The sequence below is a fragment of the Phacochoerus africanus genome, chromosome 2, assembly GCF_016906955.1.
Source record: "Phacochoerus africanus isolate WHEZ1 chromosome 2, ROS_Pafr_v1, whole genome shotgun sequence".
Classification (NCBI taxonomy): domain Eukaryota; kingdom Metazoa; phylum Chordata; class Mammalia; order Artiodactyla; family Suidae; genus Phacochoerus; species Phacochoerus africanus.
This window is the reverse complement of record NC_062545.1, coordinates 200503132-200791489: the sequence shown is the minus strand read 5'-3', so window position 1 is coordinate 200791489 and position 288358 is coordinate 200503132. Positions and strand designations below refer to the sequence as shown.

At 34.8% G+C, this 288358-nt stretch overlaps 1 protein-coding gene across 2 annotated transcripts; it reads right to left on the bottom strand.

The window, feature by feature from the left end:
- Positions 1-133075: 133075 nt before the first annotated feature.
- On the bottom strand, positions 133076-136019 carry IZUMO3 (IZUMO family member 3). 2 transcript variants are annotated; one of them, XM_047769512.1, is made up of 7 exons: positions 135788-136019; positions 135576-135650; positions 135073-135162; positions 134839-134856; positions 134305-134385; positions 133522-133612; positions 133076-133211 (listed from the first exon to the last, which is right to left on the bottom strand). In XM_047769512.1, exons 1-7 carry the CDS (start codon positions 136017-136019, stop codon positions 133076-133078), a joined length of 723 nt encoding a protein of 240 aa, XP_047625468.1. The 2 variants fall into 2 exon arrangements, with proteins under 2 accessions (XP_047625468.1, XP_047625469.1); XM_047769513.1 differs by lacking the exon at positions 134839-134856.
- Between the last annotated feature and the right edge of the window lie 152339 nt (positions 136020-288358).

Sequence of the window (288358 nt, the reverse complement as noted above, 5' to 3'; positions counted from 1 at the left end):
TAGTTGGCTTCATTACCACTGAGCCATGGGGAAAATCCCTCTGCCACCTTGCTTTTTAATTCCTACTATCTTTTCTTAAAAGTACTCATTACTACATGATATCTTATGTGTTTTCTTTTATAGTTTATGTTTTTCCTTAACTTGTTTCCTTTTAGATTATAAATGGCATGAGGGCAAGGAAAATTTTGATTTGTCTCTTGCTCTAACCCCACTGTTTATACTCTTTTCTTTCTTTCTTTTTTTTTCTTTTTCTTTTTTTTTTAATTGGGCTATACCTGTGGCAAGTGGAGATTCCTAGGCCAGCATCTTACCTGAGCCACAGCAGTGACAACTCTCAATCCTTAACTACTAGGCCATCAGGGAACTCCTAACCCCACTGTTTAGAATAGTGCTTATATTGAAGGAATGTTAGTAGAATAAAAACATGATTTTGCTTTTATCTAAAATTATATTTTGGCTAATATTAAAATTGATACATGTCATGATAAGTTTGACCAAACCCATAGTATGTATAATACCAAAAGTGAACCCTAAGGTAAATTATGGACTTTGGTTGATTATGATAGTCAATGTAGATTCATTCTTACTGGTTAAAAAAAAAAAAAAAAAAAAAAAGAAGTACCCTTCTATTGAGTGATGTTGATTAAGGAGGAGGCTATATTAAAAGTGATACTAAAACTTCCAGCTTTCTTTTGACTTATATTTGGTTCATATTCTTTTAGACCTTGGTTTTCCCCCCAATAATTCTATGTACCTGACCTTTTAAAAATGTGTCACTTCTGAAGTTCGAATAGTGGCACTGTGGAAACAAACCTGACTAGTATCCATGAGGATGTGGGTTCGATCCCTGGCCCCACTCAGTGGGTTAAGGATCTGCTGTTGCTGTGAGCTGTGGTGTAGATTGCAAGCATGCCTTGGATCTGGTGTTGCTGCAGCTGTGGCATAAGCTGGCAGCTCCAATTCATCCCCTAGCCTGAGAACCTCCATATACCACAGATGTGGCCCTAAAAAAAAAAAAAAGTGTCGCTAATGGACAGCATTGTGGTGTGTTTATGTATGTGTATGTGTGTATTTATTTTTCTTGTTTATTGTTTATTGTTGTTTATTGCTTATTAAATTGTGTGTGTGTTTTAACGGCAGTTTTAGTTTCGTAGCAAAATTGACAGGAAGGTACAGAGATTTCACATATACCTTCTGCCCATATACATGCATGGCCTCCTTCCTAATCAACATCACTCAATAAAAAGGTACTTTTTTTTTTAACCACCAAGAATGAATCTACATTGATTATCATAATCAACCAAAGTCCATAATTTACCTTAGGGTTCACTTTTGGTATTGCACATTCTCTGGGTTTGGTCAAACATCATGAAATGTATCCGCCACTATAGTATCATATGGCGTGTTTTCACTACCCTAAAAATCCTGTGTTTTGCCTCATCTGTTTTATTCTCTATAGTGTAGTTTTGCCTTTTCCAGAATATAATATATTTGGAATTATACAGTATATAGCCTTTTCAGGTTGACTCCTTTCACTTAGTAATACTTATTTAAGGTTCCTCCATATCTTTTCAGGCCTGATTAGTTTGTTTTTAAAAAATTCAATCTCAGAAGCCTTATCTTCTATTGAGTTTGTTTAGCCTATTTACAGTAATTTCAGTTATGCTAAGACTTGGTTATGTAATATTTTGATGACTTTATTTACCATGCTTCTAGTTTTTAATTTTTCTACTATTACCTATAACAAATATTTATCCCAGCCAGAAAGTCACTTGTTATTTTTCAAGACCCATAATTATATGTTTTTCTCTATCAGTATCTGTTGTCCCAGGCAAAGGAATTTTTTTGCCCATGTCGATACTGTAAAAAGTTTGAGGATTTTACTGTCATCCCTTATTAATTACAATGTAAATAATTTACTCTTATTTGCAATGTAACTCAGATGGTAATAATATAACAGTATTAATTGAGATAAATACTAAATTTTATTCAATTTATTTTCCTTAAATATTTGCCTATTGTAATGCAATCGAAGAGATTAGGACTTTGACCTTTTTTTTTTTTTTTAATTCCTTTGTATGCAATCTGATTTTGGCATTATCTTTGTGAATATATATTTAGGTATGATTTTTGCCTAGGTGTGACTAGGCTAACAGCTATAAAAACAACTCCAAAATCTAGTCATTTAAAATCAGTGAAGATACGTTTTTCATTCTCACCACAGTTCAGTTAACTGTTTGGCAGGTAGTTGTTCTAAGTGGTCATTCATATCCTGGCTCCTTTGATCTAGAATTAGTCATTTGGCTCCACCCAGAAACAAGGGGAAGGGAAGGAAATTGTAGCCTTATTGTGTGCCCAGAAGGTCAATCAAACAATTTGGTATAAACAGAGATGAGTCTCTGCCCTAATATGCTATCAAACTACAAGCCTTTTTTAGTTTTGGAAAGATTCTTTGTTACAATTTTATCACTCTTTTATCTCCTGCCTGCAAGTCTTTATTTTCTGTTTTGGTTTTCCAACTCAGTGGATTTTCAGTCCTCTATTTCTGTTCTCCAACACTCTTAGCTTTTTTTTCTCTCTTTCTCTCTCTCTCTCTTTTTTTTTTTTTCTCTCCTTCCTATTTCTCAGGCCTTTTGGAAGAGTTCTCTAACCCAGTCTTCCAATTAAGTAATTAATTTTGAATATATTTCATCTAATACTTCATTGGATTATTTATTTCAAAAATCTTGTCTTTCATGTCCAATATTTTTATTTTAGAAATATCAGCTTGTCTTGCTGAATGTTGCAAACATGGCCCTTTTTCTTTTTAAGTATATTTTATTTTTAAACTTGTTTTCAACTTTTGTACTTCCCCTTTCCTTTAGTTCATTTTCCCCCATTAAATATTTTTCTCTCTGTCATCAAAATAGCTCTCCCATTCCTTAAATGTCTCTTAATTTTTCTCTGTAAAGCAATCTTTATTTTCCTAAAAGAAAGGAAGCAACAGAAGGCCTGGCCTGCCATCTGTTGGGTGGGTTAAATTGATAATAGTAGTGAGTTTGGGTCTTATGCGCACCCTTTTTTTCCTCTATCATAGAGTGCTTACTAAGAAAAATAACAGTCTTAATAAGACTTCTGGAGTGATTTTGATTGAGAAAGAAAATATATAGGTAATTAAAACATTTGTTAGACTTAAAATCATTATTATCAGACTATATCTGTATCTTTCCATTTATTGGCTGTGTGATCTTAATTTCCTTTCTTGTAAAATGGTGATAATAATAGTATCTACTTCTTCGTGTTTCAACAACTTTATCTTACGTTGTGGTACTAAGGGATGGTTCATCATGAAACTGTGAATGACAGTGGGTTAATAGACAAAGTACTAAAGCAGTACCTGGCATATACAATCCTTCTAATGTTTTAGCTGTTTTGGAACGTTATTATTAACAGTGTGGTCACTACTATTTGTTAGTCATACTGCATAAAACATTATTTCTGGGCCTTATTTAACCATTGGATGAGAGATTTAATCTAAATCTCTATTTAATTATGATGATTTCAATCAAGTTTATACATTTACCGTAACATGAATAAATATTCTAAAATAGACATTTCAGTAATGTAGACTTTCTTGAACTAATGAAGTTTCTTCCCATTGTTCTAGTTCTTAGGCTAAGAATCTGAATTGCACTCACAGACTGTGTCAATCATTATTATAATATAATAATAATGATAATAATAATATAATTGTTGCTGAGAATCACATCAAAATCAAAATTGCTGTAACTCTGTTTCATTCCTGATTATTTTTCTATTTTGCTCTTTTTTTCCTCAGTGCCCTTACCCTTAGATTTAGTGATTATATTCTGAATACTTTATGAGGGAGATGTAAGATAAGTTGTTATGCTTGATTTGGATAAATGTTGTTTTAACCTAAGTAGCATACATTCCTCTTTCTGGTATCAGCATTTGTTTTTTTTTCCTTCAGACCTAACATCTTTCTTGTGAGATACAGTTGTAATACCAGTGGTCAACAAATGTGAACCCCCCCACCCCAATTTTTTTTTTTTCAAATTTTAAGAAATGGGTTCCTGGGATTTTGAACTTGAACAGAAGCACAAAGACTAAAACTGATGGGAGTCTTTCATTAGCAGGCAAGCTCCTGAAGAGGTAATGTCGTTAGGTTCTATTACCCACTCACTGGCACTACTTTTGTTTCTTCCTTTATTTAGTCTGTTAGCTATGCTATATTCTTCCAATAAACTCCTTTGTTTGCATAAATTAGCCAGAGCTGGTTTTGTTCCTTACAGTTAAAATCCCTAAATGGTATAGTGTCCCAAAATAGACTGTGGTTGGTGAGAAAGGTGTGGTTCCAGGAATTTGTTGAGTTCGCCTTGTAAAAGTCACTGAGCCCAGTATCTTCTGAAAACGAAAATGTTTGGCCTTCTTGGTTTCAGAATTTCATTCTAGCTCTAATAGCACAAAAATAATTTCTGGGATAAAATAGAATATTTAAGATGGAAGCCCTCTGAGCAAGCTACAAGTATTTACATACAGGAGGTACCCTCCAGGTCCACATCAATGATTAAAATACTCTCTTTTGCTGTCTTGTTAGGTCAAGACATCACAGAGGAAATATGTTTGAGGAAATGAAACAAGTGGAAGTATGGCCAAATTAGATTAAATGGAGAAGGTGTATAACTTGTCCCCCTTGAGGGGGAAAATGCATCAGGAATTGTTATTGGAAGAGCAAATAAAACTTCACTGCTTCTGAGAGTTTTTTCTCTTTCTCTGGCTTACAACTTTAAGTCATAAGAGAGAAGTGAGGACAACTAATCATTAGTTGTCAATTCAGAGCAAATTCAAAGATGGGAAGCCATCCCTGAGTGGCTCATAATATTGGCCCCCAAATTTTATAATCCCATCAAATTCTTTTCATAAAGTGTTAACATATTTTATTTCATTTTTATTTTAAAAACAATTTTACTGACATATGTCAGTCTAATCTTTTCAATAAGGCAAGGAAGGAAACATATATTTTAGGGAGCTTTGGTACTCAAGATTGAAACACAAATGATATTATTCTGTTTAACTGTCAGTTAACCAGATTGCCTTAGTTCATTAACATTTTAGTTTTAGATGGAAATTTGAGAATTTACTTAAATGTTAATATAAAGGGCAATTCTGAAGTGGGAAAAAAAAAAGTAGAAATTTCAGTTAGACCACTTAAAATCTCAGCTCTGCTTCCTAGTTATTGACTAATCCTGGGCTTCCTATATCAGTTTCCAGTTTCTTATCTATGAAATAAGAGATTTAGACTGGTAGGCACTTCAGATTTAGATATTACATGATTTTAGTGCACTTTCAACATCCTGTTGTTTTTTATGTTATAGAACCTCTCTGCTTTACAGACATAGGCAAGTCCTCAGTATTTAGTGTAGAGAGCTATGCTAATGTACCTAAAATGAAGAGTAGTTCTTTTTGTCATTAATCTAAAGTAGCAAGACTCTAGATAAGATTTTTAATTTTCTAGACTCTAAACACATTAAGCTTTTACTTTCTGTTACTCAAAATTTAATACTTTTTAAATAAAATATTATTAAAATCAGTAAAAATATTTATGGCCCATTTAGCCAATGACAACTAAAAATCAGTTTTATATATACAAGAATAGCTTTTCTCCAACTCTCTTGTTTGTGCAATTATACCTTCTTACTTTCATATGTTATTTGTAAAAGTAATCAATCACAAACCCTAAAATCCGAGAGAGAAAATACTTTACACAAGGAAATTTCAGTTTTATTAATATATAAAGTTGACATGAGGCAAAGTGCTACCTCTTAGTCAGGCTTATATAAAAGGCAGTGAAGTCCACTTAGAAAAGTTGAGTGGGAGAAATAAGATTGAGGAAAGAAAATGTCAAGTATGAGCAATCTATCCCAAAGAAAAGAATGATACTGTTGGTTTCCACCACTTTTTATCTCCCTCTGTCCTAAGTTTCAAATGTACCTAGGACATGGCATGTGATATACTCTGGAATAAAGAAACTTGTAGAAAAGTATTTTGGAGGGCTTTTGGGAAATATTTATCTCCTGAAAAGGGAGGTGGGGGGGGTAGAGAAAGAGAGAAAAAGAGAGAAGAGAAGGGGAGGGGAGGGATGGAGAGGTGGGAAGAGGGGAGGAGAATTCCCTTAAGCTGTATTTTATCTGCATGATCTCCCTCAGGCCACTGTCTTTTAAAAAGAGTAGGCAAGGCAAAAGACAAGACGGTAGTCCAATGGGATGGCAGAGTAAGAAAATAAAAAGCCCGAATCCCTAGGCCATTTAACCAACTCCTGAAATACCTACCTTAAGATTTGTGTTGAGGGAGATAATTTTACTTATTGCTTAAGTTATTCTGGTTGGCTCTTTTGGCAGAAAAGATTGTTTCTCTTCCATCTCTAGCTGAGGCAGGAGAAGGATGGGTCCCGGGACAGATAACTTCAAGATAAAAGCTGCATCCAGCTTGGATAAGAGATAGAGACCATCTCTTTCTCATTCTTGAGGTTTAGGAGACCTCCAGAACTACACACTCAAAGTGTTCCTCAGGGGTCAGAGAAAGAAGGGGCATTAGACCATAGTACATCCTATCAACTTCCCAGAGACCCTTGTGCTAAAATCCATCTTGAGGGAAAGGCCCTGAGTCAGGCCAAAGCCAGATGAAGCAAGATGATTGACTAGAGGAAGCCCAGGAAGACTGCCTCCATACAAGTGATTTAAATGATCTCCAGGGCATGAGTTGTCTTTCTTCCTCTCTTCTCTTTCTGTCTCTTTCTTTCCACCTCTCCACCCACGCCCCCTACCCCCAGCCTTACTGTGCCTGTGTTGTCTCCACACCTATCTTGTCTCTCATTTCTCTTTAAATAAGAACTTATTTGCCTCACTATCCCCAGTCTCTGCTGAATTCCTTCTCCAAAGGAACAATGTTCTGGGGACCTACATCAAATGGTTAGGGTTCAGCATTCTCACCCAACAGCCACCTGAGAATATAGTTCCCTGCTCCTCTTTGGCATTATTTTATTTTTGCCCTAGAAGCATTTCCTGCCCCAACATGCTTGCAATTGCTTCTGCAAGGTTGTTTTTGGCTACAGACATACGAGGTTGGTATGAGGGGGTACCTTTTAGTTCTATGTTTTATTTTCTGTTATAGCTTAGAGCAGTAGCTCTGTCCACATGGAATATGCATTAATAACTTAAATCACTTAATTAAATATGTTGTAAAAGAAACAGGAAACCAAAGGAGTTCAATGATTGCAATCAGAGCAATAGAGTTATTATCACTAATGTTTTGTAGCAGAGAAAAGCAGTGGGATAACACTCAGTATGGTAGTTAGTAACCAGTGTCTTAAAGAAAGTGACTAAAATGATTTACTGAGGACCTGCCATTAATTCATAACATATTATCATGAATGAGTCATTTATATTGTTGCTTTCACACTGCACTGTTTTGCCCTTGTCAGTGCTGATTTTGTTTGTTGTCACGTTAGTCACTGATTCAGTTATTTTTGGCTCTCTTGTATTTTCTAATAATCCTTAATAGAGTTTAGTGAGCTAAATACTTTTGTTGGATAATATATGCATAAATGCATTTAAGGGCTGGGCAGAGAATTTTTATTTCTTCTAATTAGTGTGAAACTATCCTTAAGTTTTTCTCAGAAGATTAGTTATTCTTTATTTCTGCATTTCAATTGATTCTTTCCCCAGAATCCATCATCTCCATTTTGCAGACTATATAATGGAAATATCAGATACTTCTTGCTTTTGCCTCAGGTGCTCCATTAATTTATTTATTCATTCACTCAAAATGCATTTTGAGAATCTGATTTGTGCCAGTCATAATATTTAGTACAATGATGGAGAAACTAAATTGATTTCATGCCCTCTTAGAGCCTATGGTATAGTGTTATACATTCATATTAAGATTTCAGCATGGCTTGGCATATCTAATTGTTGACAAATGCACATTTTTTGGAGAAATAATTACTTAGTGCTTATGGCAATGATCACTCCTTTTAAGTCAGTTGTAGAATAGGCATTACGAAAAACCCAATTTTAATTGGTAGAAAGTAAGTCTTCTACTATGGAAGAGGAAGCACGCAAATAACCGACTTGAAGTTTAAAAAAATAAAACAACAAAACTTTTCTGACTAGAAGAGGCATGGGTGTACATTTCAAGGTGTGAGAAGAGAGTGCTATGTGTTACACTAAGGAAATGGAGATTCTACAGTATCATTTCATTTGAACTTTCAGCCATATATGGCACAACTGAGCACCCTGTCTCTCTTGATCAGCTTTCTTTGCCTTTCCCTGTATTACATTCTTGAATTTTCTTCCCTCTCTGGCTACTCCTTAATTCCTTTGAGCATTCTCTTCCTTTGTTGTTTTTGTTTCTGTCATACATCATGTACAAACTAAAACTGGGCAATATTATTAACTTCCATGACTTGACTCCCATTACTATCTATAAGTTAATGTTTCCCAAACCTGTATCTGCAGCCTGTTCTTCCTCCTGAACTTCAGTCTAGACCCACACATCCTACTAATTATTTCATACCTGATTTGGATGTCTACCTGGTCACTGAAACGTCAAAATATTTTCTCTAACCTCTTCCTCCCCTTATGTTTTTATCTAAAACCATCACCTTGCCCTCTCTCTCACACTCACATCCAAAACATCACCAAAACCCTCTCTGCTACCTCTTTAATGGTGTCAGTTTCAACCACTTTATTACATTTTCCTCTTCATTATCCAGGCCATACCCTTTATCACTGTCACCTGAATTACTTGAATAACCTCTTAACTGACTAGATTTGCCAGTGTTAGTCTCAATTCTCTCTAAACTGGTTTTGATTTTTTCTAAACTGGAAGGCTGAATGAAGCTACTGAAAGACTCTTAGTCTCTTTAGTCTCTTCATAGATAAAATCTTCTTGGTGCTTCTTATTAAGATATCATCTTAATCAATTATAAGATATATAATTGACTTCACAGTTAAAAATCTGGCCCTTTTAGTTTGCATCTCTGTCCACTTTGCATAATGTACTTTGCTTTGAACTATTTGGCAGCTGCCTGAATGTATCATATTACCTTACCTTCAAAACTTTCCATGCACTTTTTTGAGAGAATTTGTTATTTATTTTCCAAATGGATAGCTCCTATACATGTACTTCAAGCCTTACTTCATATGCCAAATTCCAGAAATTCTCTGCTGACTGCCACCCTCATGAAAATGGCTTTATATGTGCTCATAATGATCCTATTCTCTGCTTCTGTCATATTATGTTGCAGTTTCCATACGTGTCTTTATCCCTTACTGGAAAGTATTATTCAAGGGCCTGCAATTTTTTACCCCTGGCACAATACTTGGCACATGCTTAATAGTTACCTATTGTTTGTTTAGTGAAGGAATGAAAAAAATAAAATTAAATACAGAGTGATTTATATAATCATGCTGACATTGAGATGCCTCTTTCCTATTTTTGTAATCCTCAATAATATTTAATTCAGTACAGAGAGATGCTCAAAAATAGTTGAATTATTGAATTTAAAAACAAAACATCTAGGACTCATGGGTCACATTGCTGATTCTTCCCCCTGAATCAATTAACCAGTCCCTCTCCCTGACCCTTCTTGACTTGTTTATGCTTAATAAGTCCATGATTTTCAAGTGAAGTTAGTGGAGGGTATAGAATAATTTATTGTGTCTACTTTCACAATGAATTTCTGGAGTCAGTATTTTGACCCAAAGATTTCTTGGTGTTTAGAAATAATGTTAACCTGGACTGCCATTTTTTTTCTTTAATTCTAGATGAAGTAAGGTTCTGAGATGTCTCATAGGAGAAGAGAAGACAAACATAAGAGACACAGAAAATGGTCTAGAAGCAGTGGGAGAGAGTTGAGCAAGAGAATTTAGATGATGATGTACAAAGATGGCTGTTCTTTCCCTGTGATTCCTGGTCCTCTCTAACTCATAAACCAGTCCCTCTTCCAGTAATGACTCTTGGTTCTTACCAAATTTAGGTATCCCCATGGCCAGTGGTTTGCAAAGTGATTCACAGAGTGACTGTAGCAAGAGTCAGGTATCTGTAATTTTTTAAAAGTTTCCTAAACACCTGTGATGTGCAGCCACATTTGGGAACCATTGACCCATAACAGTCTTTCCTGCATACTGCAGATCAAGTTCTGGACAGCGACAGAGGTATTCTTGAGAATTTGCAGTGCAGATCACTTAGCCTATGCAATTTTTGAATTATTGTAAGTTTATGCTTTTACCAGTTTGTAGAAGGGAGAATTATATCTCTGTCAATCCATAGAGAAAATTCAACTAAATAAAACAAACTTCATATGGGAAGTCCTTTAGGTTGATAAACTTCTTATTTGTCTAGTATATATCAACCTGTCTCCTTTTTCTATTACACAGTAACTGATGTCTTACTCTTTTTTTTATTCTCATATCTAGCAGAATGAATGGCACATAGTAGTTTCCCAACAAAAATTATTTTTAAATGAATGGATTGATATTTTTTCTCCTTATGATCTTGTCTTATTTTTATCTGAGGACTCAGCATGTGTTACGCTGTTTGGACCTTCAAGCAATCCTAGCAAGTATATAGAAAGGATTTTTCAGAATCAATTGCTCATTCTTCTGAACTTTCATAATGTTTGCTTAACTGAAGTTTTTTAAGTATGGTCATATTTCTCACTTTTTTGTTTTCTTTTTCTTTCTTTCTTTTTTTTTTTTACTGCCACACCTGCAGCATATGGAAGTTTCTAGGCTAGGGGTTAAATGGGAGCTGAAGCTGCTGGCCTCTGGCAGAACCACAGCAACACTAGACCCAAGCTGTACCTTGCTGCAATAACAGATCCTTAACCCACTGAGCCAGGCTAGGGATTGAACCTTCATCCTCAGAGATACTATGTCAATTCTTAACCCCCTGAGCCACAATGAGAACTCTTCTCACTTTATTTTAAAATCTCAAGAGCAGAAATATGTCTTCATACCCCCCCCCCCAAAGAACTACTACCTTAATAGGAAAAAACTCTAATGAATTGATTTATAATCATTAAAAATAAGGCAAAGCTGTTTTTGGTTTCCGTCCATACAATCCAACTGTAATTGTTTGTCTCCTTGTAGAACAGTTCTTTGTACCCATTATATGCCCTTCCCTTATATTCATGATTATACAGCATTAGTCCTTGGATGGATCACTGAATGCTATAATCATAAATTGGCAATGCATTTTGTACTCACTTCTTCATTATGCTTTGATATTGGAAAGAGAGTTTCTTTTAAGTCTGAATGAATTATAGCTGGTGGCCTTCTTTTTGCCAAGTTCCACCATCACTCAATTACCCAGGAACTGATTCTGTAGTTTTCAGGTTATACAGGCCATTACCTTTTCCCTTCTTACTTCTTGATGTCTACCTTTGCACCATTTCACTGCTCATTAGAGTGTCTGGAGGGGGAAAAAAGTACTTTGAGAAGGCAATGAAGGTGAAACTCAGGTTGGTCATTTTGTACTTGTTAGTAGTCCTGATAAAAAGTTTCCTGGGAAATGTGATAAGTGAAAACTAGTGGGATACAGTCTGGACTATGCTCTCTATGTGTGGGATTTTTCTACTCATTGTTTCTCCTGTCATTTTTCTTGGAACATTTAGAATTTGCTGACAGAGAAGGTTGTTCAAGGAAACAAAATCTGTCTTCTATTTTTCGTTCATAAAAATAAACTTAAACATGGAGATTTGCTTTCTTTAATAACAGGTACAGCTGAGTTCATGCTATTTGATAAGTGAAAAAATACTGTGTGTGTGTGTGTGTGCATGTGGTAGGACTACCTGGTTGTGAGAGGGGAGAGAGGCATGGCAAGCTAAATAGAGCTGCCTTTCTTGGAATTTTTATCCAAATATCTGCCTTCTGCTTCAAAGAATTGTATTCCATCTGGTGGGAATACCTATTTTGATTTAGTCTTTATGTCCTGTAGCATTTTGTATACACATAAAGACTATGCTTAAATAATACTTAAAAAAAATCAGTGAACCTTTATTTTTGTGTTGTGATTGGCTGGAGGGGGACTTCCTGTATCTCTTTCTCATCTTCTGAAGTGAATAATTGGTGAGGTAGTAAATTTCTATATACAGTGAAAATGGGAATTGAACACTGATGGAAGGTGTAATTTATGATTTATGGGGTTATTTAAGAAGAAATAGTATGGACAGCAGTTTCTACATTTTTTTCCTACATAAGTCAGGTGGGAAGCAAAAACATGGAGCAAATATTTTTCTTGGTGTTTAGATCCTAAATCACAAAATTGGCTGTTAGGTTGTGAAGACGATTTTCTTGGAATTGTATCTGTCCTGTTTAAGTTCCTTTTTTTTCCACAATTGTATATTATCATATTATTATTGAAAAAGGGAAATTATCAGAGTATGTTCTAATAAGGCCATCCAGCTCATTTTTCTAGAAGGCCCATACTTGTCAAAATTCTGTGTATATTTTTATTGTCCCAGATTGAAAACACAAAGTTCTCAAATTATTTTTCAACAATATTTTGGAAATGTACTGTTCAAGTGTTAAGTAAAAAGTATTTTTGCTTTTCTTGTTTTCCTTTCAAATATATCAGAACATGATTCTCCAAAGCCCAAGCTTATTTTCCATTTTCTTGTGTTTAACTCTATTATAATTTGTTGTTTTCAATCCTGGTTCTGTTTAGAAATGTGTACTGCATTGCTATTCTTCTTTAAAAAAATGTATGCTGGTATTTCAGTTAGTTGGTCAACCTCGTTATAAGATAATGGACCTGAGAGCTAGAAATTATATAGGGGGACATGTTATAAAACCAAGTGTCAACCTATTCAAGTCAAGAAACAAAACTCTTCACTTTCTTTTAATAAGTACCATGTATTTTGGGGGTAATTGGAGATCTCTTTTAGCTTTTTTCCCCTTCCATGACTGGGTCAATGATTTGGCGCATCTTTACCTCCTCCATATCATCCAATTCCACTCCCATTTTCCTTTTGTGCACAACAAACTTTGCTTCACTACATTATTCACGTGGGATTCCCCCACTTAATACCCACAGAGCAATTCAATTTCTTTTTGATATATTCTTCCAACTACTTCAATCCCAACTTCTTCAGACCTCCATTTTCCCTTAAATGATTAGGGTAGCATTACCAAAATTGTTCTATAGAGCAGTTTTTCTATGATGCACTTTGGTAACACAAAGATTTGAGGGTTAATAAGTTTGTCAAGGGCTACATATTTTATATGTTTGACATTTATAAAAAAATATTAGCATGTTTTAAGATCCGAGAGACCCTGCAACAAACCTATTAACTTCGTAAGTCTTTAATTTTTTTTAACCTTTTTCTCCTTTTTTCAAAGCATCTGGTGATGTCATTTGTAGACTCTCGAATCTATTAAATTTGAATTATGTGAAGAAATTTTTCATATATATCTATGAAATTTTTCATATGTATATTTTAAAAGACAATGTTTTGTTCCTATTAACATAAAACTATATCCTTACAACTTGGTTATATCTTTTACTAGATAGTTAAAAACATTTTATCTTTCCTTTTCTGGCACTGTTCCTGTTTGGAGAGATAGAAGAACTAGAGTACACATAGACAGATACTTCTTGTTAAGAGTGTGATAACTGGGGTTCCCCAGTGGCTCTGTGGGTTAAGGATCTAATATTGTCACTGCTGAGGTGCAGTTTGATCCCTGGCCTGGGAACTTCCATATGCCATGGGCACAGCTAAAAAAAAAAAAATTGTGATAGTTATTATTACTATTTAAAAAAATTTGTTATAGTTGACTTACAATGTTGTGCTAGTTTCAGGTACACAGCAAAGTGATTCAATAATACATATACATATATCCATTCCTTTTCAGATTCTTTTCCCCTATAGGTATACTATGGTACAGAGTATTGAGTAGATTTCCCTGCGCCAGTCATTAGTTCCTTGTTACTCATTCACTCCATATATAATAATGTATATATGTCAATTCCAACCTTTCATTTTATCCCTCCTCAATGTTTCCCTTTTGGACAAATTTGGTTTTGAATCTTTAAATCGGTTTCTGTTTTGTGAATAAGTTCTTTTGTATCATTTTTATTAGATTCCAGTATTAGTGATTTCTATGATATTTGTCTTACTTCACTTGGTATGATAATTTCTAGATCCATCTGTGTTGCTACAAATGGCATTATTTCATTTTTTTTATGCCTGAGGAATATTCTCTTGCATATATGTGCCACATCTTCTTTATCCATTAATGGCCATTTAGGTTGATTCCATGTCTTGGCTATTGTAAATAGTGCTGAAGTGAACATTGGGGGTGCATGTATCTTTCAAAATTATGATTTTCTCCAGATATATGCCCAAGAGTGGGATTGCTGCATCATATGGTAGTTCTGTATTTAGATTTTTAAGGAATCTCCTTACTGTTCTCCATAGTTGCTGCACCAATTTACGTTCCCACCAACAGTGTGGGAGGGTTCCCTTTTCTCTACACCCTATCCAGCATTTGTTGTCTGTAGACCTTTTGACGATGGCCATTCTGACTAGTGTGGGGTGGCACCTCATTGTAGTTTTGATTTGAGTTTTTCTAATAATTGAGTTATTTTATATGTTGAGTATATTTTCATTTGCTTTTTGCCATCTGTATGTCTTCTTTGGATAAATTTCTGTTAAGATATTATGCCCATTTTTTTGATTGAGTTTTTTGTTTTTCAATATAAAGCTATATGAGATATTTGTATATTTGGGAGATTAATCCCTTGTTGGTTGCTTCATTTGCAAAGATTTTTTTCCCATTATGTAAGTTGTCTTTCCTTTTCTTTTTTTTTATGGTTTCCTTTGCTGTGCAAAAGCTTTTAAGTTTAATTAGGTCCCATTTGTTTATTTTTGTTTTTTATTTTCATTACTCTAGGAGGCGGATCCAAAGTGACATTGCTGCGATTTAAGTCAAAAAGAGTGTTCTACCTATGTTTTCCTTTAAGAGTTTTATAGCATTCAGTCTTACATTTTTGTGCATGGTGTAAGTTATTATTTTGGGAGGAATAAAAACTATTAAAGAATGTCATTTATCAACAAGGTCATGATTCAATCATTTAAACCGAAAACACCAAATTTATTAGATGGAGTGAGAATGGACTAGGGTGAGAGTGAAGGAATGTGATAGTGATCAACAACAAGCCTATTTTAATAATCCAGGAGAAAGTTTTAGGTTGCATAAACAAGGTGATAATTTGGTGTAAATTGAGATAAGTGAATAGTTACTAGAGGCACGTAAGAGGTAAAAGGAACAAGGCAAGGCAATTAAAGGGGATGATTGAGTGAGAGTAAGGAAATAAATGTATGAAGGAGTGCTACTATATTTTTGGCTTGAAAAATTGATTATTAGAATTAGAGAAGGACCAGAATTGGAGGAGGATGGGATACAGAAAACCGTGGATTAAGTTTTTGGCCAGGTGAATCAGAGTTGCCTTTAAGAATTTGGGGGTGGTGGTGTCAAATAGACTATCAGGTATACTAACCAGAAGAGTGATCCAGAGTAGAGAAAACAAAACATACTTCATGAGACTCTAGATGGCAAACAAAATCAGGGCCAAGTGTGAGGTTGGCTTTTTAGGGCTGTAACTGCTGCATATGAAGTTCCCAGGCTAGGGGCTGAATTTGGAGCTGTAGCCACCAGCCTACACCACAGCTCACAGCAACACCAGATCCTTAACCCACTGAGCAAGGTCAGGGATTGAACCCACGTCCTCATGGATACTAGTAGGGTTCGTTACCATTGAGCCACAACTGGGAACTCCAAGATTGTTTAATCTCTACAAGTAAACAAATCTGTTCATTTTTTTTTCATTTTGTACATTCATTTTCATTTCATACACCTGTAAAATTATTGAGCTATACTAACAAACACATTTCTCACTATTAGTGAATAACCTTTTCCTATGGAGATTTGTATTCAGCTAAGTAGTAATTATCTCCTAAAATGTGCCCAAATTTTTCTAACTTGATTACTTTAATGTTTGATTTTAATATTTGTTATCAGCACATTCAGCAGAGATGATTGTCATTTTCCAGAAATGAGTTTTCATAAACTCAGATACCTTTCCTCTGTTCTAAATGTAGTTCCTCTACATGTATACTAGCTATAATGCCCTCTTGCCTACTTAAGGACATTGCTACAGACCTACTCCTTTTTTTGCCTATCACCAATTTTTTCCCTCTCTACCAGATCAGCATATGTGTGGTTTTGCACTGCATTAATTTGGCTAATCTGTAATTGAGTTTTTCAGAAACCTTTTCTTTGTATAGCTCCAGTTTGGAGTTGGCCAAAAGAGAAATTTGCATGAGACTTGGAAGAGTAATGTGTAGCAGAAGACATTTTTCTCTGAAGCTCATTGAGAACAAATGTGGGGTAAGATAGGTTCATAGGTACCAATAGGTTCCAGATTTTCATTGATCTCTCTTGTGGTGTGAAATAGATGCAGATGTCCCAGCAGATTCCAACTTTCTTCCCGCTCTCTATGGCGTGTCTTTCTGGCTGTCAGCCCCACTGACCAACAGTAACTTTAGGTGAAATGTTAGATTCATAAGCTGCAAATGTCATGGTCTTCTGTGTTAGCTTCATAATAGTCCCACTCTGACACCTGGTCATGCTTGGTTTTCCAGAGATGTCCTCTCAAGCTTCAGTTACTTAATCACCTCAGTGTTTCAGGATGTCTGGTTAGTAATTTAGTTACTTTCATCTGGCCTTCCAACTCTACCTTTTAGCTTCTTAAGTTACTTTCTAAGTTCCTCCCACAAATATATAAAGTTGTATTAGATTTCTCCAGAAAAACAGATTCAATAGAATATATCTTAAACATATAATATACATATAATATTATATACTAAACATTATATATACCATTAGCTACATGTAAATAGGTATTTACATATAATATACACATGTTAAGTATAATTATACATCAGTGTAAATTATCCCATTGTTTCTATCACACACACACACATATATATATACATACACACATATTATTGTATATAAATTATAGGAATTGGATCACTCGATTATGGAGGTTGAGAAGTCCTATGATCTGTCTTCTGCAAGCTGAAGAAGCAGGAAAGTCAGTGGTGTAGTTGATACCGAATTTGAAGGCCAGACAACCGGAAGCAACTGATGCATGAGAGCAGGAGAAGGTGAGAGCAAATTCATTCCTTCTCCATCTTTTTTTTCTGATTGGATGATGCCCATCTGCACTGTGAGGGCAGTTGTCTTTTAGTCTACCAACTCAAATGTTCAATCCCTTCGGGAAATAATTCATACCCATAAATGTTTTACCAGGTACCTGGGTATACCTGCCTGGGTAGCCCAGTCAAGTGGACAAAATTAACTGTCATAATATTTTCTTGTTAAATCACTTATTCTACAATGCTCTTAATGGTTTTACTTTCTTAACTGAATCTTACTGAAGCAACATATTATTATTTTGCTTTAATATTGAGGTGGAAAAACCCCAATTCTCTCAGCTACCACCACAATACATCACTTTTCTTTGGGTCAGAATTTCTTGAAATGCTTGTCTATAATTGCTTTCTCCAAATCTTCTATTCTTTCTCAGTCCACTCCAATCAAACCTTCATCTCTGTCCCTTCAAAGAAATAACTGAGTCAAAATACAAAATGGCAGGAGTTCCCGTTGTGGCGCAGTGGAAACGAATTGGACTGGTAACCATGAGGTTGCAGGTTCAATCCCTGGCCTCACTTAGTGGGTTAAGGATCCGGCATTTCATGAGCTGTGGTGTAGGTCACAGATGTGTCTTGGAGCCTGTGTTGCTGTGGCTGTGGTGTAGGCCAGAGGCTACATCTCTGATTTGACCCCTAACCTGGGAATGTCTCTATCAGTGAGTGAGACCCTAAAAAGCAAAACAATAATAAAATGTGTAAAAAAAATACAAAATGGCATCCACATTTTGAAATCAAATGGTCAATTTGCAGCCCTAGTGTTACTCCAAATGTCAGAAGCTTTTGGTAAAGTTGATCACTCTGTTTTCCTTGGCACTCTTTCTTCATTTATCTTCTAGGACATCACTTTTTTTTTTCTCTTATCTTACTGGCTGCGGCCTTCCTTCTCTTTTGTTGGGTTCTTCTCTACACTCCTCTTAATATTTGGTTTCTCAAAGCTCAATCTTTGGTCATCTTCTCTTATCAATTGACAATCATTCCTTTAGTGATCTAATCTTGTCTCATTCCTATCTACTTCTTGATATGTCCAAATTTATATATTCAACTCAGAATATCTCAAAATCCAGACTGGTATATCTAACTGGATCTTTGACATAGCAACTGGTATTTCTAATAATAATCTTTTTAAAATCAATATATCCCAAACCCCTATTTGTAACTTATTTGTAATCCCTCCCTAAATTCAGCTTTATTTGCAGCCTTTCCCATTTCATGTGATGGCAGCACCATCCTTCCTGTCATCCTGTCAAAAAACTTGTAGCCATCCTAATTAATCTCTTTCTCTTACATTTCAAATTACCGGCAAATCCAATTGGCTCAGCCTTCAAAAGATAGGTTGAATATGGACAAAACTCTGGAGCTACTCTCTCTCTGAACCATTATCGATTCACAAAAGATTACTGCTACTCTTTCACCTGCTTCAAATATTTACTCAAGTCCAATTTTCTTATTAAAACACTCTCTGACAAATCTATTTAATGTTGTAACATACCCCTGCCTTCACCCTGATAGTCTAAATCTACCCTCCAAACGACTCTACCTTTTATTTTTATGTAGCACTTATCACTGATAATACAAAGTATAATTTACCTAGTTATTAGGTTCAATTTGGGCACTCTCCATCTGTTGTGATCATTGGTGTATGATACCAAGTGCCTAAAATGGTGCCTGGCTTCTGGTAGGCACTCAACAAAAGTGTGCCAGAAGATTTTTGTTAAAGCTATCTTCAATTACAGCAATCTATAGCTTCTAGCTCAAACATTATTTTCTGCATATGTAAGAGATATGATATAGCCTTTTTTTCCAGGGTCTTTTGCTTTACGAGTCATAAAGTTGTCTTCTGCATAATTTAGGAATGCTTTGATACTGCTTGTTTGTCACTATTATTTATCTTCACCCCAGAAAAATATAGGAGAGTTGAAAATCCCCTTTGAATATAAGACAGAGCAATTTAGAGTGTACAAAGTGTTGACTTACAGTTTTTCAGTGTCACTCACCTTTCATGCTAATGGTCTGTTGCAAATAACCATCACAGTTTTTTCTTAGTTTTTATTCCTTGCACTTTAAGCTAAAGTACTTTACCATTCCACTCTTCATTGTCAAATTATATCTCTCTGGCATTGTTAATACTTTTGATGTTATAATATACTCTCTTGCTATTCTCTTGGATGACATTCCAGTAATGGAATGAATCCTCTAGGTTCTGGTTATGCCCACTAGGTTCTGACCTCCTCTCAGTGTAAGCACTTTTAATATCCTCAATGGTATTCCATATACCATACATTTGTGCTTTGCCACGTCAGTCAATGTATACCATTTGTCTCTCAGTACAGGGAAAATTGTCTTCTGTGCTATTTTAGATCTAGAAAATATATAGCTGTATATTTGAGTTAAATATTTTTGACCTATTTTACCTAAAGAAAAACCAGTTAGGCCATTTTTAATATTTCTATATTTTGTAAGAGAAGGGCAGTGTTAAAGAGGGAATTTTAATCATTAAAACTGAAATGACAAACTAGGAATATTTTGAATGTTTCATAAATATGATTTATATAGCAAATACTTCCTAAATGATAATTATAAAAATGAGGGTAGAAACTATTACAACAGACCAATCTTGGAGGGGAAGTGTAAAAATAAAACTCTAATAGTACTAGACACAGACCATAATAATTTTATATTGGGATGTTCTTATGGTTTCACATTTTTAATGGACCACATTTTTTCCAGTCTTGGCAATGGCTAGGATTTTCTCACATTTGTATAATTCATTCCTGCCAGGTTATTCCTGGTTCATCTAGTACACCAGATGGTTTCATGCCAGACATTATTCTTACTCTCTAAAATATCCTCTCTGACTTTGACCATAGTTGTCCACACTGTTTTTTATTTCTAGTTTTAAACTTAGCTCAAGTGTTGACTCTTGCCTAAATCTTACCTGGAAGAAGTGATCACTTTTTCTTTTGAAAATCAGTCATAATTAATTGTTCCATGACAGCCATACAAGAGCATGCAGCTAATTTATATACAAGTTCTGGAGTTCCTGTCCTGGCTCAGTGGTTAATGAATCTGACTAGGAACCATGAGGTTGTGGGTTCGATCCCTGGCCTTGCTCAGTGGGTTAAGGATCCAGCATTACCGTGAGCTGTGGTGTAGGTCACAGACGCGGCTTGGATCCTGCATTGCTGTGGCTCTGATGTAGGCTGGAGGCTACAGGTCCAATTAGACCCCTAGCCTGGGAACCTCCATGTGCCACAGGAGTGGCCCTAGAAATGGCAAAAGACAAAACAAACAAAAAACCCCCAAAACCAAGTTCTTTCCTCCTACTAGATTAAATTTTTAAAGAAAATGATACTATCTTAATTGTCCTAATATGTCCAGAGCATAGCAAACTGAGGATATGTGATAGTTATATGATTAATTTTTCAGTTGGCTAGAATAATGGCTAAATGGGGAAACTGAAATAATAAGATAAGGAATTAGTTGAACCGTTCTGGGTTGCATAGAGTAAAGTAGATGTGAATGATATAGTTATCTTTGACTTTCATTGAATTACATAAATAGGAAAAAAAAATGGTTGCAGCAATTAAAGTAAATCCAATGATGTATTTAAAAAGACCATAGGGGAACCATGCTGTTTCATAACTGTTCCAAGGCCTGGAAAAAAACAAGATGTAGAGGAATTCAACTTGATAAACTAGGCTAAGTTTTAATTCACTGGAAACTAACTTTGTTTAGAACCAAGATTTCTAGTCCATTATCATTATCGTCAGCAGCTCATTTCTTTCTATATCCATTCAAAGACTAACTTTACAGAACAAAAACTATGGAAATGGTGATAGGTTGAAAGCTTTTTTGATACTTGGTTGCTTAGTCACATATGGAAGAGCATTAGAAACAGAGATAGGACAGAAGAGGGCTGGGATTATGCATGTCATGAAAAGTCTTCATGCTTTATACTGTTGAGAGATGGAACAATTGCATCTTAGTCTTTAGCTTAGTCAGAGAAACTGTCATTTTGAGCAAGAAAAGATCTAATTTTAGTTCTGCGGACAAAGAATTGGTGATTGTTTGTTAGGTTTCATAAATTACACTGGATGCTATGCAGAGCAACCAGAGCAACCTGATGCTCAGATAAGAGATGAGATGGGAAAGCTTTCAAAATGTCTCCCACATGGAGAATAAAGTGGACAAATGACCCTTCACCCACACTGTTATCATCAGACTTTGGACTGATACAGATTTTGTCCATACAAAAGTATGGCATCAGAGTCTAAGAAAGAAAAAACAGTATGGTAACAAAAGGGAAAGAGAACATTTCCCTGAAGACAAAAAGAAAAAAAGCAAATATCTGAAAATGACTTTTTATGAGAAGCAGATGGAGACTTAAGGAGACATCTGCGTGGTGACATCTAAAATATGGATTAGATGGGAATCATGGATGAGAAGCACCTCGAGCTTCAGTATATAAATCTTCACTCTCTTTTCCAGATCATCATCAAATGAACAAAAGAATATAAAAACAGAAGGAAAATTTAGCATTTTTGATAGAAAATATGGGAGGTTGCTATTCATAGGCCAGAAAAATCAAGAATGGGACATTAAATGAAGGCAGTGGGGAATTCCTTACAAACACTTTCCAGAGAATGTAATATGGGATTATAAGAACTAAATGAAAATGATCATGAAAGAAACTAACATTTCCTTAGTCTGTTATATTAAGACTATAGTTGAAGACATATTTGGAGAGAAATACATTAGAAATTCTTTACTAATATAGATCAGTTGAATTCAGAATCAGGTTGCTTAGGAAAATCAAGTGTAAGAATGTTTGTTTTAAACAGAATGATTACAGGGTATTTTCCTTTGTGGAAGGAGTAGAAGTGGGAGACAGCAGTCTTAGAAAGATGGACAGTCACACCACCTGGAACATGGAAAATAGACCACAGAAGGATTTTTAAAATTTACCTCCTCTCATGGGAGATTCGCTAGTGACAATATGACTATTTATAGCTCTAAATTAGGTAGGTAGTTGGGTCACAAAAGAGATAACAGAGATTTTCATGAAACAGTCTTCAGCCTGAGATCTGTAGATAGTTTTTAATAGTTTCCAGGAAAACTATAAGATAATAAAAGTGAATGTAATTTGTAATTATTGGTCTAGAATGTGCCTTCTTTTCATTTATATGTAAACAAAATTAAAAAAAACACTAAAAAGAATCTTATATATAAAAGAAGATAAATGTAACATTTAAAGTAGAGAAAGACAATAATTTTGAGAAAAAAATACTAGGGTGAAATATTTTTAAAAATTCATGTAAAGCTCTTATAAAAGTCAAAGGACTACGACCTCTTTGAAGAAATTAGACTATGGACTCTGAAGAAATCATATATATATATATATATATATATATATATATATATATGCACATATATATACACACACACACACACACACACACATATATATATATATATATGCATGCTGGTAGAGTTAAGGAAATAATGAAAAAAACAGAAACAATGAAGTACTGAAATAGAAACAATAAACAATGGAAATTCAGATGAGGTACATGTGGGAAAAGCAGAGGAGGCTTTCATAGGATCCTTAAGGAAAGGAAGACAGGAATGAAATAAACAAGAGAAAAGACTGGGAAAGGGCAATCAATAAAAACCCAAAATATGAATAACTGTTATGAAGAATAGAGAAAAATAAAAATAACAGAAACAACATAGAAAGATGTACTAAAACAAAACTTTTCAGATATTAAAATAAGAGATAAAAATCCTTGACCTTGGAGTTCCCGTCGTGGCGCAGTGGTTAACGAATCCGACTAGGAACCATGAGGTTGCAGGTTCGATCCCTGCCCTTGCTCAGTGGGTTGACGATCCGGCGTTGCCGTGAGCTGTGGTGTAGGTCGCAGACGCGGCTCAGATCCTGCATTGCTGTGGCTCTGGCATAGGCTGGCAGCTACAGCTCCAATTAGACCCCTTGCCTGGGAACCTCCATGTGCCGCACGAGTGGCCCAAGAAATGGCAGAAAGACCAAAAAAAAAAAAAAAAAAATTCCTTGACGTTGAATTTGAAAGCAGTTGTTATATGGCAAACGATATTCCTTTTTAAAACGGGTACTTGGACCTTGACTTGTTTTGCTGAAAAACATAGATTTCTGGGTTTAAAAAACTCTGGCACTTATATAAGCAGGAAAAAAAATCAACCAAGGAAGGAAAATCAGAATTGCAGATTTGGTCTAACAACTATTTTGAACTGTGAGAGGTAACAATATGTAAATAATTAAAGAAATAGAGCTATCAATAGCAAGAAAAATATATAATTGAAGCATTATTTATATGTTGATATATAAGAGCATTTATAAATCGTATAAGACATTTTCTTTAACTAGATGTTTATAGGTACATCATTACCTACTGAAAAACTAAATGAAGAAAAAGAATAATTTAGGTTGAATTATTTCAATTACAATTATCTAACCTGCTGCTCATTTTACACATAATTATAGTGGAAGAGGAAGATATTGTAAAAATAAAATAATGCTAATAGTAAATGGTTTAAAAATTCAGGTTAGGTGTTCCCAGGTGGCACAACAGGTTAAAGATCTGGTATTGTCATTGTTCTGGCTTGGGTCACTGCTGTGGCATGGGTTTGATCCCTGGTCCTGGAACTTCTGCATGCCATGGCTCCAGCCAAAAAATAAATAAAAATTATCTTCCCCTAACATTATTATATGCCCTTCATATTTTGGTTATATTCTGGTAAATCCAAAGTATGCTTTATTGTTGATGGTGACAGTTGGAAATGTACACAGTCATGTATTTCAAAATATTTGGTAGATGTTTTTAGAATTAAAGATAAGATGTATACATTTTATATTAATAGAGTAAAATGTGGGATACCCTGCACTATCCTGTGTAGCAGATACTATTAATGCCTCATATTCCCCTGGTCTACAGCCAGGTTCACTGTGGGTACAGTGAGTAGTCCCTACACGTGCTGACAACTTTCCACCACAAATGCCCTTGTGTCTCCTCTTCATCTGTCTTTGCGTGAGGGTTTTCTCTGGAACTACAGGAACTTTCTCAACCCACTCATAAGGCAGCCCAAGAGTGTCAGGAATTTAACAACCATGGGAACAACCTTCATCCAGTGAGGATTGGGAATCCTCAGTTTCTCTGTCCTTAAGTGGACTAATCCTGAACATAGTCTTTGTATATGTTCCTCAGGGGACTTTAAGTGGTATTAGCCTCAGTTGCTTACATATGTACTGCCTGAATTCATGTGACTCTCACTTACTGCCTTAAAACCAAACAACAAACAAAAAAACTGTTCCTAGTTTTACTTTCTCACATGTACTTACTGTGATCACCTCTTAAATAAACTTGAGTGAAGGATACTTTGGGGGAATCTAAACAAAAATATAGAAAATAAAACATGGAAATAAAGCACTAAAAAGAAAAGGAAATATGGTGAAAGAAAAATACATGTACTTATCTTGACAAATGTATTAAATTCCCCAACTGAAGACTTTCAGATTGGATCAGATTGCATACTGTCTGGGAGATACAGAACTAAAACCAATTGACCAAGATAGCTTAGAAATAAAAGAATGGGAAAATTATTGGCCAAATACAATGGAAAATAAAAATGTGATAATGCTTACAATTGGGAGTTCAAACATAACTTTTATGTAAGATGATCAATTTTATCTTTTAAATCTAAACATTTTATATCAGACACTAATTTAGAATGTTCAAAAGCTTACTACTATCATAGGATGAACAACTATTAATTATAGAACACTAATCAACATAATGAAGGGGAATAATTAGTATAAGAGCAGGACAAAAAATTAAAATCAGGAAAATAATAGAAATCATAAACTAAGGGTGATTCTTGGGGAAAAAAGAAACTCTCCCTAATTATTTCAAGAATATAGATAAAATATATATGTAATATTAGGGAAGAAAAAAGGAATTTTAATATAGATACAGAGGGATTTAAAAATATATAAGCTAGGTCATTAACACAATTTGAAAATCTTTTTATAATAATAGGTTATAACTCTATAGAAGATAAAACATCCAAATTTGCCTTTAAAAGAAGATGTGAAACCTTATCAGACTAATAAGGTAAACATAAAATTAAGAAATTATTGGAGTTCCCATAGTGGTTCAGTGGTTAACGAATCTGATTAAGATTCATGAGGTTGCAGGTTCGATCCCTGGCCTTGCTCAGTGGGATAAGGATCCAGCATTGCCGTGAGCTGTGGTGTAGGTTGCAGACGTGGCTCTGATCCTGTGCTGCTGTGGCTCTGGCGTAGGCTTGGTAGCTACAGCTGCAGTTCGACTCCTGGCCGGGGAAACTCCATATGCCGCAGGTGTGGCCCTAGAAAAGGCAAAAAGACCAAAAAAAAAAAAAAAAGGAAGAAATTATCAGACAAATATCTCCAAACAAGTTCTGGGTCAACATCATTCTTTTGCTTTTTAAAAAAATTTTCCTGCCCAGATGATTATCACATTTTTTTTAACTTAAATATTTAAAAAAACATGAAGTTCTTTCAAATTTTGCAGTAACAGACAATGCCTTGCTTTATCTGAACTGTTTGACAGGAGAGTCAAAAACATATAAAGCTTTAAAATTAATTTTAAGAAACTACCAAGATCATAATCACCAAACTTGACAAGATAAATTAAAATTGAAAATTACAGACTTATTTCACACATTTTGAAACATTTTGGTCAACAGTAGATTGACTTTTTGACTGTTTTAGTAATGCAATAGTAGTCTTATATCCATCAATCTATTAAGCTTTAATAACATTAAAAGGTAAAAGGAGAAATATTTTATCATTTTTGAAAGGTTCAGAAGAACATTTGGTAGAATTTAATATTGATCTCACTAAAAATAATCTCTTAAACTAGGAATACAAGTAGATTTTCTCGATATGACACATCATCTCTTTGTCAAAACTTCAGCTAAGAGACACTTAACAATAAGCAGTAAGAGATCCACATTAAGTCCAACTTTTGACAAAGGTTCCTGCTATTACAATTATTGTATAATTTTTTTAATTTAATAAAATAGGAAAAGCATGAGTAAAAATTGGGAAATGAAGGTAATTATTAGAAGATAATTTGATTATCTGGAAACCGAAAGACAAAAACAATTCAAAAACTGAACAGTTAGTGCAAGAAAAAGGTTTTTTTTTTTTGTGTTTTTGCTATTTCTTTGGGCCGCTCCCGCGGCATATGGAGGTTCCCAGGCTAGGGGTCGAATCAGAGCTGGAGCCACTGGCCTACGCCAGAGCCACAGCAACTGGGGATCCAAGCTGCGTCTGCAACCTACACCACAGCTCACGGCAACGCCGGATCTTTAACCCACTGAGCAAGGGCAGGGACCGAACCCGCAACCTCATGGTTCCTAGTCGGATTCGTTAACCACTGCGCCACGACGGGAACTCCCAAGAAAAAGGTTTTTTGAGTTTCACGAAGAGAAAATAAGAATTCATAACTTTTCCATGTATCTTATTGGGATCAGACTAATAAGGGTTTGAACTTTAATTATTGGACAGTTTGAGAATAATAACTTCTTTATACTTGTTTTTTCCCATTTAAAATTTTAGTAATGATTCTTAACAAGGATTGAGAGGTGAATAAACTAATACCTGTTATGCAAGTAGCAAAATGTAAAAGCTCAATTAATAGTAGCTATATTTTATTATATTTTTTATGGCTGTACCTGCAGCATATGGAATTTCCCAGGCCAGGGACTGACTCCAAGACACAGCTGCAACCTGCAACCTACACCTACACCTCAGCTGAGGCAACACCAGATCCTTTAATGCACTGCTCTGGGCCACGGTTCTCCTAGGCCTCCACAGTCACCTGAGCGGCTGCAGTCAGATTCTTAACCCACTGCACTCACAGCAGGAACTCTACTATATTTTTTTTTATATTGAGTAATACTTGGATGTATCTTATAAAGGTACTTGAGAGTAGGACCAAAACATCCTTACTAAATCACTGTAGATCACTGAAACAACAAAATAATGAATTTAAACATAACAAACAACAACAACAAAAAGAATAAAATAGAGGAGTATGACAAAGATATTGACAAAAATGTATAATGGTCACACGTCTCTTTATCATGACACTTGCCTTCTAGTGTCCCTTCACAGTTACCTGAATTGTGAAACACTGCCATTTAAAATTTTGTGCTTTTTTTCCATTAACATATGAAACAAGTTAAACATTCTCATCAATATTCCCTTTATTAAATATTACTTTATAAATTTTGGCCATTCGTATGGAAATGACATAAACTTAGGATGGTATCACATGTTGCTTAAAGTGTATAGTATAATTGCTTACTATAAAATAAAATAAACTAAGGAGCTATTGGAACAAAAGTAACCAGAAGAAATACATTTATAAACACCCTAAAAATACAATAATAATTAAACTCCTAGTCAAAATAACATAAAGATAGATTTAAAAAGATTTGTTAGTTATATAAGGAAAATTACAAACTAAAATAATTTTTTTTAATTTATTTTTTTCCCACTGTACAGCAAGGGTATCAAGTTATTTTTACATGTATACATTTTTTCCCCCACCCTTTGTTCTGTTGCAACATGAGTATCTAAACATAGTTCTCAATGCTACTCAGCAGGATCTCCTTGTAAATCTATTCTAAGTTGTGTCTGATAAGCCCAAGCTCCTGATCCCTCCCACTCCCTCCCTCTCCTATCATGCAGCCACAAGTCTATTTTCCAAGTCCATGATTTTCTTTTCTGAGGAGATGTTCATTTGTGCTGGATATTAGATTCCAGTTATAAGTGATATCATATGGTATTTGTCTTTGTCTTTCTGACTCATTTCACTCAGGATGAGAGTCTCTAGTTCCATCCATGTTGCTGCAAATGGCATAATGTCATTCTTTTTTATGGCTGAGTAGTATTCCATTGTGTATATATACCACCTCTTCCGAATCCAATCCTCTGTCGATGAACATTTGGGTTGTTTCCATGTCTTGGCTATTGTGAATAGTGCTGCAATGAACATGCGGGTGCATGTGTCTCTTTTAAGTAGAGTTTTGTCCAGATAGATGCCCAAGAGTGGGATTGTGGGGTCATATGGAAGTTCTATGTATAGATTTCTAAGGAATCTCTAAACTGTTCTCCATGATTGCTGTACCAGACAAACTAAAATAATTAATGAGGGACTTCAAACAAAACTTGAGTATAGAGAAAAAAAGCTGTATTTTGGATATGAAGACTTAATTTTAGACAATGCAAGTACTTCCCAAATTAAATAAGGGGTTAACATATTCAAATAAATATGCAAATTTATTTTGAAACCGGTAAAAGGTGTCCTATTGTTTATCTGGGAGTCAAAAAGTTTGAAAACTGCTAAGAAGTTTGAGGAAATACAGCATAATAGATACATTTTGTTAACAGTATAAAAGTATGTTATAGTAAAGACAGGATAATGCAATTCCAAGAAAAAAAACTCAAACTATTATGTGAATATAAATGTTATCAAAGTAATGATGATATCTAAAAATATGAAGTTAGATCAGCACCTTAAAATATAAACTGGAGTATATTTAAATAAAGAGTGAGAAATATAAAAAAAAAATGGAGAGGGAGGGGGATAGACTGGGAGTCCAAGTTTAATAGGTGCAAACTTTTACATTTAGAATGGATAGATAATGAGCTCCTGCTGTATAGCACAGGGGTCTATATCCAATCACTTTTGATGGAACATGATGAAAGATAATATGAGAAAGAGAGTATGTTTAGATATATGACTGGGTCACTTGGTTGTATAGCAGATATTAACAGAGTGATATAAATAAGCTATAATAAAATTTTTAAAAAATAAGTAAGAAAAATAATATAAGGGCCACAGATGGCAGCATACTCTGGTACTGGGAAGAGCAGCATTATGAACCAGTGGTGTGTGGTTGCCTGAGAGCTTGTCTCTGCCTTCCCAGAGCTCTTGGTAGCCAGTGGAGCAAAGGCCAAAGAGACCTCCAAGGGGAGGCCATTAGGAAGGACTCGTAGCCCTGGATTTCACATGCACTTGCTGTCTACAAGCTCAAAGTCAGGCCTGTTGTATTGATGGTACCGCTTGGCAGATTGCTCAGTCTTTTAGGAAGGGGATAAAACGTGGGAGTTCTTGCAAATTGGAGCTTATTGTTTCTTCTCAACAGGGTGAGCCATGGACAGAATGGGAATTAATTTTCCAGTGTTATGTACTTAAGCTAAGTACACTGTGTACTTAGCTTAGAATAAAATTTAATCGAATGATAAAGATTTCATTAAATCTTAAATAAAAACGTAAGTTAAAACAAAAATAGGTGTTCCTATTGTGGCTCTATGGGTTAAGAACCAGACATAGTGTCCAGGAGGATGTGGGTTTGATCCCTGACCTCACTCAGCGAGTTAAGGATCCATCAGCTGCTGCAAGCTGTGGCATAGGTGACAGATGTGGCTTGGGTCTGGGGTTGCCATGAACTGTGGCATAGGCTTGCAGCTGCAGCTCCGATATGACCCCAAGCCTGGAAACTTCCATATGTCACAGGTGTGGCCCTAAAAAGAAAATTAAAAAAAAACATATATATATATATATATATATAAACATATATATATTTATATATAAACAAAAATAGAAAATATTTTCCAGAACTGAAGGACATAAATTTCTAGGACTTCAAGGGCCAGCCAAATGGCCTAGAACATGAAAATTCAAACAAGTTTTATCATTGTGAATTCTTAGAAAACCAGAGATAAAGAGAAGGTCTTAAAAGAATCTAGAGAAAAGTCGATCTAGTAATCAGACAAATAAAAATCCAGTCTCATATAAAGTATTAAGTCACAACAACTTTGGGCTTCTCAGTGGAGAGACTAGAAGACACTGAAATAATATCTTTAAAAATGTAGATTTTTAATGTAAATTCCCTGGAATTGGTCCAAGACAATAGGGACCTGATAAAGAAGAGAAGGGAAGGCAACTCCTAATATGACACTGACGGTGACTCCCGGAGTAATGGCTATGTGTAAGGTCTGCAAAGTGAGCAATCCTGACTGGCTATGGGAAGACTCCAGACTGGATGTTTCAAGAAGGGAAGAATATTCTCGGGGTATTTTGAGTAAGTGTAAATGAGTCTAATGTTTTGTTTGAGAATTTGGGGCTAAATTGGAGACATGTATATAGAAAACTAAGAAAACAGAAAACAAGAAAATTATTATTTCTAAGAAAAATAGGAGTTTTTATAAGAAAATGTATATAATCCTAGCATACCTGTGGCTAACCAATAAATTTTATTTTTATTTTATTTTATTTTTGCTTTTAGGGCCATACTTGTGGCAGATGGAAGTTCCTAGGCTAGGGGTTAAATCAGAGCTTATGCCACAGCCACAGCAGTGTGGGATCTTATACCCACTGACTGAGGCCGAGGATCAAACCCACATCCTCATGGATACTAGTAGGATTCATAACCCACTGAGCCACAACGGGAACTCCCCTTTTAATTTTTTAATTTTTAAAAATTTTTTCCAATAATTTTATTCACAGTTATATTAATGTGGATATCAAATTCTAATTTTAAAATAAAACCGTATTTAAAAAGCCATATAACTATCCTAGGAAAATGGAAGATGAGAAGTGTGTATGTTAGGGTTGGTATAAGAGAGTTAGAACTTAATTCCTAATGTATGAATTAATACACAATATTAAAAAAAAATCTTAAAAAGGGAATGACCACTTTTTTTTTCCCCATCCTCCTTCCCTTCCTCCTTTCTTCTCATTCTCTTTTCTGTGTCCCTAGAGGCAACAGATGAAAGACTTTGTCCCCTGAGAGTAATTCAGAAATAGGATATAAAAGACAAAGCAATAGTGATGGATAAAGGGTAATTTATGGAATGTGGTTTAGTGGTCAGTGGTAGTGAAAATTTTATTTGGGGAGAAGGAACTGCAACTACAGAAGTGTCTGGAGGGAAAATGAGTATTTACAAATTTGAGGAACAGCAAGAAGGCTAGGGGTGCCATAAGTACCCTGCTGTTGTAGGAGCATTAGGTAGAGAGGTAGATTCAGACTTGATCACATAGGTCCTTATAGAATATAGTAATATATGGCTTCTGTATGTGTGGAGAAAAGACTGTAGGAGACAAGACAGAAGCTGGAAAGCACACTGGCCCAAGAAGGGGATATGGAAGGCTTGGGCAGGCCTGGCTGCTATGGAGGTGGTCAAAAGGTAGCTCCACCAGAATATCATCAATATTTTCTCAGCCAGCTGAAAGGAATCCAATGTTCTTAGCTCTGTGGGTATTCTAAGAATCGTTCTTTATTTGGAAATGCCATCAGATACATTCCTGAAGCTTTTGGAAGGATGGTCCTGAAGCTCTGAATTTGGAGAGAAGGAAATTAGATAAGGAACAATACAGTCTGATCATCCTCACACCCAGCCTCTTTCAAAGAAAAGCATATTGAACCCAGGGACAGCATCATCATCAACGAATTCATGTATTAGAATTACCTGAAACAGCTTCTAAACATTTCAGAACATGGGTCAATATCATGGATAATCACCACTTAGAAACATTGCTTCTAGAATGCCAATTCCTTCAAGGAAATGTCTCCCATCTGTGCTATGCATTATGATGGGATATTTTGAGGAAGTGCTATGTAAACAGCTTGTAACACCACCGAACAGGGAACTTCTTGACAAACACGGACTGCTTTAAGTGCATGCTAATGCCAATTTTTCATTTTGTCAATGGAATACAGTATATTTAATGTATTCAGTATAGGCTGTTGAAATGGAAACGGTTATCCCAGAGTGTCCCAAAAGTCTAATTAAAACCCAGCTAATTCTCTTTATCTATATTCTGATAGCTTCTCTATTAGAATAAGGAAACTGTAATAGAATGACTTTTGGCTGTATATTTCAATGTTAATAAGATGTGGTTTAATGGCTTCTATAAGCTTGTCTCCTTCCTAACACTTCAGTTGAAATAACACAGGACACACCAATTTTACAAAATTTCATCTAATATTTTAGTACTACCTGCCACCCAAGGGTAGAGAGAAATTTTTATTGTTTTCCATTTTTTCCTTAATGACTAATACTTGATGAGCATCTCTAATGTTCTAAGCTGTGAACAAAGTAGAACAAGTTCCCTTAACTATGATCTTATACAAATGGAGAGCTAGAGACTACAAAAAAGCATTAAATATATAGTACATCAGATAGTGATAAGTATTTTGGAGGAAAATAAAGCAGGAAGGATAATAGCTAGCTTGTAATTCAGTGGAATACATTACAGAGAGGGGAAGTAGTTTTTTTTAATATATATATATATATAATTTTTATTTTTTTCCATTATAGCTGATTTACAGTGTCCTATCAATTTTCCACTGTACAGCATGGTGACCCAATTACACATACATGTACACATTCTTTTTTCTCACATTATTCTCCATCATAAGTGACCAGACATGGTTCCCAGTGCTACACATCAGGATCTCATTGCTTATCCATTCCAAAGGCAATAGTTTGCATCTATTAACCCAAAGCACCCCATCCATCCCACTCCCTTCCCCTCTCCCCTGGCAACCACAAGTCTATTTTCCAAGTCCATGGTTTCCTTTTCTGTGGAAAGGTTCATTTGTGCCTTATATTATATTCCAGATATGTGATATCATACAGTATCTGTGTTTCTCTTTCTGACTTACTTCACTCAATATGAGTCTCTAGTTCCATCCATGTTGCTGCAAAAGGCATTATTCCATTCTTTTTTTATGACTGAGTAGTATTTCATTGTGTGTATGTGTATATATATATCACATCTTCCTAATCCAATCATCTGTTGATGGATGTTTGGGTTGTTTCCATGTCTTGGCTATTGTGAATAGTGCTGCAATGAACATGCAGATGCATGTGTCTTTTTCAAGTAAAGTTTCGTCTGGATATATGCCCAAGAGTGGGATTGCTGGGTGATATGGTAGTTCTGTATTAGTTTTCTAAGGTATCTCCATACTGTTTTCCATAGTGGTTATACCAACTTACGTTCCCACCAGCAGTGCAGGAAGGTTCCCTTTTCTCCACATCCTCTCCAGCATTTGTTATTTGTGGACTTATTAATGATGGCCATTCTGACTGGTGTGAGGTGGTGCCTCATGGTAGTTTTGATTTGCATTTCTCTAATAATCAGTGATGCTGACCATCTTTTTCATGTGCTTGTTGGCCATCTGTATATCTTCCTTGGAGGAATGTCTCTTTAGGTCTTTTGTCCATTTTTCAATTGGGTTGTTGGCTTTTTTGCTGTTGAGTTGTTTAAGTTGTTTATTTTAGAGATTAAGCCCATGTCACTTGCATCATTTGAAACTATTTTCTCACATACAGTAAGTTGTCTTTTTTTTTTTTTTTTACCATTGCCTTTGCTGTGCAAAAGCTTGTCAGTCTGTTTAGGCCCCATTGGTTTATTTTTGCTTTTATTTCTGTTACCTTGGGAGACTGACCTGAGAAAATATTTGTAAGGCTGATGTCAGAGAATGTTTTGCCTGTATTCTCTTCTAGGAGTTTGATGGTGTCTTGTCTTATGTTGAAGTCTTTCAGCCATTCTGAATTTATTTTTGTGCATGGTGTGAGGGTGTGTTCTAGTTTCATTGATTTGCATGCAGCTGTCCAGGTTTCCCAGCAATGCTTGCTGAATAGACTTTTTCCCATTTTATGTTCTTGCCTCCTTTGTCAAAGATTAATTGACCATAGGTGTCTGGGTTTATTTCTGGGTTCTCTATTCTGTTCCACTGGTCGGTCTGTCTGTTTTGGTACCAGTACCACACTGTCTTGATGTTTGTGGCTTTGTAATATTGCCAGAAGTTTGGGAGAATTATGTTTCCTGCTTGGTTTTTGTTCCTCAGGATTGCTTTGGCAATTCTGGTTTTGTTGTGGTTCCACATAAATTTTTGGATTGTTTGTTGTAGTTCTGTGAAAAATGTCCTGGGTAATTTTATAGGAATTGCATTGACTCTGTAGATTACTTTGGGTAGTATGGCCATTTTTACAATATTAGTTTTTCCAATCCAGGAACATGGAATATCTTTATATTTCTTTACATATTCTTTAATTTCCTTGATTAATGTTTTATAGTTCTTGGCATATAAGTCCTTTACTTCCTTGGTCAGATGTATTCCGAGGTATTTGATTTTGTGAGGTGCAATTTTAAAAGGTATCGTATTTTTGTATTCCTTTTCTAATATTTCATTGCTGGTGTACAGAAATGCAACTGACTTCTGAATGTTAATCTTATATCCTGCTACTTTGCTGAATTTGTTGATCATTTCAAGTAGTTTTTGAGTTGAGTCCTTGGGATATTCCATATATAGTATCATGCCATCTGCATACAGTGATATGCCATCTTTTCCTATTTGGGTGCCTTTTATTTCTTTTGTTTGTCTGATTGCTGTGGCTGGGATTTCCAATACTATGTTGAATAACAGTGGTGAGAGTGGGCATCCTTGTCCTGTTCCAGATTTTAGCAGGCAGGTTTTCATCTTTTCTCCAATGGTATTATATTTGCTGTGTTTTTGACATAAAATGGCTTTTATTATGTTAAGGTATGTTCCCACTATACCCACTTTGGTGAGAGTTTTTATCGTGAATGGCTGTTTGACTTTGTCAAATGCTTTTTCTGCATCTATTGAGATGATCATGGGGTTTTTGACTTTTCTTTTGTTAATGTGGTATATGACTTTGATTGATTTGCATATGTTGAACCATCCTTGTGCACCTGGGATGAATCCCACCTGGTCAGGTCGTATGATTATTTTTAATATGTTGTTGGATTCTGTTGGCTAAAATTTTTTGAGAATTTTTGCATCTACATTCATGAAAGATATTGGCCTATAGTTTTATTTTTTGGTGGCATCTTTGTCTGGTTGTGGAATTAGGTTGATGGTGGCATCATAGAATGTCTTTGGGAGTGTTTTGAGGACTTGCTGACTCTTTGATGATGTTCAATTTTCCATCATTGCTCATTTAATACTTATATGTTCTTTACCCGAGTCTTGGAATAAGGTTCCCAATTTATGATTTTCAGTGGGAGAAAGAAACATTCTCTTTGAAATCGGGCAGCTCTAGATCCATATCCCATTTCTTCCAGTTATTGGTGTGTAATCTAAGGAATCCACACATCTTTTCTGAGTACCAGTTACTTCAGATTTTTTTTTTTGTTATTTTTAATGAAGTTCAGTTGATTTACAATGTTGTGTTAATTTCTGCTATATGGCAAAGCAATTCATATATATACATATATTTACACATATATATTTATATATACATACACATACATACACAGACAACCCTTTTTAATATTCTTTCCCATTATGGTTTATTAGAGGACACTGAATGCAATTCTTTGTGCTAAACAGTAGGACCTTGTTGTTCATCCACCTCCATAGTCTGTATCTGTTACCCCCATACTTCAGATGTTTAATGGTAATTTGAGTTATTGTGAAGATGCATTAGGCAAGTCTATAAAGTAGACCTACAGCAGTTTCAAGATTATTGTATATAACCCAAAGCTGGTATTAATAACAATCAGAAGAACAAACACAGTGAAGTGCTTCTTTGATCCCCCAGCTGTATAGTGGGAATGAGGGATAACACTTTTGACATTATTCATGGAAACTGTTTGAAGAAGGTATTTAAAAGAAAATGTGTTTATTTGCCTTATTATCCTTTTCAGTGAAATATGTGTTAACAAGAAGGGAAAGGCAGCAAGAGAAAAATGTTAATCATCCATAACACTGCCATTGGTCTTTGATAGCTGGTGCATATATATCAAATCCAGTGGGCTCTTGAGCCTGCAAGGTAAATTCCGTGTTCTATCTCTACAATACATCAGAGTTACTAACAGTCCTGTTTGTATTCTCTGTGAAGCTGGCAGAGAATTTCCCCAGAGCACATCATTTACAGCTAGTAAAGTTGAAGCCACAGTGTCACCTACTTTTAATCCAAAGAAAAAGTAGCATGTTTTTGTGTTTATTTTCCAATGAGATAGGAGTTAATGTAAAGAAAATTCAGAATATCATGTTAACACATAAATTTACGTGTTGAATTATTTTTTGGCATAAGGTGGAAATTAAATTGTGACAAAAAATAGTTCTTTTGTTTTAATTTCTGCAGAAGTAAAAAAAAAAGTGTGAATCTGGGAAAAGTTTCCTCAGATGTTCCATTTTCTTTCTTAGCACATAGTCACAGTTATGGTATGGAGTTTTCATGGTTGGGATACTTGGAATGCACAGAAGTAAAGGCTGTATTGTTTCTGTTTATAGATAATCATTTGGCAATGGCGAACACAGCCATAGTGCTTAAGATGTTTAATGCCTTAGAAAATTTTACTTGGGCTCCACACTCAAATTTCTTTGTAGATGCCTCCTTTGTAAATAATGCAGAGATTTTAGTTCCCAAGAACAATACTTTAATATCATAAATGAAAATAATGTAATAATGATGGTTAATATTTTTTAAGTTCTTAATGTGTGCCAAGTCTGTGTGAAGTGCTTTATATTCATTATCTTCAGGTAGTCTTTGAGCTAATTCTGTCAGTTAGGTACTGTTATCCACATTATCTATAAGGAATCTGAGGCTTATTATATATATATAAATAAGTTGATCAAGATGGAATACAGATTTGCAGCAATGACAGTGGAAAACTGAGCACATTCTCTGCACATTTACAAATGCTTAACCCTTGCCTTGAGAAGAATTTACATAATGGCTAATAATATAGACACCAGAACCTACCTACATGGCATTAAATCTTCCATCTTCCATGTCACTTGGCCAGGATTTTTACCTTTGTGTTCTTCATTTTCTTTCTTTTAAATAACAATAATTTTAATAGTTCATATTGCATAAATTAGTTGTAATGATTAGATGAATTAATTATATGTAAATGATTTAGGACAGCACTTGGCATTTACATAGTAAATGCCTAAAAAATGTTCACTTTTATATCTAGGTATTCATCATGAAATTTTAAAAAATAGTTACAAGAAAAATTTCAGGAGCTAATGACTGGGCAAATCAGATTAGACATTGAAAATGGAACCTCTTTGCAAATTAAATCCATAGACAAAGTTTAGAAAGAGCTTGGTCTTAAGGGAACTTGCCTCAACCATCTGGTTAAAACTCAGAGTCCGTTGCTTCCAGAAAGATACACGCTGGCCCATCTGAATTGACATCTGTGTGCACACTGAGGTCTCGGAGGGTAATTAACAGAGAAATCTCCAACAGCAATACTGACATAAGCCTGGGGAACTAAGCCATAAAACTCTCTATGTAAACAAGTGGCCTATATAACCACAGAACTATAAATTTTGGTCTTCCCCTAGGGGTACCTGAAATAGCCAGATGCTCAAATAAAAGTAAACTTATTTCTGAAGTTTACTGGCAAATAAGATTTTAAAAATCACACCTCTCTTCTATCACTTTACTCACCATTAGGTCCTTGAATTCATGCTACATTGTGTCATGGCAGTTTTGAGTAGCGTCTCATAACCAAAGTTTGAAATGTATTCCTCTGGTTTACCACATATTTTTTTAAAATTTTAAAATTGTAGTGTATATAAAAAGTACGATGCATTAATGTGTAGCTCAATGAATTTTCACAAGTAAGTGTATTCATGTAACGAACACTCAGATGAAGAAATAGAATATTGCTAGCTTCAGTAAGCACTCTTTTGGCCTTCCTAGACACTAATCTCCAACTATAACCACTTTTTTTTTTTTTTGTCTTTTGTTGTTGTTGTTGTTGCTATTTCTTGGGCCACTCCTGCGGCATATGGAGGTTCCCAGGCTAGGGGTTGAATCGGAGCTGTAGCCACCGGCCTACGCCAGAGCCACAGCAACGCAGGATCCGAGCCGCGTCTGCAACCTACACCACAGCTCACGCCGGATCGTTAACCCACTGAGCAAGCGCAGGGATCGAACCCGCAACCTCATGGTTCCTAGTCGGATTCGTTAACCACTGCGCCACGACAGGAACTCCCTATAACCACTTTTGATTCTTAATACTAGGCATTGAATTTGTCTGTTTTTGACATGGAATCATACAACTTGTACTTTTTTTAGTCTCCTTTCACTCAGCGTTGTAGGATCCATCCACAATACAGGCAGACCTCCTTTTATCATGCTTTGCTTTATTTTACTTCACATGTATATTGCATTATTTACAATTTGAAGGTTGTGACAACCCTGTAGAGCAAGTCTATTGGTGCCATTCTTCCAATAGCATTTGTTTGCTTGGTGTCTTTCTGTCATATTTTGGTGATTCTCACAATATTTCAAGCTTTTTCATTATTATATTTGTTATTATGCTCTGTGATTAATGAACTTTGGTATAACAGCTATGATTCACTGAAGGCTCAGATGATGGTTAGCATTTTAGCAATAAAGTATTTTTTTTTAAGCTGCAGTTGTGCATATGGAAGTTCCCAGGATAGGAGTTGAATTGGAGCTGCAGCTGCCAGCCTACATTACAGTCAAAGTCACAATCACAGCAACGCAAGATCCGGGACATATCTGTGACCTACACCACAGCTCATGGCAATGCTGTCACTTAACCTACTGATTGAATACTAGTCAAGTTCATTATTGCTGAGCCACAATGGTAACTCCAGCAATAAAGTATTTTTAATTAAGGTATATACATTGTTTCTTAGACATAATGCTATTGCACATTTAATGGAATACAGTATAGTGTAAACATAACTTTTATATGCACTGGAAAAATTTAATGATACTTGCTTTATGGTGATATTTGCTTATTTTGTGGTGGTGTGGACCAAACTTGCAATGTCTCTGAGGCATGTCTGTAGTTTATTTATTTTCATTGATGGTTAGGGTACCATTATATCAATACACCACAATTTATCCATTCTATCATTGATGGACATGGGGGTTATTTATAATTTGGGATATTGTGAAAAATGTTCTGAAAATTTTTGTGCATGTATTTGATGAACATCTTGAATCAGTTCAGTGGGTTATATACCTGGGAGTGGAATTGTCAGATCTATGCATATGAGGACATTCAGCTTCAGTATAGAATACCAAATGATTTTTCAGATTTTTTTAAGCAGTTTTCAGTTCATTGAGTAGTGTATCAGAGTGAGGTTAATACTTTTCTCCTTAAATTAAAAAAATATTGCAAGGAAATATGTACAATTCAAAGAGTATGATAAATGTATATGTTTGTATAACCACTACTCCAATCAAGGTAGAACACTTTTCAATCACCTCAGAAAAGTTTCCTTATGACCCCTTCTAGTTATTCTCCACCAAAGACAACAAATGTTCTGTTTCTTGTCACCATAGGTTACTTTTGATTCTTCTTGAATTTTCATGTAAATGCAATGATAGTCTTGTATCTGGCTTCTTTTGTTCAATATAATATTTTTGAGATTCATCTGTGTTGTTGCTTGAATCACTATATCATGCTTCTTTATTTTCCATTGTAATACTCCAGCTTCCTTTTCCATTCTGCAATTGATGGACATATGAATTGTTTCAAGTTTGAGGCTATCATGAATGAAGTTGGTATGAAGATTCTCCTACAAGTCTTTTTGAGCACATACCTTTTGGCTTCTCTTGGGTAAATATTTAGGGAAGAAATTTCTTGTCATAAGATAGGTATATGTTTAACTTTATAAGAAACTACCAAATAGTTTTCCGAAGTAGTTGACTGTCATTTTCAGCCTCATTAGCAATATCAGAAAGTTCTAGTTGCCACATGTCTGTGGCAATATTTGGCTATAGTCAAAAAGCCAAGCAAGACCATTCTCATGGCTGTAAAACAGTATAGTATTGGGGTTTTAATTGGATTTTCCTTTGGTGAAAATGATATTGAATGCCTTTTAATGAGTTTATTGCCCAGTCCTTTGGTAACATGTCTGTTAAAACCTTAGTCAAATGTTTTTAAATTGGATTGTGCATTTTGATTTGTAAAAATTTACCTTGGATTCAAATCTTTTGTCAAATATATATATTACAAATATTTTTGTCCAATCTGTGGCTTGCCTTTATGTTTTATTAATAGTACTATTTTTGAAACTCAGCCTCTGTCTGCCAGTGCCATTTAGAAACTTGGAGAATTTGGGGCGAAGGAGAAAAAGATAGCTTTATTGCTTTGCTGGGCAAAGGGGGCCTTAGGAGGCTAACGCCTTAAAGGCTGTGCCTCCCTCCACCTTGGGAGAGATTGGGAGGTGGTTTTATAGTTTGAGAGTGAAAAATAGGGCTATTGATAAGATCAGGGTAGATGAGAGCTTGCATTGCTTTTCATTGCTGGTGTTTAGGTGGTCCCAGGATTGATTCTGATGGTCCTTCTTTTGGAATGAAGCATGCTTCATCAACATCTTCCATTTGTTGGGGGTTTCAATTCTGTGGAACAACTCAAAGCTATTGTTATATATATTCCTTGAGGAGGAACCAGGACCCTGCCCCAAGGCTGTAGTATTTTCTCTTGACTATTCTTCCCTGGTCTTTGCATCCCTTCCTTTCCATGATTAGCAACTGTTGGAACCTGACTTTTGAAACTCAGGGAATGTCTTAGAGGCTGAAGTCCATTCCCCAAAGACAAGAAATGGGGGACACAGAAAAGCTTGTGTGCCCAGGAGCCCCAAAGGGACTTGCTTGGTTTCAGTATCTTTTGATTAGCAGAAATTTTTAATTTTGAGAGATTCTAATTTGACATTTTTATTTTTCATGCTTATTGAAGATTTTGGGGATAACGTCTTAAGAAATCCCTGCCTATCACAAAATTGCAATAATCATCTTCTTTGTTTTCTTTTAGAAAATTTATAGTTTACCTTTTATGTTTAGATCTATCTTGAATTAATATTTACATGTGGCCTGAGGTAGGAGTCAAGGTTCATTTTCTTCTGCGTATTTATCAAGTTATTTTAGTACCGCTATAAATACTCTTTTTTTCCCTTTCATTAGCCTGAGAGCATTTGTTGAAAACCAGTGTAATATTTTTGTAATTTTTTTCCCCATGAACTCTGTATTTCATTGATCTATGTGTATTTTTATGTGAATAACACATTATCTTGATTACTGCTAACTTTATAGAAAATCTTGTAATCAGGCAATGAAACTTCCAACATTGTTTTTGCACAAGACTATTTGAACTAGTGTAGGTGCTTGTTCCTCCATATGCAGTTTAGAATGAACTTGACTACTTGTCCAAGAAGTCTGTTGCTTTGGATTGTGATTGTAATATATCTAAAGATAAATTTGGGGAATATTGACATATTTATAATATTGAGTCTTCTATTTTAATCATGATATAGCTCTTCATTTATTTAGGTTAATTTAATAAGCAATATATATCTTTTACTGTTGAGGTAATGTATACTCTTTACTGTTGAAATCTTTCATTTATATATTTTTGAGCTTATTAACTACTTATAATTATTTAACTATTATGGGTTATTAAATAGTCATTATTTGACAGTTTGCTACTGTTATATAAAAATATAATTATTTTTTGTGTATTTACCTTGTGTCTGTGACCCTCATAAATACATTTAAACTAGTAATTGTTTGGTATATTTTTTAGAATTTTCTATGTGAACTATTTTATATTGTATGTACAGTGGTGGTTTATTCTTCCTTTCCTTCCTAGCCTTTTATTTATTTCCTTACTTAAGGCACTAAATAGGAACTTCAATGTAATACTGAATGTAGATGGTAAGAGTGTATGTTTTTGCTTTGTTCCCAAACTTAGGTGGAAAGTATTCGGTCTTTCACTATTTTTTTCTAAATAGCCTTTTTCTCAAGATTGTAGAAATTTCCCCCTGTTTATGGTTTACTGAGTTTTATTGTGAATAGGAGTTGAATTTTGTCAAATGCTCTTTTATATACTGACACAATAAGGTTTTTCTACATTGTTCTGTTGTAATGGTGAATTATTCTCATTGAGTTTTTTGAATGTTAAACCAACCTTGTACTCTTGGGTAAATGCCACTGGTTGAAGTTGTGTTATAGTTTGCTGAATTCAATTTACTCTTTGCTAAGAATCATTGAGTCTATATGCATGAGAGGTATTGGTTTGTAATTTTCTCTTCCTGTAATACATTTGTCAGGTTTTCTCTGGTTTTGTAAAATTACATTGGTAGTATTTTCTCTTCTTTAATTTCTGGATTTATGTAGAATTTGTATAGTAACTTTCTTAAATGTTTGATTTCATTAGTGAAAGCATGTGTGTTTGGTGTCTCTTGTAAAAGATTTTTGTTGATAGATCTAATTTCTTTAATGGTCTGTGTTTCTGAGTTATTGTATAAATTTATTGATAACATTATCCTTTTAAATATCTATAGGTTTTGTAATGATATTTCTTTTAACATTCCTGGTGTGGTCATTTGTGTTTCTTTTTTTCTTAACCTGCTTTCCTATGAGTTATTTAATCTTGCTGATTTTTCTGGAGAACAAATGTTTGGCTTTCTTAATTTTGTCCTTTTTAAAATCAGTTTTGTGCTCTTCATGGTTCTCCTCTTTCCACTTTTTTTTTTTGTTTTTGTTTTTTTTTGTTTGTTTGTTTTGTTTTTTTGTCTTTTTGCTATTTCTTTGGGCCGCTTCCACGGCATATGGATCTTCCCAGGCTAGGGGTCTAATCAGAGCTATAGCCGCTGGCCTACGCCAGAGCCAAAGCATCGCGGGATCCGAGCCGCATCTGCAACCTACACCACAGCTCAGGGCAACGCCGGATCCTTAACCCACTGAGCAAGGGCAGGGACTGAACCCTCAATCTCATGGTTCCTAGTCGGATTCGTTAACCACTGCGCCATGATGGGAACTCTCCACTTACTTTGGATTAACTGTTTAACTTTTGTGATTTCCATTTGCACTTTGGATTTTACTTCTCCAGTGTAAGGAATGCAAAGAGGACACCATAGAGAGAGAGGCTTCTTTGCCTGTGTTATGGGTCTAATGGGATTTTTTGAAAAGGCCATACCAGTATATGTGCTAACTTAATCATTCACTCAATACAGTGTCATATAAAGCCATTAATTATCAACACAGTAATACCCCTACTTTTAGGGGAGTGCAGTAAAATGTCCCAAGATGACAATATCATGCTGCTTTTCAGTAAAGAAAGGGCTTGTCCATGCATGCTGAGAGAATGAATAAAAATGATAGCAGTGCTACTGAAATTACCACTCAAAACCCTAAACTAGCATGCATTGAGTGGTTACTATTTTCTAGGAGCTTTACCTTTTATTACATACTATGTCTGGCTTCTTTCTCTCAATATTTGTGAGATTCATTCATGTTTGTATAGTCATTTTTATTACTGGTATGAAGATATCAGAATTTATTTTTTCAACTGTTGATAGCCATTTGGTTAGTTTCTAACTTGGAGCCATTGCAAATATTGTTGCAACAAATGGTTTCTTATGTTTATCTATTGGTGTATATGTGTATATATTTCTGTTGGGTATGGACCTAGGAATAGAATTGCTAGGTTATAAAATGTTCATACTTATGTTCAGGTTTAGTAAATACTATAAATAGTATTCCAAAAGTATTAATCAAAGAGAAATTTCTTTTAAAAGAAAATAAATATTTTTATAAAAGGAAAACAGATATAACTGCCATAATTAGAAAATTAACCATAAGGTAAAAACGTAATTTAACTAAAAACTGTTTTTACATTTGTGCCACTAGCACAATTTTTACTGCCACAGCATGTGTGGGTGCTACATTTTGGGTAATACAGGTCTATACCACTTATTAATAATTAATTATATGCTGTCAGTCTTGTTATATTGCTTTGGGAGCTATTTACATTTTTGAAATAAGATGTAATTTTTACCTGTCTCATATCTTTTCTTGCAAATGGCAGAGACATTTTATTATAGTTTTGTATATCATTTGTATCATTAAAAATGTCATTTAGTGAAAAGTCTTAAGCACTATATTTCAGCAAATACTTATTGTAAGCAATTTTTAAGCTTACTGTTTTGCCACAATTTTTTTTTAACCTTTAAGCCAGTGGAGGTGTTAGTAAGCACATGTGTGCTTGTGTATTTTTATGCATTTGGTGCTTATTGCATATTAAGAATTGATGTGTTGGAGTACACCTGAAACATATATAATGTTATATACCAATTTCACCTCAATAAAAAAAGTTGGTATCTTAGAATGGAGAAACCTTAGGCAATGGAGTCAACAGACTGCATTTGAATAACTTTTTTTTTCCCTCGCTGTGTAAATTACTTTATGCAAGTAATGTAATCATTCTGAGTCTCAGTTTTCTTTTTGGTTAACCAAGAATTATAATGCATTGTTGCATAAAGTTATGGGAGGATTAACTAAGATAATGAATGTTAAGCTGCTGGCACATAGTGGGTCTACAGTAACTCATAATTTTCATCTGTAGATTTTTTTTCTACTTCACTTTGATTGAAAGTTAAGTGAATTAATGGATCTGTTTTCAAAAATTTAATTTGCTTTTGCAAGTTATTAAGCATATATTACTATATATTTCAATATGCATAATTCTGTATTAACTTGTACATTTAATAAATGCATTGCATAATTCAATATTTAAAAACATGCTTTAATTCTCAAAGTTTATGCCACTTCTAAGAGTCTTTCCTACTTTTTCTTTGGAGTAATTTAAACAGAGAGAGCCTGCCTTAATGAGCCATGCAACAGCTTGATAATAATCAACCTTGTATAATGGCCAGTATGATGGCTTTGAAATTTAAGTATGTGGAGTTAAATCTTGGCTCCACTGCTTACTTGCTATTATGACAGGTTATGTAACTTCCTTGGATTTCAGTTTCCAAATCTACAAAACAGGGATTATAATACCTATCTTAGCGTCTAAACACAATATAGTCACTTGTTAAGTGATGAATTTTTTTTTTTTTGAAACACTCTACTTTCTTAGAGTTTCAGGGATTAAGTCTGTTCTTTACCTTCTGTTTTATTAACAAATTCATGTCTTTGTTTCATGTGTTTATGCGTAAATGAAACCCAAACAAGACATGGTTCATATAGTTGATTATGTGATCTTTGTAGGCTGTCACACCTAGGATGTGATAAGTCCTCTGTTCATTGAACTTGCCCTTGAACTGAAGATTTCGTTTCAGGAATAGATAGCACATTGATCTAATCTTTTTAATTGCTGGGAACAGCACAAAATGACTATTTGTCTTTCATTGACCTTTTATTTTATTTATTTTATTTTATTTTATTTGTCTTTTTGCCATTTTCTTGTGCTGCTCCCGTGGCACATGGAGGTTCCCAAGCTAGGGGTTGAATCAGGGCTGTAGCCACCAGCCTACGCCAGAGCCACAGCAACGCGGGATCCGAGCTGCCTCTGCGACCTACACCACAGCTCACGGCAACGCTGGATCCTTAACCCACTTAGCAAGGCCAGGGATCGAACCCACAACCTCATGGTTCCTAGTCGGATTCATTAACCACTGAGCCACAACGGGAACTCCCTCATTGGTTTTTTAAAACATCAATTTTAACGTGTACATTTAATAAATGCAAAAAATAAGAGAAATGAGTGTAATAATTTTGAATGAAATCTGAGAAGTTTGCTTTTATCATTCATTTCATTTGATTCTGAAAAAATTATAGACACTGGTTTTAGTTCACTAACAAGTTCAAGTTGTTAGCATTCTAAATGCACAAAAGCTGGAATGAAGTGCTAATAGAAGTTATTTAGAAAGTCTGATTTGGTTGGTTACATAGCATTAAGCATATGACCTCAGGAGTAGTGGGAAAGGATACACACACACACACACACACACACACACACGGGAAGGAAAACAGATAGTGCAGATGTATTTGGATCTGGAAGCCATCTGGTTGCTGGCTGACACCTCCATTGCCCTTCTCTGCTGGCTCGATGAACATTAATTGCAGTAGTGTTTTATGTTAGGGAGTGTCAGATTCCAGCTTTACTCTTGAAAACTGTTACCTGATTTAATTGGAGTGGCAAACACCCAAGCTGACTTCTTCATGTACAGAGAGCAACAAACTACCCTGGTTACTTGTGAACTGTACATAATACTTGGTAGCCACCACTTGAATATCTGCCAGCATGTAATGCTTATCTCTATGGAGGATAGTAGGGAATTCCTGATTTTGGAAACAGTGGATAAAACAGCAGTTTAATCACTATTGATTGATTGGCCAGAAACAAGCCTTACTGTTTTATCTAGGGCTTCTAAGTGATTGTATTTATCATTTAGTAAATGAATAATTCCAAATATAGATGTCTCCAAAGTGTCTATTAATACAAACATATCAGTTTGATTTTAATATTTGGGAGAACCCCATTCTATGTGTGAACTCCCAGCATTAGAAGAGGTAGTTTGGGATTTTCTTTCTATCTTATTCAGAGCACACTGCTTTGTCTGATGGGTGAAGTGAGGGTCTAATAGTTATTTTTCCAAGTTTGCTTTTGCGCATGAGGCAATTAGGTGGGTAAGTGTGCTGAAAAGAAAATATTATTTTAGGATGGAGTCCAAGGGAACTAGAGAAGGGACAGAGAGCCAGTAGGTTGAGCTTACCATTATTAAAGCTTCTACCTTGATTGCCATTATCCTAGTTTTTGTATCTTTTCCTGAACTGGGTCTGAACTTGAAGGGAGAGAACTAACTGATTCTTTTATCTCTCAGCCTGAATGTCATAAAGATAATATTCTAGGGGACATATGAAGAGCTTATCAGAGAACTCTATGCTGGCTGTGAAAGCTGAGCTGATACCAGCAATGGAGTCAGTCATTTGCACACTGAAGGAATTGGGGGGTGCAGTGATCAACGCTGCTGGCTCTACTTGATGCAGGATCATTCGGGAGAGCTCAATACATCTCTCCTCACAGGAGAGTGGGAGCTATTGATCGCCAGTGGCTCCATTAGCTCAGTATGACTTCACTGAAATTAAAATCTTTAGGACTTGATCCTCCCTCTTACAGCTATGTGTACACTTGGCCTTATCTAATTTTGTACCAAGTGGTGGGATTTTTTTTCCTCTTTTTCCCCTTCTCATACCCACCACATAGATTTGAGGTGAGCTGGCTCCATCCTTCAGAATTTTAATAGGCCCTTGTTTAAAATAGTGTCTTTGACCTTTATGAAATTAAAGAATAGGGAAAGCATTGCCAGTAAGACTTAACAAATCATTTCTGTCTGCTGGCCAGTCGCCCTTTGTGTGTATCTGCTCTTTTCTAAAGGAAAAAGAGCCTTTCACAAAACTACCTCCAAGGCTCATCACCATACAGTTGAAATGCTGAAATCAGGTAAGTCAGCTGATATTAAGTATGATAGACTGAGGCAGAAAGATACTGGGTTACTTGTGTTCCATGTTAGATGTTTTATCACCTTTGATGTACACATTGTGGCTTTGTTATATTATTGACTGATCCTAAAATGTTTATTTTGCTCTTCTCTTGATTCTTGAATTCATCAATAGATAAAAACCAAAGTTGTTTCCTTGGTACTATCAGAGGGATGGTACTGCTCAATTGCTATTGAAAATTCAAGAGATTCTCAAAACCAAGATCTGTTTTTCTAATGTAGCATTATATTTCTGTTACCTGAAACACAGGGATAAATATTGAAATAGCCATTTCTCATGGGAAATGATACTTACCCATTTAACGGGACCACTTAAAAGCATGTATATGGTGTCTGAGATTTGGAATAAGGCTTTCTGCCAAAAGTACACCAGCATTCCTAGAGTTGTTTGGTGGAAAATCAAAAGCAATATATTAGTGGAAAACATTGAAAAAATAATGTAATATGTCACAGCAACTCTTGGTTGAATTTTAAAAATATAAACTGCAAATACATGTTGCAAAATATATTGACCTGTGCACTGTCTAGACATACTAAAAAACTATTTCCTTTTATAGAGATTATTAAGGGGATTGGAATATATCTTTTCTGAGATTAAAATTTATGCTAGCCCAGAGATAAGGTAAATGTAATAAAATTCATCTGTATATTGCCCTAATTAAGTCACAGACTAGATGATCTCTGAATTTCCTTTATGATTCCAAAGAATCATTTTTTCAACCAAAGTAAACAGATAGAAATTTGTATTTGCCAAAATGTATCAGGTCAGTTAAAAACCATCGGAGTTCCCATCGTGGCTCAGTGGTTAACGAATCCGACTAGGAACCACGAGGTTGTGGGTTCGATCCCTGGCCTTGCTCATTGGGTTAAGGATCCAGCGTTGCCGTGAGCTGTGGTGTAGGTTGCAGACGTGGCTCTGATCTCGCATTGTTGTGGCTCTGGCGTAGGCTGGTGGCTACAGCTCCGATTCAGACCCCTAGCCTGGGAACCTCCATATGCCACAGGAGCGGCCCAAGAAATGGCAAAAAGACCAAAAAAAAAAAAAGATAAAAACCATCATATTTGGTAACCTTAATTCTGAGTTTGAATCTGTTAATGACATTATTTAAGGACTATACTGAAAGGGAAGCAGTAATAAAGTAAGTCCTCAAAATAACTTTAATAGAAATTAGAAAATTTTATTTATTTACAAATTCATAATCTACCTTCTAAAAATGGATTTAATATGAATGAGAAGTTTAATTCCTGCCTTTTCTAATTGTATAGTCTTATGGGATAGTTAAATAAGCACGAAGGCCTCCTCCCCTTACCCCTTTCCATAAGGAACAGAAAACAAGTACACATACATGTATATTTGTGGTAATTCTCAAATATGAGGGTGTTTGGGTTCTGAAGCAGTTTGATATGGTTGATGTTATTTGGTTATGACTTAGTGGAATAAGGGCTGAAAGGAGAATACTGTGCCTTGCAGAGAAGGCATGAATGATAGGTTTTACAGGGAATGGAGAAAAACTGAGCTTTTAGAAATAGGTTTGATCTAAACCTGTGGGTGACTTTTTGTGGCGATTTGAAAGCATTACTGTTTTACTTGGGCTGAGATTAAAAAGAGATATCTGGAAAAACTAGAAGGGATAAGCCAAGATTTAATGATTTAATTCTTCCTTTGAGACAAGGCATTAAAAAAATGAACTCGAGCCCCTCCTCTTATGTTCAGGAAGTGAGTCCTATGTTTACAATTTAATAGATGGAGTGCCTGTTGTTTTATAGTCCAGTCCTCAGCTCTATTTCTTGTTCATCACTGAATGGTTGTTTCATGATGGGTAAGTCACTTAACCTTTGTGTCTTGTATTCTTTTCATCTGCAAATAGAGATGATAGTGCTCACTAGGGATGTGTTGCTAAGATTAGGCAATATATGATTGTGAAGAGCAATATATATGCTAAATAACAATGATAATGCTGTCTATCAGAGCGAATATTTGGATAAGAGAGTCTAGGCAGTTTTGTGAATAGCATCTCATGCAGAGAGAGGCTTTAGCAAATGATTACCTGATCTGTAGGACTCATGTTTTATAGCAGGGTAAGATTATCTCTCTAAACTACCCCCCCACAACCATTAAAATTTTTGGAAATTAAATATCAAATCATTTTATCCAAGAGGAGGAACATGAGGGTCCTTTCTAGAAGGTCCTCTTATTCTATAAATTGGAATTTTCTTTCAGGAATTCTAAATTTAGACATTGGGTCCATTTTAAATGTTCAGTGTGGAGGCACAAGCCTATACAGCCAGCCCACATATGAAGGTTATCAATTTATTAAACCTATGATCTCAAGATTTCTATTTCCAAATAATGTACTTCCTTAGCAACTTTTTTACTTCTATCTCTGTTGCTGTCACCTAAACCCACCTCAGTTGTTCAGATCCTTAACAGGGTTAAAAATGGTACAGCCAGAAGGAAGAATCTCTAATCACCACCTCTGTGACACAGAAACAAGAATTTTGTTAAGGGTCAAAAAGACTACTACCACCTCTCACTTTCTTGAAATGCTCCTAATGGCATGTTGCTGTGCTCTGAAATAAGTATAATGGCATAAGGTCAAAGGAAGAAAAATGCACCTTCACCTAAAGAGTAGCTCGCACTAAAAAATAAGGAAAATTTAAAGATCTTCAGTTGGGTTCTAAGAAAACTGCACTTTACAGAAAGATGAGGGTGAGAGCCAGAGGCATGACCATTTAATTTCAAACTTGAATTTTCACTTCTTCGAGGCACTATGATAATTGCATTACATAAATACCTAGTGTTTAATCTATTTCAGTATCCACTCTCACGAATTTTCCGTTTGAGCATTGCTATACTACCTTATGAAGTAGTTAGGATGGGTATTTTTCTTCCTATTTTGTAGGTAAGTAAACTGGGATCCCAAAAGTAGACAATTGAATATTCAAAGTCTTCCAGTTCTTCTTCAGTCCCCCAAACCATTTTTCATTATGTAATATAACTATTTTAGGAAATTTGTGAATCTTATCCTAAGAAAAGAAAATTGTTCTCTGAGAGGCTTTTAAACTTCAATCTTACAAAAATAAATTCCAAAATAAAATTTAGAACTTATTCTCACCAGTTTAGACAGGATAATATTTCAGGAGTATCAGAAAAATTCTATTACTCCTTAGATAATCCTACCATATGTTCATGGAGGAATTTTCCCTTCTTTCATTTCATATTAGAGAAAATGACTTATGATGGATATGATACAATGGCTGAAATTTCTGCTAAGGGTTGATTTCAGATACTTTTCCGTAAGCATGTTAATTGAAGAGAGAGACAGGTTATGCTGGCAGAGGTTCTACCCTTGAAAGGAAGGCTCAGAGTAAAGAAGAGTGACTCAGTGATATGGAAAATGTACTTCATTTAGACTGCTGTTTAGCTCAGGGTTATTTTATGGACACCTTGTCAGTATTGATGTGAGCCCATGCTGTGTCAATGGAATGCCCTTCTTTAGATATACCAATTGCTGCATATGCTGGAACATTTGGCAACCCTGGGGGCCCCTACACTATTACACAGTCAGTGACAGCACAGGCAGCACAGACGGGAAAAACTTGAAAGCAAAGAAAGCGACACTTCCTGCTTACCTGGAATTGTCTTGCAAGGTTTTCAGGGGACCACTGAAAGTGACTGACCTATTATTCCTCAACTGGTCTTATGTTGTCTTTGAGGCAAACTTAGGTGGCATTGGTATTCAGGAACTGTTTATACTCTATCAGGATGATTCTGCTTGTATACTAATTCTTAACTGTGGTATGCAGTTTGTGACTTCCATCTGGTTAAGAAGCCACATCTCTCTCTCAGGCAGACTTAGTGAAATTAAAATATTCTTAAGAATAGCTTCACAAGGTGAGCAAGTTAATAGAAAAATAAGAATTGGTGTTTTTTTCTGAATCTGAGTATCCAGTTTTGTCCATTAGCATTGTCACAGTATTGTTGAGAATGGGTAATTTTTAAATGCACACTTCTGTCTCTCAGGAGGAAGAGCCTTTCATCATCATCCTGAGAGAATGTGTAGGATGTGGCTCTGCAGGTTTAGAAAAAATTTCTACAGTTTTGTATGTGTTTTTTGTTTCCTAGGTTTTTGTGAGGGAGAACATTTGTAAATTCAGAAAAGTTCTACTTGTGAGAAGAATGTTATTCATTTGATCAACTAATATTATTGAGACCCTACCAAAATTTCCTACTAAAGAACAATCTTCAGAAAATTTAGTTATGAACACATGTTATAATCACATCGTTATAATCTTGCTGCCAGGGACAAAGGCCACTGGTGAACCAATTCAAGGATTCATTCTCAATGGAAATATTATCTAAGAAGAAGAGAATGACTGTAGTAATATTTAAGCTAACTACAAAAGTGAGATTATGTTGGTCAAAGATGATTAGAATTTTGGCTGATAGTCAGCTGATAGTTAACTGGTCACAGAGAATAATTTACCTCCCAGAACACATCTTTATAAGACTTGTTTAGTGGAATTACATTCCATTTAAGTTCATCATAAAATTGCTTCTCTCTTAAAAAAGGACTGAGACAGTTTTTCTATTATATATTGGATGGACACCATGTATGGAGCTACACAGATGAGTGTATCAAGATCTGAGTACCTTGAAAAACTTAGGGTATGTTCTGAATTAACACAAAATTAAATATGTGAAAGTAATAAACCCATAATGGTTTCTAAAGTGATTCCAGAGATGAGAATGGGCAGTTGTACAGAGAGATCTGGACAGTTGGTCAGCTACATGGAAAAAACTCTTCTTGAAATTGAGTTTTGACAGATAATTTTTCTAAATTTTTATTGGGGGATAGGAGTCAAATTCAGGGAATTAGCAGAAGTAGAGAAATGACCTTACCTTACAGAAAACTTTATATGGTAATGTCTTATATTGTTGGAGAACTTTTTGAACTCTGGGCTCTATGAGCATTCGCATACTGAAGTAGAGTGTGTTGTTAAGGCTGGGGAATGAGGAGACTGTTGTTGGAAGAAGTGAGGCTAGTAAAGTTGTCAGAGGCAGGTCTTTGTTATACTAAGGAATTTATAGAGTAATTTGTAAAGGATTCAAGGTAATGGGAGATTATAAGTGGAAAACTAATGCTGTATATAGAACATATCATTCTGAAAGCAGTTGATTTTTTTATCCTGTAAATATTTATTGTCTAAGTTTTCCTCAGCATTATGCTAGGCAATTAACACACAGTTGTTAAGAAAATAAATATGGCTCCTTCCTTCGTGGAGGTTAAAATCTGGTAGGGAAAAAGATATTAAATAATAAATAACTATGTATACACACACACAAAAAAGGGATGAATGCTATGATGCCCTCTCTAGGTAACATTCAAATTGAAAATTAAGAATGAATATTCAAGGATAATTAGATAAAATTTAGGGGAAGGATATATTCCATTAGAACAGTGTCTATGAGTGACAGCCAGTGACAGGAAAGAACTAGCTATGTTTGAGAAATAAGAGGCCAGCATCTTTGTAGCAGAGTGAGGGAGGGAGGGGATCAACTAACCCAAGAAAGTTAAAAAAAAATTTTTTAATTAAAGTGTAGTAAATTAAAATTTTTGTATGGTAAATTTTTAATTAAAATATAGTTATTAAATGTTTCTTCAATTTTTATTTTACAGCAAAGTGACCTGATTACATAGAGTCCCTTGTGCAGTACAATAGGAGCCCATTGCCTATCCATTCAAAATATAATAGTTTGCATTCACCAACCCCAAACTCCCCATCCACCCTACTTCTTCCCCCCTTCCCCTGACAATCACAAATCTGCTCTCCATGTCTGTGAGCTGTTTCTGTTTTGTAGATAGGATCATCTGTGCCATATTTTAGATTCCACATGTAAGTGATATCATATGGTATTTGTGTCTTTCTCTGACTTACTTCACTTAGTATGAGAATCTTTAGTTCCATCCATGTTGCCACAAATGGCAATATTTTTTCCTTTTTAAATGGCTGAGTAGTATTTCATTGTATATATATACACCATAACCTCTTAATCCATTCATCTGTTGATGGACATTTAGTTTGTTTTCATGTTGTGAATAGTGCTGTGATGAACATACGGGTGCATGTATTTTTTGAATGAATGTTTTGTCCAGAAATATGCCCTGGAGTGGGATTGCTGAATCATGCGGTAGTTCTATATTTGGTCTTCTGAGGTACCTTCATACTGTTTTCCATAGTAGTTGTACCAATTTACATTCCCACCAACAGTGAAGGAGGGTGGCCTTTTCTCTTTACCCTCTCTAGCATTTGTTATTTGTTGACTTGTAAATGATTGCCATTCTGACCAATGTGAGGTGGTACCTCATTGTAGTTTTGATTTTCATTTCTCTAATAATTAGTGATATTGAGCATTTTTTTCATATGCCTGTTGGCCATTCATATGTCTCCTTCAGAGAAATGTCTATTTAGGTCTTCTGTCCATTTTTCAATTGGGTTGTTTTTGTTGTTGTTGAGTTCTGTAAGTAATTTGTGTATTTTGGAGATTAGGCCTTTGTTGCATCATTTGCAAAGATTTTCTCCCATTCTGGGTGTTGTCTTTTCATTTTTTAAAATGATTTCCTTTGCTGTGCAAAAGTTTTGGAGTTTAAGTAGGTCCCATTGGTTTATTTCTGTTTTTATTGGCCTTATTCTAGGAGGTGGATCAAACCAGATGTTGCTGTGATTTACATCAAAGAGCATTCTGCCTATGTTTTCCACTAGGAGTTTTATAATATCTGGCCTTATATTTAGGTCTTTAATCCATTTTGAGTTTATTTTTGTGTATGGTGTTAGAGAGTATTCTAATTTCATTCTTTTACATGTAGCTGTCCAGTTTTCCCAGCACAGTTATTGAAGAGACTGTCTCTTTCCACTGTATGTTCTTGCCTCCTTTGTCATAGATTAGTTGACCATAGGTGCTTGGGTTTATTTCTGGGCTTTCTATCCTATTCCATTGATCTATCTTTCTCCCTTCCTTCCTTCCTTCCTCCCTTCCTTCCTTCTTGGGGCCACAGGTATGGCATATGGAAGTTCCTGGGCTAGGGGTTGAATTGGACCTGCAGCTGCCAGCCTATGCCACAACCACAACAACATGGGATCTGAGCCACGTCTGTAACCTACACCACAGCTCACAGCAATGCCAATCTTTTACCCACTGAGCAAGGGCAGAGATTGAACATGCATCCTCATGAATACTAGTCAGGTTCATTTCCACTGAGCCACAATAGGAACTCCTGATATATATTTCTGTTTTTGTGCCAGTACCATATTGTTTTGATAACTATAGCTTTCTAATATTGTCTGAAGTCAAGGAGCCTAATTCCTCCATTTCCATTTTTTTCTTTTTCAATATTGCTTTGGCTCTTCAGGGTCTTTTGTGCTTCTATACAAAGTTTAAAATATTCTGTTCTAATTCTGTGAAGAATGTCCTTGGTAATGTGATAAGGATTGCATTGAATCTGTAGATTGCTTTAGATAGTAGAGTCATTTTGACAATATTGATTCTTTCATGGTATATCTTTCTACCTGTTTGTGTCTGTTTTGATTCTTTCATCAGCATCTTATAGTTTTCAGAGCATAGGTCTTTTGTCTCTTTAGGTAGGCCTACTCCTAGGTATTTTATTCTTTTTCATGCAGTGGTAAATGGGATGGTTTCTCTGATTTTTCTTTATGATTTTACAACTACTAAAGGACCTTCTCTAGGCAGAAAAGAAAAAGTCACAATTAGAAACAAGAAAATTTCAAATGAGAAATCTCACTGATAAAGACAAAGATAATATAAAGGTAGAAAATCACCAATTGACAAATATGATATCGAAATAGCAAACATGAAAAAAGACAAATGCAGAACATTGAAAATGCATTTGAAAATAAGAGAACCACAACCAAAAACAATTGTGTACACATATAGTTGGTTGTATCCAAATGCAATGGGAACCACAAACCAAAGAACTATAATGGACACACACGTTAGAAGAAAAAAAAAAAGAAAAAAAGAAAAAGCAATCCAAAGACAACACTAAAGATAGTCAACAAATCACAAGAGAAGACAACCAAAGAGGAAGGAAAGAAAAAAGATCCAAAGTAACAATCGAAAACAACAAAATGTCAATAAACATACTTAATCATAATTACACTGAATGTAAATGGATTAATTGCTCAACCAAAAGTCACAGACCGGCTGAATGGATGTAAAAATAAGACCTAAATATATGCTGTTTATCAGAGACCCACTTCAGTCCTAAGGATACATACAGGCTTGAAAGTGAGGGGAGGGAAGAAAATATTGCATGCAAATAGAAATCAAAGGAAAGCAGGAGTAGCAATATTCAGATTAGATAAAATAGATTTTAAAATAAAGTCATAAGGGCACTACATAATGATCAAAGTATCTATCCAAGAAGAAGATGTAACAACTATAAATATATATGCACCTAAATAGGAGCACCCCAATATAAAGAAACTGCTGACAGCCATAAAAAAAGTTAACAGCAGTACAATAATCGTTCAGAACTTTAACACCCCACTTACACCAATGGACAGATCATCCAAATAGAAAATCAGCACAGAGACACATGCCTTAAATGACACCCTAGACCAGATAGATTTAACTGATATTTATAGAACATTCCATCCCAAAGTAGCAGAATGTATAGTCTTCTCAAGTGCACATGGAATATTCTCTAGGATAGATCACATCTTGGCCCCCAGACCTAGCCTTGGTAAATTTAAAGAAGTTGAAATTATTTCAACCATTTTCTCCGACCACAATGCAATGAGTCTAGAAATCAACTACAAGAAAAAAAAAAAAAACAGCAAAAAATACAAACTCCTGGAAGCTAAATAATATTCTGCTGAACAACCAATGGATCATTGAAGAAATCGAAGAGGAAATCTGAAGAAACATTGAGAGAAATGACAATGAAAATACAACAATCCAAAACCTATTGGACACAGCAAAAGCAATTCTTAGAGGAAACTTTATAGCAGTACAACCTTATCTCAGGAAACAAGAAAAAGCTGTAATAAACAACGTAACCTTATGGCTAAAGTAACTAGAGAAGGAAGAATAGACAAAGCCCAACATTAGCTGAAGGAAGGAAATCATAAAGATTAGAGCAGCAATAAATGAAACAGACAAAAAATAGAAAAGGTCAATGAAACCAAAAGTTGGCTCTTTGAAAAGATCAACAAAATTAATAAACCTTTAGCCAGACTCATCAAGAAAAAAAAGGAGAGGGCTCAAATCAATAAAATCAGAAATGAAAAAGGAAAATTACTACTGACTCCACAGCGATACAAAGGATCATAAGAGACTACTATAAGCAACTATATGCCAATAAAATGGCCAACCCAGAAAACATGGACAGATTCCTACAAAGGTACAACTTTTCATGACTGAACCAGTACGAAATTGTAAATATGAATAGACCAATCAGAAGTATTGAAATTGAAAATGTGATTTAAAAACTTCCAGAAAACAAAAGTCCAGGACCAGGACTACACAGGCAAATTCTATCACACATTCAGAGAAGAGTTGACACCTATTTTTCTGAAACTCTTCCAAAACATAGCAGAGGAAGGAACACTCCCAAGCTCATTCTATGAGGCCACCATCACCCTGATACCAAAATCAGAAAAGGATACCCCCCAAAAAACAAGAAAAATCACAGGCCAATATCACTGATGAACATAGATGCAAAAATCCTCAACAAAATATTAGCAAACCGAATACAGATATATATTAAAAGGATTATACACGAAGATCAAGTGGTATTTATCTCAGGAATGCAAGGATTTTTCAATACCTGCAAGTCAATCAGTGTGACACACCACATCAACAAACTGGAAAGAAAAAAAAATACCATCATCTCAATAGATAGAAAAAAATTTTTTGACAAAATTCAACTGTTTCTGATAAAAACTCTCCAGAAAGTGGGCATAGAGGAAACCTACCTCAACATAATAAAAGCCATATATGATATACCCACAGCTAACATCATTCTCAATGGTGACAAACTGAAAGCATTTCCACTAAGATCAGGAAGAAGACAAGGATATCCATTTTTACCACTAATAGTTTTGGAAGTCCAAGCAATGGCAATCAGTGAAGAAAAAGAAATAAAAGGAATCCAAATTAAAAAGAACAAGTAAAAGTATCACTGTTTGCAGATGACCTGATACTGTACTTGGAAAACCCTCAAGACCCTATCAGAAAACTGTTAGAACTCATCAATGAATTTGGCAGAGTTGCAAGATACAAAATTAATATACAGAAATTGATTGAATTTCCCAAGAAAGTTTAATTGAAATTATTTAGCTGCCAATCAGTGCATAATTCACATGTAACATATTTGTATTTTCAGCAAGTTGAGAAGTTTAGATAATTATCCAGATAATGGTGGGCAAAATACGGCCTGCAGGTCAAATCAGGCCCATTGCCTGTTTTTGTAAATAACGTTTATTAGAAAATAGCCGTGTTTGGAGTTCCCGTTGTGACATAGTGGAAATGAATCCAACTAGGAACCATGTGGTTGCAGGTTCAATCCCTGGCCTCTCTCAGTGGGTTAAGAATACGGCATTGCCGTGAGCTGTGGTGTAGGTTGCAGACGTGGCTTGGATCTGATGTTGCTGTGGCTATGGTGCAGGCCAGCAGCTGTAGTTCAAATTAAACCCCTAGCCTGGGAACCTCCATATGCCACGGGTGCAGCCCTAAAAAAGCAAAAAAAGAAAAAAAAAAGCATAAAAAGCAAATAGCCATGTTCGCTCATTTACTATTTTTCTGGGCTTGATTTCGTTCTACTACAGCAGAGTTCATTCATAAAAGAGAGTCCATGGCCCCCCAAACCCAACAATCTTGTTTCAATAAAAATTTTCATGAGTATGGACATGAATTTCAAAATCCTGATTGGTGGAGTACATCATACATTATCATTAAAATCATCTTTGTTGAAATAGTTTTGTAGCCTTCATGAGCACCCAGCAAAGGAAAGATTATGATTCTTCCAGGATTATGGTCAAGGAAGACAGAAAAGTCTAGACCATGTGGGAAGGATTCAGGGTTGCTAGTTAAATATGCCTTAGGTTATATGTGATTTTAAAAGAATTTTGACAAAGAAATCATCCTCATATTTAACTTCAGCAACAAAAAAAATTTTGCTTTTCTTAAAGTTAGAAAGTTAGAAGAGTATATGGTACATTACTATGTGTAATTAACAAAGTTTTAGAATTGGAAATGTAAAATTACGTGTATTGGGGCATACTTCATCATTAATAATGCAGTATAGCTCAGGGTGCAGTAACATTTCAAGCAGTATGTATTTTAAATGCTATTTAAAATATTTTCCCTTAAATTTAAGTGGAAATGCATAATGCCAATATATTTGACAAGTAATATAAAATGTATCTATTTTTAGATATTGCATCATGATTTGTAGTCCCAAAATAGGAAGGAATAGAAAAGATATGGGCAACTCAAAACAAAAATTATAGTCTTTAAATATTATCTTAGAATAATATATATACATAAATATATCAACACAGTTTAATATTTAATAATAAACATCTGTATACCTCCTACCTAGCTCAAGATATAAAATATGAAAAAAAATTGATATCCTGTGAACTTCCTGATTATATTTTCCCTCTCTCCTGGTAGAAACAATAACTTCCTTAACTTTATGATAATGGTTTAGTTGTTTTTCTTTGTAAATTAAGCATAAACACATGTATCCTTCAGTAATATATTCAATTTTTGTGTTTAAAATTTGGTATAGGAGTTGCCATTGTGGCACAGTGGTTAATGAATCTGACTAGGAACCATGAGGTTGCGTGTTCAATCCCTGGCCTTGCTCAGTGGGTTAAGGATCCGGCGTTGCCATGAGCTGTGGTGTAGGTCACAGACGTGGCTTGGATCCTACGTTGCTGTGGTTCTGGTGTAGGCCGGTGGCTACAGCTCCGATTCGACCCCTAGCCTGGGAACCTCCACATGCTGTGGGAGCGGCCCAAGAAAAGGCAAAAAGACAAAAAAAAATTTGTTGTAAATAGTATCATAATACTTGTATTTTTTGGCAATTTTTTTTTTCACTCAACATAATAAGTTTGAGATTTACCATATCGATTACTGTAACTGCAGCAATTCATTTTCACTACTTGTATAATATTCCATTATATGTGTGTGTGTGTGTATATATATATATATATATATATATATATATATACACACACATATATATATATCTGTATTTATATCTACCATATTGTATGTGGTAGAACATTTAGATTTTGTCTAGATTTCGCTATTATGACCAATGTTGCTCTGAATATTTTTGCACATATTTCTGAATGCACATGTAGAAAAATTTCTCGAGGGATATATCTAAGAATAAAATTGCAGAGTCTAGACTATTCCTAACATTACTATATAATGCAAAACTCTGCCATTGGACCAGTTGGCACCTTAATCAACAATGTTTGAGGATTCCTCTTGTTCTATAATCACTCCAAAAGAACATATAAACTTTTATTATAACAGCCAAAATAAAATAGTGGTGTTACATTTTATTTCTTTTGAAAAAACCTTGGTTCCTAAATGGGTTGAATATTTTTTCATTTGCTTGTAGGTCCTTTGTATTTCCTCTTCTGTGAAATACATTGTGCCCCTTTTTGTATTATCTCTGTCTTATTGAATGGAAGTAGTTCTTTATAGAATGAGGATGATAGACCTATGTTCATTGTTGAAGTTGTAAATTTTTTTTACAAGAATAAAAAAAATTTTAATTTTTGTGGCCTTTTAATTTCTGTGGCTTGTCTTAAATGGAGTTATTTTTTTCAAGAATAGAAAATTTTAATCTAAATGTTTTTAAATGTTTTAAATCTTTAATTTTATAGTTAATAATTTTTTTTAAAGGCATGCCCTTTGGTTTTTGTTTGTTTGTTTGTTTTAAAGTAAATAGCCTCATATTGTGTTTTTAATATTTTAAAGTTTTGCCTATTTAGGTCTTATATTCATCTGAAATTGATTTTGTATATGGTGTGAGATAGGGATCAGGTTTCACTTTTTTCCTCTATGAATGACAAATAACTCCAGCACAGTTGTTTGCTTTCTCCATTTCATCAATAGGTGGGTCTGTGTCTGTGGTGTCTTTTCTATCTCATTTGTCTAATTGTTTATTCCTATGCTAGTACCACATCCTTTAATTATATGGCTTATTTGTAAGTTTTGATATCTGGTAGAACACCTGTTTCTTCTTTGGTAGAATCTTGAAATTGTTTAATTTGCTTATCTTTAGGAATTGTTAATTAGACCTTAGTTCTGAGAAACAGTGTCTCTGAATGTAAATTTTTCCCTTGGTATTTTTTTTTTTTTGTCTTATTGCTATTTCTTGGGCCGCTCCCGCAGCATATGGAGGTTCCCAGGCTAGGGGTCGAATTGGAGCTGTAGTCTCCGGCCTATGCCAGAGCCACAGCAACGCAGGATCCAAGCCTCGTCTGCAACCTACACCACAGCTCACAGCAATGCCAGATCCTTAACCCACTGAGCAAGGGCAGGGACTGAACCCGCAACCTCATGGTTCCTAGTCGGATTCGTTAACCACTGTGCCGCGACGGGAACTCTACCTGTCTGTATTTTAACTGCAATATGCATACATTTCATTTTTAAATTGCGTCCTGACTGAAATGTGCTGATTTTCCTGAATCAGAGGATTGGTATCTTTCGACAATTTTAGAAACTTCTCAGGTATTACATATTCAAATATTCTTTTCCTTTCAAACTCGAGTTAGGTGTTTATTGGATCTCCTTACTCTTTCTTTAATGTGTTCTAACCTTTCAGGTTTCCTGTCTTTTTGTTCCATGCCTTACCTTTTCTTTCCTTCTGAGTAACTTCTTCAGATCTAACATTCAGGTCACTAATTCTCTTCTCTTTTCAGTTGTATCCAATCAGTATTTTAACTCATAGACTAAGAGGTTTTTTTTTTTTTTTTTTAAGTTACATTTCTCACTCCTATGATTTTCCCCCCAATCTGCCTGATCAATTTTTATAGCCATTTGTTTCCCCACAATAATTTTAAAAAATTTTTATTTTATATTCTATATCCAGCATTTTCAGTATTTATTATCTCATGGTCTACTTTTGCAATTTGTACCCAATAGCTCTTTCTTACAGAGGACTTGTTTAGTGATTTAAAGAACAAAGAATGAAATCATGTCATTTGGAAATATACCTCTGGGAACTTTTGAGGCCTCTGTTTAAAAGTATTTTCCTTATGCAAAGAAATGTGTTTACTTCTGATAGGCACCTGGGTGCAGTATCATCCTAAGAATAATTTAAACTAAGATTTCACCCTAGAGCTTTTTACTGAAAATCCAAAGTATGATTTCTGATTCAAACACCATCATTAGTGTACTCCTGTGGTTAGGAATTCTCATGAAATACTAATTTTTGCCAAGGCTGAGAGAGGGATTTTTCTCCCTAGATCACTTGATTTACTTGTATGTGTTTCTCTTATTTTACATACTACCAGTAAAGACTCACACTTTATCTCTTAACTGTATATACATGGTACCAGTTAAAATCAAATTGTAAACCACAAGAAATTTCTGCATGCCCTTAAGACAAATACTATCTCTAGTGATTGCTTATTTATATAGAGTCAAACTTTTTAATAATTTTAGGCCCTATATTTTTTCTTTTTTTATCCTCAGTTATATGTGCTTCAGAAAACTCTTTTTCATGTAAAATCAGAATTTTTTGCTCTCTTCTAGGAGAGATCATTTCTTTGTATAACTTGTCTACTGTATTGCAGAAACATTACTGGATTTTATTCTTCACCACACCCTATAATCATTTTTGCCCAAAGGAAGTTTATCTTCACCTGTAGTTATGGGGATATCTTTGTACACATACTTATGGAATTCCTTTATCAGTTAGAAAGTAAATAGTTATTTGGTACTTGTCATGAATAAATGCTCTGAGGATTGACAGATTACCTATGTCTTAATTTTGTTGAATAAAGTAAACTAATATAGAAGTTTTATTGTAAATGTTACTAAAACTAGAATTGTTTGTAAATCTTTTAAGAAGGGAAATAGATATTCTGAACCTCCATATCTATACAATTTATCTTGGTAAGATGGATTATTATGCATTGTAAGCAAGTATAGTTTCAAGCCATTTTCTTTCATACTGTAGATTATTAAGTTAGAAATACTAGCAGAAAAACTGAAGTTTTCCTAATATATATTAAAGACCTTTTTGTAGGAATGTGTTCATAAACAATTAGAAGTCTTTATCACGTTTGTAGAGTATTAAGTAATTTAGATAATAGATAAAAATTGAATTTTTTATAATTTCACATTGATTTAATTACTGTCTTAAAAATGGCAGTAGTTCTCTTTATATTGAACATGACAAAACTGTATGTTTGGTATGAAAAAATTAATTTTATTATATGTCTACTCTTTGTAAGGTTGATCATATCAGATAAAATGAAAGTTAGACTGCATGCAGACAATGGATTTGAGTTTTCACAGATATGAATAAATACACCTTAATTTTCTGAGCCCTGCCAAGTGGATTCAGATATGATTTCAATTTGTAATTTTTTTTTGTATTTTTAGGGCTGTACCCACAGCATATGGAAGTTCCCAAGCTAGGGGTTGAATTGGAGCTGTAGCCACGGCCTACACCACAGCCACAGAAACTCCAGATCCGAGCTGCCTCTGTGACCTACACCACAGCTCACAGCAACGCCGGATCCTTAACCCCCTGAGTGAGGCCAGGAATCAAACTCACATCTTCACGGACACTAGTCAGATTCATTTCTGCTGAGCCACGACGAGAATGCCTCAATTTTGAAATATGGTAGGATAAATATTGAAATAAAATTGCTAGTATCTAAAGTTTTATGTATCTTCTTTTGTATTTTTCACCTTACTGGAGATGTATGGAAACTAATTAGTTAAAACTGTCTATTGTGATGGTTGCTTATTTGAACTATATACTAGAGTTCTGTTTTGTTTAGGTGTTATATGAAAGAATCAGAACAATAAACCAGATGCATTCTATTTCGTCTGTTCACATGTACCTAGGTGGCAAGTCTTCTGAGGATGTTTCAATCGCAACTTTTGACTTCAACTTTGAATGTAGAAAGTTGTTTTCCATTAACAAACATATCAAAACAAAAACATAAACATGGAAAAACATGACTCACTCCTGAAAAACATTCTGCAACATCTATTCCTGGCTTCTGTGGCCTGGAACTGGCTTGTATAATTTAACTATCTTGTGATAACTTCTGGGAAGAATATCCTGGGCTTAGAAGGAAAAAAAGTGTATAAGATTTAGGTTAGATAATGAGAATGATTCTCTTAAAGCCATTTTTAATTTTTGAAATGTATGTATAAATCACTAGGAAGTTTGCAAAGCAATGGGTTCAGTTACATTTTCTCAATCTTTCTTTTTACAATCCTGCCAATATCTGTGGATATTTTGAAACTCTGATTAAGAATATTGTTACTATATATTATTCAGTCTTCTTCACTGTATGTAGTTACACATTTTAATTTGTGTAAGGAAAACTTCTCCCTACAAATTATTCCATTTCTTTCCAGTCCCTTCCTCATTATGTCATCATATGCTGGACTATTCTTTTTTCATACATATCACATCACAGCTTCTGGGTTTCAGATAGGCATTTTTTGGGGGTATAATTCCTCCTGAGTTTTTAAAAAATGATGTTTTCAGTCTATAAATATTGTTATCTCCACTATATTCTAAAGTATATTAAGAGAGTTTCATTGTAAAAGGTGGTAGATAACAAACACTATCCATGTGAACAATTTTGCATTTTCTAAATAAATTGCCTCAATTTATTTCCATCATTTTTCCAAGTGCCTCAGGCATCAATGAAAATAGGCTCATTAATTGCTAAGTAAGTAATTTTTCCACAAGTATAGTCTTGTTCCAAACACTCATTTGTGCATTTACTGTGCGTGACCAGAGTCACCAAATGCTAGCATAGTTATTAAGTGAAATACACATTTCCTTGAAAAGTGGGCATCAGGGTCAAATTAAAATCTCACACAAATCATTGCATCACTTATGATCGTTGCTGGAAAAGTGAAATGCCAGCTTATTTACTTGGATGGGAAAGCTTAGAATCATCTACATTGTTAGGGAAAGAATGTAGTGTGAATATAAAAACTCTGTATATCTTGACTCAGGTTGAATGTTTTCTCCTCCAGTCTTTCTCCATCCCCTCAGTGCCCTGTGATCTCTCTGATTTGTCATAACATTTTTTAAAAAAAATTTTATTATACTTGATTTACAATGTTCTATCAATTTCTGCTGTACAGCAAAGTGATCCAGTTATTTATACATATATATATATATTCTTTTTTTCACATTATCCTCCATCATGTTCCATCATAGATGATCAGATATAGTTCCCCATCATAACATCTTAACTGATCTTTATGTATATTATATTCCTTGTATTATATTTATTTAAATGCATGCCTTATCTAGCCACTAAAATGCAAGTTTTTTTAATTGCATGTACTTCATTTGATCCTTCCTTACAGTACCTACTTGGCTTAGTACTTTGAACAGAGTAGTTGTTCGGTAAATGCTTGTTGGAAGCATGAATGATGTAATAATAATATAAAACTATTTACTATAGAGAGATGGATAAGAATAAAACTGAAGAAAAAGGATCTTATTTATGTTGGTTCATTTCTTCCCTATCCTGCATTCATGCACAGTACAAATCTCTGTATTGGTTTTTGGATCTTCATTCATTGAACAGGAGTTCAATCAGACACAGAAGGATGTGTTCTGTCAGTTTTGAGCTGCTTAGAATTCATGTGTGCAGAATTATGAAACAGACCCAAATATGTTGGCTTATCCTAGGGAAAACACAATTTCCCAGTTTTTAGGAAAATAAAATTTAGAAAGCTATGAGAGATTTGTAAAAGACTCAGCAGTCTAGTGGTTCTTTAATGTTGTTTTTTTGATTGCTATTTTTACTACCATACTTTTCATTGGCATTTATAGAGAATTTTATATTCATCTTGTGTTTCAAAGTAATATAGTGGGTGAATTTTGTGGCTTGGGGCTTTGTGATATGAACATATGAAAGCAATTCAGTGAATAATTGTTTCTTTTTCTTTTTTTTTTGTCTTTTTTTTGCTATTTCTTGGGCCGCTCCCAAGGCATATGGAGGTTCCCAGGCTAGGGGTCGAATCGGAGCTGTAGCCACTGGCCTACGCCAGAGCCACAGCAACGTGGGATCCGGGCCACATCTGCAACCTACACCACAGCTCACGGCAACGCCGGATCATTAACCTACTGAGCAAGGGCAGGGACCGAACCCGCAACCTCATGGTTCCTAGTCAGATTCATTAACCACTGCGCCACGACGGGAACTCCTGTTGATTGTTTCTTATATGAAAGATTCTTTAAAGTCTCTATTTTGGGTGGGGGAGAGAAAAAGAGTTGTGTTTTAATACAGGAAAAGGATATATTTATAGATAACATTGTGAGGGAAATAAAAAACTATTTTAAGTGATGTAAATATTTGTCTACTCAAAGACAAGGAAATGTGCCCAGGAACTTGAGGTCCATTTAAATTGTTTATGACTTTGATTTTGTACATTGCGAGTAGAGGAAGACAAAAGGACTTTGAATTCAAATTTTTTTTAATACCAGAGTATAGGATGGCAAAAGGCAACATTATGGTTGTTTGTTAGTTTTAGCCAATGTCACATTACTTGTATGTAACAATGTCAGATGATTTTGGAATGATTTCTGTATTCCTGGTATTATGCCAAGCTTGACTATTTTAATTAATAATAACCCTTTTATGTTATATATTATTCCCATTTTTTTCAAATGACAAAACAGTTTTAGAAAGGAAAAGAAATGTGTTGACCCTCACAACAATAGGAAGCAGCAAGGACTGGTCAAGCAGCTTCAAATATATACTTCTATGCACTAGTATTTATTTCTATATCATAGTGATTGTTTGTATAAATTAGTTCACTAAAATGCTAATCCTAAATTTATCTTTTTATTCATACTCATTGGAAACAAGATAGCTGTGTAAACTCCATTAAAAAGACTAACACCGTAAAGTATGAAGGTGAAACAACTGAAACTTTCATGAACTTTTGTGAGAGTATAAATTGGTGCAAAAATTTTGGAAGACCATTTGGCATTTTCTATCAAAGTTGGAAAACCAGTTATCTCATTGCCTATCAGAGTGTGTTTGTGTATCAAAGACATGTACAATAACATTTATATCAGCATTATTGATAATATTTCCATGTTGGAAACCACTCAAATTTTCAATCAACACTAGGATGGGTAAGGAGATTTTGGTATATTCACGGAAGTGAAGAAAATATTACAAGAAAATGAACATGCAATATCACATTGTTATCACACCATATTAAGCCAAAAGAGACAGACACAGCAAATAAATACATATTATATGACTCCATGTATATAAAATTTAAAAAATAAGAAAATAATGTGTAGTCAAAATAGTGGTTGCTTTGGAGGTGGCTCTGGAGTGTTAGTGGTACTATTTCTTGACCTATGTGGTATTTTTACTTCAATAAAAAGTTAAATATGATAACCATCATTTGTGGGAAAGAGGATATTCTGGTTAATTAAATATTTTTTTATAAAGAGGTTAATAACAATAACTGCCACAAGAAAAAATATTCTGTGTTGCTCTTCTAATTGGCTTGGTAATCTTTCCCAAGACCAGCTATCTTACTTGCCTTTAAGTACAAAATACACATAGCCTTACTTTGAATATTTTAATTTAGTATCTGATAAAGATTAAAAGTAGAAGATAGGTAAGCCAGAAAGAAAAAGACAAATACCATATGATATCACTTGTTTGTCGAATCTAAAATATGGAACAAATGATCCTATCCAAAAAAAAAAAAAACCAAATAAAAAACAGATCATGGCCAAGAAGAACAGACTAAGGGTTCCCAAGGGGTAGAGGGGATGGAGTGGGAGTGGGATAGATGGGCATTTGGGGGGGTTTTTGGATGAAAACAGTTATATTTGGAATGGATGGCCGGTGGGATTGTACTATACAGCACAGGGAAATGTACGTGATTGGGTCACTCTGTTGTACGACAGAACTTTATGAAACACTGTAAATCAAATATACTTTAATTAAAAAAAAGTAGAAAACAGGACAGATATGGCACATCAAACCACACATGTATCTCTAAAGTTCATTTGATTCCCTACCATTGTTTTCTTTTTCAAGTGGGAGGGGTATTAAATCACTCTGGATTTGGGTTTGATTCTTTTGAGATTTTACACACGTATCAAGTGTGAAATTAGAATATTGTTGAAGTTCCAAGTGTTCACAATCTGCTGAGATCAGACATCTTGGGGACCACTCACCAAATCCATGACTATAACCTCTCATTATATTATATTGTTGGAACAATAAACATCCTAATTTTTTTGAGATAAATAAATGGTCATTGAAGACACACATATACCCTCACTGTGTGTCCTTGGCCCTTGTAGAGCAGAGGGTGCTCTCAGGTAATTCATGACTGACCTGAAGCTGGCCTTAGCCACATTGGTGCTTGGGTCCACTCAAAGTGCAGTCTCTTCTAATGATGCAGGTGAGTCTTAGTTCTGATAAGAGTTTTGTTCTCTTAATTTACTTATCCATAGAGATTCTAATTTAAGAATACAAGCTTTAAAATCAACCAATCTATGTTCTGATCCTGTCTTTACCCCTGTCTACATTGTGACCTTGGAAAATTAAACTTTCTCCGTGGGGGAATAATATACTATTGATATGCAGATTTGTTGAGATACTGCATATAAAACTTCAAGCACAGCATCTGCCACAAAATAAGCTTTCAATGAAAATTAGTTGTCATTTGTTAGTAGCTATTAGTATTACTTGAATACATGATGCTTTCATGTGTACAAAGTATTGCATTAACTCAGTTGACCCAAGCATACAAATTGGGGGAAATAAGGCAGATCTAATAAAGCACTTTATGTAATATATTACTAATTATTCATGTAAATAAAACCAATACACATTCATGTAATGGGAAACTTTATTCATCTAGCAAATCGATTTTTTTTTGTAAAAGCTACATACAACGAATTAGATTATTTCAGATCTATATTCAGATCTAAGTAAAACCAATTCGAAAATCAATGACTTCTAGTTAGTTCTTTATGCCACAAATATGTGTGTATTTCAAAGCGCTTTTAGTTGGAAAAAAAAGGGAGTCGCCTGTGTACTTAAAATATTGCAACCAAGCATTGAAGGAGATATTTTACCATTCTTCATTTTATGTTTAAGCTTTTCTGAGATCAATGAATTCCAAATCATTGTGCATCAATTAGTAGGTGCAGAGAAAATGCTTTAATGTCTCAACCTCCCTCCTCTGGCAAAAAAGGAATTACTTAGATGAGTGTTCTCAAGACCAACATGCTATAATTACACATCAGACATCTAAATATATGTAAACACCAAAAGGTGAGCATTTTCAGCAGCACAGTTGGGTTTTCAGAGAATTAGTTTTGAACCATAGCTGCTAGTTTTTCTCAAAATAGAGTTCACCATCATCAGCCAGTGCATGACAGTGGAAATACTGCAGTATAAAAAGGTGCTCTCAGCTATAGGATGGTAAATACAATACAGTACCTGCTTCTTGCTGCTTTATCATATATACACTTTCTTTCCCAAATCATTTAGCAAGCGTTTGCCTTCTACACACAAACTGCAAGAAGGCCAACTCTCTCAGGAGACAACTGAAATCCACAGCTACACAATTTCACTTTTTTTTAAAGGAAAAAGTTTAAAAATAACCAACTTTTCTCATCCATGTTAAGTGAATATTTTCCCTGGGAATCATTTTGTTTTTATATTTTCTGCCTCTGTTAAAATTGAAAACATGAATGCTTCATTGCCTAAGAAACTGAGTAAACTTGCTTTCTGAAATGTACCTTGTAATGTCTTTTATGATTTTGTTTTTCTTCCCTTATTTGCACTCTCAGCTGTGGATGAATTTCCATGCAATGCATCATTTCTTTAAGAGTGTACATACCAGAAGAAATAAAAATGGAAAATGGTATCTATTAAGAGAGAACAGCTTTCTCAAGTCCCCAGCAGATGCTGTTGGTGAGCAGCCCTCTGTTCGCTCAGCACAGCAGATCAGCTTAACCCTCCATAGGGTTGCCCCGAAGAAGGGAACATATTTCTGATTGTTAAACAAATGAAGGCATTCTTAACTTGACTTTACCCTGTTATTGTTTCAGAATATAGTGTAGACCTGAGGGTTTGTAAATTTAAGTCACACATCACTCCACCTTGTCTAAAATAATTTCTATTATTATAATCCACTGACTTCCATATGGGTTGTTGCCTGTGTGATCAGTTCTGTTTTTGTGCTTCCTCCCACACCACACCACACATCATATCACATAGCATCTGGACACACACTTTCCTTTTGTTTTTGTTTTTTTTAATAAATTTATTCTAATTAACTGAAAGCTGTGGCTTTGCATCCTTCATAGCTTAGGACAGCATCAGTGAATCTTTTCTGTGTTGGAGGAAGCCAGTTGGATTGTGCATAAAGTCTTGGCTCTACCTTAATTTGAGCAGTCTGATGTTTGAACATGTCTTTGAGCAGATCTGTACTGTGAAGGATGAGTAGTACTGAGTCTTGGACTTGTACTAAACAGAGCATTTCTCATATAAGTTATCAGAACGGCTAAATTGGAGGAGGGCAGAATATCTGTTTTGCAATCCATACTCTTTTCACATCAGCAGAGGCGGCGTGTGATAAAGTGGTTATGTTGATAATACTGTATATTTCTGACAACCTTTCTGTATTTGTGGCTTGTCCCGTCCCTGCAAATTGTGTGTGTAACTTGAAAACATGCTTGCTTATGTGTAAGCTGAGTTCTCTACACTGTGTAACTCTCAGTGCCATAAACTCTTGCAATCCAAGTACATATCTCCCACTTCAAGTAGCTCTGGGGGGGCCGGGGGGAAGTTGTACCATACTCTAGAGGAGTCAGGGAGTTTCAGAATCATCTATTTGGGACCTTGAAATAGGAATGTTTGTTCACAAGTAAGAAGTTGAAAGGAAGCAGTAGCAGAAGTCATTTAAATCTTCCTTCCCAGTCACTTACTGTGAAATCTAACTCCATTCCTAGAGCAAAATTGATGGCATTTTAGGACATTAGTGTTTTTTAGATATCAATAAATTTCTGCTACTGTCTCTCAGCCTCTTTAATAGCCAAGAGGACAAGTAATAAAACGTAAAAAAGTGTTTTAGTAAAAGAAACTAACATTTCCCTATATTATTTAGACACTTTTTAGGCATTTTTTGACATTCCTTTGACTTGAATATCCCATCTTTTTCTACAATTAATTTTTAGCTATTTTATTGTCAAATGTAGAAAAATTAGTTAAATGTATAGCTTTTTGTTTGCCACAGAGCCATCTCCCTTTATACCAATGATGTTATTGGAACACTGCCAAGATAGCAGAAGCCCCTTCACAACTTTTCTCAACCTAATATCTCATATCTCCTCCTCACTGTTATTTATCTTTTCCTTACTTTTGTTTATGACTTAGTCACAAAGGTATGCGTTGCTAAACACCAGAGTTTAGTTTTACCTACTTTTGAAAATTTATTAAAATTTTTTTTTCTGTTTTTTGGTTACTTTTTTAAAAAATTAAAGGACAGTTGATATACAATGCTGTGCCAATTTCTGCTTTACAGCAAAGATATGTATATTATTTATATATATTATATATATCTTTTTCTTATTTTTCATCATGTTCTATCCCAAGAGATAAGATATAGTTCCCTGTACTATGCAATAGGATCTCATTGCTTAATTCTAAATGTAATAGTTTGCATCTACTAACTCCAGACTCCCAGGCCATCCTATTCCTTCCCCTTACCCCCTTGGCAACCACAAGTCTGTTCTCTATGTCTGTGGGTCTGTTTCTGTTTTGTAGATAGGTTCATTTGTGCCGTATTTAATTTAATTAATTAATTAATTTATTTAATTTTTTGTCTTTTCCAGGGCCCCACACGTGACATATGGAGGTTCCCAGGTCAGGGGTCTAATCGGAGCTGCAGCTGCCAGCCTACACCACAGCCACAGCAACATGGGATCCGAGCCATGTCTGCGACCTACACCACAGCTCACGGCAATGCCAGATCCTTAACCAGGGATTGAACCTGCAACCTCATGGTTCCTAATCAGATCCGTTAACTACTGAGCCACAACGGGAACTCCTGTGCCATATTTTAGATTCCACATATCAATGATAGCATATGGTATTTGTCTTTCTCTTTCTGACTTACTTCACTTAGTGTAAGAATCTATAGTTCCATCCATGTTGTTGCAGATAGCATCATTTTGTTCTTTTTTATGGCCAAGTAGTGTTCCATTGTATATTTGTACCCCATCTTAATTTGCTCATCTGTCAATGAACATTTAGGTTGTTTCCATGTCTTAGCCATTGTGAACAGTGCTGCAATGAATGTAGGGGTCATGTGTCTTTTTTGAATGAATGTTTTGTCTATATATATGCCCAGGAGTGGGATTGCTGGATCATATGGTATTTCTATATTCAGCTTTCTGAGGAAACTCTGCATTGTTTGGGACTTAATTTAAGTGGAATTATATAGTATGTATTCTTTCATGTCTCACTTATTTTGCTTTATATTGTCTTGGTGAGGTTATCCATGATATCACATGTAACTTTATTTTCATTGAAGTATAATATTCTTTTGTATGATTATACACATTAAAAAAATCATCTATACTATTGGTTAACATTTGGAATGTTCCTTTCACAAACAGTGCAGCAGTGAATATTTGCTAGTGTCCTATTGTATACAATTGAACAAATTTCTGTTAGGTATATAACCAGGTGTGTAATTGTTAGGTAATAGAGTCTGCATATCTTCAACTTTGTTAGATGAGACCAAACATTTCCAAATCAGGTATATCATTTTTCACTCTCATTAACAAAGAAAAGCAGTATTTTCTTGGGTTTGTTTCTGGGCTCTCTAGTCTGTTTTTCTGTTCAGATATCTCTTCCCAAATACTACACTTATAAAAATTGCTGTAACTTTAAAATAATTTGCAACATCTGGTACAGTGAGTCAAATTTCTTAAAGATTATATTGGCTCTTTTGGATACTGGTATTCCCAAATACATTTTGGAACCCACATGCCAATGTATAAACACCCACACACAACCTGTTGAGATTTTGATTGAGATAGAATCTATAAATTAGCAGGAGAATTTATATCTTCCCAACATTGACTCTTCCATACATAAACATAGTTTATCATTCTGTTTATTAGGTCTTATTTCTCAGTAATGTTTCATAATTCTCTGTGTAGAAGTATCAAATATCTTTTAATATATTAATTGTTAATTATTTGAATTTTATGCTATTATAAATGACATCTTTTTATGTTTTATTTAATAGTTGATATTGCTACATAGAAATGTAAAAAGTTTTTAAATGTTGACATTATATCATGCAACTTTTTTGTAAACATTAATTTATACTATATCTTAGTTGTACAATCTGTATGTTTTTATTTAAACACAGTAAGTCATATGAACAATGAGAGTTTTATTTTCCCTTTCTAACTGAATACATTTGATTTATTTTTCTTTGTGAATCTTTCAACATTTCACTATTGAATATGATGTTTTTATAGGTGTGTTTGTATACCTTTATCAAATTAAGGTGAGTTCTTTCCAGTGTAAGTTTGCTAAACATTTTTTTTCATTCATTAAAAATTTTAAAAACATTGTGGTGAAATACAGCATAAAACTTACTATTGTAACTATTTTAAGCATAAAGTACAGTCAGTTGTTATAGAATCATCATCACTATCCATCTCCAAAACTCTTCATTTTTTAAAACTAAAACTCTACCAATTAAATGGTAACTTCTGTGCCCCTATTCCCCCAAACCTGTGGCAGCCTATCCTTCTACTTTCTGTCTCTTTGCGTTTACTATTTTAGGCACCTCATAGAAGTGAAATCATTAAAGAATTTACCCTTTTATGTCTGGTTGATTTCACTTAGCATAATGTCCTCAAGATTCATCCATGTTGTAGCATGTGTCAGGATTGCCTTCCTTTTTAAGGCTGAATGATATGCCATTGTAGGTGTATACCATATTTTGTCTATCCATTCATCGATGGACACTTGGATTGTTTCCACCTTTAGCTATTGTGAATACTGCTACTGTGAATGTGGATGTACAAATAATTTGTTTGTGTCCCTGCTTTCAATTCTTTTGCATATATATCCAGAAATGGGATTACTTAGGGGACATTGCATTGACTCTGTGGTCTAATTGAAGACCCTAAAGCAGAGCATTCAGGCATGCCGGAGACACTTAGAACTAGCACCAAAGTGGATTTAGATACAAGTTCTTATTTCCAAAGTTGGTCAAAGGGTAGAAATTTTCAGCTATAAGGTGAATAGGTTCTGAAGATATAATGTACAGCATGGTGACTATAGTTAATAATACTATATTGTGTGCTTGAAATTTGCTGGTAGAATAGATCTTGAGTTTTCTCACCACACACACACAGAGTAACATGTGAGATAATGGATTTATTAATTAGCTTATATGTAGTAATCATTTCACATATATATTAAATCATCACATTTTATACCTTAAATATAAACATTTTTACATTGTCATTTGTACCCCAATAAATCTGAAACAAACTCCAAAGCTGTTTCATTTTGTCACTTGACCTAGTAGATCCCATTGTCCTCTTGGTTTACTCCATGTCCTTTGTTTTCATCTCATGTCCAAATATTGCTTATAGAAATGTCCATATTTGAGGTTGGGGAAGGGTTCAGTTTTTCAAATATATTGTAGGCAGTGGTAGTGAGGAAAATAAAGATTGGATCAATTGTAGGTGAATATCTTATTTGGCATTGGAAAATGATAAGCAGAGCCAAATATCATAACTCAGGTAATGCCTGTGTTTCTTTCGCTCAGTTGCCATGGTTGAATCTTATAAGGATATTCCCTTTTCCAGTGAGAAACTTGTACTGCCTCAAAAGGAAGTAAGCAGTGCCTGGGCTAGGGAGGAGATGAATGGCATCCTTGGAATGCAGTTGGAGTCCACTGATATTGCCAAGGGACAGTTAGACAGAGCTTATCAACTACATTAAAAAAAAATGAATCTAACCTTTCATTCATCAAACAGAACCCTATATAAATGTCAGTGAGTATCAATATTCAATTAACATTGTGGCTAATTTCTCAGTTAGGGATATACATTGTAGGGGACTCCTGTGGCTCCTGAATCATAATTGTAAATACATTTCTTTAGCTGTCTTTAGGTGAGGATGCCTCACCTACTGTATGTTGAGCCCATTTTACTCAACCTTTTCTTTAGACACATTTATCATACATATTCCATAGGTAACATGCAGGTAAAGTCTCACACTGGGTCATTGCACATCAGTATTTCAATGACGAAACAATCCCTGGGAACATAGAACTGACTACCCATGCCCCCCACCCTTCACAGAAAATTGAGGGTAGAGTTGTTCCATGCTTCTTAATGTGTACAGTACATTGTTTGCAAATAAACATTTGTTAGAGGAGAAAAAGTAGTTATACTTTTCTAGTGTGTCTGCATTCAACCCTTCCTCGGGGTGTACTTTTAATTCTGCAGCCAGGGTATTAGCAATATTAAACTGAAAATGTCACAGAATGTCAAATCTGAAAATGTCACTGGGAAAGGGGAAAAAAAGATGGTGACCCTGTACCATCCACAGATGAAATAAATATCCCTCCCTGGTACTGTATAGTGGTTTTTTTAGTGGGTATAATTTTATACATTTTGCATCCTATTAATTTTCATGGCGTCGATGGAGAAATATTAGAACAGCGAGAGTGCTGAAGACAAATTAACTCATCAATTACATGTATGGGACAGTGGAGACTGAGTTTATTTCACCATTTCGAATTGCAATAAAACTGTAATTACTAACTCGTGGAATCTTCATGGAAATCTGCATTCATTACCACTTAATTTGAAGTCAGTGACTGCTGTATACTTAACTTTTCTCTAATATCTACTACGAAGTAGAAATAGTAGAGAGCAGTTTAGAATTGAAGCAGCTGTCTTACTCAGTCCCCACAGAAACATTTTTGTAATCATCCAAACTAAATTTTGCCCATGAAACCAGTAAGATTACTTTGTATTTAAATAGTGCAGAAAATGGAAAATGAATATATTGTTTGTTCAAGGACACAATTCTGATTTTTATGTCTCTCTCCTCTCTCCATTTCTAACTCTCTGCCACTCTTTCCTCTTCCATGTTTTCTTTATATACTCAGGTACAGCACATAGAGAGTTGTTTATTTCAGAAAAAATGGCAAAGGGAAAGAATGAAGCCAGAAGGTGTAGGTTCAAATTCTGCCCATGCCATTTTCTAACTTTATGTTTTGAGCAACTTATTTTACTTCTTTGAAACTCACTCTCTTCGTTTGTAAAATAGGGATTATAACACCAGCCTTCTAAGATTTATGTGAGCATTAAATGAACTAATATATGCAAATACCCCCTAGTGTAGCATCCAGCATTTTAATATTGGTTTCTCTTCCTTTTTTTTTTTTTTGTTGTTGTTGTTGTTTAGGGTTTCACCCGCAGCATATGGAGGTTCCCAGGCCAGAGGTTTAATCAGAGCTACAGCTGCTGGCATACGCCATAGCCATAGCAATGCCAGATCTGAGCTGCATCTGTGACCTACACAACAGCTCATGGCAATGGCAATGCTGGATCCTTAACCCACTGAGGAAGACCAGGGATCGAACCCACAACCTCATGGTTCCTAGTTGGATTTGTTTCCACTGTGCCATGAAGGGAACTCCTGGTTTCTCTTCTTTTAATCTTTAAAGAAAACAAAAATTGTCAGCATTACATACTATGTCATAATTTATGGAGTAAATTGAATTTCTTTGACAGTTTCTTATCTAGAAGAATCAAAACTGCATTTATTATGCATAGACCATTTGTTTTTGTATCTTTAATATGGTTGAAAAGTGAAGTTCTATATAAATTGAAACTATCTTTTAACCATGCATTTTTTATTGGCCTCTGTGAATTAATTAAATCTAAAAGCCTTCATTTAAATGTTATTTTTATTTCTTCAGTCAGTAACACCTGGGAAATGATAGGTCACAGATGTAAGGGGTCATATAGGGACAGAAATCACCTGTCTTTTATTTTGGGATCAGTGATTTTTTCAAAAGTCTGTTTCTGTCAACTACAGGTTTTGATGTATGTGGATAGAGAAGCAAAGGAAACAAGTGTCAATAGTATATGCACTGTCTGATTAAGGGACAGTGGCTGTAAAGCTTGCTCTCTGATCTTACTCTGATCTTAACCGCTCCCCCCGCCCCCAAAAAAAGACCAAAAAGAAGAGAAGAGTTAGGGTTGCAACTAGTTACAAACATGAAATGCAAACAGAATATTTTTTAAACTATTTTGAGGTAGTGAGGAGCTTAGCTAGTAGTTCTAAAATTCCAGCCACAAGCAGCATTAGGTATATTTGTTAATCTTAACTCTACCTCTCAGAGTAACTTTACATTGTATTGATTTCTGAAGTTATCAGTACACAGTAAAACAGTTAACTAAGCATGGGTAGGAAGAAAACTAAATTCTCTGCCTTTGCTCCTGTTCACTTGGCTGCTTCTGGGTATGTTTCCAGTAACACTTAAATGTGCTGATGTTGCCCCTGAATCAAAACAGACTGGGAAAATTAACTGGTTCTTTAGCTGATCTGGCCAATTACATATATGTTCCGTGGTCTTGAACTGATCAACATGTATGCAGCACAACATTTGTATTGCTGGTCAGAATCTGCTGAGTAAATGCCATGCCTCTGATCTCAAACTGCTTGGGAAAGAAAAAGCATGGAAGAGAAAAATGAAGGCAGTTGGGGACTTGATCTTTCAGATACCTTCCAGGTAATAATTGCTATCTGCAAAACTGATACTGTTTAAATTAACACTTATAAAGCTCTTCCAAGAGGTCCTGTCACATAACTAGCTCTTAATTAACATTAGCTATTACTACTCTTTTTTTCTGTTTGTGTAGTAAAAGTAGGATACATTTGCCAACCAGAGAGTGATTTTATATTTGCCTGCAGAAAATAAAGGAAAAATGAGTACAGCTCTTCATGCTATCCCATTGATTATCTTGAGCAAGAAAGCTGATGCTCTATCTTTACTTAGTATTGGTAAGTCACAGCTTACTGGTTGATATGTATAATCCATTATGATACTAAGAAATGGAAAATATTTATCAACAGTGGCTGTCACTTATAAATTGATATCTGTTAGTGCTATTGATTAAAATGTACATTTTCATTATAAACTCAAAGCATAAAATACAGCAAAGATTATCTTTATTCAAATTACTTTTAATTTCAAGAAAATATTGCATATTATAAATCTGTTTGTCCTAGAAATTGGAAGGAATTTATGGAATTTATTCAGCAATGTTTATGCCTTATACTTAAGTTGATCTAAGATGTTCCTGGCATTATCTGCTATACCATCTCTGGCCCTTGCTCAGCTTTCCTTCTTTGAATATTCTGAATTGTATTGAAAAGATTCAAAGGAAATTGGAGGTTAGCTAATGGTAAGGATTTGTTTAAAAAAAAAAAAAAAAGTTTTGGAGTTCCCGTCATGGCACAGCAGAAACAAATATGACTGGGAACCATGAGGTTGTGGGTTCGATCCCTGGCCTTGCTCAGTGGGTCAAGGATCTGGCGTTGCTGAGGGCTGTGGTGTAGGTTGCAGATGCGGCTTGGACCCTGTGTTCTTGTGGCTCTGGCATAGGCTGGCAGCTGTAGCTCCAATTAGACCTCTAGCCTGGGAACCTCCATATGCCATGGGTGTGGCTCTAAAAAGCAAAAAAAAAAAAAATGATTTGTGCATTGTGAGCAAATAAAAGTGAATTTGATTTTTTCCAGAAATGTAAAGCCATGCTCTCTGACCCCTGCTTTGGTCAACCTTAGCGTATAATTTTCACTCTTGCAGCAATATGTAGGAAAACCTTGAAAGCACTTATTTTTTCAGTATTTTATTTTATTTGTATTTTTAGGGCCACACCCATGGCATTTGGAAGTTCCCAGGCTGGGGTTGAATTGGAGCTGCAGCCACCAGACTATGCCACAGCAACAGCAACGTAGGATCTGAGCTATGTCTGTGACCTACACCACAGTTCACAGCAATGCCGGATCCTCAACCCACTGATCCAGGTCAGGGATCGAACCTGCATCCTCATGGATACTGGTCAGGTTCATTACTGCTGAGCCACAGGGCAAACTCCATTTTTCAGTATTTTAAATGTATATAAGAACCTTAAGATCTCAAATTATCTGCTATATTCATTTCCTCTGCTTTTGTCCCACTGAATTTAGCTACTCTTGGCTTGACATTTCTGAACTATTTCTGCTATCCTGCTTTCTCTGTCATCTTCTAAATGTAGACCTTTCCCAAGGTTCTTTCTTTAAGCTTCCTTTGCTTCCCACTCCCAAACTCTTTTGTAGATCTGGCTCAATAGATATTTTCTTTTTAACATGAATAATTTCCAATTCTCTTTGACAAATGTCCCTTGACCTAGCATTAAACTGTCTCCCAGACATCTTTCTTTGGATATAATATCAGCAAATTATATTCAACATATAAAACATCGTTTTTTTCCCACCCAGTACTAGCATTTTCTTTCTGGCAATGGTACTCCTATTTTCCCAGGTGCTAAAAAAGAACTTTGACTTCTTGCATCCAATGATTTTTACTTAACCCTATATCTAGTCAGATTCTTTAACCTATGGGATTTATCCTTTATTCCCACCTTTATGTTTTCACTGGCTTCACTCCAATTCAGGCCTAAGTGGTTACAGTGACCTTCAAGCTGCACCCCATTTTTAGCATCTCTCCACCTTAACTGCTGAAATATTAGTTTGAGACATTGGTCACACTCCTTTAAAAGTTTCATTCTATGGCTCCTTTAATATATTAATCGTATATTTTTTTTCATTTATGGCCCTTATTTTTCACCTATAAATACCATACACTCTAAACCAAGGGTTGGCAAACTACCTACGGCCAAATTTGTACTGCTGCCTGTTTCTGGTAGTAAAGTTTTATTGGAACACAGTTCCACTTATTTACATATTGTCTCTGGCTGCTTTTATACTAAAATAGCAGAGATGAATAGTTATGACAGAGACCGTGTGGCCCACAAAGCCACAAATATTTACTGTCTGGCCCTCTGCAGATAAAACTTGTTGACTTTTTCTCTAGACCAGTGTTTTTGAAAGTTTAATAATTTAGCATTTCTCAGGTTAGGTCTATGATTCCGAATTTCTAATGAGCTCCCATGATCCAAATGCTCTTGGAATACAGATCATACTTTGAGAAGCAAAGCTCTAGAGCAAATTTACCTCATAAAATATTCACAGCAAGAAAGCATATATGATTTCATGACCTAATCAAACTGTAACTTCTCCTAGGAGCTTCATGGTATATACATATTAATATATTAATATATGCACATTAACATATACACATTACTATATTAACAACTTTAAGAATCTATGACATAAAAACAAAAATAAAGCAAAATAAAACACAAAACATGAATAATTGGTCACCTTACCAGTTCTGCACTTTCTTAAACTACCAAAATATATTCTTCCTTTGGTTCATTTCTAATGTTCCCTCTTTAACAGGGGTAATAACAGTTCAACCTTCTTCATTTTAGATATTCTTCCTCTGTTACACAACTGGCCTGTTAAATGATCAATAAATTTATTGAGTTTCATAACCTGTAAAGATAGACTCAAAACAGATATGATACTTAATAGTTGTTAGTAAGGTGTATGTATCCCAAAAGGATTTTAAAATAGTTTACTTGAGGGAACAGTTATAGGCTTGACTTGATACATTTAACTTAAAAATATTTTGTATGTAGTTCTGATGTTTATTTGATATTGTGCTTCTCTCTTGGTCTATATGACAGCTTCAAAATATGGTGAAGAGAGATTTGGAGACAGAGGTGATTTATTTTTAGGGTATATATTTATTATTTAATTATTAATTGATTAAAGTCAACCATCATTTCTGAGTTGAATTCAGAGATCTTTCATGGCCACTCATAGTCCTCAAATTACTAACCCCTTTGAGGCTGTGCTCAAGCTGTATTGAACTAACTCCAGTTCTCCTTATATGCCTTGCTCTTTCACACCTCCAGGTCTTTGCACATGCTGTTGTCTCTTCCTGGAATACTCTTCTTTGCTTTAGTTGTCTACTTCATTCTTTAACCTTTTGCTTCCTTTCTGATCCTCAATGCTGTGTTTAGAACTCTTCCTCTTTGCATCCCAAACACTATGATCACCTATATCCTAGGTCTTTTCACATTGTATTGAGGATTCTTCATTGTGTCACCATTTCCTCCACAAGGCTAGAACTAAGCTATGGACAGCAGCTGTCTTGTTCACTATTGTATTTTAAGCAAAACATGTGTTCAACAAGTGTTTGGTGAATGGATTCTGATTGTTTGCACTTGAAATGACTCGGGCTGGGAGACTTTATTCTTGCCAGGGTTTTCTTTTCTGGATTCAGATATGTTGTAGACACCTGAAGACTGCTAATATTTTTCTATGTCCTGTGCTGGAATCTAGATTTGGGGCTCCTTAACTTAACTGGTAAAGTTCTTAATTTGAACTGATCTGTGAAGTGTTTCTCTCAGGATCTCTCACTAGAATCCAGAGAGGATTAGATCTCTCACGAATTTCCAGGGTCTTTGTGACTCTAGAAAAACATTGGAATTCACACTGTAGTCTAGGAATGGCCTTTGTTTTCTAGGCTGTTTATGTGGGCATATAAAAAATGCAGCTAATCATTATGAATCCTCCTTTGGATAAGCAATTGAAGTCATAGAGAGTATCTATAATGTAGAGAGAATATTGGCAACTGAATATCTGTCATGTGCTTCAGTATTCTGATGTCTTAATCAGTGGCATTTTATAAACATAATAAGGATGATGGTATGTAAAAAGATTTGTATCTCCATCAATTTTCACTATGTATACTGGAAGCTTACAACCACATATCTGTATCTGCCACAGGCATGCTGATATTTATATCCTGTCAATTTCAGCCATTGTTATTGGATTACTAATCACATTATTAAATATTATTCTCATATATCTCACACATTTGGATGGCTACCCTTAAATGTATATTGTCACTGAATACACAGTATATTGTCTCTGAGTAAAAAGCATTTACCTAATGTAGAGTTTCTAGGTAACGGAACCATCTTACCATTTGTGTGTTCCACTAAGTCTATGGATGAGATTAGGCACTCAGCTATTTTTCCTTTTATTGCACAGATTTGGATCCCATTTATCATTGTGGTGGATATAACCATTTGTCGCCACAATAAAATCCCCACAAATATTTTATGGTCTGAATTCAATAATGTTAAGAGCTTTCAATTTCTGTAGACCTGCCCTGTACTTTCTTAAACACAATAATCAATAGGTCCTATATCATTGAGTCATCTTTTTTCTTAATTTATAGTATTGCATTGATAACTGTTGCCAAAGCCTTCCTTTAAGACCTAAATTCTGTGATAAATCCATCTGTGCCAATAGTAGTCACATTCCTTGAGTGCCATCTTTCTTTAGTCACTCTGTAATTGTATTGGCACTTTCTTATATCACATGTGTCAAAAATTGTTTAATCTAAAGTTTCAAAGGTAGAATTTTTATGTATTTTTAAAATTCTTTGTTCTTTTTTTCAGAGGACAAATCAGAGAAAAATTTTTGTTTACCTTTTTTTTTAAGATGCAGTCCTATTTTTTTCCTGCAAAATTACTCTGTTTTGTCCCTTGTTCTCTTCCTCCTCCTCCTCCTCTTTTTCCTGTTTATTTTATTTTGGAAACATTTAATAGGTTTATGCATGATCCATAAGTAAATTTATCTCCATGTTCTTTTATGTAACCTTTATGTGTTCTCTCATTTGCACTTCTTGGTCCTGTATTTCAATGGATTATTTTGTCATCATATTAGTATTTCTTCCTGTGACAGTGGTCAAGTTTGGACTGGTTATAGTAGCTCAGTAGTATAAGAGAGAGGTTCTAAGAAATAATACAAAATCAAATAACAGTATCATTATTTAATGACAAGTAGTGCTTATCATATTTCAAGAACTGTTTTAAAGGTTTTTCATATATTACCTGTTTTAATACTCAAAACCTTCTTTTTTCCCCTCTATTTTGTAGATGAAGAGCTGGGCTTCAGAGAAGTGAAGTGGACTACCAAAATATGGCCATAGTGAAAAAGAACATATGTTTAAATGTATTTTTCTAATGCACTCTTTAAACTAAAATTCATGCCCTTCCTTCATTACACACTAGTTCTGTATTTGAAACTTGGAGGAATGGGGGTAATGAATTTAAAACTTTCGGTCAGAAAAAAGCCATGATAAGTTTCAGGGAAGATTCTTAGTCTCAAAATAAATGCCACTCTCTTCTGGTTTTTTGCCTAAACTGACCACTCCTTCTGCCTCTCCTTTGATGTCTGTTCCTCCTCTAAAAATTGCACATCCTCTAAAAATTGGTTTGTCCTAGGTTTCAGTCTTGGTTCTTCTTTCCTTTCTATTCTTGTTCACTAGGACATTTCATCCATTCACATGGCTTTAAATACTATGTATAAAATTAGGTATTATTCTCTGGGAACGAGGTAGTTCAGGTTATTCTGATAAATTGATATGTTTTTAAAAGTTGGTTTGCTCTTGGTGGGATTTCAGAAGTGTTAACTTAAAGGATTCTTGACACTAGAGACTTCAGCATTGTTTTTTATCTTTTATCAAGGCAATGTTAAATCTTCATTGCTCAGTCCAGTCATTTTTTTCTGACTTTAACATTAATTTCTCTATTGAACATTTTTATTTCAGAAAGCCCTTTTTCCTTCATGTCCCATATTTGTTGCTTTTTTATTAAAGGAAATTTATAGGTTAACCTCATTTTCCTCTTTCTCACAAACTAATTGCTATATGGTTAAGTAAGAAAACTTATTACTACTACTTGTACTAATAGATGATGAATTAATTTTAATTAACCTGGTATTAGCACTCTGTTAAATATTTTACACACATACTCCTTTAATTCACCATGTACCTAATTTACTCAGAAGAAAAGCAAGGTTGCATTGCTCAGAAGTGTAAAACTGGAGCTCAAGTTCACAGAAACAAAGTGGTATCAAATACTGTGCTCAAACTGATACCTCATATTTCCTTTTTATACCTTATCACCAGGAGATCCTCATACCTCACCATACAAATGGATAGGAATGACATCATGGTGATATATGAAAGAAGGGTGCTAAAATACTTTTTGCATGGTGAAAATTGAATACTGCTCTGGTTTGACAACCAGCAATATGATACTATTGTCTGTTATTTCCTTTATCTACCAATTGTACCTCCATGCTAGTGTAAACAAAACTTGGAGCTACATTCATTTTTAAAACCATTTTATTTGTTTCTTGGTTGAGTCAGCACTTCTGTATCATAATCTGGGTCGGTGGGGCAGGGGGTAGGGGTATTCTCAGTTTAAAAGGAGAGTCACTGAAATAGACTACCCCTGCTGGAAAGCACTGTTCTTCAGACTTATTTCTCATTCTTCCTTTTTGGTAAAGGGCAAATTCCTAGACTCCATCACAGTCAAACTGAATCAAAATTTCTAGTATACCTGATCTTGACGGCAAATGTATGCAGGCCTACCCATGTAGACAGCCCCTCTTAATATTAACTGAAAGAATATTTTTAACTTGGACATTTATAAAGATGACAAGAAAATTTGTTTAAAAGAAGGGAACTCACACCATGAAACAAATAAATTATTTATGTAGTTGGTTAAGCCTGAGTACATGTACAGCAACTATAAATAATGTGAGTTTAGGAGTTCCTGTCGTGGCACAGCGGAAACGAATCCGACCTGGAACCATGAGGTTGAGGGTTCAATCTCTGGCCTTGCTTAGTGGGTGAAGGATCCTGTGTTGCCGTGAGCTGTGGTGTAGGTTGCTGACGCTGCTCGGATCTGGTGTTGCTGTGGCTCTGGCATAGGCCGGCTAGCTTAGATTAGACCCCTAGCCTGGGAACCTCCATGTCCCATGGGTGCGGCCCTAAAATGAAAAAAACAAACAAACAACAACAAAAAGAGTTTAATGTTAGCCACCAAGTTATGATAACAATTTAGAGAAAACTGGTTTTCTTAATCCTTTATGTTTCTGAATTTTCATGATTCCTCGATATGCTTATTTATCCTATAACAGTCCACAGAGATTTCTACTGCATTGGTATTTAATTCATTCATTCACCCCAAAAATATTTGATGCAAACATTTGGTGGGCTGGGTGCTGGTCGTTTGTGTGTGTGTGTGAGAGAGATAAAGTAATGATTATACAGAGTCAGCTTGTCTGTTTTCAGTTGCCAAATATTCCATTTTTGAAGCCCAGAGCTTTTGATCTGACATACACAGTTTCATCTCTTGACTTTGTTTTTTCTCTGGCTATTTCTCTTTCATTTGCTATTGTATAAACTTTTGTCTGCACAGAAGCTGCTAAAATTATGGCTCTTTTCAAATGCAAGAGTCCCTAGTATATGCATTTTGAAAGTGGTTTCAAAGAATTCCTTAAAAAATACCTCTTTATAAGATGTCTAGTATATAGTTGTGCTCTAGGAAGTTTTATAGCAATATCTGATTTTTAGGTATAAGAAATGTTATATTCCAATTTTTTTGAAAATAACTATTCATTTAAAAGAATATACTTCTGTTTTTTTTTCTCTATCAAAATTATGGTGCATTCCTTTGAAACTTTTATGTTAATATTTTAATCCCTAGGTGTCTAGCACATAGTAGACACTGAGAAATACTAATTGTGTGATAGAATGAATAAAATGGTTCCAAATCTACAGCAGTAGCTATCTCTTAAAAGATAAATCCTGCCTCTCCAAAGCTATGTGAATTATTACGTATGTTGCCAGAGAAATGGGCTACATAAAATATTTTATGCTTCCACCTAGAGTTTTCAAAATTGAGCATGCTTTGTAATGTAAAATCAGGGAAAATACAATTAAAATAAGCTTGTGGAAGTCTTCCAAATGCAGACCCTTGCATTATTGTCAGATCTCCCCTACTAGCTGTTTAAATTCTAAAATAAAAAATATTCTTTGGCTTTCTTTTTAAAATTGAATGCCAACCTCTGTAACCTTTGGGTTTCTACATAGTTAGAATTGATTGTTCCTGATCTTCATTGACATCTCCTTTAGTTTTATTTGTTTTTGTTTTTTTGTTTGTTTGTTTTCCAGAGTCCCAGTGCCCTGCCACAACCATTTTTGTAAACCATCTCTGCTTCTGACCTCTTCATTTCTATCATTTTCTTTAGTCAGATCATATGTTCCCTCTGCTCTTGAATCTTCCTTTGTCCTTGAACCTGGGCTAAAGAGAACACTGTAAATGCTAATTCATTCAGAGTTGTCCTCCTGGCTTTCCTTGAATCTTTCCCCTTGCTTTCTCTCTGCCTGTGCTCTGTCTCTGTGTGAGTAGCTTACATTCCTGGAGGTCAAACTTCTTTAACTTTGGCTGCTCCTTTCTTGGAGTTAGGAAAACAGTGATCTTTTCTATATATTTTTTCTTTCTGTTTTTTTTTTTCCATCTGTAATTACTACTCAGGCTTTCCCTACATATAAAGTTCTTGTACCTCTGAGATTTATACTTTGGCATCCGAAAATCTACAGACATCATCTCTCTTCAGCATTTCATGCTCGAACAAACAGTTGAAGTTTGGTTAAATCTGGTATATTGAAAGCATGCACTACTTCCTGAAACCCAACTAAGATAACAAAAAGGAGTAAGAGGAGTAAAAATCTACAGAAGTGAAGGCAACAGCAGCTGATAGGTGAAGTCAACATTCGGGTGGCAGATGGATGAGTAATAAATGATTTGGCAGAGCAGACATGGAACCTTTGGTTCCTGAACAAGAAGGATACAGGAGAGTAGAAGGTTGCTTTGTCCCCACTAGACCTTGGAAAGTCCCCTAGGTTCTCAGGGATTAGAGGCACCAGTTTCTGTGAAAGGTGCAATTTGGAGGAGACAAAATCAGGCACATTGTTTCTTTTTGTAAACATCAGGTGCTTTCCCACCCCTAACAGCAGAGTAGGTATTTCTTTCCCAGCTGTGAAGGAGGAATTAAGTCTGTTTTCAGAGAAGCTGACTTGGAAGGGATTTTGAATCAGTGATCCTAGGCAAATCATAGGTAGGATGAGCTTCATTCTTGAAAACAGGAGGCTTAAGTAAAAGTTTGTTTATCTGATGATGAGAATGTCCTTCCTTTTACTTTGTCTGACTCCTATGGTGGAAGCATTGTTATTGCCAGAATCAAACCTTTGAGGATTTCCTTATGGTGATCTGGCTTTAAACTATATTAACTTATAGAATGGTCCATGAATTCATGTGCCTAGCCTAAAAACAGAGTTTAAATTTGTTTTTATAGATTAGTTTTTAAATTTCTCACTCTATATGTAAATAGTTGAGGGCCCCTGGAAATTTGGGTAAAAATGTCAATGTGAGAGAAGGAAACAAAACCAAATAAAAATCAGTGAAAACAGAGTCCATGCAAATAATGGAAGAATGCATCTTGAAACTATAGTTCTCTTAGTGAGATAAGAGAAAATGTTATACTCACCAAACGGGAACAGTATTATATAAATCAAAGAAACAATCAGGAACTGAGGAAGAGTTCTTTGAAATTAAAAATATAATAGTTTGAAAATTTTAAATGTTAAAAATCATATAATTTTGACAGAAAAAGAAAAAGAGATGAAGTTCAACAGAACTACTAGGAGATTTAAGAAAAGGAAAAGGAGCAAAAATCAGGTGATGATAAATATCAAAGAAGTAAGAGAGGACTTTGTTTAGAAAGGTGGAGGATATGAATTCCTAGAATTAAAGAGCCCATGACGCATTCAGCAAAATGGTTGAGAAAACACTCTCTCCAAGGCAATACAAAATGTCCAAATATCAGAAATAAAGAGAAGGATCTAGATTTCTTAGAAAAAAGGCTTACACATGATGGCTCATAATGAGACTGTCATAAGACTTCTCATTAGCAAAACTGGAAGCTGGAAGATGATTTTTTTAAACTTTGGAATAAATCATTTTCCATGTTTAGTTCTCTGTGCAGCCAGCCTTTCAGTCATTCTGAGGATGGAATAAAGACATTTCCAGACATACATGATTATCAAAATTTACTTTCTATATTATCTTTTATTAGAAAACCTCAGTAGATAAGCTCTCTCACAACTGAGGAGAAACAATAACAACAGATTAGATTGAGAAAGCAGGAGTTCTAATACATGTCTGAGCAAGGAAATTCCAGAAAGATAGGTTATGCAGCTCACACAGAGAGGAATCAGTGCAGAATACTAGACAGAGGGTACTGGGAAGGAGAAATGAGAAACAAAAGAATTGGCAGAATTTATGTTGGTGGAATATAGTCCTGTGGAGAGCTTTTACAGTTCTACTAAAGGGGTTGACAGGCATTATTGATAGGTACTTAGAATATTTAAGGACTAAATAAACTGACAGTTATCAATCTTGCCCCCTCTTGCTCCTTGCATTCATTCCTATGCTGGAAATTGGCCTCAACATATATGACTCAGTTCATTGTTCAACAAAGGATCTTGATTCATGCATTTGGTCAGAGTCTCTGTAATTCTTTCCTCCTGAAGACTTCATCTCTATTTGGTGTTTAGCTTAGATCTTTGCACCTACCAAATTATTAGTGTTTTCACTGTGTAAAGTATTAATCCATTTTGTTAAGTAGTCAGTTGTTTAGACTATCACAATGCAGTAGTGCTGTAACATCATTTCCTCCCCCCGCCACATCCTTCACATTTGAAGGATGCATGCCTATTGAAAACAAAGACTTGGTCTTTAGGTTATCTATTTAAAAATGCAGTATACCTATCTCATATTTAATAAGTATTAGGTGTTTATATTTCTGAGTTACTTGGCAGTTTTGCTAAAGCAAATTAGTTAGTCAGCAAGACCCTGAGAATTCACCCTTTTACCTTCTGGCAGGATTGTACTTAAACATTCTAGACAAATTAAAACCTCCTTTTACAAGAAAATTTATTCTTTCCTACGTGACCCATCCTAACACTTAACAATTCCTCACTGCTAAGAATTTCTTCTTTTATGTCTCGGTTAAATCCCTTGAAATGCGATTTAAGTCCATTGTGTGTGTGTGTGTGTGTGTGTGTGGCGCGCGTGCGCACGTGTGCGTGCTGCTTTGTTACACCATCTGGGCAGTGCTCTCTCTCTCTCTCTGTAGTCTAGGTTACTTACAGTTGAGGGTGAAAACAAACTTTTGTTTTAACAAAAGTGTGGTTAAAACAAAGCAAAATAAGAGACTACAGTTTGAAAGTTCACTTCAGGCAACTTACAACTTTAGTCAGTTATATCTTCCGATGTGGAAATTCTGCAGCATAACAGCCCTTTGAGTCTTGTAAATGTGAAGAGAATTTGGTTATTTACTGACCTCGAAAGTCTTACTAGTTTAGCCTTCTACCTTTTGGAATAGACTTCTTTCCTAGAAATTTCTATTTTGGTTCATTGCCATGGTTATGGGACTATATTATTAGCCATCCAAACTGTAAGTTAATGCTACATCATTTTTAAAATAAATATTTACTGTTGATTTATTTCCTATCTTATATAATGATAAACAACAGCATATCTAGGGACACTTATAAGATCTTATTTAATGGAAATAAATGGTTAGATTTTAAACATAAGTTCTTACAGAAAATATGATTAGATATATTATAAAATATATTGTAAAATTCTGTTATACAAATATTAAATACCTCTGTGTAATGCAAGTACTTTTTTTAATGGTTGCACCTATAGCATGTGGAAGTTCCCAGACCAGGGATCGAATCCAAGCCATAGCTGTGACCTACACTACAGCTGTAGCAATGCCATATCCTTAACTAGCTGCACCACTGTGGGAACTCTACGTGAAATGTAGATGATTATGTGTATTTACCCTTTATAAGAAATTATAGTACACTTCTGTTAATATGTTAGTTTCCAAGCCTAAGTTTCATATTCCTAGGAGCTGATACTACTAGTAGGAGGCTGCTGACAAGAAATCTTCCAAGAGAGATATATACTCCATGTGGCTCACAGTCAAGCTAGTGCATAAGATGTAAATGTGCTGTGTGTTATATTATTAATGTCCTCTGCCTTTCTGTAGGCCATTTAGGTGACTACCCTTAAAGTCCTTCACAGTGTGTGGGTGGTCAAAACATTTCTAAGCTACTCCCTATTGCTTTCAGATTATTGAACCAATTTGGCTCTAGTGAATAACTCTATTAACTGGATAATGGTTACTGTGCTTTTATCAGCTCAGTAACACTACATCCCCATTATAAACAACTGGTCAGTGACATAAATCTCTTGATATAGTAATACACAAAGTACTTTGTCTCTTAAGGGCAGTCTCACAAAAACAGTAACCAGTATTGCATTTTTCATTGGGAAAAGCTGCCTCAGGCCTCTGTGGGGCTGTAGCTAGGTAGCATCTTCTAAATCTCTTCTCCGGAGTTGAACAGATGGCAGCTTTCAGATTGGAAACTTGATTCACTGCTGCATTTAGTGTGGTTAAAACAAATGATGAGCCTGGAGCTGGGTCTCTCCAGCCCCACAGAACAGTTGGCAAAATGGAAAATGAAGGTAACCAGTTTATTTGTCTACACAACACCAAAGAAACAGCTTGATGAATTTTGTTGCTAGAGTGACTGATTTTTTTCCCCCTCATCACATGAATTGAATTGACCAACTGTATTGGCGTCCTGTAGACACAGCCTGAAAAGTCTCCTGCTCTAACAGGCTTCAAACTCGTGGGGGTCTGTAGTGACACAGCAGGTGCAGAGAGATCTAAGCCCTTAAATGCAGTGTATACACAGAACTCTGCAGACAGCCCTGTGGAGCTACCACATAAGATGGTTTTTCATGTGTAAATGAGAAGGTCTTTCATTTTTCAAGCTATTGCATTATATCCCCTTCTGTTGAAAGACAAACACAGGAAATCAACCAACACTGAGTTAATTACAGAAGGGTGGCCAGTACCATAGTCAGGGATTGCACACTTCAGTCATGGGGTTTAAATACACCAGTTGGTTTTGCACTTTGGTACTCAGAGTTCAAGGCATATTGGGGATTCATGGCTTTCATGAGCTTTTACTCCACGGGAAATGAATCCTGGGAGTACATTGATTTTGAATAAAATGGTTACCAGGATGGGGGTTGAGAAGGGAAAAAGTTTTAGGACAAATAATTATGAAGAGCTAAATGACTGATTTACAAAGTGAGAAAATTACCTGGCAAGCAAATTTGAAGTCTCCTAGGATTAACAGAAATAAATTCAGATTAAATATACATTCAGTAACTTGAAATGATTTTTCCTAGTCATGTAGTAAACAACTATTTGAAATTATTGTAAAAGTTGTTTACTTTTAAAATTTTTTCAATATTTATACTGATTAGTTTTCGAAAGAGTCATAGTTTGAGGTTTTTACATACAAACTTGTGATTTATTCCTATTTTATTAACCTAGGTCCTATAAATATAATGGGACCTTAAACATCTCTCATCGTACATGCTTATGTATGTACTTCTACATGTGCACACAGTACACATCTTTGTGTTTCATATGTGTGGATATTTATGCACAAACACTTGTTTGTGTACTATTCTCTATCAAACACTTAAATTTTATTTAGAATGACTTAGTGATGACAAAATAATGACTGCAAAATTTCTCATGTATGGAGTGTCCTCTCTGATGGACATTGAAACTTGAAGTTTGATAATACTATTGTTTCCATTTTAATAGTGAGAGCGCTGATTCAGAGAGGTTTGGCAATTTTCCAAAGTCACAAAGCTTGCAAATGACAGAGCCAAGAATTTTAACCTCGGCTGTTAAGTCTTTGAATACTGCCATGCCACTCATCTCATTGAATGTATATTTCAAGGTAAATGCTTGAAGTATATTCTACAGAATGAATATTATGTTTACATAGATTTAGAATTTCCATGCTGAGCATTTCTTTAATGAATTATTATTGAGTGGCAGATGTCTAATGTAGGCACTAGTCTGGTTTCCTTGGCCAAAGTAGAGATCAGACATATCCTTGTTTTCTTTAGCAGTAGTCAATCTCTCAGAATTGGTCTCTTTTATATGGTTCAGATTCATGTCTTGCTTTAAGTTTAACCTCAAAAGACTGACATTAGAAAGTAATTTTAAGGCCATATTTTTGTTTCTTTGCTATTGCTAGTAGCTAGTGGAGAATAGGATTTGGGTTTTTTCCATATAGCATCTCCATATAATGTTGCTTTCCTGAGTGGTGGGTGGCATTTTGGGTTTGTTTGTTTGAAGAAAGGAACTGAGGTAAAATCTGCAATGGAAATATTTAATATTTATAAAAACAAAGAAAATATCAAAGACAAGTCTGAGTCTTAGCGACTCCTTTGAAAAAGCTCCGTATTTAAGCTTCATGTAGCCCAGCAATTATGATTTGGGAACATACGGCTTATAAAAATATCAATAGAGCTCTCCCAAATGTGTCTTGGGAGAGGTCAGAGGAGCTCATATCCCACTGCTCTGTGTTTGTTGCAGTGAGTCTATTATGGCCATTGACTTTTTGAGCACAAAAGGGAAAAATGAGAGGATATTAGTCATGATGTAGAGGACAACTTTGGTGTATCCTTTCAGGTGTTCAACAACTTTGGTGTATCCTTTCAGGTGTTTATTGGATTTGCTGTATGATAGACAGCTGGGGATTGATGCATGTGGGACAAACTGTAATGCTAATGGAGCTGCATGTGTTAAGTCCCACTGCACCAACAAAGGACAGATTTGAGTGTTGAGTATGAGACTTCTGAGAAAAGCAAGTTGAGATGGATCTTGCTAAAATTACTGTTCCTTCTGCCAATCCAGAGCTTATCATAAGGCAAATTGGCCTTTTTTTCCCATTGGTATTTGCTGGGAAACGAAAGTTGTAAAAAAAAAAAATGGTGTTTTTCTTGGTGATGATTTACCATAATTAATCTACAAAAATGCCTTTTTCAAAAAACGTAAAATATGGTAATATTTGTCCTAGTCATTGTCTCTGCATGATCTCATTTATTCAGGTATAAATGAGAGATTAATATATTTTCCAGATGTTTCTAAATATTGGGTATTTCAGTTCATCTAAGAAAGCAAGCAAGATGATTAGATTTTAAAAAATCTTTTCTTTGAAATTTTAAATTCTATCCACATGTGATTTGAATGATGATATTAGTAGGGAACCATGCACTGTAGTTTAGCATTTTTGATTATTTCAAAACTTCTCCTAAATATTTTCATTACTCTTGGCTTTATTACATTTTATACTAAAATGAGTTTTTGGTAGAACTATTTAATTTCAAAACAGCATAAGAATTGTTTCCTTATAGAGACAAAGATTGGAGAGGTTTTCTCCTTTTTCATGGAATTATCAATTCTGTTTATATGTCTGTTGAATGCTTACTGTATACCAGGTATACTTCTAAGGCCTGGAAGGAGGATAGAAAGCCATGCTCTTATGAAGTCTATATTTTAGTGTGGAAAGGTAGAAAATAAACATAACCAAATTATTACATAACATATCTGGTAGTAATAAGTGCCATGAAGGAATACAAAGCGGGGTGGTGGGACTAGGCAGTTGTGGTGGGTGGGCTGCTATTTTTCACATGGTGATGGGAAATCAGATGGCATTAGAGGTAATAGACTCAATGCTTAGTGTGGAGGATTAGACCTTGAGGAATATGGAAACAAGTAACCTCTACTCCTTTTTAAAGAATAGAATGCCATTTTACAAGGTGACATAATATGACCTCTTTCTCCTGTCTAACCAATATGGCATGATTTGAGAGATGGGGCCTTGAACATGGAAATCTGTCACTGGTTCATTGTCATTTCAGGCAAAGGAAAAGGTTGGGAAAACTCAGCTTCAGAATACTTCACATGATTGAAGAAAGGCAGGAAGGATTTTGTTGCCACCCCACTGAGCCCAGGAGCAATATTGCTTTTGGGATTCCTGGAGCGATTTTAACCTCTCCTCCTTCGCCCATTCCCTGCTCTTCTTCCTTCCCTCTCCCCCAGGGGGAGGTGGCCATCATTCCTTACAGACCTCGGTATGGCATGCCATTCCTCAGAGAAGTCTCCCTGACCATCCTAGCATTCCCTGATCACTCTCTGGCTTTGCCCATCTACTTTCTTTACACTTGGGAGTGAGAGGAAAGGAGAAAGAAAATGATATCCCTTAGATGCAGACATTTCAGGAAAAATATTAAAAGATAAATTTCATACCACTGAGATACCTTTAACTTGTGGTCAAATTATTCCATTTTTAAATTATAGGCTTGTTGATCAAGATTATCTGAAAACTGCCAGCAATCAGAGTTAGACAGTTAATGCATACATTTATCATTGCTTTCCTCTTATTGTTTACTCAGCCTGTAGAAAAAAATAAATTATTACCTTTCATCCATTTAAAATTTGATGACAACAATATCTAATATTTATTGAGCACACACAGTTACCAGTTATTATGCTAAGAGATTCACAGGCTTTACCTCATTTTACACTAAGTGCAATTCTATGAGGGAAATATTGTTATCTTGCCTATTTTAGAGGCATGAGGACTAAGGGTCAGAAATATTAAGTAACTTGTGTAAAGTTACAGGTCTTGTAAATGTCAGATCTGAAATGAAGACTGAGGCAGTTTAAGTTCAAAGTCTACAGAAAGCACAGTATTAAGATACTATTTCCAGAGATTAGGAAGAGAAAATGGAATCTCAAATCTAAGACCAGTGCTAGTTCCAGAGCTTAGTGAGTTTAAGTATTAGAGGCCTTAAGTGTCTTTCTTACAAAGCATTTTAAAATGATATTAATGAAAAGCTGGCTTGGTATTAAACCAGTATAATGTGTAACTTCCAAGTGGCCATGCTAGAGACAACATTCAGAAGTAGGACAGTTGCAGAGTTCCTTCCCTGAGTTTGAGGATTGCCAAGAGAAAAGGGGCTGGAGCTAGGATTAAGACTTGATGAGATGCATTGTTTTCAATTTAGGAGCAAATGCATGTTTCTCTTGAAAATCCCATCCAAGAGGTCAGCTTTGTGTAGAAAGTGTCAGAACTTGCTTTTTCTGTTTTAGTTAGCAGTCAGACACAGAAATCTGAGTAAGCACAAGTCGAGTCTCATGGCTCCTTTCCTCAAGTCCCTCAGGCTCACCTTCAAGTCCTTCGTCAAGTCCCTTGGAGTCATAATTCATTAGTAATTCTACCAAAACTGAGGAGCTCCTACTTGTCAGGCCTTGTTGTAGGTGGTAGGAAAATAATAGCGAGCAAAGCATGAAATCCATGCCTTTAATAGAGCTCAGATTTTAGTAGGACTAGAGAGATGACAACCTAAAAAAGTAAAATCAATAATCATAAGCATGAAAATATATCATGAAGGAAAGAGAAATGCAATTTTAGATAGGATGTCAGAGAGGGCCTCACTGAGAAAGTAACTTCTGATTAAAGATGGTCTTCTTGTTAGGAAGTCAATGGAACAGAGGATTCTCTCTCATTCTGAATCACTACCTAGATCTCCTGAATGGCCCACCTATTTTAGCATAGTCTGGTCTGTCACGACATTGACTTTTTTTATGGTTTACACTTTTATTACTCAATGAATTTTATTACATTTATAGTTGTATGATGGTCATTACAACCAAATTATAGCATTTCCATCCCAAACCCCCAGTGCGTCCCCCACCCCCCAACCTGTCTCATTTGGAAACCATAAGTTTTCAAAGTCTGTGAGTCAGTATTTGTTCTGCAAAGAAGTTCACTGTGTCCTTTTTTTAGATTCCACATGTAAGTGATATCATATGATATTGGTGTCTGGCTCTCTGACTGACTTCCCTTAGCATGATAATTTCTAGGTCCATCCATGTTGCTGCAGATGCCTTAATGGCTGAGTAGTATTCCATTGTGTATATGTACCAGATCTTCTTTATCCACTCCACTTGTCAGTGGACATTTAGGTTGTTTCCATGTCTTGGCTATTGTATTATAGTGCTGAATGAACATTGAGTACATGTATCTTTTCGAGTCATGGTTTTCTCTGGATAGATGCCTAGGAGTGGTACAGATGGCCAAAAAATCACATGAAAAGATGTTCAACATCACTAATTATTAGAGAAATGCAAATCAAAACCACTATAAGGTACCACCTTACACCGGCAGAATGTCCATCATCAAAAAGTCTACAAACAATAAATGCCGGAGAGTGTGGAGAAAAGGGAATGCTCTTACACTGTTGGTGGCCATGTAAACTGGTGCAACCACTGTGCAAAACAGTACGGAGATTCCTCAGAAAACTAAAAATAGAATTACCGTTTGATCCAGCAATCCCACTCCTGGACATTGACTGTTTTGAATTCAGTGCCAAGTTGTGGAGTTACCTGACTAATACTCTTCACATTTTTTCCCAAGAGTTTTTATCTAGTTTCCCTATAATTAAAACATAGGATCATTTTCTTTATTCGCATATATAGGAAGTATATAATCTTCTGTGTAAATGATTACAAGTTTTGTAGGAATTTGTTCTTTGGTCAGGAACATGCTAGATCATGTTGCACCAGTTGCTTTTACTTGCTGATCAGGCAGGCATGGAACCAGATCCTTCAGAATAGTTAGGAATGTGGAGTCTAGAGGCATGTCCTATAAGCCATGTACCTGACATCAAACTCTCAATGAGGTCATATTATCTTTGTTTTATTAATGAAGTGATTGAGGTTCAGCTGACCAGCTTTCTTCCAAATGCAGCATTCTGAAGTATTATCTGAATTAATTCAGTTTCATTGAGCACCTAATTTTATTCTTCTGGGCTTTCATTGTGTGTGCACATGTTCGTATGTGGGTAGATCTTTATGTTTTTATGTCATAGTTATATCACAAATGACACAGGCTTTTTGGGGCTACAAGTGACAGCACCTCTATAATACTCTATAATATATTTCAACTTTTATTTTTTAAGTTCTTATTGAAAGGCTTGAATTTGCTATTCAAATAATGTATTCTGGTATCAATGGCATGCTGAATAACTTATCACAGAAAATAACAAATTTGTGCAACATAAAATAAATTTATGTTTCATACTATCTATTAATCTTTATGCTGTAGTGAATTTATTACACATTCAAATGATCCTGTTTTAAAATTGTATGCTCGCTAACCAGGATCACCAGAAAAATAGACCATAGTCATAGTCGGACAGATAATGAATGCACTTATCATCACATTTTTCTTATCTCTGACTCAAGATTTACAACACAATTGTTACTGTCCATACGTTTAATATGTGATAGTAAAAACATAATAATTATTAGACACATGCTGTGATATAGTTTTATGATAAGAACTCTGTGTATCTCATCTCACTTCATCCTCATGGTACTCCATTGAGGAAGATACTATTATTATGCCTGTTTTAAACATGATTAAAAAAACCATAGGTTGATCAAGTAAGAAAATTTGCTTAAAGGGGTAGGTCTAAGATTTAGGAAGTTCAGCTCCAGGACATACATTTAACTGTTCACCCAGAGATTAGTAGAAAAAAACATGAAATTCAGGCTTATAATTTAATCATTTTAAGGCCAATTTGATTTTTGATTTTGTTGCCTTTGACTCATAGAACAGGGATATCCTGTGGAGAAAAATGTACACTATATTGAAAATGCTTTGAAAATAAATATAACCTATTCTTTCCTTAAATACAATTTCTTAATTGTTAATAAGGGGAAACTATGGAGACAACACAAGGATCAGTGGTCATTAGAGGTTGGGGTTGTGTAGGGGTAGAAGATAAATATGATACATAGGCAAATAGAGAGGATTTACAGGATGGCGAAACTACTCTTTATGATGGCTATAACGGTGGATACCTATCATTATACATTATAGATGTGTCCACATCTGTACAACACCAAGAGTGAAGCCTAATGTGAACTGTGGGCTTTGGGTGAGAATGATGTCTATGTAGGTTCATCATTTGTTAGCAAATCCTCTGGTAGGGGATGTTGGTATTGGAGAGAGGCTATGCATGTGCTGAGACAGGGGGCATACGGGAAATCTCTGTACCTTCCACTCAGGTTTGCTGTATCCTAAGACTCTAAAATATAAATTCTATTAAAACAAAGTCTAACTACACTTTTTGTTTGACACAGTGTGCTCCAATTTAAAACTAAATGAAAAGTTACTTAAAATTTCTTTTAAAAATATATAGCTCCTAAGAATAGCATTGTATTTCATAGCTTTTGTTCAAGGAGATGTTTCTGTTATAATTTCCATCTAGCAAAGAGGTACTTATAGGGAACTAAGACACTTGGTCTTAAAGATAGTATACAGTGGCATAGATATTTATCACTTGGGGCAAATTATTTTCTTCTACGGCTTATCTATAGGAATATAACTACGATGTTAAAAACACAACAAGGGATTCTTGGTTAGAATTTGGCAACAGTGGAGTTCCCGTTGTGGCTCAGTGGAAGAGAAACTGACTAGCATCCACGAGGACATAGGTTTGATCCCTGGCCCTGCTCAGTGGGTTAAGGATCCAGCATTGCCATGAGCTGTGGTGTGGGTCGCAGACGCAGCTCAGATCTGGCGTGGCTGTAGCTGTGATGTAGGCCAGCGGCTACAGCTCTGATTTGACCCCTATCCTGGGAACCACCATATGCTGTGGGTGTGGCCCTAAAGAAAAAAAAAACAAAAAACAAAACAAAATTATTAAAAAAAAATTGGCAACACCACAATGACAGAATTAATGAAAATATCAAATAAACTACACGAGAAGGTAAAAATTCCAAATAAATTACCCTGAAAACCAAAAGGGTCAACTGAAAAGCTATTAACATTTATGTAAATTTCCAGCAAAACAGCAAATTTAAAAATCACACATCAGGAGTTTCCATTGTGGTGCAGCAGAAGCGAATCCGTCTAGGAACCATGAGGTTGCAAGTTCGATCCCTGGCCTTGCTCAGTGGGTTAAGGATCCGGCGTTGCCATTAGCTCTGGTATAGTTTGTAGACACTGTTTGGATTCTGTGTTGCTGTGGCTGTGGTATAGGCCGGCAGCTGTAGCTCAGATTAGACCCCTAGCCTGGGAACCTCCATGTGCCTCAGGTGTGGCCCTCAAAAGCAAAAATATAAAATAAAATAAATAAATAAATGAAAATCACACATCAGTGATAGTCATATATAATACATAGATCAGATAGAAAATATCTTTTAAAATGTTATGTTCAAATTAGCCATAAAATATATGAAAGCGGCTAGAAGTAAACTAAATCAGCCAAATCTTTTACAAGGTATGAATCTTGACTGTCTGGATAAATGAAGAGGTAGACCAAGTGCCTGATATAAAACATAAGCCAGTCTGAGAAGACTTTAATGAAAGCACACTAGTATTTTGACACCTTTTAGAGGGTGTCCTACTCTTTTGTTGTTAAATATTTTATAAATACCTTTATGGAGGTGTTAGTAACATACAATAAACTGAACATACTTAAAATGTACAATTTTAAGTTTTCTAAAGCATATACACAAAACTGTCACTACCATCAAGAATAACCAAAATCAGGGCTGAAATAGCTCAGTTGAGAGAGTGTTAGACTGAAGAATAAATATATTCATTAAACACAAAACTTTCCCTGTGACTTTTGTGATACTTATCACTGTTCATTCTCTGCCATCACCCACTTTCCCAAACAACTACTTATCAGTTTTCTGTTTTCTGAATACTTTTCATATTATAGAATTTTATATAAACAAAATGATAAGCTAGACTCTTCTTTTGAATATGGATTTTATTATTCATAACTATTTTAAGATCCATCTATGTTGTTGTTTGTATCAGCAGCTCATTTTTAGAGTTCCTTGGTGGCCTAGTGGCTAAGGGTCTGTGTTGTTACTACTGTGGCTTAGGTTAGTTCTGTGGCTCAGGTTCTGTCCTGGAACTTGCATATGCCATGGGTGCAGACAAAAAAAAGTTTCATTCTTTATTGCTGGTGAGTAGTATTTCATTGTAGGAGTATGCTGCAATTTGTTTATCCAGTTACCTGCTAATGGACATCTGGATTGTTTCCCATTCTTCGCTGTGATAAATACAGCTGCTATAAATATTTGAATATAAGTGAGCAGTTAAAAATTGGTGAGTAGGATACAGTTCTCTCTTGGTAATAAGTATTATATTGATGATGGTAATAATGATAATGGCAGCAACCATGAAGTAAACATATGTTATGTATAAGATATTGCGTCTTTTTTGGGGGATGGGGGGGGTGAAGAAGCTTTATTGCTTTGCCAGGCAAAGGAGACCACACCTTAAAGACTGTAACCTCCAGATATTGTGTCTTATTCTGTATGTCAGATATGTTTTACATGTGTAACTGTAACAAGATAAAATTTCGGCTCAGGCACCAAAATAACAAAATTGTCTGGTCGTCTCATAAGTGTGAGGCCATCTTAGAGAAGTGCTGAAATCTGGTATATGAGGGTAGTTTTCATGCCTCTGGGAACAGGAACCTTGATATAGTGAAGGGTTGAAAGCAAATTAACTCCCTGACTTGAAAGGTATAGAGATTCAACCTGGACTTCTTAGAGACATTTATATGCATTCCCTGCAGTTAAAGGACCCTGTGTGATGGTTAACTAACCATACTGGAGAGAGACAAAGCCGAATTGGGCTGAGCTAGGTATGAAAGTAGGAGGCCGCTGTTAGAAAGTAGCCAAATTGACCTTGAGTTTAATAGAGAATGTGAACTGAAGTTTAGTCTTGCCCAGGAGGCCTTCCTGGGAGGGTCAGAGCACTCTAATAACAAATGTAGGTTGTGGACAACCTAGAACCAGGGCTGAGTGTGGAGAAGTGGCCAGAGAGGTGGGGCAGGAAATACTGGAGGAAACCCCTGAAGGCACAGTCATACTCTGCCATCTGCCTGGCCCAGAGAATGAGCAAGCAAGGCTTTTTCTGCCTAGACTTCTCTTGCCCCACACTCTGTGACCTTAGTGACCTTTAAAAAGCAGTAGTGGATTTAAGGAAGAAGCGGAAAAGCAGAGCAGAAAAAAAGAGCAGGAGTCAGCCAACTATACCTTCTCCCTGAAGGTAAGCTGGCTACCAACTACAGGTCTTAGCTCCAGAGAAAGAAAATAAGTAAAAAATGATTACAGTGTTGATAACTTGGACATATTTAATTGCTGAAGCAAGACAAGCTTTATAAGTTAAAGTTTGGTAGAATTATCTATTATTAAAATGTATAGAGAGCTGCTTTCCCCACAGGATACATTTAAAAAGGACAGTGGGAGGTAAAAATAAAGTTACAATTTGATTATATCCTATGTGTCATTCCTTTTCAATATTTTGATTCCACTGAATTATTAGCTTATATAATGCCTGGCTTCTGAAACTTTACTTGCTGAATATAAAAATCTTGAACACAGATATTCATGTGCGAGGCAGGAAATTTAGCTATTAGGTGAGAAATTCAGAAGAAAATAATTTTTGCCCCCCAAATAGCCATGAAACCAGTAGCACAAAAAGCTTAGTGCTGACCTACCTTGGGAGATAAAAACTGATTCATATGTCAAAGAGCAAGATTTTATAAAGCTCTTTGCAGATAAAAATTTAAGATATGAAATGCTTTGAGAATTTTCATTTCATTTCTGAAAATGCCACTGTTCTAGTTTAGGTTTATATCAGTTAACTTCATGTCTTTCTCTGGAGCTTGCTATTTGTTTTTAAGCAGGAGACATGAAAAATGAGGGTTCTGTATTGAGATGTAACTTGGTCACAGTAGAATGATCTTCATCTAGTTACATCACAGAGCTAGCAGAGCCATAAGAAACTAGAGACAGGGCTTTGAAATGACAATTGCAAGTGTAATGAAATAGTCACTCTACTCAAAGCTTATGAATAAAGACTTTTTTCATGGCAATTTTATCTTTTCTTTATATTAACCACCAGCCAGACAACATCCTACACACACACACACACACACGACAGCACTTTCTTTCTCACACTCTTTCTCTCGGTTACTCCTTTTCTCATTTTCATAGTTCTGAGACATATATATGGTGTGTGTGTGTGGTTAGTAGTTAGGGAAGAGTATCTTTAGATAGAAGTTAATCTTAGAGTTCCTGTCGTGGCTCAAGGGTTAATGATCCCAACTAGTATCCATGAGGGCATGGGTTCAATCCCTGACCTTGCTCAGTGGGTTAAGGATCCGGTGTTGCTGTGAGCTGTGGTGTAGTTTGCAGTTGTGGGTTGGATTCTGCGTTGCTGTGGCTGTGGCTTAGGCTGGCAGCTACAGCTCTGATTGTACCCCTAGCCTGGGAACCTCCATATGCCATGGGTGTGGCCCTAAAAAGACAAAGAACAACAAAAAAAGTCAGTCTTGGCCAGATTTACCCTAAACTTTGTAGATGGATTTTGTATTGTCTTTTCTGAAAATGAAAAAGAGTAATCCTGGCACATCTTTTATCTGAGTGGCAATCCAAACCAAATTCTAGTAAACTGACTTATTTACATTTAAAATGTATTCAGTATCCTTTTTATCCTAACCAAGAAAATCCCCAGCAAACATTTCCCATTTCAATTCCCAGTATTGGAGATGATCACAAAGCAAATTTTAAGAAATCTTTTGTCATTGTGTTTATAGTCATTTAGGAAAAAAAAAGTGTGTATGTGAGCATGCACTCAGGTTTCCTAACTTTGATAGGAAATACATCAACCTATTTATCTTGAATATTTTTCTGGAAAAAACTTATATTGTCCTTGTTTCCAATTTTAATTGATTTCTTTAAGTTTTAATGAGTTTTCATGAATTTTTAATAAAAGTAGCTATATTATTACCTCCAGAAAAAAAAAAAGTATTTTCAGGAAATATCGCAACCAGTCAATGTATTTGATTGGGATAAGTAAAACGTTTAACTAAGACCTCACAAATTTAATTTTTAATTAAAGTAATATTTGAAACTTGGGGAAAATAATTATAAGCTAAATTGGATACTCCAAAAACTGATCATTTTCCAAATGGGTGAATTGAGGTCCAGAGGAATAGAATGGTGGAGCCTACAATTTTCTATATCAAGGTATTTGTTGTTCCTCTAAACCAGGTTAATTATACTATTTATTATTTTTTTTTATTATTGAAACACAGGTTTCAAATCAATATGAAGGAGCTTGGGTGGTGAATTTTGATAAGCATTCGTTTATATGCAATTAGTAATATGGTATAGGGTGAGTACACAGCAATTGCAAAGTAGAGTTACTTATCTTTTAGCAGGAAATGTTTTCTTAAATTTTCTCCATTATTTAGCATTTAACACTATCCTGCGTAAAATTGATTCTCAGTTTATGTTTATGGAGTTACATTAATTTGGACCTAGGAAATGATTTTTTTATGAGTGGTATGGGATGGAAGTCAGTGTTCTAAATGATACAGGTCAAAGATAAGAGATCAAACTAAACCAAATTTTTTAATGCATGTAGTACTTAATGACAAAATAGCTGGCAGATACAGTAACTTTTTGAACCCACTGATATGACTATCTTTAATGATTTAGGATTCTATTAAATTGATTCATTTGGAGTTTGTGGACCTAAGGTTATTTGGTGTTTACAGAGGATATGTTTCCAAGGGAAATAGAAGGGCATGTACACACACATGCATGTACTAAAACACTTGAATGTTAAATAAGCATATTTATAAAACTTATATATACTTATATACTTATTGAACACTTTCTATGCATTATCTCATTTGAACCAAAAATAATGCTACGAGGTAAGGAATATTATCAGCATGTTACCATAAAGGAAACTGAGGCTCAGTGAGATTGAACAACCTGCATGATTTCATACAATTAGTAAGATTCAAGATTTTAGCTGGTACCTTCTTATTCCCAAAGTTCTGTGTTCCTTTCCATTGACTTTCTGCTTAAGAAATCAAGTGAGTCTGAAGAATTCCAGCACATTAATAATTAATTGGAAAATGTTAGCAGTTTTAAGATATATATGAGCTTAATCGGTTTATTAAAAGCTCATGATCAGTATTAGTCCATGGTAGAATCTGAGATTTAAACATCAAGAACCAGCTTGTCTGTAGCTGGTTGATGGGAAGAAGGTATCATAAAAGGGCAACTTGCTTAAAGGAATTACCAAGAGGATAGTGGTGAATTTCGATAAGTATTTTTATCTTTAATAATTGCGATGTTTAAGTCAGTAGCTCATGCTCTGTATGTGAAGCACACAAAAATGACTATATTCCGAATATTATTGTGGTGAGTAAATGGCAAAGACACATTTCCTTGAGACGGTTTTTTCCTGTATACAAACAATATTCTCCTTTATTTGAATGAGAACAGATGGATGAAGCCTCAATATAAATACTTATTGCCCATAGTAATGGATGATTTTATGAGACATTCAAATTGGGCTTAAACAAGGGTATGAGTTAGTAGATGTGCTTAGCTTGGTATTTTTATTCTGACAATAAGAATTTCTATAAGAAAGGGTGAAGCTGAAAGGGCAACTGAGACCCCCTTGAGTGAATTAGTATTCCTATTGCATTACCCATGTGGATAATATTCTTTACCTTTGATGTGACCCTTACAAATTTAATTAAGTGTGATGGCTGGCCAGCATGTAGATTATTTCTGCTATAGACAAAACTTGAATGTTTTCTGGCTATGGACAAAAATATTTATGGAAGTTCCTGTAATTTATGTCACTCACCCAACTTTTCTAACTTTAGGTTGGAGTTGAGAAACAGTTATCTTTGCTACCTTGCTGTTATATGATTCATGTCTATTAGTGGTAAATTAGAAAGATGTGATAGTGATGTATGGTCAAGTTACTGGAGATATTTTATAAAATATACTTTTAAAGACAATTGCTTTGAGACAAATGATATATTGAAATTAGGTGGGAGTTTTATTTATTTTTTAATGAGATTTATTTCCCTTTCTGTATGTGCATGTACAAAATTAAGAATCATATTCATTAAACTTAAAAGAACCATATCCAGTCCATGTAATGAGCTACATTTTTACAAAGACATTACACTTGAATATTTCCTATTGAAAATCTAGCTCTAGTAAATAGTTTATTTTCTTTTCTGAGCAAATTCTATTCTTCTCAGCATCTTGACACATAATATTTCACATGTTACATTTAAGTGCATTTGTGGTATGAGATATCACCTCTTTCTGAACTAAGCCTTCCTACTGTAACAGAAGTCTCTAAATGGAACTTTTATTCTGAGAGTGTATTGAGAAGTAGAATGGTAGGGTAGAGACCACATGGTACAGTAGGATTGACATTCCAAAATAAAGCACATTGCTTTATGAAGTTACGGCTCTGTAGAAGCCAGCCAGCCAGTGCTTGTCTCCATTCTCTCATCTATGAGGTGTGATTGACAATGCCATTACTGTGATGACTGACAAGTGGTGTATTTGGAGAGGCATTGTAAACTTCAAATTTTACATCATTATTGTTGGAGCATTGACAAAGCCTGCTCACTAATGGTATGGTAAAAGGAAAAAGGAGTACTAGGAAAGAGTTCCTGTGCACAGTAAAAACTACACTCATTACTGAAGAGCAGGACAGCAGCAAGGTAAGAACAAAAGACTACTGGGCACTGAAGTATCTGTTCTCTGCTCATACTATTCTGATCTTATCTTCCTGTTCTAGACCCACTAACTGCCTTACTGTGTCTAGAACACACAAATCATCCTTGGAATGACCTTTTAGATATCGCATACCTCATTCCCTTATTTCCTTCAGATAGGTGCTCAAATATGATTTTATCAGAGGCTTATTCCCAAAATCCAATGTAAAATGACCCAATTCCATCAATTTTCATACTTTTTTCCTCATTGAAACACAAGCTCCATGAGAGCTGGAACTTTGCTTTGTTTATTGCTACATCCCCAAAATCTATGATATATGGTTGTAAGTGAGTGAATAAATTAGGCAAGGTGCAGAATACCTGGGTTCCAGTCTTTACTCACTGTATTAACATGGAAAATCTGTCAGTTATTTTTGAATTTTATTTTTCTCAGTTGTAAGTAAGGGCTGATTCACTTTTATTTTTTCTCAGGAGTTATTAAGTTTAGTGGAAGAAATTCTTATTTATGAATACCTACTACTAGGCATACATTGCTACAAATAATTTGCATCAATTAAATCCCATATCCCCTTGAAAAAATATATATTGATATTATTTTACAGTTTAAGAAACCAAGGCTAATATATTTTACAGATTAAGACTCTTGTGGAGTTCCCGTTGTGGCTCATTGGGTTATGAACCTGACTAGTATCCATGAGGATGCTGGTAGGATCCCTTACCTTGCTTCGTGGGTTAGGATCTCGCTTAGTTGCTGTGAGCTGCGATCTAGGTTGTAGATGCGGCGTGTATCCCATGTTGCTGTGGCCGTGACATAGGCTGGCAGCTGCAGCTCCTATTTGACCCTTAGCCTGGGAACTTCCATATGCCACAGGTGCAGCCCTTAAAAAAAAAAAAAAAAAAAAAAAAAGAGGATGTCATATAATCCAATACAGTGAAAGGTGTGAAATAAATGGTAAAGATATAAAAAGCCTTTTAAATACAAAATGTATTTATGCTCATCAAACGAGCAAAGAAGTGAATAAATAGCTCTTTTTAATGAAATCACTATATTGTTTTCTAGATGAGGATAATTTATGGTTAGGTTTTATTTCTCCACTTTTACAATAACTTTAAGCATGGACAAGGAATAATTAAAAATAATTCACATGTACATGTCACCATTGGCACTTTCTGTTGAAGGTTTATGCTTTCCAGTTCTTATCGATATCTGTTACAACTTGGGCAATTATTCACTAAACATTTCATACTTTTTGTAATAGACATTTTTTTCAGACCTCTAGTAATTTTTTTCAGCAAAGGCGAAATTGGGACCAAATACCACTGTTCATTTGATAGCTTTTGAAATTAGTTTTTATTTTGTACTGCATAATTTAAAAAAACAGATCGTATATGTGTAGGACATATACTATGTTCAGGATGCAGACAACTTTTGCTGAACATATTCACTTAAAGGCCTCTTGTAATAACTTAAAGGCTTTCTAATATCTATAGCATAAGCTTTGGCAAATGTTCAAGAAACTAGATGGAAAGAGCCTTTTTGGCCTGTTCAGGTACATAAATACAAGGTCCAAAGAAGAGGTCACAGTAAGCTCTTTGGAAGAGAATTGTAAAGTGAAAGAGAAAACACGCAAAAAATGATTCTCCATAGACAGTCATTTACATAACAAGATATCTGAATTAATATCTCCCAAAAGTTTATTGGGTAGAAGAGGAAAATAAGAAGAGGATAAAAGGAATTATTTTTCACCCTAAGTGCTCACCTACATCATACCTCCTTATTAAAATTTGGAAGAAATAATCTTAACTGGGCTTAGAGCCATTTAAAAAAACTGAATAATTAATTCATGATGTTGTTTGCTTTTCTATACCAGGCCAAAATATTTTACTCTATTCACCTACATGGCTTTAGGCCAAGTAAGCAATAATGATAAATAAAAATTTGCCATGTGGAAAGATCTTTAAAAATTAAGCAATTTTCTCATCTTAGTAATTTTAAGAAACCCAGAGAAGATCTTGTTTTAAGTAGATTGATACAATTGAATTACCTTTTAGTTTTGACTCTTTACTCTTAAAATGCATGGAAAGATTCATTAGAAATGTACGTATCATTTCCATTGATTAAACTGAGGAAAATATTGCCATGCTTTTTAGTTTCTGTGTTACTGATCTTATGTCTGTTGCCTTGGACATGCTGTTTCAGATTCTCTGGGGGCAGTTTAAATGAAATTGGCCAAGTGAAAATGACAAGAAGAAAGCTTCTTACTCTCCTCTAGAGTTAAAAAAAAAAAAAGTAGTAGAGACATGAGGTGAATGAGGGATATGAGTATCAGGCATCAGGCAAAGGATGGATACAAATACATTGTGTGCTTAATCGAACACATCAGTCATAAAAGGAACTTTTGACATCAATATATTATTTTACTTAATTATTCACTTGACAAAGGATATCTAATAAAGATTTAAAATCCTGTATTTTGTGAAATGGAGAGTTAAGATTTTCCAAATTGTATTTATTGAAATACTTATTCTGATGTGCATTAGAAATATGCATCTATGGGTACCGAATGTTCCTTTAAGAGGAGGCATGAAGAGTAGGATGTGGACAAAGCAGGATAGGAGTATGTGTGTGAGTAAGGGAAAGTGACTTAAACTGTAGTTGTAAAAGATAAAAAAGAAATATATCCAGGGACATATATGTACCTATTTTCTATACAACGATAATGAATTGAAAGCTTAAATAGATGAAACCTGTATTCTGGAGAGAACATTTTAATGTACACATCCCCCCTGACACTGCCTCCCACTGCTTCACCTGATCTGTGGACTTATCAATATGTTCCATTATGATTTGAAAGAAAAATATGCTTGGTCTGCAAGGGTGTTTTAGGAAAAAAAACTAGACAAAAATGAAAGGAAAGTTCAGATTTCTTTTTCTCCTGTCATACTTTGCTTTTTCCATGAGCAGCAGTATCCTAGCAATTTTTATCTGAAACATTAGCCTGGCCCAGCAGGTGTCAGATTAGATATACATTACTCCATTATCTTGGTATACTTCTCTGCATCGAAGGATCTGTGGACTTGGAAACCGAAAGGGAAAGAGAATAAATAAAGGATATCTCTTTCCAGTTTTAGAGTAGCGCTTTTAACATTAAGAAAAATCAATAACTGGATTGACTGCATTCAGTAGGGAGCATTATTGTTTCCCATAATGTATCTAATGCATATCATTACCAGAGTAATCACATTATTATCTGCCTCTGCCTTGCTGCTTGCTTGGCTAGATATGAAGCTAGAGCTATTTGTAAAGTAAGGTTTTTTTTTTTCCCTCTTTTGCAAAATTGCTGCAAATTGTATTCTTCCCATTTTCTTTATTAGCTGTTTGAACTAGCCAGAACCTCTGAATTCAGATTAAGCGGCCCGGTTTGTTTTGCAGTGGTGGTTATTTTTCCCCGTCAGGATTTCTTTTTGTCTCTTCTCAAATTAATCTCACCTTTAGGAAATGGGACAAATCATGTGTGGGTCATTGTACTCTCTGGCGTGGAAGATGGGATAGCATAAACTGTATTTGCAAGTGGGTTTTATGTTTCTGAGATGTCTTTTAAAGTCAGCAATTGCAGAGTGATGCTGAAAAGTGTTACATTCCAACACTCCAATGCAGAGGACTCAGTCTAAAACAATGAAGTGTATCCAGTCTTCAATAGACAATTCCTTTTCCGTCTCTGATTACGAAGGGGGTAAATGATGTGTCTGTTAACATTTAGAGGCACATTTAGGTTTAAGGTTTTTTACTTATGAGCTTCATGATATTTAACTAGTTAAACTGTATGAGCCTTTGTTCTTACTTGTACAATCAGAGTCATACTGAATTCCTTGGTACAAATTTTTGGTGAAGATTCAAGACTGTGCATGTAAGATAGCTAGCCAAGAACACTCTAGTGGTGCTTTTCCAAGTGACAGTATAATAAAAGTGGTGGCTATTCCAAGTGGCAGTATAATAAAAGGTCAGTGGAGCAGAAAAACTGCCCAGAGGATGACTGAAAAATATAGAATCTGTTTCTCCCAGGAATTCATTATACTTCAATGCTTAAGTTGCTAATGATGTCTAATTAAATGGATAAAGAGTGGGAAAAACAAGTTTTTCAAATATGAAATTCTGAACATACAGGAAACAATTAGAGTTTCTCAAGTGCAAAGCAATGCAGTCAAACTCAGATCACTTTGCACTAGATAGGAAGTAAGGGGGTTGTGCAGCTGGACTAATTCATGGGCCTCACTGAAAGGCTTCAGAGAAGAGAAGATGGTATTTTAGTAAAATAATTGTTCTCAGGAAATGCTGCTTTTTCTTTTCCCCTGGACCTTCGATCGTCAACCTCTCATTTCACTTGCATAGCAAAGATATCACTATAGAAAAGGAGATTTCAGATTTTTCTAATCAGAAATGTAAACAAGACATATTTTTCTTTTCTTTTTCTTTTTTTTTTAGACCTATTCAATCAAGAGTGTGGATAATAATTCATAGAAGAGCCTCATTTTACAGAATTTGAACTCTGGCAAGCCATCTACTTTATGTTCACTTGGAAATACTTATTTGGTTAAAACCAGTTGTCCATTCGGTTTGTGGAAGTAGCTTAAGCCACATAGCTGCCAATGTGTTTCCATATGCAACTCTCTGTCCATTATGGAAAGGAAATCAAAATACTTGTGAGTTAAAAAACTCTTTGATTCTAGAATTCATGTGTGTTGCTCAACTTGGAACAGGCAAGGGACACAGACAAACAAAAACAGTTAATGTGGAAAATGGATGTCTTAATTTTTCTTCTAGTCCGGAGAAGAGTCATACTTTTAGGATCGCTAGAACAGCCAGGGGAACTAAGATATCATGACCAAACATTAGTGAAAAATGTAGAGAATGCTTTCACTTTGACCCTTAAACTTTTTTTTTAATTGAAGTAGAGCTGTTTTACAATATTATATTAGTCCAGGTGTACAACAGGGTGATTAAAATTTTTTATAGATTATACTTCATTTAAAGTTATCAAGTATTGGTGATATTCCTTGTACTGTACAATGTATCCTTATAGCTTGTTTATTTTATACATAGTAGGCTTTACCTTTTAATTACCTATCCCTATCTAGCCTCTCCTATCCCTGTCTTGCCTATTCCCTCTTCCCTCTCTCCACTAGTAACCATATGTTTGTTCTGTCTGTGAGTTTGTTTCTGTTTTTTTGTATCCATTCATTTGTTTTATTTTTTATAGGTTCTGCATATGTGATAACATACCATATTTGTCATTTTATGACATATTAAACTAAATATGATACTCTCCAGGTCCATCCATGTTGTTGCAAAAGGCCAAAGTGCATTCTTTTTATGGCTGGGCAATATTCCATTGTATGTGTATGTGTTTATGTATACTGTATAATATATATATACCACTTCCTCTTTATTCATTGCTCTGCTCATTAGACACTTAGGTTACTTACATATTTTGGCTATTGTAAATAATGCTGCTTTGAACATTTGGTTACATATAGCTTTTTAAATTAGTGTTTTCAAATTCTTTGGATATACATCCAGAAGTAGAATTACTATTTTTAGTTTTTGAGGACCCTTTGTACTGTTTTCCTTGGTGACTTCATCAATTTAAATTCCCACGGTGTTCAAGGGTTCCCATTAGTCTACATCCTTGCCAACATTTACTGTTTGTGATCTTTTGATTATAGTTATACTGACAGGTGAGAGGTGGTATCTCGTGGTTTTGATTTGCATTTCCCTGATGATTGCAATGTTGAGCATTTTTTCATGGGCTGGTTGGCCATCTGCATATCTCTTTGCAAAATATTTGTTCAGGTCTTCTTCCCATTTTTTAATTGGGCTTTTTTTTTTTTTTTGTCTTTTTGCTATTTCTTTGGGCCGCACCCGCGGCATATGGAGGTTCCCAGGCTAGGGGTCGAATCAGAGCTGTAGCCACTGGCCTACGCCAGAGCCACAGCAACGTGGGATCCGAGCTGCGCCTGCGACCTACACCACAGCTCAAGGCAATGCCGGATCGTTAACCCACTGAGCAAGGGCAGGGACTGAACCCGCAACCTCATGGTTCCTAGTCGGATTCGTTAACCACTGCACCATGACGGGAACTCCCTGTTTGGTTTTTTTAATGTTGAGTTATATGAGCTGTTTATATATGTTGTATATTAGACCCTTATTGTCATCTTATTTGTAGATATCCCTCACATTGAACAGGTTATCTTCATCTTGTTGATGGTTTCCTTTGCTGTGCAGAAGATTTTAATTTTAGTTAGATCCCATTGGTTTATTTTTGCTTTTTTTCCTTTGCTTTAGGAGACAAAAAAAATATTGCTGTGATTTATGTCAAAGACTGTTCTATGTTTTCCTCTTGGAATTTTATGTATCTGGTCTTACATTTAGTCTTTAATACATTTAGAGTTTATTTTTGTATATGGTGTAAGAAAATTTTCTGATTTCATTATTTTGTTTGTAACTATTAGTTTTCCTAGCACCACATACTGAAGAGACTGTCTTTTCTCCATTGAATATCCTTGCAACATTTATTATAGATTAATTGACCATAAATATCTGGGTTTATTTCTTGGTTCTCTTGTCTGTGGTTTTTTTTTTTTGGCTTTTGACCTTTTAGGGCCATACCTGAAGCATATGGAGGTTCCCAGGCTAGGGGGCTAGGGGTCTAAACAGAGCTATTGCTGCTGGCTTACACCAGAGCCACAGCAATGCCAGATCCAAGCTGTGTCTCTGAACCTATACCACAGCTCATGGCAATGCTGGATCCACTGAGTGAGGCCAGGGATTGAATTTGCAAACTCATCGTTCCTAGTTAGATTCATTTCCACTGTGCCGTGATGGAAACTCCTCTCTTTTCTGTTTCATTGGTTGATGTGTCTGGTTTTCTGCCAGTACCATACTGTTTAGATCACTGTAGCTTTGTAGTGTAGTCTGAGGTCAAGGGGCAGGTTTCCCCCAGCTCTATGTTTTGGCTATTCAGGGTCTTTTGTCTTTCCATACAAATTTTAGAGTTATTTTTTCTAGTTCTGTGAAAAAAAATGCCATAGATATTTTGTAGAGATTACATTGAGTCTGCAGATTGCTTTGGGTAATATGGTCACTTTAACAATGTTGATACTTTCAGTCCATGAACATGATATATATTTTAATCTGTTTGGGTCATCTTCAATTTCTTTCATCAATGTCTTATTTCAAGTACATGTCTTTCTTTTACTTCCAATTCCTAGGTATTTTATTTTTGATGCAATGGTGAATGAGATTGTTTCCTTAATTTCTCTCTTTGTGGATAGTGTATGGAAATTCAGCTGATTTTTGTATATTACTTTTGTGTCTTGCAAATTTACCTATTCATTGATGAGCTATAGTTTTTGAGGTGGTGTTTTGAGGATTTTCTGTGTATAGTATGTCATCAGCAAATGGCACCAGTTTTACTTTTTTCTTTCCAGTTTGGATGCTCTTTATTTCTTTTTGTTGTCTGATTTCTGGGACTTTCAATAATATGTTGAATAGAAGTGGTGAGAGTGAACACTCTTGTCCTGTTGCTGATATTGGAGGAAATGCTTTCAGCTTTTCTCCATTGAGTATGATGTTAACTGTGGGTTTTTTTGTATGTGACATTTACTATGTGGAGTTAGTTCCCACTTTATTTAGAGTTTTTATCATAGATGACTGTTGAATTTTTCAGAATCTTTTTCTTCATCTATTAAGGGTATCACATTATTTTTATTCTTCAATTTGTTAATGTGTTATTTTCATATTGGTTGATTTTCAGATATTGGACCATCTGTGCATCCCTGAGATAAATGCCACTCTATCATGGTATATGATCCTCCTAATATATTGTTGAATTCAGTTTTCTAATAATTTGTTGCTAATTTTTTGCATCTTTGTTCATCAGTGATATTGACCTGTTATTTCTCGTTCTGTGATATCTGTATCTGGTTTTGTCATCAGGGTGATGCTGACCTTGCAGAATGAGTTCAGAACCATTCCTTCCACTGCAATTTTTGGGAATAATTTGAGAAGAATGGTCAACTCTTCTCTAAATTTTAGTAGAATTTGTCTGTAAAGCCATCTGTACCTGGACTTTTGTTTGTTGAGAGTTTATTAAATTGGTAATTCAATTTAATTACAGGTAATTGGTCTGTTCTTATTTTCTATTACTTCCTGGTTTAGTCTTGGGAGATTATCATGCCTTTCGGGTTGTAAATTTTGCATACAATAGTTCATAGTAATCTCTTATAATTCTTTGTATTTCTTTGGTGTTTGTTTTAAAATTTCCTTTTTCATTCCTGAATTCATTGATTTTGGCCTTTTCTCCTCTCTTTTTTTTTGATGAGTTTGGTAGAAGTTTATCAATTTTGTTTATCTTTTCAAAGAACCAGCTCGGAGTTTCATTGATCTTTCCTGTTGTTTTTTATTCTTTATTTTATTCATTTCTACTCTAATCCTTGCAATTTCATCCTTTTAACTAATTTCTCTTAACTAATTTCAGCTTTTGCTTTTCTTCTTTGTCTAGCTCCATTAGGTGCAAAGTGAGGGTTTTTTTTTTTTATTTCCTATTTTCTTGTTTCCTCAGGTAAGCTTGTATCTCTATAAAGTTTTCTCTTAGAATTGCTTTTCCTGCATCCCATAAATTTTGGGTAATTGTATTTTTGTTTTTGTCTCCTTGTATTTTTTAATTTCTTCCTTGATTTATTCAGTAATCCATTGGTTGTTTCACAGCATATTGTTTAGCATCCATGGGTTTGTGTTTTATGCAGTTTTTTTTATTATTATAGTTGATGTCTAGTCTCTATGGGGTTGGAAAAGATGCTTGATATAATTTCAGTTTTCTTAAATTTTCTCAGATTTGTTTTGTGGCCTAGGATGTGATCTATCTTGGATAATGTTCCATGTGTGCTTGAAAAGAATGTGCATATGTTTATTCTGCTGCTTGCAGATAGAATGATCTGTGTATATCTATTAAGTCCATGTGGTCTGATATGTCCTTTAAGGCCTGTGTTTCCTTATTACTTTTCCGTCTGGATTATTTGTCCATTGATGTAAGTGGGGCATTAAAGTATCATACTATTAGTGTGTTACTGTCAATTTCTCTTTTCATGTCTGTTAATATTTGCTTTATGTGTTTAGTGCTCCCATGTTAGGTGTATATGTATTTCCAATTGCTATGTTTTCTTTTTGGATTGATACCTTAATCACTATGTAATATCCATTGTTGTTTCCTATTATAGTCTTTTTTTGTTTGTTTGTTTGTCTTTTTAGGGCCACACCTGCAGCATATGGAGGTTCCCAGGCTAGGGGTCTAATCAGAGCTGTTGCTGCCATCCTACACCAGAGCCACAGCAATGCCAGATCCAAGTCATGCCTGTAACCTACACCACAGCTCATGGCAATGACAGATCCTTAACCCCCTGAGTGAAGCCAGAGATTGAACCCACAACCTCATGGTTCCTAGTTGGATTAGTTTCTGTTGTGCCATGATGGGAACTCCCTAGTCTTTGTTTTAAAGTTGTTTTTTTTCTAATACAGGTATTGGTACTTTAGCCATCTTTTCATCTCCTTTTGCATGAAATACCCATTTCTATCCCCTCTTACCTTCCATGTGTGGGTTTACATCTGAAGTGAGTCTCTTATAGGCAGCCATATTGATGGATCACTTTTTTGTGTCCATTCAGCTATGTTTCTTTTTATTGGAACATTTAGTTCATGTACATTTAAGGTAACTGTTGATAGGTGTGTAATTAATATAATATTTTGGCTTATTTTTGAACTTCTTTTTATTGTTTCTTTGTCTTTCTCTTCCCCTGAGACTCGATAACCATTTTTAGTGTTATGTTTGGATTCCTTTCTCATTTGTGTGTGTGTATCTATTATAAGTTTTTGGTTTGTGGTTGCTATAATTTTTATTTATATCAATCTCTCCCTCAATATATATGTGATTATTTAAGGTTGCTGATCTCTTGATTTCAGATGCATTTTAAGCATCCTGCATTTTCACTCCCCTCTCCAAATCATTACTATTTTGACATCATGTTTTACATCTTTTTGTTTTGCGTGTCCTTAGCTACTTGTGGCAGATATAGCTGATTTTACTACATTTGTCTTTTAACCTTCCTACTAGCTTTGTACATGGTTGATTTCCTACCTTTACTGTGTATTTGCCTTTACCAATTAGTTCTTTCTCTTTGTAATATTTATTTTTCTAGTTGAGGCCTCTTATTTATTGCTTAGAGATGTCCTTTTAATACTAAAACCAGTTTGATAGTGCTTAACCCTTTTGGCTTTTACTATTCCATAAAACTTTTTGATCTCTCCCCTCTAATCTAGATGAAAGCTTTTTTGGGTAGAGCAGTCTTTGTTGTAAGTTTTTCCTTTTCATCATTTTAAATATATTATGCCACTCTCTCTGGCCTGTAGAGTTTCTGCTGAAAAGTCACCTCTTAGTCTTATGGGAGTACCTTTGTATATATGTATCTTTTTGCTTTTCCTTTGCTGCTTTTAATATATTCTCTTTAATTTTCGCTGTTTTAATTGAAATGTGTCTTGGTGTGATCTTCTTTGGTTTGATCCTATTTGGGACTCTCCATGTTTCCTATAATTGGATGTCTGTTTGTGTTCCCAAGTTAATGAAGTCTTCAGCTGTTAAGTCTTTGAATATGTTGTCTGTACTTCTTTTGTGGCAAGCTGAAAACTATGGGTAGTCTGGTAGGTGTGGTTGGCCCATGGTCTGCTTTGTTACCAAGTTCTGCCTTGTGTGGAGGCTGCTGGTTACGTTGATGGCACTATGTCATGAGGCAGATAGTTGTAGAATCCTGAGGCATCCCATCCTGGGGCTAGTGCTCACTCACATGTGTGCAAAGCTGGGTTCTGGCTTGGGTGGTTCTGTGGTTAGGGTTCCCAGATCTGCTGCTGGCCTGCTGGTAGGTAGGGCCAGTCTCTAACATAGCTTACTGCAGTTTCTAAGGTGTGCCAATGATGGTGCTGGCTCACTGGGAAGTGGAGCTGGATTTCAGTGTGGCTGGCTGAGCAGTCCAAGCGGTTTTTGGTTCTGATGTTGGCCTCTAGTGGGTAGGAATAAATCCTAAGGTTACTGGCTCTGAGACCCAAGTTGTCCCAGTGCTTGCATCTGCCTGCTAAAGGGAGGATTGGGGCCCAAGGGATCTCAGGGCTGGGCCTGCTCACTGGTTGACAGAGCCAGCTCCTAAGGTCTTTGACTGCAGGGTCCAGAGATCTCAGAGCTGGTGTTGGATTGTTCATGGATAGGGCTGGATCCAGGAGAAACTGGCTGAGGGTTCTAAGATGTCTCAAAGCCAGTATTGACCTACTAGTAGTTGGTAGGCTGGATTCTTTTATAACAGGTTGTGTGGCTGAAGTGGTCCTGGGACTATTGTCTATCTGTGATCACGGGGCCATAACTTAGGGGATGCTGCAGGTGGTGCCTGCCCAATGGAATGTGAGGCTAGTCCTGGGGTTGGGGCTGGCCCTCTGCTTAGTGAAGCCAGGTCCCAGAGTCTCTGGCTTCAGGGCTTTGGGGATCCCAGAGTTGGTATGTCTGCCCAACCAACTTGGTGGGTGGAATTGGGCTCCAGGGATCTCAAGGCTAGTGTGGGCCCACTTTTGCTCCCCCAGATGGCTGTCATTAGTGTCTATGTCCCTAGGGTGATCACCTCTTGCCTCCTGCCTCTCCAGGAGGCTCTTAAAGATTAGCAGGCCCAGAGTATGTGAGATTTTGTGTGCATTCTGTAACAGTGAAGTCTGTTTCCCAGAGTCCTCTTGCTTTCTGGAAATTAAGACCCACTGGCCTTCAAAGCCAAATGTTCTGGTGGCTTGTTTTATCAGTGTGGGACATCTGGGATAGGGAGCCAGACGAGGGGCTTGGACCCAGTGCTCCTTGGAGAGAACCTCTGCAATTGTAATTATCTTCCTGTTTGTGGGTTACCCAACCATAGGTATGGGTTTTTACTATTCCTTGACTCCACACATTCCCACTCATCTAATTATTGTTTTCTTTATATCTTTTATTTATTTATTTATTATTATTATTATTATTATTATTATTATTATTATTATTATTTTAAATAGTTAGTTCCCCAATGCAATTTTTTTCTACTGTGCAGTGTGGTGACCCAGTTACACATACATGTACACATTCTATTTTCTCACATTATCATGCTCCATCATAAGTGACTAGATGTAGTTCCCAGTGCTACACAGCAGGATCTCATTGCTAATCCATTCCAAAGGGGCAATAGTTTGTATCTACTAAACCCAAGATCCCCAACCACCTCACTCCCTCTGCCTCCCCCTTGGCAACCACAAGTCTATTCTGTAAATCCATGATTTTCTTTTCTGTGGAAAGTTTCATTTGTGCCTTATATTAGATTTCAGATATAAGTGATATCATATGGTATTTGTGTTTCTCTTTCTGACTTACTTCACTCAGTATGAGAGTCTCTAGTTCCATCCATAGTTGCTGCAAATGGCATTATTTTGTTCTTTTTTATGGCTAAGTAGTATTCCATTGTGTATATATACCACATCTTCCTAATCCAATCATCTGTCGATGGACTTTTGGGTTGTTTCCATGTCTTGGCTATTGGGCTATTGTGAATAGTGCTGCAGTGAATATGTGGGTGCAAGTGTCTTTTTCAAGGAAAGTTTCATCTGGATATATGCCCAAGAGTGGGATTGCTGTGTCATATGGTAGTTCTATGTATATAGATTTCTAAGGTATCTCCATACTGACCTCCATAGTGGTCGTACCAGCTTACATTCCCACCAACAGTGCAGGAGGGTTCCCTTTTCTCCACACCCACTCCATCATTTGTTGTTTATAGACTTATTAATGATGACCAATCTGACTGGTGTGAGGTGGTATCTTGTGGTAGTTTTGATTTGCATTTATCTAATAATCAGGGATGTTGAGCATTTTTTTCATGTGCTTGTTGGCCATCTGTATATCTTCCTTGGAAAAAAAGTCTATTCAGATCTTTAGCCCATTTTTCCATTGGGTTTTTGGCTTTTTTGCTGTTGAGTTGTATAAATTGCTTGTATATTCTAGAGATTAAGCCCTTGTCAGTTGCATTATTTGAAACTATTTTCTCTCATTCTGTAAGTTGTCTTTTTGTTTTCTTTTTGGTTTCCTTTGCTGTGTGAAAGCTTGTCAGTTTGATTAGGTCCCATTGGTTTATTTTTGCTCTTATTTCTGCTGCTTGGGCAACTGACCTGAGAAAATATTCATAAGGTGGATGTCAGAGAGTGTTTTGCGTATGTTCTCTTCTAGGAGTTTGATGGTGTCTTGTCTTATGTTGAAGTATTTCAGCCATTCTGAGTTTATTTTTGTGCATGGTGTGAGGGTGTGTTCTAGTTTCATTGATTTGCATGCAGCTGTCCAGGTTTCCCAGCAATGCTTGCTGAAAAGACTGTCTTTTTCCCATTTTATGTTCTTGCCTCCTTTGTCAAAAAGATTACTTGAGCATAGGTGTCAGGGTTTATTTCTGGGTTCTCTCTTCTGTTCCATTGGTCTGTATGTCTGTTTTGGTACCAGTACCACACTGTCTTGATGACTATGGCTTTGTAATATTGCCTGAAGTCTGGGAGAGTGATGCCTCCTGCTTGGTTTTTGTTCTTCAGAATTGCTTTGGCAGTTCTGGGTCTTTTGTGGTTCCATATATACTTTTGGATTGTTTGTTCTAGTTGTGTGAAAAATGTCCTGGGTAATTTGATAGGGAATTGCATTGAGTCTGTAGATTGCTTTGGGTAGTATGGCCATTTTTACAGTATTAGTTTTTCCAACCCAGGAGCATGGAATATCTTTACATTTCTTTACATATTCTTTAATTTCCTTGATTAATGTTTTATAGTCTTGGCATATAAGTCTTTCACCTCCTTGGTCAGGTTTATTTCCAGGTATTTGATTGTTTGGGGTGCAATTTTAAAAGGTATTGTGTTTTTGTATTCCTTTTCTAATATTTCATTGTCAGAATACAGAAATGCAACCGATTTCTGAATGTTAATCTTATATCCTGCTACTTTGCTGAATTTGTTGATCAGTTCAAATAGTTTTTGGGTTTAGTCCTTAGGTCTTTCTGTATATAGTATTATGTCATCTGCATACAGTGACAGTTTTACCTCTTGTCTTCCTATTTGGATGCCTTTTATTTCTTTTGTTTTTCTGATTGCTGTGGGTAGGACTTCCAATACTATGTTGAATAACAGTGGTGAGAATGGACATCCTTGTCTTGGTCCAGATTTTAGTGGGAAGGCTTTCAGCTTTTCTCCATTGAGTATTATATTTGCTGTGTGTTTGTCATAAATGGCATTGATCATGTTAAAGTATGTTCCCTCCATACTGACTTTGGTAAGAGTTTTGATCATGAATGGATGTTTGACTTTGTTAAATGCTTTTTCTTCATCTATTGAGATAATCATGGGGTTTTGACTTTTCTTTTGTTAATGTGGTGTATGACATTGATTGATTTGCATATGTTGAACCATCCTTGTGCACCTTGGTGTTTTCTTTATATCTTTAGTTGTAGAAGATGTTTTCTCTAGTCTTCTGATCTTTCTCATCAATAGTTGCTCTGTTAATAGTTGTGTTGTTAGTGTGCCAATGGGAGGAGGGGAGCTCAGAGTCTTTCTACTCTACCGTCTTGGTCCAGTCTCCTTTTTTAATATTATTACATAGTTTTATTTTATATGTACACACACACACACACACACACACACACACTAAACATTCTCCTGTAGAAACATGAATATATTCTATGTAATTTCTTAAGTAAACTAGTTTGAGAAATATGTTAAAATGAATGTATTTCATGTGTTTCTGTATTTTCCTTGTTTTTTAGAATTTGTCTATTGTTTCCCTCAGGAATATGTTTCAACAGATGTTGTAGCAGGTTGATAGCAAATCATCTTTCAACCTACAACAAAAATGAAATAGCTACCCTCTAATCAAATAAACTCTTAATAGCCTCTGGTCAGTGAGAAAATGCAATTATCTAGTCAAGTTTAAAAATCAATAGTGGCCACTACAAATATGACTACACTTATAAACCAAGAAACTTGAACACATTTTCAAGATCAGAAATTCATTCATTCTAATGTAATATGTTAGAATGTGGGGTAAAAAAAAAATCAAAATCTCAAAAGCAAATTAGGATGTTTCATGGTATGTACATAAAGTCTACTCAGGAAAAATAATTATAAAGTTACCAATTACCAATAACCAAAGATTACAACTCTTCAGTAATTTGGTCTCAATATTCTTATACTTAAGAATAATAAGGAGTTCCCATTGTGGCTCAGTGAGTTAAGACCCTAACTAATATCCATGAGGATGCGGGTTTGATCCCTGGTCAGGCTCAGTGTGTTAAGGATCCAGTATTCCTGCCAGATGCAGTGTATATTGAAGATGCAGCTCATATCTGGAGTTGCTATAGCTGTGGAATAGGCCAGCAGCTGCAGTTCTGATTTGACCCTAGCCTGGAAACTTCCATGTGCTGCAGAAGTGGCCCTAAAAAGAAGAAAAGAAGAAGGATACATTTATTTGGCATCAAATTATTTTTATTTATTTATTTAATTTTTTGGACAGATACATTTGTTTTATATTTGCCTGTTGTATCTAATATATATCATTCAGTGGATTTATCCCCCAAATTAGAAATTCTATTGTTTAAAGGCTTTGTCATCTAAGATTCTCAGAACCAGAGTCCTCAAGAGGCTGTTATTGTTCAGTGGTTAAAAACCCAATTTTGCTGTCAGACGCATGTCTGTCCAAATCCTGACTCAATCACTCTACTCTTGAAACAAGAATTCTATTCTTTCAGAATTTCAGTTTTCTTGTTTTTGCAGTGGGGCTATTCAGTGTACTAAAAACTAAATACATGTTAGTATTTAATTATCCTTATAGGATGCCTAAAAAATTATAGGATAACTAAACATTGCAGCTAATGTATATAATGCCTAAAACATAGCAACTATTTAGTATTCTCATTATAATATAATATGTAATAGCTCATATACTATTTTAATTCCATGTTTTGGTTTGAACTGGTTAAGTCATTTGTTAGACTACCACTGAGGTCACAGTTTTATAATGATTCCTATAGAAAGTCCACATATTTTTATCAAGCATGTATTATATGTAAGTTATTGTGTTGGTTTTTATAAAATAAGAAAATGAATATAGTTTTACTTTTAAGTCACTTCTAATCAAGCAGGGAATACAATGGCTGTTCACAAGTAACTATAAAATTGTGATGGGCAAAATCATGTGGAAAAAATTCTCTGATTATAAGAGGGAGATGACTCTGACTTAGTGGGGGGTGATCAATAAACTACAGTTATTACATTTAAAATAGTTATTGCTAAGTTTAAGTACAGAGTGCTTTTGTAGAGCCAAATAAATAAGTCTTTAAAAATATAGGGGTATCACAAAATGATGTATTAAATCTATTAACAGCATTCACAGGAATTTTTTTGTTAAAAATAAATAGAAAGTATAAGAAAACTATCATACAGAGTTAAGACTGAATGACTATAGTGTGCTTAAGGCAAGTAGACCTCATTGAGAAGAAATCTATGGGTGATTAAAATATGAACTATCCCATTAATCACACAATACATTAGATAATAAATTGTGGTTGTTAACTTGATATGCACCATTGAACAGGGAGAAAAATATCACATAGGCAGACAAGTGCACCAATGTATGACAATGTAATAGCTTGTGGATATTTCTTTTTGTAAATATGTTTGCAGTTTTTCTAGTGTCTTATAAACTGTGTGTAAAATAAGTTATTCTTTAAGTCACAGAGATTAATGATGCAGATTTTTCAACACTAGAAGAAAATCATACTTCTGAATAGAAGAAAGGATGAGATAGAAATTAGCATTTTTCACTCAGAGTATGTCATTCTAATATTTTATTCAATTTTCTAAGTGAGCTCTAGAAGATGTTAGATTAAAAAATATTTTGAAAAAAGAGAAAGCAATGACATATTCCACTGACAGGTAATTATGTGAACTAATTTCAAGATAAGTTTAAACCATGATCAAGTGTATTTAACTGTCTGTGCTCTATGGATCCTAATGAGCTTACCCTGAAAATTTGCTAATAGTATATATAAGAAAGAATAGAAAGGTGCTACATTCTATAGGCCAAGCAATACACTTAGAGAACATAATGATAGATTTCTCTTAACTTTTCTTATTTAATATGAAAATTTAACATTTAACTCATTGTTAAACACAGTTTTGAATAGGTTTTGTGTTTCCGTATTGCTTGATGAAGTAACATATATTCAGCAATTTACACCAAAGTTTCACTGAGAATGTTATCTTTGCCTATACTGTTCGATATGGCAGTCACTAGCCCCATGTAGTTATGGAGTGCTTGAAAATGTGATGGTCTGACTACAATTGGGAAGATAAAATTACAAAATCTAAAACACAAAATATCTATTTTGTTATACCTTTCTTATCTGAAGGGTAGTTCCTGCTTGTTGTGTCTGCAATCATATTAATATAGATATTGTAATTAGAAAAGAAATGTTCCCACCATTGTCTAAAAGTTTCTAGAAAATTTACTTTCATGCTCAAGAATTTTAAATGGCATTAAAGTATATATTTTTTAACAATGGGATTAATTTTGGGGTGGGGAACCCCAAATGCAGTCATAAGCAAGAGTAACCACAGTAGGTGACTCTTAGGATTTATTGATTATTTGAGGCTGCAGTAGTCTTCCCTTGGGTTGATAAGTTAATAAGTCAATCTTTATTGCCTGAAAGAATTTATGCATATTCCAAAGTAAGCCATTTATGTTTTCATTTGCATTTTTCTAAGATTTGTCCTTCATTTATATTTTTAAAACACTATGGCTCTTCTAAAAATTATATCCAAAAAATTCAAAATGCAGTACTTATTCCCTGAGGCAGGGAGCCATCATATACCAAGAGTCACCAACAGATGGAGTATATTCTGATATGTTTCATGTGTGTGTGTGTGTCTGTGTGTCTGTGTGTGTTGTGTATTTGGCAGATGCTTGTTATCTGAAAATGTCTCCATGAAATGTGTCTGTAAGAGCCACTGTTTGTCTTTCGTATATGGGCCAGATGTGAGGTTTGATCCTCAAGGAACTAGAAAAAATATCCAACTTTGGAAATGTGTAAACAGAAAGTTTGTGAATTCTAAACTTGTGCTGTCCAGTATGGTCAGCACTTGTCCCAGATGGACTGTTGAGCACTTGAAATATAGCTAATGTGACTGAGAAAAAAAATTTTTAATTTTATTTAAATTTAAGGTAAATTTAAAAAACTGACACTAGATTGAGTGATTTGAAAACTTTCAACCATACTTGGAACAACTTTGGGCTTACTTTTTTAACTTTATACTTTCTGATATATAAATACAGACAAATATTGTCAGTTAAAAATTCAAATTGAGATGTTTTGAAAGTATAAAATACAAGCCAAATTTTGAAGACTTGGTGTCTAAAATAATTGAAATATCTCATTGATAATTTTATATAGATTATATATTAAAATGATATTAGTTTGAATAGTTAGGTTGAAATGTATTATTAAAAGTTATTTCACCTATTTTTAAACTTTTTCTTAATGTGGCTTCTAGAAAAAGTTAAATTATGTATGTGCTTTACATTATATTTTATCTAAAACAGAGGAAAACACATGGAAATATACTTGAGATACTGAGATCATAAATGGGATAGGGCAACAAAAGCAAAGAACAAATGACAAGAGAGTAAGAGTAGGTGGCAAATAAAAGAGATCAGGTCCTTTGTTGACCTTAGTGTCAGCAGATGAGTAATATGTAATGCCTGACCTGGCCTAAGGCTTAGAATTGAAAACATGACTTTTCAGATATTTGTACCTTATCATCAATGATAAATATGTTGTTGCTTTAATAATAATCATGATTTCAACTCCAATTTTATTTTTAAAAATATTACTGTATTCCATTTCCTTTTAGCCTCCCCCATGATATTGAGCACATTACATAACATCATTGAAAGAATTTTTCCCTAGTAAGCCTTTGAAAAGAAATGTTAGAAGTATAGAGATATTAGAAGTATAGAGCAAGAAAAAAGAATGTTAAACCAAATTTCATTTCCAAGGGTAGAAATTTAATGAGGCAGTAACCTGGGCTACTTTATTATGTAAAATCTAGACCATAAAATAAGTACTGGGTTAAATTAATCCATTGGACAGTTTGGAACAAATTGTATTATACCATGATTGCTTTGAAAGTGCTGTTTCCCTCATGTTTAAGTCAAATCGCCTTTCTCCCTACATAAGTAAGATGCAAGCTCACTGCAGAAAGATAAGAAACACCACCAAGCAAAAAGGAGAAAAAAATAATCTTCAGTAACCTACACTACCCAGAGATAATGACTGTAAATTTCCTTTGCATTTTCTTTCAAGGAAATGCAGTTGGTTTTTAGACAGGGTTTAATAATGTCTTAATAAGCACTGCATTGCAAACTCTGTTTAATATTTTTCAACCCTTTCTTTGAACTCTCTTTAGACTGTTTTCATAGCCCAGACTGAGGTTATCAGTTACAGAAACAACAGCTTAATAAATGATGTCTTGTTGGCTTGAAACTATTATTCACATAGATTTCCAAAGTGCCAAAGATAAAACCAGGAAGAGTTTTATTCACTAGAAAATGTTGTTGAACATTTTTTATAGTATTAGTAAGATAAAGAGAGTGTGGATGAAATAGAAAACATGAATTCTGAATCTGAAGAGCCTGTGCTTATTAGTTACTTTCAGCAGAAATCATGAAGGGCCACCTCATCAGGCAGATAGATAAAGCCTCATTAGGTAGGGGCTTGAGAAGAATGCCTCACAGAAAGCCCTATGTACTGATCCAAAGTGGATGCTTGACAAACATGCCTACCTGCCAGTGCTGCCCTTTGATTGGGAGGCATTCATATTTGCTTCCTATTTAAGAGGAAGATCACTTGTCAGTTTTAGCAGTGCTAAATGTGGGAATGCAAAGCTGAGAACCTGAAGTTCCTTGAGAAGAAGTGGAGTGCAAAGTATCCTTATCTTCCTCAGATATTTACTTCTGTTTTCTTACTTTACTCTTGCTACTGGCCTTTTACTTAGTCTTGCTATTCAGTGTATTTTTAAATTAGTTGAAAAACCAAAAGGCAAATTAAAGAAAAATAATATTCTGGGTATTGTTCCAGAAACTTCTATGTTTATTAATTGTAATATAATTAGATACTTAAATACTAGCATGTCTACTTTATTACACCTTACTCAACTCCCACCTTACCCCTATAATCAGAGTAACTCAGGGGAACATGTTGTGGTCTCCTGATCTCTGAAATCATTTCTCAGTTTAGATCAATGCCAGGTTTGAGGTTTCTTCAGATTTCTGTTCCATTGGCAGTAAGACAGGCTGGTAGGACAGAGCCAACCCAAGTCCTCTGAGGTATAAGTTGAGCTACTGAGAGCTTTCCATAAGTGTTCTTGAGATAGATTTCATACTAGGAACCTGTGTGTTGACTTAGGGACTTGGTACTTGGTACTTGGTACTTGGTAATTCTGTCTGACCTAAGCTCTCTGGAATGCGTTAGATCCAAACATGTTAAGGTAACCCTTATTCCATGATGATGTCATCAAGCTGCCAGAGATTTTAAAGATAACGACTGAGACTACAGTGGACAATATGGCAGACAAATTATATGTGGTAGTATTAAGAATACCTAGAGAATACTCAGTTCCAAATAACAGCATTCATCAACGTTCTTATTTATATATATATTTATATTTTCATCTGACTAACATTCATTTTTTAGTATCAGGTATTACAATGATCTATATGAAAAGACAGCAGACATGACTTCTGACCTCTTGGAATCATACATTAATTCATAATTACATAAAATCCCTAGATTAAGTGACACTTAAGATGATGCAAAGTTTTGTGATACATTGCCAGCTATTGGGAATATGAAGATAAGCACAGAATAGTCCCTGTCTCTGAAGATTTCATGTCTAGAAAAGAGAGATGAAAACCAATAACAACAGCCCTCTGAAAAGGTTTTTTTTTTTTTTTTGGCTTTTTAAGGCTGTACCTCTGGCGTATGGAGCTTCCCAGGCTAGGGGTTGAATTGGAGCTGTAGCCACTGGCCCACGTCACTGCCACAGCAATGCCAGATCCGAGCTGCTTCTGTGACCTACATCACAGCTCACAGTAACACTGAATGCTTAATCCACTGAGCAAGGCCAGGGATTGAACCTACTTCCTCATGGATACTAGTAAGATTCATTTCCACTGAGCCATGAACTCCTAAAAAGTGTTTTATAGAAGCAAATGAATTGTAATGGAAGGTTATTCCCTGAAGGTTATGGGTGACTAATTCTTTCTGATCATCTCAGGAAAGTCTTTGTGAGATGACTTTAGATGTCTGTTTTGAAGACTGAGGAAGACTAACAGGAAGCAAGAAAAGTACATAGCAAATAATGGCTAGGAGTAAGAAAAAGCTAAGTATGTTTGGTAAACCCTCAACAAAGGGGAAAACCTAGGAAGGCATTTGGTTAAAGGTGAGATTATAAAGAATGGGATGGTAAAATCTAAGTCATGTAATATATACAAAATAGTTAATGTTTCACTTTTAGGAGTGGAGGAGTCATCTCAGTACTTAGAGTTTGAAATCAATTTGTGTTTTTAGACTGATCATTATTCTAAGTGCAAAAGGAAGGATGGCTTTGGCTTCTGGAGAGGCTGGACTCAGGAAAGCTGATTAGAAGGCCATTCCAATAGGCCCTGAGGGAGGAGGAAGGAACTTCAACTGTGGCAGTAGCCTGGGAGATTTAAGAGATATTTAGGAGTGAAAATCAATGCTAATTGAAGAGTAACTGGCTAGGATAGCTGAAGGAGAGAGGATTCCAGAACACGTTCAGATTTCTATCTTCTGGGTAATTTATGGTATCCGTGGAGCTAATGCTAGCTAGTAGAGAAGCTTCAGATTTGGGGTTTGAATCCTTGCTCCACCACCTACCAAGTAAACACTTGGAAGAAGATACTTAAATTTGCAGAGCCTTGTCTATGCAAAAATGGCTTAAGACAATTTTGTGGGATCAGTAGGAAAATAATTATGAAAATGCTCAGAAATATGTCTTGTCTGTAATCTATATTCAACATGTATTTTCTTCATCAGGACAGAATGACATTCTGGATTAATAAATTGTATAGAATCAGAAATGATTTAAAATAATGAGTTCAGTTTTAGGCATGCTGAGTTTAAAGTTGGTATTTCATATCTAGATGGATGTATCTTATATATTCAGAAACACAGACAGAGGACTTGGGGTGAAAATAAAAGTCTAAGAATTTGGAAATACAGTTACTAGGTAATAGTTAAAATTACATGAGTGGATGAGAGTCTACCAGGCATAGAGCAAGAAAAATTTTTGAAGTCAATTCTCTGGTATTGGAGAAGCGGGCAAGAAGACCCCCCCCCCCACACACACACACAAAGCAACAAAAGCATAATGTAAAAATAGGAACAAACCTTGAGGGGGAGGGAGTGGGGTGGATTGGGAGCTTGGGGTTAATAGATGCAAACTATTGCCTTTGGAATGGATTAGCAATGAGATCCTGCTGTGTATAGCACTGGGAAATATGTCTAGTCACTTATGATGGAGCATGATAATGTGTGAAAATAGTGTACATGTATGTGTAACTGGGTCACCATGCTGTACAGTAGGGAAAAAAAAAGCTGTATTAGGGAAATAACAATTTAAAAAATTAAATAAAAAATAACAAAACCTGACAGGTACAAGGGGGGTATTTAAGAAGGAAACTTTCAATGTAATAACTAAGAGATTGCTGACCACATTAGAGCAATTTCCATATGGTCATGAGCAAAATGCAGATTATGGTTGACTGAGGGGAGAACAGGAATGCAGAAATAGTCATGAGATACAGAGTGCTTTTTTAGGAAGTTTAGCATGAATGTATAGAGTGGTAGTTGGAAGGAGATAAGGGCTGAAGAAAAGAGGCTTTAACTTATAAAGGGACACTAAGAGTAAAGACCTATTATTGAAGAGGAGAAGGGAGATAAATGATAGAAGAAAAAATGAATGTTCTAGAAGAAGCTGCAAGTAAGAAAATAGAAATCATAAAAGAAAGCAAGTGCCTCACACTGTAGAAGCTTCAGCCCCCCTTTGAGTCAGAATATAACAGTAAATTTAGAAAGACTATTAATAATTGGAAATTAAGAATCTTCTGGTGTTAACTCAGCTGTTGTTTTATTCTATAAGTTTTTTATTTTCTATGTTCTAATAATTTATGTTTTGAGTACCTTCATTAGATTGGCTAGCACATTCTAATGTTATTTCTAGATAAAATGAATTATTAAATTTTCACTTAGTAAAAGCTGAATGAAACCTCACCTCTGACCTCTTTTTTTTCTGAAAAAAACTTAGAAAATACTTATTCTTGGGAATTCTCATTGTGGTGCAGTGGAAACAAATCCAATGAGTATCCATGAGGATCTGGGTTCAATTCTTGGCCTTGCTCAGTGGGTTGGGGATCTGCTGTTGCAGTGAGCTGTGGTGTAGGTTGCAGATGCGGCTCAGATCCCGAGTTGCTGTGGCTATGGTGTAGGCCTGGGAACCTCCATATGCCACACAAATGGCCCTAAAAAGCAAAAAGAAAAGAAAAAATATTCTTAATAAAGTAGCCCCAAGAATGATGCTTGCTCAAAAATTGTACCATCTGTGTCAGGGTCACCTACTCAGGAAATATGTTCCCCTAATGCTTTGTATGTTCAAGGGGAATTTTAGAAATAAACTCTTGCAGTGTTGACATCAGAACTGAAGTATATGTTTGTTTTTAAAATATAATTGTTCCAGTAATAAGAAGATTTGTATTGTTTCACTAGGCTATAAATGAGATTTTACTTGTTGGAAAGGTGTTTTTTACAAATCTTTTTTTAAAATGTTAACTGTTAGCTCAAGTTTAAATTAGGATTGTAAGCAATTAATTTTGTACCATGTTTACATTTGGAAACGTAAATATCACAGAACCTTTCGTACCTGATGAATATATATAGTTTAATTAGGTAATCTTCATTTCATTGTATTATAAACACATAAAAACAAAAAACAACCAGTCCTTCTCATGTTGGTGATTTCAAGAAATGATAAAGATCAGCATTAGGATTTCTGTTATAAAACAGTTACAGTAAAATTGTGCAAATGGAGGGTCGCAAATTTGAAACACAGTCCAAAGCTGATGGGAATTCAGCCCAAGGTTCAAAGTTAGCATCTCGAATAAAGATTTTCTTTTTCTTTCTTTTTTTTCTTTCTTTTTTTTTGCTCATTTTTGGGCTGCACCCACAGCATAGGGAGGTTCCAAGGGAGGTTCCAGCTACAGATGTTGGACTGTGCCACAGCCACAGCAATGTAGGATCCAGACTTCATCTGTGACCTACACTGCAGCTTGCGACAACGCTGGATCTTTAACCCACTGGGCGAGGCCAGGGATTTAACCTGAATCCTCATGGGCACTAGTCAGATTTGTTACTGCTAAGCCACAATGGGAACTCCTCAAATAAAGATTTTCAAATGAGTAACACTATACAGAACAGGTTGGATTTTTAGGTATCTTAATATTGTAAATATCAATATTATAGGTATCTTAACAACATAATATTGCAGGCTGCTCCTCTCAGCCCACTTAGAAGTTCTTACAAAGGCATTAGAATAGAAAGCAAAGTAATCAATTTGAATTATAGAAAGGAAAATATAAAACTTTTTTGATGGTAATATAATTGAATAACTAGAAAATACAAGAGCCTTTAGTGTAAACAATAGAAAGAAATAAATTTAAGTGACTGGATATAGGATGACTATCCAGAAATCAGTGAGTATTTATTTCATGTTCTATAAGTATTAACGAGTTAAAAGTGGATAAATAGCTGTAACACCTTAAGTTTTCAACAGACAAAGAATAGATTTGGGAAAAACAATTTATGTCTGCAGTGGAAATTTTAGTTAATGTCTATATTGTGACAGTGCCTTTTTTAAAGTATAGTTCATTTACAAGCTTGTGTTAATTTCTGCTGCACAGCTAAGTGATTCAATTATACATGTATGTATAATTGAATATTCTTTTTCTATTCTTTTTCATATTCTTTTTCTATTATGGTTTATCACAGGATATTGAATTTAGTTCCTATGGCACAGGGAACTATATTCAATATCCTGTGATAAATTATCCTTTTAAATTGATAGGATAAAAAACTCAAAATTAGCAGAGTTTATGAATAGGCATTTCACTGTAGAGCCCATTCAAACGGCACTGAGTCAATTGAAGTAGATTAACTCATAACATACTGGACTGGTAGAATTTAAAGGATACGTACAACCTTTTGCTGTTGTGGATGTGGCAAACATGAGCTATTGGTTATTACTGGTATATTTGAAAATTATTCCAACCTTTATAATATATTTATTACATTTCAGAGAACATATAACTTTCACTTCAGATACTCCAATTCTTTAGCATTTTCTCTTATAAATGGAACAATCAATAATTAGGTGTTTATTGCACAGATGTTTATTGCAGCATTATTTATAGTGACTAAAAAAAGCTAGTAAAGAGAATACCCCAAATAGAGGAACTTTAGAATAATGGTAGCACCACACTGTGGTATTGTATGCAACTGCCAAAGAGTGAATAGACTAGATACTGGTTAGCTTAATTTCCACAAAGTATTTAGATGTGAAATGCTTAAGTATGCATAATTTTAATAGCAAAAATTACATGTGTAAATGTATTTGTATGTATGTGTGTTTATCTGTTTACTTAGACCATTTAGATTTGGATAAAATAATGAAAAACATATCCTGACTTATTAACCTCTGTTTTCTAGAACAGAGTGATGAGGATGGAGTAGAAGAAGTGTACGGAGGGGACAGTAGGCCAGTCTGACAAGTAATGTAAAAAGCTGCACTAATGCAAACAAACACACAAAATACAGCAAGTCTTTTGTCCTATTTATAAAATAATCCATGATGAAAAGTAAAACCAGATAAAGATAGTAATTTGATAGGGACTATGATAAAGTTAGCATTCAAGATTTTTTGGTGAGGTGAGCCTGTCACTGAGAAATGGTAGATGCCAACAATACTCTTATCTTGGAATTTTTAGCATGAAGTTCAACTTTAGCAACTGAGAGATACTAATGTTCAGGTCCTCCTCAAGTATATTCTGATTCATTCATTATTTCATTAATATAGCAGCAACAATGCACAAACCCTCAAAGATCTACAGTGGATGAAAGAATTGCAAGCACCTCCACCCACCACTGAAGCAGGACTTACTCCCCTGTTGCTAAGCAGCGGTATTTTTCTTTTGAAATAAGCTCCCATAATAAAAGGAAGCAAAATAGAGAGGCAAGTTCATGTATTTTATAATTAACCAGTCCCCAGTTTTATTTCAGGCTTAACCATCACTATCTATAATCAAGGATATGTTGACAATAAATTCAGACTTTTTCCATTAACCTAGCTATAAATGTCTATAGATATCAATTCTGATCAGATAGTTCAAGTTAGCCAACCAAGAGTTTGTTATAGCCTAGGTTAGTGCTCTATAACCACGAGTTAAATATTTTTCTGTTTCCTCATCCATAACATAGAGGTAAATAACAATATTACTCAAAGATTATTGTGAGAATTCAATTAGCAGATATAAAGCACTAATTAGGGTATTATACACATTTAATAAGAACAACAAGACTAAGGCATTAATATGCAAGTCAGTCATAGAGCATAGATTTAGGGAAAAGTGATTGGGACAAATCTCAATTCAGGACTAATATTTCAGACTTCTTTGGTGTATGTGTGTGTGTGTGTGTGTGTGTGTGTGTAATATCATGATGAAGATTATGTTATGTATTACCAAAGAAAAATTTCTGCATTGAACCTAAGGAAAAATATGAAAACAGTAACAAAATGAAAACATGGAAACAAAAATAACCTTATAAATTTAAAATATCCTAATTAGAGACATTAATGAGAGTTATCATCCATGCATTCTTTATTATCCTTCAGTGTTATCATCTTTTATGTGCATTGCAACATACCAGTATTACTTTCTGTAAAACTTCAAGTAAATCATTTGCTTCCATTGCCTCAGGATATTAGTAAGGATCTTTACTAGATAAACTCTTAAGTTTAGTTTTAGAATACTATGACTTCATGACTGCAAAAGAGCTTTAATTCCTGGTTTTCTACTCTGAGTCAACACCAAAGAGAATTCTGACAGACCTCCCGGTTGTGTCTATGCATTTACTTTCTGACTCCAAAACCTCTCTCCTTCTCATCCATTATTCCCATTAATTCCTCAAGTTTATTCTCCAGATATTTCTTTAATGACCTTCGTATTGCCTTCATTTTCCTCCGATGAGAGACACAGAAATGGAATCTAGAGTAGAGCAATGAGATAATCCCAACTTCAGTATCAGTAACCCAACTCTTTAAAATATTGTACCAATTGTTTTTTGCTTCCTTAATTCTTCTACAAAAGTTTTCTTCATACTTCATTTTACCTTTTCCATTTCCTATGTTCCAACTTTTATCCCATGAAATTATATCTTTCATTCCTTTTAATATCATATCCCACATTTTGAAATGATTCCTTCCCCTTATTTCCATTGGAAGGAGGGGGAAGATTGGGAGGTCTCTTTGCCAAAGGAATCTTGACCCAATGTTTGTTTGGAGGGAAGAAAACTCACAGTAACAAAGAACTTCCCAATATTACAACTTCTGCTAGCAGTATCAGAAATAGTGCAATTTCTCGATTCTCGGCTTTCTTTGGATCATCTTCTGAAAGAAGAAAGGGGAGTAAAGAAAATGAGTTCTGGAGAAAAAGATTAGTAACTTGAGAACTTTTCCATGATAGAAGACTCTTTTCAACCTTAAAAAATTATTCCACTCACCACTTAATCACTGTTCCCTGGCTATACTGATGCTTATTACTCCTAGACCTCTAGGCTCTACCAAAATTTTTTCCTTACTACCCCTAGTCTAATGACTCCACCTTTAGTACAGCTTTCATTTCTAAGCTCTTCAGTTATCCTGTGTCCAGTAATTCACACTGGTACAAATTTTGTCCAACATCTTAGCTCTTATTTGTAGCATTAGCATGACCTATATGGAAGAGGCTCAATAAATATTTGTTTATTTGAAAGTTCCCATCATGGGAGTTCCCATCATGGCTCAGCAGAAATGAATCTGACTAGGATCCATGAGGATGCAGGTTCGATCCCTGGCCTCACTCAGTGGGTTAAGGATCCAGCATAGCCGTGAGCTGTGGTGTAGGTTGCAGATGCGGCTTGGATCTGGTATTGCTGTGGCTGTGGTGCAGGCCAGTGGCTATAGCTCCGATTTGACCCCTAGCCTGGGAACCTCCATATGCTGTGGATGGGGCCCTAAAATTTTTTTAAAATGTTTATTAAATCCATAAAGAACTCCTTGATAGCTGTCCTTTCAAAATGTCACACTACAATCTTTGTTACCTGAACAGTACTCTCCTTTGAAGCACCGGGCGGTGATGCGAAGACAGGTCCAACAATCCAGGATAGGACCTTCAGTCACAACTGATAAAGAGAAGAAAAACAGTTGGAAGGAGGCCATGGCCTGGAGTTTCCTTAGCTCAGACATCAAGTATAGATATAGATTAGTCATTTTCGTTGGTTACATTGCTGCGACTTTCTTCTTTCCCTAGCAGTCAATTTTATTGATAGGTCAAAACCTTAAATAACTTAATTCAGATCTTTGAGAAAAAATGACCAAATGATGTCTCAGCTTATATTGGTGCTGTAGGTTAGAAACCATAATATAAAAGGCCTCCGAGGACCTCTATCTATGAGGTGTTTGAGAGTTTGTAAGGAATATTTTGTTGTCAGTTGCTGTTGACATTTCCCCTTGTACCCAATAGCTCTAGGAGTTTTGTTCTCAGTGTGACAGGTAGGAGAGATAGGGTCAGATAGAGCATAGTAGTTGGGAAAACATGGGCTGAAACCTCAGGGCATCACATGTAGTGTACTTACCACAGTCTTCAGAACAAGCTAAAAGAGAATCAAAAAGATCTAATGAGCTCACAATCAACTTAGCATTTCCCATATTTTTACCCAATAGTCTTTATTTGGTTACCCATTAGGTTCTAGCCACCCCTCCACCCATTTTTAAATCATTTGAATATGAAGCCACATTCCTCCTTTCACCCCTCATTTCCTATTCCTTCCACATAATTTCAGTGCTGTTAGGTAGACGTCTTATATTACCAACTTCAGAGAAGTTCTTTAATATTTCATTCAGTTTGGATTCCAGGTTTTGGCGGACATCTAGAAGCTTGCCTTGAAGGATAAAGGCACCTAAAAAGGGGTGGAAGAGACATCAGAAAATAGCGGTGGCCTTTCCCATAATAATTTAATTCTAATCGTTTTGCCTTGTTTTCCCCAGTGGATTTTTCTCATACTTGCTTTGGGAAATACAGTCTTTTTTTTCCCCCCTGTCTTTTTAGGGCCACACTTGGGGCATATGGAAGTTCCCAGGCTAGGGATCAAATTGGAGCTGCAGCAGCTGGCCTATGCCACAGGCACAGCAATGCAGGATCCCAACCACATCTGTGACCTACACTGCAGCTTGCAGCAACACAGGATCCTTAACCCACTGAGCAAAGCCAGGGATCAAACCTGAATCCTCATGGATACTAGTCGGGTTCTTAACCAGCTGAGCCACAACTGGAACTCCAGTATGGCCATTTAACACTGAAGCAATACCTCACCTTTCCATGTTTCATTGCTCAATTTATAAAGTTGAGTCTTCAGCCATGTTCTCAAATTGACAACCTTTTGAACATCTAGAGAGGAGAAGAAAAGGTACATATGGGAGAATAATTACATCTATGAAAGAAATCATGTGGACCCAGTTCCTCTCTTCCCTACCTCCCTTCTCCCTCTAACTCCCCAAACTCTCAGGGACTCAAGCTTCCCTCACCCAACACCCGAAGCATCTTGTCCCTGTGGGAGACCTTGAAGCTTAAATGGATCATCTCCTTAACCTGCCGTTCAAGCAGGTGGGTTCGACCAGGGACTTCTGAGGGCACCAGCTTTGCCAGCAGGGACTTAATATCCTCTATGAATTTGGGGTCACATTCCAAACAGCCTTTGACCCCATGGAAGGCTGCCAGGGACAGGGGCAGGAGCAGGAGCAACCACAGGTCTCCCATTTCCTTGCCCCAACCACCCTTGCCCCAACAGCAGGTTGTCCTGGCAACTAGTTCATCTAGTTCCCTTTCCTTCAAAACTCCAGGAAGGAGAGCCTGTCCTACAGAGTCTGATTCCCCCTTTCCCTCTCTTTCCATCCCACTTCTGAAAAATCTCATTTCCCTAAGGATCTTCAGTTTTCTGACTTTAATCATTCATTCCAGAGAGAGGGGACTGCCAGCTGGGGAGCAGATACCTGAGTGTTCTGAGTGTGGAACACAGAGAGAGAGAGAAGTCTTGAGCTCACACAAGCAGAGTTCCATGTGGGGAGATATCTCAGAAAAAAGTGTTTCTTTGTCTTTGTCTTTTTGTCTTACTTGTGTTCTTAGTACATTCCCACACCTCTCCTGATCATTGAAGTAGTATCTCAATAGTAGTGGATATTGGAAGAGATTTCATAGAACCTTAGAGATTGCTTAATCCAAACTCTGCTTTTATAAAAGAGGTAAGAAAAGCCCAGAATATTGAGTTGCTTGGGGTCCAGTCACAGATAGTAGCAAAACTGTTGAAAATAAGCAATGGGTGGATGTCTGTATATAATTGATATCATTGATAATAATGATTTTGATACAATTGATATTTTCTCAAAAATTTAGGCTGACTTTTGTCTGTAGGAACATTTCTTCAGCCATGCTATATATGCTATATTGTAAGTGAGATTCCAGTTAATGTTCAGGGTCCTTAATGGGCATATCTTTTTTTTTCTTTTTATCGCCCCATCTGTGGCATATGGAAGTTCCCAGGCTAGGGGTTGAATTGGAACTTCAGCTGCAATCACAGTCACAGCAACACAGGATCTAAGCTGCATCTGCAACTTATGCCACAGCTTGCGGCAATGCTGGAGCCTTAACCCACTGAGCAAAGCCAGGGATTGCATACCCATGGATATCATATTGGGTTCTTAACCTGCTGAGCCACAAAGGAAACTCCAATTGGAAACATCTTGAAAGTTCTAATGGTGAAGTGTGTAACATAAGAAAATATCCACAGCCATCACGGGCTATGCTCTTATGCCACCTTTATGGTAGATGGCCAAATAAGAATGTTTAATGCTCTTTGAATAAAAATTTTCTCTGTTATATGAGGAAATTAAGACTGCTTTGCAGACTTTCCAGAGCACTAGTTACCTCTTTTCAAATATATCACATAAGGCTGTGACCCTCTGGAAACTAGGAAACTCTGGGATCCTAGAAGGTTAATGATAGAATTTAGACCTAAGTTATCATTAAGATGACCCCCAAAGGATTTTCACATGCTGAGGTACACATGTAATGGGATTCAATTAACTCTGGAAACCAAAGATGGGTACTCAGAGGGCTAAGAAACTTGGCAGGCAGGTGACCAAATATGAGGAAAAACTCTTCTTCTTTGAGAAAATACATGTTATAGATATTTTCCAGTTAGCAATGTATGCCTTTGTTTTTGTATTGTACAGCTTCAAGGAACTGCTCTGCCGTATCACTGAATAATTCTCTCTCATTCCATGGCACATTTTCTTGACCCTGACCTCGTGGCCCATCAACCGTTTTTATCCTTGCCTCACTCTTTCAGCTTAATTTGCAATACATGATTTTTTGGAATGGGGGAAAAAGGTAACCTGGCTTTTGTATAGTTTTGGGAAGACTGGAAATAATGAGCCATTTTCTAAAACTACAGATAGAGCTTGTAATTGAAAGGTGCATATAAAATGGGAACCAATGGAACTGTCACTCATGGATTAAACAGGTAACAACAGTGTGTGATAATGGAGAGAAAGAGTTGTATACAGAGGTCTGTGGGAAGACAGAACAACTATGTCTGGAGGAATTTTTTAAGAGAGACTGGATCCAGGATACTAGAAAGATTAAATGAATATATGGTCATGAGTGAGGCCCAGTAATATTCAGGATCCTTTAGGGGAAACATTCTGAAAGTACTGATGATGGTCTATATAGCATATAAGGAAATAACCAAGTTATCATAGGCTAGTTCTTTGAATTTTGTATTTTTAAGATATTTGAGCTTTGGAACAGAAGTTCTGTCTGGAAATTGACTAATGATATAATGATCACATTACCTAATTAAAATAATAATACTTGTATCTGGGAGGCGAAAGGCTAACACCTGAATCCTAGAATGATTATGCTGGTAATTGGTTTATTTTGACATCATGGAAGATATAATTTACAGTCAGTGTGAAACTATAGAATGGCTAAATGAACTCTCTATTTGTCTTGAAGAATATAAAGGATACATAGTATGACATGCATTCAGAATATTGTACCAGAGATATATTTGACCGTTTGTGGTTCTTACAAAGATAAAGTAAGTATTCATGAACAGTGTTGTGTATTTTTTTTGTCCTACAACACTAACAATTACAGAGTCTGTCTTTTAAGAGATAAAATCAGTTGTGTTGTAATAGTGGCCTTTGTTCCAGATCAAATAATGCACTGAGGTTTAAAGTCTAGGGAACAAGTTTCAAAAAGAAAAGCAAGAAGCTTCTTACAGTAATTTATTTGCCCACGTTCCGTGGTAGATCTGAGATCCATACAATCAATCAATCAATCAATCAATCAATCAATCAATCTCTGTGGTTCAAGCTCCTTATAGCTTCTTTTCTGAAGAGTTATTTGTCCCAGCCAAGCCCTGCTTCATTGCTTTTCTTATCACTTCACAGGATTCTCTATAAGTTTGGGAAAACATTTGGTTATTTCTTGGGGTCAGGTGATATTAACCTCTTTCCTGATCATAAACTGAGACTAGATATTTGGCCATGTTATAAATATCTGTCTAGGCAGCATAATAATCATAAATTTAAATGTTTAATGATTAAGTGCCAGATACTTCATCTGTAAAATAATTTTTATATTTTGATATTCCTCTTCATTTATATTCCATTGTCATTAAGCCAATCTCTCCCTATCCCATTCATCCTTCAGGAAAAGTCATAGGTTGGAGCCTGGGAGACTTTGAAGAAATCTACCTGGTAGGAGGTCAAACTAAGAGAAAACTTGATCCAATCAGGAGGGACTGTGGGAAGGATGAGGGGAGAGAAGCAATGGAAGCAGATATGTGTCATAACCTCTTCTTTGTGGGTGGGGCCCCAAAGGGAAGATATATTAGGTTAAAGGAAATAATGAGGGAAGAGGACCTTTTGTCCTGCTTCCTTTAGGGACTCTGAAAGCTACACCATTACTCACATGTGGAGAAGAAAAAGCACATAGGATTGACAAATAGAAGGCACTCCTGAGACAAGACCAGTTCGTTCCCATGTGGCATGGAAGGACAAATATGTTTCCATTGGCTGCAAGGCAAAGACGTGCAGGTGAACTCAGGATCTGACTGGAAGACTTGCCACTGTGTATCATTAAGGTTTTAGGTAAAGGGTGCCTTGTCTGAGATCTGGGCAGCAAATCACCCGGCTAGGAAAGGGAAAGGAGTCTGCAGCAAGCCTCCAGGCCTTGATGGGACCAAATTGTTAGGAACTGTCACTAGACCCTGAGGAAACAGAGATTCAAAGTACTCCACATGTAGAGTTTCCTAGCAATACTGAAAGAATCAGAGATGGAGTAGTGCCAACCTTATCTTCACAGATACCAACACACTGTCAAAGAATGAAGCATACTTTCTCAAAGTTAAATAAAAATTGCTGTCATGCAAGAGAACACACATCAGCAAAGAAATTCACTCAGCATAGTTCACTGAGGAAGGAAACACAGAGGTTTCAAATGCTAGAAAGAGAAAGCGTTCATTTTACATAAAGGTAAGGTGCATTGAGTCTGTATTTAACTTGTAGTTAGTTGAAACAAGTTTGGTTTTTCAGTGCTTTTAATTAGGCCAGGAGAGGTCTAGCATCCCAGAATTAGTCAGTGTTCATGATTCCTTATTAGTTTCAAGAGGTTAGAGCCAATGTGAGTGAAAAACAAATTTTGTATCTCCTAGGTAGGTGCTGCTGTAAGTGGAAAACTTGCCTCCATGTGCTATGCACCTACTGGCCCCCTCCAACTGTGGGAGTGGTTCATGTCTAAACATAGATCCCCCACATCATTATTCCTAGGTCACATTTTGCATAGAAGCAGGGAAAGAGAAGGAAATAGGAAAAAGGATTCCTCCAAAAAATTTAATTACCTCATAAAGTGTTTACATCGTCATATTCTGTTGATTTTACTTTTTTCTTCCCCATCAAGGTGAGAAGTAAGGAATCCAGAAAAAGTTCAGACTAACTGTAGACTATGAAGAGGTTTTGTAGCCTTTGTATATCTGAGAGTAGCATAAATAAATGTGTGACTTTGCAAAATAAACACTATAATATATAGTACTAAAGATAAGCGTGCGTTATGTTTTCCTCTTCATAAGGTGAAACCTAGTAATGGAAAAATTTGGGGTTGTAACAAACATTTGTCTGCCTTTAAAGTTCATGTGCTTCAAAAATACCAACATGTGTTTTAAGTAAGGTTAATTAAAGGCAAAATCATTATTGCCTCAAATTCGTAAGACTAGAGACCCTCAAAGAAATGATTTTTGTGAGAAAAGAAAGTTATTATTTCCCATAACTTAAAAAATAAATGGTTAGATAACCAACTACAGTCCTCCGCTCTACCAGCTGAGCAATAGCCAGGACATGGAAACAACCCAAATGTCCATCGACAGATGATTGGATTCAGAAGATGTGGTATATATACACAACGGAATACTCCTCAGCCATAAAAAAGAATGACATAATGCCATTTGCAGCAACATGGATGGAACCAGAGATTCTCATACTGAGTGAAATGAGCCAGAAAGACAAAGACAAATACCATATGATATCACTTATAACTGGAATCTAATATCCAGCACAAATGAACATCTCCTCAGAAAAGAAAATCATGGACTTGGAGAAGAGACTTGTGGCTGCCTGATGGGAGGGGGAGGGAGTGGGAGGGATCGGGAGCTTGGGCTCATTAGACACAATTTAGAATAGATTTACAAGGAGATCCTGCTGAATAGCATTGAGAACTTTGTCTAGATACTCATGTTGCAACAGAAGAAAGGGTGGGGGAAAAATGTAATTGTAATGTATACATGTAAGGATAACCTGACCCCCTTGCTGTACAGTGGGAAAATTAAAAAAAAATTATAAAAATAAATAAATAAATAAATGGAGTTTTAATCTCAACCATCTTTTAATATTTCTCTTCACACAATTCTTTTTCTTCCTTTTTAATTACTTGAATATAGAATTTGAAGAATATTTATATTCAGCTGTAGCTTGCTCAGTTGTCAATTTCAGTATTCAATTTTCTTTAATATTGTACATTGAGCATAAATTTTCATCTAGTTTACCTTAAATAAATATTAGGCAAATGTAGTGTTATTCCTTTTCTCTCTTCAAGTGAAATTGAAACAGTAATATAAACAGCTATAAGAACACAATAGTGAATAACAAAAAGTACCATCATTGAATGTATATTCTTTGCAAAACTGTGTATATACTTTACCTGCATGATCACACAAAATCCTCATGCCAAGTAGTTAGTACTGGCAGCCCCATTTAGACAGAACTGATCACAGAGCTCTGTGGTGACATAGTTTGCATTCTTCCCTCCCCCCTTGTTTCATTGAAGTTTATTCACCTGTTATTATAGGTGTGACATTAGAGAACCAATTTACTTTACTACAAAAGAACAGTGACACAGAAACCTATTTACAACTAAAGTCTTGATTCTACAGGCTAAGAATACACAGTATCCATAATCATATTGATTGTTTGCAAACTGTAGTTTGAAATTGTTCACCTCATCTAAAATTCCACCACCACTGTGCAAACCACTGTCACTTATTACTTAGAGAGTACTGCAATATCCTCTCCTAACTGGCTTCCTACTCTCCGTTTGTGTCCCACACATACATTCTTCCTGCAGCAACCAGAGTGGCCTTATAAAAATGTCAGTGAGGTCATTCCCATGTTCTGCTTCAGTGGCTTTCCACTGCACTGAGAATAACCATGCTGGACTGAAAATCCTTCTATGCTATGATGTGGCACACATTCAAATGGCTGTGTTCACCTTGGGTCACTCTCCTTCACACCTCCTAGGTTCCAGGCTGGCTGGCCTTCCCTCAGAACTGAGCACTCACTGTTTCATAGGCCTGGAGCTTCAGTATCTCATCTATCCATAGCTGGACTAGCTCCTACTCATCATTTAGACTCCAGATAAATGTTAATTCCTCAGAACATTCTTTCTGACTACCCCTTCTACAAGTACTTCTGCCTTCCCTCATTCCACTTCTGCTATTTTCTTTTTCTTTCTTGTAGTATAATTGATATACAATATTACATAAGTTATAGGTCTGAAATGTAGTAATTAATAATTTTGAAAAGTATGCTCCATTTATGGTTTTTATAAAATATTATCTATATTCCCTGGGTTGTACAACATATCCTTATAGCTTATTTTATAAGTAATAGTTTGTATCTCATAATCATCTGCCCCATCTTGCCTCTCCTATCCCTGTCTTGCTTCTCCTCCCTTCCCTCTCTCTACTAGTAACCACAAGTTTGTCCCCTCTGTGACTTTTTTTCTGTTTTGTTATATTCATTCTTTTTATTTTTTAGATTTCACATGTATAGTTACATACTATAGTTGTCATTTTATGATTTATTAAACTAAACATAGTACTTTCCATATCCATCCATATTGTTGCAAATGGAAAAATTTCATTCTTTTTTTTTTTAGGGCTACATTTGTGGCATATGGAGGTTCCCAGGCTAGGGGTCATATCTGAAGTGTAGCTGCTGGCCTATGCCTCAGCCACAGCAATGCAGGATCTCAGCCATTCTACAACCTACACACAGCTCACAGCAACGCTGGATTCTTAACCCATTGAGCATGGCCAGGGATCGAACCTGCATCCTCATGGAAGCTAGTCAGATTTGTTAACTGCTGAGCCACGACGGGAACTCCCCCAAAATTTCATTCTTTTTAATGGCTAGGCAGTATTCCATTGGATGTGTATTACATCTTTATCTATTAGACTGTTGACTAACATTTAAGGTGTTTCCATATCTTGGGTATTGTAAAGGATGCTGTTATGTACATTAGGGTGCATATATCTTTTTGAATTAGCATTTGTGATTTTTTTATATATATACCTAGGAGTAGAATTACGGAGTCACATGGTAGTTCCATTTTTAGTTTTTTGAGAAACCTCCATACTGCTTATTATACTACCAGTACAAATTTATATTCCCACCAGCAGGGTACAAGGGTTCTTTTTCTTTTCCATCCTTGCCAGAATTTGTTATTTGTGGTCTTTTTGATGATAGCCATTCATCAAATGGTGTGAGGTGATATTTCATTGTGGTTTTGAACTGCATTTCCATGATGATTAGCAACATTGAGCATCTTTTCTTGTGCTTGTTGGCCATCTGTATGTCTTCTTGGGAGAAATATCTATTTAGATCTTCTGCCCAATTTTTTATTAATTGTTCATTTTTGAGCTGAATGAGTTTTCTGTGTAATTTGGGGATTAATCCCTTGTCGATTGTTTCATTAGCAAAGATTTTCTCACATTTGGTGGGTAGTCTTTTCATTTTGTTTATGGTTCCCTTTGCTTTAAGTTGAATTAGGTATCATTTATTTATTTTTGCTTTTATTTCATTTGCTGTTGGAGACAGATCCAAAAAAATCTTGCCATGATTTATGTCAAAAAGTTTTCCTCTAGGAGTTTTATGTTTATGGTCTTAGATTTAGGTCTTTAATACATTTTGAGTTTAGTTTTGTATATGGTGTGAGGAAATGTTCTAATTTAATTCTTTTACATAGCAGTCCAGTTTTCCCAAAACTGCTTATTGAAGTTTTTTCTCCATTGTATATCCTTGCCTTCTTTGTCCTCGATAATTCAATTAAATTATACCACAGTGATTGATTTGAAGATATGGGAAAAAATCCCTACATACCTGGGATAAATCTCCCTTGATCACAGTATGCTATCCTTTTAATGTATTGTTGGATTAAGTATGCTAATATTTTGTTGAGAATTTTTGCATGTATGTTCATTAATGATGATGTAATTTTTTGATATCTAGGTCTAGTTTTGATATCAAGGTGATGCTGGCCTCATAGAATGAGTTTGAAACTGTCCCTTCCTTGGCAATTTTGGGGAATAATTTGAGAAGAATTGTTAACTCCTTAAATGTTTGTTAGAGCTCACCTGTCAAGCCATTTGGCCTAGACTTTTGTTTGTTTGGAATTTTAAAATTACTGATTTAGTTCCATTACTGGTAATTAGTCTGTTCATATTTTCCATTTCTTTTGAGTCAGCCTTGGAGGATTGCACATTTCCAAGAATTTTTCCATTTCCTACAGATTGTCCACTTTATTGGTGTATAGTTGTTCATAGTAGTCACTTATGATTCTTTCTGTGGTGTCGATTGTAACATTTTTCATTTCTGATTTTATTGATTTTGGCCCTCTTCCTTGTTTTCTTGATGAGTCTGGCTAAGCTGTATCAATTTTGTTTATCTTTCAGATAATCAGCTTTTAGTTTCATTGATCCTTTCTGTTTTTAGTTTCTACTTCATTGATTTCCTTTTTTAAAGTTTTTTTTATTACAGTTGATTTACAATGTTCTATCAATTTATGCTGTACAGCAAAGTGACCCAGTCATGTACGTACATACATACAGACTCCTTCTTTTTCTCATATTATCCTCCATCATGTTCCAGCACAAGTGACGTGATTTACTTCCCTGTACTATAAGGCACAATATCATTGCTTATCCACTCCAAATGTAATAATTTGCATCTATTAACCCCAAATTCACAGTCCATTCCACTCTTTCCCCTACCCCCTTGGCTACCACAGGTGTGTTCTCAATGTCCATGAGTTTGTTTCATTTACGCCATGTATTAGATTCCAGATATAAGTGGTAGCATATGAATTTATCTTTCTCTTTCTGACTTACTTCACTTAGATGAGAATCTCTAATTCCATCCATGTTTCTGCAAATGTCATTATTTTTTGTTTTTTATAGCCGAGTAGTATTCCATTGTGTATATATAGCACATCCTCTTAATCATTCCTCTGTCGATTGACATTTAGGTTGTTTCCATGTTTTTGCTATTGTGAATAGTGCTGCAATGAATTTGGGGTGCATTTATCTTTTCCAATGAAAGTTTTTCTGGATATATGCCTAAGAGTGGGATTGCTGGATCATAGGGTAGTTCTATATTTAGTTTTCCGAAGTACCTCCATACTGCTGGCCATAGTAGTTGTACCAATTTACATTCCCACCAACAGTAAAGGAGGGTACCCATTTCTCCACACCCTCTCTAGCATTTGTTATTTGTTGATTAATTAATGATGGTCATTCTGACTGGTGTGAGGTGGTGCCTCATGGTAGTTTTGATTTGCATTTCTCTATTGTATTTTAGTATCTATTTTGGCTGTAATAAGTTTTGCCACTACAGCTTTATTTTGATTTCCATTCTCTGGGAATAAGTTTCTTCATCCTCTCACTTTCAGTCTGTGTGTCTTTAGATCTGAAGTAAATCTCTTATAGGTCATGTACATACAGGTCTTATTTTCCTATCCATTTAGCCCCTCTCTATCTTTTGGTTGGAACGTTTAATCTGTTGACATTTCAGGTAATTATTGATGTATATGTTCTTAGCGCTGTTTTGTTAATTGTTTTGAGGCCATTTTTGTAGGTTTTTTTTTTTCTCCCCTTTATTCTTCTTTTGTTCTCTTGTCTTGTGGTTTGATGACTATATTTAGTGTTATGTTTGAGTCCCTTTTCTTTTTTTTTGTACTTAACCTATTATAGATTTTTGATTTATGGTTACCATGTGTTTTTGTTTGTTTGCTTGATTTTTAGAGCTGCACATGTGGTATTGGAATTTCCCAGGCTATGGGTTGAATAGGAGCTGCAGCTGCTGGCCTAGCCACAGCAACACAGGATATTCAGCATGTCTGCAGCCTACACCACAGATCATGGCAATGCCAGATACTTGACCCACTGAGCAAGGCCAGGGATTGAAGCTGCATCCTCATGGATATTAGTCAAGTTCATTATTGCTGAGCCACAATGGAAACTCAACCATGAGGTTTCTATATAGCAATTTATCTGTATATGTGATTGTTTTCAGTTGTTTATAATCTTCACTTCAAGTGCATTTTGAAAATCCTGCATTTTTATTCTCCTCCCCTCATGATTACTGTTTCTGCTATCATATTTTATATCTAATTGTTGTGTGGGTCTCTTAATTTTTTATTATGGATGTAAATGGTTTTATTACTTTTGTCTTTTAACCTCTTTTTTAACTTTTTAACTGCTTTGTGTGTGGACGATTTCCTACCTTTACTGTAGGTTTGCTTTTACTGCTGAACCTTTTCATTTTGTAATTTTCCTATCCTTAGTTGTGGCTTTTACTTTTTTACCTTGAGAAGTTTCTTTAACATTTATTGTAAAGCTTGTTTGGTGATGCTGAACTGTTATAGCTTTTGAGTGTTTGTATGGCTTTTGATCTCACCTTCAAATCTGAATGAGAGCCTTGCTGCATAAAGTATTCTTGGTTGTAGGTTTCACTTTATCATCATTTATTTTCTTTCTTTCTTTCTTTCTTCTTTCTTTCTTTCTTTCTTTCTTTCTTTCTTTCTTTCTTTCTTTCTTTCTTTCTTTCTTTCTTTCTTTCTTCCTTCCTTCCTTCCTTCCTTCCTTCCTTCCTTCCTTCCTTCCTTCCTTTCTTCCTTTCTTTCTTCCTTTCTTCCTTTCTTCCTTTCTTCCTTTCTTCCTTCCTTTCTTCCTTTCTTCCTTTCTTTCTTTTGTCGTTTTAGGGACCACACCCCTGTGGCATATGGAGCTTCCCAGGCTAGGGGTCTAACTGGAACTACAGCTGATGGCTTATGCCACAGCCACAGCATCAGCAATGCCAGATTTGAGCTGTGTCTGCAACCTATACCAAAGTCCACAGGGATCCCACTGAGTGAAGCCAGGGATCTAACCTGCATCCTCATGGATTCTAGTCAGATTTGTTTCCAATCAGCCATGAAAGACATTCCTAGCATCATTTTAAATACATCATGCTACTCCCTTCTGGCCTGCAGAATTTCTGCTGAAGAATCAGCTTATGGTCTAATGGGAGTTCCCTTGTATATTATTTGTTGTTTTTCCCTTGCTGCCTTTAACATTCTCTCTTTATCTTTAATTTTTGTCCTTTTAATTACAATGTGTTTTGGTGTATTATTCTTTGGGTTCATCCCATATGGGACTCTTTGCACTTCCTGGCCTTGGGTGACTGTTTCCTTTCCCATCTTAGGTTGGTTTTCAGCTATTACATATTCAAACATGTTCTTAGGCCCTTTATCTCTCTCTTATGGCTTCTGGGACCCCTATAATGTGGATATTTTTGTGCTTGATGTTGTTTTAGAGGTCTCTTAAACTTTCTTCATTTCTTTTCATTCTTTTTAATTTCCTTCTCTCAACTTCCACTACTCTGTCTTAGCTTATTGATACATTCCTCTGTATCATTTAGCCTGCTTTTGATTTCTTATACTATACTTTTCATTTCATTTATTGTGTTCTTCATCTCTTCTTTTGTTTTTATATTTTCTAACTCATTGTTAAAATTTTCTAATTTCTCACTCTGTGCATCTTTTCTTCTCCTGAGTTCTTTCCTTATAATCATTATCCTTAACTCTTTCTCAGGTATATTATCCATCTCTACTTTACTTCTTCTTCTGGGGTTTTATCTTGTTCCTAAGTCTGAAATATTTTCCCCTGCTGCCTCATTTTGCTTAAGTTGCTTTTTGTATTTTTCTGTATCTTGTAGATTAATTACACTTCCCAACTTCATGGAAATGGTTTTATTAGCAATCCTGAGCATTCCAGCATTGTGCTCCCCTTTGATCAGCCGAGGTATAAGCTGTAGGGCTTCCCCTAATGAGGGCTGCATGGACCATTCTGTAGTGACAGGCCATGTGGGCATTCTGGTGGGCTTATTTGACTCCTAGTCTGGTTGGTTGCCAGACCCTGCTGTGTGTGGATGCTGCCAGCTTCTGTTTGGCAGGGCCTGGTCAGGGAGTGGCAGACCACAGAACTCCAGGGGGTTCTGGGGCTAGTGCTGGCTTACTGGTGGTCAGAGTCAGGGTCAAGAAGATTATTGCCTGCCCACTAGTGGGCGAAGCCAGGTCTTGGGGTTAGTGTTGGACTACTAGCCAGGAATCTGGCTTTATGGTTCAGGAATTATAAAGCTGGTATTAGATTACTGCTGTGGAGAAGGTGGTTCCTGACTCTTTCAGTATGAGTTTCTGGGTGTTCCAAAGCTTACATTGGCCTGCTAGTGGGCAGCACTTGGTCCCAGCTTGTCCCAGAGCAGGGTCTGGCCTGGGCAGGCTGGTTCCTCAGATTGGTGTATTTCATGCATCTTGTGTCTGCCTCTTGCTAGATGAGGGTATTCCAGAGGCTGTAAGGCTTCCTGAAGGACAGGGCCGGTGCCTGTCCACTGATATTTAGATCTGGTTCCTGGCTCTCTGGCAAGTAGGTGGCTCTGACCTCGGAGAGTCTTTAGGAAGCCTGTTTGCTGATGGATGATCCTGTGTCCTGTCCAGGTAGTTGCTTGGCCTGATGTCATCTAGCACTGGTGCCTACAGGCAATTGAGTAGGACCAGGTCTTCATTCTAGAGAGCTAGAGTGAGAATTCTGCAATGGTGCTTCTGTAGAAGAAGCTCTTTTTAAATGGCTACCACCAGCATCTGTGTCTCCAGGGTTAGCTATAGCCACCCGCTGCCTCTTCCAGGGACTCTCCAATTCCAGCAGGAAGGTTTTGCCCAGACTTCTGTCAAATTACACCTTTAAACTTGGGTCTCAGAGAATGAAATTTTGTGTGTGCTCATAAGAGTGAAGTCTCTGTTTCCCCTAGTCTGTTTGGACTCCTGGAATTAAACCCCACTGGCCTTCAATGTCAAATGCTCTTAGGTCTCTCCTTCCTAGTGTAGAACCCCAGACTGGGGAGCCCAAGGTGGGGCTCAGAACTCTCACTCCTGTGGTAGAACCTCTGTGATACAATTATTGTTCAGTTTGTGGGTTGCCCACCCAGGGGGATATGGGACTTGATTATAATATGAGTTCATTCCTCCTGCTTATATCTTTGTGGTTCCTTCTTTATGTTTTTAGCTGTAGAATATCTTTTCTAGTAGGTCCTAATCTTTTTCATGGATGGTTATTTTGCAAATAGTTGTGATTTTAGTGTGCCCATGAGAGAAGATGAGCTCAGAGTGTTTCTACTCTGCTGTCCTGACACTGCCCCTAGAACTTGCATTCTTAACCCCATTTGAATGATTTTCTGTATTTTGCTACATATTAAGCTCTCTCTCATCCTTTATTTCCAGTTTTTTTTTAAGTCCCTTGTTCCTGTGCCTAGTGAATCATTATGTTTCTGAAAAACTGAAAATTATTAGATGAGGCATTATGGCTTAATCTATGAATCTATGATATGGCATTCAGTTCTTATTCTGGTCCTTGTAGAAGCAGATCTCTCTTCAAAGTATGGAGTCAAGGGGAAAACTCTTAGTTGAATTTGCCTATGTGGTTACTATGCTTTAATAACTGATCACATTATTGATAACTCATTTGCATTAAACTCCCTTTCATTAATTTAAAATATTACATTAGGCCTTTCTCTATTTCAGAGTTCTGTTTGTCATCTTGTCTTGAAATGGTTGCATTTCCTTTTAATTTTTTCTAACATGCAAGTAAATATTTTCTGCTTAAGTACACCCTCTCTTCTGTACTATAGCTATTTTAGGTTATTGATCAATTCATTGGGAATTTAATAAATTATTTTATATATTGCAGGGCCTCCTGAAAAAGGGTCTCAACAAAATTCACTATCAACCTGTTTACCACCTAATGACATAACAGGAAACTGAATGGGTCAACCTTGAGGCAGGAAGGTTTCATTTCAGTGGAGGAAAGAAGAACTAACTTGGTGGAAGGGTTATTGACTTGAACTATTAGAGTGAGCTACTAAAGAGGATGTGGAATCTTCTTTCCTAGAGGAGATTAGTGGTCATTTCTGTCAGTGTTGGCACTCTTGCCTAGGGGTTTGGACTTAATCGAATGGGTTTCCTCCTAGCTGACACAGCTGCTATCATGTACAGAGAAAGATAACTTGAAATTATACTTTATATTAGTTTTTCCTTAAATTTGGTACAAGTTGAACAGCAAATATGTGTTCAATTTCTTTTTCAAAGAATGGGAATTATAGTGTTCCATATAGTAAATGGAAAGAGTTTGTCAAGTTCCATATTCTGTGAATTATTATCATTTTTGGCATTCCTGTATTCACCAAGATGGATTTTAGAAACCACCCCAAATTTGTTTTTAACAGGTAAGGGGAATAATTTAGAGCAAAATATAAAATATTATTTGATTGCGGCTATTTGAAATTTTTACCATTTTATTTTCTCTCCTTGGTGCACTAAGAAAAGACCTTGACAAAATGTGCATTGACCACTTTTCATTTATGCCAGGTTTAGCTCTGTGTCTGAAGGGCATATGTGATAAATTGGTCATACATTATCTCATTTACAGTCTGAGTTTTATGAGCTCCCGTAAAGCAATTAACATATATACATTTTACAATAAATGGGCAAAGTAGCTGCAAACAATATGGAAAAGTCAATAATTAATTTCAGATTTCCAAATGTAGCAGAGACACTGGAACTTTTTTTTTCTTTTCAGAAGAGATGGTTTCTTTGTTAGGAATACGCAAGCTTGTTAATTCATTACTCAGTGGTTTCTCTTTTTCCAAAGCTTGTTGAAGGCCTAATTTATGTGCAAGACTGAAAGCTGTTTAAACGGATAATATGCCTCCTTCATGAGAAATACCACCCCTTTATGCTCCATTAAATTCAGACGTTGACTCTTTAAGCTGTGTACCAATTATTTCTTTCCAGAAACAGCAGCATAGTTTTTTTCCACAAAGGACAACAGATTATTGCAGGGTGCTATTAATCTCCACATAGTCCACAAAATACACAGGACACTAGGAAGAAAACAATTGAGTGGCTATTTTAACATTTGCAAAAGAACTGTATGGAGAGAAAACAAGAAGATGCTTGTATGTTTGCTACTCCTAAATTATTTCAATTCTTCCCCAAAAGATGGAAAAGTCCCTTAAATAAATCATTATTAACCTGCTGATGTTGAAGCAGTGCCTGTGGGTGAACATAGATGGATCTTTATCTGGTAGATCTTTGTTTTTTCCAACATCATATATGGCTGATCACTGTATGATCCTACTGCATGCTCCGTTAGTTGGATGGCACAGTTGGTAAAATGCCTACTAATGACCTAAAATGAGCTCTATGTTAACAGCATTGTTTGGTGCATGATAATGGACCAATTTTTCATAGTTAAACCAGAAAAATATACCAGTACCTCAACATAATTTGTCCTAGGCTAGAATTTAGTATAATGTCTGTGGATCATTTTTTGGAGGATGTGAATTACTGTAAGTTACATGACTGTTGAAAAAACTGGTGTCACTGATACTGGTCCGTGTATCAACATCCAAGGAGACTTTTAATATTGAAAAGCCAGTAACCGAGTTATTTGTGTAAAAATTTTGTATTTTCTCATAAATCCAGTCAAAAATATTTGAACACCTATGATTTAACTTGCATTCAACAAGCATTTATTGGACATTTATCAACAGTATCAGCAAAAATAAAGTGGGTACAGAAATGTCTCTGCCTTCACAGAGCTCGCATTTAAGTATAGTGCTGATATTTTAATCTAAGTGGATTTTATTTTATGTGCTCTAGTGGCTTTACTTTTGTATCTTTCCTTTGTTCCTCCCAGCCTTCCATCTGTCCATACTTCTTTCCTTCCATCCATCCATCTACCCATATATTTTTTTAAAATTATCAATTCCCTTGTTTCTGAATGAAGATTTAACTCTGCTTTATTCAAATGGAGAAACATTTGGGCAGCATAGTCCACAGATCCAAAGGTGAACCCTGCACCAGCTTAAGCCAATTAGTATATTTCATTATCCCAGAAATCACATGACTATTTAAGCCAGAGTTCAGGGGATACTGACAAGTATTAGTGCAAGGCTTTGGGGGAAGCACATTTCTTCGTCATCAGGAACTATCAGAAGAAACTTTGACTCCCAGACTTAGTGATGTAAAAAGGTGCATTGGGGCTGACACTTAACTACCTCTTGAGAGTTGGTTGTTTATCCCACCCTACATTCAGTGATAACTTGAAATGGCCGTGGCTGTGTTGGGAGAATTTACATCATAGAAAGCACAAATGCTAAGAATGTTCTTTTCCTTTAACTTTTCCCTGACTTCCTCCCTTCCCTTCCCCTCCTTTGCCTTTCTTCCCTTCCTTCTTCTCCCTTCCTGCCTCTTGTCCCCCACTTCACTCCTTTCCTTTCCTTTTTTCTCTCTTTTCCTTTGACAGAAATAGCTTTAGAGAGTCCATAGTGTGGAGACAGACAGCATGAAGCCAATGGAGAACTGAGAGAAAGTAGGTCTTAGTGATATCATTTGAGCTATTACATCAAGCTTTACTGGAAATCTGTTGTACTTCTGGAGTTTTTATTTATGTAAACTTATAACAGGCCCATAAAATAACAAAGAAAAGTTTCGTGGTCACTGTACATTATTTTTTGAAGGTAGCACATTCAAAAATTACATTTACTCAAAGTGTATTCTTAGATGCTAATTGAGATTTCCTAAAAAGGGAATATGCATACTGGGAATTTTAAGGGTTTGAAAAAAATTCAAAAATTTGAATATGTAACTCTGCTTCACATGATGTATGTGGTAAGCTCAGGAGGTTGATAATTTGGAAAAGACAGTTTAATTGTTGAAGATGTGTTGCTTGAAGAGGTTAAAGTTAAGTAGTTAAACAATATGTATTATTGCCATAATAAGCATTGATTCTAGTTATCAGATCTACCCCACTAAAACCTGGAAATCATATTTGCTAAGTATTACTCCAGTAAAATTTGCAAAGCCGTTATCTGTAATTCTATACTGTTTATTATCCATCTAGGCAGTGAGCTTAAAAGCTGAGACTAGAGGAAAAGAAAAATCTAGAATAACCGTGTGGTTAAATTAAAATTTATGTTTTAATATGACCAGGAAGCAGTTACGTCAGTTTATTCTACTCAGGCTAAAATAAAATATTTAGCGAGTCTCAGCAATGAACGAACAACTTCTACTATATTTTTACTAATTTATGAAAAGTCAAAGTAAAGAAACTAAAACTCTGATACAACAAATTATTAATAGGGAAACATTTGTTCGTTATCTAAAGTTAATTTTTGTACAATTTTTCTGGTCTTTTTTTGGGGGGCTGCACCCACAGCATATGGAAGTTCCCAGGCTAGGGATCTAATTGGAGCTACAGCTGACAGCCTATGCCACAGCCACAGAAATAGCATCACCAGATCCGAGCTGTGTCTGTGACCTATACCACAGCTCAGGGCAATGCCAGATCCTTGACCAACTGGGTGGGGCCAGGGATCAAACTCACTTACTCATGGATACTAGTCTGGTTTGTTACTACTGAGCCACAATGGGAACTACAAATTTTTGTACAATTTTTTCTTGTGAATTTATTGTCAATATTAGCTATGGAGTTAGAGCTTAAGTATTTCATGACATCTGATATTGTGTCAGACACTTTCATTTTCATGACCACCTCTTGGATAAAGGTCTGGTGTTCTCCATTTATTAAGTAAAGAAATTTAACCTCTAGTAGGAAAAATTTCTTGCCAAAGCTATGTGTCTTGTGAGAGCAAGAATTTGGGTCTAATTCCAGTATTCATACTTAGCTGAATTAGATCAATTAAGTATCTTGATGGATATATAATCTTAGCCCAATCAAAAGGATAAATGGGTGCAGGGGGGATGAAAACTAAAGGGGAATGTATTTTTAGTTTTTTTTAGATGACAAGGATATGAAACAGGGCAAAGCACTCGGATGGTTGAACTAATTCTCACATATATCCAAGTTGAGTTATAAAACAACATTTTATGGTAATGTGTAACATGAATCTGAACATTTGTTCTCAGACATAGATTGGTACTTGGAAAATATGGCTAGTGTAGATGAAGAGCTCAAATATGTGGCAATACTTACATGATATTTAATGTGTGGGATAAAATGAGGTTTTTGTTTGGATGAAATAATCAAGGACTTCCATCTCACAGCATCAAACAGATTACTCAGAAGAATATGGAAAACCAAAAATATTGCATCAAAATAGCCTTTAAAGTACTAGTTGTAAGGCCCTTGGACAAATCAGTTAATCTTTAGTTACCTAGGATTTTTCATTTGTGATATAAGGATAATAAATACCTCATAATGTCATTGTGAGGATTAAATCAGATGATAATGAACTAAAAATAGTACCTGATGCTTATTAAATATAAACATTGCTTTAATATTATTGTTAACATTATTGCTAACACAAATAATACAAAGTGTTTTTGCTGGCTTTCTCATTTAGTATCTGTAAGATCTTACGCAAATAATTAGAGCTAAGTCTTAGTTTTTTTGTTTCATTTGTACAAATTATTTTAATATGCTATCATGCTGATCTTTCAGTGTTGTGTTTTGAGCATTAAACTGGACAATGTGTATAGAAGTACTTCATAAAATGTAAATTAAGGAGTGCTAGCTTTGTAATGTCTTTACCATAAAATCCTGTAGATCTTCTAAGTCTACATCTTTTTGGCTTCTGTAATATTTGGCAGAGAAATTCTCAATCTTCTGCTTAAACAGCATAATTTACTTTTATCTTAGTTTTCTACTAATTTCCTCCTTTCCTATCTGACCAGCTCTTTTTATTTTCCTTTGCAGAATGTAGATTTGTTCTTGACTCCTTAATTGGGTGTTCCATAGGTTCCCCTGCAAATCCTGCTGTTCTAACCCTACTCAATCTACACTATTCCTATGACAAAGACATCCCTATCTATGGCCTAGTCCTCATATATCCTCATCTTGAAACAGAATTTCCCAAATGGGGTTCATCAGAGACTAAATTTTTACTGATTGTTGAAATATTTTGAATAAGATTTATAAAGCTACCATATAACCAACCCCATTATTCCACTAAATATTGATATAGAAGTAACTAAGATGTGTGGCATAAGACACCATTAAAATGAGATGTTTATCACAACTCATAGTTATAAGCTTTCGGGAAATAAATAGCCTCAGAGTGTGGTAAGGGCCCTCTCAGAGCAAAGGGAAGGCAATGTGGCATAACCAGCATCTGTGTGCACATGCATAACTCTGCGGCAGCATGACACAAACAGTATCTATGTGCAACTTTATAACATAGACCATCCAACCAGAATTTACAGAATGTATGTTATCTTATAATGGGGACAAAGGGACCAAAATGTAAAAGGGAAAATAATGGAGGGTATATAAGACAGTGCCCTGCTGTGTTTGGGGCTCAGCCTTTGGCTATGAATCCTACAACAAGAGGACAAACTAAGCAAACCCAGCCTAGTTAGACATCTTTCTGGCATTTAATTTATAGCATCTTTCTCTTCCTCCTCCACTATCTTCTTCATGAAATGTTTACTTAGCAGTAGTTTTATGTAGAATATTAAGTTTTTTGAAGGAACAGAGAGCTGCTCCTGTGTGGAGAGGATTCAAGTTGTTCACATATTTTATGTCCTATTATTACTCTTTGTACTAGCTTTAACTTAGAGATTTTCATAAATACATGTCACACTGAGAAATAAGGATCCTTTCCAGTATCTGTAACCGAGCAGGGCCTTGTGGAGCTCCTAGGCACACAAGCCTTTCTGTGTCCTCCATTTCTTGTTTTTAGAGAATAAGCCTCAGCCTCCATGACCTAATCAGGGGACAGTTGCTAATCAGGGAAGGGAGAGGATGCAGAGATGGGAGGTGGGCTGGGAGGGGTGGTGAGAAGTGTGGGGGAGAAAGCCGTCAAGAGACAATAGTGCAGCCTTGAAGCACGGCCCCCATTTACTCTCTATACTATAGCAGGTATTAAGCTAGGTGCTGGGAGTGTATTGGTGAGTGAAGCAAATAAAGCCCCTCATCACAGTCTAATTATAGAAGGAAATGATGTAAGTGCCCTAAAGGACAAGGCCATTTTTTTAGGAAAGCACAGGGACCTGGCTTATAATGTATGCTGAAGGGAGTTTTCTCATGATAAAAATAAATTTGAGCTGAGGTTTGAAAGATGAATAGGAATTTACTAAGGTAAAATATTTTGAGAGAATGTGTTTCAGATAGAGAAGGAAGTATGTGAAAAAGCCTTGGAACAAGAAGACTATAATTATTTCAAGGAACTGAAAGAAGTTTGATTGAATCAAGGCAGAGAGTGATGGGATGAACTTGCAGAAAGAGAAAAAGTCCAGACCACAAAGCCCTAGGGTTAATGATTTTTGGTTTTGGCCTCAGAGTAGGGTATATACATAGAAATGGCTTAAGCAGCAGCTAATATGGTCAGATTTGTGTTTGAAAAGATCACTCAAACTTTAGTTTAGAAAACATTTAAGAGTTCCAGAGTGTATGGGGGGAAAGTAGTAAGCTATTGGACATTTTAGTCAAGGTGAAAGAAAATGTTTGATTGGACCAGGGGTGTAGAAGTGGAGGCCGTGAAAGTGGATGAATGGGTTTTGGATTTTATAACTATTATGGGCCTTGGTATTTTAATTAGTAAAGTCAGATTGTGTTTTGAATGAGCAAATAAATACACTGGAGATTTTTCCAAAGGAGAAATGGAAAAGCTGTCTCTATAGAAAATAGTCAAACTTACAGTCAGATGAGGTGGAGGAAGAATGGCGTTGTTTCTCATTGTATTCTACAATAGGTTGCCTGTAGAGGATAATAGTGAAAGAAGACAAGATTTTACAGGAAGATTTAGAATTGATAAACTGATCTCTGTACCCAGTTGCCCTGGATTCAGCTCTTGAGTCTGAGACTTGTTATCTATATGGACTTGGGAAATTTATTTATATTCTTTATGCCCCATTTGCTTCATTTTTGAAATGAGGAGCATTGTGATGGTAATATTACCTGACTTATTGAGAGGATTATGTGGAACAGGGCAAGAGCTTACCAAGTTACTGTTGTTATTATGAATCATTTTGGATGTGTTGAAATTGAGGTCCTTTCAAACATCTAGAGATGCTGAGCAAACTTTTAGATATGAGTCTGCAGTTCAAAGGAAAGGTCTGGACTTAAGGTAAATTTAGGACTCAGTAGTAGTCATTGAAATCATGGGAGTAGATGAGATTACTCCCTGAGAAAATGCAATGAAAAAGAAATAAGACTTACCTTTGAGGAATGCAGTCATTTAATGGCTGGGTGAAAAATGGGCCTTTTAGCAAGACAAAGGAAAATTAATCAAGAGGAAAACCATAAAGTTTTGTACCATGTAAATGAAGGGGGGAAAAGCATGTGAAAAATAACGGAATAGGTATCGTCTGATGTAAAGTCATATGAGACAAAAAGTGAAAGGTGGTTGTTGAATTTAATTACATGCAGATCATCATGTAAGGACAAGGATGATCTTAGCAAGGGTTGTTTCTATTGAATTAAAGGGTCAGAAACTAGAGTGTAATGAATTGTAAAATAAATTGGAGGTCTACAAAGAAAAATGAAAAGAGATAACTTTCAAAGGCTTAATTGAATGGAGAGGAGAAAAATAGAACTGATATTTAGAGGTATGTGGAAAAAAGAAACCTAAGGAGTTTTAAAGATAATGTGAAAACCCTCAAATCAATTCTATTAGGAAATAGGCTACATGTTGTAATTCCAATTAGGAATTGACAGTTCTGAAAAAGTAAAGTCATAGAGTCTGTGAAGAAATAGAACTCAATTATTGGCCTTATATAAACTTGTTCAGCTGCTGATCTCTTCATGTAGCCTTCAGTGGAACCAAGCACATATATATCTGTGATGTTCTAGCATCCACATAAGTCAAGATGATGTTCACCAGAAATATATTAGACTACTCTGATTCCCTACACAGGAATATATAACTTCTCTGATTCATTGTTTTTTCTTTGAATTCCTATTTTCTTCTACCAGTTTTTCTTTTAGTGGGTCCTGATTGTGGAGCCAGTCTTAACACTGACTCTGGCCTTTGTCTGGTAGCTCTTATCCTTTAGCTGATAATTTATTTGTAGCATACCTTCGCATTACCTGACAGGCAGGTGGTCTAATGTCCTATATTTATAGAGTGCCTACTGTGTTCCAGTCATTGTTCCAAGCACTAGGATTCGTGTTCAAAAACCAGAATCCAAGACCCTCAAAAAGCTTGCTTTCTAGCAAGGGATGGATTTATTTTGGATGGGTTTTATTTCTTTTTCTAGGACTTCCAATGCTGTCTTAAAGTAATGAGACTGGTCATCCTTGTCTTGTTTTTGATTTCATAGGAAAAGCTTTCAGCCTATCAATATTGAGTGTGGTCTTAGCTATGGGTTGTTGTAAATGGCCCTTATTGTGTTGAAATATATTTATGCCAACTTTGATGAAGGTTTTTTATCATGAATGGGTGCTGAATTTTGTCAAATGCCTTTTCTGCATCTATTGAGTTATCATGTGATTTTTATCTTTTTGTTAATATGGTGTATCGCATTGATCAATTTGCTGATATTGAATTATCCTAACATCCTTGGAATAAATCCCACTTAATCATGTTGTATTATCCTTTTTATATATTGTTGAATTTATTTTGTTACTATTTTATTGAGGATTTTTCCATCCATGTTCATCAGAGATATTGGCCTATAATTTTCTTTTTTGTAGTTGTCTTTGTCTGGTTTTGGTATCAGGGTAATGGTGGGCTTGTAGAATGATTTTGGTAGTGTGCACTTTTCTTCAAGGTTTTGGAATAGTTTGAGAAGGATAGGTAGTAGCTCTTCTTTATATGTTTGGTAGAATTCCTCTATGAATCTCTTTGGTCCTGGACTTATGTTTGTTGGCAGTTTGTTGATTATTGATTCAACTTCACTACTTAGTGATCAGTCTGTACAGATTCTCTGTTTCTTCCTGATTCTGTCTTGGAGGATTATATGTTTCTAGGAATTTATCCATTTCTTGTTGGTTGTCCAATTTCTTGGCATATAACTTATTGTGGTATTCACTTATGATTCTTTTTGTGATGTCAGTTAAAATTTCTTCTCTTTCATTTTTTATATTTGGGTCCTCTCTGTTTCTTAATAAGCCTTGCTAGAGGATTATTAATTTTATCTTTTCAAAAACAAAAACAACTCTTGGTTGCACTAATCTTTTCTATTGTGTTTTTGGTCTCTATTTTATTATTTTCCTTTCTGATTTTTTATTTTATCATTTTCCTCTCTGCTTTCCTTCCTTTTGCTGACCCTGTACTTTGTTTTTTTTTTTCTTCTTTTTCTAATTCTTTCAGATGCTAGGTTAGGTTGTTTGAGTTTTTCTTCTTTCTTGAGGTAGACCTATAAAAACTTCCATCTTAGAACTGCTTTTGCTGATTCTTATAGATTTTGGAAAGTTATGTTTTTATTTTCATTTGTATCAAAATATTTTCTGATTTCCTTTTTGATTTCTTCAGTCTCTTTGGATTTTTTTAATTGCTAGATATTTAGTTTCTATGTGGTTGTAATTTTATCATACTTATTCCTGTTACTGATTCATTTCTTACTGTTATGGTTAGAAAAAATGCTTGATATAATTTCTGATCTATTAAATTTGTTCAGACTCATTTTGTGGCCTAGTATGTGATCTATTTTGGAGAATGTTTCATGTGCACTTGAAAAGAATATGTATTCTACTATTTTTAGATGGATTATGCTATAGATATCTCTTAAGTCCAACTGGTCTAATGTATCATTTAAGACCACTGTTGCCTTATTGATTTTCTATCTGGTTGATCTATCCATTGATGTAAGTGTGGTGTTAAAGACCCCTGCAATTATGGCATTATTGCCAATGTCTTCCTTTATATCCATTAATATCTGCCTTATATATTTAGTTGCCCCTATAATAGGTCCATATGTGTTAACAAATGTTATATCCTTTTCTTGTATGGATCCCTTAGGTGTTATATAATGCCCTTCTTTGTCTTTTGTTATAGATATTGTTTTAAAATCTACTTTGTCTGATATGACTATTTGCACTTTCATGTTGTTAATATTTGCATGCAATATCTTTTTCCAACCTCTCACTTCTTAATTTTAGCAACACAGTAATTATGTTTTTTCATAATAAAAATAAAAACAATCCAAATTATCTAATTAAAAATAAGTTTTAAATCATTTTGTTTACCATTGTGTCATGGAAAAAGTTAAATTTTATCTCATATGTGTTACTTTTCTAATCATCTTTTTTAAGGAAGCTGCAGGTAAAAAATCTCTGTTTCTTAGAAATGACATACCATTGCCCTCTCTGTTGCCTTTATATCTGAGAGGGTAGAGAGGTGAGGCATAAAAAATATCCAGTTCCTCCTGGAGAGACACCTTTGACTCTCTTTGCATTTTTTTCATGCATATAATTAAATATACATAAGAGGGCCTGATACAACTCCAAAGACCAAGAGGAGTTTAAAACCAGTTGTAACCCAATAGTATACACTTAGCTTTCCTTCTGGCTTGTTCTTTATCTGCATCTAGTCTAGGCAAAGTGCCTGCAAACATGGCACTATTTTAGGTCACCTAGGGTATATCCTGGTGTGGGAATCCAAAGTCTATCTAGAATAACGTGTTCTTTGGTTGTTTACTTGACTGTTTGTGTATGCTTCTCCAGTGGAAGCAGTAGTGGTAACTCCTTGTGGACCAAACTATATTTTAGGGCTTCTGTGTCCCTGCCATCTCTCTCTATCAATGGATACCACCATTTTGACATTATCTCTGAACAACTACCTTACATATATACTGTGTAAATTGAATGAGCTATAATATGTGAAATTTCATAGGAAGTTGGCTCAGATATGGCTGGTAATGTCCATTCATTCCGAACTAACCTACTACATGGAATAAAGGAAAAGGATACTAGGATCTGACCTCCCTTTCTCTTATGAGAGGTCATCGTGAATGCAGAGGAGTGGGGAATGAACCTTTTAGATTTACTTCCCCCTCCCATCTCCACTGAGTTTATATGAAAAGCATAAACCCAGATTAAATAATAAGATCTACATATTAACCAGAAAAGTTACAGTGTTTTCAGTGTGAGATTATTTATTTATGATGAAAAGATTACATTTTAAATTATTTTTTCTTATGTTTTATTCAGGCCGTTTTTCTTCAGGGAGAAATTGGTACCTTTATGGAAAAAAAAATAACAACAAAAGTATTGCTTGGGGTCAATGAAGATAATCTTTTTTTGGGGGTAGATTTCTTTTTATTGAGGGATTTTCTATAGAAGTGATTACATTGGAAGTGAGGAATACGAAATACTGAATTTGTTCCACATTGTTTGGAACTTTGGGAACTTCACTTTTTTCCTTAGGTTTTGATTCTCTCTTTTTAAAAAGTGAAGTTATGCTTGAAGTGGATGTCACCAGTCTCACCTGAGGTGAAAATTCTAAGCTCCTTTAAAACAAGATCTTAGCACTTTTGGCATAAGATCAAATTGACAGCATCAGTGATTCTGTTGTAGTCCCAGAGTCCCCCAGAATTCACTTAAAGTGAGTAATTCTATGAGTCTATGGGCTTGCTCCTTTTCTTTGTTAAAAATTCCCCTCAGAGTTTCTGTCATGGCACAGTGGAAACAAATCCTATTAGGAACCATAAGGTCATGGATTTGATCCCTGGCCTGGCTCAGTGGGTTAAGGATCCAGCCTTGCCATGGGCTGTGGTGTAGGTTGCAGATGCGGCTCAGATCAGGTGTTACTGTGGCAGTGACATAGGCCGGGAACCTCCATATGCTGTGGGTGTGGCCTTAAAAAGCAAAAGCAAAAAATAATAATAATAATAATAATAATAATAATAATTCCCCTCAATCAATCACTTGATAGCTCTTCTGTCACATCAGTTTATGCTCAAAATGTTTTCTCTTTTAAGTAAAAAACAAACAACAAAAAAACTATGCTTGCCTGGGTATAGGTCTCCCAAAGCTTTAAGTATAAAAGGACAAATAAATAACAATGAACTGAACAGTTGGCCTGATACTTGTTTTAGACAATAAATACAACTTGTGCTGAAGATTTACATGTCTATCTCTGCTTAATCCCTGAAAAGTCAAACCTAAAGTCTGCTTCAATCTGTGCATCTGCACCAGGAGATCCTACCTATATCTCAAATTCAGGAGGAAAGAAATTGAGTCCCTTATCAATGACCAGACTTCTTCCTTTTGTAGTTACTGACCTGTTGGATAGTAACCTGTTGGATCATTGTCTTCCACGTAAGAAATGTGGTTTTTCTTGTTTATTGATTTATTCCACTAATATCCATTTTCTACCTACAATGTGTTAAATATGATCTAGATGTTGGAATTTTTATAGTGGAAAGTTTGAAAGAGATTCAGCTCTCATATAATGGGGTGACAGCAACAAAATGAGCAAATGCATGATATTATGTCAGGTAATGGTAGGTGTTATGAAGAAAATGAGCAAAATAAAAGTAGTTCCTTGACTGGTGGTTAATGGCATTTGATAAATTTATTCTGCCAACATTGTTTCATTCTTTTGAAATCCACCTTTCCTTGGTCTTCAGAGGTATTTTAATGAGTTTTGAAAATCACCAGCTAGTCACAGTTATTGAACTGGAATTCTCTGTTCATCCCCTTTCCATCAGTGGCACTATCCTTCCAATGTTGGGTATCTTGTTCAGTCTCTTATCTTTGGTTATCTTTGAATATCTCCTTCATTTATCTTCTTTCACTTGCTGCAAATAGGATTTCTTCTGCTCAGTCCAAGGAGAGCTGGATAACAGTAGTCTCAGACTTATATTTGTTAAAACAATAATCACTTTGAGGGTAGAATATTGGCAGTGGTTTGCAGATGAAAAGAAGCCTTGATTTGTGGTATTTCCTGATTTCCATGTGTAAGTACTTGCACCATGACCAATTTCAGGCTGTCAAAATGGCATCACTGAACCTGGAGGTGGAAGAATATCAGCTATTACATGTATATTTCTTAAGAGTACATGTTTACACAAATGTAGTTACACCTCATTCAAGGTATAGAATAATTGCATTTCTTCAGAAAGTTCCTTTGTGTCCTTTCTAGTCAGTACCTCCCTCCCACACCAAGGCAGCCACAGGTCTGATTTGGGTCACTACAGTTTAGTTTTGCCTGTTACTGAATTTCATCTAAATGCACATGCTTTTTTTGCATCTAGTTTCTTTTGCTGAACATGTTTTTGATATTCATACATACTGTTGCATATTTGAATAGTTCAGTTTTTTGGTCTGAGTAGTATTTGTGTTAATATATTATGTAATATATTAATATATATAATATATAATATACTGAGTCACCATTCTATTGGTGCACATTTGGATTATTTCTAAATTGTGGCAATTATGAATGAGCCTGATATGAATTTTTTCTTTTTTTTTGCTTTTTTTAGGGCCACACCTATGGCATATGGAGGATCCCAAGCTAGGGGTCCAATTGGAGCCACAGCTGCTGGCCTACACCATAGCCACAGCAGCTTGGGATCCGAGCTGCATCTGTGGCCTATACCACAGCCACAGCAGCTTGGGATTCGAGCTGCATCTGTGACCTACACCACAGCTCACGGCAACACTGGTTCCCCAATCCACTGAGCAAGGCCAGGGATGGAGCCTGCAACCTCATGGTTCTTAGATTTGTTTCTGCTGTGCCACAACAGGAATTCCTCGATATGAATATTTTTAATTTGTATCTTTGTGGACATGTTTTTATTTTGCTTGGATAAATATTGAAAAGAGTAAATTTCCTAGTTATGGATTAGGTGCAGGACAACAGCTGCAAACTATTGTCAAAGTTTTTGTATAATTTGTATCCTATACTAGATATATGTTATTTGCTCTAGATCCTTAGCAACTCTAATATTGGTATTGGCAGTCCTTTGAATCTTAGCCTTTCTAGTGTGAAGCAATATCTCACTGTAGTTTTATTTTGCATTTCTCTGCAACTAATATTGCTGAATACCTTCTCTTGTACTTATTGGCCTTTTATATATCTTCTTTTGTGCATACATACAAATCATCTATTTGCTTCTCTTTCTTGTTAATCTGTTTTCTTATTGAGTTGTAATGTTTTTTTATATTATCCAGATAAAACCCTTTGTCAGAGGCACATATAGCAAATATTTTCTCCAAGTCTGTGTACCACCTTCCTATTTTCTAAATGCTCCTATTTCTTTAGAAAAGTTTTTAATATTAATGGAATCCAGCTGATCATTTTCAGATACTTTTTATTACCTCATTAAGAAGTGTTTGCTTGAGTTCCAATCATGACTCAGCGGAAACGAATCTGACTAGCGTCCATGAGGACACAGGTTTGATCCTTGGCCTCGCTCAGTGGGTTGAGGATCTGGTGTTGCTGTGAGCTGTGGTATAGGTCACAGACATGGCTGGGATCTGGTGTTGCTATGACTGCAGTGTAGGCCAGCAGCTACAGCTCTGATTCAACCCCTAGTCTGGGAACCTCCATATGCTTTGGTTCTGGCCCTAAAAAGAAAAAAGAAAAAAAAAAAGAGGAAGTATTTGCTTACTACATGGTCATCAAAATATTCTCCTAATTTTCTTCTAGAAATCTGGAATTAAATTTATGTTTACCTTTCTGATCTCAAATAAATGTGGGGGTTTGATGGTTGGTAGGAGTCAAAATACCTTTCTTTCCATGTGTTTATTCTGGTGTTCCTGTGTTATTTGCTTAAAAGATTTTTCCTTTCTCTCATGACATCCTGGGAATGAGGAATTGACCACATGTATATGAATGTATGTCTGGATTTTTTGATTATATTCCATTTGTTTTTCTATGATAAAACCAGTACAACCCTTTTTTGGTAAATGTTTCTTTGCACTGAATTATGAATTATGATAATGTGAGTATTCCAACATTGCTCATTTTCAAGTGTTTTGGCTATATTAATTTCTTTGTATTTCCATATTAATTTGTAGAATTTACTTGTTTCTTTATATAAAACACCACTTGTAAGTTTTAATTTGGAATGCATTGAATATATAAATTGATTTGGGGTGAATTGAAATTTTATTAATGTTGTCTAATCAAAGAACAGCCCATGTATCTCCATTTACTTGTGTTATAGTTTTTATTTTATAGGTTTTACTCTATAGTTTTTATTTTACTTTTTTTCTGAAAAAGTGGAAAAATATACTATATTCTTGGATGGGAAAATGAGAATAAAAATAACATTACTCCCTAAGTTTATGTATATTAACATTTTTAATTAAAGTGTAGTGGATTTATAACACTGTGCCAATTTCTGCTGTACAGTCATGTATATGCATATATTCCTTTTCTTATATTATCTTCCATCATGGTCTATTCCAAGAGATTGGATGTAGTTCCCTGTGCTATAAGTAGGACTTCATTGCTCATCCAGTCCAATCTATTTGTTTGTTTGTTTGTTTTTGTCTTTTTAGGGCCGCTCCCATGGCATATGGAGGTTCCCTGGGCAGGGGTTGAATCAGAGCTATAGCCACCAGCTTACACCACAGCCACAGCAATGCTAGATCCGAGCCGTGTCTGTGATCTAAACCACAGCTCAGTAACACTGGATCCTTAACCCACTGGGCGAGACCAGGGATCGAACCTGAGTCCTCAGGGATACTAGTCAAATTTGTTTCCACTGTGCCACAATGGGAACTCCTACTCATCCAATCTAAACATAATAGTTTGCATCTACTACTCCCAAACTCCCAGTCCATCCACTCCCTTCCCCTTCCCCCTTGGCGACCACAAGTCTGTTCTGTATGTCCATGAGTCTGTTTCTGTTTTTTAGATAGGCCCATTTGTATCATATTTTAGATAAAAGTGATACCATATGGTATTTGTCTTTCTTTTTTTGACTTACTTCACTTAGTATGAGAATCTCTAGTTGCATCTATGTTGCTGCAGAATGGCATTGTTTTGTTCTTTTTTATGGCTGAGTAGCATTCCACTATATATATATATGTACCATGTCTTCTTAATATATTCATCTTTCAGTGGACATTTAGGTTGCTTCCATGTCTTGGCTATTATAAGTAGTGCTTCAATAAACACAGGGGTGTATCTTTTTGAATTATAATTTTGTCTGGATATATGCCTAGTAGTGGGATTCCTGGATCATATGGCTATTCTATATTTAGTTTTGTGAAGAACATTCATATTGTTTTTCATAGTAGTTGTATTAATTTACATTCCTACCAACTATGTAGGAGTGTTCCCTTTTCTCCATACCCTCTTCAGCATTTGTTATTTGTAGACTTATTAATAATTGCCATTCTGACCAGTGTGAAGTGGCAGCTCATTGTAGGTTCGATATGCTAATAGAGGCTATTTAAAGTCTTTTAAATTTTCTCATATTTTGTTTACTTATTTTGCTTTATTTTCCTGGACTTCCACTTTGGTACTGATTAGAAATAGCATGAGCAGAAAATCTTGACTCAATTCAATCTTCGTGGGAAGCATTCAGATTCTCACCATTAAGCATCATGTTAGCTGTAGACATCTTTTTCAATGATCATGTTTTTTTTTCTCTTTTATTCTGTTAAAGTAGAGGAATAAATGGATTTTTGAATGTTATTCCAAACTTACACACCAAGGATAAACCTCATTTCATATGTTAATTGATCCCATTTATATATTACTGAATATGATTTCTTGACAATTTTATGATTTTTGCATCTGTGCTTGGATAGGTTACATAATTTCTTTTTCTGATTTTTTTGGTCTTTGATATTAAATTATGCTTAGTTAATAAAAGTGGTTGAAGAATATAATCTGGCCTCTAATTTTTTAAAGAGTTGATAAAGAATTTCCATTTTTAAATTTTTTACATGTTGAGAAGAACTCAACTGTGAAAATATCTCAGCTTAGGTTTTTCTTTATGGGGAGGATTTGATTAGAACTTAAATTTAAAAATAGTTATGTTCATATCTAACATTTTTCATTACTTCTGTGTCAGTTTTGATTAGGTGTATTTTTCATGGAATTATCCATTTCATCTAAATTTTCGCATTTATTGATATAAAGTTGTTAATGATATTGTCTTATGCTTTTAATGTCTTTAGGCTCTGTAGTAGTAATCTGTTTCATTCCTCAATTTGTAATATGTTTCCTTTTTGTTTTGCTTGGTCACTCTTATGGTTTATTTATTTAATTAATCTTTTCAAAGAAACAGTCTCACTTTTGTTATTTACCTCTATGCTTTTTGTATTTTTATTGGCCACTGATCTGCATTTTATTATTTTATTTCAATTCAGGTTTGATTTGCTCTCCTTTTTCAAAGATACTAATATGAAAAATTAGATCATTTATATCTTTTTGCTGACATGAAAATTTAAATTATAATAAAAATTTCTGTCTTTTTTTACTATCACTGTTTGAAATTGTAAAATTGTGGTTTATCTTTATCCGAGTGTATATTTAGAAATGTGTTGCTTAATTTCCAAATATTTGAGAATTTTCTTTCTCTCTCTCTCTCTTGTTTTGTAATTACTTCCATGAGATTAGAGATTCAGAGAACATAACTGTAAGAATTCAATTTCTTTAAATTTATTTAGACTTGTTTATAATCTGGGATATGATATATCTTGGTGAATGTTCAGTGTGCACATGAAGCTAATGTGTGTTTGGAAATTATTCAGGGTGTTCTATAAAAGTCTGTTAATTCAAATTAATTGACAGTATTGTTCAAATCCTCTACATCATTACTGAAATTTTGTCTAGTTTTTCTATCAATTACTGAGAGGAAATTGCTAAAATCTCCTCTCATGATTAAAGATTTGTCTATTTCTCCATTTAGTTCTGTAAGGTTTTGCTTCATTTATTTTGAAAACCTGTTTATGGTGCATGCATATTTGTCATTTTTATGTCTTCCTGAATAATTGACCCTCTTAGTATTATGAAATTTCCTTCTCCATCTCTTAAAATGTCTATTTTGTCTGCTGTTATTACAGTGTCTTCAAATTTCTGATACTTCCTGCCTGCATGGCATAAGTTTTCCATTCCTTTATATTTAAACTATCAGTGTAAGTAAATCTCTTAGTCAGAATATAATTAGGTAGCACTTTTTAACCTAATCTTGTATTCTAGCTTTTCATTGGAGTATTTGGATATTTTAAATTTTCAGTGATTCTTAGTATATTTGTATCAAACATCTGACTGTTGCTCTCTACTTGTTCCATTATATGTTTCTTTTCTGTTCCCTTTTAGATTAATGGAATATTTTAATGTTTTAGTACTCCTTTTTGATTATTTTTTCTGTGTGTTGTGTATGTGTGTGATTACTCTTAGCCTTATAATATGCAACCTCAGTTTCTCAAATGCTAATTACAATTTGTATTTTGCTACTTGTAAAATTTAAACCTTTTACAACAGTTTAATTCCATGGCCACTAATCCTTTCTATTATTGTTTTTGTATTATTACATATGCATAAATTTCAAACTATTTTGTCGATATTTTTTGTTTTAAATTTATCTTTAATTAATTAATTAAGAGAATAAATGTGCCCTTATTTACAGTTTATTTTTCTCTGTAGATTTGCATTTTTATCTGTAGTTTATTTTTTTTCAGCCTGAAGACCTAATTTTTACAGTACAGACACTCTGGCAATGCCTGTCTCAACTCTCACTTATTAATAAACATATAAAAGTAAAATATATAAAAAGAATCAGTTGTATGGGTTTGTAAATAATGAGTATTTTGTTGTTGTTGTTGTTGTTGTTTAGGTCCTTGAGCAGATTTACATTAACTGTTTCCAATTTCTTTTCTATGGTCTCTTTTTTATTGATTGCTTTCTTTCTTGTTTTTGGATTTCTTTTCTCTGCTTCTTCTCATACGTGGTACTTAGTATATCATGGCTGTTCCTAATTGTTTGATGTAGGTAGTCTGAATTATGTCATCTTTCTTTAGAAGTTTTCAAATTTTGTTCTGAAAAGTAATTAACATCCTGTGAATATTTTTTTTAATAGTGAAAGGCTTGGTTTTACTCTATATAAGAGCAAGTGTATTTCACTTTTGTCTTTAGTAAGAATCCTTTACTTTAGGACATGGTCCTTCTAGGTTCTGGCCTTCTGAGGTCTCAGGTGAATAAATGCACAAAGTCCTCACAGGGATCACTTGACTCGCATAACTGGGATAATATCTCCCAGCACTGTGAACCTCTTGAGTCTTTTTTCTGTTTCTATCTCTGAAAGCATGTACTTTGCTAGTTTTTGTAGAGTTTTCACATACACATTTGTGACCCAGATATTGGCAAATAACGTGTCATTAATGCCTGAAGTTTCCAGGTTTTTTTTTTTTTGAAGTTTTCCATTTTTCTTTTCTTTCTTAAAGATCCTCATTCTGTTCTGTTTTATATACAGTGTTTGAAAAGAGTTTTCATATATTGTGTTCATTTTTACAGTTTATAGAAATACATATCCACTATAAATTATTTCATAGTAGCTAGGATTGGAACTCATTGTTTTCTTATAGATTCATCTTGACTTACTTTTGGCTTCATGCTTCTAATAGGAACTTTTTAGCAAATAGACATATCTTCTTGCTATTTAAAAATGTTTCCCACACATTTAGTACTTAATAAACACAATTGGTTGTTAATTATAAGTTAAAAATCTGAAACACATATTTGAAAATAAGCCCAGTGTATTAGATAAAATTCAACCTATTTTTGCTATGCTTTGTCCAAGAGACTGTCTCAGACCCTTGTGTTTGAGCGCCTCAATACAAAATTTTTCAACTGTATTAAGAATCTTGGCTACCGTGAAACATTTCTTTGTTTTTCTCCTTTTTGCCTTAATATTTTGGCAATTTCTAGTATGATATTTTTTCTTACCTAACTGTTGAATCCACAGATTCTGTCCTCAGGGAAGGACCAACTTTTCACTTGTCATGCCAAATAATTACTGTGTACATTTTCAAGGTAGGTGGGTTTGAGGAAGAGAGGAAAGATTAACATTTGTCATTTGCATTTTTAAAAATATAGTCCTATAATAGTCTTTGGAATTATATAATATCGTCCTCTTTTGAAAAGACAATTGTAGTAAATTATTTCGCCAGGAGAGATATTCACTGGACTATTAGCATCTTCCTTCCCAGGCCCCTCAACTGGTTTTATTAAACTTCATTTCAACTTTAGTAGTGTTATCATTAAAGTGTGAATAGTACTACCAACCTCACAAGGTGTTTTAGAACATTAAGCATTGTAATAAATGCAAAATTCCAGGCATTTATCTGATTAGATTTTTTTTTCTCTAGGAAGTTTTCTTGAGAACCCAGTTTATGAATAGTAAAAGTGGATTTTGAATCAGTACCTCATCACTGCCTCTTACCTTATATAGTTTGTACTCTTCTCACAGCACCATGATATTTTTCCCAATGATTGTCAAGAGTAGGCGTGGGATGAATTTCCTGACTATAAATCTCTGAGTCATTCAGAATATTCTCTGGTAGGGATGCCTATTAGGACTTTCAGGATTATTGGATGTTTAAAGAATCTGTCAGCTTTCTTCCTTATTGAATCTGGTGCCATTATGGAAAAAAGGATCAGCTTTAAGTTTAATGATTCTGAATCTGTGACTTTTTTCCACCTTATATCCATACACCTAATAAGAGGCAGCCACATTCAATGGAGGCCTTATTATAGGGTCACCATCATCATATACATATCTCTTTGTGGAACCTATGACAAATGTTTTTGTGTTTACTCCTTCTGACTACTTTAAGAGAGGCATACAAGGGCCTATTTGATATTGTTATTAAGTGGTGTGGCAGTATTTATTCTTTAAATAATGTGTAATTTTGCAACAGATTATTTTCTAGAACTTCATGTCCTTTTTATCATTCTGATATTAGAGTCCTATTTGTTGAATAAATAAATTAATACATTTATTATCTTATTGCATAAGTATGATCTGTTCTAATTGTAGTGAGGCCATTTGTTTTATCAGCTTTGAATTCAAACAGATCTGAATTTTAAAACCTTCCTCTGCCACTTTCATGATGAAAATTATATGTACATATTTCCCAGGAATTATATGAAATATATAGAGAAAAATATCCACCAAATCTGGTTTATGTGAAATTAGAGGTAATAGTATTTTGGTGTAAAAGTTCAATTTTTATCCCCAAACATATATTAACAACTAAAAACTGTTGCATTTACAACTCATGTTTAAGGAAATGGTCTGATTATTTACCTATAAAGATATTTTCATGAAAGGTTAGAAGATTTCAACAACTTTTCAACAGTGTAATTTTAGAAAATCAACAGGCATAAAGAAAATTCATAACAGGGGGCAGTAAATTTAGAAGTAAATTGGACAGTACACTGTATTTACAAGAGTCTGGAAACATGTGTTCTATACCTGACTAGTTACGGTCAGGTTATGGTGAGGTTTAATGGTTAGTTGCCATTAAATAGTTGTGTTCTTTATGAAAGTAACTTTATCTTAAGCAGTCTCAAGTTCTTGTGCTGTGTAATATCATATTCATTTTACTTCTAAAAATTCCATTACTCAGAGAACATATTCTTTATATATTGTTAACTACTTTAGGATTGTACAACTAACCAAATGGAATTCTGGATTATGATGAATTAAGTTTTCTCATTTACTGTTATTCCCTCTGAAACTAACCCCTATCACTTTCTATCCAGTAACCCTTTCACTTTCACCCATATATCATTTTCTAAATCTCTAGAAGAAGGGGACCCACCTGAAAATTCATCTTTTAGCCTATTCCTTAAATAGCATGCGTAGTTCTTGAGTTAGATTCCTTGGGTATTTCTTTGTAAAAACAGAGTCTAGAATTTAGCCCTTCATGATTTATTCTAAGTGTAGGTCATTCCATTGCTAACTCTTACCTCTTAATGATCAGTGCCTTTTGCTATCCACTTGTTGGGATTCATTTATCAAGAGGCTTAGATGTGAACATCTGCCCATGTTCCAACTGAACAAATCATTTCCAGTAACCTTTCTAACCCAAAGTTCAATGGATGAGGCAGACCATGATTTATATTTGAGGGGTTCTGTTTTGTTTTTGCAACAAAAGCCATTCTCTTACTGTACTCTGAACAACTGCCTGTATTGCATTAATCAGACCTTAATTAACAAGGAAGAAAGGTGATAATTTACATTTATTTCAAATTGACACATTGTACTTTATTTAGCAAATGAGACCTGTCAGGCACTGCCAGTGATGTTTAGATTGAAGACAGAGTGTCGAAAATATGTCTTCCACCTGCCTGTGCCTTTGTAGGAGGGAGCTTTCAGTGTGTTTACACAGAGATCATTAGACATACCTCATGCTAAGCTTTCATGAATCTTTGAATAAGAAATGCTCAAAGGTCATCAGGTATGAAATATTTTATAATAACACACTGCCGTAAGGCTTGAGAAACTGTGATTTATCCTCCAAAGTAAACTCAAAGAGGATAAAGGAAAGAGAAATACACAGGCCTCCAAATCATTTCATAATATCTATCTGAAACAGAAGATAAGGAGGGTTGAAATTATGAGGATGGAGGCTCAAGAAAGTTTATTTACCCAATGTAATTGTGTAATTCAAAGTAAGAGTTGGAGTTCTGAGATAAATAGATGAGCACTCTAACTGATCACCAGCTTTTGAGCAATAACAGTAAGTTGCTATCAATGTCAGGAAGGAAAGAGAACTGAGGAATCATGAACACCAATCTGCCAATTGAGTGAGATTTACAGTTTAATTAGATCCATCTTTTCCTCTTTCGTCTTTAAGCTTATTTTTATGGTTTTTAATTACTGCATCTTTCAACCCACAGTTTAAGGCAGGCAATAAGGTAGACCTGTAAGCATGCTTTGCACATGCTGGCAACCTCATCTTTGCTCTGTTGAGATGACGACTGCTCTAGCCTCTCCATTTGGTAACCTGTTGTCAGCTTTAAGGTGTGCCTCAAATCTCACCCCCTCTTTGGAGCTGTTGTTCTTCCCAGTACTTCTATGCTCCCAGAGCCCTTTCAACCACACTTCTCGTTGCCTAATTCTTTCTTCTCTGCCTACATGTAAATTCTTATTTATCTTTATTTTTCCATTGCTTATTGGAGTGTCTGGAACAAGGAGCATCTCATAGTTGCTAGTTGAATTAGATTAAATTTTGAATGAACGCTAGTAGTTTTTTAGCTAATAAATGGTACTTTTTATGGTGACATTTTTATATATGCTCTTTGAATTGTACCACTCAACTGATGCAGGGATAAATATGTTGCTATGTAGCATACATTGTGCCACTATATATAAAATGTATTTGATATATACTTTATATGTGCATGTATATGAAAAATGTTAATATATATAAATAGCACATTGTTTCAAAATTTTAACCTCCCCAGTTATACAGTTTTTGCATCTTGTAGACTAATTCTCTTCCATTTTTTTAATCAGTTTATGTTATTAACATAAATCATTAGAGGAACTTGGGCTTTTTTATCATTCAGATCATTATTTGAATGCTAAATCTCTCCCTATCTTAATATGTAAACTTCAAGTATGTTACTTTGACACTTTTGGTAAAGTTTCTAAAGTTTTATTTTCTATATATAGAGATAAAAAGTTTATGGATACCTCATTTTATTGTTTTAAAAGGTAAAATAGGTAAGAATGTACAAAGTCTCCAGCAAATCTTAATTGTTTGATTAATGTTTACTGTCCTCTCATCACCCTTATGTTGATACTGTGGAAAGTACATCAACTTATAAGGCAAGAAGCTGAAATTTGCATCAATTAATGGCATTGGCCAAGTCTCTTAACCACTGTGAAAGTCACTTACCTCATTTAAAGATATAGTTTTGTTGAAATAACAGCTTCCATTCTATGAAAAAGAGATAGGAGCTCTTTGGAGGAGAGAGAAATCTCTTGTTTGATATATGCTGTTGTTAAGCTATAAAGCCAAATGTCAATGGAAAAGATGTTATAAGGCATGTGAGGATCTATGATGCCAAATCTACATAGTCTTACAACATAACATTAATGATATGATTTGAGGTAGAAATGTTTCCTATTACTTATAATATATAAATAGCAATATTGACTTTATTTGCTCTTATGTGCTACTTGTGGATTAAAATTGAAAATTCTGCTTTATAGGTAAGTTACTGGGGATTAGAATAATATAATCCACTTTTCTTATGGATTTAATTATTGTGGATAATTTGCTATGTGGTTGTTCAGAGGCAGAGCTGGGGCTAAAACTTAGTTCTTGTTTACTTCCATGATTTTAACTTTTGCTTCTAAGGTAATAATTTCCAGACCTAAGAATCCAGTTCCATATTCACTTTCAAAATTTAAAAGTCTCCTTTACAACTGCTTGCTGATGTAGTTAGAGATTTCACTAGTATTATAAATATAAAAATGCAGTTATTCTTAATAAACATAAAAATGTCAATGCCCCCCCCCCACACTTATTAGTGAGTTATCCTGATTTCTCATTCTCCTGATTGCAAAGGTTCAAAATTTGTGTAATTTTACTCCATATATTTCCAAAATCTATAGGGTCTCCTTCTGGAGTGTTGATTGTGATCCTTTCTTTTATACACACCATGTAAACCATTGTTGATGATGATAAAGTACAGTTGCTGCCCTGGGCCTTTCCTGAAACTATTTTTTGTACATACCTTATCCAAAATATCATAGGCCATATTGTGACTCCTCAGCACCCAGAGGATTAACTTTAATTTCCTCAACCTGCTGTAAAAGACGCTTCAAAAATGGTTTAATGATGTCTGTTTCTGAAAATTCTCAGAAGATAGCTCTCATAGAGGATGGCTGGAAAATCCGCATGACATATAAAGTACATACGTTTGAGGACATCTCAAACATAACTGTGTGTTGAAAAATTCCAGAGCTAAGATATGGGAAATGGCAGAACTCTGGAAAGATGAACATGGAATATGTCCTTGTAATGCATCCATATTCTGGCAAGGGGTCTTGATTTTTGAGAGTCCCTAAAAGTAGGTGTTTTTTTTTTTCCAGTGGGCTAAAGGAAACCATACACCCATGGCTATCTCCCTGAGTTTTCTCCCAATAGACACTGTTCTAGGACTATTGTTTGTATTACCTATAGCACCAACATTGTGTGTTTAACCAGTAGCTGTAAGAAGAGTATACTTCAGGAGTTCATAGTAGCTTAGCAGTAATGAACCTGACTAGTATCCATGTGGATGCAATTTGATTCCTGGCCCCTCTCAGTGGGTTAAGGATCTGGTATTGCCATGAGCCATGGTGTAGGTTGCAGATGCGGCTCAGATCTAGCATTGCTGTGGCTGTGGTGTAGGTCTGCAGCTGTAGGTACAATTAGACCCCATGCCTAGGAACCTCCACGTGCCATGGGTGTGGCCCTAAAAAGGCAAAAAAAAAAAAAAAAAGAAGGGTATACTCCAGGAATGGATAGGAAATTGTTTTTATTTTATTTCACTTTTAACTGAAGTATAGTTGATTTACAGGTATACAACAAAGTTTGAGTTTCAGGTATATAACAAAGTGATTCAGTTATATGTAAATGTGTATTATATATATTCAGTTATACACACACACATATATATACACACACACAATCTTTTCAGATGTTTTTGCTATATAGGTTATTATGATATTATGAATATAGTTCTCTGTGATATACAGTTGGTCCCTGTTGTTATAGTAGTGTATCTGTTAATCCCAAACTCCAAATATATCCATACCTACCCATCCCCCTTTGGTAAATATAAGTTTGTTTTTTTTGTGTCTTTTTTTTCGGGGCAACACCTGCAACATATGGAGATTTCCAGGTTAGGGGTTGGATTGGAACTTCAGCCACTGGCCTATGCTACTGCCACAGTAATGCCAGATCTGAGCCATGTCTGCAACCTTAACCCACTGAGCTAGGCCAGGGATCCAACCTGCATCCTCATGGATGCTAGTCAGATTTGTTTATACTGAGCCATGTTGGAAACTCCCATAAGTTTGTTTTATATGTTTGTGAGTCTGTTTCTGTTTTGTAAATAAATAAATTTGTATCATTTTTTAAAAGATTCCACATATGAGTGATATCATGTGATATTTTTGAGGGGTTCATGTGTAGATAGGCACAAAGTTGGAATTCAGGGCCTGATAATACCTTTGCTTTGAGGTGGAATTCCAAAGAGCTTCACCACGAAAGTAAGTCTCAGTGACAAATAAGCAAGCCCTCACAGAGACTGCAGTCTAGCATCAAATGGTTTATTTGCTTGAAATTCAGCTGAGGAGGTCTCAGAATATTATGGTCCCCAAGAGCCTGTCAGTTACAAGTGTGAGTCCTCTCTGGAGGAAGATAACATCATCTCTATCCTTACATTATTTCAACAAATAATTTCTCAAACATAATGTCTGAGATGTAACAAAAAATGACAAGACAGATAAGTAGATAAAACAATCTGAACAATAACAAGTAGTAACAGAGGAAAAGGGCCTTTAGATATTGGACATTTTGACACTGACTGTACTATATTCAAAGAGAGTACAAAATCAAGACTAAAAATTTTGGCAAATAACTAAAAACTGTTAGGAAGCACATGAAAATGTGAAACAATAAAAATGTATTAATATTTAGAAGTTGAATTTATCAACCAATAGACATAGGTGATATAAGAATAAATGCATGATTCAAAATGAAGTCAAAAATTTAAAAAGATGAAAAACACAAAAATATATATGACAAATTGAGACTATAGTATAAAGTTCTCATATATTTTTATCTGTCCATTTGGATATGTGTGCATGTGCTTGTGTGTATGTAATTGGAGTCTCAAAAGGAGAGGAGAAAAGGAAGATGGCCAAAGCCATATTTACAGAAACAGTGTTTGGAAACTTTCTGAAAGTCTCGAAACTTTCTGATACTCTCCAAACTGTTATATCTTATAAACCAGAAGCTTTATGGCCCTAGATCAAATAATGAATCACAATAGAAATTAGAAGATATTTTACACTGAAGGATAATACTAGAAATCAAAATTTGTGTAATCAAAGAAAAGTCATGCTTAGAGGGATCTTTTATAGACTTACAAGTATATATTAAAGGGGGAAAAGCCTGAAAAATCTATAGCTAAGTATCCTAAAGAATTTAGAAAATGAATAATAAACTATAGTATATTTAAAAAAAGTTAAATGGAGGACATAATATAGAAAAAGGTAGAAATTAATAGCATGATAAAGCAAAGGAGAGGATTGGCAGATCAGAGTATTTAAAAAAATACACTTGGTAAACCCTTGGCAAGACAAATTAAGAAAAATGAGAGATATATACCCAGAAGTGTAATTGCTATGTTATATGGTAGCTCTTCTTTTAGTTTTTTGAGGAACCTTTGTACTGTTTTCCACAGTCGCTGCACCAATTTACATTCCTACCAACAGTGTACAAGGGTTCCCTTTTCTCCATGTCATCACCACCATTTGATATTTGTGTTATTTTGATGATAGTTACTCTGGCAGGTGAGAGGTAATTTCTCACTGTGGTTTTATTTGCATTTCCCTGGTGATTAGCAAAATCCATCATTTTTTTAGGTGCCTGTTGGCCATCTACATGTCCTCTTTGGGAAAATGTCGCTTCAGATCTTCTGTCTGTTTTTTAATTGGGTTGGATTTTTTGATGTTAAGTTGTGAGCAGTTTATATATTTTGGGTATTAACCCTTTACTGGTCATATCATTTGCAAATATCTCCTCCCATTCAGTAGGCTGCATTTTTTGTTTTGTTGATGACTTCCTTTGTGTCAAAAATTTTTTTGACTTTAGTAACTAGGTCTCATTTGTTTATTTTTGCTTTTATTTCCTTTGTTTTAGGAGATATATCCAAAAAATACTGCTATGATTTATGCTGAGAAGTGTTCTGCCTATGTTTTCCTCTAGTGGTTTTATGGTTTCCTGTCTTACGTTTAGGTCTTTAATCCATTTTGAGTCTATTTTTATATATGTATTAGAGAATGTTCTGATTTCATTTGTTTACATATAGCTGTCTAGTTTTCCCAGCACCCTAACATTCATAGTAGTGTTATTTATAATGACCAGGATATTAAAGCAACCCACGTGTCCATCAACAGGTGAATGGATAAAAATGATATGGTATATATGAGCATGTGCATGTGCGCGCGCATACACACACACACACACACACACACACAATGGAATGCTACCCAGCCATACAAATAATGAAAACGTTTTCATTTGTAAGAACATGGATGGACTTAGAGGGTATTATACTAAGTGAAATAAATTAGACATAAAGACAAATATTGTATGATACCCTTTCTATGTGAAATCTAAAAAATATAAATAACAAATTACTGAATATAACAAAAAAACAAATTCAACGATACAGAGAACAAACATGGTTATCAGTGGGGAGCAGGAAGGAGAAGGGACAATATAGGGGTAGTAAACTATTTTGTATAAAATAAGCTACCATTATATATTGCACAATAAAGGAAATATAGCTAATATTTTATAATAACTATAAATGGAGTATAAACTTTAAAAATTGTGAACCACAATAATGCACACCTATAACTTATATAGAATCATATACCAACTATACTTAAGTTAAAAAGATATGTAGTTGGTTAACTTTTTTAAAGAAGAAAACACAAATAGCTTAGATACAAAAAGAGAACATTACTACAAATGTAGAGATTATAAAAGGGTAACAAGTGGATATTATGAACAACTTTATGACTGTGGGAAAATGTTGAGGAAATATACAAATTCTTAGTAAACTAAAACTGCTAAAACTACCATAAAATTAGAAAAAGTGAATAACTTTTAATGAAATTGAATATATGGTTACCTTGCTTTATACATTAAACACATAAAAAAAACCTTTCAGTCTCAAATGGGTTAATTTAACTAAAAAATGGAATATTTTCCAATTTTTTATGAGACAAGCATAAATTTAAAAGTAAAATTTTGTAACATGTTAAGTACAGATCAATCACACATCCCGAGACAAAAATTATAACTTAAATTAGAATTCATCACATTATAGAATGGAGGAAAAGTCACATGATCTGCTCAATAGACATAGAAAAAAAATACTTTCAATAAAATTGAAGATTCATTCATTAAAATAAAACTAATGGTAAACTAGGAATAAAAGGGGATTTTCTTAATCTCATAAGCAGTATCTCCAAAGATCTTTAGCTGATAATAGGGTAAAGAAGAAATGTTAGAAATTCTTTTTAGATATGATCTAGCATCCACTGTTTTCCTCCCAGTAAACACTATTTCAAAAGTCTATACAGTATATTAAGATGAGAAAAAGAAATAAAATATAGATACTTGGAAGGAAACTATGAAATTGTGATTATTTGTTTTTAATATGATTGTGTACATAGAAACCCCAAATAATCTAAATATAAAGAATAAGAATTAACAAATGAGTTAGCAGGTGTATTTCCACATAATAATAAAGAATTTGGAAAATGAAATAAAAAGATACATTTTAACAGATAAGTACTATGAAATTTTTTGGAACAAATTCATTGAAACCTGTGTATCTTTATATAGAAAACTATAAAAATAGTGTTAAGAGAAAGTAAAAAAAGGAGTAAACTAATGAAATGGAGGAAAAATCTATGTTCATGGGTTGTAGGATTCAAAAGAAGTTAAAACTCAGAAAAAAATTTGTGTTCTTCTGGACGTTTGGTTACAAAGTTGGCACTGCAGAATGAAAGGGAAAGTTGATCTTTTAAATGAACTATGTTAGGACAATAGCATTTCCATATGTGAACAGATAAATATGATATCAAGGATAAGAATCCAGGTAGTTTTTAGATTTAAATCTTTTAGGAGATAATATACCATAATATGCTTGTAACCTTGGGATAGGGAAGGCCAGCACAGTGCACGTGCAAGTCATTTACCTGCTAGTCCAAATTCTTCATTGGATTAACATGTCTAGTCATGTCTTGGCCATGGCTTGTAAATGGTTTGTTAGTTAATTATACTCCATTAATTAACTTATGGAAAGAAAATTTAATTAGATTATATTTAAAAGTTGTTTTCCTGTCACGTTCCTTATGTAGGTGCCTCAGAATTTCTATAGTGCAAATTGGCCTAATGTTTTAATTTCTTTGGTAAGATTTATGTCAACAATTTTCAGTCTTAACCATTACATTTGATATACTAAAATCTATATTTTACCTCTAACTTTAGTAGAAATATCTACCCAATTTATACATGTTTGATTATTAAAATATACATGAAATTCAGATGGGATTTTAATTTTAATTGCTTTTTTGTTTCTTTAAAGTATAAACATTATGAGTCCAGACATCCTTAAACAGAGAAACCAGAAAGTTCAACAAAAATAAATAACAGGTCTCAGAATAAGTAAGGGTTGTTTAATTCAAATATTTTATCTTATGCTTCATATAGATTTGAAAATTGAAAAATAATGATGTGGTCTTAAATTTCAAAGAACAAAATAATTAAAAGTGAAGTCTTTTGTTACTTACAATTTACTTATTCCCATTTTCCTGCCTTGTTATCTGCAGTAAATTTTTATTAATTCTGAATGTTTCTTGTATTCAATAATCACCTTCAAGAATTAACAGTAAGTTTTTTTGTGATACCCAGCTGACTCCTCTCTCACCTCTATCACTTAATTCTTAAATTCCAAAAATTAAGTTATCAAGCTACTATTCTCTTGTAAAATGCACTCATTATTTATTTTCAGTAAACATTTATTTACTATTCCAAAATAGTAACACTTCAGTGAGATTCAAATATTCAATCTAATTTATTCAAAAGCTTCTAGCCATTCCTCCTTCTACTCCTACCCAATCTAATGTTCCTTTGTGCCAACGACAGGTAGATCTTATCATACTCTAATTCCTGTCCCTAAAGTTTCTAATTAGCAAAGTATTGCATAGTATTTGAATACTAGTGATTAATATCTAAAAGAATATTACCAATAACTTTCCCATTGTGTGTTAAATTAATCCTATTTTGATAGATTTTTTCCCTTATTTTACTGAATCCATTTTTGCATATTAATTTGATCTCAGAACAGTTGTCATTCATCTCCTTGTAGAAGCCACTAGTTTCTAAAGTGGTTCAAATCTGCTGAAAGCCAACTCACTACTAGGAATTAAAATTGACAGACATATAAGGTTGCTGAGGAAGTGTTAGATCATTGGGCTATAAAATGTAATGTGTGTATTTCCAAAATCAAAGGCTCTTTCCTCCAAAATATTATTCTTTCATTCCCATTGTGCCACAGTTACATTATAGAAAAGCAAGTTACTTGAACTCACTTTCTCTTGTGCTTTTATACCCACAGAGCTTCAGTTTCCTCCATGTTAATCATCAGCTTCATAACTTTCTTCTTTCTCTGTGCTAGGAATATAGAATCAATGGAATTCTCAGGTAGTGATCACTTTAGCAATTTCTGGAGACTTATTTTCTACATGCAGACACTGAGGTTCAGTAAGGGATTGCTCTGAGTTTACCGGTCTAGTTACACTATGAGCAGGAATGGTAGAAAGGTTTATTCTTCTAGTTTATTTGTGCTATTTATAATCAAGCCTGTGTTTCTTTATGTTTTCTTTAATGTACCTGCTTTTATTACAGATAGGTAAAATGATTGCTTTTTGGGGGGATGTGGCAGGCACCTTTATGTCTGCATTATCCATTTCCTTTCTCCTGTCACTTCTGCAGTATAATAGCCAAGAGTCAGGCTGCTCTTGGCTCCAGCTTACTGGACTAGAGCTGAGCAACTGATTCAATGAATCAATCAAAATCTTTACACTGTGAATTAGAAACTGTGAGGTGGAGACTTCGAAAACACACCAATTCACCAGGCCCTACTACAGATCAGTTAAAGGAGAAAAATTTTGGGGTGAGGCCCAGTTTCACTGCCAAATTGTTTCTAATGGTCAGAATTGAGAACCACTGATTCTAATCATAGTCTTTTAATACTCATTTTCATTGACTGTCTTACTTTCTGGGTACATATATGTCTATTTGTATATATATTTGTATTATGTGTGTGTGTATATATACACACACACACATATATATATATATATGGCTTATTCATATACAGTATTCCAAAAGCATAATTTTGACTTTTTTCTCTGATTCTGTCATATTTTCCACTAAACTGAATAATTTTGATTAATGTTCATGTTGTGACAGACTTCAATAACCACCTTTCTACTATATAACTTCATATAATATTTATCAGTTTGCATAAAATGCAATTAAAACAAAATGCAGAATTAGCCCTTGAAACACTACAAAAGTAATTTATCCTATGTAATGCTTTTCTGATAAAAATATATCCGTATAAAATAATAAATTCTATTTTGATTAATAGGTTCAATTGACCTTTTCTTTTAATTCATTTTTTATATATTACATTTATTAAAAATACTACAGAATTTAATTAATGTTTAACATGGAAAATTGTGTTTGGTAATTGGCTTAATTTTTTAAATAATTGGTTACATATTAAATCCTCATTTTCATAGAACACTGCTCATTACCAAGAATAATAATTCTAGTCAAGAAAATATTCATCACTTTGTTGGAGATTTTCTTCCTAACATAACAAGAAGAAAGTTAATTTTTATTAAATTACCTCTAGTTAGGGATATCAACTTAAAAAAGGCAAATTTCTTACCATCTCTAGCTTATAGTTTATATATATATGAACACAAGTCTATATGTATGTATGTGTGTGCATGTGTACATATATAGTTACTCAAATGCTATATTTACTTAGAGATAATTACCATACATAAATTCTTGTTGGTTAATTGCTCACTAATTGCATTTACTAGCTCAAAGTAAAGCATTATTGTTCATTGTGTCTTTTATACTAAGATATAGATTTTAACCAAATCCTGTGGTAATTAGAATATATTTCTTGATGTCACAAAATTAATTCAAACACCAATAATTCATATTTTATACAAACATTTGCCTACTCAGCCTAGCTAAAAATCAATCTCAAATTTCATATTTTTAGAGGAATATTGATCTGAAAGGGACAGTTTTCTATTCTTATAATTTCCTACATACATATATATAGATACATATGTAATATAGATACATAGATATATGATAGAGCTTGTTCTATTATAAAATATTACCACTATATTGACTTAAATATTGAACTTATCACCTTTTAAATTATAATAAGTTCATGTTCTTTAATGACAAACTATACTTTTTCCAAGTTTGCATTTATTTGTGAGGCTTCTTATATTTTGATTAAAAAACTATTTGTTGAAGACCTATTACATCTTTTAAAACATGGTTAAAATACTTCAAGAAATCCAGAAATTAATTATTTCTAAAATAATATATTCTATAGCTAATATATTTGAAAAAAATTGAAAATGTCTTCTTTTGGAATTTAGAAATAACTGTTAAGAAATTGGCAGAGACTAAATCTCATATAACCAAAGATTGTATTCCATTGGCTTTTTTGATTCAGATAGAGTTCTTCAGGCATTTCCATTAAGAATCATGAATTAAATCTTATCTTTACGCAACTCTTTTAAATCTTTATATGAAACATAATAAAAAGAGTAAATGGAACCATATTTTAAAGCTTTTTTTAGTTGTGAAATATAACACATTTACAGAAAAATATTGCCCCCAAAGTACAGGTTAATGAATTGTCAGTAAGTGAACAGCCAGATAAGCTCTAGGTCAGGAAATAAAACATCTTAAGAGAGAAGAAGCCTCCATTATGCTGCTTCTCATATCTATTCCTGCCTAGAAGACAATCTCCATCTTGACTTTTGTGCCAATAAGTACTTGCTTTCCCATTAAGTTTAACCACCAAAGTATATATATCTCTAAACTCTGTATTTATTATGGTTTTGTCTGGTTTGAAGCATATATAAAACATAATAATGTGATTTCCTGGTTTGATTTCTTTCACACCACAATATTTTGATATTCATATATTTTTTTAAAGTCACTATTCATTTTCACGATAATACTGTTTCATTGTATGTGTGTACTGTAATGCCTTTATTTTACTATTAATGGAGATTAGGTTGTTTCTGCTTTGGAACTATCTGAACAATTGCTATGAACATTTTTATAATGTCTCTTGGTTTAACACATGCACATGTTTTTCTTTGGTACTATCTTTGGGGAAGTAGAATTGGTAGGTCAGACAGTATGTTATCAACTTGAGTAGTTGATGCTAAACAGTCCTTTTAAACCAAGTTAAGAAACCTGACTACAATTGTACTAATTCACACATTCCATGCTGTAGTTGAGACAAATTACAAGCTTTTGTTCCAAAGTTGCCCTGCTTAACATGACCAAGACACACACACATTGACTTCATTCCCAAAAGGAGGCATTTGAGAGTAACTTCCAGAAACTACTTCCAGATTTGATAACATACGATGATTTTTCTGAGTCTACAATTTCCAAATGATGTGATTATTCCTCCATTTCTTCCAAAAGCCCCATTATCTCAAATGTAATATGCTGATCAATTGTAAATATAATTATGATATGGAATTGTTAAATAATAAGAGAAAAACAATAAATTCATCCATTTGCTTTCCTTAGCATGTCCTGTAAAATTCTAGTCTTGCAAATTGGGTTTCTAGACTGCCACTTCACTGGCAACCAGTTGTGACAGAGATTTGGACTGTTTTCATCAAAGAGTGTGGTGCCACAAGAACTAAAGGACTAGATAGTCATTTCAATAAGAACTATGTGGTCAAAGTAAAACAGGCAATTCGGGAAATGTAGTAAGATAAGAATTAAAAGTGTCCATTTTATTTAGCAGGTTGAAAGATGTTTTTGAATTCATGGAAAACAATTTTAAGAATGAAGACAGTAGAAGCCAAATTTTAGTAGAGTGGGGAGTACAGGGGGGCAGGGCACAGTAAGGAAATGGTGATAGGCTATCAATGCTTAAGGAGTTAACATGGGTCTTTGTTGGCCCACTGACTTAATGTGGCTAGAAATGTCATTCAAAATACCATGTTAAAGGAATAAACCAGTGTGACAGATATGAATCATTAAAACTAAAGTTAAGTGGGGTTTGGGCATAAGCAGTGTTGAAAAGAGCAAAGTTGTTGAGGTTAGGGGATTAGCATAGTACTAAAATAGAGACACAGCTTACTTGGATGCTTCTAGAATTCTTTGCACTTATATTATGATCTTAAGTCTTCGATATAAAAAATAATTGGTTCATCTAATTCTATCCATATATTCAGAGTTAAAATCATTATAAAGTCTCTTAACTGTATCATAATTCAAAATGGAATAGCCAAAATCTCTTGCCCAAACAATGGACTTTTAAACTAAGGCACAGTTCCCTTGTCAACCTTAGGGAAAATATGAACTAGAGACAGCTGGATATTCAGAAGACAGTCATACCTAAACTGAGGTTTTTTGTGGGTAAGAAGGCCAAAATGCCACCTGAACTCCTGTTTGGTCTGCACAGTGCAGTGAATGTGCTTCTTTGCAATGCTGTAAGTTTCAAGGTCAATAAATCAGGCATATACCCAAAATTGCTTTTAAAATTTTGAATATCTCAGAGATCCATTGTGGCTCAGCAGTAATGAACCCAACTAGTGTCTGTGAGGACATGGGTTCGATCCCTGGCCTTGCTTAGTGGGTTAAAGGATCCAACATTGCCATGAGCTGTGGTGCAGGTCGCAGATGAAACTCAGATCTGATATTGCTGTAGCTGTGGTGTAGATGGGTGGCTACAGCTCCAATCTGACCCCTAGCCTAGGAATTTCCATATGCTTCAGGTGAGGCCCTAAAAAAGACAACAATTTTTTTTTCTTTTTTTTAATGTCTTACCCTCAGAGTTTTTCAACAGGCACTTCCTTGTCTCCTAACTCCTATTGTGGTCAGTCCAGTTTTATACTGGAAGTCAAATAAAGTTTTGGTGTAGGATTACCTAGATTCTCATGGAACTTTTTCAACTCTGTCTTTCAAATGGTTATTTCTTAATAGTTGGTTATCAATAATTTGTGTTTATCAATGAATTTCGGTAACTTAATTCCTCAAAATTAATTTAATAAATTTTTAAACCTAAAGAAAAGTTGAGGAACTAATTTATAACTGCCTTTTAAAAAATCCAGAATACAATCAAGGTTTTCATATTGCTTCAGACAGTTTTTCCTTCTAGTCTCTTTTAATCAAGGAGATTCTTCACATCTTTGTTTGTTTTTCATGATCTTTATTATTTTGAGGAGTCTGGATTAGTTGACTCATAAAATGTTCTAATTTGTTTTTGTTTTCATTTAGTTTTGTTTTCTACTCAGATTTTTTTTTCTCTGTGAGAATACTACATGAGTAATACTGTGTAGTTTTGGTTGCTTCTTAGCAGTGGGTAATGTTAGACACTTACTGTTGGAGATTGTATGTTAGGCTACTTGATTGGGGTAGTAACTTCCAAATCTCTGCATCATTTTGGAAAATGTACATATTTTTCCAGCTCCCTATCTCTTCTTGTAATGGCTCATAAGATGGTTTTATACTTTTGTTGATTGTATTTTAAAGCAATTCTACTAGTGGTTGCAAGGTGGTGATTTAAAAATTCTATTATTTTCTCTGCATTAATTACATAGCAATCTCCTATATGCAAATGTTTCTTATTTTCTCTATACTTTTTTTCCCTAAAAACTATTTATACAAGATATAGCAAAGGAAGACCAAATAAAAAGTGCACTGAAGGCAAAAGATTTCGCTTGCACTTAGTTTTCTTTTCTGCACAATTTCTCTTTACCAGATCTTCTCTTTTATCCATACCAATCTTGGCCCAATGCCTTCATATCTGTTTTTATTCTTTGCTGGATGTGGTATTGCTTGAGATTTACTATTTAGCCACTTCAGAACTTCAAACAGATCACTTTCTACCTTTGGACATAGGTTTTTCATGAAATCATGATAATTACACATTGGGCTGTGAGATTTTCACAAAATAATGTAATGTCTTTTATTTGAAAGTCTAGTATATTGTTGAACTTTAGGAAGTTGTCATGACAGTCATCAGTATATTGAAAGCATTGGGCAGGAATAAGCATCAGATTCCTTCCTGCTTTAATTTTTTTATCATAAAACATTTAGGAGTTTTTATTATTATTTAGCTAATGTTATTTATTTATAAGTTAATTATTTGTAAATAATTTTACCACATTCTTTGGCAGAGCATAATGTGGATAAACTACATGTACAATTATTGAATAGAATAAAATTACCATGTAAAATAAACTCCCATAAAAGTTGTACCTTTATGAAGCTCTTTGGACATTGTTTTTAATTTTTACTTCTATTGCCTCTACCTTATTTAGAATATTAACAATGTGATAATTTAACAGCCAAACATCACAATTAATATCTATTGGGATTTATAGGTGATAATTAATCACACATGTTTAGAATGGAGATGGACAGAGGAATTAAAACAATGGAGATAAGAAAAGAAATACTACTATTCAAACTGTTAAATCAGCTTACCCTATGTCCCAATGGACTCCCTTCTGCACCCCCACTGAGTGTATACATTGTGATAATCTAGATAAGAAAGAGTATGAGAATTCCAACCCATTACCTATTCAGAAAATAGAAGGATTTTAACTCATATTTTTGAGCTTTAAGATCATTGGCAGAAAAAAAAATTGACCATGGAACTGTTTTTAAAAAACAGATCCTGGGGTCCAGAGAGGAAGCAGGATCAGGAGGAAAATGGAGAATGTCAATCAGAGGAGCCCAAAGAGTGAAACTCAAAGAGAATGAGTAAAGCCACATGTGCTCTATGCCTTTTTCTCTGTTTTCAGAGAGGCACATGGGAAGAAGACAATAGAATAGGGAGAAATATACATGGGAAAGAGAGAACTTTCTTTCTTTTTTCTTTTTTTTTAATTACTCAAATGAATTTACCACATCTGTAGTTGTATAATGATCATGACAGTCTGATTTCACAGGATTTCCATCCCACAGCCCAAGCACATTCCCCCACCCCCCGAACTGTCTTCTCTGGAGACCATAAGTTTTTCAATGTCTGTGAGTCAGCATCTGTTCTGCAAAGAAGTTCAGTCTATCCTTTTTTCAGATTCCACATGTCAGTGAAAGCATTTGATGTTGGTGTCTCATTGTATGACTGACTTCACTTAGCATGATAGTTTCTAGGTCCATCCATTTATTTATGAGTTAATTATTTGCTAAAAATGCCATTTTTTTCATTCTTTTTAATGGCTGAGTAATATTCCATTGTATATATGTACCACTTCTTCTTGATCCATGCCTCTGTCAATGGACATTTAGGTTGTTTCCATGTTTTGGCTATTGTAAATAATGCAATACATTGGAGTACATGTGTCTTTACGAGTCATGGTTTTCTCTGGATAGATGCCTAGGAGTGGGATTGCTGGATCAAGTGGTAGTTCTATGTTTAGTTTTCTGAGGAATCTCCATACTGTTTTCCACAGTGGTTGCACCAATTTACAATCCCACCAGGAGTGTCATGGGGTTCCTTTTTCTCCACACCCTCTCCAGCACTTATTGTTTGTAGACTTTTTGATGATGGCCATTCTGGCTGGTGTAAGGTGATACCTCATCATGGTTTTGATTTGCATTTCTTTACTAATGAGTGATGTTGAACATCTTTTCATGCGTTTTATGGCCATCTGTATGTATTCTTTGGAGAAATGTCTGTTTAGATCTTCTGCCCATTTTTTGATGGGGTTGTTTTTTTTGGTATGGAGCTGCAGAAGGTGTTTAAAATTTTTGGAGATGAATCCCTTGTCAGTTGATTCACTTGAAAGATTTTCTCCCATTCTGTGGGTTGTCTTTTCATGTTGTTTAAGGTTTCCTTTGCAGTGCAGAAACTTTTCAGTTTGATTAGGTCCCATTTGTTTATTTTTGTTTTTATTGTCAATATTCTAAGAGCTGGATCTGAGAAGATGTTGCTGTCCTTTATGTCGGAGAGTGTTTGGCCTATGTTTTCCTCTAAGAGTTTGATAGTGTCTGGTCTTATATCTATATCTTTAATCCGTTTGGAGTTTATTGTTGTGTATGGTGTTAGGGAGTGTGCTAACTTCATTCTTTTCCATGTGGCTGTCCAGTTTTCCCAGCACCACTTATTGAACAAGCTGTCCTTTCTCCATTGTATATCCTTGCCTCCTTTGTCATAGATTAGTTGGCTGTAGGTGCGTGGGTTTGATTCTGGGCTTTCTATCCTGTTCCACTGATCTATATGTTTGCCCTTGTGCCAGTACCATACAGTTTTGGTAACTGTTGCTGAAGTCTGAAGTCCGGGAGCCTGATTCCTCCAGCTCTGTTTTTCTTTTTTCAGGATGTCTTTGGCTCTTCTGGGTCTTTTGAGCTTCCAAACAAACTTTAAAATATTTTGTTTGAGTTCTGGGAAAAATGTCCTTGGTAATTTGATAGGGATTGCATTGAATCTATAGATTGCCTTAGGTAGTATAGTCATTTTGCTAATATAAACTCTTCCAATCCACGAGCATGATATGTCTTTCCATCTATCTGTGTCATCTTTGATTTCTTTCATCAGCGTCTTATAGTTTTCAGAGTACAGGTCTTTTGTCTCTTTAGGTAGGTTTACTCCTATGTATTTTATTCTTTTGGATGTGATGGTAAATGGGATTGCTTCGCCAATTTCTCTTTCTGCTCTTTCATTGTTAGTGTATAGAAATGCCATCGATTTCTGTGTATTAATTTTGTATCCTGCAACTTTGCCAAATTCGTGGATGAACTCTAACAGTTTTCTTGTAGAGTCTTTAGGATTCTCTAGGTATAGGATCATGTCATTTGCAAATAGTGACAGTTTTGCTTCTTCCTTTCCAATTTGGATTCCTTTTATCTCTTTTACTTCTCTGATTGCTGTGGCTAGGACTTCCAGAACTATGTTGAAGAGTAGTGGTGAGAGTGGACATCCTTGTCTTGTTCCTGATCTCAGAGGGAATTGTTTCAGATTTTCGCCATTGAGAATGATGTTCACTGTGGGTTTGTCATATATGGCCTTTATCATGTTGAGGTAGGTTCCCACTATGCCCACTTTCTGAATGGTTTTTATCAGAAATGGGTGTTGGATTTTGTCAAAGGCTTTTTCTGTGTCTATTGAGAGGATCATATGGTTTTTATTCTTCAGTCTGTTAATGTGGTGTATCACACTGATAGATTTGCAGATATTGAAGAAAATTTGCATCCCTGGGATAAATCCCACTTGATCATGAAGTATAATCCTTTTAATGTATTGTTGAATGCGGTTTGCTAGTATTTTGTTGAAGATTTTTGCATCGATGTTCATCAGTGAAATTGGCCTGTAGTTTTCTTTTTTGTGGTATCTGTCTGGTTTTGGTACCAGGGTGATGGTGGCCTCATAGAATGAGTTTGGGAGTATCCCTTCCTCTGCAATTTTTTGAAATAGTTTCAGAAGGAGAGGTGTTAGCTCTTCTCTAAATGTTTGATAGAATTTAACTGTGAAGCCATCTGGTCCTGGACTTTTGTTTGTTGGAAGTTTTTTAATCACAGTTTCAATTTCAGTTCTTGTGATTGGACCATTCATCTTTTTCTATTTCATCTTGGTTTAGTCCTGGAAGATTGTACTTTTCTAAGAATTTGTCCATTTCTTCTAGGTTGTCTGTTTTATTGGCATATAGTTGCATATAGTAGTCTCTTTTGATCCTTTTGTATTTCTGTGGTGTCCATTGTTACTTCTCCTTTTTCATTTCTAATTTTGTTGATTTGAGTCCTCTCTCTTTTTTGCTTGATAAGTCTGGCTAGGGTTTATCAATTTTGTTGATCTTTTCAAAGAACCAGCTTTTCGTTTCATTGATCTTTTCTGTGGTTTTCTTTGTTTCTATTTCATTGATTTCTGCTCTGATCTTTATGATTTCTTTCCTTCTACTAACTTTAGGTCTTGTCTGTTCTTCTCTCTCTAGCTGCTTTAGATGTAAAGTTAGCTTGTTTATTTGGGCTTTTTCTTGTTTCCTGAGGTGGGCTTGTATTGCTATAAACTTTCCTTGTAGAATGGCTTTTGCTGCATCCCATAGGTTTTGGAGTGTTTTATCTTCATTGTAATTTGCTTCTAGGTATTTTTAAATTTCCTCTTTGATTTCTTCAGTGATCCATTGGTTGTTTAGTAGCATGTTGTTTAGTCTCCACATGTTTGTGTTTTTTGCAGTTTTTTTCCTTGTTGTTGATTTCCAGTCATATAGTGTTGTGGTCGGAAAAGATGCTTGATATGATTTCAATTTTCTTAAAGTTACCAAGGTTGGATTTGTAGCCCAGGATATGATTAATCTTAGAGAATGTTCCATGTGTACTTGAGAAGAATGTGTATTCTGTTGCTTTTGGATGAAATGTCCTATAAATAGCTATTAAGTCCATCTGGTTTAATGTATCATTCAGGACCTGTGTTTCCTTATTGATTTTCTGTCTGGTTGATCTGTCCATTGCTGTAAGTGGGGTGTTAAAGTCCCCCACTATGATTGTGTTATTGTCGATTTCTCCTTTTAAGGATGTTAGCAGTTGCCTTATATATTGTGGTGAACCCGTGTTGGGTGAGTAGATATTTAAAATTGTTATATCATCTTCTTGGATTGATCCTTTGATCATTATGTAATGTCCTTCTTTGTCCCTTCAAATATTCTTCATTTTAAAGTCTATTTTGTCTGATATGAGTATTGCTACTCCAGCTTTCCTTTGATCCCTGTTTGCGTGAAATATTTTCTTCCATCCTCTCACTTTCAATTGTATGTGTCTCTAGAAGTGAAGTGGGTCTCTTGAAGACAGCGTATATATGGGGCTTGTTTTTGTATCCATTCAGCCAGTCTATGTCTTTTGGTTGGGGTGTTTAGTCCATTAACATTTAAGGTAATTATTGATATGTATGTTCTTATTGCCATTTTATTAATTGCTTTGGATTTGGTTTTGTTGCTCTTTTTTCTTTCCTTCTTCTCTTGTTCTTTTCTGCCTAGAGAAGTTCCTTTAGTATTTGTTGTAAGGCTGGTTCAGTGTTGCTGAATTCTCTCAGCTTTTGCTTTTCTGTGAAGGTTTTGATTTCCCCTTCAAATCTGAATGAGAGCCTTGCTGGGTAGAATATTCTTGGTTGGAGGTTTTTTCCTTTCATCATGTTAAGTATATCATGCCACTCCCTTCTGGCCTGCAGAGTTTCTGCTGAAAAATCTGCCAATAACCTTATTGGGGTTCCCTTATATGTCATTTATTTCTTTTCCTGAGCTGCTTTCAAGATAGTCTCTTTGTCTTTAATTTTGGTCAGTTTGATTAGTATGTGTCTTGGGGTATTCCTCCTTGGGTTTATTTTATATGGTACTTTTTGTGCTTCCTGGATTTTAGTGAGTGGTTCCTTTCCTATATTAGGGAAGTTTTTGGCTATTATCTCTTGGAATATGTTTTCTGTCTCCTTCTCTATCTCTTCTCCTTTTGGCACCCCTATAATAGGGATGTTGGTGCGTTTAATGTCTCAGAGTTCTCTGAGACTCTCTTCATTTGTTTTCAATCTTTTTTTTCTTTTCTGTTCCACATCCATAATTTCCACTAATCTGTCCTCCACCTCACTTATTCGTTCTTCTGCCTCCTGTGTTCTGCTGTTAGCTGCTTCTAGTGAATTTTTTATTTCAGTTATTGTATTTTGCATCTCTTCTTGTTTAAGTTTAAGAGAGAACTTTCAAAACCAGAGTTAGGAGAGTTAGGGTCTTTAGTTCCAAGGCTATATAAAAAAAATCCAAATGAGAGTTAGTGAGTGGCTCCAGTGAAGTTAAAAAATGGTCAGATTTTGAATATACTTTGAGCTTTAAGTCAGTAGGATTGCTGAGGGTTTGGGTACAAAATATGAGAAAGAGTCTGAGACAACTGTACGGTTTGGGGCTCAACCTTCACTGGAATTTTCTTCAGTCTTATAGTGTGCTGACCTTTGTTTCTTTGTACATATCAAAATATAATTATTGGCCGTCTTTTTTAAAATTAATGTCTACTTTTGTCAAAGCCATACAGATACTTTAAATTAATTTGATATTACATTTATGTCAAAATGTCATTCATCAGCATTTTGTCTTTATATCCTCCAAAGTTACTTCCCAGATGATATCACTTTTTCAACTCTACTTTTTAGTGGTTTTTTTTTTTGGTAGAATTTACTTACATCTTTTTAAAACAATAGGGTTATAGTTTGGTTACTTTATTTACTAATTTAAGTTGCTGCTGATCTCCTGTTACCATAGCTCCCAACCTACACTCCATCTCTGCTTTACTATCTCTTGTCTTTTGGACTTAGATATCCCTAAATTTATTAGTAGATAAACAGAATTGATTCTCATGAAAACTGTAACTGCAATTCACTTCCAAATCATGTGATGTGCTTTGAATACCTTTTTTCTCCCATTATCTCACTTCATCTCTCATACACACTGAATAATTGCTTCATTACATTATTTTTCTATATATAAATGAGTGTTTTTCTCCAAATGCATCAATCTATCTCTCAGTCTACCAGATTTCCTCTTCGTAGGTATCTTTTTGCCCAAATGTTTCCAATATGTATTGGTTGGAGTCTGGTCTGATGCAGAGAAGTTATTTGTGTGTCTTTCACCTCTCTCACATCTTGTATCCTCCCCTTTCTGAATCCTGCCTCTTCTTTAAGTTTGCTGGAAACACATCTTCTAGCATAGTTTCTCAATATTTAGTGTGTCTCAGAATCACATGGAGGTATAGATAAAACACAGATTCCTAGGTTCTACCCTTGGTTTCTGCTTCATTATTTCTGGAGTAGGCAGGGTGAATTTGCCTATTTAGTCAGTTCCATGTGATGCTGCTGATTATGGAACTACACTTTCAAAGCTAGTATTTAGAGATGAAAAGAGGTAAATTTTTAAGCACACTCATGCCTTCCTATTTCAGCTGGTAAGAAAGTGCACTGTTGTCTGCAGTTATTCATACCTCTCTGTACTCGAGCCTACAGTGCATGGGTGCATAACTTTGCAGTTCCTCCCATTAGAGGTTGTTTTTTTCTCTGTCATTAATTCAGGACCTGATCTAATGCCTTGCTTTGGCCAATGGTGCTTTAGCAGATATGACTCAAGAAAAGGACTTCAACTTGCTTATAGCATGAACTTCTCTTGTATCTCCTTGAGAAAAACATACCTTGGTTGGCCTTATCTTCTCAACATTGAGAAACATGTGAGACGACTCCAGTTTAGCCTAGTTTAGAGGAGCTTAACCTTAAACAATATGTAGAAGCATAGATGAAAAAGAAATACTTGTTTTTGTAAGAACTTGAATTATGGCATAGTTTGTAATGGGGAGTTATTGTGAAAGTACTTGAAAAATACAGAGAGTTTAGGTTAAAAATTGTTTTTCCTCAGAATGTTCATTTGTTCAAGAGCATACTTTTTTCTTTTTCCTCTGTGGAACATTTTGGAAACTTCCCTTTAAATTTGAGGCTTTGAACTTTCACAATGATGGACATTATCAGGAATCTTTTCCAATTTATTGTGTTGAGTTCATGAGAGGCCCATTTATTCTGGAGATATAAATTCTTTATTTCCAGGAATTGTCTTAAACATTATTATTTTTTTGTCTTGTGTAATTAGCCCATTCTGTTTTGTTTATTTGCTCCTTTTAATAATTCCTGTCATATTTAATGTTATATGTTCTCAATTGATTTCTCTATTCTCATATATTTTACTTTTCTTTCTGGCTTTTTCTTGACTATCTTCTAAACTTACTACTAAATTTTAAGAATTTGGTCAGTTTTATCTTTAATTTTTCCAGTTTTCCTTCTTATTTGAATATGTCTTATCAAGTCATGTTTTTATTTTATAGTTTCATTTTCATCTTCTGGGGACAATGAGGATCTATCTATCTATGAATTTTCATTCTTTGTGTTTGGGTTTTTTAATTCAGTTTCCTTTTTTTAAAATTTGGGCTTTTTCTTTTATGTTGGGCATTTTTCTGATGGAAATATCGTTTGATGAGTTGAGTCTTTAGGTTGGTGGAGCTTTTTGGTAGAATACCAAATTGTTGTATCATCCTTTCCATTGAGAGTACTCAAATTCCTTTTAAGTCTGTTTTTATTTTTTTTATTTTTTTGTTTCCCATGTGACAGTTTCTTGTCAAATAATCTCTCTCAGTTCACCTCCTGGTGTATTTTAGTTAGACTGGGTGAGGTTGATAAAGTATTAGCGAGGGGGAATTATGCCTGGTTACCAGGATTCTGGTAGGTTAGGGAATGCAAACTAACATTCTGCAGTTCAAAATGTAGCTGCACAGTTTATCTCTGTTTTCAGCCCTGCTTCTGAAACCTGCCCTTAGCTGGGCCAGTGACCATGAGTGAGTATCTCCAGCTCAATTTCCTCCAAGAGTAGAGGCTGACCCTTGGCTTCCTTTGCACCACAGGCATTTATGTCTATACTTCTTATGCTTTTTAAAACCCAGTTATTACTCCTTCACTTGCTTTCTGTCTTCCAACAAGAAGAACGATGTTGTCTGCCATTTTCTAGTCTCTTATTTTCTGTTTTCAGGTTTATAATAATTTACCATCATTTTAGTGGAGCCTGAGAAGAACAATGAGATAAATTCACATAGGCATTCAACCATGTTTTGCTAGAAATATATTTTGTTAACTCTGTTAACTGTAACGTCCAAGAAGGGAGGATGTGTGGCTGTCTTAATCACTCCATACCTGTGGTCTAGCACAGTGTCAGGCACATAATTAGTACTCATTAGATATATGTTGAGTAAATCTATGAATGAGTGCTTCAAAATGAAGTACCCATGGAATATTTAGATGTCTGCTTAACAGAGTTGCTGTGTTTTTAATGCAAAAGATAGAAAAGGCAGAGGTGCAATGGGAATCAGGTCAGGCTCTTCTTTTGATCTGGCAGGGTGGCACAGACAGATGGACAGTTCTTATTTACCAATTCAGTTCTGTTAGCCTTTCTTGGAATCAACTTACCAGATTTGGCAGGCTGTTTACACTTAATTGTTTCTCCCAAATCCTTCTTTATCTACTTGTAGGCTATATAGATCATGTTTCCATGCCACTAGAAAGTATTTTGAAGTGATTATTTTTCTCTATCCTGAAGATATTGAAAGTCAAAAGAGTATTTTTATTTTCTGGTTCTTAAATGTGTTGTAGTGAATCAAGAAGTCATTCTCCATATGCCCTGGTAGTAGGTGGTTTGCCATCTTTTATTTGAACACATCTGCTGTCAGGTAACTCTGTATACTTGTATTCTTGAAAGGCATACACAGATAATTGTGAAATACTTCAGAAAGAATGCAGAAAGCAGAAACAGGTCTGGATATTCCTTTTGTCCTTGTAAGATTAGAATTTCTCAGCATCCTTAGTCTGGCACTTTTATGAGAACATTGGTATGATGAATGTGCACTTTTCAGAAAACCTAAGTTAGATCACTTTATTCTTTATTTTTCTAAAAAGAACTTCTGAATCCTAACTTGATTTAGGTCTTTTGGTTAATGTCCATATAAGCCAGCATGACATATAAAAATCTGCCATTATAGGTATACTCTTATTAGTATATATTTGATACATCAAAATAGTTATACAAGCAGACAAATATTCTAAGTATTTTTCCTCAAGGGAGGGCTATAAGTTTTGGAGTAAAAGTTAATAAATATGTGTAAATATTATGCATGTTACAAATGAATATACCTCAAGAGTAGAAAATTTACTGGCATATGTGTAATAAATTGGTACAGTGTTACATAAGCCTGTGCTTTCTTATTGCCTGGGAAATCCCAAAGTTTCCTTTCTCTTACCATCTTTGTGCTCTAATTTGAAATCATATTCCTTATACAAAGGAAACAGAATAAAGTAGTGCCAAAGCCACAATGTCTATTTCACTTATAAAAATTCTGCCTACGGAGATGTAGGTGACCTACTCTATAGATAGCCCATTTGCTTTTGCTGTATTCATGGGACTAAAATTAATATTGCTACCATCCTGTGACTATGACCATTCTTAATGACTCTTGCAATGCTTATAGATAAAACCAATTCTCAATTATCACTCTGGTAATTGAGGCTGCATTTTTAGCATAAGTGAAAACCATGGGCGGCCCAAAACTTCATTGTGGCAGAGAAACCCAGAGCCTCCTCACTCTGTCCTTTCTCTTATAACTTGACCTTCATTTTATTCCAAATCTTGTTCTGATTTGAGCAGATTCCTCTGTGCCTGGAAAAGATGCATGAATATACACTATTTTACCACCATCATCTTTTCTATCCTTTTATTTTCCATTCTGAGCTGTTAGCTCCTTCCTTCCTTTTTGCTTCCCAATGTAAAAGCTTTGTTCACACTCCTTCTATACCTGCTTTTTTCTTGTATTATTCCTAATACAGACTGGTTCACAAGTGTGTAGAACTGATATTCAGAATAATAGATATCAGGACTGCATTTATATCTAATTTGTACTCTGTATATAGGTTAAGTCCTATAAAGGCAGGAACTTTGTCCTGATAAATGGTATAGCCCCAGAGCCTAGCACAGTGCATAGCACACAGTAGGCATTCAGTGCATATTTGCTGTGTGAATGAGTATAACTGTGATTTCATTCCATTCTGAACTTCCAGAAAACAAAGGCTATTTCTTTAGTCCAGCCCCTAAGGGTTGTATCTGAGAATCGCACCAGGATCTGACTCATGTGCATCACTAGAGGAAATAATTTACTGTGATTGTTGTTGCCCTTAACAGCAATAACCACAAAAGTGCTTGTTAATGCTTAATTGTCCATGGAGATATATGTTGTGGTGTATGAAGGGAAGAAAAATCACAAAATTTAATGGGTTTGACAGACCTCTCTCTTATAGATTCAGACATGCTAGACCAGACAAAAGGCAGAATTTAGGCCACTTTGATGTCAAAATGAAGAAAAATGAAAATTTCCATTTTTGTATCACAAAATGATTTCATTTTTAAAAAATATTTTACTTAAAAGTTTTTAGAACAGTTTTTATTTTCGTTTGTCCAGCTACCAACAAAAGGTTAGAAAAACCCAATTGATACACAAATGGTTTAGCAAATTTTATGCCAATGAATGTATTCTTGCTATAGTGCTATAATTTTTAGGAATCTTTATACATAAGTAATAACCATTAATAAATTAGTAACAAGAGCCTCTTGATTATAAAAGATAAGTAATAGTTTAAAAAAGTCTCTTCTTACTGATTAAGGGAAAGAAATGTTTCACATGTTATTACCATATATTTGGGAAATTCAAGCCTTTAAACTCTAAGTGACAATGATGTCCTTAATAAAACAAGGAGAGACATCTGTGTTTACTTTTTTAAAAGATTATTGTAATTGGCAATATATGTGCTGACATCATCCTAATTATTTGAATTTGCTAATAATTATCCTCCACATAATAGTAGCACAAGTTCAGCCTTAAGATGCATATGTTTTGCTAATGTTAAGATTAGCTGATTAATATTGATGGCAGCTAAGGCCAGTGGCTAATGTCTGACATCTGTTTGGGAAATCAGTGTTCCAATTCAGGAAGTTGGCATTTCTGTTGGGGTTAGAACGAGGGGTTATTGTGTAAGGAATTATGATTAGGGTTTTGTGTATAGTTAAGGTTAGGAGTAGAGACATGATCTATTCATTTCTTCTCATCTCAGTGTATTTCTGGTGTCAAGATGCTTGCTCTATTCTGTGTTAACAGAGAGGTCTTCCCCTCTGTTCCCTTGTGGCACGTTCATTGTGGCACATTATTTTACTTGCTCCTTCTATGTTAATGGACTGATTGATCTCTTTTTCTTCTCCTTTGTTAGTCCTTACCTTGTCCTTAAATGATCTTTTCATTTGGGACAGAGACATTTCTTTTTGTTCCAGTTGCCTTTTTTAGTTTTGGGAGAAAAAAGTTAAAATACACAGATTTGTCCCAAAACTATCTAGAATTTTTATGACTCAAAATCTGCAAACCAAAAAGGAAAAAAAGATGCCAGAAAGCCTGAAATTATTTAGACATAGAGATTCTTTTACTTCTTTTTCCCTAGTGGACTTTAGTTGGCTTTGAATTTTAACTAGTGTGTGGAAGAAGTGAAAAGTAGGGTGTGCACTCAGTTTATACAAACGGAACAATAATGTAGGCATTGTCACCTACTTATTGCAACAAAAGGGGCAATAGTGAAATGGCCGCAAAGATTTAGAAGGTGGAGTGACTGGAAAAGCGAAGAATACTGAGACCTTTCAGCTTATTGAAAAAAACTCGATTAAAATCTCATTATTTCCACTTTGCTTTGAGTGAAAAATCAGGTAGAAAATCATAAAAATTTTGAAAATTTAGGAAAATGTTTCAACATTTGAGAGTCTTATATTATGTACATCCTTTGCTTGATGTTTGTAATGAACTCCTTGAAACCATTGAGTCAATGCTATCTTGACAGTCCATACACCAAAACAGGAAAAATGACATTTTAACACACTCTTAGAAGACTTTTTTTTTCAAAAATGATTTTTTTAACAAGATGGTTTTATGTGTTAAGATATCACTTAACAGTAAAAAAATATTTCTTTAGTAAATATCTCCTATCCTTGGAGGGAAACAAAACTATCAGAGGAAAATTGAAATTATCTTTGAGCACTCCATATTAAGTGTAGGTTGAGGCTAGGAGAAATGGTACTTTCTGTTACAATCTGTCCAGATCACTATGAAATTTTATATTTATTTGTTTGTTTGTTTATTTATTTATTTATTTATTTATTTATTTATTTATTTTTGGTCATTTTAGGGCCGCACCCATGGCATATGGAAGTTCCTAGGCTAGGGGTCGAATTGGAGCCATAGCTGCCATCCTGTTCTATGGACATAGCAATGCAGGATCCAAGCCGTGTCTGCAGCCTACACAGCAACTCATGGTGATGCAGGATCCTTAACCCACTGAGTGAGGCCAGGGATTGAACCTGCGTCCTGATAGATACTAGTCAGGTTTGTCACTGCTGAGCCATGATGGAAACTCCATTTTTTTTTCCATATCACTGTTAAATTTTATACAAAGATATTTTTTTTTTTCATTTCGATAAATATCCTAATCTAGTGAACTTCAAGCTTGGGCAAGGTGCTACCTAAACTTTTTTTGCCTATGATTCCACATCTTTAATATTATTTCCAGTATTTTCACTGGAAGCATCTTTGTCATTGACATCTTTGCTACCAGCGTTTTTGTCACAAACATTTTTGCCACATAAATGATTGGTCTTGGGGCAGTTTCGACATAAAACTAATGGAAAATAAAAGAGGAACATTTAAAAAATAATAAAATATGGAGAATGAATAACAGATACTTCGTTGTGAAATACAACATATTTGAATACACTTAAAATGTTACAGATTCTGGACTTCCTGTCATGGCTCAGAGGAAACCAATCTGACTAGTATCCATGAGGATTCAAGTATGATCCCTACACTTGCTCAATGCTTTAAGGATCCAGTGTTACCATGAGCTGTGGTGTAGGTCACAGACTTGACTCAGATCTCACATTGCTGTGGCTGTGCTGGAGACAAGCTGCTACAATTCTGATTCATCCCCTAGCTTGAGAACCTCCATATGCTGTGGGTGTGGCCCTAAAAAAAAAAAAAAAAAAAGGACAGCAAAAAACTTATAGACTCAGTACAGGGCAAATAACTGGATTTATTTTGTGGGTTATACCTAAATACTTGGAATGAAAGTCTTCCAAGTCTTTCATTCATTGCATCCTGTACCTTTATTTATTTTTGCTTGTTGATTTGTCTCTCATTGAGCGCTGTGTTTTTTTTTTTTTTACTAAAATTTCTTTATTATGAGAGATACCAGTTTTCAAATACCAGGATGCATATTGTTAACTGAGTTTTGTATTGGGTAGTGAATGGCTCTGACATAGGCCAGAAGCAACAGCTCCAATTAGACCCCTAGCCTGGGAACCTCCATATGCCGTGGGTGCAGCCCTGAAAAAGACAAAAAGAGAAAAAAAGAAGTTATTTAGTGTATTTTTACCTAATATGGCAGTTATTTAACTTGTGCAGATGGATTAATATTGTTTTCCTTCAAAATATTTTTTCTAAAATAAGATGAAATGTGAATATGTTTAGCTCTTGCCCATAGATGCTAAGCTCTGGAACTTTAGAGTTGATCTGTACTTTCTATTATATAATAACTCTATATGTTAGATTTCTGGAATTATAACAGTCTTAGACTACTGTTTGGATAAAATATTCATTCATTCTTAATTGACTTTGTCTTCTCAGGAATTCATTATTCAGTCATTCTGATTTGTAGGTATATCCTTGTATGTACCATGGCCAGAACATAAGTAGAGATTCCAGAAAGATCTGACTTGTGCCCACTAGGGTTATTAATAACTACTCTTACATTCCTATCACCACAGCTAAAAAGAAGTTATCATTTGTTATGTGCTAGGCACTGTAGTAAGGCTGTAGATGATTTACCTCTTCTTTTGTCCAGAACCCTCATAAGGCAGATTTCATTACTGTCATCATCTACTCAGAAACTGGGATCCAGCCTGGTTATTTCACCAGCCTAAGGACTTGTATGTAGTCACTGAGAAATATCTCAAACCATTGTCTTCTGACAGGACAAACTGAATCTTCACCTCTCCACTTTGTTGCTCTATTTTCTGCTAAAAGCCTTTATATTCTTGAAAGATTTTGCTAAAACCTTAAAATTTACTAACAGTGAAAGAAACTCCCTAAGGGGTATAATTTGTGTGGTTGATTGGACTCCTGTTAAGCTGAATAGGATTCCAATTCAGAGTGGGAGCTTTAAATATATTATTTTGGGAGTTGCCATTGTGGCACAATGGGTTAAAAACCTAACATATTGTCCCTGAGGATGCGGGTTTCATTTTCGGCCTTGCTCAGTGGGTTAGGGAGCTGGCATCACGGAAAGCTGTGATAAAGTTCACAGATGCAAGTCAGATCTAGTGTTGGCATGTCTGTGGTGTGGGCTGCAGCTGCAGCTGCAACTCCAATTTGACCCCTAGCCTGGGAGCTTTCATGTGCTGCAGGTGAGGCTATAAAAAGAATAAAAAAATTTGTATAATATTTCATTTAGCTCTTAATTATGATGAAGGTGGTGTTATTACCACTTAAATTAACATATATCATGTACATCTCTGTTCACACATGAATTGCTAAAGCAAGGGTATTGGATTTGCATATGTCAAAGGTCTCTTCCACATTTGTGTTTATGTACTATTCTAGGCTGCATTAGTGTTTTTGACATGGCACATTATTTTCTCATATTAAGTTTTGCTGACTAAAACACATCTTTTTCAGATGAACTATTCAGTGGACATTCTAAGATATGGTACTTTCGTGACTAGGAACCTAAAAAACTAGGTTCTTAAGAGAACAATTAATCAGCTCATCACTCTAGTGTGACTCTTCCCCCAGGAAGGATTCATCTCAGTCTATACTAATTCACTTCTGGGGCCCTAGAGTTACTTGTTTGGCTCTGTTGTCAACTAGAAGTAGCACAGAATAGCAATGTTATCCAAATATGAAAGCAAAGCAAAGGAAGGACTTTCAGTGGTGTGATATTTGATTGATAGTTGCAGCGTTCATGCCAATAAAAATCATTATTTAGATGCATTAATGTAGTTACTAACTCAAGCAATTTGTTCATGTATGCAATGTATTATTTTGATACTTAAAAATAATGATGAGGAATGGATATACTCTTTTTTTGAAGGAAAGACAGCAACAACATAAAGCAGTTTGGGCAGGCAATTGAATTCAGTCTATCTAAGGTACAGATTATGTGAATGGAAACTTTCATATCTATCATATTCATTGGGAGATAGTTATTCTAGATCTTTGAATTAATTTAGTAATATAACCATAAAATCACAGGCTTTAAATTTAAAAAAAAAAACTAATACATCATGGGAATTATAGTAGCAAATATATATATTTTTTCCCACTGAGGGCAAAGTGAAGCATTTCCCAAAAGAAACAACAAATGAGAGAAGATAATCAATATGCTCAAAGAGGAAAGTATACTTAGTACACAAAAGTGAGCACTTTCTGAGGATGCTGGTATAAGATAATTACCTCTTTCAATAAAATGAATCAATTGTAACCACATTTCAAAATACTCTTTTACTATTTGATTTTTTTGATACATGAAATTCTTTTTACTACAAAATTTTAATATAACTATGTTACAAGCGTAGAACATTTTCCCAATTTAGTATTTGAAACCTTGTGTAAAGAAAATGTTTTTCTGTTTCTGTATGTTCTTGAATTAGCCATAACTTATGACACTTTTGAGGAAGTTTTATTTTTCCTTGCCAAATTTCAGTGAATAGAATTTAGTTGAATTTGATAAAACTGGATGCACACAATGAGATAGATAATTTAACTGTCAAGCAAACTATAGGTAGTTAGGCTACATAACCCCTTTTTCCCCCCTCAGGAACATATCTGTTAAATAGCATTCATTTCTTTAAAAATACTTTCTCATATCAGCCCTTCAAAAGAATTTCAGTGCTGTTGTTAAAAATATTTTGAATCACTGATCATGAAAGAGTTTTAAAACATTTCTGTGAGGTGCTTTAGAACTTCACCCTGTAGCATCAGGAAGCATTCATTCCTGTTCAAACAAGGGAACAGAAAACAAGACTGGGTGTAGCAGTTGCCTGCTTCAGAGATTCAAGTCGAATGGAAATCAGAGAAAAGAACAGGCAGCACAGATGGTAAAAGTAAGTTAGTGTTTCTGAAATCAGTTTAAATTGTTTTAATAGCTATATGTATTTAACAGCATCCTTTGATGATTCATATTTTGAAATTCTATGAAAATAGGTGCCAAATTGAGAAAGCATTTGCATTTTTAGGATATTAATTTTCAGAACTAGATTCTTAAGACTTATGAATCACCTCATATACTAAAACCTAAAAAAAACTCCCTATTTTTACTATCTTTGTTTTTAGATTTTATAAAGAAAAACCTTTTTAAACATCTGAATCTTCACTTAGCCATAGAGAAGACGGCTATATTTCTAGGGGAATGTTCTAATTATTCATTTTCCTTTAGGTAGTATATCGTGTTGCCTGAAAAGCTATCAGTGTAGTAGAGTATAATGACAGAGAAACGATCCTAGTAGCTGAGAATTATATTGCATCAAGATCCATAATATATTTTTCTTTCTTTCTCAACTCAGGGTGGACAGATTTTAGAGATCTGACCTATCCTTTTTTCTTTGTTTAAGTATTTTTAAATTCTAGTCATCTGCAGTGAGAATTTGCAGGTGTTTCTCAGAGAACTTTTTCCCCTCTAGCTGGATGTGGAAAGGACAATGCAATTAATAACAGATGGCACGGGATGACCACGTCCTTGAGAGAACGCCTTATTGGCACCTCCTGCTAATTGTATCACATATAACACAACTAAAAGCATAATAAATCTGAACTGGGGGACATTTTATGCAAGAGCTCTTCTCCTTTTCCAGACGGTAAATTGCTCAGCTCTTGAAATATCTATAACCTTGTGACACCCAACTTGCATTAGCTTAATTGCCTTTTTTTTCCCTCTCCCTCCCTTTTGTACCCTCCCTTCTTCCCCTCCAACCCCCCCTCCACAATATTGTTTTCCCTCTTGGGTATAAAGGAACAATTGTTTTTCTCTCTAGTTCAGTGCTGGGTCTAAAACAGCTGTATTTCCTGGCTTGTAGAGAATTTGGTCGGAGTTTGATCTTCTGGCATTAATGGGAAATTATTCTCTTAGAGGGCTTTAAAACACTTTCCTTAACAATAATGTTGGGAAAGGAAATGTGTGTCTAACTGGCGATGCAATTTAATAATCCAGCAGAGGAGAGTTTTAATTAAATGGAAAAAATATGTAAGCTTTAGAGGGACACACACACACATACACACACACAGAGGCACAGGGCTTTCTCCTTTTTTGCACAGTGGCAACAACCCACAATATCCTGTAGCAGTAAAAAGGATTGAGTTTTCACTCTGTAACTTGGTTTGGTGTTATTAACAATTTGTAAAGTAAAAGTTTTATAGTATGTCAGAATGTAACCTCCTAGAATTTTTTTTCCCTTCCTCTAAGAAAATGTTTTTGGGAACAGCCTGATTTCATATTCATTTACTGAATATGATCTATTTTCAGTTTGGGGAGTTTCGTTTGGCAAAACTAAAACAGCAAATGAAATGAAACAAAAAATGAAATGAAACAAACAACTACCCAAAAAGTAATTTAATTATATTTGGAGAGAGCTAAAACAAATATGACAAAATCATGGATATGTGTTATTGTGTCTTGGTTGACTAGCTGTGTGTTTGTGTGTGTGTCCTTTCCTTAGCTATGTAGATGTCTATTTCTCTGTAGTGATTTATGTTAACTGGTGAGAATAACCTGAATATTTGTGTCAGTTGGATAAACCCGCCCTAAAATAATAAGAAAAATAGTAGCCCATACAAGAAATAATATAAAGCAAGGGAAAGCAACACATTTTGAGATCTTTCTGGTATTAATATCTCTGGATCTATTATTGGGTACTTACACTTTGAATAAACAACTTTTAGGCCAGTTATGAACCTAGGAGATACTTGGAGTTGGATATAAAGGAAAATTGAAGGTTCTTAAGATTTTGACCATTCTACTTTAGTCTCTGGTGAGATATAAACATTCTGATTATCTGGTAGGAACATAATCCCCAGCAGCAGGTTTGTAACAGAGTAAATGATGTCAACATTTTGCTCTTGCTGCTTTTGATGATGATGATGGTGATAATGATGATGGTGATCAATGATGTTCAAGACAAGTCAATATGAGTCATAGTCTGCATGTAGCCAGTGAGTAACCTTGGGTCAGTCCCACCACTTTTCTGAGAGTCATTATGTTTTCCATTATAAAGTGAGAGATCAGGACTAGAATATGCAATATTTGGTGTTCTCTTGAAGATCAGGGGTTCTTCAGACCTTCTGTTTGAGTGGGGGAGGATGAAGGGGGAAAAAATGTAGAACAGGCAACCACTATTCTCAGAGCAATTTTGATATGTTTGTTTTGTATCTGTTTATGTTTCTTATAGAATTTCCTTTGAGCAGTTCTTTTGAATACATGTCCACATGGTTAAAATGATTCAAACCAGTTAGACTAAATAATTGCTAATGTTTCTTCCACTGAGAAATCTATGATATGTATATTAGCATGCCTCTTATTTAATATGAACTAATTCTGATGTTCTGAATGAATGAAACGTGGAATTTAGAAACACCTATTCTGATTTTTCTCCACTTGTTCTGCAGTTGATTTGACTAATAGATAGTATAGGAATGAGCATCAATGCATGCTGTTTCATTAAATGTGTGTGTATGTGTGTTTAAAATGTATGTCACTTTGTATTTCTGTCTTTTGAAGAAGTAAAATCATTTATAAAGCGGACAGAATCTCTAAAGCTCAAGTGAGTAATAGATCTTATGTTTTTCTTTGATTTCATGTTTGCCATCTTTGTGTCATGTTTATCTTTTCATGTTTGCCATATTTATTTATATTTATAGTTCACAATCTTCAGGTCAATACAGATGGACAGTTGCTCAGTAAAAATATGAAGATGGTTTTATCACATTTAGAAAAAAGAATACAATCCTACTATTAATTATAGTGACATTAAGTCTTTGTCTTATCTGTGTCCCTATTGATCTCGAACATTCTCTAGAAGCAGATCCTTATTTCCAGTGTAGTACTCAAATAAAGTTATTTCTTAGGTACAATGAAAATAGAGGCTAATGTGATAGGAAGGATTACTCATTAACACATATCTGAACGATAACCCATCTCATTCCTGACTTTCTCACTTTTGCTATGAGGACTAGAGCAATTATACTGTGAAAGCTCTTAAAAAACATAAAACCTTGCATGAATACAGTAACCTCCTTATAAGTAGAAAATTGTCTCATGTTTTTTTGTAGACTGATCACTTAACGTTTCATAAACCGTAGTTGACTCAGTAAATCTTTGATGAATATATAAATGAATTAATGAATAAAGAACAATATATATAATTCTATATTTGAACTGATGCATAAGACAAATACCACAGAGATGGTTTTCTCTGAATTATTTATAGCAAACATAACAAAACATAGTGAACAAGTCTGCATATGCTGCTTACCTACATATCTTCATATGTGATTGCAACAACTGAAAAAGAAAGGCTGACTCTTACAAAGGTGGTTGACTTTTTCCTGTATACAAGAATCAATCAGCTATTGTCATTTATTGGAGAAAGGGAAGACTCAAAGGAAAGAGGAGTCAGAAATCGTGTGTGCCTTTCCTAGGTTATAATAATCTTCTCTTCTGCAACTCATTACAGATTTTGACACTCATTTTTGAACCTAAATTTATCTGTGGTCCACACATACCAGGTGATATCTCACTTATATTATTGTAAATTATTTACATCACAAATTCTGGGTCATGAAGCAGAGGTGATGGAATATTTTTACATAAAAATGTTGGGATCATGTTTTATTTTAAGCCTCTTACTCTGATCATTTTATTCGCAGTGTATGTCCTACATTAGCTTCTGGATTTGGATATTACTGCAGTAAATGGGATCAGTTAAATAGCCATCCCTGTATCCCTCCTGATTAATGTTATACCTCATATATTTGATAATTGCTGATACATTTGGATATAGTCAGGACTAAGCTTACACTCTATATATGACTTTGGATAAGTTATTCGAAATCGCTTCGATCCTTGTTTTTAGTTTTTGTTTTGTTTTGTTTTACAAGATGACAGTGACAATAACAGGTACTCACTGAGAGCTGGAGATGATCAAAATATTTGGTACTAGGGGTTCTATAAGCACTGACTCTTAAAAAGTAGGCAGTGGAAAAATACTGGCTTTGGAATCTGTCTGACCTGGTTTCAGTTCTGTATGGTATTGGAACACAGTCTCATACTCTAGATTGCTTATCTATAAAATAGCATAAAACTATTCGCATCAGATTGCATAAGGGATTGGAGATGATAAGAGCAGAGTGCCTAGGGTATTACTTCTCTAGCCTATTTATTCAAGACCCCGCCCTTTTATTACTGTTAGTATATTTCCTGTTATTAATAAAAGTGAAAATACTGGTTTAGATAGTGGTTCTCAACCAGAGAAATATGTTTTTGTTTTGTTTTGTTTTGTTTTTTCCTATACCACCCCTACTTCAAAGGCATATATGTGGAGGCATTTTTTGGCTGTCACAATTTGGGTAAGAGTGCTCTTGGAATTTACTATGTAAAGTCCAGAGCTGCTGCTAAACATCGTGCAATGCATAGAACCGTCCCCCACAACAAAGAAGTATGTAGCCCAAATTTTCAATAATCCTTAGGTTGAAAGAACCTGACTTAGATTATTTTAAATTAAATCACTCTCTTTGGAAAATAAAAGTTTTAACTGCTTCAGATTACAAGAATTTATACTAGGTCATATTTATACCAAATGGCTTCAATATCCTTTCCATTATATTTGCTTTGATCTTAGGCTGAAGAAAATGACTTCGGCCCTTATTATAACATAGTATAACTATCTCAACATTTCCAGTTTTTAAGATATATAGTGTCTGGATAATAATTGCCTCCTGATCAAATTGACCAAGTAGTTAAGAATTGAAGCTCCCATTGACCTGAATTAGTTATTCTGTGGTCTGTGTGTCACACCACCTTTTGACTTAGCTATTTTCAGGAAATGAGAAGGATTATGGAGAATCGATGCTGCAGTAGATGACTAAAAGCATAATTGCTTTAGCTTAGCACAACTTTCTTTGCTAGCCTTAGTTTTGAGTTTATATTATTTATTATAAAGTCTCATGTATTTTATTCATGTCTGTTCAATTTGGGATGTGGTCAAGAGCATTATAAATGATTGATTTAGGTTCGGACACAGATGAGACAAAGACCTAATGACATCTAAATTGGCAATAGGTTTTTTTTTAAGGCTGATAAAAATTATTTTGATGTTGTCACTGAATATCCACATTCTTCAGCAATGCCATGGAGATTACAGAATTTAAATATAAGAGGACTAGAGATAATAGACATGAAAATCAAAGAAAAACAGAAGATTCTATGAAAATTATTTATTTATCTTTATTCAAAGTGCAGCACATTTCAAGATATTCACATATTATTGAAATTGACTTTTTATCCTCAGAATGAAAAAGAAATAACACTTTATAGTTGAAATTTGTCTGTTGTGGGTGTGGTGGATGTGTAGTAACAAGGAGAGTTAAGATCTTGCTTCCCTGCAAGCTTATGCTGTTATATTCCCTTCATCTTTAAAGTGGACACTGATGAACATTTCTTGTTCCAGTTTTAGTACTTGTGCTGCTGAAGCAAGCATGGACATTTCTTTATTTGCGTCCTTTTTATTTTTTCCTAAGTAGGCAGCAGTATTCTCAGAAACAATGAGTGGCACAGACATCCTGCAATCAGCACTCCCCATCCCCTCTCAACTCTCAGTGCCTTCCATCTGCACAATTTCCCTTCTTTCCCAAGCTCATTTTATTACCCCTTGAGACCTGTCTGTTGTGGGTGGAGTAGAAATAATAAGCCCCAGCAAAAGACAGGGTTGTTGCATCAAATAGGTGAACTCTAAAGTAGGCATAAGGGATAAGCAATGTTATATTGATAAGCTGCACTAGAGGGCAAGAGAGAGAAGAATTCTAGTTTCAGCTACAATTCTATAGAAAATACAGAAGGTGAGTTTGTACATTCACTCTTGGGAACTTAGTAAATGAAATTTGTTTAAAAGTGTATTTCACTTATATAGCACTTACGTGGGAATAAAAATGACACCACAAAGTAGTTAAAAAAAAAATCTTTCACATCTGTCTCAGAAGAGAATGCATTGGTTTGTATGATGAAGCCTTTAAACACATACACACACATAAAAACTTGAAAATGTTTTTTAATTTTCCCTTTTCTGGAACAAGTGCACAAGGAAAACATTAGGAGGTTTTAATTATGAAAAGAATCTTACAATAATCTATAAGCAAGAGAATTCCTTGACCTTTTTCTTTCTGCAATTTGTTAGCCAGTTGGGTGTCCCTTCTCCTGATGAGATTTTGAGTTGGGAAATCAATGTGGTGACTGTGTCTTTGAACAAAGTACTGTCATGTGCTGATATCTTTTATTATAACAAATACAAATTCACATGGATAGCAAGGAGACATCCGTGTGGAAACTGTAACACTTGGTTATTTATCTGTCATCAGTCTACTGAACCAGCAAGGAGGAGGAGGTGAACTATCACCTGCTAGATCCTTAATTCATCTGCTTGTTTGAAACTGCATTTCTACCCCAAGTGGCTAGAAATCAACAGAAAGACCTCTTCCTTAAAATAGCATGAACAGAAAACCAATCTCTGCTCATCTATATTCTTTTTAACAGGGGCTGTCTGCAAAGTACTCTTTTGTTTGTGACTGGATCTGGGAGCTGAGTTTTGAACAATCTGTAATGGTTTAACTAAATTATAAGGCATTATAAATTCTAAAATTCAAACATATTGGTGACTCTGAATTGACTTGTAGATGTGAAATCTATTGCAATTACAAAAGATTTATTTCAACATAAAATATATACAAATAAAGAATATTGAAATTTAAGGGATATTAAGAGCTTATCAAAGATATTTTAGCAAAGAATCATTATTCCTAAGGAAGTATTTTTAGGAATACATATATATATGTATGTATGTATATAAAATTATTATTTCTTTGGAATGTAGCATGTAAAACCAGAAATAATTAAAATAAAGGGGCTAATTAAACAACTAGAAATTCTAGAATTTCTACTTATAAACTGGAAATTAAAGGAGACACATTAGCTTTCTAAAATATATTAATATATTTATTTGTAGAGGAAAACTATTTAGACAGCTATTTAATATTTTTTTGATTTTTTGAGCATTTTGTCTTCCACTTGGTGTGTATGAGAAAACTATAATCACTCCTATTGCATACGACAGGAAAAAAAAAACAACAAACAAAAATTTGAGACTCCATGTTATAATGGTTGAACTAACTTGACATGAAAAAAAGAGTGGAAGCATAGTGAACACTTTTCCAAACATTTCTAATCTAGGGCTGATACTCATATAAAAGAGAGCTCGCTTCTTGGAATTTTGAACAAATAAAACTTACCATTATAAGGGAGTGTACAGCAGTTGCCTAAGGAAATGGAAAATCCAAGTTGTCTTTCTTCATTTAAAAGGGGTCCCCTTTCTCTTATGTAAATGTCATCCTGCAGTATATAATGAAAACTTGAGAAAATTCTGAGGACCTGGTGCTTTTACTAAATGATGCAAGCCCCATTGATGTACACCAAAAATTAATTTGTGGGTCTATTTACTGTTCCTTTTGGCAGCTAAGCTCCCTCTTTAGAAGTATCAGAGAAAGAGGCTGAGAACATACAGCTTCCTATCAAGGCATTGGCAGAGGAATGCCCTGCCAATTGGCACTGGAACACCTAGAAGTTTTTCCTATCAGGGCATTGGCAGAGGAATGCCCTGCCAATTGGCACTGGAATACCTAGAAGATTTTTTGCTTTCCTGAGAATGGGCTCACTTGGTTTAACCAGAATGAGAAATGGCTGGTGATGCCTTTGAAGGCAGGGATGCCTTTATCAAGCTCAATAAATATTAAATCATGTTGCTTTTGGGAAGATGGCCGATGGAAACATTTAGTAGACTAGATATTTTGTATTAAATTGGGTGACTTTTAGCACTTTAAAATGTGTCAGTGTTGTGTGCCTCTAAACAATCAAAACACACATGTACACATTTTTTATATAAATTTTCCTTGTTGTTTTGAAAATAAGCTCTATTGAGTTAACTCTTGATTACCTATTTCAGTCAAATGTTTCCTATGTGGCATTTGACCAAAAAAAAAAAAAAACCATATAATTTTAAACACTCCTTAATATATAAAATAGGAAATTTTCAGCTGAAAAAAAATTTATATCTTAAGAGAAATCATCTCTTCAACTGATCAAGGCACTGACTTTTCCATAAAGAGGTGTGAAAATCTTCTTTTCCTTTACCCCATGGAGGGGAGAGCATTCAGATTTACTTCACTAACAGAAGATTTCTCACAAATTGAAGCACTCATACATGCACAGTTGAGTATTCAGAAAGGAACTACTTCTGATGTAAGATTCTTCTGATTTCTAAGGTAAATGTTTGCCTGTGTAAATTGGTTACTATCCATTAAATACAAATGAAACTTTCATACTAAAGTAGTTAGCTTCTGATATTTAAAAAATTAAGGAATAAAAGTAAAAAAAATATTTATATGACAGCCACATTATTTACCACATTCCACAAGCAAATATTAAAACATAGTTAAGAGGTTGTTCCTTATCTCTGAAAGAGGAATACAGAAGAGAAGATGAAAGACAGAAGAAACATTTCAAAAGCTGTATGTATTTACAACACTAAAAGACTGTGCTGCCCTGCTAATTATAAGGTCTTGTGCCTGCTATGTCTGCAGATGCCACAATATGTAACTGCACTACTGGCCAATAAGCTCACTGGAGAGTCCTAGGTACTCTGCCCTACTCTTTTTTTTTTAATTTTTTTAAATTAAAATATAGTTGATTTATATAGTGTTTTGCCAGTTTCTGCTGTGCAGCATAGTGACCCAGTTCTCTCTCTCACACACAGACATACACAGACACACACACACACACACACACATATTCTTTTTCATACTATCTTCCATCATGGTCTATTCCAAGAGATTGGATATAGTTCCCTGTGCTATACAGTAAGACCTCATTGTTCATCCACTCTAAATGTAATAGTTTGCAGCTACTAACCCCAGACTCTCCATCCATACCAGTCCCTCCCCTTACCCCTTGGTAACCAGAAATCTGTTTGTTCTCTATGGGTATGAGTCTATTTCTCCATTGTAGAAAGTTTCATCTGTGACAGTTTAGATTCCCCATATAAGTGATATCACATGGTATTTGTCTTCTCTTTCTGACTTCTCCTACTCTTACTCACTTTGATATAGGGCTATTTCCTCAGTCCTAAAGACGGAGTTAGGTTCTACATACACAAGGAATATCAAACCAGGAGTCAGTCATATTTCTAGCCAACAAAAGGTCAAGGATTAACCTAACCAGCTGGGTAAAAACAAATCTTTGTCAAATCTGACCTAGGGACAGGGAGTCAGATTCCTGTTTTTGTGTCTCAATGGCAGCAGTGCCTTGCTTGTGGAATGCTGCAATAACTGAATTGAAATATTATACTTCAAAATTAAGATTTTAAGTATTAAAATGGATTTGGGGAGTATATGAAAAGCCTGAATTGAAATATTATACTTCAAAATTAAGATTTTAAGTATTAAAATGGATTTGGGGAGTATATGAAAAGCCAATGAAGTAGGAAGAATTTTATTTTCACATCTTCCTTAAAATATTGAGAGGTATAGTTCATATGTATATACTTTTGTATAATAACTAAGTGGTTCTCATCTACAAGGCAATGTGATGGGAGTTCTCTACATCACTTTATTTAATTCTCACATACACACAGAGATGAAGTAAATCTGATCATCTACAAAGAGATGAGAAAGCTTAAGGCTGAGGAGTTTGGTTCGGCTCTCATAGTTAGTATATGGCAAAAAATTTCTAATCAGAAATTAGACCAGTTCTCTCTTGAGCTAAAAATCCATGTTCTTTCCACAAAAATAATGTGAACTTTGTTGTTTTTAAGCCATTTGTTCTCTGTTGCTTTGCCCTTTATTAATTGTTTAATATGTTTGAATGTTTAATTTTGCTCTGATGTTAATAGATTAAATATTAATTATGGGTAACTACATTTTTTTCACTTTAATCAGCAAAAACAACAAACTTTAGTTCAGTCAACACTCGTTGATACTGTTGGTTTTAAGAATGAAGAAAAAAGGAGTTCCCGTTGTGTTTCAGTGGAAACGAATCCAACTAGGAACCACGAGGTTGCGGGTTTGATCCCTGGCCTCACTCAGTGGATTGGGGATCCAGCATTGCTGTGAGCTGTGGTATAGGTCACAGACACAGCTCGGATCTGACATTGCTGTGGCCCTGGAGTAGGCCGGCGGCAACAGTTCCGATTAGACCTCTAGCCTGGGAACCTCCATATGCCACTGGTGCGGCCCTAATAAAAGGACAAAGACTAAAAAAAAGAATGAAGAAAAAAATTTTTCTTTTTTATAAAATCAGACAAATACAAATTTTCCTTTATAATAAACATTATAGCATCAATGTAATAATTTAGAAGATAAATTCTTTTTCTTCAAGATTAGACTTTCAGGATTAATGTTATAATCAAGACATAAATCACTATCCTACAAAGAGGCTAATAACTAAATAGGAATGCTTTGGTTATTGCTTTTATGAAAAAGTTGGCAATGGCTTTAAAAAATGCTCAACACTAAGCAAGAGACTAACTTGATTCTGAGTGATATGGAACTTAGAGAAAATGTTATGAGATACATGTTATCTGAGTATCTGATAACAGGGCTGCACAGTCTTTTAGTGTTGTAAATACATATAGCTTGTGAAATGTTTCTTCTGTCTTTCATCTTCTCTTCTGTATTCCTCTTTCAGAGATAAGGAACAACCTCTTAACTTATCCTGTGCTCTCTGCTCTTTAATTAATTAATTGATCAGGTAGAAATATCAGAAAATTCAGAGAAAGAGAAAGAATATTTTTGAGTTCTTTAATGTGCCAAATACTATACTGGGGTAATTTTTTTTTTTTTTTGGTCCATTGCTTCATTTGAGCTCAAGTAAAATTCATATTACTTCTCCTTAATACTAAGTAAAGCTGAACTCAGAGGTCCACTGATTTAGTAAATGGCACAAGTATTTAAACTTTGGGATTTTCCCACAACTTCAGGGTCTTTGTGGAACTGGGAATGGATCACAGACTTCCTTGTCTTTCCTTTTTGGTGCTCACAAAATAGATGTTCTGATCATATGAGGGGGGAATTTCACAAAAGGTGGGAAAATGTAGTGCATTTTAGACTGCCTCACTTCATACTCAAAATCAGTTACATGAAGAGGAGAGTCACACATAATCAGGTCTGCCTTGAGGGATTGGTTAAACCGTGGTATTACTACTTGATTAAGTCAGGAGGAGGAATTGTTAGGGTAAAGGCAAAGAGTTAATTTTGGACAGTTGGCTGGAAATACTTGGAATTCATCCAGGTTGATTTTTTTCCACTGGAAGCTGGAAATAGTGTGGATCAAAAACGTATCAGAAAAGATAGAGATGTTAGAGTCACCATGCTGTAAGGGAGATGGATGAGACTGTGAATGACTTCATCTTTAACTGGTAGGGATCCAATTACTTCATTAAATGGATTAAGTAAAGCAAGATGCTAAAAATGAAACTATAATTTGCTGCCATAATCCTGTTTTTGAAAGAAGATAGGAGATAAATAAAAAATAAAATTACCTACATACTAAATATTTTAGATGTTTCATGTGGCAAGGGGCACATGATGCTGAAACTGCGGCTGTCTTACACAGAAACATGTAAAATTTAAGAATGTTAGTGTCTGAAGATGTTTAAACTTCTCTATGGACTCCTGCCAACAAATACTGCATTAAGCTTATAAATACATTAATCAAGAAAAGAGGTGTTGAATAATGATTCATCCAGAACTTTGATCCTGTGTTCTATTTGAAGCAGGCTGACAACATTATAGGAAACAGTAAATGTATTTCCTGTTAAGCATTTGCTTGGTTCATTTACAGTAATTCCCTGTTCCTGCTCAACTATTCACTTGTATCTGAAACTTATGTATTTATATTCAATTCAGTAATCAGTGATGCCCACTGATAAATGGTGTATTTTAGAAGGATTTGTGTGCTCCTTGAGTTGATATTACTTTCCATTTCAAGAGAATGATAATAATAAGAATAGTGGCTATTGTATGCTAAGTGCCTCCTTAGCATTGTATTTTAGTAAGAGCTTTGCACATATTCTTCAAATCAACTTTTTAAGGTGAGTTTTATTATTGTCCTTTAAAGACCTAGAAACTGAAGCTGTGAGTATTAATACTCAGTTACAAAATCAGTATGAGGTAGAGCTCAATTTTGATTATTGGGTTGAATGATTGCACAGTCTGTTTGCAGTTTTCCTTTACCTGATGCTTCCCATATATGGAAAGCAAAAAAATAAGAAAAAAGAAAAAAAAAGAAGTGAAATGATTCATTTCCACATCAATTAATTCTTTTATAGAGTGATATTTATTTGCAAACCTTCATACTGTATTTCTCTTATTTTTTTAAATAGCAATTAACACAAACTAAGGCACATGAGTAAGATTTTCAGTTTTTAAGCTTTGGTTTGTTCTGGAGAAACCACTCAAGCAATAGTGAGCAATGATTATAAATACTGTGGCATATAGGAATGAATTGATAAAAAAATGCAGGTGTAAGGAATGCCACATAATGGTCCCAACTTACAAACTCATTTGATCTCTAAAAGAAACACTATTTGGCACTGCCTTGTCCAAAAAATACACTATTTTTTTAAAGAAGAAAAGTAGAATATTAAATATATTTAACATTCCACAAAAACTGCTTTGCTTTGCCTTTTAGAAATAATCAGAGTAGGAAGGTATCAGCAGACCATTTATTTAAAATCTATTAAACTCACCATTGATTAATTTCTTATACAGCGTGATGAGTTAGTGAACCAGAGAATTCTGACATAGGAGAAATGCAGCACTCTTCTTTGCCCATGAAAATTCTTGATTTTAGTTTATTTAGTACATTATACCCAATGAAATTCATTATTCCTTCCATATCAATTATGTATGGAATTAGACATTTTAAAATTTATCTTTGAAATCATTGAATGTTCTCTTATTATCTCAAAATTTGCTATTGTCTGTATCTTAGTCATTAACATTGATCTATTTTTCTTCATAAACATGTTTAAAATGAATTATCTCAGATAAGTAGACAAGTGGATTTGAAAACAAATTTAGCCAAAGGAAAAAAGATATGTGGGGATATATAGACTTGTCTTAACTAGTAACAACATTCATTAAGAAATGTGTTATATAAAACAACTTTCCTTATCTCTAGGTGAAATATCTACAGTCCTACTAAATGTTTTTTGATAAGTTTTGACGTTTAAACTGAAAGCTATTTTAACAAAACCACATTCGGGAAAAATACTTAAACATTTTAAATGCTGCCTAATGTGGTGAATGTATTTTTTGTTTATTTTGCAGATAGGGATTTTGTCAAATGACATTTTTAGTATCTTGTGAAAAAATTAATACTGAAAATGATAATACGAATTCAGTGCTTGTGTGCTGGAGGGGAACGAGAAGAATGATGAAACAGTGTGCAAATATATACTTCGAAAATACAAAACTGTCATCCAGAATATTGTATCTGATCAGATTTGTTTCCATTCCCTGTATTTGCTCAAACCAAGATCGCTACTTAAAATTTTTAAGAACAAATGAGAAATGCATATGTCTATAGAGTGAATTGTTTTCATAAATGTTTCACTAATGATGATTGACTGGTAACTCAAAACTCATTTTTGAGGGAAATGATACCAAACCTAGCACTTTTACTATGTTTTTTTTTAACCTCTAAATAACTCCATTAATTTTAACTAATCTTTAAAACACACCTGTGAGGTGGCGCATTCCCTCATACTGATAATGTTAATTACGATCATATACATAGATATTAAAAACACAGTTTTCTTTCTTAAATTTGTTCATAGCTTCCAACAATGTAAATTGCATCACATTCATTTGATGAAAAAAAGATGTTGTAAAATGAGAATTGATTTAAAATCATATCTGCTGATACTTTATGAGAAAATCAGACTTGGACTTTTGTTTTCCCATTTGTGCATGGAGAATATTTGAAACTGTGGAATATGAGGGGGAACATCCTCCCAGCCCAGGACCTGAGGAACCGTAGATTATAGCCTTTGTTTTTCATTAACTACATGTCCGACATTGAAACTTATTTTTCTCATCTATAAAGCAGTGATAATGTTACCTGGCTGGCTATGTCACAGAGGTGTTTAAGGATAAATGTGATAGTATGAGAGAAAATACCCTATTACTGTAAAGCGTGTTTCAAATACCAATTATATAACTTTATGAAATCAAAGATAGCTAACATTATTAAAAAAACCTCCTAAGATAGACATAGTTTAGTAGACTTGCTCTTTAATTAATTTATTCAACATTTAAAAATGTATTTATTGTCTACTACTACTACAGAGAGATCCATGGTTGGCCCATGATGAAGGTCATGTATAGAGGGGGCAGGCTACATATGGTGAGTCTGTATAAGAAGTAGATGTTAATGATGAGCCCCTTGGGCCTGGCATGTCCTAGCATTAAGTTTCTTATTAGTCTGTTAAAAGGAGTAAGCCTGGGACTGGTAGTCCTTCTGAATGGATGATGTAATTTATGAACAGTAAAGAAATATGAGTCTCTTCATCACACTTAATTATAACATCAAAAAGATTATCAAAACAAAGGATGGTGCTGACTCTAGTCATGCAGTGAGCAATGATCTAGGACCTCTGTGGTCTGAGCCTCATACCTCTTCATCTGAGAAACATTGCCTTAATCAAAAGCCCTTTGTACTCCTCAGAATGGAACAATTCCCACCTTAGGCACAGTCATCATCATGTATCTTTCTTGGTTTTTCTCCTAATTTGTAGATTGCTCCTTCTGAGGCTCCTTTGCCTGGTTACCTCATATCTTGTGGGCCTCTAGTTAGAATGCTCTAGAACTCAGAATACTTGGGCCTTTTCTCTCTTTGCATCAACTACCTAGCTCATATGATTCATTTCCATGGCTCCAGTGCCATCAACTCTCAAATACAACTGTCAACTTCACATCTCTTGCCTATACTTCTCCCTGACCTGCAGAATCATATCGTTAGTACCTACTCATCATCTCAACTTGAACATGTCTAGTGTATATCTCAAAAAGTCCAAACCATATTCCTGACTCTTGTCTGTGTAGGATCCATTCCATTTTCACCTTTATAATCAGTAAATGTCAATTTCATATTTCTACTTGAAATGAAGGCTCAGAGTCCCTGCTGTATTTTGTTTAGTACTGTATACTCCATGTATTCTATTGGCTCTACCTTCAAAATGTATCCACAATGCTACACCTTCTTATTACAGCCACCAGGAACAATTAATAGCTCCTAATTGTTCTCCTTGCTTCAACCCTTGCTCCTCTACAGTGTATTTACAATCTGTCATTTTAAATATATCATTGAGTTGTGGTTCTCAAACTTCACCGTGAGTCAGAATCACCTGAAATTCTTATTAAAATACTATGTGATGGGCTCCACTTCCACAGCTTGTGATTCAGTAAGGTGGGGCCAGAAAATTTGTACTTCTAACAAGTTCTTAAGTGATGTGAATGCTGATGTAGATATTTGCTAATTACCAACAATATCCATATGATGGGAAGCCTGTCAGAATTTCAGTCTCCACCTCAGACCCATTGAATCAGAATTAGAATCTTTATATTAACCTGATACCAGGGTAATTCTTCTATATATGAAAGCTATAGAAACCCCAATGAAAGTATTCTTTTTACATTTCAAGTCACATATTATTTCTTTACTCAAAATGGATTTACATCTCAATAAGGTAAAAATCATAACCAGGAAAGTTTTGTATCAACTGACCTCCTGTTAAACCCTCTGATGTTCTCTCCTACCACACATCTGCTATTTCATTGCCATTCTGCTGTATTGGTCTCCTTGCTCTTCTTTGACCCCTCAGCTATGCTCTGACTCAAGGCAGTGGTTCTTGCTTTTCTCCTAGCCTGGGATACCCTTTGCCGAGGAACCAAGTTGGAACCTCACTTCCTTTGACACTTTGCACAAAAGTCACTTTATCAGTTAAGACTCTTTTACCAAATATCTGATAATGGTCCCCCTTCCTAACCTAACTCGCCATGTATTTCTTAATCTGCTTTAGTTTTCTGTATAGCACTGATCATGATCTGATATACTATATGTTTATCTATTTAATAGCTAGTTTCATTTCTAGAACATAAATTCTTTTGCTATAGGTATTTTAACTTGTTCACTTTTTTTTTTTTATGTCCAATGCCTTTAACAGTATTAGGCACATTTTAAAAGGTATAAAATGTGTTGAATGAATAAAGAAGTTTTCAAAATTTTTCATAGGACCAGATCTTGAAAGGGGAAGCATGAGAGCATGCTAGTACCAGGGTATTTGAGGTGCATGGAAAAACAGGTCATAATATTTAGGTTCAAGATTTTATTAACAGGGAGACTAGGATAGAGACTGTCCCAGAATATTTCTTATGTTTCTGCTAATGAAAAGACTGATTTGTAATTTATGTGTAGTTCATAAATATAAGACACATTTCTCCAGTTTCATGCTTCATTGTAGGATGGTAGAACAAAATGACGGGACCTTACTAACTCATTTACTGTGTGCTTAAGTATATTCACACCAGTGGGCCCAGCTGTGACTACTTTTGGCTAAAGAATTTTAAATTAATGGTGATAATGTACAGGAGTGTTTACTGTTGGGAGGCTGCCACCAGTGAGAAGATGCAGGGATAGGTGTTAGGATTGTTTTTATTTAATGCCTTTGTTAATGATCTGGAAGGAAGAGTGAGAAGTTCATTAAATTCACTGGTTTACTAAATTGGGAGGTGCCAGTGACACCAGGGAGGAGAAGAAAAAATGCAGAAAGCCTTAGGAGGAGTCCGAAAAGAGGGACATGAGTCAAAGTTCTATCTCTGAGATAAGAAATTGAGATTCAAATAATGTGGAGCAAATGTAAACAGTTTTCTATGAAGTTAATACATCTGTGATGGTTTTAGCATTAACAGTGTTGTGGAAGATAACATCTTAAGGCTGCATTCTGACTCCTCTGCATCAAGAGTGGCTCAAGCACTTCTATTATGTGTAATATCCCATCATAGAGTTCCTACGTGTAGCAAAAGACAAATCTTATTCCTAAACTATACTTAGATTTATAATAAAATATATAGAGAGGTATTACATGGGGTGGCCCATATGAGGGAGCATAATAATTCTTAGGGAAGGGATTGAGAGTGGTTTAGACAGTGGGTCATAGCTGGAGGGAGAAGTATTTGTGACTCAGATCTTCTTTCAGATTGTGTTATAGCCCAACCACCATGCTCATTTCTGGATACCAGAAAGAAATCACTATATAAGAGCCAGTAAAGCTATTAGGTCAAACTGTATATAATTGATCATAAATGGTCAGGTATTGGACATTTCCTTTGTTTCAACTCAGGAACAATTTGAATCTTGAAGTCACAAAATACCAGCTATCTTGCTTTTAAGGGTGGGGGCACCTGTACTCGCAAGAGACCCTCCTAACTTCAATGCAGACTGGTATTCCTGAACACTAAGTTTAGGAACTACTAGTGGGTACAACATTTATCTCTGCTGAGGGTTAGCAGTGGAAGTGGAGCTTCTACTAAGTTAGCATCTGGAGGAAAAGAGAAGGAAAATGAATTTCAAAAAGTGCCCAGAAGACTAATCTATAGATGAGGTTTAAGGTTTCTCATAACTATTTGGGAGTTCCCACAAAGAAGATACTTGGGGTCAGAAATACTAATTTACAATTCTTATTTTCCTGTTTAGATTTTGCTTTAGGCTGTTGTGACACAGAAACTAGATTTATACTTGATATAGTAGGGACAAAAGGAGGGCAGAGTTTGGATCTGAAGGACTTCAGGAATTCTGTATTTTGGTTCAAGACTAACTGTTCTTCTTTTTCTGCTCTCCTGTAGAATGGGTCTATGGCAACAGATTGCATTCTCAGATGTTAAGTGCAGCCAGTTTGGAAGCTCAGAATGAAGGCAGAACCATGTGTTGTTGTTGTTGGCATTGTTTTAACATGTGTAACTGTGGGAACCTTTAGGAAAACACATTTTTGGCTCTTCCTCAAACTAGAGTGCTCAGAAAACCAGGCATTCTTTATCTAGAGAGCCTGTAAAATTTTCAGACTCTAGCATTCTGCAGCTTTAGGTAGAATAAAGCAAAAGAGAAAGACATACATTCTTGCACGCCAGCCTTCCATTTAGAGTTTCCCTGTTTTGAACTATGTGAGAAGGATATTGTCAACACACTAAATCACTCCGATTCTTAGGTGCCTTGGGTGTAACATGGCAGAATTGCACCAGATGCTCTTGAATGCTTTTTCCCTCATATGTGTTCTATTATACTACTATCTTGACACTTTAGTGGAATATTAGGTATTGTTTACATATTTCACTTCAGCAGAGTGTTATTTTTGTAATGGAAATAATAAAAACAACAAATACAAATTAATAATAAAAATAGCAATAATAAGTAGCTACCATTTAATGATAATGTATAGTTCTTGTGGGTCAGACATTGTGCTAAGGGCTTTTCATGAATTACCTGATTTAAATCTCAAATTAAGTTAGGGTTCATTTAGTGCCCATAATAGAGCATAGAATAACAAAGCCAAGAGGGCTAAAATTAGACACCTTTTAAAGTTTTTATCATCCTTATCACCACCATCCACTTGTACACAGTGGATTTTTCTGCTAATAGAGAAATGCAATAATAGAAGATGCAATGAATAAAATGAAAATGCAGTCAGTGGGTTTTTGTTTGTTTGTTTGTTTGTTTTAGGAGAAACATAATTTGGGCAGTAAGATAGGAGGGTTTTCTCATGTAACCAAGAAAGTACCATCAACATAATTCTCTTTTCTTATTCTATAGAACTAAAAAAGAAATGAGTGTAGATGGACTTTATCAAGATCCCTATGGCCACTCTATCTATAAACATTTCTCAAAAGGCCAGTTTCAATGCTATCTCATTGGCTTTTGTCATGTTTAAATTTATGATGAACACCTAAGAGAAACAAGCTAGATTAAAATGATTTTTTCCAGTCTTTTAAAACACTGAAACATAGTGTACGGACCATTGGTTTTTATCCATGTGTCCTCTCTCTAGTATTTCAGAAACTGTACTCAAAGTAATTGGTAGCTCTAGACTCCTATTCTCACAGCTATCAAGGTTCCCTAATCTAAGTAGATAGTCAGCTATCCTTAATAGATGATTTATAGCTGGGCAAATAGAGTTCTTAGAGACCTGGAGAGGTAAGTGAATGTGCAGTATTGAGCAGCTTAAAACATTTTTTACAGATTTTGTTTTAGGTAAAAATGCAAGACATTTTCTTCTATAGATTTCTTAAACATATTGTAAGGGCGAGAAAATCCATAGGATATTGATTTTTTAAATGTTTTTAAAAATTAGATATTGGGAAAGCCTCTTATATTTATATTTTTCTTGGAAAACTGTTTATTTCACCCAGGATCAAGAGAAGGGGAAAAAAAAGGCCTGTACATTCATGTGTAGTTCCAAATTTAAAGTCAGATTTGACATGGTTTTTAAGACATGACCACACAAAAATATGTCTCTGGTTTCAAAGTAAGCTTTAGGGGGAGGCAGGCAAGCTGTTTCTCTGGAAGACTCCTTATTCCCTTATTCAAAACAGAGCAGCAAGCAAATAAACAGAACCCTCCAGTAGTAGCACCAAATGGCAGCTTGGTACATAATTCTACAGAATTTATAGCTTTAGCAATACTAGAGTGGGTATCACTTCATGTTTTCCTTTTTCTTTATGCTACAAAACAAAAGAACTCTGTTAAAAGAGTAATGAATTGTGTGGGCTGTAATTGCTATTCTGTTGGTAACTGTTGCAGGCTTGCACTGCTTCAGAGTAAGCTGGAAATAGGTTGTACTATGTAATCTGCTGATCCATACTTGTTGGTAAACAAACTGGAAAAGGAGAAATCACTGTCTGCTAGAATTGTTTTTAAAGAGTACTCTGAATACATAGACTAAAAGTTGAGTTAGTTTTACCGAGTTTTAAGTAATTTTTGTAATGACTCAAAAAATAAATTAAATCCCATAGTATGAGGTATAGGGTGATGTTATATGAGGAACAATACAGAGAAACCTTTTATTTCTTTCCCTCTGTATTCCCTCCCTCCCTTCCTCTATCACCTATATATCTATATACACATCTACTTAGTTATATATGTTTTTATTTTTATACTTATGTAGGGATTTTTTACATCCTAGTTAGGTATGGCCCTCTGAACATAGAAGTGCCAATTTCTCTTCCTTTCTCTTCCTTCCCTGACCGTTTCCCTCAAAACTTCTTTACAGTCAAATCATAGACTTGGAGAATAGACTTGTGGCTGCCCAGGGGGAGAGGGAGGGAGTGGGAGGGATCTGGAGCTTGGGGTTAACCAATGCAAACTATTGCTCTTGGAATGGATTTACAGTGGGATCCTGCTGTGTAGCATTGAGAACTATGTCTAGATACTTACAACACAACAATGGGAGGAAAAATATGTATACATGTATGTGTAACTTGGTCCCCATGCTGTACAGTGGAAAAAAAAATAAAAATAAAAAAAACAAACAAAAACCTGATTATGTTATTTCATCCTATACTATATGTACATATATGTCCTTGAACAAACATAGGTAAAAATATTGTTGAGATGATTAGAATGATATCAATAAAAGTGTTAGTAGATAAGAAATAAATTATTTTTAATTAACGTTGCCCTCATTTAATATACGTTAAAATAATGTAGATCTCTATTAATTACTTTGAAAAACTTTCTATTTTTTCCAAATAATTGATTGAATAGAAATCACCCCTTTTTTTTTTCATTTCCAGCATAAAATCTTTGAGAGTGAATCAAATACCTATTGTTAAAAGAGATACTCAGGGAGTCCAATATTATGGAAAGAGTATTAGGTGTCCTTAGTGTCTCAACTAATAAATGTTGACTGATTAACGAGGCACAAAAAGAACACTTTTAGAAAGTATTTTATTTTTGTAGTATTACTACACATTCACTTTTTTTATATTTGTTTCTGAGCATATGTAATGTAGGTGTCAACAGTTGAGTTGAGGCAAGAAGTGAAAGCAGGGATATAATTAACATTTATTAAGCATCAGGAGTGTGTTTGTGCTTTACATACACTAATTTTTATGAACACATTAGGCATTACTATTGCCATGCTACATTTGAAGACTTCTACAGATAATGAAACCCATTATTTAAAAGGTTATTAAACAGTGAGTATAAGCTTACGTCTACTTTGCTCCCAAAGGCCCTTTCCATTACTTTCTTTGCTGAAGAAAAAAAAAAAAAACAAAAACAACAAAACCAAGCAGATAGAGTGTATTATGTGTACACACACGCGCACACACACACAGACTTTTTTTCAAATAATAACCTGTACTCTTTAGGAGAAAGTATAGTTGAGTTGTTTTTGTAATTTGCTTCTGTATATTTGAGGACATATCCAAGGGAAATCTAGAAAAAAATATATAATCTTTTATAGTGTAATTATCTTCTATCAGGTATCATTCCTTGTATTTTCTTGAACAAATTATTATTTTCCCACTGAAATTTACTTATCTTTTTAAAAATCGTATGAGAATTACAAGCCTGATTTTCATATTCTAAATAACAGGCACATAAATTTTGTCTTTTACTCTGGTGGGCCCAAATGTAGCATATTATGAAGAGTAAACATATGTCTCCAAGTACTTACATAGACATAATAAAGTGAATATGTCTTAAAACGTTATTATTTGGCTTTAATTTTTATCTATCCTGGAACAGGTTTTAGAAGGGAGTAGGTATGGGCAACCCCTCCCCCTCCCCCCCAAAAAATAATAGCACATTTTAAAGCAAGTACAGAAAGTAGCTATAACACTCACATCAGTTTCAAATCCAAGTTTAGCTCCAAAATTAATCTGAGATTCCTAGGCTAAAATATCAGTTTGTGGCTAATTTTTAGTTTGGGTGGTTTTATTATTGAGTTTTGAAAAGTCTCTAGATAGTGTGGATATAAACATTTTATCCAGTTCATCAGATATATTATTTATAAATATTTTTACTCTGTGTCTTTTCATTATTTTAGCAATATGCTTGAAAGAGCAGAAATTATTAAATTTTCTGAGATCTAGTGTACCATTTAAAAATTTTGGGGGGAGTTCCTATTATGTCTCAGCAGAAACGAATCTGACTATTATCCATGAGGATGCAGGTTCAATCCCTGGCCTCATTCAGTAGGTTAAGGATCTGGTGTTGCCATGGCTGTGGAGTAGGCTGGGAACTGCAGCTCCAATTTGATCCATAGCCCAGGAACTTCCACATGCCATGGGTGTGGCCCTAAAAAGACAAAAAAAAATTTCTTTTTTTTTTATTTACAATGTTGTTTAACTTTCAGGTGTACAGCAAAGTTATTAAGTTATACATACATATATCTATTGTTTCAGATTCTTTTTCCTTATAGGCTATGACAAAATATTGAGTACAGTTCCCTGTGCTATACAGTAGGTCCTTCTTCGTTATCGATTTTGTATATAGTAGTGTATATATGTTAATAAACTCCTAACTTATCCTCTCTCCCCTTTCCCCTTTGGTGATCATAAGTTTGTTTTCTGTGTCTGTAAGGCTATTTTTGTTTGGTATATAAATAAGTTCATTTGTATCATCATTCTTTTAGATTCCACCTGTGATTTCATATAATATTTGTCTTTCTCTGGCTTACTTAATATGATGATCTCTAGGTCCAACCATGCTGGTGCAAATGACATTTCATTACTTTTTACAACTTAGTAACATTCCATTGTATAAATATACCACATCTTCTTTTTCCTTTCATCTGTTGATGGACTTTTAGGTTGTTTCCATGTCTTTGCTATTGTAAATAGTGCTGCAGTAAGCACTGGGGTGCATGTATCTTTTCATGTTATGATTTTCTTTTGATATATGCCCAGGAGTGGGATTGCTGGATATACAGTAGTTCTATTTTTTGATTTTAAGGAACCTCCATACTGTTCTCCATAGTGGTTGCACCAATTTACATTCCCACACTCTCTCTAGCATTTATTAGTTTTAGAATATATGATGATGGCCATTCTGACTGGTATGAGGTGATACCTCATTGTAGTTTTGATTTGCATTTTTCTAATAATTAGCAATGTTGAGCATCTGTTCATGAGCCTTTTGTCCGTCTGTACATCTTTGGAGAAATGTCTATTTAGATCTTCTGCCGATGTTTTGATCAGGTTGCTTGTTTTTTTTTTTTTTGATAGCAAACAGTATGAGATGTTGGTATATTTTAGAGATTAATTCTGTGTCAGTTGCAGCATTTTCCAATGCATGTATCATTTTTTTAAGGGAGCATGGTTTAGGAGTCATAGTTAAAAAATCTGACTAACTCAAGGTCACACAGATTTTTCTCACATGATTTCCTCCAGAGTTTTTTAGAAATTTACAATTTACATTTTGGACTCTGATCCATTTTGAGGTAATTTTTCTGTATTTGATGAGCTATTGATCAAAACAATTATTTTATAAGAAAGATATCCAGTTATTCCCATGGCATTTGTTGAAGAGAGAAACATTTCATCACTTTGCACTTTATGCTTTGGCAAAAAAGAGTTGAGTATGGAGTCTCTCTCTACAGTCTTTTATGTTTCATTGATCTATTTGTCTGTCTTGATGCCAACCACATTATTTGACCTTTATAGCTTTAAGATAAATCTTGAAGTCAGTTGGTTTAGTCTTCTAACTTAGTTCTGTTTTCAAAGTTGTTTTGGCTGTTATAGATCTTTTCCATTTCTCTGTAATTTTTATAATAATCTTATCAGTTTCTCAAAAAAGTCACTGGCATGGTGTTTTGATTGAGATTATATTGAAGCTATAGATTAGTTTGGGGAGAATTGACGTATATATACTCTCATCTTCCTGTATGTGAATGCATGATATTACACCATTTATTTAGATCTTTAAAATTTTTTCTAAGCATTATTTTATAATTTTCAGGTCTGGAAGATTTATTCCTAAATATTTTATATTTGTATACTAGTGTAAATTTTAGTAGTTCTAATTGTTCATTACTGATAACAGATGTAATTGACTTTAATATTTAATGATGAGTTCTAGTAGCTTTTTTGTATATTCTATGGATTTTCTACATAGTCATGTTGTCTGTGAATAAAGACAATTTTAATTCTTTCTTTAAATTTGAATTTCTTTTCCTGCTGTATTATACTGACTAGGATATTCAGAATGATGTTCAGAAGGAAAAAAGGGATATTTTGTTTTTGTTTTAGTTTATTTCTTTTTGTTTTTGTTCCTGGTCTGGTCTTAATGGGAAAACAATTTGATTTTCTAAATTAATTACATGTTAGGTCTGTATTTTTCATAGTGTTCTTTATTATGTCAGTATAGTTCTTTTCTACTCCCTTTTTTATGATTTTTTAATCAGAAATGGATATTAGATAATGTCACATTTTTTACTTCATTTATTGACAAGATTATATGATGTTTCTCTTTTAGTTAATAAATTGCAAGTTACATATTGCTGGTTTCTGTTTGCTAAATTTTATTTAGAATATTTGCATCTTTGTTCATAGATATTAGTGATTTTCTTTACTTGTAATAATTGTCTGCTTTTGATATCAGGCTAATCTGTGCCTTATAGAATGAGTTGGGAATTATTCCATTCTCTTCATTTATCTGAAAGAGTTTATATAGAATTGATATTATTATTATTATCATTTTGTTTGCTAGAATTCATTAGTGAAGCCACATAGGCCTGGAATATTCTTTGTCAAGTTTTTAAGTAATTCAAAATTTTAAGGTAAATTTGGGTTATTCACTTAATATATTTCTTCTTGAGTGAGCTTTTGTAATTTTAGTATTCAAATCCATTTTTCCTTTTCATCTATGGTGTCAAAATTATTGGCATGAAGTCATTTATAACATTCTCTTATTACTCTTTCAATATCTATAGAATCTCAATGATGTCACCATCTTCATTACTAGTATTTGTAATTTATGTCTCATTTTCCGATCATTCTGGCTAGTGGTTTATTGATTTTTGATATCCTCAAACAACTAGTTTTTTTTCTTATCTAATCTAATTCATTTTTCATTATATTTTTTCTTCTGATAATTTTGGATTTAATTTACTGTTTCTTAATTTTATTTGCATCTTTATATACACTGTTATTATCAACTATTATAATTTGTTATTATGTTTTTGTTATTATCTTTTGTAGCAACCCTACTGAGTTTGCTATCTCGTGGGTTTGCTTTGCATTTCATTTATGGAAAAGATACACTATTACAGGACTTCTAATTCCTTCTCAGAATATCTGTAAGTGGAGTGTCTGTAGGCATCCAAACACTTCAAATGGTGATAAAAATATTATCCTTTCCTAACTGTCTCCATTATTTCTAGGCATCCTGATAATAAAATTACCATCAATAATAGTCAAAAATTTTTAAGCACTTACTGGGTCTAGTTTCCACATATCTCATAGATGAAGGAAATTTTGTTGCAAGCTTCATTCAGTGCCATTTTTTTATAAATAGCATTTACCAATTGAAACTCATGTCTGTGGAGTTCCCATCACGGCTCAGCAGAAACAAATCTGACTAGTAACCATTAGGACTCAGGTTTGATCCCTGGCCTTGCTCAATGGGTTAAGGATCCAGCTTGGCATGAGCTGTGCTGTAAATCACAGACATAGCTTGGATCATGCATTGCTGTGGCTGTGGTGTGTAGTCTGACAGCTACAGCTCTGATTTGAGACCTAGCCTGGGAACATCCATAAGTTGCAGTTGTGGCCCTAAAAAAAAAAAAAAAAAAAAAAAAGTAAAACGAAAGAAACTCCTGTCCACTACTGCTTAGAGACCACATCTGTCCCACACTCTACTCTCATAATGGCTGCATGCTAAGAATATCTGTTACATTTGAAAGTGTTGTTAAAGGAAATAAAGGTGAATATGAATACAGACCTATGTGGCTGGAAAGCTTAAAATATTTAATATGTGACCCTTTATGAATGAAGTTTGCTTATCTCTGGTTCAGAATCAGCTTCACTTAATTCTGGAATATGGGTTTTACAACTGAAAATAAAATTGTAGACATATAAGGCTTCTGGTTTATCTGACCTTAGTAAAAGTGCAGGGGAAAACAAAGCAAACACACAAACCTATGTTTTTTGTTTTTTTTAAAAGAGGTAAATTCTGTTGATATTCTGTGCTTAATATAAAACATATGTCTTGATATAGGCGATAGAAGGAAGTTAGAATATGATTCCTTGAACATACATGAGCAAAGAGAAAACTAACTATAGTTGCACAAGACCTAAGTAGAATGTGTACCATAGAAAATATTCTGGGGTTTGGTGCATGGCTTTACTCCTCCATAGTACCTAAGGAGGCTTCATTACTATAGATTAGATGGCACTCTCCTCGAAGGATAAAGTCACTAGATTGTAATATTGTGTAGAAAGACAGACTGGCCTAGGCTAAGAATTTTTATTAGAAAACAAATCACTAATCTGAGGGGATGGAGTATGTGAGTAGAAACTAGTAGAGCTGGATGAACTGTATAAAGATAACATTCTGAAATTGCAGACCAAGTGCCAACTCTCAATGTTGACAGAGGACATTTACATATCAAACTATTCAGTTACCTTTTACTTGAGTCATTTTATGTGATGTCTATGCCATCCTGAGAGCTGAGTTAATGATCTTGTAGGTCTTATGTAATAGTAAACTTTCTCCTTTAATGATCAGCACTGAAACATGCTTTGTATTCCCCACTTTAACTATCCTTCCTGTCTATTCTTTTGTTAAAGAATCAAGTAACAGTTCTACTATCAGGCCCTCAATGATATGTAAGCACATAGGCTTGTTCACAAAATATCTCTTAACTTCTCTCCCCTGTTACTCACTGGCAATTTTTAGTTAGTGGTAAACTCTTGGTCTTGAGGCTTGAAATTTTATCGTTAGTAACTAGAATTTTTTAATGTTTAAAAGAAATTAAATTAATTTTTCCATCAAAATGCAGCACTCTCAAATATAAACAAAACATTCAGACTATCATTGATCAGGGTGAAATATGAGTGCTTGCTTGAGAATCAAAATCTTCTATAATGCCTGTCATTGGTGACTATGCTAACACGATTACAATATTTTGTATTTCAGAATGGCAATGTAACTGGTCCCGGAGGACACACTAAACCTTTTTATCCACATCCTTTAGGGCACTCTAGGTCATATCAGTTCCTTTCTAGAATGTCCTCTAATTTAATTTTCCTTTGAATAATTGTTTACTAGATATAATCTTTTTTTCCCCTAGAAATCCTTTTGACCTTTACAGAAGCCTGGAATTATAACTGAACATTATGCCAATGGAAATGTTAAGATTTGGTCTAAGACTTTAGAAATTTGTTTGAAGATAGTAGTGTATTAGTAAATATTCAAAAGTTCTTTTCTCACATAGAAATATTTTTAGCCAAATGAATAATGCAATGTTATCTAAGCATTACTTGTTAAGATTTTTAAACAAATATTTTTTGTTAACCCTCAATACAGTTTCTTCTTTGCTTTAATTTTTCTCCCTAGCTAACAAATATATAATAACTTGTTTAATCTTTTTATTATGTTGGGCATTCACTATAATTTCTGGATTTAGATTTAGATGAAATAGGATATATTTCTATAGTCAAATTTGTGTGTGTGTGTTTAAGTGGGGACATACTGCATCAAGTATGTTGAATAATTGAATCAGGAGAGTTGTCCCAAACATGTTTTAAATCACCCATTTCATCTTTGCATATTAAAATTATAAACACCCTTTGGTCATGTTAAAACTATAATAATACTAAAAAAGTTCGCTTTGACTTCCCTTTGCCTTTTCATTGTTATTCAAGGCCTTTTATAATTTGTTCCTTTACTTCTCCAAATTACCTTTTCAAAATTTGTAGATAAATTTTTATTCATTTACAAATGATCTATATATTTTATATGAATATGATTGCCACCAGATACCTCTGTTATTTATGCATTTTTAATTAAAATGCCTTCCCAACTCTTCATCCATGAATGTCTCATCTTCTACCTAAAGCCCACATTGTATGACCTATGAAGTCAGTGAAAACTGCCTGACTTATTGCTTTCCTAAACTCTCCTGATACACATATTCTTAAAAACCATTGGCATTTTTACTACTTATGAACTCTCATTGCATTTATCTTGGGTTTCCAATTAGCACAGGAGACTTCAGAAGCAAGAGCATGTATTTGTAGCTCTTAAATCTCTATCACCTGTCACAAAATAGGAGTGAATATGTTATTGCATTTTAAAATCAGTCATTTACTTTTAGTTATAATTAATGTATTTGCATGAGGATTAAGCCTTAGGCAGCTGAGCATAGGGAAAAAACTGAGAAGAAAGCATCCTAAGAGAATAGAAAATAAACTGGTGGAAACGGTGTGGCACCAGAGCTGTAGTCTCCTCACTTCCCCTCTGTTTTGATTGAAGAGATATTTGTGCTGTTTTAGGTCATCCAAGCCTGACTATTCCCAATAGTACCTCTTTCACTTAGAGCTTCTACCCTTGCCCAAGTTTTGCAGCCTATTCTCAATAAAGCAGATGGAGTGATCTCCTCTAAAAAGAAGTCAAATCATTTTGATAGGGATAGAGTAGGCACAGGTGATTGTAGAAGTCCCAATAGGGAACATAGATAAAGAGTGAAACCTGGGGGATGTTGGGAGACCGCTGTAGGTTTAAGTAAGCTGTCAGAACAAAGTTTGCTTAACTAGTGGAGGTGGGAGAATTGCCTCAGGTTATTGGGCAGGGGATGGGATGAGGCCTGCATTCAGATTCAGACCAAGGGCTAGAGTTTGAAGACTGCCCTTCAGCTGATTTGAATATATACCTTACCGGATACTAAGGAGGAGCTTCGACTCCCAGAAAGGAAGAGGTGGGCCTTTGCAACCCCCACTCCCCTTGGGTGATAAAACTGTGGCCTACCAGATCCTCAGAGCCCCTGGCAGAGCTTCCTTGCCTGCTTGCTTGCATCACTCACAAGCATCCTATCCTAAAAAAATCTGTTTCTTGCCTCTCACTTTGTCCCTCGCTGAGTTCCTTCTGCATGGAGGCATAAAGAGGCTGAGCCTTGGTTGAGTCCAGACACAGGGTGAGTAACTTGAATTTCAAACCTGTGGGTTTAAGTCACAATTTGGGTTTCGGCTGTGTTTGAGTCCTGGCACGTGGGTTCAAGTCCCAATCTCTGTTCTGGCTAGCTTCAGGCCGTTAGTGCTGTCAGTTTCAATTTCACAATTCCACCGGTTTCCCATTTTACTCAGAATGAAAGCAAACTAGTCCTTAGCAGGAGCTGTGTATGAGTCAGGATATTTTATAAGCCCTGACCAACAACTCAGAATCTTAATGATTTAAACAACCACAGTTCATTTCCGCCTTCTTCTGTGTTTTCATTGTGGAGGCTGTAAGTTCTGCCCTTCATGAGCATCCAGGGACAGACACCAGTGGAGTAGGCGGTCACCTCAAATGTGCTTATCACCATGCTGAGGCAACCACGCGCTCTAGTCTAAGAGAATTGGATCACATCCTCACATTTGGGTCACAGCTTTGTCCAGAAGTATTTTAATGGTTGCAATGAAACATGGGGAAGAGGAAATAGAAATCTACCTGGAAGAGTACACTAAAGGGGGCAGAATCACTGTCTATAAAGCCTTATACAATCACCTAACTCCCATAAACACATTATCTCTCTGATCTTATCTATTACTTTCCCCCTGCTTGATTTTAATTCTACCACAATAGCCTCCTTGCTGCTACCTCAACACTCCAGGAATGTTTTTACTGTTACCCCGTCCTAGCCTCTTTTCCATGGTTAGCTTCCACCACCATTCCTCAAGTCTTTATTCAAATGTAATTGTCTCAGAACTACACTATTATCCTATGTAACATGATGTTTCCCCAACACCCATTTTTTTTTCTTCTTGGTCTGTACAATTATATTACACAATATGTTGTCATTATCTCCCTGAAAACTAAATTTAATGAAGAACAGGGATTTTAGTTTGTTTTTCTGTGTATTAGCATGCAGGGCATTGTCTGTCCATGGTAAGTGTTTAATGTTTGTTGCATAAACTTTAAAAATTTTATAAAAAATTAAACATCTTAACCTACTGCAATTATGACTAGACTGGAATGACATATTAAGTATTACAATGTATGGAGTTCCCGTTGTGGCACAGCAGAAACAAATGAAGTTGCAGGTTCGATCCCTGGCCTCGCTCCCTTGGTTAAGGATCCAGCATTGCTGTGAGCTGTGGTGTAGGTCGCAGATGTGGCTCAGATTTGGCGTGGCTGTGGCTTTGGCTGTGGCCAATAGCTATAGCTCCAGTTTGAGCCCTAGCATGGGAATCTAGGGCTGTGAGTGTGGCCCTAAGAAACAAAACAAACAAACAAAAAACAATTTGTAATTATCTGTTGATAGCCACTATGTAGTAAATATCTATTTTATGCAAACTTTTATTAGGTATTTTCTAATGTATTAACCCATTTTGTTTCATGATAACCCTAGAAAGTAGATGCAATCATCCTCATTTTGCAAATGTGTGAGCAAGCAATGAGAACTAGTTTGTGCTTATGTTCACACAGTGATAGAATTTTGCTTTAAAATAATCTAAAATGATAATTTTTAAATTTAATACTCATTTTCTCTAAAGGATTCTCACAAAGTACATATGATGTAATTTTAAGAACTGAGTGGTTTCTACTAGCAATGAAACAACATAGGGAACCTCAGTTACCATCAGTGATTTTCAAGTTATCAAATTACTGCAGATAAACTTACCTTCACATTGTAACATCTTTGCACAGGATAGCAGTAGTCCTCTGATCTTAACTGTACATTGAATCATGCAGGGAGCAGTAAAAAAAAAAAAAAAATTGCTGATGGCCAGTTCCTACTCCCAGAAATTCTGATTTCAGCTCCTGTAAGTAATTCTAATATCCATCCCATGTTGAGAATCAATGAGTTTGAGGATTAGCTTGATAACTAAGCTTCTGGTGGTGGTGATACAAAAATTTGTTGACAGTTTTTGTCAGAAATAAGGAGTGTTTACTGCTGGGTTCAGATTGGGTTAGATCCAGTCACCCATTTGTTGTATTGACCAAGGAAAACAATGGTGCAAGCAGTGGTTTATTAAAATATTGCACACACTTTCACACATGCATCTTTCTCATCAGTCTTCTGTGAATATTTATTTTCCTTTATGTTTTCTGATTTGGGTAAAAATAAACTGACAGAGTTGTTGGAGGACAGAGAAAAACTATCTCAGCTGCTCTCCAGTTTTCTTTTTATATTGTCAGATCGTTATGGTTGGCAGAAGTCCAAAATTTTCAAAAACTCATTGTTTTTTTATGGGATTTTTCACATATCTCTTTACAGATCCAGTTCTGGTCCTGTATACTAAAGAGGTCTAATTCCATGAGAAGTCTAGTCTCGAGAATTGTCCTAAATATATTTTTGTTTTTGAATTGATGGAATTCTGGGCAAATAGGTTACAGATGTTTTTCTCCTGGTGGCATCTTCACAAAGTTGAGTTGCTTTAACTTTATTCAGACATTAAAATATTCATGATCTTGGTGGAGAAGAATGGCCCATTTTTTCAGTCCAGCTCATGAATTAATTCAATAGCTGGGCTTAGTAACCTGGAAGGTGTTGACTTCTATTTCAGATAAATTATTGTGGGGAAAGAATGCAAAAGATTTATTACAAATCATATGAATGATACAGCACCTTTATGGCATGAAGCTTGTACGGTTAAAAAACAGCAGTTCTCTACCTCAGTTAATGCAGTGTATATGCTGCTCAGTGTTTCTAAAGTTGCAATGCTCGCAGAACTGTCCCCAAAGAGATTTACTCTTAGGATTAGGTTCTAGAATATATGAGGCAGGGGAGTAATTCTCATTTCCTATTATTTACGAACTAGCCTTGGCTTATCATTTAAGCTCTCTAACTTTGCCTCACACTCCTCACACTTTGTGTCTCAAATGAATACCTCAAAACATTGTCCATCACACATACCATGCTTTATCAAAACAAATCAGAACTTTTTGAAAGGATTGTCTTATTTGAACTCCATTATCTGTCTGGGATTACCATTTTGTTCTCCTAATGCTATTTTAAAAACATATATAGCACTGCCTAATTTAACAGTATCTACTATTTTTACTCACATTGATCAATTAATTTTGCTTTCTTTCTTTAGGCAGTGTAGCTTTTGAATCAAAGAACTTTCCAAACCTTTTAAGGGCACAAGGTTGTATAAGAAGATAGCTAGAATTCTCACCGTATACAAACAGAGGTTTTGCTTTCTGGCCCTGTAAATTTCTTCAGTTACTTCTCATTAATACAGCAAAATGTGCATTTTAACATTAAAGTTATTTCCTTTTGGAAGGGTCTCATTAGATTTTTGCTGTATTCTTTATCATGTGCTCCACCATCTACTTCACTAATGAGTCTCTTAAAAGATATTTGACATAGAACTCCCTTTGTCTGTATGATTCTTCTAGGCCACTGAAAAGATGAGCATGACTAGTGAAGATTTATTTGAATTCCATTTCACCATTACATACTCCAAGACCCAACATGGAAGAAGAGAGAGAATTACAAAACATCTCTCTAAGATCTTTAGATTTTCTTATATCCATAGCTCTCCAAGTAGTCTGAAAAACACTGACTATGGAATTAGAAGACAATTTAATACTGGCTCTATTACACATATAAATGGAGAGAGTTGAGAAACTCCAAACATCTTAACTTTAGTTTTTTTTTTGTCGTTGTTGTTGTTTTTATCTCTATCTTTCTAGGCAGATTAAGTGGATTTGTGCGAATGGTTGGTGAAAACCTAAAAGAACTGTGTAAACTTGTCCTCAGCCTTCTTACCCCTTCACATCCACAATCTGCCGTTCTCCACCTGCTTCGTGCCTGAGGAACTGAGCCACATGCACCACTTCAACAAGGCTCCATCGTCCTGTGATTTTCAGCCAGCCGATGGGAAGCACCAGTCAAAGGTAGGAGAGAGGGAGGATGGAGAAGTCAAGGGGTCATTCCCCTGGCTTCCCTCCTTGCCATCTGCGGTTTGCCACTGACTCTGTTTTCTGCTATTTTTTCTCTGCAAATATCTGCAACTCCATTTGGACGTTCCTTCTCCTATAACTATTTGTCCTCATGGGTCCTGGTATCTGCTCCTTCTGGCCGCTTCAGGCCCAGGAGTGGCAGTGGCTCTCTGCTGCTCTTAGCTCCAAGGTTCTTAAGAGTATTCTACTTGTTTTTTTCCCTCCACATCTTTGTAAAAGTCCTTTCTGCACACTCTCTTCCATCATCTATTTTGAATGCATCATGTTTCTTATTGAAACCTTAACTTAGACAAATATTACCATTTATTATGGCTAATTTATTAATGAGATACTCTATTCTCCAATGCAAATCTACATGTATAAATTTAAATTTTTCTAATTTTTTTGAATAATGCATATGTATACATTTACTAACTTTCCTAAATAGATGGTTGTCCCCTTTTTCAGAATAGACCTACAGACTAGATTAAATTTCCAGGTCATTTGGTGAATTTATACTCAATTTTATTAAAAATAGTGGTCTTATTTCTGCTAGTGCTGATTTTTAATTTTTAACTACTGTAAGATTAAGTTCAGTCTTATCAAACCTATGTAAATATTGTCATCAACAGTGTTTTTTGATCTACAAGTTTAATAATTAGTGTAAGTATTATATAAATTACATTTCAAATATAAACACTTGCAACCCCATAGCTTGTTAACTCCATAGTTTGTTAACCACAGCCATTTGTTTATTTATTTTTATTTTTTACTTTTTCTCTCAGTGCGAGTTATTGCACCCATAAAACAGGTTTATGTGGAGCACCAAAGAATTGCAATTCAGCATGTGTAACTGTGGTGAATAATGTGGAAGTATGGCTAAAGCAAGGGATAGAAAACTCTTTTATAAAGGAAAAACGGCAGTTGGAAGAAGCTGTTAGAAACAAAAGTCCCTTTGGAGGAAACTGGGAGTTTAAGTAAAGTACAGTGGCTTTTCATTGGCTGAGCTGTGACAGTTTTCTTTGGCTGAGGTGTTGACAGGCAAGGAGAAAATCTTTCTTTCTTCTGATACTGGTAATACAGTAATGCCACTTCCTGACAGAGATGCAAGGTACAGCTATCTCTTCCTCTTTGGATCTGTATTGACCTTGTGTTAGGTGCGCGAGAGCTCCCCCTTCTGGCCTCCCGATGGATTTAGTGAGGTTTTCTTTTATTAGTTTTCACAAGCTAGAGCAGATAAATTCATAATCCAAAAAGTTCCTTCCAAGAGAAACTCCATTGTTATCAAGAAGTGCTTTTTCTAGTACAATATGAGAAAATGTATAGTGTCTCAGCTTATAGGTTGTGCTACCTGAGAAAGTCTTAGCTATAAAATTTTAGGGCATTTGTCTTGAGGTGTATGTGCATTACACTAATGGGAGCTTGATACCCACATACAAGAGAGCTCACCAGCTGCAAATCCATCTTTGCCAGTCCAGTAAGATATTTGTGGACTTGCATTATTCAAGTAACTTTGAGTTTAATCATTTTTTAATAATGAGATAGTTTACAAACATCATTATTGGTAGCCAGTGACTAGAGCTGTATATTATAGAAACAATGATGTCATCCCCTGAATACTACTGCTCTTAAACCTCAACCTGTGGTCATTCAGGCATAGAACAAGTGGGAGTCACTGGCTTACGGAAATTTGTCATAACATCAGAGCTCTGCTGAGTTCCATGAGTAAGTTAATTCTTAATTTCATCAGTTTCATGTGTATCCCCTTAGGTCCGTTCTGATGTGGGATAAAGACTAGCTTCTCCATTGCAAGTTTATGTCGATCCAAAATTGCCCTGTTGTTCATTCTCCTCTTGAAAAACATTAAAAAAACTAGTCATTCCAGTCATGCAGTCTTCTTTCTGGCCAGGCCTTGACTCAGCTATGGAGAAATATATATATATATACATAGTTGCAAATGTTACCACAATTGTTCATGTTCTTGTGGACAATGTTAAATGTACTTACAGCCTTCCCTGAGAAGACTTGTCTTTACTTTTAAACCTATCATCTCAGTTGTTTTCAAACACTAAGGTGAAGGTTTGAATTTGTGATGATCTATTTCCTACTCGATGTGGCATATATTTTTAATCAGATGAAGTGAATTAAATTGCTAACCTGGAAAATAAAGGGAGGCTGCTTATGTATCTAAGCTCTTAGATTTTAACTTTATGATACTTACAGTTAGTGTTAGTAAGATCAATACTATTTGAAGTTCTTTGAATTTCCAATTAGGTGGTAAGCATGATTTTCTTTTTGAGCAGCTATTCAATATTACCTTTTGTTGGCCTGATAGAATTGCATTTGGTGTGATACTTCAAAAAATACTCTAGCAGGAGAAAGAGCTTGGATCCTCCCCAAATTGTGTTGATACATCAGTTCTAACAATTACTGGATGCATTAGATTGGACAAATGTTATTGGCTTTATACATATCTAGAAATGAGAGGCTAATAGTACTTACTGTAGTGAGTTGTGAATAGTCAACAAATATTGATTTAATTTTCCCACTTCTATTCTTCTCTTTCACTTTTGCCTTATTTGTTACTCTTGGACTTGGGAGAAGGTAGCATCTACTGGCAATGCAAGGAAAATTTTCTTTTCTTTTTCTTTCTTTTTTTTTCCCCACTTTAAACAATCACAGTAAAATATGCATATAAAGTTTACCATCTTAATTTTAAGTGCACAATTCAGTAGTGTTAAATAATTCACACTGTTTTGCAGTGTCCAGAGCTCTTTTCATCACGCAAAACTGAAATTATATACATATTAAACTACACCCAATCCATCCTTTCCTTCCAAATTTCCTTTTATAGTGTTAGTTTCAATGATATCAGCAAACTTAGTAAAAACTAAAGGTTTATTCCAAATTATTGTTCCATTAATGTGAGTAATAATCACATTAACTATACGATCTTCATTTCTCTGAACATTTTTATTTTAAGAGGTTTCCTTCTTTTAAGTAGAGTCCTTAAGTGAATAATTTGATGATATTTACTATTATTCATTAAATATAGAGAAGCTAACAAATCAGAAGAGGAAATTAATTTATCCTACCAGTTTCCTTGACCTTTGGTTTTTGAAAACAGAGTGTGTCTGTAAGTTGTAGTTACTAAGTAGAATTAGTGGGTTAGGGTCTTTTCTTACAGATAAGGTCATGTTTGATAACTGGAAACTAGTGGGGAACTGGATATTTTACTTTTTAGCAGCCAGCTCTGCCCTGGCTCTAATCTTGGCTAAAAGCATTTTTACTTACATTTTAAACTATATTCAAAGTAGTTTAATACTAATGCCTAAGTTTTAAATGTAATATCCAAGTTCATTTTCATATCTACTTTCAATTCTTCATTATTCCTAGCTTTCTGTATACATATATAATACGTGTGTGTGTGTGTGTGTGTATGGGTTATAGGTGAGAAAATAAGTAAATAATTACTCAGGAGTGTGGAAACAGTTATTCTTAAATATTATTTGTGTACATTTTAACAATAAGAAATATTCTAGATAATTTCAATAACAAAGAATATGCTTTGTTATCTAATAGTCTATAATTTAGTTTTAAGTATTAAGCATTCTAATAAATGTAAAACACTTAAAATAATGCTTGACATAGAAAGTGGTCAAATTTTAGCCATTATTATCATTACTACCCATATTATTATTATTATTTATTTGTAGAATTAAATTGAATAGACAACAGTTATATTAATCAAAATTATAGTATTGGGAAAACCCTTCAGCCAAGGTACATATTCTATAAAATATTTGCCTCAAACCTATCTTATAGAGTGTAATATTATGGACAATATAGGTTCTTAATTCTCCACAGGCAAGATACTTTCACATCTAAAACCTTTACTGTACATAATCCTGAAATTCTGGGACTTCTTTCAAATAGAAGCAACCATTGGATAAACTTTTCCTATTTGAAAGATATTTTTCATTGTGTTATGCCTTCTAAAATAAATGATTATACATGCTGCTAAAAGACTAAACCTCCACTTTGATTTCTGGAGACATTTGTCCATATTTATTATTCAAGTAGAAGTACTACGTAATTTTTTTTTTTTTGGTAAAAAAAGGAGGAAGCATTGTGTTTCTTCTTAATTTACTGTAAAAGTGCATTTATGTGTAAGAGGAAAGATGTAGGGTATGTTTAAAAATTCTCAGGGGTTCCTGTCTTGGCTCAGTGGTAATGAATCCAACTAGCATCCATGAGGATACAGGTTCAATCCCTGACTTGTCTCATTGGGTTAAGGATCTGGCATTGCTGTAAGCTGTGGTGCAGGTCACAGATGTGGCTCAGATCCCGCATTGCTGTGGCTGTGGTGTAGGCAGGCAGCTGCAGCTTCCATTTACCCCTAGCCTGGGAACTTATATATTTAACTGTAAAGACACTTGTGGTGAGTTAAATGTTATATAAGAAGACACAAAATAAAAAGAAAAGAAAAATGAATATATCAATACAATAGCTTGCCAAATTGTTTTGCAGAAATTTAAGAAATGTATGCACAGGATTTAAAGGCAGACAAAGAATATTTGCAATCCTGGCACTGATGTGCACTTGGACAATCAACTTACAGAATCTTGTTCTTCTCATCTCTTTAATCTCATTAATACTAACTTCCTAGGAGAGTAGTTGTGAGTACTCAATAAGATCGATTAAGCACTTGGCACACTTAATAGATGCCAATTACTCTTCTCGCTTTTACAGGTCTTCCTCAGATACTGAGGTAGAAAATGGAAAAAGCACAGGTTTTGGTGTAAGACAAGCTTGAGTTCCAATTTCTGCTCTGTTACAGGCTGACAAATTGATACCGAATAAATTATTTAACCTCTGAGGCTTAGGTTCCTCATCTGTAAAGTGGTGTTATGAGAGTGAAATAAGATGGTTTTGGAAAAGTCAGAGATATATGTTGGTTGAGCTAGAAACTCCATTAACACTGTATTCTTCTACTATCAATGCTGATACACCCTGAATTTGATAAAAATGCATACACCTTGCATAGAATGGAAACAAAATCTACTTTGGACTTGTAGCTATGATACTTGTAAAAAACAATTTGATATTGGGATTTCTTCCCCAATATGGAGTGGTTTTATGAGAAGTTTAGAGAAATATTTGTATTCATTTAATCCCACGTTTCTTTTACAAATGGCCATATTAGTGGTGTGACTGAATTAAAGTCTGCCTTCATAAAGGGAAATGGATAAAATCCCACCCATTTCAAAAATCTATGTCACTTTTCTTGGTTATTTGTTTGGAAAATTAAGAGTTCTGGATCTTCTCTAGATTGCCTGGATTTCTTTGTAGGATTAAAAAATATATATTACTGTGGTAAAATATACATAACATTTAAGCAGGTTTTAAGTGTACCAGTGATATTAATTACATTTACAAAGTGATGCAAACATCACCACTTGAAAATTTTGCTTTTTTTTTTTTTAAACTTTTTAGGGCTGCACCGGTGGCTTATGGAGGCTTCTAGGCTAGGGGTCGAATTGGAGCTGTAGCTGCTGGCCTACACAGCAATGCAGGATCCTTAACCCACTGAGCAAGGCCAGGGATCTAACCCCATCCTCATGGATCCTAATTGGGTTCATTAACTGTTGAGCCACAAAGGGAACTCCACCACTTAGACATTTAATGTGACAAGAAAGACTCTAAAAATTTAGAATATTGGAGAACTATTATTTTTATCTGATTTTTTTTAAATAAACAAGAGCACCAAATACAAATCACATAGAAAACATTTGATAAGTTTGATGACTTTAAGGATATCTCTGCATCCAAAGAACAAAATCAGAAAAAAAATAATAAAAGTAAGTTATAATCTAAAAATGTTATAGCAACTTATAGTCTTAGCATCCAGTATATGTGATGAACTTGTTAAAAACTGTAAGCAAAAGGGAAATATCACCCCAAAATAGTGGCAAAAGCCAAAAGAAGGAAGATCACAAAAGAGAGAAAAGAGATATTCAATAAACTTGTGAGGAAGTGTTCAACCTTATTAATAATAGGGAAAATAAAAATGAAAAGCATAATAGAGAATACTTAATTGGCAAAAGTAAGAAGATAGAACTATGCTTGGTTTTGTGAGAGATGGAGACCAAGGGGGAACTCTCATACACAGCCAGTGAAATGGGGTTCAAAATTTATAAAAACCTCTATAACAAATTTTATTATGTAATATATTTGTACATATGCATACTCTAGGTCCCTGTATTAGAAGCTGTCCTTATTTGTAAAAACAACATTGCAAATCACCGAACCACCTTTCAACAATCAATTGAAGAGACAAATTATTATATATCAAAAGTAGGAGTTTCCGTTGTGGCTCCGTGGGTTACAAACATGACTAGTATCCAGGAGGATGCAGATTCAATCCCTGGCCTCACTCAGTCTGTTAAGGATTCAGCATTGCCATGAGCTGTGGTATAGGTCACAGACATGGCTTGGATCACGCTGTGGCCGTGGCTGTGGCATAGGCTGGCAGCCGTAGCTCTGATTTGACGCCTAGCCTGGGAACTTCCATATGCTTCTAAATACATCTCAAAACCAAAAAGTTGAATGAAAATAGCAAGTTAAAATACATATACAGTTTGATTTCATTTATAAAAACATTAAAAAGAGAAAAAATTGAATGACATGTTGGTTATGTGTATATGTACAATTTATAGAGATGGGAAGAAAATCAAATAATAATTAAATCATAAATCTGGAGACCAGTTATTTTCTCTTGATAGAATAAAAGGGAAACATACTCAGTGAGGGAAATCCAGGCATTTTCTAAGATGTGAATAAAGTTTTCTTTCTTAAGTTGTTTGGTAGGTGCATGAATGATTTGTTTTGTTGTTATTCCTTAAAATTTGCGTGGACATTGTTGTGTCCATAATACTTTTGGAACATTTTACTTATAAAATATAAAAAAAAACCTAGAAAAGAATTATATATATATATATGTATATATATATGTGTATATATATGTGTATATATATGTGTGTGTATATATATATATGTGTATATATATATGTGTGTGTATATATATATGTGTGTATATATATGTGTATATATATGTGTATATATATATATGTGTGTGTGTATATATATATATGTGTATATATATATACGTGTGTGTATATATATATATATATAGAGAGAGAGAGAGAGAGAGAGAGAGAGCACGTGTGCCAATGTGTATTATTGCACTAAGGAAATTAATTTAAAATTGCATTTCCAACATCTATCTAATATTCTTTCGAGGAGGGCTAGAGTAAGATAGATGATCACAGCTAGGCTTTCTACCTCACCTTCCAACATTCTGCTCATCCTGGTCAATTTACTGTACCACCTCCTTTCTTTTGGAAACTGGAATAATCAGTTCATTTTCTTTGAATAGCAGTTCCTCATTTTCATTGATTTTATTTCTTTGGGAAAATATTATTTGATTTTTTAGGTCCCTTCACTTTTCTCTTTAAGTATCCATCTCTTCTCAGGCCTTATAACTTCCGAGGGCTTATGTTCTCCCTCTGCTTGTCTGACTAAGTGTAGATTTCCTTCTAAAACTGCAGAGGCCATTTTTTTTCTTCATTACCCAAGCTATTTCTTTGTATTCTACAGTGTTACTATCTGCCATAACTTGATGTAGTTGAATCTTACTTTCTTTCTTGTTCCCATCTGTCATGGCAAGCAACATACACAAATGATATATGAAATAAGGAATTTTCCTGCTGGACTGCTGTGGGCAGTGACTTGGACGTCTCTAGTATGTGCTTATGCTGATAGTGCCAGGAAGATTTAGGAGAGCATTATTGCCAGAACACCAAGTAGTGTGTTGCACTTCTATTTTAGAGGAAATTATTGGACAATATAACATAGAAACATTAGAAATATACCCTGTTCCCCAACAACCAGGTTAAACAATACTAATTATGCTTATAATCCACATAATTAATATGTATTACAGCTTTCCTATATGCTAGCTACTGTGCTGTACTTATTATCTCAGTTCATCAATCTAGAAACTTTGACCTGATAATAATCAATAAAAATTCCAAATCCAAGTTGAAGAAAAAAAAGACAAAGGGAGAAGAAAAGATCAGAACAAGAGAAAGATTATGAAGAGAAAGAAATGAGCCCCCTTTGATATTTCTTGTGTTACCTGTCATGTATACAACTTAATTAGGAAACAAAATTACAACTTAATATTGTTATCTCTAAGGATAATGCTTTTATACATGCTTTGATTTTTCTCTTCTACTCCATCAAGGCTAGGAAATTATGTCATGTAAAAAATGTAGGGATGAAGGAAGCCTGTTGTGGCCTAGTGGTAACCAACCTGACTAGCATCCATGAGGACACAGGTTGGGTCCCTGGCCTTGCTCTCGTAAGGATTCAGTGTTGCTGTGAGCTGCAGTGTAGGTCTCAGCTGCAGCTCAGATCTGGCATTGCTATGTCTGTGACATAAGCCAGTAGCTATAGCTCTGATTGGACCCCTAACCTGGGAACTTCCATATTCTGCCTGTGCCACCATAAAAAAAAAAGTAGAGATGAACTTACAAATTGATCACTTAGATCAAGAGGTCTAGAACTAAATATTGGCCCAAAATGTATCATTTTCCTTTTTTAATAAAATAACCATACTTTTAATTTTTATTTAAAAAGTCAGGGAGATAAAAGGAGTTCCCTTTGTGGCTCAGCAGAACAGTATCTGACTAGTATCCATGAGGATGTAGGTTTGATCCCTGGCCTCACTTAGTGGGTTAAGGATCTGGTGTTGCTATGAGCTGTGGTGTACCTTGAAGACACGGCTCAGATCTGGCATCACTGTGGCTATGGTGTAGGCCAGTGGCTACAGCTCCCATTTGACCCCTAGCCTGGAAATCTCCATATGATGTGGTTGGGCCCTAAAAAGATGAAAAAAAAATCAGGAAATGCCTAAAATGTAAAGAAGAACTCATAGGAGTTTCTGCTGTGATGCAGTGGGGGTAAGAATCCAACTACTCAACTACGGCAGCTTGGGTCACTGGAGGCACAGGTTTGATTCCTGGCCCGGTGCAGTGAATTAAAAGATATAGCATTGCCACAGTTGTGGCATGGGTCACAGCCCTGACTTGGATTCAGTTCCCAGCCCAGGAATTCCATATACTGTGGGTGTGGCCATTAAAAAAGAACTCATAAACTTGAAATAATACTATTAAAGATATAATAATATGTATAAAACATTATTGTTTTCTGTGTTACATTTAGGTTCATAATATATCCTAATATGTATAGCCAATTACTTAAGATAGTTATTCTATTTAAATAAAACATTTAAATATATATACACACATACATTATGTAGCTGTATAATAGTAATTATTTGCTTTTTAAGACTGCACCCACAGCATATGGAAGTTCCCAGGCTAGGGACTGAATCAGAGCTGTAGCCGCCAGCCTTCACCACATCCAGGAGCAACACGGGATCTGAGACACGTCTTCAACCTACACCACAGCTCACTGCAACATGGAATCTCCAACCCACTGAGAGAAGCCAGGGATTGAACCCACATCCTTATGGATACTAGGTGGATTCATTTCCACTGCATCACAATGGGACCTCTTAACTATATAATTCTTACTGAATAATATAAGCATATGGATATAACAAAACTTTGATTTTTATGTAGAATTCTAATGTGTTTATAAACAATGATGAAATGAAAAAAACTACATATATGATATCTGTACTTACTCATAATTTTCTGTACATGTTCCTAAAGCAAGAATTCCTAGAATCGATTCATACATGCTTTGAATAGCTATGGTTCTCAAGTGACTCCCTAGAAATTTAGTATCAATTTAAACTCTCTTTAACAGTTTCTGAATGGCTGTTTTCACATACTTAAGAATACTAGCTCATATTAATCAACCTTTCCAGTCTGATAAATACAAACAAATAGTGCTTTTGTATTTTAGTGAATCCATTCATGAAATACCAAAGTTTAACACATTTAGTGTCTGTCTGAAGTGAGGTTCCTTGGGAAACAAACTCTGAGATGAAGACTTGTCTGTGGGAAGTTTGTTGTGGGGTTCCTACAAAAGCAACTGTAAGAGAGTGAGTAAATTTGAACAGAGGGAGTTGAACTTTGAAGCAGTTGAGAGATGTAGTTATGAGATGATTCCCAAGGATCTGGAATGATGATAGCCTTTCTGAGTTTTCTTGAATTAAGGTATGCATACACTACACTCAAAATATCTAATTTTTATTGTTGGGGGGTTTTTTTGGATGTGCCCACGACATGCAGAAATTCTCAGGCTAGGGATCAAACCCGTGCTACAGCTTCGACTCCAAATGGTCATCCTTTGGGAAAGAAATGGGGAAGTCCCTATCATGTACATTGGTAGAGGTTTTGCGGGATTGTTCCTTTGATGGACTATCTTCTTCAGTCTTTTGTTTCTAGCTCATGTCTGGAAACTGGTCAAGGATTGTGTTTGTATTGAGATTGATGCTTTAGTTTCTTGATTGTCTGTCTTTGATTTCTTTTGATTGTATAGAATAACCCTGTTGGCAGTCCATCTATCTTGCCCTTAAAGATACTGAGTTCTTGGGAGTTCCCTCTGTGGCGCAGTGGTTAACGAATCCGACCAGGAACCATGAGGTTGTGGGTTCGATCCCTGGCCTTGCTCAGTGGGTTAAGGATCCGGCGATGCCCGTGAGCTGTGGTGTAGGTTGCAGACACGGCTCAGATCCTGCATTGCTGTGGCTCTGGTGTAGGCTGGCGGCTATAGCTCCAATTGGACCCCTAGCCTGGGAACCTCCACATGCTGCGGGAAGCCACCCTAGAAAAGGCAAAAAAGGCAAAAAGACCAAAAAAAAAAAAAAGATACTGAGTTCTTATAATTATCTCTATATATAGGTCAGGCTCCCATGGATGTTATTCAAAACTTGTTTGTTCCTCCATACTGTCTGGGCCTACTTTGCTTCTAAGAGCTCAGCATGGTCACCACTTGACCTATATTTTCTGCATTCTTCTGTCCTCATGTGTCAGCCAGAATTTTCAAATTTCTTTATTTGTGAATTCTACTCAATTAAGTCATTTGATTTCTCTTAAATTATAGATTACTCTCCTTTAAAATAATAAAATGAATTGTTTTCTCCGAACTTCATCCTCTTGTTTCCAGAATAAAATGAAAAAAGTAAAATATGTGACTATATTTCATAAAACTGTAGCTCTAAACAAATGTGACAGCATTTTTATTTTCTCATTACAAAATCATTCAATCTTTATATAATAGTGGTAGTGCCTCAAAATATCTTGTTTTAAAGTATTAGAAAATTATGGTATCTTTTAACAACTCAATTTTTGCAGGAGTTAACTTTTAAGAACTTGCATTTGCAAAAAATAAGATTTTCCTTTTAGCTACAGTTATAGAATCTGATCCTAACACTCTTGGATCAAGATACCTAACGTGTGAGAAGGAATCAAAGGACAAGATAGGACCTCAAATTTTGGATGGAAAAGACAGTTCAAAAGAGCATTTCTGGGAGTTCCCATGTGGCACAGTGAAAACAAATCTGACTAGTATCCCTGAGGATGCAGGTTTGATCCCTGGCCTCACTCTGTGGGTCAGGGATCCAGTGCCATGAGCTGTGGTGTAGGTCGCAGATGTGGCGGCTCAGATCCTGTGTTGCTGTGGCTATGGTGTAGGCTTTAACTCCAATTTGACCCCCAGCCTGGGAACTTCCATATGCCATGTGTGTGGCTCTAAATTAAAAAAAAAAAAAAGTTTCTGGGACTTGAGGGATGGCTAATAGGACCATAGTGAAAGATGATGAGCATATGATGTCATGTGTATGTCTAGGGTAGAATGTACTTTTGTATTTTGTGACTTAGAGGTCTTGTAGAAAGAGCACTGCTTCTTCCTTTACTTCAACTATTGTAGACCTTCTCCTGTAGGGTAGGACCTCATATGGCAATTATCTTGCTGCTCTTGAACTTTTGATTATTTTTAATTGCTAGTTATCATAAGGCCAGATGATTAATATTGCAGGTACCATTATGTAAGAAGTGTTTCATTGAAGCAAAGTTAAATTTTCAAAAGCACAGACTTCAACCTCATTGTGATAAATCTTTAAAAAGACAAAGAACTTTATAATGAGAATACTTTTTTAGTATTCTTATTAATATTTTTCTTTTCATAAAACAAGGTATATCTGTTTTCACATTTAATATTAAATATTTCAAGATTTAGCAAAATTTCAGAAACCTATATACACACACACACATATCTGAAATTTAACAGATTTAAAATCTTTGCAACATTTACTGTAGTATTTTATTTTTGGGTTTTGTTATGTCTTTTTTCTTATTTTAGTAAATAGTGTGTTAATTGATAATATGCAATTTATGCAGTTCAAAGTTTTAACGTTTTCTAATAATAGGCTTGTCTTCTAACCATAGAGAATATTTTGACCATTTTAATTTATTGAGATTCATGAATAAGCCTTCATATTTTCTAGGAGGTATTTCCTTATGAATTCTCAAGCTTTTTTGATTGCCTCAAAACTACAACTGTAGCTTGAATTGAGATTTCACTTTTCTGGAGTTAAAATTCATACTATGTTATAGCCTTTAAAAATGAAATGTATATCTGCAAAGCTGACAATAAATCTTTCTCACAGTTTTTTGAAAATAAGTGGTTTATCTTATACTATGTTCTTGATCCAGATGTGTTAATATTTATTTCAGAGTTATTGAGAATCTGGCAGGAAACATCAAAATGAATGAATGGAAAAAGCTGAATCCTTTAAGATAATTAAAATTGGAGCATATGTAGAAATTTTTCTTTTTTCAGAAAGTTTGCTTACTTATCAACTTTAGAAAGGCTATTGGATAAAATTGAATATTAAATCTGTAGGTGTGAACCCTCTGACAACTTGAAAATAAAAGCATAAAATTTGGGAGTTCCCGTTGTGGCGCAGTGGTTAACGAATCCGACTAGGAACCACGAGGTTGCGGGTTCGGTCCCTGCCCTTGCTCAGTGGGTTAACGATCCGGTGTTGCCGTGAGCTGTGGTGTAGGTTGCAGACGCGGCTAGGATCCCGCGTTGCTGTGGCTCTGGAGTAGGCCGGTGGCTACAGCTCCGATTCAACCCCTAGCCTGGGAACCTCCATATGCCGCGGGAGCGGCCCAAGAAATAGCAACAACAACAACAACAACAAAAAAAGACAAAAAAAAAGCATAAAATTTTGGGTTGAGATATTGAAAATTGGAAACAAGCAGAACTATGAATTTTTATTAAAACAATATGCAGGAAATTATGATTTCAGAGTGAAGAAACTAGAAGCTATACTAAAGCAATTAGACATTATCTGGGTTTATGTAATATACTTACTGCGTGGTCAAACATGCCATTGCTAAAAGTAGCTAGGTTTTTTTCCTCCTGGTTGATTTACATGGCAAAGCTACAATAAAAGCTGACTTTTTTTTTGCATTCAAATCTCTTTAATAGATAACTAGTTAAACTAAAATAATAGCAACTTATTGTGGATTTGTTGTATATTCACGTTATGTAATGAAAGACAGTTAGAGCATAAAGGTGGGGGGAATGGAAGTATAGTATTGTAAATTTCTTGTAATATATTTGAAGTGCTATAGTGCTTAAAGGTAGTGGTAAGTAAAAAATGTACACCAACAACAATAATAAACAGAATAAGCAGCAAAGGCAGAGTTATAGCTAATTAGCTAATAAAGGACATATGATGGAATCATAAGAGTAATAAGTAAGAAGACAGAAGAAAAGGGAACAAAAAGCCCAAATGAGACAGATATAAAACATGTAAGATAATAGAAATGTACCAAAATATATCAATAATCACACTACTTATAAAAGTAAAGTGACGATCAGATTTTGCGAGAGTATATAAAAAGCAAGACAACTATATGGTGCCTATAAGAAATACTCTTTAAATGAAGACTTAAATGGATTAAAAGTAAAGTGATGGAAAAGGATACACAATGCTAATGCTCATTAAAAAATATGAACTCTATACAAAATACATTTTGAAACAAAGACTATTAACCAAGGATAAAGAAGGCTGTTAAATAGTGACAACGAAGTTATTTCATCAGTAGGATATGATCATAAACATTTATGAACCAAATTACAGCTTCAATTACATGAGTCAAAAACATAAAAACATTCAAAAGAAAGTAAACAAGTTCACAATTTCAGTTGAAAATTGTAATACCCTGCCTTCCATAGTTAAGAAAATAAACAGGAAGAAAATCAGTAAGAATATAGTATATTTAAAGAACCCTAGCAAATAACAACCTAATTTGACATTTATAGAACACTTCAGCCCAGTGTAACAGAGTACACACTCTTTTCAAGAGTACTTGGAATATTTGCCAAGGCAGACTGTATTCTAGACTATAAATCAAGAATCAGTGAATTTAGAAGTATTCAAGTCATATGAAGTATGTTCTTTGACCACAGTGGGATTAAAATAGAAGCCAGTAGGAGAAAGATCACAGGAAACTCTTCTAAATATTTGGAAACACAATTCTAAATAATACCTGGTCAGTGAAGAAAGCACTAGGATACCCTAGATACTAGAAATACAAAACAAATTTATTCAGGAACATCTAGGCACTTCCATCACTAAGTATCCGGTAGTTAGGATGACAAAACTCCACCTGTAATCTTAAATTTTCTGCTGTTGCAGATGGCAATACTCAGGCACCAGTAGAATGCTGGTTTATCCCCAAACAAAAGACAGCTGCACTCAAATACCATGTTAAGTTTGTAGTTTGCTATAGTTTATGTTGGAGAAGAATATTTCAAAGCACGCATTCCTTCAGACAGTATTATAAAGGATCATTTTCTGGTGTTGCTGTGTATCCATTTTCTTCTTTATTTATTCATGGTTAGGGAGCTACATATGTATTAACAAAATATTTGCAGTAGTTCTTGAGGGCTAAAGAACATTTTGCAGTATTAAAAAAGTTTATATTTTTAATTTAAATGTTTTTAGGAATAGAGGTAATGTGTAAAGTGTAGTATTAATTCTACCTGCACAGAAAAAAAAGGACTCATACAATTAATTACAGGATCTAAAATAAAAACTGACTAAATATCAAAATATGCAATACAATAAAGGCAAGTAAATAATGATATAGGACTTTGGCATGATTTTCTTAAAGGAGTAATATTGTGTGCTCAGTATTTCACCAGACATTATTCACATTCATGGTATGAACAAAAATATGTTTTAAATTTATCAATAAAGTAGACATGATGAGTAATTTGACTTGTAAAATAAATAGAAATAACAAAATAATCACTATAAAAGAAGATAAATTTAAAATAGACATGAATTTAATGGATATCAAGGTGTGAAAATAAATCACACATAAATAACAAATAATTCATGTTCAACTATATTATACCAAAGGCAAAGTCTTTCAAATGTGGTATACTAGGAGTAAAAATCATGGTGATAAAAATTATTACTCTTATACTTCTTGTATAAGAAACAAGGACATGAAAATTAATGAATATTTCATTGTTTTTACTCTTGTTTGTTAAAGTACAGGTTTAGACTAATGTGAACAATGAAAAAAAACTTTTAGTTTTAAGTATTGATTTAAAACATTATCAAGGACAAGTCTGTGAAAATGGAGGTAACAAGGCTGGTGAAGAAAAAAGTGTATAAGACAGAATTTTGCATAAAAGGTCATGAGTTTTATATCTTACATAGAGTGTTAATTGAATTTTTGCTAAGAGACATGATGGTTTCAATTATGGTGATGGCAATTACATACTCTGGAAAAGTGAAAGATAATATTCAGTAATTCCTAGATCTTTCCAAAGATGAAATATCTTGATGAAACATATTGAATTTGACCTTATTCTTGGACACTCTACAGGAATTCTAAATGAATACTGGCAAAGCAATTAGATTTGTATTGGACTTTATGAATTACAATAGAATTAAGGAAAAGAAGAGCATGTTCTCAGAAAAATAAGCAAATCAGGTTCTTTGACTGAAAATCTGAATTTTTACATTGCACTATCCATACTTTCGAGGTATGAATTGTTGCTTATAATTAATGCCATTAGTGGAACCTTATAACAGCAAACAACTATTTTATTATTTCACTTTTTAAATAAATATTACATATAAATTTTAGATAAATCAACACAAATTTTATAGGTAATACAAGACATTCAATTTACATAAGAAAATTATAAGGAAAGAAAACCATAATTAAGAAGGAAAACAATATAAAATTCTGTAATTGTAATTATATTTCTATCCACTATAGATTTCAGGTATAGTTAAAGGACCTTTTAAACAAACTGAGCAATATACTCTTATTTTTTATATTTCAGAATTGAAAAATGGGAGAGAAAATTAGAACTAAGAAATACTATTTGCATGTGGCAAAAATTTCTTCAAGGGTCAGTAAGCCATAATTGACAGTGATTTTATATTGATAACATTAAAATATTTTAAATATTTTAGAAAAATACTAATTTATTTGTTTTTCTGTAATGTTTATTCAGTATATTAGAAATCCTTTTTAAAAAATTTATTGAAGTGTAGTTGATTTACAGTGTTGTATTAGTGTGAAATACAATGTTGTATTTCTGCTGTATAGCAAAGTGATTCAGTTTTATATGTATATTCTTTTACACTTATGGTTTATCGCAGGATGTTGAATATAGTTCATTGTACTATGCAGTAGGTTGTTGCTGTGTATCGATTCTATGTATAATAGTTTGTATCTGTTATACTAAACTCTTAATCCATTCCTCCCTCACCACCACTCCCCCTTGGCACCCTAAGTCAGTTCTTTATGTCTATGAGTTGGTTTCTGTCTTACAGATAAGTTTATTTGCGTTGTATTTTGTATTCCACATATAAGTGATATATGGTATTGGTCTTTCTCTTTCTGACTGACTTTACTTGTTTGATAATCACTAGGTCCATTCATGTTGCTTCAAATGACATTATTCATTCTATTTTTAATGGTTGAGTAGTATTTTGTGTGTGTTTGTGTATCTGTATGTACATACCACATCTTCTTTATCCATCCATCTGTCCATGAGCATTTAGGTTATTTCCATGTCTTGGTTGTTGTAAACAATGCTGCTATGAATATAGGGGTCTATGTATCTTTTCAAGTTATAGTTTTTTTCAGATATGTGCCCAGGAGTAGGAATGTTGGATCATATATTAACTCCATTTTTAGTTTTTTAAGGAACCTCCATACTGTTTTCCATAGTGGCTATACCAGTTTACATTCCATCAACAGTGTAAGAGAGTTCCCTTTGTTCCATACCCTCTCCAGCATTTGTTATTTATAGACTTTTTAATGATAGACGTTATAAACCTGTGTGAGGTGGGAACTCACTATAGTTTTGATTTTCATTTCTCTGATAATTAGTGATGTTGAGTATCTTTTCATGTGGTTATTAGCCATCTGTGTGTTGTCTTTGGAGAAATGTCTATTTAGGAATTCTGTCTATTTTTTTATTGAGTGCTTTTTTTGTTACTGAGTTGTATGAGGTGTTTCTATATTTTGGGGATAAGCCCTTGTTGGTTGCGTCACTTACAAATATTTTCTCCCACTCCATAGGTTTTCCTTTTATTTGTTTACGGTTTCCTTTGCTGTGGAAAACCTTGTAAGTTTGACTAGGTCTCATTTGTACATTTTTTCCTTTTATATCTATAGCTTTAGGAGACTAACCTAAGAAAACATAAGTTTTGCCTATGTTCTCTGCTAGGAGTTTGATTGTGTCATGTCTTGTATTTAATCTTTAAGCCATTTTGAATTCATTTTTTATATGGTGTGAGCATGTGTTCTAACTTTATTGATGTACATATGGCTGTCCAACATTCCCTGCACCAGTTGCTAAAGAGACTATTAGTTCTACATTGTATATTCTTGCCTCTTTTGGTCAAAGATTAATTGACTGTAGATGTCTGGGTTTATTTCTGGACTCTCTATCCTGTTCCATTGATCCATATGTCTTTTTTTGTGCCAATATCACACTGTTCTGATTACTGCAGTTTTATAGTGTTATCTGAAGTCTGGGCTTATGCCTCCTGCTTTGTTCATTTTCCTCAGGATTGTTTTGACCATTATCAGAACTTTAAAGATTATTTGTTCTAGTTCTGTGAAAAATGTCATGGGTAGTTTGATAGGGATTGCATTAAATCTGTAGGTCACTTTGGGTAGTATGGCCATTTTCACAATATTAATTCTTTCAATGCAGGAACTTGGGATATCTTTCCATTTCTTTGATTCATGTTCAGTTTCTTTTATTAATGTTTTATAGTTCTCAGCATATAAATATTTCACCATCTTGATCAGGTTTATTCCTAGGTACTTTGTGTTTTTTTGATGCAATTTTAAGAGTTTGGGTTTTTTTTTTTTACATTCCATTTCTGTTATTTCATTATAATAAAGAAATGAATCCTATATCTGTAAGTCAATCTTGTATCTTTCTACCTTGCTGAATTTGTTTATCATTTCTAGTATTTTTTTTCCATGTGGACTCTTTAGGATTTTCTGTACGTAGTATCATGTAATATGCATATAATGACACTTTTACCTTCTGTCTTCCAATTTGGATAAATTGTATTTCTTTTTCTTCTCTGATTACTGTGTCTAGGACTTCCAATACTATGTTGTATAGAAGTGATGAGAATGGGCATCCTTGTCTTGTTCCAGATTTGTCAGGAAGGATTTCAGCTTTTCATTGTTGAATATTATATTGGCTGTGTGTTTGTCCTAAATGGCTTTTATTATGTTGAGATTTGTGCCCTCTCTACCTACTTTGGTAAGAATTTTTATTATATGTTGATGTTGAAATTTATCAAATTTTTTTCTGCACCTATTGTGATGATCATGTGGGTTTTTTTATGTGTATTATATTGATATGTGTATATTAATTATATATTTGTTATAGTGTATGATCTTTTTATTTAATGTTTTGTTGGATTCAATTTGCTAATATTTTGTTGAAAATTTTTGCAGCTGTATTCACCAAAGATAATGTTCTATAATTTTCTTTTTTTGATAGTGTCTTTGGTATTGGTATCAGGATGAAGGTGGCTTCACAGAATGATTTTGGGAGTGTTACCTCATCTTCAATCTTTTGGAAAAGTTTAAGAAGGATCAGTATAAGTTGTTCTTTCTATGTTTGGTAGAATTTGCCTGTGAAGCTCTATGGTCCTGGACTTTTATTTACAGGAAGTTTTAAAATTACAGATTCTATTTCACTTCTAGTGATTGGTCGTTTCAGCTTATTAATTTCTTCTTGAATCATTTTCAATGAGCTGTATATTTCTAGAAACTGTTTCATTTCATCTAGATTACAGAATTTATTGGAATATAGTTCTTAGTATTCTCTTGTGTTTTTTGGTATTCTGCTGTGTCAGTTTAGATGTCTAATTTTTCATTTCTTATTTGTTTATTTGGGATCTCTTTCTTTTCTTGGTGAGTCTGGCCAGCAGTCTGTCAGTTTTATTTACCTTTTCAAATAACCAGTTCTTGGTTTTATTGATTTTTTTCCATTGTTCTTTAAATATTTTGTTTATTTCCTCTCTAACCGCTATTATTTCCTTCCTTCTGCTGACTTTAGGTTTTGTTTGTTCTTCATTTTTCTAATTCTTTTATGTGGTCAGTTAGGGTCTCCATTTGAGATTATTTCTGTTTTTTGAGGAAGGCCTATGTCAGTATGAACTTACCGCTTAGAACCGCCTTTGCTGCATCCCATAAATTTTGTGTATTTGTGATTTCATTGTCCTTTGTCTTAGGTATTTTTAATTTTCTTCTTTGATTTAATCATTGTCCATTGGTTTTTTTTGTTGTTGTTGTTTTAGTCTCCTTTCAATAATTTTTTTTTCTGCTTTTTCCCCCCCTGTGGTTTATTTCCAGTTTCATACCTTTGTGGTCAGAAAAGATGTTTGACATAATTTTTATACTCAAATTTGTTGTAACTTGTTTTGTGTCCTAGTCTGTAGTTAATCCTAGAGAATGCTCCATGTGCACTTGAAAAGAATGTGTACTGTTTTTTTCAGGATGTAATGTCCTGAAAGTATCAATTAAGTCTAAGTATTCTATTGTAGCATTTAGGGTCTCTATTACCTTATTGATTTTCTGTCTGGAAGATCTATTGATGTGGCACAGGTATTAGCATCTCATACTATGATATTCTCATCATTTTCTCCCTTTATGTCTTTTAGTTTTATATATTTGTGTGCTCCTATTTTGGGTGTATGTGTATTTAAGAGTGTGATTTTCTGTTCCTTTATTGATCTTTTTATCAGTATGCACTGTCCTTCTTTGTATTTCATTATGGCATTTGATTGGGTCTGTATTTCTCTGATAAGAATATTGTTATCCATGTTTTCTTGCCCTTTCCATTTGTATAAAATATCTTTTTCTACAAAGGGTCTCAAACAAGATGAACCCAAACAGACCTATACCAAGACATATTATAATATAAATGGCATTAACAATGGCATTTCTATAGCAGGCCTGGACTTCATCCATGTACCTGCTGTTTGTGGCAAACCACACAGCAGTTCCTTCAGGCTGTCGCTGGACAGCCAACCCTAGTCCTCTCCCTGAGTCTTTCCTCTAAAGCCAAAGTTTCAGCACCCAGCCTCCACATACATCAGTGGACACATGTCTCAGGTTAGGGAGTGCAGGGTGGGGGCATGGGCCATCTGTGCAAGTTTCTCTCTTCAGCCTGCTGCTAAGAGTTGCTGCTTTTCCTACAGTTCTCTGACGCTCCCTTTCTGTCCTAGCTTATCTATCCAACAGTAATAGGACTTCTCAGAGTGTGGTAGCCTTTTCTCTTTCATAGTTCCCTCCCAGGGGCACAGTCCCATCCCACTTCTTTTTTTTTTTTTCTTTTCTTTTTTTTCACCTTACCCACTTACATAAGATGATGCCCTTTTAGGTATCTGAGATCTTCTACCAGTACTCCTTAAATATTCTGTGAGAATTGTTCCTCACATAGATGTATTTTTGATGTATAAAATATGTATACGTATATTTGTCAGAAGAGGTGCCCTCCATATTCTTCTATTCCACTATATTGATTCCTCCTAAAATTCTTTATTCTGAAATTGCTTTAAACTTTTTAATATTTCAAGTTGCTAATGACTCTGCTAGGTAAATTTTCTTTAAATTGAAATTAACTAATGCATTAATATTGATAGTTGTGCAAACATTTTATCTAATTAAGTAAAAGTGTCAAATTATGTGATAATCTTGATTTTAATATCAAAATGACTCTGCTAAAATGAAAACAGTTTTATGTAATACATATGACTTTATTATATTTATATTTTATTGTATTATACAAACATTACAGACTTATCAGCACAACCCCCAAAAGTGAGCAATGATAAATTTATTCTTAGGAATTTATTCCAGCTTCATCAAATAAAGCCATACACTTACTTATAATTTTTAATCTTCTTGTTATGAAGGTTTATTTGTCAAATAGGAGGAAAACATAGTCAGCAGTTTATTACCTTGATATATATATTTTAGCATTCACATCTAAAGTATATGAGCCTTCCTTTGTACTGTTTTATTGGGTTCTACGAATGATATGGACCAGCTGCTCTGGTGATACATGTTGGACTTGCTCCATGCATGAAAAAACAGTAACACAACTTTAATTGTATTAATAAGCCTCTGAGATTTGGAGGCTGTTTTTACTGTCCATTCTGACTAAAACAGGGGCCAGTAGTTAGTTATTCTTTATTTTAATTAATTTCATTATTATCTTTATGAAGTGACTATGACTGTGCTTGCCAGGCACATAATATCTACTTCAGCACTTCCTGGAATGATGTGATTCAAATTTAGGATTTTTGAACACCTTTAAATTCCAACCAGGAATTCCCATGGTGGCTTAATGGTAATGAGCCCAACTAGTATCCATGAGGATGTGGGTTTGAATCTTGGACTTGCTCAGTGGGTTAAGGATCCAGCTTTGCCTTGAGCTGTGGTATAGGCTGCAGATGAAGCTCAGATCTGGCATTGCTGTGGCTGTGGTGTAGGCCAGCAGCTACAGCTTTAACTTGATGCCTAGCCTAGGAATTTCCATATGCTGCATGTGTGGCCCTAAATAGACCAAAAAGAAAATTCCAACTAGTACTGATTAGCACAACCTCTGCTCTATACCCCACCTTGCTGAATTTTTTTTTTTTTTGCTATACTTGGTCCTCTTACACATCAAGAGGTCATTTAGGGAAACTTATCTTGCCCTCACCAACTCTAGTTCTATTTAGAAAAACAGTAACAAGGATGGGCTCACTTAGCTCTTGGATGGGATTCTATGCCATTTTTGTACAGGCTATGAGATTCAGGAAATCTCAGCTAGAGCTGGATGATGTGGGCTTCTAGTTAGCAAGTCCTCTTGACCCTTCTTCCATGGAGAGAAGGAAATTCAACTGGGGAAATGAAGAACATTAGACTTACTTCCTCTAAGCTCCAGGCTCAGGACCAGGTCTCCTCTTGTCTTGGTCTCAGGTTGGTTCTGGTGCTAAGTATGTGATAGAAAAGGAGATGCAAAACTTAAATACACATTTCCAGATGTCAAAGGCACTTACATTTTAGCGCGGTTACTTTTTGCAGTGTTCACATGATCCCTATGTAATCTCTTCTGAAATAATAAATAACCATGAGAAATGCAATAGTCAAAATGAAAACATTTTAATAGGTGGGCATTATAAAGTTCAAATAATATCTTTTTACCATTCTTAGGTCATTGACATGTATCATTAATTTTTATCTTTGAAATTATTCCCAAAATTAAATTTTCAAAAGAAATGTGCTTAAAAAAATACCAAATATAGTGTTCTCTGAGCTGCCTGATGGAACTTAGCATGTAGAATTTTTACATCAAAGCAGGTCTTAAATGAAGGCAGGTTTTGGACTAGATAAAAATTAGAAAGTATCTATTCTTACATTTAAAATATAAATTTAAGTGGAAAGAATCTATTTCCTGTAGAATAAGATACCTCAGCATTTTCCAGATAAATCCTGTGCTAAAGAAGACTGTCCTTTTTTGCTCTGTTATCTCTCTCCTCCTTTCTTTTTTTTCCCCTGAATTGGCAACTCACGCTTTTAAAAAGAAATTTAATATCCTTTTTTATTAAAGTATAATTGATTTACAATGTGCCAATTTCTGCTGTATATCAGCAAAGTGACCCAGTCATACACACACACACACACACACACACACACACACACACACACACACACACACACATTCTCTTTCTTATATTATCTTCCATCATGGTCTATGCTCAAGACCTAAGAGGTTGGACATAGCTCCCTGACTATAGAGTAGGACCTTGTTGCTTATCTCTTCTAAATGTAGTAGTTTGCATCTGTTAACCTCAAACTCCCATTTTTTTATGTTTATCTTTCTATTACCTCACACTCATCTCACTGTTTGTTTTTCCATATCCAACTAATTTAGCTTCAGAATTCTGCTATCTTGCATTAAGTTGTTCCCCTACAGTTGTACATTTGCTTGAATACACATTTACTCTTTTATTTAAGATTTAGAGGTAATAAGTTTTAAGGAAACCCAAGTGAGATATCCATCCCACTCTGCATGATATTTGCACTTTATTTTAGGCATATCTATAATAATCCCTTCAGAAAGTGGAATCTATACTCCCACATGAGCAGAGAGTACTAAATTTTTAATAACTTCCTTGGGGCTTTGCTTTTTACTGTGATGCTTTCAAAGATTACAGCATAATTTAGGAATGAGAAAATGTTGGTATTTTTACCAATAAGTGTTAACATATCATTACATTTCCTTTGTCAGTCTTCTGTCCTTTGAATTCCATATTTAAATATGGGTAAGCTTCTAAAACTACATGGCAAAGTATCTAAACCTTGGTTTCCTAATTAATTTAATAAAGAATAAGGATATTACTTAATTTGTAGTTTTGTGGAATTCCAGTACTGGTTATGTAGAACAGATCCTGGCTTAGAACAAGTATTCAATACATGTTATTATTGTTGGACAGTGACTCTAAGCATAGACAGTGATCTACAGTATCTATTAGATTGGTTATTTGGAGGCTGATCACCCATTAATATGGTATATATCCCCTTCCAAACAAATTCTTCATTACAGTGAATTATGCCAAAAAGAGCAGTTGGTTGAGAGTGAAATTTAACAGTACCATTGATAAATTGTTCAGTAATTAGCTCTTTTTATGAGTGGAAAATAGACTGTAATTGTTTTGTGTCAATTAATTTAGTCCCTACTCTCCATTTGCAAAGCAGTTTTAAAAAGTGACTAACATAGATAGATAAAACATCTGACTTTAAAATATTATAACTTAAATATTGCTCATTTAAAAAAATTTGACTCACCATTTTAATACTACTTTTCATTTATACCAATTATTCTAGTTGTATTTTTACTTATTCTTCTGTTGGGTGCTTTTACATTTGTCCCTTTTCTGTCTCTTTTTCTTTCAGACTATATGCAAAAGTCTCAGTTTCAATCTTGGTTTCTATGTGATTTATTTTTTGGGGTAACATTTTATAATATCACTTGTGCAAACATATTAGAATTTTAAGAAGTCTACACATATGGTATTGGTAGAAAGATTTTATGAGGATCTTGAGATTTCATGAAAATTATGTTTTTAATTTATTTTAAAAATTAACAAATATACACAAAAGGGAATATAATACTTTATGTACCTAACACACAGTATAACAATCAATTGCCATTTTTTTCAAGAATTACATTTAAAAATTATATTATGAGTTATATAAATATAATTGAATGTATATAATTGTAAATATGGTTCAGGAGAGATACTAAATTTTTTCTCAGTAGTATGTTACTTTCATTTCTATTGAAGACTATATAAAAATTAATTTACTAATGATGAGATGACCATTGAAGAAAAATAACCCAAAGTAATAATTATCCTATGGCCTTGTCCATCTATAAATTGTATAGTGATCTTCTAAAACTGCTAAGCAATGATTTGTAGGAATTTTCAGTTGGAGTCTAATTTTCAGCCAACTTCCTTTCTTGAGCTTGTAAAAAATTTAAATGTTTTTGTGCAATCAAATGGAAAGGAAAAATAAGTCTCTCTGTGTGTAGAAGTTATACTTGTTTTTTTTTTCCTTCTGAATATAAAAAGTCTTCAATGAGGAAAATCTATTTTACTTCCACTGGATCATTAATGGTACATGTCTAATCTAAATACTTATACAAAATAAAGTGGTTCTCCCTTTCTTTCAATTTCTTTATATGATCAGACATCAGATATCAGAAGAATTATCTCCCAGATGTGGTTTTTCATATCCATTCCAATGTAGTCTTTTTTTTTTTTTTTGGTCTTTTCTAGGGCTGCTCCCAAAGCATGTGGAAGTTCCCAGGCTAGGGGTCTAATCGGAGCTATAGCCACTGGCCTATGCTAGAGCCACAGCAACGTGGGATCTGAGCCACATCTGCAACCCACACCACAGCTCACGGCAATGCCAGATCCTTAACCCACTGAGCAAGGCCAGGGATCGAACCTGCAACCTCATGGTTCCTAGTCATATTCGTTAACCATTGCGCCATGAGGGGAACTCCTCCAATGTAGTCTTATAATAAGTAGATATGTGTCAAATTTGGCTTAGTTCTTCCTGGTGTCTTTCCAGCAGATGTTTTGCTTTGATTACTGGGATCAAACAGTATTCATGTATTTTAATCAACTTAGGTAATTGGGGCTGACCTTTGCTGATTTTTGTGTGCCATAGCAGTAAATAGCAGTACAATTTCCACAGAAAATCATATATTTTCCTTTCCAGCATTTGTCTGATACTAAGTTTTTAACTTGGTCCACATACTCTGGTAGTAATCTTGCTGTCTAATGATAACAAACAGATAAATTCATTCAGTTTTTTAAAGGAAGGAGATTCATGGGAAAAGTCAGCACAGTTGTCACTCCATGAACAACTTCAAGGTAAATAAAACTAAAGGAAAGTGGGGGAAACAAAACTGTTTAAAAACATATAGGAGTTCCCGCTGTGGCTCTGTAGGTTAAGGACTCAACATTGTCTCTGTGAGGACACTGGTTTGATCTGTGGCTTCACACAGTGGGTTAAGGATCAGGTGTTGCTGCAAGTTGTGGCACAGGTCGCACTTGTGGCTCAGATACAGTGTTGCCGTGGCTGTGTTGTAGGCCTGCAGGTACAGCTCTGATTCAACCCCTAGCCCCAGGAACTTTCATATGACACAGGTGCAGCTATGAAAAGAAAACAACAACCAAAAAACATATATGAAGTTTTTCTTCTAACACTGGAAATAAGGCAAGAATATCCATTCTCACCACTCCTTTACTGGAAGTTTTAGCTGTCAATAAGTGAAGAAAAAATATATTTTTAAAGGCACACATATTACCTGTTTGAAGACAACAAAATGTTTATAGAAAATCCCAAGGAATCTAAAACTAAAAAACATAAACTTCAAAATTCTAAGAACTAATAAATGAGTTTAGCAAAGTTATAGGATACAGGTCAACACATAATCATAATTCTCTAATAGCAATAAACATCTAAAAAAATAATTAAAATACAATACATTTATAATAACTCCAACAAAAATGAAATAAAGTACAAATTTAATAAAATTTTCAGGAAATCATTGCTAAAGACTACAGAATGCTGATAAAAGATATAATAGAGAACCTCAAGAAATGGAAAGACATTTTCCGAAATTGAAGAATCAACATAAAAAAGATGTTAATTCTCTCCCAATTGATCTATAGATTTAATTAAATATCAATAAAAAACCCAGCAGATATTTTTCAGATGTAGACAAAGTCATTATGAAAAGTATATGGAAGGGCAAAAAAATGAGAATAGGTAGAACAGTTTTAAAAAATAAGAACTTTGGAAGAATCACACTACTTCATTTTAATAATTACCATACAATGGTAACAACTAGGAGTGTGGTTTTGATAAATGTACAGGCACACAGATCAGTAGAAAAGAATGGAGTTTAGACATATACTCTCATGTATGTGGCCATTTGATCTTCGACAGTGTTGCATAAGAAATTCAATGGAAGAAAGAGAGATGGTGTTGAAACAATTGGTCATCCATATGTAAAATAAAAAATGAAAGGAAAACTAAAAAGAACCTGAACCTAAACATCTCACTTTGTATATAAGCTTACTCAAAATGGATTATAGATAGAAATGTAAAATATAACACTATAAAACATTTAGAAGGAAATATGGGAGAAAACCCGTTTGTCAGAGCCTTTAGGCATGACACCAGAAGCATAATCCATAAAATAAAAAAGAGAATTGGATATCACCAAAATTAAAAGCTTTTGCTCTATGAAAGACACTATTAGGAGAATAAAAAGACAAGCTAGAGACTTATATTTACAAATTCAACAAAGGACTAGAATTTTAGACTGTATAAATAACTCTCAAATCTCAACAATAAGAAAACATATAATTAAAAGTTTCCCAGGAGTTCCCTTGCTGTGGGTTAAGGATCCAGGATTGTCACTGCAGTAGTTTGGGTTGCTGCTGTGGTACATGTTCGACCCCTGGCTCAGGAACTTCCACATACCACAGGCACAGCCAAACAAACAAACAAACAAGTCTTCCAGACTTCAGGCAGTTCTACAAAGCTATAGTAATCAAAACAGTGTGTTATGGTCACAGAAACAGACATGGAATAGAATAGAATATAGCCCAGAAATAAACCCATCACCTACAGTCAATCTTCAACAAAGGAGGCAAGAACATACAATGGAGAAAAGATAGTCTCTTCAGCAGTTGATGTTGGGAAAGCTGGACAACTGCAAGTGAATCAGTAAAGTTAAAACACTCCGTTATACCATATGGAGAAATAAATTCAAAATAGCCAAAAGATTTAGATATAAGACAGGACACCATACAGCTCCTAGAAGAGAACATGGAAAAAATAGTCTCTGATATGAAGTGTAGCAATGTTATCTTTTTTTTCAAATTAATTTTTAAAAATTTTTATGTCCATACCTGTGGTTTATGGAAGTTCCCAGGCCAGGGACTGAATCTGAGCTGCAGCTGCAACCTATGGCACAGCTGCAGCAACACTAAATCCTTTAACCCATGGCACTGGGCAGGCGTAAAGCTGACACCTCCACAGCTGCTACATTCAGGTTCTTAACCCACTGTGCCACAGAGGGAACTCCATAGCAATGTTTTCTTATGTCAGTCTCCCAAGGCAATAGAAATAAATGGGACCAAATCAAACCTGTAAGCTTTTGTACAGCAAAGAAAACCATAAACAAAATGAAAGATGAACTACAGAATAGGAGAAAATATTTGCAAACAATGAGATCGATAAGGGCTTAATCTCCAAAATATACAAACAGCTAATACAATTTGAGAACAAAATAAAACAAACAATCCCATTGAAAACTGTGAAGAATACCTAAGGAGACCTTCCCAAGAAGAAGACTTACTGAACACCAATAGGCACATGAAAAGATCCTCAACATTGCTAATTATTAGAGACATGCAAGTCAAAACTATAGTGAAGTATCACCTCACGTCAGTCAGAGTGGCCGTCATTAAAATGGCTACAAATAATAAATGCTGGATAGGGTGTGGAGAAAAAGGAAAACTCTTACACTCTTGGTGGGAATATAAATTGGTGCAGCCATTATTGAAAATAGTATGGAGGCTTCTTAAAAAGATACAAATACATTTTCCATATGACCCATAATCCTTCTTGTGGGCACATATAAGAGAAAATTGCAATTCGAAAAGATATATGCACCCCAGTGTTCATTACAGCATTATTTACAATAGCCAAGACATGGAAGCAACCTAAATGTCCATCAACAGATGAATGGATAAAGAAGTGGTATATGTACATGATAGAATACTACTCAGTCTTAGAAAAGACTGAATGACATCTACAGCAACATTGATGGACCTAAATTTTATCATATTAAGTGAGGTAAATCAGAGAAAGAGAAATATCATATGGTATCACTTATATGTGGAATCTAAAATGTGATACAAATGAACTTATTTACAAAACAGAAACAGACTAACAGACATGAAAACAAATTTATGATGACCAAAGGGAAAGGAGAGGGGGTAGGGAAGAATTAGGAATTTGGGATTAGCAGATACAAAGTACTGCACACAAAATAGACAAACAACAAGGTCCAACTGTATAATATAGGGAACTATATCCACTATCTTTTAATAAGCTGTAATGGAAACTATATGAAAAGAATATATATATGTGTATATATACATATATAACTGAATCACTGCTGAATAAAAGAAACTAGTTAAAGATTGTAAAACAACTATACTTAAATAAAAAGTGGATAATAACATGTATCACCAAAGAGTGTAAGGATGGCAGATTCACACAAGAAAATGTGTAACATCATTGGTCATTAGAAAACGAAAATTAAAACCAAAATGAGATGTTACTACACACCTTCTAGAATAGATAAAATAAAAAATACTGACAATAGTAAAGACTGATTACAATCTGGAGCAAATGGAATTCTTTTCTTTGTTCTTGAGAAAGCGATATATTGCAGTTACACAGTAGTTTCTTTCAACTACCAAACTACGTAGTAATCCTACTCCTATGAAATTACTCAAGAAAAATGAAAACATCTGATCACACTAAAACTCATACATGATGTTGGTAGAAAATCTTTACAAAATTGCCAGTAGAAACTTACCCCAAATGAAATTCACTTCAACACATCAATGAGTAAACTGTGGTACCTCCATACAATAGAAAAGACAAACTATTGTTCGACACATGACAATTTGTATGAGTCTCAATATCTTTCTCTAGAGTGCTACACCAATCTCAAAAGTGTATATACTTCATGGTTCCAGTCTAGAAAATACAAAATTATAGGAAAGGTGACCAGGTGAATACTGCTAGGATTAGAGATTGGGGAAGGATGTGACTATAAAGGAGGGAGTTTGGGTGGGGAGTAATTCAGGAAAAGTTTTGGATTCTCAGTGGTGGCAGCATGAGTATCTCCAAGTATTAGAATTAATGTAACTGTGCAACAAAAAGAAAGGAGTCAATTTCATTGTATAATAATTTAAAAAAAACCCACACACATACCCTGGCACACACATAATTATTTCATGGTTTTTAAAAGATTTAAAAAAGATGTTGAATCCAAGTAAAGGAGACGTGAGGATACCTATAAAATTTGTTTTTGGTTATAACGTAGGATTTATCTTTTAAATTTTTTGAATGAAGTAGTTACCAAACAGTTATTATCATACCATAAAATAACAGGTACTTGATCAAAGAGAAAAAAATTGCTCAAGAAATTATCTCAGAACTCAAAAGAGCTGATGAAGAGATGAGTGCAATAAATAAAAAGATAAAAAGAAGAAAGCTATATGTAACCTGAAAACAGAGCAAATGGAGGTGGAATAACAAATGAAATAATAAACTACAATTTCCCAAACTGAGAAAGACTAAACAAAATGACAAGGAAAAACATGATGATAAGAGATGCATATATAACTGTGACACTTCTGAATTTCAAGAATAATGAACAAATCTTAACAGCTACTTCATTTTAGAGGAATGAGGTAGCTAATTTGTGAGAAAAACCCATGTTATTATTATTTATTTGTGGTTTTATTATGTGGCAGTTAAACATATCCCACTATTTTTGCTGGCCCCACTGTCTGATTGCAGAGTGCAGAAGCATGGCCTATCTTTTTTTGTCCCTGTGATTTGTTCTGGAAGGAGGACCTAATATAGCCCAAAGTCACTCAGAAAGCAATTCCTAGGAGCAGTGACTGACTCAGGCATGTTAAAATACTTAAAAGAAAATGAACTTGAGACTTTTTCTTTGAGTGTGCTGAGTGCTGTGATGATGTGAGCCTCAAAATTTCTACTGCCTTCTTGCCATCATGGAGTTAATCAGTCATGAAATGGATACTACTGACAATATTTAACACAGAATTAAGTGTGAAGCAAAGCTGTTTCTTGACTCTTTGGTTCCATAAGCAAATAAATTTCTTCTTATATTTAGTCCAGGGTAGATTTTCTCTTACGTGGAATAAAATGCATCTTGAAAGATCAAACATTTAGTTTTCATATTTTATTTTATTTTACTTTATGTCTTACAATTCAAAATAATCAGTAATAAAGTAGATTCTACCCTTTTTCTTTAATTTTCAGTAAAACTAGGATCACATTTGTTCAAGTAAACATGATTATTCTGTAACTAAAATTAATTTCTTTATATTCAACATTGATACATCATAATCATTTCTATTTCTTTACATAGCAAATATATGCTCTAAACCTACATTAGAACATTTATTATTCCTTTCTGATACTTTGAAAGTGAATTGAGGAACATTATTTTTGAAGTGAATTGAGGAGCCTTGGCTGAGAATGTTTATGCAAATGTTGGTCTTACATATACATGGATTCAATTTTCAGATGATTTATTGACCACGTATATCATGTATGTCATAAGAAAATGAACCACTAAATCTTTTGATATTCTCCTACCGTACAAGAGGTCTAATGTGAATCCTTCAAAAGATATATAGTATGTCTAAAAGTTTTCCTCATTTTTAACTTTTTCCTTACTTTATGATCCCATGGATTAGAATCCATATGCATACTTATGAGAATGTGCAATAAACCATTCAATAATTTAAAAATTATATATGAGAGGACAGTCTTATATTATTTGTAACAAAATAATTGCTTAAAGTTCATAAATCTATTGCAAGTTAGATCACTATTTGTTAGTGGGTAGATTACAAATATTTTAAAAATATGAACAGTAACTTATATGTATATTTAAAACAAATTAAAATAATGCAATATAGAGTGAACAGAAAATAGAAGATAATATAAATTATTAGATTGAATATCTTTACTTACTAAAGCATTCTGATCAATGATATAATCACCAACAAAGAGTTACTATTCAGAAAAGTATCAGGATGCTGAAATCAAGGTGAGAGACCTAAGTGTCTAAAAGTGTGAATTTCTTTGAAATCAAAATTAAACTACAAGGAGTTCCCGTCATGGCTCAGTGGTTAATGAACCCGACTATTTATCTATGAGGATATGAGGACGCAGGTTTGATCCTTGGCCTTGCTTGGTGTGTTACGGGTCTGGCATTGCTGTGAACTGTGGTGTAGGTTGCAGACATGGCTCTGATCCAGCCTTGCTGTGGCATCGGCTGGCAGCTACAGATCCGATTGGAACCTAGCCTGGGAACCTCCATATACCACAGGTGCAGCCCTAAAATGACAAAAAAAAAAAGATTAAACTACATAATCTGATTATCTTAATATGTCCGAGATTGAATTCATGAACTTCTAATAGCTAAATTTAACAAGCCATCTGGGCTGTTATTTTGTATCATAAAGTACATATCTACTTCACCATCTTCACTCAGTAGGGTCACTCAAAAATCAGGTACCGTGCAGTAAAAAAAATATTAGATTCACCATAATTGGTTGGTATAATATTGCAAAAATCTTGATTTCTTGTAAACAAATTATAATTGTGTATTCTAGAGTTAGACAAGAAATTAATGTATTTTTTTAATCCAGATCTCTCCTTTTGGTTAAAGATTTTGTCTCTCATCTGTAAATAAATTACAGAAATGAAATTTTAGAGTATAAAATTTCATGTTTATAAAGGTGGGTAGAGGATTTCTTGCTGTGACACAGTGTGTTAAGAATCTGACTGCAGCGACTCAGGTTGCTGCAGAGGTGAGGGTTCAACCCTTAGCCTAGTGAAGTGGGTTAAAGGATCTGGTGTTGCCACAGCTGTGTCACAGGTTGCAGCTGTGGCTCAGATTCAGTCCCTGGCCTGGGAACTTCTATATGTTGTGGGTTTGGCCATAAAAAGAAAAAAAAAATGAGTGGCAATGACTTCATTAATCTGTTCTTTAGATTAATCTTTGTAACTTATTTTCATCATTTATTGCTGATTAAAATTGATGTTTAAAATAAGTGAAAAGGCTATGTAGATATTATTATAATTTAACTTAGAATTAATAAAATATATTATTTTTATAAATGTTCAGAACCTTAAAAAAGGGCATGTTTATGTTCCTCGAAAGATAATTCAAAAAATAACTTCCAAATGAAAACTTTATGTAGATAGATCTTTAAAAGATACCTTATTTGTGACTAGGTGTAAGATTCTTTATTGCCAATATTCCTACCAATGTCATTTATAGTTTAAAGACTAAAATTACTTTATCATTTTAAAGAACATTTATATCATTCTATTGAAAAAGTAACACATAGCATTTATTGTGGACAATTTGTGAAACAAAAATGCACAAAATTGATTATTCATTCAATAATCTACAGAAACTGAAACCATCAGGTCAAATTTTAGCTGAGTGTTTTAGAAGCAAATTATTTTTTTAATTGATAATGTACCTGCATACATAAAAAGTAATAATTAGCCAAAAGAGTAGGTTCATCAGTTATTTAGAAGTTCGATTCAAAACTATTTGATTTAGTTTAGTCAGAGTAGTTGAAATGACCTTAGTGAAAACTTAGAGAAAGCAGGCGCCATGTCTTTTAAAATATGTTCATTAGTAGAGCGATCATTCTTTTTAAGAGGATATATTTTAATGTGTCATGTATGTTTAAATATGCATACATGATTTACTTGGGGGATATGAGTTTCTATTAATACTAATTAATTTTCAATAATAATAATAACTAGATTCCGTGAAAATTCATATGGCTGGATCATTTCCTTTGTGGTAGAATCTAGATGCCTTGAACCTTAGATAGTCAGCTTTTGTCATTTGCCAGCAGTCTTAAAAGTTAACAGGGTAGATCCCAACAAACCACTTGGTTGATTAGTTGTATTAATGAGAGAATGATAGCTCATTTTATGTAATTGTGTATATTTGCAAGGAAGAACTATTAACCTCAAAGGGAGTTCAACTTTCTGGAAGGAAGGTTTTTGGAATAATGTAATATGTTCTTGACTTTGCACATGGTTAGGTATTCTTATTATAGTAGCTATTTTTCATATCGGCTTTTACAAATCTAGTCTTTTAGGAATTTCATTTGACTATTTGCAATGAGGGATGAGGTTATAACTTCTGAAAAGAAAGTGTATTTTGGAAAAGATATTTTTATTTTGTTTTCTTAAATAATAAACTAATAATGCAGTTTACCACTTCTACCACAATAGGTTATAAAAACTATGGAATAGGAAGATTTAGAAACTAGAGGAAATTCAGTGGGGTCTTTTGAGGTTAAAGTTAATGAATATTAATGTTAAATAACGCATGTGGAACAGTAAAGAAAGCAATGGATACAACATGTCTATAGAATATGAATAGAAGAGAGAAAATAGATAGTAAATTGCAAACATAAGAAACATGATTACAGGAAGGAAAGAAAATCAAATAAGACTATTCAAAGCTGCTTTCCTTGGCAAGTTTCTTACTTAAAGCAGTGAAAATGAGTTCTATTTTCCATAGTCCATATTATACTAAAGACTTGAAGAGTGTTTAATTCTAGTTCTGCATGCTGTTAAGTATTATTGAAAACCTATTACATTAAATTTTGAAGTAAAAAATCAACAGACTCCAGGAGCATCCTCTAAAAATCAGTGGGTCCCAACTTTCACCTGGGAAATTTTAGAAGAATGCCCAAACCATACTCCAGTCTTCTAAAATAAGAAACTTCACATGTGGAGTCAGGCTTCAGTAGTCTTTAAATTTCTACAAATGAATCCAGTTGTGATCACATTTATGAATAAAGGCACTAAAGTATTTCTCAAGGTGTGGTCCTTGGGCTTCCTATATTATAATCATCCTAGATGTTAATAAGCAAATTCCTGAACTGAACCTCAAATGTCTTCAATCAGAATATTTGGTGGTGGGCCTGTGCATTCAGTATTTTTAATAAGCAAGAATTTTTAGTCATATGACATATGTATAATTTAGGCAAATAAAATGATAAAATGAACTGGAAAACTGAATAAATTGAATCTTCTTAAAGAAGTTGATTTTTTTTTTCCTGAAGAAAATACTACAAAATTTTCCTGGTACAATAAGAAAGATTCTTTTTAAGAAGAATTTTCTCTCAGAAATGTTACTAACATGTATTTATTTATTTTATTTTCACAAAATTTCTGTAAGGTAAATCCAAGCACCAATTAAGTTCAGAGAAATAACTATTGAGTACAAGATTACAGAGCTAGATTGTAGTAATGGGACCAAGATCTGAATTTGTGTCTTTAAATCTGAATCCTGTGCTTTATCCCATCAGGTGATTCTCGTAAGCTTCTTTCTGGTCACCATATCTTTCCATCTTCTCTGTAATCTATTTCTACTGTTCTTAGTGCAAACCATTCCCTTTGTCAGCAAACCAATGTCTACCTTTCAGTCTTATAATTTGCTATCCGTAATGATATCCATTTTGTTGTCTCTTGGTAACCTCCTGAATTCAGAGTAGAGGTTAAAGAGGAACAGAATTATGAAAGATCTCAATTATCCTGTTTTCCCTGTTGTTTGTTTCCAGCCACTGAATTTACAGAAATTTAATTTCAATGGCTTTAATCATCATTTAACATACAGTCATAGTTAAAACTTTGGTTTTGTCATTATTGAAGAGTCATTGTTCATTCTCTTTCCCATTCCCACAACACACGTCTTGAAAAAATTAGAGTAATTCTTTTATAGTACTGTTTTATAAATAGTTAGAATAATGCTTGTTTTATAAGACATGACAATGATTATTGGGGGATGCCCAGATTTTCTTAATTATTTTTTTATTTAATGATTTTTGTTTTTTTCCATTATAGCTGGTTTACAGTGTTCTGTCAATTTTCTACTATACAGCAAGTGACCCAGTCACACATACACATATATATTCCTTTTTTTCACATTATCATGCTACATCGTAAGTAACTAGATATAGTTCCCAGTGCTTTACAGTAGGACCTCAATGCTTATCCATTCCAAAGGCAAGAGTTTGCATCTATTAAGCCCCAGTTACCAGTTAATCCCATCCCTCCCTCTCCCTCTTGGCAACCACAAGTCTGTTCTCCATGTCCATGATTTTCTTTTCTGTGGAAAGGTTCATTTGTATTGTACACTAGATTCCAGATATAAGTGATACCATATGGTATTGTTCTTTCTCTTTCTGACTTCACTCAGTATGAGAGTCTCTAGTTCCATCCCTGTTGCTGCAAAAGGCATTATTCCATTCTTGTTATGACTGAGTAGTATTCCATTGTGCATATATACCACATCTTCCTAATCCAATCACCTGTCGATGGACATTTAGGTTGTTTCCAGCTCTTGGCTATTGTGAATAGTGCTGCAATGAACATGCGGGTGCCTGTGTCTTTTTCAAGGAAAGTTTTGTCTGGATATATGCCCAGGAGTGGGATTGCTGGATCATGTGGTAGTTCTATGTATAGTTTTCTAAGGTACTTCCATACTATTTTCCATAGTGGTTGTGCCAACTTACATTTCCACCAACAGTGGAGGAAGGTTCCCTTTTCTCCACATCCTCTCCAGTATTTGTTATTTGTGGACTTATTAATGATGGCCATTCTGACTGGCGTGAGGTGGTACCTCATGGTATTTTTGATTTGCATTTCTCTAATAATCAGTGATGTTGAGCATTTTTTCATATGCTTATTGGCTATCTGTATATCTTCCTTGGAGAAATGTCTATTCAGGTCTTTGCCCATTTTTCCATTGGGTTCTTGACTTTTTTGCTGTTGAGTTGGATAAGCTGTTTGTGTATTTTAGAGATTAATCCCTTGTCAATTGCATCATTTGAAACTACTTTCTCCCATTCTGTAAGTTGTCTTTTGGAGTGTTTTTATGGTTTCCTTTTCTGTGCAAAAGCTTGTCAGTTTGATTATGTCCCATTGGCTTATTTTTGCATTTATTTCTGTTGCCTTGGGAGATTGACCTGAGAAAACATTTGTAAGATTGATGTCAGAATATTTTGCCTATGTTCTCTTCCAGTAGTTGGATGGTGTCTTGTCTTAATTTAAGTCTTTAAGCCATTTTGAGTTTATTTTTGTGCATGGTGTGAGGGTGTGTTACAGTTTCATTGATTTACTTGCGGCTGTCCAGTTTTCCCAGCACCAATTGCTGGAAAGACTGTCTTTTCCCTATTTTATATTTTTGCCTCCTTTGTTGAAGATAATTGACCATAGGTGTCTGGGTTTATTTCTGGGTTCTCTATTCTGTTCCATTGGTCTGTCTGTTTTGGTGCCAGTCCACACTGTCATGATGACTGTGGCTTTGTAATATTGCCTGAAGTCTCAGAGAGTTATGCCTCCTGCTTGGTTTTTGTTTCTCAGGATTGCTTTGACAATTCTGGTTCTTTTGTGGTTCCATATAAATTTTTAGAGAATTTTTCTAGTTCTATGAAAAGTGTCAAGGGTAATTTGATAGGGATTGCAGTGAATCTGTAGATTGCTTTGGGTAGTGTGGCCATTAAATTTTCATCCCTAAAATATTTCTTTTTCCCTCCCACTGATCTCATGTAGTATTTCTGTTGTACTTTCTTGTTACTCACCATCACATCCCATTCTCTTCATTCACAATTTTGATTCTGACTTCAGTTGATTCCCTAACCTACTTAGACTTAATGGTTTCTTTATCCAGTATTTTCCACCAGCACTATACTATTTACTCCTTGACTTGGCATCATTCTTTCAACAGCAGCCTCCGGCATATGTAAACTCAGCTGCCATATTTCCTCAGTCCTGGTGTATAGCTCTCAGAAATGTTTGGAGTATAGATAGCTTGATGAAATCTTTTCTCAACTGGGTAGCTCAAAGGCCTTTATTTTTTAATTGGCAATGTAAAATCATTCTTGTTTGAAATCAGCCTTACTCTATAATTACCACAGTGTTTCAGTATCTTTTAAGATTCCTTCAATTCTTCTATGTTTACAAAATTTTCTAAATGATTCCAACCTTAACTCTCCTTCTCCTTGTATACTTACTTTTTTATCTGGAGCCATTTCCTTTTATTTTCTTGTTTTCTTATCTCTTATATTTGTGTAGGTTCTTATGTAAGTTCTTCCAAAGCAATGATAATTTCTATTCATCCGTAGTACTTTTAGCATGCAAATCCCACTGCTCTTTTTTTTTGTTTTTTCCATAGATGATAATTCAAAACAAATGGTCAAATGAAAGAATGGTTAAAGACAGAATTTGAAGAGCTGAGAACTCCAGGACTTTCACGGGGACTCTAATTTCCCACATTCTTCCTTAATTGATCAGCATCAAATTTCTTACAAGATAATTAGGTCAAAATATCTGTATAGACACAAATTCTTGAATGGCAACCTGCGGAGCTCTATGGACCCACTCCGCGAAATGACTTTGTTGGTGAAAATTATTAAAACAATAACAAGGTAAAGTCTATTGAAAATGTCTGATGGTCATACCATAAGTAAGAAATATTTATTCAAGACAATTTAATAAATATTGATAAGAGTGCTGAGAATCTGTGGCTTCTGAGCAAAGACCCACTCCCCTAGTCACTCTTGATTTCTTTCCTGCCCAATTCAGCATCAAAGTTGATAATTCTAGGTGGATGCAACCAAGAAAATAGTGCTTCCTCTTTTCCCAATTCCAAGTTGAGGGCTCTGATAGCTCCTCATGACAGGCAGATTGCTAATTTTTCTTATCTACCCCCGGTTCCATGTTGCAGAGGCTCTGTTCCAGGAAGGAGCTAATGATGAACTCTCTTTCTTCACTCAGCTTCCACTGGTAGGGTGAAAGTTTTACCCCAGGGACCACATGCCCAAAAACTAGAGCCTCAGTTACCCACTCCCAGACTCATTTGTAGGAAAGAATTTCCATGACTGGAGAATCAAGCTGAGAGGACAAAAGTTCACTGCTGCCACTCAGTGCCATGCCCGAAAAAACAGAGGTGTCACTCAAGGAGAAGCAGACCAGTCCACTGGCTTGTAGCTAAGGAGCAGGTAAGGGGATTTGACAGCAGGGGAGAGATAGCCTTAAGAATAGGGATCTTTGAATCTTTTGCTATTGGAGCTAAATTTATTTGGAACAAAGTGTGAGGACGTTCAAGTTTAAGAGCTTCCATTAAAAAAAAAAAGGATATTTTTGGTATTAAGCAATGAAGCAGGAAGTGGTAAGCAATTAAGAGAAAGTTTTTTACATGAGAGAAATAAGTTAATCATTAATTGAGCTAGAAGTTTACCAAAGGGAATGAGAGAAAGAGTTCCCTGGTTTGAGTACAAAACTCTAACACTGACCTCAAATAAATTTAATAGGGACACAAATTTAATAGGATCAGATTGTAGAACAATTTGTGCCTGAGGGTATTGTCAAAAAATAGAGGGATCAGCCAGCACTTAGTGGATGTTAAGAGCTTCCTGTGATAACAACGCAAGCAGTAGCTTAACAGAGAAATCAGGAAAGAGATAGTGAAAGAGACATTTACTAAAACCACTGTCATCATAAAGTGACTGTGCACATGTCCAAGACATTGGACATAACTATAGAGTTCTAAAAAGTTGATTCTTACAGTTTTTGCATGGCTCTTTTTAGAAGGATTGAATTTTGGAGGTTTCCACGCCACCATTTTTTTTTTTCTGACAGAGTTTTTGTCAGTTGATATTTTACAAAAATGTCAAGACAGCAAAGATGTCAAGACATGATAAATAGCAAATAACAAAGATGTCAAGACATAATAAACAATAATCCTTTCAAGATATTATACTGAGGCAGCTGAATATCCACATTTCAGCCAATGAAGTTAGATCCCTTCTTCACACCATACAAAAATTAATTAAAAATGGACCATAAACCCTAATGTAAACTATAGACACATATAAAACCATATAAACTAAAAGTATAAAATGCTCAGAGGAAAATAGAGTAATTTCTAGTGACCTTGGATTAGTCAAAGCCTTCTTAGATATGACATCAAAAACATTAAAAAAAAAATCAAAGAAAAAAATTGGTAAGTTTAATGTCATCAAATTTAAAACCTTTTTGCATCACAGTATAACATAAAGAAAGTGAAAAGAACAACCTACAGAGTGAAAGTATTTGCAAGTCACATTTGTGATAAAGGACATAATGCAGAATATATCAAGAACACTTGCAGTTCAATAACAAAAAGGCAAAGTACATATATAATGGACAAATATTCTGAGTAGACTTTTCTCCGTAGAAGATATAAAAAATGTCAGTATCATTAACCATAAGGAAAATGCAAATCAAAACCACAATGAGATACAATTTCACACACTTTAAAGTAGCTGTATTCACAAAGATAAACAATAACAAGTTTTGGCAAGGGTGTGATAATATTGGAATCTTCATACATTTCCGATATGCATCCAAGATGATTTAGCCACTTTAGAAAGATGTTCAGCTGTTCCTCAAAAACTTAAACATTGAGTTACCATTAGACACAGAAATTCCATTCCTAGTTATATACTCAAAAGATAGGAAACGTATATCCATACAAAAACTCGTACATGAATGTTTGTTGCAGCATTACTGACGGTAGTCAAAACTTGCCTTCTGAGTGCCTCTGTGCAACATTTGGGAGTTTTGAAAAAATATTATCAGTCATGCCTTGGCTTTGATAGACATAAAAAGAGCAGATGGTTTTTTAAAAAAAATTCCTCCTTTGCCTTTTCTCCTTCTCTTGCTCCCTCCTTTTCTAAGAATTAAGAACTTCAAATATATAGTTAATTAAGAATTATTATTATTATTGGATTAATTATTAAAGTGAAATGACTTAGGGATCAATTACTAGACAACCTGTAAACAAAGGTGTGGTAGTAAATTATTTTCCTTTACAGAGCAGTGCTGGGAAAACAGAGTGTATCAGTGGGGTGGGATTGGTCAATTCCTGCTTCCTCTAAGATATTTTAATTCATCATTTTAAAAGCATGAAATAGGTAATATGGGTCAATAGTGAAGGAACATAATAATATATAGAGTTAGAAGCATGGAGCAAGTCATGATAAGACTTTTGCCAAGAGTTTTCTGGGGAAATCATAAGGAAAGTGGCATGATTAGAACTAAACTGCTGAACTGGGGATTCCCTAATGACAAATTAGAAAGCTTTTAAAAGACCAGTTGAAGAGAGTCTTACTATCCAGCTTAAAATTATAAGGATTGATTTGATAGGCTTTGTACGTGTATGTTTAGGAAACTGATGCATATACCTTATAAAAGATAACATTGTGGTTTTCAATTTATTGGGAATTTGTGAAAATCCTATGTTAAGAAGTCATCATATTTAGCAGCAGTTTTGCTCTATGGAGAAATAGCCTGTGAATGCTGAGGGAGAATAAAGCTGGTCATATTAGCAAGTGTTTTAGCCCGTATTAGTCTGCCTGAACATCTGGTGCATAATCAAAGTAATCCTGGTTTAAGAGGTCTTTCCCATAGTATGTTTTTAAAAATTTAAGATGATAGGTTGATAAAGGGAAAGTGTGTAATCCATATCCACTGGAATTAAAATTATCTCCATGAAAATAAAAGTGTACAGAGAATATGACTTGGAATATTAAGCATTCAGCAGTCAACGCATGCCGTTTTTCATGCATTATCAACATGATTTGTCTGATTAGCTATTTATCAGGTTTCCAGTCTCTGATTTCTTCCTCACTTAGGAGGCACAGTGACACTGGAATCATGGCTAGTTTTGGACTTGGCAGTAGAAACAACCACAAGTATATATGGCCCTCAGACTACTGCCTATGCAGCATTTATGGCCCTGCCTCACTGGCTTGCTGGGCATTTTTGCTCAAGTCACTATAAACCCTCAGGCACAGTCATTTCAACTGAGTAGGCCAGAGAGAGCATCTAAGAAGATGTGTGTGGTTCTTACATCCCTAGATACTAACAAACATTGGGAAAATCAAGATTTGGGCCCAATCCTTTGACTAAGATCTATATCATTAAAAAAAATTGGCTTAGCCACTTCCCTATGGGCCAACATCTTCCATATGTTCAGTTTTATATTCACATTTCTATTTAGAATGTTTGGAAGGAGAAAGATACCACTTTTCTATGATTTCTGGATATCAACCCTGCTGCTTTTGATGCTGCTCTCTCTCCTTCCTACCAGAAGAATATTATTCATATCACGACTAATTACTACAAATGTTATACTAATGCTACCTTTCTGATGTTACATTGATGAAACTTGTTTCTATTCCATAATGGTCACAACTAACTGTGCACCAGCTCCTCCACAGGTCTTTCTGCTCCCCAAGAACTGAAAAGTATTTCCTCCAGAACCTTCTGCCATTCTAGACAATCTTATCTCTGGTTATATATTTTTAATCCACTCTCTCTTAAGCTTCCCAAATTATATATTATTTTCTTTTTTTTTTTTTTTTCTTTTTAGGGCTGCACCTGTGGCATATGGAGATTCCTAGGCCAGGGGTAAAATCTGAGCTGCAGCTGCTGGCCTATCTCACCACGACACCAATGCCAGATGCAAGCTGCGTGTGCAAACTACTCCCCAGCTCAGAGCAACGCTGGATTCTTAACTCACTGAGCGAAGCCAGGGATCAAACCTGCCTCCTCATGGATGCTAGTCAGATTCGTTTCTGCTGAGCCACAACAGTAACTCCAGTTTTTTTCCCCAAATTATAATATTTTCAGTGGTTCTTTTTTTTTTTTTTTGAGACAATTATTCCTGATTTTTCACAGCCTAAGATGTGGAGAATTTAGTAGAACTTGTCCTGTAACAGACCTTATTCTTTGAAATTAAAAAATAAAAAATAACATAACTAAAAATAACTACTGTGTGAGTTGATTAAAGTATACTTTAATAGTTTCAAAGAGCACATTTTCATTATAACATATGAAATACTAAAATCTTTAAAGAATAGAATAAAAATTTCTCAACCAGGTATAAACAAAATAATTATTTTAAAAAACACTGGTTACCATACTGTTCTCATAAGGTAGCTTTATATGTGTGTGTGTGTTTATATCTGATTTTTTCACTTAAAATTTTTGTGTATATATTTCTTTCTTACAATTAAAACCTTGAAAATATAATTTGTAATGATAGCATGACACTCTATTGTCTGAATGAATGAAAATTTAACCATTCCTCCTTTGTTTAATATTTTGAATATTTTCAGAATGACTAATTATAAATTAGTCTGTGGTAAACATCTTACTCTAAAGATCATTGATGATTCTTTAGGATATTTTCTTGGCCATTGTATAATTGCTAGTTCACAGAATGTTTGCATTGTTAAGGCTCTTCATATATACTTTCAAATTATTTCAGGAAGGTGTACCAATTAATAATCCTAGCACAAACTGTATGCCCAATAAACATAAGCCAGATTTTTAAGGATATTTAGTGTTTGCTGTATACACATAAATTCACATGCATGCATACACATTAATAATTATCTTAGTGATCACCAAGTTACTATTTAGAATAAAGTTCTAATAAATATACTTATTTTGCTTTGGTTTGCACATGTTCCCTGACATTGTACTTTTTAAAACCTTTAAGAGAGGAAGAAATTGGCAAAGCTAGGCTAGTATAAAACAAAATTTCCAAAATGCACATAACTGACACTAACTTTAAATAATTCTTTGTTATTCTCTTCTTATCTAATCTTAGGTAAACATTTCTAAGTTCTGGGTAAAGCCTTGTCTTTCCTGTAAATGTCACTTAATACATAAAAGGCTTTTGGTCTTGGCCAGATTTAAGATGAAATATGCTACACATAATTCTTAAAGTGCTGGCTGTTTCATATCTGCATGCCTAAATCATTTTATTATCTGCTTAATAGCAGAACAAATTAGTCATCCTCTCTGATTCTGGTGCACATTATGCTGAGACATGCCCACCCTAATATGCTTTCTGATAAAGTAAATGCTCACCCTGTCAGAGCACAAATCTTATTTGGGCTCCAGGAAAGTCAAGGGAGAGAGAGCTGAGTCTGCAGTAGGACTGCTTACTCCAGGAGAACTGAGATTTATTAGCTGACTTCATTAAATATATGGAAGACCCCAGAACTGAAGGTTAGAAAATTAGGATGCAAACATGAAACCTCTGTATGAAATGAAACAGGTAGCAAAAACAAAAAAGATATATCTTAGCACTTAACAGAGTAAGGAAAGTAGGCTTATTTTGAGTAAAGGCTCAAGCTAACTAAATTAAAAGATGTGCTTTTCAGTTAACTTGCTTGGTTCAGTAACCTGTGACTATAGGATAAATAACAACACTAATTAAATCTCAGAGAGATATATGGTCATCAAAAAATATGAAATGAAATCTTAACCCAAATCACAGATTGCTTTATTTACAGATATTATTTCGAGTATGTATTTTGAAGTAAAATTTAAATACTCAAATTTTTTTTGTTTGTTTCTAGGGCCACACCCGCGGCATATGAAGGTTCCCAGGCTAGGGATCTAATCGGAGCTGTAGCCTCTGGCCTACGCCAGAGCCACAGCAATGTGGGATCCGAGCCGCGTCTGTGACCTACACTACAGCTCAAGGCAACGCCGGATCCTTAACCCACTGAGCAAGGCCAGTGATCGAACCCACAACGTCATGTTTCCTAGTTGGGTTTGTTAACCACTGTGCCACGATGGGAACTCCTAAATCCTCGATCTTTTATGTAAACCATTTAGCTACGCAATGCTTAATAAGTTTCAACTTGGAACAACAATTTTCATGCTATATTTCAATGTACTATTAATGAAACAGACATTTCTATAAATTATGTTTTGATATTTTGGAAAGAATTTCAATCAAGAAGTTAAGTAGTAATGATGTAGGTAGCTAAAGTGGTCTGTTTTCTGTTTTGTATTGGTTTTTTCCTTGTTTCCCAACTCTGCTGTCTTATATTGTTTATGGCCATCAGTCAATTTTTCATAGTTGTGGAGAAAACATACTATATTCTGTCCTTTAAAAACAGTACTATTTTCTGTCCCCTTCTCTGGCCTTTAATACTGTAACTTGGGCATATAAGAATAATTGTGTTGATAGCCTGTAATATTCATTTGCTTTTGACTTGAAAAAATGTCTAAAATGGAGTTAAAGAATAAAACACCTGGAATCAGTTGAAAGAATATCAGCATTATAAGTTTTAATAGATGGAATTCCTGACATTAAGGGAAGAAAATGATGTTTCCAAAGGAAGTATGATATAGGCAGTTCTTTGAATTCTGAATCTATTTTATTTCCATTATTTTCTCTTCCAAATTAGTAAAGCAAGTGTGGAGACAGGATTCATGTTAATGAAAATTTAGTAGAGATTAGAAGATATCAAAAACATGGGCCAAGTGATAAGGGCTGGAAAAAAAATCCATTAGGGGTAAGCCTTAAGAGTTTATAGTCAGAGCTAAATCCATGAAGTATATAGCTAGTGATCATGGTTTCATCCTTTACATTTTCCTTATTTATTGTTTGCTTCTTCTAAACCTTGTCCACAATGTACAAAATATATAGTCTTTGCCCTGTAGCAACAGAGCTTCAGTCTATTGCATGTAGGGATAGTTGAAGGCCATATGCGAAGGAGACTGAAGAAGCTGCTGAAAAGAGTCTTTAGATAGAAGTTTATTTTTGTGCTGTTTATTTGTGTTCTCACAGTGATTTGGGTGGAAGAGATTGCTTCTGCACCCTTCCAAGCTATGGTAGAGGGGATTCAAGAATTTCTTTAATACATCTATGTTTGAGAACACAGTCATTGGTACTTAGCAAACAACTGTTAAAAGGAGCACCTGTCTGATGGACTAAAGATATATGGAAACTTTATCAAGGAGCAGTTCCGTTTATACTGAATTTGGACCACACAAGAGGGATCTTGCCTGAAGTCATCCTAAAATGAATTTTGCTGAAGATGACTGTCTGAAATTACATATAATCCACTAAAGTCTGGTGGACCATTAAAATCTTGAACCTAAGGAAGAGTCACAGGGGCTATTCAGAGGACAGACTGTGTTCTGCACCGAAAGAGCTGTGTTCTGTCTTGACACAGCTTTGCTTGTGCTGAAGGAGAAAATGTTCCACTAGAGTAAATGATGGCTGTTTTTTATTGACATCTGAAGCATCTAATAGAATGTTAGAACTATACCAGCTATGGGACATTGTACTTCTTAATTCCTAATGCCTTTTTCCCTTGTGTCTAATCTGGGAAGAATCAATGAAGAGTACATTGAGTAACATACTAGAAGGAGGAAGTTGGTGAAGTTTGAAGAAAATAATACTTTCAAAGGGATAATTTGCTTATTTAATTATACTTTCTCAGCCCCATCATTGCTTAGAACTTTGATCTGTTTCATATCTAAGTTGATGGTGAAATTTTTCTTTCTAGTTTCCATGGAAAGAGATTCATCTTCCTCTCCTGACTTTCCAATCTAATTTTTTCCTTCTCACATTTATTTTTCAAGCAACAAGAAAAGAGGTAAGGGTATTAGTTGAGTCAGTTTCAGAAGTCCTTGCAAACAAGATTAACCTTAGATTTAGACTAACAATGCAGGTTAAAATTAGCAGGAATTGCTTATGTTTAAATATATACATGAGGGAAAATGAAGAACAGATGACTTTAGGATAATTCCAGGAGGTGGTCTATCATTTTTAAGAATTCAAATTCTGTTACTAACAGAGTTGGGTTAAATTCTAACTCTAACACAAAAACTTGAAACAGTTACTAAACTTCTCAGTGCTTTGCTTTTCTCATATGGAGATAAGGAATAGCTTTAGTATGTATCTCTTGGGGTTCTTGTAAAGATTAAGGAGGTAGTTTACATAACATACTTTGCAGAGGATTTGGGGCATAATAAGTAATTAAATATGGTAGGTGCTATTATCATCAACATCATTGTTACTACCACCACCACCACCACTTGAATTCTTCCATGGCAGCTTAAATCTCAGATAATTGATTGACTCCCAAATGAATTTGCCGTATTACCTCAGAATTTCCAGTGTAAGCTAAGCAAATTCAAATTGATTAATATGAGGCTATTTTAATAACAATCAAACTGACCAAATATCTCCCCCTCCCAATTCCCACCAGTTTTAAAGTAATGTTAGAAGGAATCCTATCCTAGCTTCCCATTTCTTTTCTCAGTAATACAAGATAATCATGTCACAGAAGCTATTATGTATCTCCCATTATATAGATACTGCTAATTTGGGATTTACTAGTTGTCAGTCACTATACAATATACTTTACAAATATCATGTTTAAACCTTGGAATAAGCTCCCCTTCCAAAGTAGATATTATTATCCCTATTTTACAGATGAGGATTCTGAAGCTCATAGAGATTAAATAGCTTATGAAAATTCACACACATTGAAACCACTTAGTGATAGGATTTAAACATATTTTCTGACTCTGAAGATTATTCTTTACCATGAAGTGGTATATTTTATTGGGACTTTTTTGACGCAGGTTATATGGTTCTTTTTAGATCACTTGGTGTTTAATCCACTGTGTTATTTTTTCTTTTTAACTGAAATATAGTTAATGCACAGTATTATATGTTACATGGTGCAATAGAGTGCTTCATAATTTTTAAAGGTTATCCTCCATTTGTAGTTGTTATAAAATATAGGCTATATTCCCTGTGTTAGACAATATATCTTTATAGGTTTATATATACACACATACATAAACATAGCACTTCTTAATCCTTTCTCAGTGTGTTATTTTTTGTGAAGCAGTAATGTGCATAACAGATACTCTTTGTCCATCCATAGTCATCTCCGCTAACATTGCCCTAATTTTTATTCAATTATTAACTTTCCAGCATCCCTTAGTATCCCAAATTCCTGATGCCTACAAAGTTCCTCATCTCTTATCTATTGTGAACATTACTAGGTAAGGAAACAAGTTGAAATCTCAGCTTTTGACACAGCAGCAATTGTATGTGGTAACTAAATGGCTGCGCCAAAATATTGGTCTTAAAATGTGGTAGAAAGGCAGACATACAAAAATACAACATTCGGCTTAACTACTATATGGTTCCTGACTTTCCCTGAGTTCAAGATGGCCCTAGTCAATTATATTGTGTACTGAAATGCCAAAAATTTCCACATTAAGGACCAATAGTTCTTACCACAGAGACTCAGCCTGTGGCCAAATAATTTGTTTGACTTTTGACTGCCTGCCCTAAGGTGTGTTTGTTCGGTCAAAAAGCAATCTATGTAGATATCACAGACTTTTTTTCAGAACTTGTCCTCAACTCGGAGGAAAAATATATATTAAATCTTGAGAAGTATGCCAAGGGAAAGTACTTTACTTCAAAGCAAAGTAATCTCTGATTAAGGAATTTGGCAAAAAAAATAAAGCCTATCCCTCAAATTTCTAATGTGCAATGTATCTTTTTCATTTGTTCATTCAAGTATAGGGCTATCAATGTATTAGCCTATGTCCTGTCCTACTTCTTTCAATAGCATGACCTCATGAAAATAGTTTTGTTTCAATGACATAAATATGTTTTTACCTTCTTCTCAGAAAAATCTGACAAATATTGTTATTAAAAAAAAAAAGATTGTTGAGCTTAACTGAGGAATGGTGTAGTACTCTCTTATCATTTATTTTAATGATAATCTGAGAGCCTAGCCTAATCTAGAACCAGTCCATTTCTGTTCCCTCTTCTTTAAGTGTGGACTCCCACACATTCCTTTATTGTAAATGGACTTCATTCTAAAATAAAATTGTCCTAAGGAAATGCATATGATGGTGCACTTTTGGATATATCAAAACATGCTGCTTCAGAAAATTAAAATACATTCTTAAAATGATTGCTAGCAATTGAAGGCAAAAATCTTATAGTTTATTGATAATAATGCTATAACTCCCCAATCCTCTAATCCCGCTCCCCTTCCTCCTCTTGCTGTTCCAACTGGGAAAAATATATAGCATCATAAATACTAGGTATGGGATCAATAACATAAAGACAGCAGCCCTCTAGGAGAAGGTATTTAGGCAGTAGCAAAGAAGAGGTTTGTTCATAGGAGGGTTTTATCTCTTGCTAGATTCTACTCTTAGCTGACTTCTGTTGTGGAGTCACTTTAAGGTAGTTCACACAGGAAAGTCCCTGTTCATTAACCCTAAGTTCTGTGCTTTCTTTAGAAACAGTATTACAGAGACATTAAAAGTCACCACATAGTTTTTAATACCAGCCCTGTTACTTAACAGTATTTGTAAGTCCTTTTGGGACTTAGATTGTACATCAGTAAAAATAGAGATAATAGTTCATATTTCATAGGGTTATATTGCAAAGTGTCTGATACATAATCTTTGCTTCATAAATGCTAGCAATTACTATCCATTATTCTTATTACCAACATGATAGCTCAGTTATGTGTCCTTGAATGCCCATATTCTTGCTTACCAGTCATACTTATAAGAAAATATATGTTGGAATAAAAATTGATAAATAAATTGATAAAAGAGCTATAAAATGGGCTTCATTCTACAATAAAGAAGTAAAAGATATGAATGTTCCATTCTCTCTTTCACTCTAACTTAATCAAATTTAAGAAGCCTATGATGAGAAGCAAAGTCTGCGTGCATTGGAACAGGTTATGTTGTATTACAGAGGCCAGTAAAAGACTAAGAACAGGCCAGGGTCCTCTCCCTTCATCTGTGGGAAAATCAAAGTCTATGGCACAAGCTAATGTTTTACTCAGTTAAGACTATCACAATATCTTTTTCTTTTTTTTTTAAGGTGGGGTTTAAAATTGTAATGTCATAGAAGAGTCGAGTCGAAACGGACCTTGGTGATCACCTCACCAATGTCTGAATTTTATAGATGAAAGAACTGGCAAGTTCCCGTCATGTCTCAGTGGTTAATGACCCTGCTAGGATCCATAACGATGTGGGTTCGCTCCCTGGCCTCATTCAATGGGTTAAGGATATGGCGTTGCCATGAGCTGTGGTGCAGGTTGCAGACGCGGCTTGGTTCTGGCATTGCTGCAGCTGTGGCATAGCTACTATTTGATCCCTAGCCTGGGAACCTCCATATCTGCATATGCCATGCACGCAGCCCTAAAAAGACAAAAGATAAAAAAAAAAAAGAAAAAGAAATAACTGAGGCCAGAGTCAGAGTATAATTTGTTCAGGGTCACTCAATTGGCCTGTGGCAGAGATGAAAAAGAAATCTGGTCATAGCCAGTGTAGATAGGAAAGTTTTATATCTACAGATCTTACAGAGTTTTAATAAAAAGCGGCTGGAGGCATGAGTATATTTTGTTATTTTCTGCAAGAAAAATGAATCTGCAGGTAGTTTTATTCTAACAGAACAATATTCCATCCAAATTAGGTTCAGAAGCTGTCAACAATAAAATAATTCTACCAACTATTTAAAGTACAATTATTACTGTGAAATGCTTGGTAGTCTAAGGATGTTTTTATATCACACCAAAACATCTGGACACTTCAATCAACTGGGCATATTTACATTTTATAGACAGATCCTAAGTGATATAGCAAATTTAGAATTTTTGTTTTTTAATCAAGGGACTAAGTATCATATATGTTTGAAACAAGCCACATTTTATTAGACTTAATAATCAGTTTATAATAAATTTGCTCATCACTACTCTGATTTATTATGAATTTAAGTTTTAATTCCCAGAAGCCAGATTTTTTTCCCTCATATGGAAGTTCTATACTGGGACAGATAAGGAGGAACAGGATATATAGATATAATCTTTATGTTTTGTCAGTAAAGATAAATTATATAAATTGCCAGAGAAGCATAACTAGTTAATTTTTCTACTAATATCATGCTTGGTTTTAGGATATATTCTTGAGAAATAGCCCTCTTCTAAATAGATAACCATCTTTCAAGAAATGAAGCCAGAAACTCCTACCTTTCCTTTCTCTTCCAGTTTCATTCTCACATATTCTTTAAAGGATAAAAGTTGCCTTCTTTAGTAGGCAACTTTTCTTAATTTCACCATTCAGTATGTATTTAATTTACTCAGTA

What these genes read in the sequence shown, in the direction of transcription:
- IZUMO3 (XM_047769512.1), bottom strand. Translation starts at nt 136,019, where the DNA reads ATGGGAGACCTGTGGTTGCTCCTGCTCCTGCCCCTGTCCCTGGCAGCC. An exon ending in CAAAGGAGAGTACTGTTCAG is followed by an intron (nt 133,613 to 134,304) that starts GTAACAAAGATT and finishes TTCTTCTTTCAG; the next exon opens with AAGATGATCCAAAGAAAGCC. An exon ending in TTGGGAAGTTCTTTGTTACT is followed by an intron (nt 133,212 to 133,521) that starts GTGAGTTTTCTT and finishes GCTCTACTCTAG; the next exon opens with ATTCCATTTCTGTGTCTCTC.